This window comes from Ovis canadensis, chromosome 1 (assembly GCF_042477335.2).
Source record: "Ovis canadensis isolate MfBH-ARS-UI-01 breed Bighorn chromosome 1, ARS-UI_OviCan_v2, whole genome shotgun sequence".
NCBI lineage: Eukaryota > Metazoa > Chordata > Mammalia > Artiodactyla > Bovidae > Ovis > Ovis canadensis.
In genome coordinates this window covers 223,123,359-223,411,716 of record NC_091245.1, presented here as the reverse complement: position 1 = coordinate 223,411,716, position 288,358 = coordinate 223,123,359, and the positions used below count along the sequence as shown (strand labels likewise).

Sequence of the window (288,358 nt, the reverse complement as noted above, 5' to 3'; positions counted from 1 at the left end):
TACCACTGAGCCAGCAGGGAAGCCACTCGAAGTTGTAATCCAAGCATTTTGCCTTGCCTTCCCTTGTCATAAGGTCACCTTCAAATTCCAGTAAGGTAAATTTGCCCCTTATCTCTTAAACACTTTCAAATACAGTATCCCAGTTACTCCTCCCAACAGTTCCATGGGGCCAGCATTATCAAACAAAGACCTGGTGGGGTGTGGGGGAGTTGGGGAGGTTGGTTAAGTGATTTTCCCTTTATATTTCCAATGAACTCACAACATTATGATTGCCATGGTTTGTAATCTGAAGTTTTATTCATCTATAACATCATATGATTTATACAAAGATTGCAAACTTCAAACAGAAAAGGGTTAAGTACAATGTGTAAAGAAGCTCAAGGAATTTAGATTTTTGTCCCACCAGTGTAAGTCATAAACTACCCACCTATCCATCAAGACAAGTCATTAATCATCTGAACTTCCTAGTTTATGCCCTTGTATAATTTATAGTAATAGATAGATATATACAATATGCCAAGCACAATTCCAAGAAATTTCTGTCTATGGATTTACTTAGTCCTTATAACAATCCTGTGGTATAGCTCCTAATGCTTTATACAAGAAGAAATGGAGCCACAACAGAGACATTACGAAACTTGCCTGGGGCCTCACAGTTAGTAGAACCAGGATTCAGACCCAAGATTCAGGAACAAAGTCTTTAATCACTACCCTCTGCTAATTTTCTATGTAGAGTGTGATAAACACACATCAACAAAACAGTATCCTAAATGTTTTATGTACTTCTTCTGTGTAGTAATTTCCCGTTAGTGCAGTGCTTCTGTGGTACAGCTAAGGCATCTTTTATTTTGAACATAGATATGAATGCATGAGTGGATTGTGTGAAAGTAATTGAATGACTCCACACTAACTCACTCTTTAATATGTAAAAACAATTCTTTCACAGTCTATCCCAATCTTCCTTTGCCTTGTTCCATCCCTTTGAGATGGTGGTGCTCCTTTTTGTTGTGGGACCTCATGAAGGAAGTAGACCATTACAGACCCTGGGGATCAAGACTCTATTTTGTTCCAAGGCTGGACTGAGGATTCACATACCTGAAGGTATACCAGCCCTGAAACTTCATTTTGATTATGTTTCAGGGAAAATCACACAGCCAGACTATTTCTTCCCTCAGGGCAATGGTTTGCTATTTCTGTATAATGCAATCCAAGATTCCAATGATTTTTAAATGAATTTAGATTAACTTTCAAAATTAGCCAGACCACTGCTGCCAGTTGCAGATAAGGTTTCCTCCTTCAGATTTTCATAAAGGTATATATGTGCACGTATGTGTGTGTGTGCGCATGCACACGTGTGCATGCATGCATAGTTGCGCTTGAGAGAGTCCAGTTACTGCGGACTACTGACTGCATTCCCACTACCCTGCTAAGGCTTACCTATTCTATGCGTTCATAGCAACCCAATAAGTTAGATATCAGTACCCCATTTTGTGGCTGAACAAAGTTAAGCTCTGAGTATCTGAGATGACAGAGACAACAAAAATGATACGTGCCAAAAACCTGAAAACTCTCGACAGTCTCTGCATTTGTATCATACATAGATTCCTTAGTGATGGCAGAAAGTGTGAAACAATAAGCTATTAACAACTAACAGTGCGATTTCATTCATCTTAAAGCAACCATCTCGATCTCAATCTTCAAGTTTAATAGTACAATTTTAAGGCATTCATACAACATCTAAACAGAAGGCAGCTGAGATGCTGAAGCAAACATCTGTATTTTAGGCAACCTTGAGATCTGCCATTAATAATTGGCAAACAAGTCATTTTGCTGTTCAATAATTTAATTTACAGTGAATTTCTGCTCTGGGATTTCTCTACTTTGTCACACAGTTCTGAACTCTTTGAAAGACTTCCAATGAAACTATTTCTGTTCACACAATAGCAATGAAGTTTTCCAAAATGGGTAAGTGAAAGCACCCCCCTACCTGTTATTTAAACCAGTGTGATCTACAGCACCTCTTATTCTCTTTGATGCTATGCTGCAGTGTGTCTCATAGAACAACCTTTTGGAAAACCTTCAATTTCTTTGGTCAGAGATTAGAGCATTCCATGTCATAGATAGACAATAGAATCCTTTTTATCTCAGTGGTATTTCATTTTACCTTGTGACTTAGAAACAAAACAGACTTAAAGTCAAGGAAAGACACATCTTTAAGATTGCTATGATAATGCTAATATGCCCTTTAAAATTGAGGCCAGGTGGGAAATTGAAAGGGTGACAAGTGGAACCAACTTGCATCAAACTGGCATGACACCAGACATTGGCATAGCCTAAGTGACAGCTGCAGCATCTGGAGGGAGCTTGATAAGAAAATCCTGTTATAATACTGAGCTGGTTTTCCTTAAATTACATCTTCTATGATTTCATAGGTGCCATATTATATTTCAGAACAAAATTCATTTCTTTTTGAACTGAAATACTGTTGTCCTTAAGCAAATGTGAAGGAAGTGGTATTTGGCTGTCCTTTGGCAAAAGGAAAACCCATGTATATTTAATTAGGCCCTTTACCTGAAGGATTTTCGCTATGAGAACAGCGTCAGATTAAAATTCTGGGTGGCAACGTAAATGCTATCAGAGCATTCAGGACAGAGTTCAACAAAAGAGCTGCTGTCTGTTACAGTTGTTACAGTGCACTCAGAGGTCCTGGATTGCAAGTGATGAAGTAGAACCAAGTCTTGCTTTTATTCCCAGTCGAGCATCTTCTTTGGACAGAAAGTCAATGGGATAACTACCCAGGTGTTCTTGCTGTGGCTCATGGATCACTGCCATGAGTCTCTTTTCACTGCAGCAGGAAATCCTCTGCCGCCGCTGCTGCTGCTGCTAAGTCGCTTCAGTCATGTCGGACTCTGTGCGACCCCATAGACGGCAGCCCACTAGGCTCCCCCGTCCCTGGGATTCTCCAGGCCAGAACACTGGAGTGGGTTGCCATTTCCTTCTCCAATGCATGAAAGGAAAAGTGAAAGTGAAGTCGCTCAGTCCTGTCCGACTCTGTGCGATCCCATGGACTGCAGCCTACCAGGCTCCTCTGTCTATGGGATTTTCCAGGCAAGAGTACTGGAGTGGGGTGCCATTGCCTTCTCCTAGGAAATCCTCTAGGCAGAGACTATTTTAATCACCATCTCATCAGCCTATAGCTTCAGACTGTGAATCTACATGGAAGGAGACGACTTTCAGCAGAATGCTTCTCTTCCTGGGGACCAAAAGAAGCAATGGTCTCTCATCTCTCCCTTATTTATTCAATGTGAGTTTATTAAACAGCAATTCTATGACAGGCACAGTGATTCTGTGATTTGGACTTCTGATAAAATTAACACATGGGCTCTCCCCCTCAGCTCACACCACAGGGAGAAAGTCAGTTATATGAACAGACAATTGCGATGTGGTGTAATGAGAGCATAAGGAGAAGCAGGTACAAAGAACTCCCACCATTGCAGCCCATCTTGGCTTTCCCATCATGTGGAAGATGTACAGTCTCATTTTGAAGTTTTCAAATCTCTTCTAATTTCAGGGAGACTCTTCCCTAAAGTGTGTGAGCATTCTATGACCCTTTTGAATTTTGACTGATCCTTTGTAAACATTAATAGTAAAAATTTAGAAGGTACACAGTCTAAAAATGAAATGAGCCTGGTAAAATTCTAATAAGGGCTGTGACATATTTTATGTTTTTATTGAATCACACATCTAAGTCATAAGAGGGAAGTCATTGTCTTTGGAATACATAAAGTTATTATTTTAGTTTCTTAAGTCTTTTCTGAAATAAGGTGGAATATGTGAAGGAAGCAATGAATACAAGATTAAGATATGATCAATGCACTCAAAGATGATAGAAGTGGAAAATAGTGTAATAGAACAGAAAGCTAAAAATATTAATAAATGTTTACAGATGGCATAAGTGATATTGGAACTAAATTATTAGCTGGCAGCAGTTTACCTCAAAACCAGAACCTACAGCAATCTTTGATACATGTAGTAATATTTAATTGTATTGATAGATATCATAGGCATATAATCTTTCAAAGAATCATAAGTAAAATAGTTGGTGGGTAACTTGTCATTCATCAGTGAAGATCCTAGAAAATGCTAGATTTAGAGATGGGCAATGTCTTCCCCTCCCTACTCTACATTCTGAACTCTACCATCTTGGCAGAACTTATGCCAAGCTTCAACATCTCTGTTCCTTCCGCTCTATGCCTTCTGCTTTAATGATGCTTGCCCAATTAGCTAGTTGACCCAAAAATATAGAACAAGAGTTAGAACCAAAAAAGTCTCTGCAATCTAGTTATTAGAGTTACAAAAGAAAACAGGGCATTTTCCAGACACCTGACTCACAGGCCTAATATATTTTAACCTATTTCACCGACTACAGACCAGGAATACTCCCCTATAAAGTATTCATTACCTACTGCAGGAATATATTAATCTTAGAATATCATGAATTTATTACAATTAGACATTTTTCTTTTTACTAATACTCTTTGTTGCTACCCTGTGGTTCTGAAAAAGAGAGAGCTCAGTTGAAAGAGAAATAGGAGGGTTTTTGTCATCCCAATTTTCATAAGTTCCTGACTATAAATTTTGCTTCTGACTTTAATTAAAGTGTCTTGTAGTTCTCACATTCTGTCAGCTAGCATGGATGACCCAGCTCTCTGCCACCAGGGGGTCGTAATGTATCCCAGTGCTTGCATTAAAACACAGGCTGAGCAAATGAATTCCTGGCACCTGAAGTTTTTTCCACTCTCACCATTCCCGTTTATTTTTCCTTTGGTATTATTTTTTTATTTTTATTGTAGAATCATCTTGTTATATCACCAGTGGGACTGCTACATTATGGCAACAAAGGAAGTATCTATCAAATAATGTACACTGACTAAGAATGAAAAAAGCATCAGCTGAGTTAGGGATGTTATCCAGATCCTATACGGTGACCTAGTCTCATCCATTCTTCTGTCCTGAGCCAGTTACACTCTGCCTGAGCTTATGACCAACTTCCTCTCTTGACCAAGCTTGATGCATATTGCATGACTCCAGTCAATTTTAGCTGGTTGAGTCCCCAGGCAGATTCACATATTATTTGTTCCTTTGGATGAATGGTCATTCAGCAATCATTACCCAGTACTTTAGTAGTGCCTCAGGATAGGAATTACATACAGAAATAAGTATGGACATCCCAAATATTGCCAGCTGCTTGTTTACTACATGATTACAAGACTGTATACTCTAATTCACCATGCCAGTTCTAAAAGAATTGAGTCATATTATGTGGGGGAAAACACCTTATGGAGATGGATACAGAGATATTGATACAAATATATTAATAGATATACATTATTGCCTAATCAACAGCCATTCCCAATTCTCTCCCTAACAGACACAAATCCTCTCTTATTATAAAGTATCTACAATCCTAGTAGAATTGAAGAACCCCTAACTCCCAAGACCCAAGGTGAGTATTTGATTGGTCTGTGTCAATTGTGGTGACTTAATAACTACGAACAAAGCTAGTGGAGGTGATGGAATTCCAGTGGAGGTATTTCAAATCCTGAAAGATGATGCTGTGAAAGTGCTGCACTCAATATGCCAGCAAATTTGGAAAACTCAGCAGTGGCCACAGGACTGGAAAAGGGCAGTTTTCATTCCAGTCCCAAAGAAAGGCAATGCCAAAGAATGCTCAAACTACCACACAATTGCACTCATCTCACACGCTAGTAAAGTAATGCTCAAAATTCTCCAAGCCAGGCTTCAGCAATACATGAACCATGAACTTCCAGATGTTCAAGCTGTTTTTAGAAAAGGCAGAGGAACCAGAGATCAAATTGCCAACATCTGCTCGATCATCAAAAAAGCAAGGGAGTTCCAGAAAAAGATCTATTTCTGCTTTATTGACTATGCCAAAGCCTTTGACTGTGTGGATCACAATAAGCTGTAGAAAATTCTGAAAGAGTTTGGAATACCAGACCACCTGACCTGCCTCTTGAGAAATCTATATGCAGGTCAGGAAGCAACAGTTAGAACTGGACATGGAACAACAGACTGGTTCCAAATAGGAAAAGGAGTACATCAAGGCTGTCTGTGTCACCCTGCTTATTTAACTTATACGCAGAGTACATCATGAGAAATGCTGGGCTGGAAGAAGCGCTAGCTGGAATCAAGATTGTTGGGAGAAATATCAATAACCTCAGATATGTAGATGATACCACCCTTATGGCAGAAAATGAAGAGGAACTAAAAGGCCTCTTGATGAAAGTGAAAGAGGTGAGTGAAAAAGTTGGCTTAAAGCTCAACATTCAGAAAACGAAGATCATGGCATCTGGTCCCATCATGGGAAATAGATGGGGAAACAGTGGAAACAGTGTCAGACTTTATTTTTTTGGGCTCCAAAATCACTGCAGATGGTGATTGCAGCCATAAAAAATTGCAAATAGAACTACCTTATGACCCAGCAATCCCACTGCTGGGCATACACACCGAGGAAACCAGAATTGAAAGAGACACATGTACCCCAATGTTCATTGCAGCACTGTTTATAATAGCCAGGACATGGAAACAACCTAGATGTCCATCAGCAGATGAGTGGATAAGAAAGCTGTGGTACATTTACACAATGGAGTATTACTCAGCCGTTAAAAAGAATTCATTTGAATCAGTTCTGATGAGATGGATGAAACTGGAGCCAATTATACAGAGTGAAGTAAGCCAGAAAGAAAAACACCAATACAGTATACTAACACATATATATGGAATTTAGAAAGATGGCAATGATGACCCTGTATGCAAGACAGGGAAAGAGACACAGATGTGTATAACGGACTTTTGGACTCAGAGGGAGAGGGAGAGGGTGGGATGATTTGGGAGAATGGCATTCTAACATGTATACTATCATGTAAGAATCGAATCGCCAGTCTATGTCTGATGCAGGATACAGCATGCTTGGGGCTGGTGTATGGGGATGACCCAGAGAGATGTTATGGGGAGGGAGGTGGGAGGGGGGTTCATGTTTGGGAACGCATGTAAGAATTAAAGTTTTTAAAATTAAAAAAATAAAAAAATAAAAAAAAATTTTTTAATAAGTAAATAAAAGACGCTTACTCCTTGGAAGAAAAGTTATGACCAATCTAGATAGCATATTCAAAAGCGGAGAGAGTACTTTACCAACTAAGGTCCATCTAGTCAAGGCTATGGTTTTTCCTGTGGTCATGTATGGATGTGAGAGTTGGACTGTGAAGAAAGGTGAGCACAGAAGAATTGATGCTTTTGAACTGTGGTGTTGGAAAAGACTCTTGAGAGTCCCTTGGACTGCAAGGAGATCCAACCAGTCCATTCTGAAGATCAGCCCTGGGATTTCTTTGGAGGGAATGATGCTAAGGCTGAAATTCCAATACTTTGGCCACCTCATGTGAAGAGTGACTCATTGGAAAAGACTCTGATGCTGGGAGGGATTGGGGGCAGGAGGAGAAGGGGACGACAGAGGATGAGATGGCTGGATGGCATCACTGACTCAATGTATGTGAGTCTGAGTGAACTCCGGGAGTTGGTGATGGACAGGGAGGCCTGGTATGCTGAGATTCATGGGGTCGCAAAGAGTCAGACATGACTGAGTGACTGAACTGAACTGTACTGAATTTACCTTAATTGTGAGTAGTTGAGTTGTTACCATAGCTGCAAGACTTTTGGGGAAAGATCGCTGGTTTACAAAGGAGATGTACATTAACGAATATATATGGAATCTGATACTGAAAGATGGTACTGATGAACCTATTTGCAGGCCAGCAATAAGGACGCCAACATAGAGAACAGTCTTGTGGACACAGTGGTGGAAGGAAAGGGTGGGCAAACTGAGAGAGTAGTGTGGAAACACATACATTACCACATGTGAAATAGATAGCTAGTAGGAATTTGCTGTATGGCGCAGGCAGCTCAAACTAGTGCTCTGTGACAACCTAGAGGGCTGGGATGGTGGGGGAGGTGGGAGGGAGGTTCAAGAGGGAGGAGGCATATGCATACCTATGGCTAATTCATGTTGATGTATGGCAGAAACCAACATAATATTGTAAAGTAATCATCCTCCAATTAAAAATAAATTAAAAAATAAAAAGATGTATAAGGGGAAAAATCTTCTCTTCTGAAACATGAGTTGTCAAATCTGTGTCTGATGCTTGGAAGTGTTACTGTTATCCTATAGCTATGAAGGGAAGTTCATTGACATTTTGGACAAAACAGAGTAGAAACCTTCCTGGCACCAGAGTCCCTGATGAGGTTCTTCAGCTACTGAACTTAACCAGACATGGATACTGCTTACCTCCAGTTTTATTATCATGTAAGAATTTAAATGGCCTAATTTTTGTGAGTAATAGAAAGTGAGTAAATGTGCCACTTTTAGTTGGATTTTCTGAACTCATAGCTGGAAACATCCTAGCAGGCGTAGCCTGCATATCCAATTTACAATACTCTTTCGTTTTCTATTATCAAAATGTCAAAATAAACCCATTCTCAGTGTAGTGGGTGTAAAGATGAGCTATTGCCTACTTCTCCAAATTTTATTAACCATATATTATGTCTGTGTCTCCTATCATGACAGCTAGATTAAAAATGAGGCTCTTATCCTTGATAGCAGTTTATGAAATTAGTCTGATAACTAGAATAAGTCACTAAGGAAGATGCTGATAGTGGGGCAGAAAAATTATCCAAAGTAAATCAGCCCATACAGGAACGTGTGAAGCCCTTGCTAAAGAAGGAAACCCTGGAAGGCTCCGAGAAGCCAGTAATAATGAAGAATAGCTAGGTGGAACTGGAGAATTCCACAGTAAGTAGAGCACTGTGGGTGCTCTTATACAAGGAGGGGGAACTGGACAGCATTAGCTATATAATTTGTGCTTCCCCATGCAAAGTGAAAATAAAGGTTCCTTTGTTCAGAAATTATTAAGGATTTTAAGACAGAGACAGCGGAGCACTAAACCAAGCATAGAGCTCTAGAAGGATCTTTAGAAAGAGTGGGCCCCTGAGCAAGAAGGATGCTTAGAAAGAGTGGGGCCCTGAGCGAGTGCAGAGGCTGCACTTCTGTGAAGCCAGCCTGGAAGCTGGATAACCTAAGAGATATGGTTTAAAGGTGTCAGGATAGGGTGGACATGGTTATGAGGTTATTGGTATGAAGTAGGAATGAGCCCCAGAAAAACTTTCTTAGGTAGAGTTTACTTCCATCCCAGAGCTAGGAATCAAGAAGGTTGGTGGTACTTAAATAGTTCTAGCATTAACTCTACCATAGACTCTATGAAAATCATAAAATGAAATGTTATTTGAATGACAACAAAATACTTAACAAGCAATGTTAATACTGTTAGCCAGATATAAAAGTATATGAATGCATCTGTATTTATAGGATATATAAATTAATAGACTCAAATAACTACACCAAAATTATTAATACCGTGTGTATTCATTTACAAAGATACTGTAAAAAGTACCACAAACTGAGTGGCTTAAAAGCATAAATGTAGTTTCTCAGAGTTTGAGACTGAGAAGTCAGAAATCAAGATGTACATAAGGTTGGCTTCTTCTGAGGACTGTGAGGGAAGGATCTGTTCAGGTTCTGTCTCCTTCGTTTGTAGATGGCTGTCTTTATGTTCACACATTTTTCCCCTTTTTATAAGGACACCTGTCATACTGAATTAGGGCCAACACTAATGAGATCATTTTATCTTGTTTACTTCTGTAAAAACCCTATCCCCAAATAAAATTCATTCAGAAGTACTGGAGAACTTCAACATATGAAGTTTTGGGGATATGAGTTCCCATGTGATAGGTCATATCACACATATCACAAGTACATAATGGAATATCACTTTTTCTTTATGTATTTCATAGCTTTTGCAGATTGTTAACTCAGTTTTTAGGTGAGAAAAATGTTATGAAAACATAAAGATTCAGTTCAGTTCAGTTCAGTTCAGTCACTCAGTCGTGTCCGACTCTTTGTGACCCCATGAATTGCAGCACGCCAGGCCTCCCTGTCCATCACCAACTCCTGGAGTTCACTCAAACCCACATCCATCGAGTCGGTGATGCCATCCAGCCATCTCATCCTCTGCCATCCCCTTTTCCTCCTGCCCCGAATCCCTCCCATATCTCAGAGTCTTTTCCAGTGAGTCAACTCTTTGCATGAGGTGGTCAAAGTACTGGAGCTTCAGCTTTAGCATCATTCCCTCCAAAGAACACCCAGGGCTGATCTCCTTCAGAATGGACTGGTTGGATCTCCTTGCAGTCTAAGGAACTCTCAAGAGTCTTCTCCAACACCATAATTCAAAAACGCCAATTCTTTGGCGCTAAGCTTTCTTCACAGTCCAACTCTCACATCCATACATGACCGCTGGAAAAACCATAGCCTTGACTAGATGGACCTCTGTTGGCAAAGTAATGTCTCTGCTTTTCAATATGTTATCTAGTTTGGTCATAACTTTTCTTCCAAGGAGTAAGCATCTCTTAACTTCATGGCTGTAATCACCATCTGCAGTGATTTTGGAGCCCAAAAAAATAAAGTCTGACACTGTTTCTACTGTTTCCCCATCTATTTCCCATGAAGTGATGGGAACAGATGCCATGATCTTAGTTTTCTGAATGTTGAGCTTTAAGCCAACTTTTTCACTCTCCTCTTTCACTTTCATCAAGAGGGTTTTTAGTTCCTCTTTATTTTCTGCCAGAAGGGTGATGTCATCTTCCTATCTGAGGTTATTGATATTTCGCCTGCAATCTTGATTCCAGCTTGTCCTTTTTCCAGCCCAGCGTTTCTCATAATGTACTCTGCATAGAAGTTAAATAAGCAGGGTGACAATAGACAGCCTTGATGTACTCCTTTTCCTATTTGGAACCAGTCTGTTGTTCCATGTCCAGTTCTAACTGTTGCTTACAGATTAACAATGTTCAAATAACAGATAAGATAGAATATCAATAATAAGATATTGACTGATTAAGAGTCTTGGCAAGGAATATAGAGAGCTAACATATGATGCATAATGGAAAACTGTTCACTATTCCGTTTGTAATACCGACATAGGTAATTCGTTAAAGTAGAGGACTTCCATGAAAATTTTACACCCTTAAGAATAAAGATCCCAGCTCTCAACTCTTACCTTTTACCCTCTACCCTCTTCCACACGTCTTCCTCCACGGTGTTGATCCAAGAGTGCAGCTATACATATAAAATTACACCATACACCTACCCGTCCTAATTTCCAAACCAAGTGCAACCAGCACATTCTAAGAAACAATTTCAAACTCTGATTAGATTGAGAATTGCAAGAAAAGCATCTATTCAGAAATATATTTTACTCTTTATTAGGAGTCCAACAAGGCTATATTCCCATAGAACTTATCACTTTGGATCTGTGGATTCATATAACTACTTTGTAGGGTCATTGTAAGAATGAATGCTAGTTATTTTCATTTTTATATATCCCTCTGTCAAGTATTTTACTCAGAACTCACAGTGTATACAACACAATGTAGGATATATTTGTCCATGGTTTTTTGAATGGAGCAATCTGTAAATAGATTCAAGGCAGTGGCTCAATTGTTAGGGGAACTAATTAAGCTTTGCTGTATTACATTTGTACAGATTCAACCCCCAAATCCCCATTTAACCACGTGGTGTCTTTTGGAAACAAACAACGTTATCCAAGAGTATAAGCTAACCAATATAATCCCAAGGAAGTTAAACACACACTCACACAAATACACACAAGACATATAAAGTTTCAGCAAATGCCAAGATTACTAAAAAACATTTTGGATACATTTCAAAGGAAGTTACAAGAACATCTCACCCATCAAAATCAAAACTCTTAGCCGTCACTGAAATTTCACAAGACAAATTGAAGCTGCCAAATTTTTCTCAATATCCCATTTACTTCAGGGAAGAATATAGTCTTTGCACTGCTTCCTAACCTAGTAACAACAAAAATATAGTTTGAAACTATAAAGTTAGACTCTTCTAAGGGCTTAATTGCTCAACATTATGATTTTCTAGATACTGCCATGTATTTTAACTGACGTTAACAACAGTTTTCTTCAAATCGATATTCACAATATAAAGCAGCAATTATAGCTAGAGATATCATCTATTAAATCATATCCTGACAATGCCGTTTGTTTTTTGCTTGCCATTATGGAAAATAGCATTTACTTGTTATATCTATTTTTTTAAAAATATGATAATGAAAGATCAAATACATATCTCTATAGAATGTGACAATATAGAAGTGGATGTGCCTTTTGCATAGGCTTTTAACATTCAAAGTCAGGAAACACTACTGTCTTTAGAGTCTGAATTTGATAACACTGTCATGTCAAATCAATGTCATTTACTTTTCAATGGAGTTTTGAGTGGCTACAATGTGTAAAGTTCTTCTGAACATTTTGCATGAGTTAAAAATATATATCCCCATCTCCATTCTTCAACACAATCTAGTAGAAGCTATAAGGCATAGGAAACCACATCATGATTGATGCAAATAAATAACTGAAGATTTAAATGACAAAGAACACTTTGCCGTGTAGCATGATTGTGAAAACTTTCAAACAGAAAAACTGAATCTTAATGAATGGGAAGGATTTCCATAAGAGCCTACAAATAAGAAGGAACTCCTGACAAATGGAATATTTTCAACCAATACATAGAGAGAATAAAGTACAAGAAGTATTTGAGAAACAGCCAGAATGGCGGTTGGATTTGAAGGAAAGGAGAGCCAGCATCATAGGATGGAAAACCAAGAGAGAAGGCAAAAAACCAAGGGGTAGGTGAAGTAGAGAGAGGCAAAGACACATCTCCCACAGGGATCTTTCATTCTAACACTTGGCATTTTGTCTCTTGTTTTTCAAGAGAGGTTGGCCTCACTTGAAAAACAGGAAGTACTATCAATGAGCAATTCAGATTTTTAAAACACACACACACAATATCTCTGTTACCATTGATTTCAGCCTTAAAATTGAGTAGGGCTTGATAAATTTGACACAAATCAGCAGGCAGTTCTGAATTTCAGTTAAAAAAATCACATTTATTTACTATAGGACATTTAAATCAGTATAATGAAGATGGTTTGTTTTAATGTTAACAGTCAACTCAATTTTCAAAAGAGAACCAAAAATTTGACAATTGACAAAGCACTATTACTTTTCCAAATAGGTTTAAATTTTGTCTCATTTCTTACCTTATCTTGTATTTTATTAGATATAGTTTTTATTAGATAGTTTGTATTCTTATATTATAATCCCATCTCCCTGACACCAAATTTGTTATTTAAAAATAGCCCTATGACCTCAAGAAGTTATGTAAGTTTTTTGAGCCTCAGCTTTCCTACTTAAAAAAATAAAGTTACACTATCTTAATGAACTGTTCCAGGCATCATTCCATGATTCTGAATTGCTAGGTTTTACTTTCCTTCTATGAAGTATGACAATCTCAGCTGCCCCTCTGAGTACCAAATTACACCATTTATACTTTATGACAATTAAAGTAATGATCACAGACAAAATTCGCAAGTGCACATTTTGGTCTGAATACATTTCTCAATCCTCACCTTCTGGCTTGGGAGGACGCACCAGCAGGCTCTTGCCTGCCATTGAGGTTAGAAACGTGTTCTGCCTGTGAGGATCCTAGATTTTCACTTCACGATGGCTTTATCAGCTTCCGCAGCTGCTGGATAATGCAAGCTCCTAAGAGTCTCTGAGAGATGCTTAGACACCTGTCAAGCCAGGTGCACTGGGACAGCAATTGCCCAAGAAATATCTAGGCTGGCATAAAGCCAATTCCTTCTCTACCCGCCTACCACCGCACCCCGCTCCAAAAAAGCTATTGTGATCACAGTTAATTGAGAGCACCCTTTCCCATCTAGCCATTTTTACAGGCATTGAAAAGACAGAAAATTGTGCTTTTTAAAAATCCAAAGCAAGGCTAAGTCATAATCCAGAAATGAAGCTTACTCAGCCTATTCTGAAATGTTACCTAGTTGTTAATCATTAATGAGATGCTAAATTTATGAAACCTTGAAGTGAAAGGGAAGTCTGAGATTTTGGCATCAAGTTTCATTTGAATCAACTTTCTGGAGGAAAAACAGCTCAGTAAGTTGGAGTGCAAGCTGTGGGGGCTACCCTGGGGCATCTGTGTTGTTCTGGAAAACCATACTATATCATCAGCATACATGTGCGCAAGGGAGAAAACACATTAGACTGTAAGATAATCGTCAAGAAGAGAAAATAAAATATGCCCTCAGGCGTCCCATTTGTAATTCCCTTGAATCTATGCTCATGGGGCTTTCTTTCCTGTACTATTCTTCAAGTTAATGCAAAGCACTTTATGCAGTCTCTACAAGGCCCCACATTTTTGAAGTTTTGCAGGGGTAATTTATGGCCTGCTAAAGCAAATGCCTTAGAGAGGTCAATAAAAATGGCTCCTATCAGGCAGTCTTCATCTATTGCACTGGAGGTACCTTGGGTGTCACATTCTGGGTGATTGGTTTGCTGTGAAGCCTGACCAGAAAGGAGTCAGCAAATCCTTTGGCTATAGCAGTTTGAAATGTGTAGGTACATTTTTTTTTTCCAGAAACAGACCAAAATAGGCTTTTGCTGAAGCAAGTCTCTTAATTTCCCTTCTGTGGACATGAACTACCCTGGCACATCTCCCACATTGAATAAGAAAAGCCCCGAGATCAGAGGTGTTTACTTCAGCTGTTAAAGGAACTGCCAAATATAGAGATTTGGGTTCTTCCCTGAAATTTTGTCTCAACTCATTATTAACCGGGATATAATTCCAAACCTTCCAAAGCATAAATTAATCTACCTACACCAAATATCTGCATTCTTGATCTTGTGTACATTTGTGAGCATGAGGTCAGGTCCCCACCACTATCACCAAGAGGCATTGGTGAAAGAAAAAACAGCGGTAATAATCTATTTTTGTCATCAGATTTCTACTGTTATAAGTTTACAGTTAACTACGTAGATAAAAAGAGGTAAAGATATAGAGTATACCACTTAGGCATTAATCTTAATTCTCTAAGAAAAACTTTCCAGATGTTTCCAGAAATGATTCACTAGTTGTGTATGTATTAGAAGAGTTGACGGGTTTTAGTTTTCTGACAAGAAACACTATGTATACTAGTCAGGGTTCTTCAGAGAAATAGAACCAATAAAAGAGAGAAAGGAGAGAGAGAGGGAGATTTATTATGGAAATTGACTCATGGTGATTATGGAGGTTGAGATATGCCAGGATGTGGCATCTGCAAGTTGAGGAACCAGAAAATCTAGATGCATAATTCATTCTGAGAACTAAGGTCTAAGAACCAGGGGCCTGCTGGTATAAGTCCTGAAGTCCGACAGCCTGAGAACCAAGAGTTTTGATGTCCAAACGCAGGAGAATCTGAACGTCCCAGTTCATGAAGAAAGAGTGAAAATGTATCCTATCTCCTTCTTGTCCTATTCAGGATCTCAACAAATTGGATGGTGCCCACCCACAATGATGAGGGCAGATCTTTTTTACTCAATTTATTGAGTCCTACTTGGTGGAAAGAGAAAGCAAAGATATGCATATTGAACCTTAGGAGCACTCATTCACTACTGCTGGGAATGCAAGATGGTACAACCACTTGGGAAGGGATTGGGGCATTTTCTCATGAAACTAAGCATAGTCTCGTCATATAATCAAGCAATCACATTAAAAAATACTTACCCAATTCATTTGAAAACTGATGTCCACACCAATGTGACACTGGTGTCAATTGGTGAAAACGTGACATTTTCACTTGATGTGAAAGTTCCTATCAGTCTTACTCATAATCACACCAAGTTAGAGCAGCCGAGTATGTTCATCAATACATAATTGGATATACATGATACTTTAACTGTGAATACAAAACACTACATTTGTCAAAACCCATTTAACTGTACAACATGAGGAATAAATTTTAATACATACAAATTTTAAAAGTTATTTCAGAGGTTAGGAAAATCCATCAATGGAATGCAGAAACTACAAATACAATCTAATACTATTAAAAATGTGTAACATAACTTCACTGAACAGGATGGGAAATAGGGTATTAGCATAATTAACTAAGGAAATTAATAGTCTAAAAGACTAAAGGCTAAAGGAATGTACATAAGCTTTACACTTAGTTAATAAATTTGTCTTCCATAGGGTACAAGGTAACAATGCAAAAATCTCTATACCTTCAGGGTTAAATTAAATTAAGTGAAGGGATAGCTTCTCATTGCTAGAGTGGAAATTTATAGATAAGCAACAGATGGAGGTTATAATGATCTAAGCAGTAATGGATTAGAGTTGAACAAATCAATCTGAAGTCACATTTACTTTAGTAGTAAGATAGAAATATTTATAGATATTGGGTTAGAATAGACATATATTTCCTTGCTCTGTCAGTGAAGAGATCCTGGAAGTATCAATAATTACATCCCAGAAACAAAGGGTATTCCTAGTGCCCATATCTTTGCTTCTAGTACATTTTTGAATATGAGGAACTAGGATTCTTTAGATAAATGGCTGATTCTAAAACCAGGTACAAGATATGAAGGATGAGCCAGAAGTATCTTATAATACCAAAAAGTAAGGAAGTGCTTAAAAGATTCCTACAACGACGGAGTTATATCAAAGGGATATAGGGCTCAACTAAAATAGCTTCCAACAACCAAATCTGAAAGAATTCAAGCCACAAAATATTGATAAATAAAGTAATATTGGATTATAACCCAAATATCAAAAACTATTCCAAGAGTCCATACAGATATAAATGAATGAATAGGTGAGAATAGACAAGTTTCCCAAGTATCTACAGAATAATCCAATGTGCAAGACATTCAATGAGTGGATTGCAAAAATAGTGCAATGGATTGAATTTGTCCCACCCAAAATATATATGTTGAAATCCTAACCACCATGGTAGGGGATTTGGAATGTAATTAGCTTATAAGGGTGAACAGGATTAGTGTTTTCATAAAAGGAACACCAGAGGACTCTCTCCTCCTATTTCCACTATGTGAGGAAGACACAGTGAGAAGATGGTCAATAGGCAAACAAGCTGTATAGACATTTTTCCAGGAATTATATATGAATGAATAAATATATGAAATATGTCAAATATCCTTAGTTACCAGAGAAAAACAAAACTATGATAACACTTCACATCCATTAGGATGTCTAATAACAAAAAGACAATAAAGATATGAAAAAACTGAAGCCCTCATGCATTGCTGGTTTGACTGTAAAATGGTTTAGCCATGTTGATAAACAATTTAGCTGTTCCTCAAAATGTTAAATGTAGAGTTTCTATCTAAATCTGGTCTTTCTATTCTTATGATTTATAATATAAAAACAAAATAATTATATTATATATTTCATTAGAATTTCAATATTCTTTAGTTTTCATTAAAATATTACACACTGGGAAGAGATTAAATCAACTTTAAGATTGATATAAGATCATCTTGAAACAAAGCTAGACACTATGAATATAGAAATGAATTTTTACATAGAAGAGAGAAATCAAATGATTTTGATTCAAAAGTTTTTTCTCCACTTCCACCAAGTATGAAATAAAGATGCTATTTACAAACCAACAAGAAAAGTGGAATATATATGTACCTGTTATTGTTCTTCTTCAGTTGCTAAGTCATATCTGACTGTTTGCAACCCTATGGACTGTAGTACACCAGGCTCCCCTGTCCTTCCCTAGTTCCCAGAGTTTGCTCAAACTCCTGTCCATTGAGTTAGTGATGCTATCCAACCATATCATCTTCTCTTGCCCCCTTCTCCTTTTGCCTTCCATCTTTCCTGGAATCAGGGTCTTTTCTAATGAGTCAACTCTTTGCAGCAGGTGGCCAAAGTGTTGGAGCTTCAGCTTCAGCCTCAGACCTACCAGTGAATATTCAGGGTTGATATTTTGGGGTTAACTGGTACTCTGTATAACATTTCAGATACATACTTTGAACTGTTGGTTGGACACATTAATATGAGCATCAGATTTTACATATTCAAAAAAAGAATTCTTTATGAGATTTACTTCTCTTGTCATCCTATCTTAATTAAGAGCATAGAATTGGTTCAACCCATAACCCATTTAAGTCACAGAGTTCTACTCATTCCTTGAACATCTCTTGATCACCTCCGCAGACAAGAGACCAGGGCAGCAGCTATGGAGGTAGGATAAAATCATTGGAACACATGATAGGTATGTAGGAGCAGTTATTTTCTATTTGAATGCTTATCATTTTATTTCCATGCTCATGAAAGCCGTGAATATCTACAACTTAGACTTGGATCTTTAAATATCTGATTGGTTTTAGTTTCGCCTTTCCTCTTTACTGCATCAGGGGCTTCCCTTGTGGCTCAGCTGGTAAAGAATCTGCCTACAATGCAGGAGACCTGGGTTCAAAACCTGGTTTGGGAAGATCCCCTGGAGACAGGAAAGGCTACTCACTCCAGTATTCTGGCATAGAAAATTTAATGGACTGTATAGTCCATGGGGTCGCAAAGAGTCATACATGACTGAGCAACTTTCACTGTCACTTCATTTTCACTGCATCAATAAGTTTAAATATCCTTCACACTTCTACCAACTATTCATTGTAAAAGTTTGATCTGAGTAGGTACAGCCCCAGGTACAGCTTATTTTGCTGGCAAGCATTTTTTTTAAAGATCTAACATGGAGTTTAATGGGTTTTTTTTTTAATGTTCTAAATCTCAGGTGTTTCCTTTTTAAATTTTTATCCAAAATATACTGAAAATAGCATATCACCTTCAATTTCCTCATTTCAGTTTTCCTCTTATTTTATGTATACTTTTATAATCCCTACAGGAGTTTAATTTTCTTAACATTAAAAATACTTTCAGGATATCCCTAATATTCATAATATCTTTTGGACATACATCTTACCCATAATTTAATTTAGACCCAAGCATCTAAAATTTTTCTTCATTAAAAAAAAAGAAGAGGAAAAGGAGATGTGGTCATGATACAAGAAATATTATGTTCTCCAGAAAAGTAGACAAGTATTCTTCATCCTTGACAAGAATATAAATACTACTATATAATTATTTTCCTTCACTGGAGAAGTAATTAGAGAGCTATAAATAAAACAATATTATTTTAAATAGACATGTATAATATTTTCAGTGTAAATACCCAGTGAAGTAGACAAACATATTATTAAATTCACAGTGAAGTATACTCAAGAAAATAGTAAGTGAACCTTGAAAATTTTTGCATAGCATTTACCATACCAAGGCAATGTTCCAGGTATCATTGAGATATAGACAGGATCCATCACTAAGACACCATGGAACATAAGAATTGAGCAAGAAAATACTTAACCATCCAGAGCAACTTAGGAAAGATGTTGCTTGAAATGCATGGATAAAGTTTGCTCTAAAAAATTATTGAAAGGAATTATCACTTTAGGCTAAGGTCATCCAGGAGAGTGTCAAGAATTTTAATTTGAGTCAGGGCTTGTGCAATACTGGATTTATACAAAAAACAAAGGAAACAAGGAAGTAGAAATTTTTTTAAATTATAATCAATTGCAACTACTTAGCAACAGACAACAATGTAAGACAGTAGTGGTAGAGATAGAGTGAATGATAAAACAAATTAGACATGAAAATATCTGGCTATACACTTTTAAACAACCAAAGTTATTCTTTGAGGTGAATGGGTTATTAGGAAATTTAAAGCAAAAATGGACAGAAGAAAAAGCTTAAAAATAAAAAGCTTTCATTGTCATTATTAACTTCAACAATTTTCAGCAAATCTTCAACTCATTTCTTCTTTTCATGAAACACTCACATATTCAGTGGGATTGTGTTGCCCATGAAAATGGAGGCTACAGATGGGGAAAAAATGTAGGCCACCTCTCTAAGTAGTCATTGAATCAATTGTTTCTCAACTGAGATTTTATTTCCATGTAGTCTCAGAAATTTATTTCTGTACAATTGCATTAATAATTCTGTCTATCATTTCAGCAAGCAATCAACAATTTTACTCCTGTTCATACTTCATTGTAAATAAAACACTAGAGCAGCAATTTTATTTTATAGTTTTACACATCTGAATGTTTCAAAGCTCATTTTCCTTTGGCCATTCCTCTTGGACACTTGATTGACATCCTTTTCAAGAAAGTAACTTGTTTTCTCAAGTTTCAAATAATTGATATTTTGAATCACAGGATACCAGGATTCTCAAATACTTAGGTATTGGAAATTCAAATCTACACAAATCTGGTATTGACCTCTGTTGGAATCCCATAGTACAGAATGTTGGTTGAAATTCCCATAAGGACAATGCATTGATAATCTAAGCATAACTTTCCTTTTCCTTCATTTACTTTATTATTTTTCCAAAGAAATTGTGTTATTTTAATAACATCTTTTTTGGAAGAAAAGTTATGACCAACCTAGATAGCATATTCAAAAGCAGAGATATTACTTTGCCGACTAAGGTTCATCTAGTCAAGGCTATGGTTTTTCCTGTGGTCATGTATGGATGTGAGAGTTGGACTATGAAGAAGGCTGAGTGTTGAAGAATTGATGCTTTTGAACTGTGGTGTTGTAAAAGACTCTTGAGAGTCCCTTGGACTGCAAGGAGATCCAACCAGTCCATTCTGAAGGAGATCAGTCCTGGGTGTTCTTTGGAAGGAATGATGCTAAAGCTGAAGCTCCAGTACTTTGGCCACCTCATGGGAAGAGTTGCCTCATTGGAAAAGACTCTGATGCTGGGAGGGATTGGGGGCAGGAGGAGAAGGGGACGACAGAGGATGAGATGGCCGGATGGCATCACTGACTCGATGGACGTGAATCTGAGTGAACTCCGGGAGTTGGTGATGGACAGGGAGGCCTGGCGTGCTGAGATTTATGGGGTCGCAAAGAGTCGGACACGACTGAGCAACTGAACTGAACTGAACTGAACACGTATATTTTAATATTTCCCAATATGTTTGTAGGTAAAGACATTGACTCTTGAACATGTGTTGCTTTCTATTAAAGAAGTAAATTATAAGTTTAAATTAATATGCATAATTTCTTAGAACAGAATCTCTGTTATATATGTCATCATATTAAATTTAAAAATCAGTTCAGTTTTGCTGAACTGATCAAATTTAAATGTCTTTATTTTAAAATACTGTCTATTATGTTAAGTTCAAAGTATACAATTAGATTGATCATAGTGAATGCCTCAGTACTAGTAATTAACATTTGGATATGAATTAGTTTTGTTTTACTTTATCTTTATATATAATTTCCAAAATACTGCCATGAGATCTGCTTATATTTTTGCATTTCTGTGGCACCTTCATGTAAAAGCCTACCATTGAAAAGTCATCATTTCATATAATTTTGATTCTCCTCTACTACCAAAATTATAGAGTTTATAATGCCAAAGACATTTCTTTTAAAGCCCAGAATTATTTGGCACACTTGAGACCTTTATTTTATTTGATTTTTTTCACATGGAAAGTAAAGTTCAGATCTCCTTGGTGGCAGTGATCGTCTAGTCACTAAGTCGTATCTGACTTTTTCAACCCGACTGTAGCCCACCAGGCTCCTCTGTCCTATGCCCATGGGATTCTCCAAGCAGGAATACTGGAGTGAGGTGCCATTTCCTTCTCTAGGGGATCTTCCTGACCCAGGGTTCAAATCCATGTCTCTTGCATTGCAGGAAGTCTCCTGAATTGCAGGGGAATTCTTTACCGACTGAGCCACCAGGTAAGCCCTTCACATCTCCTTGGACCTAACTGAAAATGATTACAGTATGGACCTTGATGGTCTAGGTTTCACTTCTTCACAAATGTGGTAAGCCAAGCTTTTGTGGGCTTGTTTCATGAGACTCAATAAATAATTTAAAGCACATTTGTGCCAAGAGGCACTATCAGAAAGGTGAATACATGCATAATAAAAGGAAAAAAAATTTTAAATAACTCTCCAAATGAGTTCTTGTAAATTGTAAGTGATTGGAATCATTGTAAATGCTTGGAATCATTGTAAATGTAAATTTACATTTTACAATGTACATTTTACATTGTACAAATTTTACAAATTACAAATTAAATGATTGTAATCATTGTAAATGATTATAATCATTGTAAATATAAATTTACAATTTACAATGTAAATTTACATTGTAAATCATCATAAATGATTCCAGTGAAGTTTGTCAAGTATTAAGAAATAATGATTTTTAAATGTTTCAAAACCAAAGCCTAGGAAATAAAACATTTACCAATACTTATCTGAATAATTAGGGGCTTCCCAGGTGGTGCAGTGGTAAAGAATCTGCCTGCAATGCAAGAGATGCAGATTTGAAACCTGGATCGAGAAGATCCAGTGGAGAAGGAAATGGTAACACACTCCAGTATTCTTGCCTGGAAAGTCCCACAGACAGAGGAGCCTGGTGGGCTATAGTCCTTGGAGTCACAAAGAGTTGGTCAGGACTGAGCACATGATCACATCTAAATAATTACATCTGGATATAGAGGGAATTTCATGGAAAAGAAATGTGTAGCCCATCCCCCCAAAAAAAGGAAAAAAAAATACAGGAGTGGAAAGCAAAGCAATAATTGTCAGGGATCAGGAGTGAAATGAGGGGTTGACTACAAGAAGACAACATTGGGCAATTCAGGGGGAAACAGAACTATTCTGCATCATGACAGTGATGGATGTCTAACTAGAAGTGTTTGTCAATCCCATAGGACTGTACCTCATAAGTTGTACGTTTTATGATATAAATGAAAATAGTAGTGAGAGGTTTCTTAAAAGCAGAAAATCTAATGTTCTTTGTTAGTATCAGATACTATTACATGTGTCATATGTCATTCTAATTTTTGTGTTTGGTTCATATTTTCACCCATGACCTTAGGATACAACACCTTAATTTTGAGTGAAGATAGAAAGGCCTGAATATGAATGTGAGTCAGCTGGATTAAAAAAACAAAACTACAATTTACAAAACCCCTCCTAATCATTCTTTTCAGGTACCTATCCATATATTAAATCTCCTGAATATAGTGCAATAAATAATTATATTAAGTAAGCGATCTACTTGTTTATTGCTTTTCTTTATAAAGTGCTCAAAGTTAACTCAACTTCAGGATAAAATGTGACTGGCTATACTTTGTATAAAAGCAACAACTGTTTCAGAACTCTTGTATATTTTTGGTTGGAGCATAAAATGGCACAATCACGTTGGACAATACTTTAACAGGTTTTTAAAGAGTCAAACAAATTATCTGTCATAAGACCAAGCAATTTTAGCCTGAACATTTACCCCAGAGAAATAAAGTTACCTGTCCACACTTAGATTTGTAAACCAATATTCACAGCATCTTTATTTGTAATAAAGAACAACCCAAATACCCACTGATAAATGAATGATTAAACAAATTGTGGACTATCTATACAATAGAACAATACCCAGCAAAAATAAAAATAAAAACAGCCTACTGCTACATTCTTCTAAAATTATGAATTCTAAAACCCTTGAGTTGAGTGAGAAGATTCAGATGTAAAGGAGTACACACTGCATAATTAAACGAAAATCCAGAACATGCAAACTAATCTATAGTGACAGAAGCAGGTAAGTGGTTGTCTAGGGACTGGAAGTGGGGAGATGGGCATTAGAATGGCAGATGTATTTGGGATGGAGATGTTCTAAATATTGATTTGAGTCATGGTTACAAAAAGTATATTTTATTGGTCAAAATTCATTGAACTTGATATTTTAAATGGGATCATCATAGTGTATATAAGCCATATTTCAACAGAGTTAATTTCAAAGGTTCAAAAATTATATCTTGCAACTAGATCTTTGTTTCTAAATACCATTATCCAATAAAAGGAAATCAACTCATGAAAAATGGCTGGTTTCAGGTTTGGGAACATTTTATAGTACTAGGAACTAAGATAGTTCTAAAATGAAAGAAAGGAAAAAAGAAGCATTAAGAAGACATGAAAGAACTCACCATAATGATCAAAGTTTAAATCTGAGCAACAAAATAGGTACCTATAGTATTCACTGTGGGAGAAGGCAATGGCACCCCACTCCAGTACTCTTGCCTGGAAACTCCCATGGACTCCTCGAATGGAGGAGCCTGGTGGGCTGCAGTCCATGGGGTCGCTAAGAGTCAGACACGACTGAGCGACTTCACTTTCACTTTTCACTTTCACACAATGGAGAAGGAAATGGCAACCCACTCCAGTATTCTTGCCTGGAGAATCCCAGGGACAGAGGACCCTGGTGGGCTGCCATCACACAGAGTCGGACACGACTGAGGCAACTTAGCAGCAGCAGCAGCAGTATTGACTATAATGCAAAAAGTTTCTTAAGAATGAGCCCAATTTTGATATAAATGAATAATAGAAAAATAAATAGAAGATACATGGCAACTTTTCCCTGCAGAAGAATTCCAATTAATAAATATAGAAGAAATGAGGAAATAGAAAATATCCATTAGAATACCACAGTAATATTGTTGCCAACAATATATACTGATAAATGCTGAACAAGCTGGCAAAAGTTTAAGCAGAAATAAGGCATTAACATAGTCTCAAAGTAACTCTCTCAATATATTTAGTACTTATAAAGGGAAAATTGATAAATTTGTGGCATAAAATCCTGGCAGACACCCTCTTAGCCAAAGGATGAAATATAGTATCATGAGTATGAAGACATTCTAACATCAGATGTCTTCTGATATGATGCACCAAGAAAGACACCTCGCCCCTGTAATGTCTTTCTCGATAATGCAGAATCTCAATCTAACTATAAGAAAACATTAAACAAGTCCAAATTGAGGAAAATTCTACAAAGAACTGACCAGTACTCTTCAAAACTGTAAAGGTGCACTGGGATGACCCAGAGAGATTGTATGGGGAGGGAGGTGGGAGGGAGGTTCAGGATTGGGACACGTGTACACCCGTGGTGGATTCATGTTGATGTATGGCAAACCAATACAGTATTGTAAAGTAAAATAAAGTAAAATTTAAAAAAAAAAAAACTGTAAAGGTCATGAAAGACAATAAAACCAAGGAAAAATCATAGATTTGAGGAGTAATGAGACAAGGCGACGAAAATGTGAGATCCTGAATTGGATCCTGAAACCGCAAAAAAAGACAGTAGTTGAAAGACTGGTGAAATTTGAATAAGTGCTGTACTTCAGTCGATAGTATTATGCCAAGGTTAATTTTTTATTTTGATCATTTTTTATTGTTATGGTAAGATGTTAACATAAGGACAGGCTGGGTAAAAGTATATGAGAATTCTCTGTATTATTTTTACAATTTCTCTGAAAGACTAAAATTACCTTAACATATTTATTATTAAAAAGCTTCATATATTATTGGTGACATTTCATGTTTCTAAAAATATATAGAAATCTAGAGCAACTATTCAGTGAATTAACTTTTCATCTTTGAATCAAATTTATCAGTTAAAACAATATATTGAATTCTTACTCTGTTCTAAATACAAGGCTAGTTTCCCATAGATAAGAAAAAAAATTTTCCAAGTAAAAGATTTTAGTATTTTCCATTTATTCAAAATTTAACATCTATAAAAATATACTGTGTGCATAAATAAGCTAACAAAATATCAGCAAGTACTATAGGACTTGATGAGTCTCCTGGATATCATTCAGAAGTCATAATAGAAATATTTTTCTTAAAAATTTTTCCTTTAAGTTGCTTTAAGAAAACTGGCTTTAAATGTTATATAAAATTAAGTTATTAACATTATTATTTTATTCCAAACAAATGCCTGGCCATATACATGGTAAAATAATGTGCGATCATATTTGCATGTATTTATACCACTTGAATGGAGAAGGCAATGGCATCCCACTCCAGTACTCTTGCCTGGAAAATCCCATGGATGGAGGAGCCTGGTGGGCTGCAGTCCATGGGGTCGCTAAGAGTCGGACCCGACTGAGCGACTTCACTTTCACTTTTCACTTTCATGCATTGGAGAAGGAAATGGCAACCCGCTCCAGTGTTCTTGCCTGGAGAATCCCAGGGATGGGCTGCCGTCTATGGGGCCGCACAGAGTCGGACACGACTGAAGTGACTTAGCAGCAGCAGCATACCACTTGAAAGACTTTCTGCTCTTCAGAAATTAATTTTTAGAAATACCCTTACATTGTATCTAGATTTGGTTAGAAAACATCAACTTAACAACAAAAATAACTACAAATACAGAAGAAAAATTAGGACAAACTTGTCTGCTACTAGCTTTTATTTAATCAATAAAGTTAAAAGGGCACAGAAACCTGATTGCTTGAGATTTTTGGTTGTTGTTTTTAATTTTATTCATTTTTGTATATACTGGATCTTTGTTGCTGCATGGGCTTTTCCCTAGTTGCAGTGAGCGGGGGCTACTTTCATTGCCAGTGGCTTCTCCTGCTTCGGATCACGGGCTCTAGGGCGTGCGGGCTCAGTAGTTGTGACCCTCCCCCACCCCAGCTCTAGTGCGCAGGTTCAGTTGTAGGGTCAGTAGTCATAAGCTTAGTTGCTCTGCAACATGTGGGATCTTCCCAGATTAGGGATCAAACTGATGCCTTCTGCATTTTTTATCACTAGACTGCCAGGAAAGCCCCTGAGTTTTTGTTTTAGGTATTTTACTTTTTAAATTTTATCTAAGTGTGTTCTTGTACGCACTATATATGTAGATTTTATTTTTCAACCGAATCTGACAGTCTCTGCCTTTCAATACAGAATTTCAAACTGTTTGCCTTTAATATAACAATTAATCTATTTCCTTCAAGTGATAAAATATTTTACATGTTTCTTGTTGTTCCTTCTTTCTGTGTTTCCCTTATTTTTATAATTGCTTCTTGAATGTAAAGTTCCTTTCCAATGAAAGTGAAAGTCGCTCAGTCGTGTCTGAGTCTTTGCAACCCCATGGACTATTCTCCAGGTCAGAATATTGGAGTGGGCAGCCTTTCCCTTCTCCAGGGGATCTTCCCAAGCCAGGGATTGAACCCAGGTCTCCAAAATTGCAGGCAGATTCTTTACCAGCTGAGCCACCAGGCAAGCCCTTTCCAATGAAACATGAACATAAAAAAGAGAAGAAAAGAAAATGAAGAACCACTTTACATCCATGCATCAGCTATTGTGAAAACTTATACTATAAAATTCACATTAAACAGACTTGAACTTTACCCTTTGATTTGATTTACTTTTGATTTATCCAAAAATAAAAGCAGCCTCATTACAGCATCCTATTACATTGTTCATTCCATTATTAAGCAAAATAAATAGCAGTCATTGTTAAATTATGTACCATGGAAAAGGTTGACCTCATTTGTAGTTTTGAGCAGAGGACGAAAGATGCAACTATGTTGCTCTATAATGCCATCCACTTAAATATCTCTAAAGTTTCTTCCACAACTTAGAAGCAAATTGTCTAGAAAGCTGGCAACTCTGCCATTTTCCTGTAGTGGGTAATAAATTGGAACTACTGATTTCTCCCAATCTAACCACTCCCTGGCTTAGTGCATTGTATGCTGCTGATAATACACAAAAGCCTGCTTATTTTAAGAGATACTTTTTAAAACTGCAAAGCTTGTCAGCTTCTTCAATATTGTAATTTTTGCTTGATAGTCAAATTTGGCTAGAAAAAAATCCCAGTACTCCAAAGATAAAGCTTCTGTTAGTAATGAAGAGTGGGTATGAACTGGAATGTAGAAAAAACATGTCTTCTGTCTGAACTCCCTTTCACTTGGGTCTGGGTACAGGAAAATTACTCTATCCCAATCCCCAGGACACCTTCTGCTCCCAACGATCTCCTTCAAAAAAAGCTGCTCTTGTCTATGAACTTTTCACATTTTATTATATAGGCTTCATATGTGTTGTAGTGATTCAGGATCCACTTTATTGTGTTTTACTAAGTTACCTCTTATTAAATACCGTGGAGATTCATGACCTCTGGGACTTTGTATCTCCCTTTAAAGGGTAAGTTAAAGAATCTTCGTTTGCCATAGGATAGGTTATGTCTTGTCAGGCAAGAGCTTTGTATTATAATTCCTGTTAAAGTTCAAATATCTTAGAGGGGTATTTAAAGATGCTCAGTAGCCAGAGTTGGACCACAGTGGCCATTAATCCATTATCTCTCAGCTCTAAATCCACTCATCTAGACTGGGTTGTATTAGGCTGGTGCTAGGACTCTGCCGACTATATTTTTCTTTGGACTACTCATTTTCCACCAGGTTCCTACAGCGTTCCTACAACCAAGGGCACTGGAGAGAAATGAGAAGGCAATAAGAGCATCTGACTACATCTTCCAGCTTCTTTTATACTTTCAGAACCAGTCTCACTGCTTATCCTAGAACATAGCAACAGCAGCAAAGGCAACACCCTTTCTAAAAGGTCTGAATCCCAGCTTCGTTGGGCATTCCCCCCAGCTTCCAGGTTCTGTGCAATTTAATCTGTCCTCTGGGGTAATAGTTACTTCCTGCTATTAAGTCCACAACAATTCCTTTTATTCTTTCAGCTTTCCATACCTATGCCTCTATAGTTCCTTCTATCAAAGACCTTTGTTGAAATGTCCAGCGTGGTTTTTATTTTCCTGTCAGAACCTGGCTGATGTAAAGGAGAAGCTAGACTTTAAATTGAGGTTGTAAAGAGATTATTGGTGGAAAATAACAAGACAATGGTAGATTTTTCTGAAAGTAGAGCAGGAGGCATATAGTAATAATCATAATTTCAAAACAAGAGCTATTCTACTGTTACATGTCTACTGAAGGCTGGCATTGGGCTAAGAGTTCTGTGTTTATTAAATCTTCACAATAATGCTTCAAAGTAGAATCACTATCTTTACATCTCAGGTGAGGAAACAGGGTCACAGATTTAAATAATTTGCATGAAATCCCTAAGTGAGTAAGTGGAAGGGTTAACACTAAAGTCCACTTCTACCTGATTCCAAATTATGTCATTCTCCTTCCCAAGGAAGACACCATTAGAAGGACAGACAAAAGGGCTATATGCTTTGTAAATGATGCCATAGAACTAAATAGGAATAAAAGAAATGATGAAAAGGTTTGCTTCTTTGACAGTAAATATATATACCAAGTTTGGAGAAAGCAAGATGTAGCAGTTGGAGACTATGAGAATGGAAGTGTGAAAATTCAAGGAGCACACTTGAAGTCAAAAGGGTATGTCCTATCTGGGGACTCTTACTTGAATCAATTTGAAGAAGTAATTTTTATTTTAATACTGACTACCTCAGGCAAATTCATTTGAAGTCATATATTCATGTTCTGCTACAAAAGATTGTAGAGAGAATTAATCTAATTTTTAAGGGATTTCTCCAATTACTTAGAGGCCAGGTTTTCTGTAGTCGGTCAAAAAAGCTCAATTAATTAAGAGAGGAGGGGCATGTCATTTCAAATCTGGGATCAGGGACTTGGAAGCCAGAGGCGGAACTGAGGCATCAGTTCGGAACAATAATGGCTACGGAAAAGCCATTGCAGGGCTACTGCAGAGAAAAGGTATCAGGGCATTTTTCTGTAAGAGTAACAATATTGACTGATATAAAGTAACAGTATTTGTGATATAACAGCATTTGGTAGTTCTGATGGCCAGGGGAGATCACAAGATATGATAAAAAAAAAAAAAAGAAAGAAAAAGCGAGCTATTTTAGAGTCTAAAGTCTATTCTGTCACATATCCTGCATTCTGACCGTTACTGACCTCTCCCCTAGGTATCTAATGCACCACAGGTTCATTGTAAGCAATCTCTGAATAGAATATTAAAAGAAATTCCCCACCCAATAAACATTTACTCATCAATGCCAAATCAAATTTTGTCTGTTTGATGAAACTGTTTTAGGAGCTGTCAGAAAAAGTTCATTATTTCTCTGTGTTTCATGAGCAATTTGTTAAAATCCCTTTAATTCTACTTATCATGTTGTACCTATTTAATTAGTTATATGTCTTTCCCCATCTCTCCAGTTATGGACAGAAAACTTGCCTTATTCATTTTCTGAATCTATCTAAAATGATGTCTTGCAGAAGATAGTTGAAAAATAAAACAGAACTCTTCTCTCACAAAGAAAATATTTGTTGAACAAATTAATAGCATGAAATAATAATGAAATACACAAATATAAGTTGATTATCTGACTAAAAAGAACAAACTATCGAACTGCCCGTTAAATATAAAGTCAAATACACAGTGGAATGAATAATCACAAAACCCAGGAACAATTACTTTAAATGCCACAATTTAAAAATTTTGAAATATAATCAATTAAAATAGTGCTATACATTAATGATTCCTGGTAAATTAAGGAATTTGGGTATTCAACACTGCTGTTTAATTACCTGTATCCTTAAAGTGTTACCAATTATCTATTTCCTATATATGAAAAAATTGACTGTAAAGTGTCACTCATTCTGGACAAAAAAAGTGAGCAGTGAATTAGTGAGGAAGATAAAACTGCTTCCTTTTGGGTGAGTAAATGGTTTCAGGAGCATCTAGAGCACAGACGGAGAAATAAGTTGTTGTTACTGTTTAGCCACTAAGTCGTGTCCAACTCTTTGCAACCTCATGGACTATATGTAGCCCACCAGGCTTCTCTGCCCATGGTATTTCTCAGACAAGAATGCTGCAAACATAAGTAATTTTAGGTAAAAAGGCCCTTGAACTAGTAACTTTCACAAATCAACTCATCAAAAGGTTGACTATCATATTCTTTGGCAGAAGGTAAAATGTGAAGGAAACTAAAAAATAATTAAATGTAATTTATTTATATGATTTTTTGCTACAGCTGAATATCCTTCCTTCCAAGTTTTCAATGATACTATAATTAGTCATCAAACAGAAATATTAATGTTCTGATTATTCCAGGTGACTAATGTATCTGAAGTGAAGTCACTCAGTCATGTCCGACTCTTTGCGACCCCATGGACAGTAGCCTACCAGGCTCTGCCATCCATGGGATTTTCCAGGCAAGAATACTGGAGTGGGCTGCCATTTCTTTCTCCAGGGGATCTTCCCAACCCAGGGATTGAACCCGGGTCTCCTGCATTGCAGACACTTTACCGCCTGAGCCACCAGGGAAGCCCAATGTATCTGAACCATGAGATTTCTTCAGCGATGCTTACTTACTCAGCTACTCTTCTATTTTGTGAATGTTGGTCTTCATCACACCTAGAATTTTTTAAAAAATTTTATTGGAGTATAGTTGATTTACAACATTGTTTTAGTTTCAAGTGTACAACAATGTGAAATAGTTTCACCATGGTAGAGCAATGTGAAACATATACATATACATATATATATATATATATATATATATATATATATATGCTAAGTCACTTCAGTTGTGTCCGACTCTGTGTGACCCCATAGACAGCAGCCTATCAGGCTCTGCTGTCACTGGGACTCTCCAGGCAAGAACACTGGAGGAGGTTGCCATTTCCTTTTCCAACGCATGAAAGTGAAAAGTGAAAGTGAAGTCTCTCAGTCGTGTCCAACTCTTAGTGACCCCATGGGCTGCAGCCTATCAGGCTCCTCCACCCATGAGATTTTCCAGGCAAGAGTACTGGAGTGGGGTGCCATTGCTTTCTCCAAGAGTAAATATATATCTACTCTTTTTTAGATACTTTTCCCATGAAGGCCATTACAGAATACTGAGTATAAAGTTCACTGTGCTATATGGTAGGTCCTTATTTGTTATCTATAGTAATTGTTTATATCAATTCCAGTCCCCCAATTTATCCCCCCCCCGCTGCCTTTCCCCCTTGGTAATCATAAATAAATTTGTTTTCTACATTTGTGTGTTATGTTTTGTAAATATGTTCATTTGCACCATTTTTTTAGATTCCACATGTAAGTGATATCATGTGATATATGTCTTTCTGTGTCTGACTTACTTCTCTCAGTATGACAATCTCCAGGTCCATCCATGTCGCTGCAAATGACATTATTTTGTTCTTTTTTATGGCTGAGTAATATTCAATTGTATATATGTACCACATTTTCTTTACCCATCTTTCTGTTGATGGACATTTAGGTTGCTTCCATGTACAAGCTATTGTAAATTGTTCTGCAGTGAATATCAGGGTGCATGAATCTTTTCAAATTATGGTTTTCTCAAGATATATTCCCAGGAGTGGGATTGCTGGGTCATATGGTAGTTTTATTTTTAGTTTTTCAAGGAATTCCAAACTGTTCTCCAAAGTGGCTTATATTCCCACCAATAGCAGAGGAGGGTTCCCTTTCCTCCACACCCTCTCCAGAAATTACTGTTTGTAGATTTTTTTGATTATGGCCATTCTGACCTGTGTGAGATCATACTTCATTGTAGTTTTGATTTGCATTTCTCCAATAATCAGTGATGTTGAGCATCTTTGCACATGCTTTTTAGTGATTTCTCCCTTTCTTAACAGCACAAACTGAAGAGTTGATTAAAGATTAAAATTGATCAAGGAAAGAGGTTTAATATATAGCTTTTTCATTAGAGATTATGTTGTATACTAACAATCCTTTCTTCCTTATCATCCTCCTATACTGTATATCTTTTGGTTTCTGACTTGCCAATTGAAATATTTGGGGTATTAGATGTATTCTTTTCATGATAATGATGTATAAATGAATAGATACATATTCTTTCTGAAAACTGGTTATTTCCTGATGCTAGACTGGAACTATGAGTCTCAAATACCATTAAACTCTCCCCCTTCAAGCTTGACCAATGATTCATCTATTTATCAACATTTTGTTGAACATCTTAAAAGCTTACAAGCCAGTCCCTGCCAGAATAAGCAATATATGTGCAAAAGGAGGTGTAAAGTAGCAGAAAGCATCAAATGTGGGCTGAGAACAATGAAGTTATCCAGTTATTTAACCTCTCCATGGGTGTTTATTTCATCTTCTTTAGGCTACTAACACAACTTTATAGGGTGTGTTTGAGGGGTAAAGATGATGATTTTTTTTATAGAAGATAATTTTTGTCCCTGTGCATTCAGCACAATCTGGTGCAAACTAATACAACTTATAAGTCCCATCATCTCTGAGTGATTTTAAAAGAACAAAAATTGAAGGCAAAGAAGCCGTTGACTGTTATACTTGCTAAGACAAACTATCCTAAACAAACAAATCAGAACAGTAGCGATCAGATTGGAGACTATGTGGCTAAGTGAAAAATATTGCCAAGGTTGAGTAGGTAGGCAGAACATCAGCCTTAGAAGGGGCTAAGGTGATGATATGGATACATGTAAGGTAATACATAGGGGTAATACATGACTGAGACTTTACCTGGAATGTCAGGAAATATATCATGACATTCATTAGAACAGAGAATGATCAGTTATAAAGCTATTATGGAAGAAAATATTGTTTGATTTTAGAGATGTTGAGTTTGGTGTGCTGGATTAGTATCTTGGTGAGAATGTAAAGCAAATATCACAGTCTTATACTTCTGCATGTTGTAAACTTAGTTTGTAGCTGATTTATTGTAATTATCACTAATTAATTTTAAATTTTTTCTTAAATGCCTACTTTATTCCAGACATCATTTGAGGTCTTTGGGATACAGCAGTGTCCTTGTCCTCAAAAAGATTCATTCTAATAAAAACACGTTTAACTCTCTTCTAGAACCTGAATAAGATAACTTCGTTGTACAGAATTCCTCATTGTTATGGTAGCATGGTAATCGCATTGATACCTTTGCATTATCCAATATCTTAGCTCAAACTATTTTTACTTTTTTAATATAATTTCATTTTATTGTGTCATACCATGAAGGAGCTTGTTGTTTAACCTTGAAATTTTCAAAATGAAAGAGTAATACAAATAAGATGCAGCATAGAAACTAAGGGAAAACAGTCTTACACATTCCACTGATTTTAAGCAATAATTTCCTGAGTAAAATCTGGAGCAGCACTTTGAAATTGTAGACATTAATAAAGCCCATTTCTTCCCCTTGCTAGCAATTTGGAGAGTGTACCTGTATTATTGCGAGCATAAATTCAGCTACAGAACCATGTAAACAGCTCTATTAATATTTATTGCCTTTTTTCTTTGTTTCATGAGGTTTCAGCAAAGGTCCTTATTTTGGTCATGGGAAAAAATATTTCAAGGCATATAATCCTGAGGTTGCTAAAAAGTAAATGATTATTCTTCCATAAAATGCATACATTTTTGTTGTTTTTTACTGGTTTTACTAATCATACCCAACAATTTCCACATTCCTTAACTCTTTTAGCTATACAGAACTCTTTAAACTGAGAATCAGTAATACTTCATTGCTGCAATTGTATAACAGAAATATTAAACTATAGTTTAGGACTAGCTTCTGACTAGATAAATGGTTTTGAACCAAGTCATAAACTCCAGATGAGTGAGCAGTTCAGTTCACTAAAATATTTATGTCTGGCTTTAAACATTCCATAAAAATACCAACTTTGGTTCCCTGAACTCCTCTAACATTTTAAAGGTTTACATACCAGTTGCTTTAGAAGATTTTCAGTAAACTTTTTTATAACTACCTAAGTTGCTTATTTTACACACAAACCATGGGTCACAAAGTCACTCATATTGATATAACACTGCCTGGGCCCTTACTAAGTTGCTTGTTGTGGGTTTAAATAATTAGAAAGGAGCCATTAGTGTAAACATTAAGACTGATACACACTGATTCAGATTGGTTGCCAATCTCATCATTTCTGAAGGACATCAAATGAGCTTGAGGGTGAATATGAATTTTAAATGCAATACTTGACACTCATAGGACAAACACGTTTTCAAAGGGCTTCATCATTTCTAACCATATGACATTCTGTAACATTTAAAAAGAGCCAACAGTCGATGGAGGAGGAGACAGTGATGACAGAGGATGAGCTAGTTGGATGGCATCTCTGACTCTATGGACACGGGTTTGAGTAAGCGCTGGGAGTTGGTGATGGACAGGGAAGCCTGGCGTGCTGCAGTCTATGGGGTCACAAACAGTCAGACACACCTGCACTACTGAACTGAACAGTCAATGGATATAACTAACTTCATTTTTATAAAAATGTGAAAGTCTTATTTACCACAGAATATTTTACATTACTTATGGAAATAAATGTGTGGGGCCTGTTATCTTGTTCTTAAAAGATGTCTTCTTGGATATGCTATTCATGTTATAGTGTCTGCTTATGCTCACCTGATATGTCCATTCAGCAGCTAGTGACTGTAAGACAAATGCATAAAATACACATAGGTAATACTAAGGTTTTTCTAAAACTTAAAGAACATAAGTTACAAGCCATCAATTTATGTATATATTTGTTTAGTGTTAGTCACTCAGTCATGTTCGACTCTGCTATCCCATGGACTGTAGCCCACTGGGCTCCTCTGTCCAAGGAATTCTCCATGCAAGAATACTGGAGTGGGTTGCCATTCCTTTCTCCAGGGGATCTTTCTGACACAGGGATCGAACCCAGGTCTCCTGCAATTGAAGGCAGATTCTTTACCATCCGAGCTACCAGGGGAGCCCATATTTGTTTAAGATTGATTCATTTTTTAAAATAATTTGCTGAATTTGTGAGGGCATGATTATGATAAACTAGATTCTGTATTTTAGATTCTGATCCGAAGACAGACCAGCAGCATGTGTCAGGCCTGGGTCCTGATGGCAATTATCAGAGAAGGCACAAGAGGAAGGGCTGGACACCTTAGCTCTAGTGCCAGCTTTGCCACTTAATTGCTGGATCACCTTGAACAATCTTTCCACAGTCAGGAGCATCAGTTTCCTTCTTAGAAAATATATTCTTCCCTATATCACAGTAAAAATATGGCGCTCAAATAGGATAATTTATATTAAAGTGTTTTATATTTCAAGCACATGGAAAAAATGCAAGTTATTAATACTAATGCTGTGTTGTTACCACATTTTTATGGATCACTGGAGAGTAATCATATGCCGCATATTCCAGAAAGGACAGCCAAGGTCATCTCTACTCTATTCAGTTCATTGGGAATTGAATTTCCTCATCCACAGATCTGCTGCTATTTATCTTCTGTTCACACATTGCTGGTCTGTCTTTATAGTACTTGTCAGAGAGATGATAAGTGAGTTAACTTCGATGGTTCCAAAATAGTGATCCTACCCCAAAACTTCAGTTCTGAGAGCTGGGTGGTGCTCCCTGAGCTTCTCCCTGTAACACATTCCCTAGTATCAGATCAAGGAAATAACAAGTATACTTAAAAACTGAGATTTACAACCCAGCTGTGATTCACCATTTGTTTGTCTTTTTCTACTCTCCTCTACTGCTGATGGAAGTTCCTCTTTTACTGTCATTATTCTTTATATAGATCTGTGCTTAAGTTAATCCTGAGGGAGAAGTTAAGGCATCCATAAATCCTGAAGACATTCCACTCATTATTTGTCTCGCTCTTTCTGCTTAAAAGAAAAATAATTTCAATGGAATTTATCAACAGTATTAAATGACAATTGGTTGACATTATATTTACTGACCATGTAATTTTCTCTTTTTCATCCTTTGGTTGAGAAAATAGATAATGAATTCCAACTCAAACATTAAGATCTTAGTGTTGCTTTTTTTTTTTTTTAATTTTTCCCCGTTCAGGCTTTCTCTGAATGAGTTCACCAACTAATTGTTTAAGAAGTTAGAGAACATTGATATTAACAATTAATCAGATAATCTTTTGAATTACATTTTATTGTTCTCTAACAGTGTGTCTCTTTTAATCTCTCTTTTGTTCCTGCCTCAAATTTCTTCCTACTAAACACTTTTCCTGAATCAAGAGCTTTTTAAATTGATTCCACTGATACTATTATTATCATTTTCCTGAGGTCTTTTACTCAAGATAGCAATAACCATTTTAAAAATTAATAAAAAATAAGTAGTATATAAAGCATTTTCCCTTATTAGCAGTAAGATAATTTGGAAATGCTAACAGATGATAAAAGGCTGATTTGCAAAGCATTAAACATATATCTATCTAAACATATGGTCATATTCTTTATCTAAGCATATTATGTTTGCTACACATCCATTTCAAAAGAGAGCCAAAAACTATTCATTCAATCTTTTTTGTGATATAGCTATGAAACACTTAGTAGTTTTATAGGACTGTGTCATATAGGGGCTAAGTGGGATATAGCATAATTACAAAATATGATTTTTACCATTTGAGAGTATACAAGAGACATAGTGAACATATACAAACAGACACATTCACTCATGTCAGCTGCAGGGACTATGCCTTTCTGTTCAATACTTCCTTACATGGGCTCTGACGCATTAGTAAATAGTAAGGATTTGAATGAGTAAATTATACAAATGTCATCACAAAAAGAGTGTGGTTGATCGTGTGTGTTCTGCAAAGAAAGAAAAAAGGAGATAGCTGAGTTGGAGTAAAAATTTTACATGGAGAAGATAAGACATACAAACAGTATTTGTTTAGGTGCAAAATGGGAAAATGCATTTCAAGTAGAAATTATTTCAGAATGATGGGAGATGAAGTATTTCTACTGCTGTTTATGTCAACAAGCAAAGTTACCACTATGCAATCTCTTACCCTAACAAAATTCTGAAAATCCTCTTTTCTGACCCAATTGCCCTGATTTCCTATTTCCAGAACTTTCCAATGCATTGCCTAGAATTCACAGACAAATCCTTTATATCATTATCATCTTGTCCGGATGTTCCCAGAAGGAAGGAAAGAATAGACGAAGGAAGGAAAGAATAGAGGAAGAAAAGAAGGAAACAAAATATATCCTTAAGAGTCTCAAGCTCTATTGACTGGGCTAGCCAGGCAGTTTTTCTTAAAATATGTGCAATTCTATATCCAGTGATGTTAGCCGCAAGTGTGGCATCGGAATAGAAAGAAATGTTATATTCAGGAATGTGTAAGAACTGTCAAAAAAGATAGAAGCTACATTGTGAAACAGATGTTATAATCCTGTTTTGTTATGGTGATAAAATCACTATTCTTCCTTAAAATTTCCCTTAAAAATAGAACATTTCAAAGGAAAAAACGATGCAGGGTCTGCAGTGTGCCACCTTGGTGAGAAATGAACCTCACTGAATTCAAGTGTTTTGTGCCTAGACCCCCTGCACTGAGCCACATCTACCACACAAACCATTTTTTTTTAATAATTGCTATGCCTGTATGGTAAACACAGAATACTGTCACTGAGTCCTGCCTGAAATGATCTGCATGACATTTTGTTATGATCAAAATGGTATATTTGGTACAGAAGTATATACTGTATCAAAATGGTATATTCGGTGCAGAGTCAATCAGGAGAGTCCTGTGTTTTGTTCGATAGTCCTTTTTGAAGCAGGACAATAGGATATAATTCACACCATATTTATTCCTCCAGAAACAACATGTTCAACAATAGTTAGAAGGAAAAAATGTAAGGAAAACATTGTAGATATGATTGAATTGGTCCTTTTCTTGGTCTGAACATCAAAAGTAATAGAGATTTTTTTTTAAGTAATTTTATTATCCTACTGTTGTGTGAAATTGTATAAATCATAATTATGTTGAATTGTTTCATAGTGCTGTTTGAGTCTACTATATCCTTCTACTTCCCTGTATATTTATTCTATTAACTTTTAAGAGTTTGATATTGAAACTCCAACTAAAAATCTTAATTTATCTACATAAAAAATAATTGTAATATATAGTTGAACTATATGTAAACTTGTTCTGTATTGTCCAAGTCTCCTATAAAAGCGTTATCATATTTTCATAATTTAAAAAATAAAGAAGCCAAAAAAGTAATTTAATGTATTTAAAATCAGTACCATCAGAGAATAAAACATAGTGCCCATAAAAACTCAGTGATTATCCTTATCTCAATTTCCTTCCACAGTTGTGAAAAATAATATTCCTTTTAGCTAATCCATGTCACAACCACAGCAGGATATCAAAGCCTTTAATTTTCATTTCTTCTGTCATAGCAGAACTTTAATAATGAAGTAAATAATAATTTTAAAATGTTGATATGCCTCTAATGTAAGTCATGGGTAGATGAACTTACTCTTCTCATTCACAGCAAAAACACTCTAAGTCTCCCATGGAGAAAAATTGCAAATAATGTATTCAGATACTCGATCCTTAGAGAAAGAACATAACTCCTTACTCTAAATGTGGATGATGCATAGTGACTGTCTTGCAAATAGTACAATATGGAAAGAGAGGAATAACTTTACAGTAGAGAAACTGTCAAATGTGTCTAGTCAACAGATTAAGGTTGGTATCAATGGTCACATTGACAGGGGGTCACCTTAACGTGATGTGATAGGATGGGATGGCACCTCACCTTTGTAGCCTCCCTTCCAAACCATATACTCTAGTCATATTTTCAGAAAACCAGTAGAACATCTCCAATTGAGGGATATTCTACAAAATTCCTAACTAGGATCCTCAAAAATGTCAAGGTCATCAAAAACAAAAAACATTCTGAAAAGCTATCACAACCAAGATGAGGTCAAGGAGACACAATGAATGAATGTAATATTGCACACTGGATAGAATCCTCAAATAGAAAATAATATGGCAAAACTGAAGAAAGTTGAATAAAATATAGACTTTAGTTAATGATAATGTATTAATATTTGTCTGTTAACTGTGATAAATGTATTATATTAATATAAGAGTTAATAACAAGGAAAATTGGATATGGAGTTTAAAGAACTCTTGGTACTATTTTTGTAATAGTTCTATAAACCTAAAATTTTTCTAAACTTAAAAGATTATTTTTAAAATAGGTGTAGATGATCCCAAGCCCAGAATTTTCTCTAGGGCTTTGTCATGTGCAGGAAGTAGGCGATCTGAGGGTGAGGAGGATTCACCAAGTCTATTGGCCTTGGCCATCAAAGATCTTCTCTAAACTCCCTGAAACTTCTACTTCTCTTTCACTGTCCTAAAGAGGCTTCCCAGGGTGCTCAGTGGTAAAAGAATCCACCTGCCAATGCAGGAGGTTTAGGAGGCTCAAGAGGTGCCTGTTCCATCCCTTGGTCAGGAAGATCCCCTGGAGGCAGACATGGAAACCCACTCCAGTATTCTTGCCTGGAGAATCCCGTGGACAGAGGAGCTGGTGGGCTACAGTCCATATGGTCACAAAGAGTTAGACATACTTGAGTAACTGAGCACATTGCATGCACACTGTCCTAAAAATGAAGACACTGAACAAGTGTCTCTATAAGAAATTAAAAGTTTAATAAAAAATATTTTCTAACACTGATGGCACCTAGTTAGCATTAAGAAGAGCATAAAAAAGACATCCATTCCACTGGAACTCCCTTATAAAATGTACTTTACAATCTGACTTTCTCAACTATTTACAATCTTTTATGGATCCCCAGAGACTTACAGACCTGTCCTAATCTCTTAATTAAGAGGTCAGCCATGTGCTGCTTGATTTTATGAAGTGTCTCCCCTGAGCAAGTGTTTAGTACCAAATATTTCCCTTGGGGCTGTCTACAAATAAATTTTAATGAACAAGATATTATCTGTAGTGTCCTGTTAAGACCTGATGAGCACTGTTTGTTTAAGAAAAAGCACATTTTCACTAATATCCATTTGCTTGATTTAGAGAAACAACCAAGAAACTCTACACTAGGAACTAGGAAATCAAAGTTCTCAGACTAATTTTGTGACTTTGAACTTTTTATTTTCTTCTCAAAGATTCAATGTTCTCATCTGTAAAATGAAAGGATTGAACTAAATATTAAACTGGGAGCAAGCCAGGATCCTTGAGATTACATGTAATCTCATTTTACATTATAATACTTTACATTTGACAAGGATTTTAAATTGGTAGATTTAACTCAGTAAGATAAATCAGATGATTTTCTTGAAGCACTGAAAGATTTGGCTTTATCAGCTTCATTTCTCCATATGACAACAACCAGCTGAAATTGGGTAGCAGCATAGAAAGGTTATGATGATCTGTGTTGCTCCAATTCCCTCTTCAGAGCTGACATAACTATCATATCTCTTCGCCCTTCATTCAGTCTCTACAGGAAATGTCAACTGCTGTTAGCTCATAGCTATGTCCCACATTGAGATGGACCTTGACCAGCTGCAAGAAACTGTCTAACTCAAGACTGTTTTCCCTCCCAATAAGGGCCCTTAGCCATTGAGTGGCTCCTCTCCATTAGTTGAGGACAACTCTGAAGGGCCGTTCCAGCTCTAGAGCTCTCCATGAAGTCAGATGAGATCTTGGCTCAACTCTGCCTTGCCTACTTTCTTACAAATGCATCTCTTAAGAGCACATCCCTGTGAGCCTACAGGTCATGCTGTTCCTCAGAGTCTGTTTCCAGAGATCCAATATAAGCCGTGCATCTCCAATTTGCCCAAATTACCACCCCACACTAAGTTCTCCTATATTTATAGAAACTAAAGTTCTATTTCTACTTATCAACACTCTCCTATTATCATTTTCCTCATAGTAATATATATTTTTCTCATAGTTATATACTTAGTTATAGATCTCCATACTCAAGTCTCTATCACACATGAGAATATTAAAGGTAAGGGGGTCACAGGACTCTATATTCATCATTATTCATTCATGCCTCCCTGGAAATTTGAATTTATAATACAAGGATAGGATATTTCCTCACATTCTTTCTAGGGCAACTCTTCTGTGTTAAAAGATCCCATGCCATGTTGTTCTTGCCAGTAAGAGTGATTTTAGTGCAAATAAGTAATTAGAACTGTGAAATTTCAAGACTCACCAAGAGGCAACAGCCTACTCCAGGTAAAAGCAGAGACAAGGTCAAGCAATAAAAATTAAACACAAAGAACTTTTTATATGACAGTTGGTTCAGTACTAGATATGTAATGCAGTTGAAACATATGTTTCCCTTTATTCTAGGTTATATAATGATCAATGAAAAATAATAAGCAACCTAGTAATATCCAAAAATAGAGCCCCTTGTTGTCTCACTGATACTCACCAACATTTTATCAAATGATTTTTAAATATGAATGCACATTTCATTTTAACAATAACTATGTTAGAAATGTATTCTTAGCCCCATTTACAGATGAAAAATCTGAAGTTGAGAAAAATAAAATCTTTTGTACAGCTGGTAAATAGCAGAGCAGGGAATAAGTGTGCAGATCCCAAGCTTAGACTATTCAACTCCTTCTCAGTCATGAAAAATATAGTTAATGGGACGCTAGTGTTCATTAGAATCACTCTGGAGCTTTTATAATTTTTCAGACTCAGCGTCAATATACAAGTGACCAAACTGACATTGTGGCAAATCTTATACCTTGTGGTTTGTTTCTTCTCCATGTGTCCAGTCTAGTATACAGAGAAGTTTGGTTGGCCATGTGAGATTTGCCTTGTAAGTTCTACTGTACTGTTCAAATATAAGACATTACCATTATCACTGTTTCTAACCTGCTCAAAATAAATAGTCAGCTCTAAGAACAGTTTATTCTGGAATATAACTCATGGCTTGGAAACACTACTATTTATCCTGTATCTTTGGCAAGATTAATAGAGAAAAAAAATTGAACCACAGAACAAACTAGAATAAGAAACTCACTGTACAACAAAACACACACACACACAGACACATATACACAAATACATTTATGCATGTTCCAAATAAAGGAATAAATAGACCTATATATAGACACATAAATACCTAAAGATATAGATGTTTGTTTATAATGAATATTACATATATATATATATATATATATATATATATATGTGTGTGTGTGTGTGTGTGTGTGTGTGTGTTTTGCTGTGCAGTGAGTTTCGTATTCTGGGTCCATGAAGTGAGTTCACTCCTAGAATAAATGATTCTTGGAACTGACTATATTATATATATATATGTGTGTGTGTGTGTGTGTCTGTGTATGTGTGTGTGTGTGTATATATAGAAAGAGAGAAAGATAATATTTCAAATTGAATCTATGTACATTTATAGATTATGTATTTTATCAAGTACATATTGTATATATTTACATATCATATGTATATTTATACATATAATATATATTTATGTATATATATCTGATGATAAAATCAGATTAGATAGTGCCACTCTCAAAAATGTTCATCACAGTTTTATTCAGAGTAGTGAAAAACATAAAATGATCCAAATGTTCGGCATAAGAGAATGAGTTTGATAAATCATGTCATATCCACAAAGTAGATTGCCATGCAGTGCTTAAAATTATATTTATGAAGAAAACTTCATGACACAAGCAAAGAGAAAATGATAAGAGGGGGGGAAAAAGCAAATACAATTTGTACAAGCTATTTTCAACCTTTTTGAAGTGCAATTCATAGAAAGCTGAAAAGAAATGTGCTTGAGTACTCAATCATGTCTGACTCTTTTCCAATCTCATGGACAGCAGCCTGCCGGGCTCCTCTGTCCATCGGATTTTCCAGGCAAGAATAATGGAGTGGGTTCCCATGTCTTCCTCCAGCAGATCTTCCTGATACAGGGATCGAACCTAAAGTTCCTGTGTCTCCTGCACTCACATTCTTTAATCACTGAGCCACCTGGGAAGCCCTGGAAAGAAATGTACCAACTTCTTGAATAACCTCAGTATCCTTACCTTTAAAATGTTATCATAACCTATTTCATCAGACTGCTCAGAGAACTAAAGGAGCCAAGGAAGCAATATGGTCCAGAGTGGACATATCTTCAGGGTCCTAACAGGAAACAAAAGTCCGTCTAGTCAAGGCTATGGTTTTTCCTGTGGTCATGTATGGATGTGAGAGTTGGACTGTGAAGAAAGCTGAGTGCCGAACAATTGATGCTTTTGAACTGTGGTGTTGGAGGAGACTCTTGAGAGTCCCTTGGACTGCAAGGAGATCCAACCAGTCCATTCTGAAGGAGATCAACCCTAAGATTTCTTTGGAAGGAATGATGCTAAAGCTGAAACTTCAGTACTTTGGCCACCTCATGTGAAGAGTTGACTCATTGGAAAAGACTCTGATGCTGGGAGGGATTGGGGGTAGGAGGAGAAGGGGATGACAGAGGACGAGATGGCTGGATGGCATCACCGATTCGATGGATGTGAGTCTGAGTGAACTCCGGGAGTTGGTGATGGACAGGGAGGTCTGGTGTGCTGCGATTCATGCTGCGATTCGCAAAGAGTCGAACATGACTGAGCAACTGAACTGAACTGAACTGAACTGAACTGAACTGAACAGGAAACAGATGGCACTTTCAAACTGGGTAATTTGATAAAAAAAACTATTTACCAAAATGTGGCAAGGCTATAAGAAAACACAAGAGAAACTAGAATAATGCAGGACTAGTGAAAATCAGGACACAAGTATTTCTCCTAGATATAAGAGTGTAGCTTCTCAACTGCAGAAACAGAGACATCTGTGTGAATTCCCAGCAACTTTGCTCTTCTGCCAAACATGGCAGCCAGACCATGGCAACCCAATGGAAAAGAAACCAGTACCCCTGGAGCACTCTGTTCCTTCCGTCCATACAGCCATATAGAGCTGCTTCCAGAGTGGGAAGAAAGATGAAGAAAAGCAAAAAGGAGCCTAGGGTGGGAGCAGATGGAAGTTATTCTACAATTCATCTTCCTTGCTCTTTTGCATCCACTTTCATCCTTCAATTGATTAAAATGTGTGTCCCCAGCAGAGGGATCATATACCATCCCATCAACCGCTTTATCTACATGAGACTCATTGTTTGAGATCCAAAGTGAAGGATAAGTTACTCTGAAAAGGTGTAAATGTTTAAACTGGAAGAAACCTCACATACAGAAAAGATGATTCCATACCTGAAGTATGTACCCAGTCCTGAAATGATGGAAAGGTTCAGTGCAATCAAAGCACTCACAATTGAAAAGAAAAGAAAAGAAAACACAGCCTGAAAATAAGTGATAAAGGGTCTTGAGGAAGGACAAGAGGGAGTTCCCTGATCCTCCCATGAGGACTGGAGTGGGATGGCCAGCCTCTCCTCCTGAGGCCCTGGGGTCCTGTCCAGCAGCCCTATCTACTCAGCACTCTGTGTTTCCAGCTTCCAGTAACCATTGTCTCTTCTTATCTCCTCAGCCCTAGTGATGACCTGTAGTATCTCTTGTGGATCTCCAAACACCCTGCTCAGATGACAGTAAATAAGCCTTTTATTAAACTCTTCTCAAGTTACCCAGTTGGAGTTTATGGGATGTATTTTCTAGTACTGACATATATATATAGAATCTATATATATATATAGAACCAGCAGTGGCTTCAGGAAAGATAATGTCAAAGATGAAACTCTGGGGTTGAGTTGCTTTTGTATTTGATAATCAATTTGTCAGGAAGAAATAAAGAATGGGTAATCTGTAGCAGGTGGTCATATTACAATAATTCAAATTACCATTGCTTGTGGCTTAGGATCTTGTGTGCTTGGCTGCATATACCACAGTCTGGATGTTAAGGTTTAAACAACAAAAAATGTATCTTCTCACTTCCGGAAACTGGAAGTCCATGATCAAAGTGCCAGCATAGTTGATTTCTGGTGAGAGCTCTCTTCTGGCTTGTAGAAGCCACCTTCTCGTTGTGTGTTCACATGGCCTTTCCTTAGTGGATACATGTGGAAAAAGAGAGAGTTTTGGTATTTTCTCCTCTTCTTATAAGCCTTTATTGCTTCCTAACAGCCCCTGTATCCAAATATATTCACATTGGAGGGTTATGGCATCAACATATGGATTTTGGGAGGACACAACTGTGAGACTGGTTTCCAGTACAGAGCTCCTAAGAACACTAGGAGCATCTTTTGTTTTATTGAGGAGACTGGGTGGGCTCCTACATGAGGGCTGATCACCAAAAAGACCATGATTAGAAGCTTGAAATTTTCAGCCCCACCATCCATCCTCCAGAGATGTGAGAGGAGTTGGAAATAATTGATCATGCCTACTTGAGGAAGTCTCCATAAAATCACAGAAGTAGAGTTCTGAGAACTTATAGCTTGGCAAAAAGTTACACCCTAGGAGAGTGACAAACCCAAACCCACTAGACAAAACTCTACACTCAGGACCTTCCTGGACTTCACCCTATGTCTCTCTTCACCGGACTGTCCTTCAGTATCCTTTATTATATCATTTAATAAACTGATAAATGTACGTACTTCCCTGAGTTCTTTGAGCCACTTGAGCAAATTAATTGAAACTCAGGAAGAGGTCATTGGAATCTCTGACTTATAGCCAGTTGGTAAGAAGCAGAAGTGTTCATCTGAGCTTGTAAATTGTGTCTAGAGTGGGGAACAAAGATGGACAGTGAAGGGGTGGAATTTTGTAGGACTGAGCCCTTGCCCAGTGGGCTCTTACTCTTTTTCCAGGTAGTGTCAGAACTGAGTTAGATTATGAATTAAAGACCCAACTGGTTTTCACAGAAAATTGGTTGTGTGGAGAAAATTCTCCACACATTTGGCCAGAGTGAACTGTTTTGCATCAGTAGCAAAGACATTCACAAGTAAAAAATACACAGTAGGGAAGAACTGGGTTTTCCTCCAGAGAAGGAGGAAAATTGAGTTTCCTTTTTAATAAATATTTAGTCCATAACACTTAGTGAAATGCAGAGTGAAGGAAAAAAGCAATCAAATAACTGTGGCACTGATATAACAAATGCAATTGCAAAAATAATGACCAAATATGGATTATAAAAGATGGTGGCATAATTTAACTTTGAAGTCCTGGAGAGTGTACAAGAAGTAAAGGAGAAACTGAGATGTGTGACTCGACAGGACATGCAAGTGGACAATTAGAAAGCTTCTCTGGGAGCTTTGTAGAGCTTTCATCTCTTCTAGCTGGAAGTAGACATGGCTGAGAACCAAGCCCAACACCTGATCATAACAGTTAGAATTGCTGTGTCAATTAAATGGCCAATCCAGCCAGCTATGGCACTGGTAGGGAGTGAATGAAATGCTGAGACCTGGATAAAAACATGTGGGCAGTCATAGACAAGGCTGAAAACTTCAAAATTCTAAATCTTGCAAGTTCCTTGCCAGTTGAGGTATAACCGACCACCCTGTCAGGAGATAATTTTCCGTCATTCTCTTGCATTTGCACATGTCTTGTGAGGAGAGACACTGAATGCTTTTGTTCTAGACTATTTTCCCATAGATATCTGATAGTGAGCAATTTCAGAAGACAGAGATGATGTTTTTCCTTTGGGAGAAAAAGGCAGGATACTTATTATCTGATATGATAAAGCTGGACTTCCCAGGTGGCTCCACAGTAAAGTATCTATCTGTAATGCAGGAGACCCAGGTTTGATCCTTGCGTCAGAAAGATCCCCTGGAGAAAGAAATGGCTACCCACTCCAGTATTCTTGCCTACAAAATCCCATGGACAGTGTAACATAGCAGGCCACAGTCTACGGAGTCACAAAGAGTCAGACACGGCTTAGTGACTAAACAACAACAAATGATAAAGTTGATGTCGCTTACTAGAACAAAAGGTTATCTGCTTTGCTGCCATGAATGATTTGGGTTCCCTAAGCTCAGATACTGTTTGAGCAGGTATCATCTGTTCCTCTTCTCATCACTGAGGGACTAAAAGAAGAAAATGCTAATATTCAAAGGATCAATATTGTTGTGAGAAATAAGGCCTTTTGTGTTTGACACAAGAATCTCACGTCTTCTGCCCACTTCCATGAGCAAACTAAGTTGTTTGCTTGCAACTAGAGTATATTTCTGACACTTCCCAGTTCTAAACAGTTTTACCAGCAAGGATGAGATGCTGATGATAGAGGTATGGCTTCCTAGAAAAGGAAAATGAGGGTCTTTCAACTTAATAAATGGGATTAGAGGCAAACTCATGGGATCTGGTAAAAAATACGTTGGCCAAATCATACTGTCACCAGACAATAACTATTTTTCCAACTCGTTGTTTGTTAATAAGAATAAGGGAGGTGATTATAAATCAATATAAGTAAATGGGTTCAAAGACAGCCAGCCTTGTTGTTGTAACTCTCCTTCAGACAGCAGACTTCCTAATCAATATGATGGTCAGTCTCAAGACATTGTAAAAATTAGTGCTACGATTGTCCTAGAGATGAGGGGGTAGAAAGTTCTGATGCCTTTCAGAAAACAGTTACAGAGAAGCACACCTAAACCAAGAGTGCAAGAAGGAAAATCAATGGCCATGGCTGGCTGAAGCCAGGTGAATCATTAGAACTTTGGTTGGTTTGCTTGGAAAATGAAGGAGTGAAATGTGTAATACAAAGGAGGCAACAGCCAGGGTACTTTGGGATTCAGTCCCTCTTGCAGTCTATCATCTTAACCTTCAATCCCCTTGAAGAAGTTAGCAAAACTTCTCCAACACTTTTGCAGTGGATATTGGCAGTGTTAAGAAACCTTTGAACCTTAGATTTCCCTGAGAAAGACCCCCTGTGGTATACAATAGATGAGGCACTGAATACTATTCAAGCTCTTACTGCTCTGGATTGAGTTTAACTGCAGATGAAGGTGACCCACTAGAGAATGAAAAACTAAAAGAAGCCCAATAAAATTTCGCTGTCAATCTCACCACTCTGAAAATCTTAGGTTCCCCTTATGTAAAGACTAGGCGATAACTGAAGACATGTTCTCATGATGATGAAACGAAAATGTCTCAAATTTTATGGTGGACTGGACTGCTTTAAAAAGTAAATAACCACTGTGCCAATCAAACCCAACAGCCAAAGGTGAAGACAAAGCCCAAAGCCCCAGCCAGAAAGCAATGTGCCTTTGGCTGCTGAGTCAAAGGGTCCCTAAAGTAATAATGACCTTGCTGCCCAGATAGAGCTAAGAGTAAACTGAAAATATTGGCAGTTTGTTTGGTTGAGCTGTGGAAAATAAAATGAAAATATGACTTGCTTACTGGTTATGGCCACTCTCTTCCTCTCTCACCCTCTAATCCAAGTTCAATTATTTTAAGAAGATAATTATTGAAGTCTCTTTACCCAGGAGGAATCAGAGACTCTAAGCACCCATTCATGTATGCTTAGGAACTTTGGCAAAGGGAAAAATGAAAACATAACTCCCCATCACAATATATGGAGGAACCTAGATGTTCTTATTGTCTAACATAGTATTCAAGCTTGTGCTTTGGACTCAGTCAGTTCATTAACTAGCTGTGTGATCTAAATCTTAAACCCTTATAAATATTACTTTTCCTCATTGTGACCTAGAAATACTAATAGTACCTATTCTATAGGAATATTGTGAAGATTAAATGCGATAATATACTTTAATACAAAGCACTTATTTGTTCTCAAACACCATCAGTTGTTATCATGTATATAAAATGTGTTAAGAATATACCATCATAATCATTTTGCCATCGATAATGATAGTAAACATAGTCCCCCCACCACTGCTATGGGCTTCCCAGGTAGCACAGTGATAAAGAATCCACCTGCCAAAGCAGGAGACAGAGCAGATGCGTGTTTGATCCCTGGGTCAGGAATATCCCCTGGAGCAGGATATGGCAACCCACTCCAGCATTCTTGCCTGGAAAATGCCGTGGACAGTGGAGCCTGGCAGGCAACAGTCCATGGGGTCACAAAGAGTCTGACATGACTGAGCAACTGAGAATGAGCACCACTGCTATAGTAAAAATGCAGTTTATATTACAAACTATCATGATGCATAAAGTTCACATAACTATAAACTCCAAAAATTTAGTGCAGACCCTTCACTAATACTTAAGTATTAACTAATTAATACTTCTCCCCTAGAAAGGAGGAAATAGTGACCTACTCCAGTATTCTTGCCTGAAGAATTCCATGGACAGAGGAGACTGGCAGGGCACAGTTCATGGGATCACAAAGAGCTGGACAAGTGAGTGACTAACACTTTAACAAGTTTATATATGAATATAAATGTAGACTACCTAAGAATGAAGAATTATGATGTAGATCAATTTATATTGACATGACAAAATATTGGAGGAGAAAAACACATTGCAAATTTTTATGATAATATAAAAATATTTATATACATATGGATAATTATATAGAGAAAGAGTAACATATGTTGCATGCCTGCATATATATTATATATGCTGTCTAAAATGATATGCTATAGATTTCAACTGACTATCTCTGGGAATAGAATTAACAAACATTTTTATATATTCTTTTCATATATATATTTTATATATTCTTATAATTGTTTAACTACTTTACAACAGGCATGTTTCATATACATCCCAAATTTTTCCATTGTGGAAAAGGTAGATTTTTATCAAGTATACACCTCTCTGAAAATTGAACAGTAAAGGAGATAAGTGCCTGATATATTACACTCCTACACCTTCTATTATTTTTCATTTATCTGTACCATGCTGCTGCTGCTGCTGCTAAGTCACTTGGTGCGACCCCATGGACAGCAGCCCACCAGGCTCCCCGGTCCCTGGGACTCTCCAGGCAAGAACACTGGACTGTGTTGCCATTTCCTTCTGAAAAGTGAAAGTGAAGTCGCTCAGTTGTGTCGGACTCTTAGTGATCCCCTGGACTGCAGCCTACCAGGCTCCTCCATCCATGGGATTTTCCAGGCAAGAGTAATGGAGTAGGGTGCCATTGCCTTCTCCGTATTTATCCTATATAACTCCCCAAATCCTTCTGAATATCCAGGACAAGTATAGTCCCAATGTAAAAGATAAAGAAATGACTCAGAAATATTTAGATTACACAGTCTTAGCGTAATCTTCAAAAAACCCTTCAAGGCTTTTAGTAACATGCACAAGATCAGGACAAGCACGTGGGCTCCTGTTCATGAATGCTTGTCCAGTACTTTTTTCCATTATTTCACAAGGATCAGTTTATCAGAAGTTTACATGAAGGTGCAGTGAGAAGAACAGAGGAAGCTGTCATGTCCCTGTGCCAGCTGCTGTGGTAACCTTTTGTTAAACAGAAAGGAAATCTAGGGAAGGTAACAAAGTACCTGTGACCCATTGACTCTCTTAACCAGTGGGATACTGCTCTGGGAAATAATAGAAGTCAGGACATCTAGTCTAATATCCTTGCCAACAACTTTCTAGACCTCTAGGCAAATAGAATAATAATATTTAGTAAAAGGAGGATCCCTTTTCGTGGGATATTCTTTAAAGGGTGCCCATCGTTTAGGATTGTTGTTGTTGTTCTTTAGTTGTTAAATTATGTCTGACTCTTTGCGACCCCACAGGCTGTAATCCACCAGGCTCCCCTGTCCATGAGATTTCCCAGGCAAGAATACTCAGTGGGTTGTCATTTCATTCATTCCTATGGCTTAGGATTGCTTACAGTTAATAAACCCAGAATCTGTAGATTTATGAAACTTGGACATTATTACATAAACCACAGTATACAATGGCGAGAACTAAAATCCTCCTCCTGTTTGAGGAGATAATCTCACTGAAAAATCACATCTACTCTGGCCAGAATGCACAAGTCTTATGGAGGAAAAAAGGACCCAGAAGTTGCCCTTCACATCCCAGACTTCTCCCTACTTTGTCTAAGCCTCCCAAATGCCTTTAAGATTAATAACAGGCAATACTTTTGGTTCACGTGAGTTAGATTTGAAAATTCAATCCTTTATGTTAGCTCAAAAAGAGAGTTAAAAAGGCTAACAGAAAAAAGTATGTGCTTAACAAGTGGCGTAGCTGGTAAAGCATCCATCTGCCAATGCAGGAGATGCAAGAGATGAGGGTTCAACCCCTCGGTCAGGAAGATCCCCTGGAGAAGGAAATGGCAACCCACTCCAGCATTCTTGCCTGTAAAATCCCATAGACAGAGGAGCCTGGCAGGCTATAGTCCATAGGGTCATAAAGAGTTGGACAGGACTTAGCAACTGATCACTTAGCAATACATTTCTCCAAATAATAGGCGCTATTTAATATTACTTTGCCAACAAAGGTCTGTCTAGTCAAGGCTATGGTTTTTCCAGTGGTCATGTATGGATATGAGAGCTGGACAATAAAGAAAGCTGAGCACCAAAGAATTTATGCTTTTGAACTGTGGTGCTAGAGAAGACTCTTGCAAGTGCCTTGGACTGCTAGGAGATACAACCAGTCCATCCTAAAGGAGACCAGTCCTGGGTGTCCATTGGAAGGACTAATGCTGAGGCTGAAACCCCAATACTTTAGCCACCTCATGCAAAGAGTTGACTCATTGGAAAAGACCCTGATGCTGGGAGGGATTGGGGGCAGGAGGAGAAGGGAACGACCGAGGATGAGATGGCTGGGTGGCATCACTGACTCGATGGGCGTGAGTCTGAGTGAACTTCCGGAGTTGGTGATGGACAGGGAGTCCTGGTGTGCTGCAATTCATGGGGTCGCAAAGAGATGGACACGACTGAGCGACTGAACTGAAAAACGCAAGGCAAAGTAAACATTGACTTCCCATGTGCCAGGAGCTTTCCCTATTTTATTTCCCTATACTATATACCGCATGGGGTAAGTAAAATCACTCCCAACTTTTTTATCAAATTAATAAGACACAAAGAAATTTTTTTAACATGCACTCATTCCCAGCTACTAAGTCAGGAACCCGGAGTTCCTACTGGATCCAACTCTTCTCTACTTACTGCTGTCTCCTTGTTGTTGTTGCATAGTCACTAAGTCATGTCTGAGTCTTTGTGACCCTATGGACTGTAGCCTGCCAGGTTCCTCTGTCCATGGGATTTTCTAGGCAAGAATAGTAGAATGGGTTACCCTTTCCTTCTCCAGGGGATCTTCCTGACCTGGGGATTGAACTCCTGTCTCCTGCATATCCTGCATTGCAGGCAAATTCTTTACCACTGAGCCACCTGGGAAGCCCCCTAGGAGGAGATTAAATCTCTGATTACCCTTTTCACGGGTTGAATTTAAGAGCCAGTTCTCTACTTTAGAAACTCATATGAAATCCCAAATGTATTAGAAAACAATATTTTCTAGGTTTTACAGCGTTAAGCATCATATGTTCAACAATTAACTTCATTGCCTTTGCTTAGATCAAGGGTCCCCAACTGGCCACAGACCCATACTGGCAGCACAGCAGAAACTGAGTGGCAAGCAAGTGAGCAGAACTTCATCTGCATTTAGAGCCGCTCTCTATCGCTTGCATTACCACCTGAGCTCCGCCTCCTGTCAGATCAGCAGTGACATAATAAATGTAATGCACTTGGATCATCCCAAAACCATCTCCTGACCCAGTCTGGGGAAAAAATTACCTTCAACAAAATCAGTCCTCGGTGCCAAAACAGCTGGGGATTGCTGGCTGAGATGTCCAGCAGTAGGGTCCAGGACTCAGGAAGATGAAACAATTCTCCATCTAACAGAAGTTCCTTTGATGGCACTCAGCACCCACTCTTGAAAAAGTCACTTTTAATTGCACTTTGACATTTATTTTACTTTTCATCAAAAACTTTAAGTAAATAAACCTCGTGACTTTTAATGAAATAGATATGGGTTTTACCCTAGTAGTAGGTCAAAATTGAAAGAAGTCATATATGAAACTTTTGAAAGGATTGGAGTGAAATTACTTCATGTTTCTTCATCTAAAACTAAAGTGATACTTCAGTGCTCCATAGGTAGAAATTTTTCTTCTTTTCTGACATATGATCCAGTGGGATTTATAACGCTTCTGCAGAAAAATGAATTCTAGAGAGGCTGAGACGATGAATAATTACAAGTAACAGAGTTTTTTTTTTTCTTTTGATGTTATTCCCAGTTACTCCTAATTCTGCATAAATAAATATTTCTGGGAACAGAAGGGCAGTGGAGGAGTAAGTGCAGGTAGGTGTATGTCATGTTCTACAGCTCCAGCTTGCATCTGCAAGTAGGCATTGTGCCGTGAAACAGACAGCCACAGGTGAGCAGATGGCATCAATCTATAGCAAGCTTATTCAGGCCACATTTTCATCATTGCACTTAAAGTATATGACTCATAGAGAAACAAAGACTATTTTCCTGTTACTCCTTGATTTTTAATAGTTTCCAGAACTTACAGAGTCTATTTGTATTTTTAAAAAGAGAAAAGAAAAATCACAAGTCAACACACACAAATGACAGATGATACAAAGCAGAAATGATCAAATTACATAATGTCTGGATGATCTGGTCTAAGCTCTTTTAAAGAAATGTATCTAATATGGTAAAACTGATTATTTTGACTGCATTATTATTATCTTTGCATACACTAATAGTGATGTACAGGTTGTCTCAACCAAAGTAAACTGTTTTAAGTATTGGTATGATCTTTCTAGCGTGAAAAGTTGTCAAGAGAGGAATTCCTGAGTCCATCCCAGTGAAGGGATACACTCACATGCTGACAGTTCATTTATAAATACCAAAGTAACTGACTCATTTCATTATCAGGGCATGTAGGACTTGTTTTTATGAAATAAGGAAGGAAGTCCTTCTGAGTTTCAGAAGTTGAGTAGAGCACAAATAGGCAGATACACAAGTCTCTGCTTGTGTAATCCATATTCTACAAAATTTCCCTTTGTATATGCCTTTAACGTATGATATTTGCCCCCCCAAACTTTTTTTCTTGTAATTTATTCTGTACTTATATGCCAGGTTACAAAATGAAGGAATGATTACATTGCCCATATTTGTCAAGTGAATAGATATGAAGTTGTTACTGGTGTGCCTGTGCAAGCTCAATTGTGTCTGACTTTGCAACCCTATGGACTGTAGTCCACCAGGCTCTTCTGTCCATGGGATTTTCCAGGCAAGAATACTGGAGTGGGTTGCCATTTCCTCCTCCAGGGGATCTTCCTGACTCAGGAATCAAAACTGTGTCTCCTGCATCTCCTGAATTGCAAGTGAATTCTTTATCTCTTGATCTACTGGGGCTTCTCAGAAGTGAAGTTATAAAATACACACACATATATATAAATTTATAATATACATGTAATATAATATACTGTAAATATTATATAGAGATTTATAATTTAAATGAGAGAAAAAGAATCTTGTTCAGTGTTTGCTCTAGTAAAATAAAAAAAAATTTAAGGCATGACTGAATAATATTTTTTTTGAGGCAGGGCAGTCAATATACCCTAATTTTCTTGCGGCTTCATTTTCTATTTGAAACTGAAATTTGTTATGCTATTGAAAGTGACTGTCAGCAACCAGATAACCAATCTTCCCAATGCTTTTTGGGGGATCCATCTCAGACCAGAATCTTTTTTGCTATGGTAAATTGATGCACATGCTCAAATAAAGCTCCCATCTGAGTTGTCTGGTGTGAAGAGAACAAATTTGGGAACCATAGACAATGAGGACAAAGAAAGATAAAGATAGAAAAGGTATCTGATTATATCAACTCTGACTAATGCTACTTATTTTTTGCCAAAAGAAAATACGCAAAACACTTTGCTGTTTCTAATATCCAAGTCAAAGTAGCCTCCCCTTCCTCTTCTGACATCACTCTATTCTAAGTACCTTTTGTTGAAATTCAGTTGGTCTAAACCTTGGTTTATCTTTCCCCTATAGCCTACTTCCCTTCCCCTCTAGTTATCCCAATCTGGTGAAAAACATAGCCATTCACTCATCCAGCCAACACATTTGGAAATCTCTCATTCCTCTCTGATTCTTCTCTCTCCTTTACATGTCACATCCAACCACCAACTAAGTTCAGTGGGTCTCTCTCCCATATGGCTCAGGAAAGTGGCTAGGCACTACTACATCAACTGTCTTTCTACTGCCAACAATTCTCACAGGAGCAAAAGCGGCCTCTGAACTGATACCTCTGTATTTCCCTTATCCCTCATTTCTTTAGTGGCCAAAATAATTTTTCTAAAATCGTATTCTGTTACTTCCTCTTTAAAATATTTCAGAAGTGTCAGAGAACTCTCCTGGGCCCCGTTGCTTGGGGGAAATGTCACTCTTAATTGGCTTGTGGTGGTGGTGGTGGTTTAGCTGAATTGTGTTTAACTCTTGCAACCTCATGGACTGTAGCCTGCCAGACTTCCCTGTCCATGGGATTTCCCGGGCAAGAATACTGGAGTGAGTTGCCATTTCCTTCTCTGGCGTATCTTCCCGACCCAGGATTCAAACCCCGGTCTCCTGAATCGCAGGCAGATTCTTCAAATGAATAGTGTGAAAAGAGTCAACAATATGTTGTGAACTAAGATTTTCATGCTGAAGTTACCAGGAATGGGGGAATAATACTGTGAAGGATGAATTAGCCAGAGAAAGAGGTCAAACTGTGAAGCTGTTGCCTCAGAACTGTGGCCAAACCTACAGTAAGTTTTGAAGCTGAAATTGCCTTCCAAGTTTTCCATAATGGAAGTAAGGGGTCACATTTTTGTGTCTCCACATGGTCAAGTCATTGAATATTGACTGCCCCTCGGGAGACACATGACATGGGTGAAGCAGCTTCCTTCTAGTAACGCAGTTCCTAGTAAAGCACTTAGCTTTGAGTCATCGGCTGTCAATACTGGCAGCAGCTGAAAGAATGGGCACCTAGGTACCCAAGTATCTTCTGGGTAGAGCATTCCAGTGGCTACTGCCTCATAAGAGGTAGAACATCCTTACTTTAATAGTTATTGTGATTTAAAAGTGTTCCTAGCATGACATTAATTGAAAATGGGGATAAATGCTAAAGATGATCATTCTGAAGTCCTGAACAGCTTGATCACAATTTCAACACAAATATTAAGAAAATTAAAGTGAAAATTGAAGAAACAGTTTGTTCATAATCAGTTGTGCTGACTTCAGGAGGTAGATTGATAACAACATATATTTTCAGATTTCCTCATTTCTCAGGATTTCTGTAATGTAGAATGGGAACTCAAATTTTCAAAGAGTGCTTGAGAAAGTCAACTGTTCTTGTCCCTTTTGGTTAATCTCATTAAGATCACATATCTCATTATCGCTGTCTATAGAAATTCCCTATAATAGTTGATATTACACTTAAATTACAGAAATAGATTAAAATTTAGTTTCTTCTTAATTTATTTTCCATGCTGAAATGCTATCTGAAAATGTATAAATAAATGTGATATTTTGATAATTATTTATTTTTACACCATTGAAAAAAATGCAGCCAAAATCACTGCAGATGGTGATTGCAGCCATGAAATTAAAAGACGCTTACTCCTTGGAAGAAAACTCCAGTACACTGGCCACCTCATGTGAAGAGTTGCCTCACTGGAAAAGACTCTGATGCTGGGAGAGATTGGGGGCAGGAGGAGAAGGGGACGACAGAGGATGAGATGGCTGGATGGCATCACAGACTCGATGGACGTGAGTCTGAGTGAACTCCGGGAGTTGGTGATGGACAGGAGGCCTGGCGTGCTGCGATTCATGAGGTCGCAAAGAGTCAGACACGACTGAGCGACTGAACTGAACTGAATGATAAGAAGTGCAATAAACTGCAGCAAGCAAGTTTAGAGAAGCATCATGAGTGTGCAGATTTTGAAAAGCACTGAGATAAGAGTTGACATGATATTCTCAAATTTTATAGTCAGGACAAGAGATACTTCTTTTATTTTTCAACCTATTCTAAAAATAGCACCCACAATAACACGTATATTTCCCTAACAATACATAGCTTCAATCCCTCAGTCCCCATCAGAGCCTGTACAGACAAAGCTCATCGAAACTGTTTAGACAGACATCACCAATGCTGACCTAAGTTGCAAATCCAATGAAGTTTTCTCCATCTTCATCTCATTTTACCCTTCATTGAATTCCACAATGTGAATGTATATGTAAATATACATATACACACATATCTGCATATATAAAAACATACAAGTAGTTTGGAATTTTTGTTATCATTCTTTTTACAGTTGACATTCAAGCCTTTAGTTATGCTAGGTGAAAATGACTGAATTTAACAATTAAAATTAATTGCACTAAAATATGTATATATGTTTTTGGAATAACATATAACAAGGGGGCTTTTAAATTTAAGTTGTGAAGCAGGAGTATATCTTAATTCTGATATTTAAAAAATAAAAATAGAAAGCAACTCAAACAGATTACAAATCCCAGAAAAATGTGATCTACTTTGAAGGCTGAGCTGGTTTATTACTCTATTTAGTTTGAACTGACCCCCATATCTTTCATTATTGGAACAAACCTTCAAAGAAGCCTATATACCACTAGTAAAGAAGAAAGAGAAAGCCACTAGATTTGATGTTATATACCCAGAAGTTCTTATTCACTCTATGGATCACTGACCAAAGGCCACAGAATTTCCAAATTAAAACCATGAATGAGAAGCAAAATTAGCTGCTGACTGGGACACCTTTGTCCGGATTCACAGCAGCCCATGCTTCTCAGGTTCGATGCGCATCAGCGATGTTATTTTGGGTTAGTTACTAGGCAACTCCATCTATGACTCACGGGAGAGCAGTCAGCAGCACCATCGTCGTGTCATCTTTCAACAGACTGAGCACAATAGCTAAACATCAGTCACCTTTTTTTCCACAAAGACCCATGTCAAAAACTAGGAAGCTGGGTTGCACAGGATGGTTTTAAATTGTAGCCCTCATAATTGACTTTCATGTAATTTCAGAAACAAACACCATTAAGACTGTCAGGGAAATAAATAGCTTACTAAAAGGAAGTCAACCACAAGGAATATAAAGTAAAAAATAAATTAAAATCTCTGAGGTGGGAAGGTTAATAAATAAGGTACCTTTGAAAGATTATTATCGCTTTCAAGTCTCCAGGATTCAGCTTGGGAAATCAGTCACTGTTTTCAGTGCACTTAAATAGTCAACTGGATTCTTTCCTTCCCAGTGTTTAGCACAATATACTTTATAATCCAGGTGGAGACAAAGCTTTCTCTTTTTTTACTTTTAAGCAGATTCAATTATTCTTTTGGTTTAAAATTTTGTTCCATCCTAAAATATAAAAAAGTTTCTAGGGAATGTGGATTGTTGGACCTAAGAGGGAGCAGATAGGTAATGAAGAAAATAAAAACAGATTATTTTACAGGCAGATATGCCCACTGGACACCATCTGATCAAAGTGTCATAAACAACTATCACAACTCACCCCTTGTTCAAAAAATAACCCTCCTCTCCACGTTCTCCCTTCCTTTCTCAGGGCTAGCTTCAGGAGTATGTGATCTGTGCAGGTACATTGGTCCTTGTTCATTAAGGGCCTCACATCTGGTCAAATGCTTCAGTCTCACCTTTAGAAATTCATCATTTGTAAACAAGGAAGCCTGTCATTCTGTTTAGCACTGGGCCCCACAAATTACTTAGCCAGCCTTGCCTTTCATTCATCAAGTGAAAGTAGCCATGACTTTGTCCATTCTACTTCCTAAGCTAACCTAAAAACGTACCAGTTCTTTATGCAAATTTCATGGTTCAGGCCTTCAGCATCCTAACTCAGGGGCCTCACTGTGAGGATTTGAACAGAGATGTGAACAGCGAGTGTAATACAGAGTGAAGAAAGTCAGAAAGAGGTAAACAAATATCATACATTCAGTTCAGTCGCTCAGTCATGTCTGACTCTTTGCGACCCCATGAATTGCAGCATGCCAGGCCTCCCTGTCCATCACCAACACCAGGAATTCACTCAGACTCATATCCATCGAGTCAGTGATGCCATCCAGCCATCTCATCCTCTGTCATCCCCTCTCCTCCTGCTCCCAATCCCTCCCAGCATCAGAGACTTTTCCAATGAGTCAACTCTTCATATGATGTGGCCAAAGAATTGGAGTTTCAGCTTTAGCATCATTCCTTCCAAAGAACACCCAGGACTGACCTCCTTCAGAATGGACTGGTTGGATCTCCTTGCAGTCCAAGGGACTCTCAAGAGTCTTCTCCAACACCACAATTCAAAAGCATCAATTTTTCGGCACTCAGCTTTCTTCACAGTCCAACTCTCACATCCATACATGACCACTGGAAAAACCATAACCTTGAGTAGACAGACCTTTGTTGGCAAAGTAATGTCTCTGCTTTTCAGTATGCTATCTAGGTTAGTCATAACTTTTCTTCCAAGGAGTAAGCATCTTTTAATTTCACGGCTGCAGTCACCATCTGCAGTGATTTCGGAGTCCAAAAAAATAAAGTCTGACACTGTTTCCACTGTTTCCCCATCTCTTTCCCATAAAGTGATGGGACCAGATGCCATTATCTTCATTTTCTGAATGTTGAGCTTTAAGCCTACTTTTTCACTGTCCTCTTTCATTGTCATCAAGAGACTTTTTAGTTCCTCTTCACTTTCTGCCATAAGGGTGGTGTCATCTGCATATCTCAGGTTATTGATATTTCTTCCAGCAATCTTGATTCCAGCTTCTGCTTCTTCCAACCCAGCGCTTCTCATGAGGTACTCTGCATAGAAGTTAAATAAGCAGGGTGACAATAGACAGCCTTGACGTACTCCTTTTCCTATTTGGAACCAGTCTGTTGTTCCATGTCCATACACAATCAGGAAAACTGGTACACAAGAACTTATTTGCAAGACATGAATAGAGATGCAGACATAGAGAATAGATATGAAGACACAGTGGGGAAAGGGGAAGGTGAAAAAAGTTGGGAGAGTGGGATTGACATATATGCCTTACTATGTGTGAAGTAGATAGCTAATGAGAAGTTGCTGTATAACACAGGGTGCTCAGCTCAGCACTCTGTGATGACATAGAGGGATGGGATTGGAGGGTGGGGAAATGGGAGGGAGGCTCAAGAGGGAAGGGATATATGTTTACATATAGATTCAAGTGATTAGACCGGATAGACAGAGTGCCTGAAGAACTATGGAGGGAGGTTCATGACATTGTACAAGAGGCAGTGATCAAGACCATCCCCAAGAAAAAGAAATAAAAAAAAGCAAAATGGCTGTCTGAAGAGAACTTACAATTAGCTGAGAAAAAAAAGAGAAGCTAAAGGCAAAGGAGAAAAGGAAAGATATACCCATCTGAATGCAGAGTTCCAAAGAAGAGCAAGGGAGAGATAAGAAAGCCTTTCTAAGTGAACAATGCAAAGAAATAGAGGAAAACAATGGAATGAGAAAGACTAGAGATCTTTTCAAGAAAGTTAGAGATACCAAGGGAACATTTCATGCAAAGAAGGGCACAATAAAGGATAGAAATGATATGGACCTAACAGAAGCAGAAGATATTAAGAAGAGATGGCAAGAATACACAGAAGAACTATACAAAAAAAGATCTTTATGACCCAGATAACCATGATGGTGTGATCACTTATCCAGAGCCAGACATCCTGGAGTACAAAGTCAAGTGGCCCTTAGGAAACATCACTATGAACAAAGCTAATGGAGGTGACAGAATTCCAGCTGACCAATTTACAATCCTAAAAGATGATGCTGTTAAAGTGCTATACTCAGTATGCCAGCAAATATAGAAAACTCACCAGTGGCCATGGGACTCAAAAAGATCAGTTTTCATTCCTGTCCCAAAGAAAGTCAATACTAAAAAATATTTAAACTGCTGCACAATTGCACTCATTTCACATACTGGGAAAGAAATGCTCAAAGTTCACTAAGCCAGACTGTAACAGTATGTGAACCAAGAAATCCCACACATTCAAGCTGGATTTAGAAAAGGTATAGGAACCAGAGATCAAATTGCCAACACACACTGGATCATAGAAATAGCAAGGGAATTCCAGAAAAAATATCTACTTCTGCTTTATTGACTATGCTAAAGCTTTTGACCATGTGGATCACAGCAAACTGTGAAAAATTCATAAAGAGATGGGAATACCAGACCACCTTACCTGCCTCCTGAGAAACCTGTGTGCAGGTCAAGAAGCAACAGCTAGAACTGGACATGAAACAATGGACTGATTACAAATTGGGAAAGAAGAACGTCAAGGCCATATATTGTCACCCTGCTTATTAAACTTATATGCAGAGTACATCATGTGAAATATTGGGCTGGATGAAGCATGAGCTGGAATCAAGGTTTCTGGGAGATATATCAATAACCTCAGATATGCAGGTGACACCATCCTTATGGCAGAAAGTGAAGAGGAACTGAATAGCTTCTTGATGAAAGTGAAACAGGAGAGTGAAAAAGCTGGCTTGAAACTCAACATTCAAAAAACTAAGATTATGGCATCCAGTCCCATCACTTCATCACAAATAAATGGGATGACAATGAAAACAGTGACAGACTTTATATTCTTGGGCTTCCAAATCACTACAGATGGTGACTGCAGCCACAAAATTAAAAGAAGCTTGGAAGAAAAGCTATGACAAACCTAGACAGCATGTTAAAAAGCAGATACTTTACTTTGCCAATAAAGGTCCATCTAGTCAAAGTTATGGTTTTCCCAGTAGTCATGTATGGATGTGAGATTTGGACCATAAGAGAAGTTGAGCACTGAAGAATAGATGCTTTTGAACTGTGGTGTTGGAGAAGCCTCTTGAGAGACCCTTGGAATGCAAGGAGATCAAACCAGTCAATCCTAAAGGAAATCAGTCCTGAATATTCACTGGAAGGACTGATGCTGAAGCTGAGGCTCCAATACTTTGATCATCTGATGCAAAAAACCAGCTAATTAGAAAAGACCCTGATGCTGGGAAAGATTGAAGGCAGGAGAAGGGGACAACAGAAGATGAGATGGTCAGATGACATTTCTGATTCAATGGTCATGAGTTTGAACAAGCTCTGGGTGATAGTAAAGGACAGGGAATCCTGGTGTGCTGAAGTCCATGGGGTTGCAAAGAGCTGGACAGGATTGAGCAACTGAACAACAATGTAGCTCATTCATGTTGTTGTATAGCAGAAAACAACAGAGCATTATAAAGCTATTATACCCCAATAATAAAATTTAAAAAACAGAAAAAAGCAAATAAGAGTTAAAGAGTTAACGGAGAATAGGGGAAAGAACATTCTGGGCAATAGACGCAGTAGACAGTCTGAGAAGGACAGAAGATGGCAACTGACAGGGAGAGGTTTGGAAATCCCTGATGTTCTCCCTTTATCTCTTCTTTTCTTCTCACAGTCTCTGCCTACATGATATCCAGGTCTAGGACTCCTGGTTGGACTTCCTCACTTCTGGCCCCATGCACATCCAGATTTAGCATGAAATTTTATTATTGCTATTTTCAATATATTGGGCCATCTAGAATTTGAACTCACCCTTGGAATCGATATACTTCTCAATGTCCCACTTTAGAAGTAAAACTTGCTCCTTCTTGTAGGGACATGAGATCAGATAAAATCTCAACTTTTAGGAAGCAAAAGTAGGAAGTCAAGAAACACCTGGGGTAACAGGCAAATTTGGCCTTGGATATGGAATGAAGCAGGACAAATGCTAATAGAGTTTTGCCAAGAGAACACACTGGTCATAGCAAACGCCTTCTTCCAACAACACAAGAGAAGACTCTATACATGGACATCACCAGATGGTCAACACTGAAATCAGATTGATTATATTCTTTGCAGCCAAAGATGGAGAAGCTCTATACAGTCAGCAAAAACAAGACCAGGAGCTGATTGTGGCTCAGATCATGAACTCTTTATTGCCAAATTCAGACTTAAGTTGAAGAAAGTAAGGAGAACCACTAGACCATTCAGGTATGACCTAAATCAAATTCCTTATGATTATACAGTGGAAATGAGGGATTAATTTAAGGGACTAGATCTGAGAGATAGAGTGCCTGATGAACTATGGACAGAGGTTCATGACCTTGTACAGGAGACAGGGATCAAGACCATCCCCATGCAAAAGAAATGCAAAAAAGCAGAATGGCTGTCTGGAGAGGCCTTACAAATAGCTGTGAAAAGAAGAGAAGCAAAAAGCAAAGGAGAAAAGGAAAGATATACGCATCTGAATGCAGAGTTCCAAAGAATAGCAAGGAGAGATAAGAAAGCATTCCTCGGTGATCAATGCAAAGAAATAGAGGAAAAGAACAGAATGGGAAAGACTAGAGATCTCTTCAAGAAAATTAGATATACCAAGGGAACATTTCATGCAAAGATGGTCTCGATAAAGGACAGAAATGGTATGGACCTAACAGAAGCAGAAGATATTAAGAAGAGGTGGCAAGAACACAGAGAAGAACTGTACAAAAAAAGATCTTCATGACCCAGATAATCATGATGGTGTGATCACTCATCTAGAGCCAGACACTCTGGAATGTGAAGTCAAGTGGGCCTTAGAAAGCATCACTACGAACAAAGCTAGTGGAGGTGATGAAATTCCAGCTAAGCTATTTTAAATCCTGAAAGATGATGCTGTGAAAGTGCTAACTCAATATGCCAGCAAATTTGGAAAACTCAGCAGTGGCCACAGGACTGGAATAGGTCAGTTTTCATTCCAATCCCAAAGAAAGGCAATGCCAAAGAATGCTCAAACTACTGCACAATTGCACTCATCTCACATGCTAGTAAAGAAATGCTCAAAATTCTCCAAGCCAGGCTTCGGCAATACATAAACTATGAACTTCCAGATGTTCAATCTGGTTTTAGAAAAGGCAGAGGAACCAGAGATCAAATTGCTAACATACACTGGATCATGGAAAAAGCAAGAGAGTTCCAGAAAAATATCTATTTCTGCTTTATTGACTATGCCAAAGCCTTTGACTATGTGGATCCCAATAAACTGTGGAAAATTCCGAAAGAGATGGGAGTACCAGACCACCTGACCTGCCTCTTGAGAAACCTATATGCAGGTCAGGAAGCAACAGTAGAACTGGACATGGAACAACAGACTGGTTCCAAATAGGAAAAGGAGTACGTCAAGGCTGTGTATTATCATCCTGCTTATTTAACTTCTATACAGAGTACATCATGACAAATGCTGGGCTGGAAGAAACACAAGCTGGAATCAAGATTGCCAGGAGAAATATCAATAACCACAGATATGCGGATGACACCTCCTTTATGGCAGAAAGTGAAGAGGAACTAAAAAGCTTCTTGATGAAAGTAAGAGAAGAGAGTGAAAAAGTAGGCTTAAAGCTCAACATTCAGAAAACAAAGATCATGGCATCTGGTCCCATTACTTCATGGCAAATAGATGGGGAAATAGTAGAAACAGTGTCAGACTTTATTTTTGAGGGCTCCGAAATCACTGCAGATGGTGACTGCAGCCATGAAATTAAAAGATGCTTACTCCTTGGAAGGGAAGTTATGACCAACCTAGACAGCATATTCAAAAGCAGAGACATTACTTTGCCAACAAAGTTCCATCTAGTCAAGGCTATGGTTTTTCCAGTGGTCATGTATGGATGTGAGAGTTGGACTTTCAAGAAAGCTGAGTGCCAAAGAATTGATGCTTTTGAACTGTGGTGTTGGAGAACACTCTTCAGAGTCCCTTGGATGGCAAGGAGATCCAACCAATCCATTCTAAAGGAGATCAGTCCTGTGTGTTCTTTGGAAGGAATGATGCTAAAGCTGAAACTCCAATACTTTGGCCACCTCATCCAAAGAGTTGACTCACTGGAAAAGACTCTGATGCTGGGAGGGATTGGGACAGGAGGAGAAGGGGACGACGGAGGATGAGATGGCTGGATGGCATCACAGACTCAATGGACATGAGTCTGAGTGAACTCCAGGAGTTGGTGATGGACAGGGAGGCCTGGTGTGCTGCATTTCATGGGGTTGCAAAGAGTCGGACACGACTGAGTGGCTGAACTGAACTGAACTGATGCTCAATACATGTAATACAACAGTGCAGTATGGTCTCTGTGCCTTTGCACAGGCTGCTCCCCTGACCTGTAATTATCAACCTACACAACCCCCTGAAGGAGTTTAACTGGCATATTTGTAAGCAACAATTATCTTCTTGGAAAACTGAACTTCTGGAGGCAGTCACCCCCTTTATCTTCTATGTTTATGTAGTTGGTTTGCCGTTTTCTACCATAGATCCAGTTAAATTTTTTGCATGATTAGAGGGAGAAAGGAAGGCAAAGAGGGAAGAAAGGAGTCGTGAACTCCTGAAGAGACGGTATGCAAATTAGGAAGCCAAGGCATTTGAAATCAAAACACTATAACCACCAAATAAATTTAAGAGACCTGCTTCTCATTTTCCCCTACATCTCTTCCTCAGGAGAAAACACCACAGTTTCCTTAATTGGGTTGGCACCAGTCTGATTTGGGCCAGCATTTCTCAGGAGAAACACCTGAGTGCTCCCTTTCTAGGCCAATGAGAGAATATTAACCAGAAGTCAGCCACCTCAGTCTCCTGTGTGCCTATCTGCTCCCTGTATGTATAACAGAAGATCTCGGAGTTATTCCTTCCTTTCCCACTGGAAGTGACATATTGGCATTTATGCTGGTTCGGTGATTCTAAAGGGTCAGGATGAGACAGCCACAGCTCCCTCCAATTACCTGAAATAGCTGAACTCAGCAGACAGTGAAAGACTCCCTCCACAGTCTCTGTTATAAGCAGCCAGCTATAAGAGTCATCTCTGTGTGTATCAATACCAAAAAAAAAAAAAAAACCAAAACAAAACAAAGGACTAGGTCATTTAAAAAAAAAAAATGTTAGATCATACATGCAAGATTTCTCAGCTTCTTGATCCTCTCCAAGTAAATAATTCCAACTAGATAAACTCTTCTAGAGTTAAGAATGTGGATATACAATTGAATAACACCGTTTAAAAAAAAAAAACTGCTGTAAATGTACTCCATGAAGGTCTATGCATACTAATACATGATTTTATTTCATATCAAATTGAAATATGAAAGAAAAGTCATTCCTCATTAGTTGTGTACTTTAAGTTCCTAGCTTAATATATGAGAATGTTCATATCATCCCCAGGGACATTATGGGAAAGGCAAGAAAAGGGAACAACCCCTCTTCATTACCCATTTCATCTTTACTTTGAACTTGTACAATGTAAATAAATCTGGCAAATTAACATTCAATGGCACGATGATATTACTTGATTTTCTGTTATTTTACCACTTACCTTTGTATTCTTATTACATTTTCAAGTTTTTCCTACTTTTTTATCTCTTCTGAGTTTAAATTTCTGCTTTTAATTTTCCATTTTCAATATACTCGCTTTCCAAAATTGCTTTAAAATTTATAAATCATGGCATTCTGCAGTGGGTAAGCATTATAGTCAAAAGCCAGTTTTATCCTTCAGACGTGACGGGACATGCTTATTACCACACACACACACACAAAGACCTAGATGACATTTTCTTTTGTTGTTATGGTCACACCACCTTTCATACATTGCAAAGTGTATGAAAATGCAACTGCATCATGCTGCACCATCAATGACTTAATATTAGAATGTTCCAAAAAAGCAGAAATGATTTTCTTAAAGGCAACTGCTTTCAAAATTTCCTTGTTCTAGTAACATCTGTGGAGAAAATATGCACTACATTTAACAGCATTATTTATTCAAGATGACTAACATAAGCTCCCCTGCATCGCTCCATGCTCAGTATCTAATGGCATGTGCCTTGTACTGTCTTCCATCTCATCATTATGGGGAAGGGTAATGTCTGTATTTTCTAAATTCTTCTCCAATGTATACATTAATTACAGCTTGAAATTTTATAGGAATCTAACTCTCATATAGATAAGGTGTAAAGTTAGACTTAAAGAACTGAAATGTAAAATGTATATCCTTATTTTCTACTTTACACTTCCAGGCAGAAAAAATGACCTTAGCATTACTTCTCTATACTAATTTCCTTATTACTAGTAATCATTCATGAACATCCATGGTGCCCTAAACTCCAAAACTTTATTCATTCTGTTTTTATTTTACTTCTAAACAGAATGCTGTTTAATTTTAAAATACATAGGAATAAGATGATTATGGTACAGGAAATACAACAGTAATAATATAGCAACTAACACTTATGTACCATTTACTATGTGCCAGGCATTTATATAAGCCTTTTACATATATATTAACTCATTTATTTCTATAAAGTTGGTACTACAGATCTTCTAGAGTTTCCTATTCAAATTTCATTTTTGGTGAAACACTTGAGAGCTCATAACATCTGTCTGTCTGTCTGCTCAGTCATGTCCAGCTCTCTGCAACCCCATGGACTGTAGCCCACCAGGCCCCTCTGTCCATGAGATTTTCCAGATGAGAATACTGGAATAGATTGTCATTTCCTACTCCAGGGGATCTTCCCAACCAGGGACTGGACCCACATCTCCTGCATCTCTTGCATTGGCAGGCAGATTCTTTGTGTGTGTGTGTGTGTGTGCAGAAAAAAATAATTTATTTTAATCAAATGTCACAGAAGAAGACTTAGCAATTTTATAAAGGAGAAGAGACGATCAATCATCTACATTTCTAAATCATATATAGGCATTGTTGTTCTGCTAAGTGGCTCATTTGACATTATCAAATTTCTGGGCTTTACATCTTAGCAACTTTGTCCTCATTTTATCATTGCAGTTTGTATTAACAATGTGTGCCTTACCTGCTTTTTTAAAACTTTATTTATTTTAATTGGAGGCTAATTACTTTACAATATTGTGGTGGTATTTGCCGTACATTGACATAAATCAGCCATGGGTGTATATGTGTCCCCCCATCCTGAAACCCCCTCCACCCTCCCTCCCCACCCCATTCCTCTGGGTTGTCCCAGAGCATCAGCTTTGAGTGCCCTGCTTTGTGAATCGAACTTGCACTGGTCATCTATTTTACATATGGTAATATACATGTTTCAATGCTATTCTCTCATAAGGTCACACCCTTGCCTTCTCCCACATAGTCCAAAAGTCTGTTCTTTACATCTGTGCTTCTTGCTGTCTTGCATATAGGGTCATCGTTACCATCTTTCTAAATTCCATACATATGCATTAATATACTGTATTGGTGCTCACAAAACTTATCATGTAATCCTCATTATTCCCTTGCTCTCTTACATTTAAGCTCAACCATTTACTTAATTCTGGACAATGGCTATGAATGGAAGCCAATGCATAGAAAAGGAACACACAACCTCCCAGCTGTTCTTTCTCTGCCATGATTAAGGTAGCGTGAAGCAGATACAAGATGACAGAACTTTGATCAGCCTGAAATCTTGACTTGTGTTTGCTATGAACAAAGCTAGTGGAGGTGATGGAATTCCAGTTGAGCTATTTCAAATCCTGAAAGATGATGCTGTGAAAGTGCTGCATTCAATATGCCAGCAAATTTGGAAAACTCAGCAGTGGCCACAGGACTGGAAAAGGGCAATTTTCATCCAATCCCAAAGAAAGGCAATGCCAAAGAATGCTCAAACTACCACACAATTGCACTCATCTCACATGCTAGTAAAGAAATGCTCAAAATTCTCCAAGCCAGGCTTCAGCAATATGTGAACCAGGAGCTTCCTGATGTTCAAGCTGGTTTTAGAAAAGGCAGAGGAGCCAGAGATCAAATTGCCAACATCCACAGGATCATCAAAAAAGCAAGAGAGTTCCAGAAAAACATCTATTTCTGCTTTATTGACTATGCCAAAGCCTTTGACTGTGTGGATCCCAATAAATTGTGGAAAATTCTGAAAGAGATGGGAATACCAGACCACCTAACCTGCCTCTTCAGAAATCTGTATGCAGGTCAGGAAGCAACCATTAGAACTGGACATGGAACAACAGACTGGTTCCAAATAGGAAAAGGAGTACATCAAGGCTGTCTATTGTCATCCTGCTTATTTAACTTATATGCAGGGTACATCATGAGAAATCCTGGACTGGAAGAAACACAAGCTGGTATCAAGATTGCCAGGAGAAATATCAATAACCACAGATATGCAGATGACACCACCCTTATGGCAGAAAGTGAAGACGAACCAAAAAGCCTCTTGATGAAAGTGAAAGAGGACAGTGAAAAGGTTGGCCAAATGCTCAACATTCAGAAAACGAAGATCATGGTATCTGGTCCCATCACTTCATGGCAAATAGATGGGGAAACAGTGAAAACAGTGTCAGACTTTATTTTTGAGGGCTTTAAATCACTGCAGATGGTGACTGCAGCCATGAAATTAAAAGATGCTTACTCCTTGGAAGGGAAGTTATGACCAACCTAGATAGCATATTCAAAAGCAGAGACAATACTTTGCCGACTAAGGTCCGTCTAGTCAAGGCTATAGTTTTTCCAGTAGTTATGTACGGATGTGAGAGTTGGACTGTGAAGAAGGCTAAGTGCCGAAGAACTGATGCTTTTGAACTGTGGTGTTGGAGAAGACTCTTGAGACTTGAGACCCTTGGACTGCACGGAGATCCAACTAGTCCATTCTAAAGGAGATCAGCCCTAGAATTTCTTTGGAAGGAATGATGCTAAAGCTGAAACTTCAGTACTTTGGCCACCTCATGTGAAGAGTTGACTCATTGGAAAAGACTGATGCTGGGAGGGATTGGGGGCAGGAGGAGAAGGGGACGACAGAGGATGAGATGGCTGGATGGCATCATTGACTCGATGGACATGAATCTGAGTGAACTCCGGGAGATGGTGATGGTCAGGGGGGCCTGGCGTGCTGCGATTCATGGGGTCGCAAAAAGTCGGACACAACTGAGCAACTGAATGGAACTGAATTTCCATGTTGTGAATATTGTCGGCATGGCTGAGTTCAAGCTGTTAACATGAAGTTACTGAATGGTGACATAGGAAGATGTGAGCAAAATGGCTCTCAACCAGTATACAACGTGTCTAGAACACACAATAAGCTCTAAAAGAAAACATACCTATAATTTAGAGAGAGGCAGAGGCAGATAATATTGCACTATAAAATTGAAGTAAAAAATATTCAACATAGACTTTAACTTAGACATCTACATAGGTAACACTGTGTAAGGAACTGAGAAGTTATAAATGTGTGTTCCATTTGAGATAGTGAATTGATGAAGTTTTCTTAAATACACTCAAAATGAAACAGGATGTTTCCACATCCTGTAAAGGTGATCAGCATGAACTCGAATTCAATCAGCACTTTAATGAATGCCCATTATGTGCCAGGAGTAATGCCACTTGTTTTTACATATGTTATCCCATTTCACCACAGGCTCCTTTGCCTTATCTCTGGTTTGCAGATGAGAAAAAAATGAGACATAGGCAATTAGCAAGAAATACGAAGGGGATTTGAATCCAAGCGCTCTGAATCCAAGCTCAACACACTGCTTCTGGGATCAGACTGTCTCTGTAGTCTCAAACCAGAAACAAAAACAACACAACAAAAAGGTAGCTGGAAAGTAACTAAAGGAAATAAAGTTCTATTCTGCTCAAGCATATCATAACATTGTGAAACAATTGGGTAATCACAGCCAAAGAATTTAGAGGCCAAAAAATAATAATAATAAAGAAACAAAAGATTTGAGCTTTTTAAATTTCTTTCCTTCACTTAGTGTAATTATTAAACATTTAAGAAGTTCCTACATGTTACTTTCTCCATGTGAAAAAGGGAGCTTATTTCAAAAAAAAACTAACATTTGTTATTAATTATAATACTACTAGCATAAATAATAATTTTTCAGCTACTGTAGTTTGAGGGAAATATTCCTTTCAAAAAATCCTAACTTGAAATTTGTCCATCTGAACTCACGGACTCAAGGAGTACTGAGTACACTGTCCCAACAGAAGGGAGATTTCCTTTGCAAATGCCAGATGTTGGTAACCTTCTAAGCTGTATCTCTCATTACAATAATAACTTCACATTCTAGTTTATAAATCAGTCCCTTTAGAATACTTAAACAAAATAGATTTTTGTTTGTTTGCTTTTTGATCCTTTTACTTTGGGAGACACTTTTCGGACCCAATTGGCTCACCAAAAGTTTCTGACTCTGTCTATACATCTCATTAGCAGGAACTACTTTTAGCGTGCTAAAAGTTAGTTTTAATTTAACTAGCTTCCTTACTTTTAAGTTACATATAGATAAAGAATTAACTTGAGAAGTTAATTAAATTTCTTGAAAACTAGTAGATTTTATTCTCTCGTGGTATTAGAGGCATTTTTCACAATGTTTACAAAGAACATCATTCTACAATTTGCAGGACTACCCTGAATTAGTTTTATTTTCAAAGACAAACAGAAATTTCCTTATTCCCCAAACTCTTTTTAAAACTTCAGCATGCCAAATAGTAAATTAGTATCACCTGCAGGTAAGAAGACGGGATGAGCAGTGGAAAGGTCATTAGAATGTTCTCTTTGAAGTTCTTTGAGGTGAAGATTGCATAAGGCTGCCTGAAGATGGTATAACTTGGCATAAGGTATAAAATGCATTTAACACATAGTAGAAATTCCCTCTTTTATCTATTCAGTTTATATATCTATTCAGTGTTCATATCAGATATTGTTGCTTTTCTGAGCTCTCTCTTCCCAATTTTCTTCAGATTTTGAGGATGCTGATATAAAATGCCTTTCAGAAGGTTACTATCCTTAACAAATGTTTTATTTTTGAATAACTGTTCAAAATAGACTTATACTCTGTCTATATGTTTCTCTCTGGGACTTCTCAGACTGATAAAAAATTGTTCAAGAACAAGACAGACTTTCACCCTCTTAGGTCAAATACATTTTAACATCTCCCTATCCTATACAGATGGTTTCACTTCTTAAATAGCTTTGAATACCTAACTGACATTGGAGCAATAATTCTGCTCTTGTCAAGCTTCCCTAGAAGATTATATATGAATGAAAACATATACTTCCCAAATGGAGTTGAAGTCTTGAGATTATGGGAAATATTAGGATTTAGAATCAGGAATTCTAAATTATTTAATTTAACTCAACTTTGCCACCATTTATTCTCTGAGTTTAATGTAAGTCATTCAGTTTCCAGCACTGTTTCCTGATGTAAAATAAGGAAATTTCACTGAAGCTCTTTCTGTATCCAAAATACAAGCAGTGAAAAAATTGCAGCAGAAACAGATGATGTTTTTAGGAGTAAACAAGATCTAAAAAGTCTAGCTATTTTACCACCTGAGAATAAACAACGGCTACCAGTCCACTCTTCTTCCATGTATCCTTCAGAAAAATCTACCCATTCACTCACACCAAGGCTACAATTCCCCTCACATTTGGTGGAAAGACCCAGCAGAGAAACACATCATGGTCCACAGGAAAATCTCAAACTAATTCATCATGACAGACCCAAAAGAGATCACTGGACATTAAAAAAAATCTGTATCAGGTTAGTCAAAAATCAAGATGAATAAACAGTACAATTCATGATACTGAAGGAAGCAATGCTAATTTAGGGAGCAGGAGAAGATTCTCATGAATCTTGGTTTAATGGACTTAAAGATATTAGAGATAATATTCTATTGACAAAAGCATAATGTTTTCAAAAGGACATTATATATAAAATAAAAAATTTATTAAAGAAGATAATTACTTTCTTCCATCTCCCCTCTCCCCAAACTATTACTTTTTTACCTATTTGAAAATTTGGTATATGTATCTTAAATCCTTACTTGGTATCAAAGTCCAGGGATGTTTTTCCAGGTATCATTTTACCTCAGCTTCTATCTCTAACCCCAGCATGCAGCAAAAGTTTAATCTATAATGAGAAACAAGTAAATATTTAATAATGTTAATTAAATAATTTTTTTAAATGCCCAGAGCCAAAAAATGACTCAAAAATTTAGATTTATTAGCTTACCTGCTGCTGCTGCTGCTAAGTTGCTTTAGTCGTGTCCGACTCTGTGTGACCCCATAGATGGCAGCCCACCAGGCTCCTCTGTCCCTGGGATTTTCCAGGCAAGAATACTGGAGTGGGTTGCCATTTCCTTCTCCAATGCATGCATGCATGCTAAGTCGCTTCAGTTGTGTCCAACTCTGTGTGACCCCATGGACAACAGCCCACCAGGTTCCTTGGTCCAAGGGATTTTCCAGGCAAGAATACTGGAGTGGGTTGCCATTTCCTTCTCCTGCTTAGCTTGCCTAGTACCAGGCAGACTAAATGAGGAAAACAACAGTAAAAACAAAATCATAACAGGAAATTTTCGGGTAAAATTTCACAATTCAAAGTACAAAAAAATATTTTTTAAAAAAATAATTAACTAACTTTATTGTATATCCCCAAAATAACATTCAAAATGATACATAAATCATCTTACATCACTAGAAATCTATACCAGGGAAATTATCAGATACATACAAGGGTGTTTACAGGCATGTAAAATAATCCTAAAATCCCCTGTAGCAATAAATTATTCAAAGAGATGTTCCAGGATAAGAATAAGGAATCTAGAAATAGGTACAATATAAGGCATAAAAATCAGTGGCAGTATGACACTGAAGAACTGCAGAAAGTTTCATTTCTTTGAAATGTTTTTCCTGATCAACAGATTCTATTAGAAAAATGTTTAGAGGGCTTCCTTGGTGACTCAGTGGTAAAGAATCCGCCTGCCGATGCAGGAGACACAGGCTTGATCCTTAGTTTGGGAAGATTTCACATGACTCAGAACAACTTAGCCTGTGTGCCACAACTATTGAGCTTGTACTCTAGAGCCCAGGAACTACGGCTACTGAAGCTTGTGAGCCCTAGAGCCATGCTGTGCAATGTGAGAAGCCACTTCAATGAGAAGCCCTCACACTGCCATGAAGAGCAGCCCCTGTTCACCACAACTAGAGGAAAGCCATGGAACAAGACCCAGCACAGCCAAAAATAAACAAATACATAAAGTGAAATCATAAAAAAAGAAAAATGCTTAGAGTATTATTTTGAAGAAAAAGAATTAGTAACACAAGAATTTATTTTCTTAGGCAATGATCTGACTGTTCTACTATAGTGTTATATTTATGTAATTATAAATTGCAAGCAAGGTATTGGGGTTTTCTGTTTTTAGAATCTACAAATTGCCTTCAGTCTTTCCCAGCATCAGGGTCTTTTCTAATGCAATGGTGTTTTGCATGATAATAAGCTATATAACATTATAAATCACTATGTCAAGAAAAAGTTGTTATTCTTACGTACAAGTGAGGGAAAAAAATAGCAATTGTTGGTGAAGATATGGCAAAACTGGAATGCTTGTAGACTGTTGATGGGAATATAAAATGATGCAACTGTGTGATCCAGCAATCTCATTCCTGGGCATACATTCAAATGAACTAAGATAAGTATCTCAAAGAGATATATATGCACTCTCTAGTTCACAGCAGCATTACTCACAGTAGCCAAGGCATGGAAATTTAAGTGTTCACCGTGCAATAAATGGATAAAGAAAATGTGGTGCATAATCACAATGGAATATTATTCAGCTTAAAAAAAAAAACCAGCTATATACAACATGGATGAATCCATAGGACATCATGCTAAGTGAAATAAGTCGGATACAGAAGAACAAATAATGCAGGATCCTACTTGTATGAGAAATTTAAAATAGTAAAACAGGAATAGAGAATAGAATGGCAGTCAGTGAGAGCTGTAAGGAGGGGGAAAGGACAGTTGCTATTCAAAAAATATAGTTTTAGTCATGCAGATGAATAAATTCTAGAAATCTGCTGTACAACATTGTGCCTGTAGTTAATAATACTGTATCATTATGTATAAATTTGTTAAGGGGGTAAATTTCATGTTGTATTCTTAACAAACAAAATATAATAACAATAATTAAAAAGGAAAGTGAAGACATGGAAAAAAAAGATTAGGAAAAAAATATATATCATTGACTTGCCCAGTCACACAGCTATTAGATGATGCTAAAGTCTCTTGTTGTCAATTATTTTTTGCAATTTTAATATTAATCTAACCAAGCATCATTTAAATGAGTTATTTTATTGTTTATATTGTTTTGTTTCTAATTTATAGCATAATTCGTAACAATTTTGTCTTATTCAAATTCTCCCAAAACCAGATGCTGAAACAAGGTTTCAAGCAGAAGTAGTTTCTTAGAGAGGAAATAGAAAACAGTAGTCTTCAGCAGCAGTGATGAGACAGGGGAAAGAATCCAGAAAAGTAAAAGATGTGTACATCAGAAAGTTGCCACCACTGAAAATTGGAATGGATCCTTGGGGGACCCAGGAAATGGTATAGAATACAAACCTTAGAGTACTTCAGCAGTGAGCAAAGAAGTCCAAATATTTAATTACTAAATGCCCCTGGTGGTCGTTCCTGGTGGCTCAGACGGTAAAGAGTCTGCCTGCAATGTGGGAGACCCAGGTTCAATCCCTGGGTTGGGAAGATCCCCTAGGGAAGGGCATGGCAATCCAGTCCAGTATTCTTGCCTGGAGAATTCCAAGGACAGAGGAGCCTGGTGGGCTACAGTCCATGGGGTCACAAAGAGTCAGACAGGACTGAGCAACTAAACACAAATGCTCCTGGTAAGGGGTGATAGGTTGAAGATTTTTATTACTTGGCCTTTTCTGCTAGCCTTGCAAATCAGGCAGGTTTCAGTAGCTTCCATCGGAAGTTGAGCCCGCAAAGAACAGAATGGTGGTGCCAAGAACATATGTGTGGGACTCTGCTCCAAACTCCCAACTAAATGGTGGCATTCCTTGTAAGCAGAATCCATATCTTGTTCTTTATTTCTATAAGGTAGCACAGAACTAACATTGAATAAATATGTTATAATTTATTTGAGAATACTCAAGCATTTTGAACATATCGCTGACTTAGCAGACAGTCTAACTTTATCAAAAGGGAGAAGAGTTTTGTACAAAGGCTGACACCAAATGCAAAGATTCTTCCCTAAGGCATCAGTTCCCAGATGTTGTTATATAGATGAAAGCTGGTCTACAACTAAGATTTTATTAATATGTGGCAGAAGAAGAATAATTGATAATTTCATATTTGTGTAAGATTTATAAAAATTGGGTTCAATAATTATAATTTGAAATTATCTCTGTCCTGTGTTTTTGCTATTAAAATATCATTTTTCTTATGAAATTATAGTGAGAACAAATGGCATTCTATTTTTCCCTTTCAATGCCTATATGTTCCCTTTATTTTCCTGGGCAAATTCTTTAAGTGTGGTTCAGTTCAGTTCAGTCGCTCAGCCATGTCTGACTCTTTGTGACCCCATGAATTGCAGCACGCCAGGCCTCCCTGTCCATCACCAACTCCCGGAGTTCACCCAAACTCATGTGCATCGAGTCTGTGATGCCATCCAGCCATCTCATCCTCGGTCGTTCCCTTCTCCTCCTGCCCCCAATCCCTCCCAGCATCAGGGTTTTTTCCAATGAGTCAACTCTTTGCATGAGGTGGACAAAGTATTGGAGTTTCAACCTCAACATCAGTCCTTCCAATGAACACCCAGGACTGGTCTCCTTTAGAATGGACTGGTTGGCTCTCCTTGAATTCCAAGGGACTCTCAAGAGTCTTCTCATTATATAAATCAATTTTTAATTAAAGTCATACTACTCTGTAATATTAAAAAAAATCTGGAAATATATAGACTATTCCTAAATAAGACTTTGTATACTCATCCTATCAGTTATTTTCCTAACCTAAAATAGCCTTGCAACCATTGATGTGATTTCATATGGTAAATATGATAATTTGCACCTTCAAAAACGGTAAATATAAAATTTGTTTATTCATAAAGAAACAAAAACATGAACAACTGCTTGGCTATTTTAGATTACATGGTTAAAATTTAATGCTGATCTTATTCTGTAATTAATTAGCTTTATTCTATACTACGTAAATTAAGTGCTTCATTTGAAACATGCTATATATGGATTTATTGAGGAAAATGATTTACAAAGTAAAGCAAAGGACAAATGACCTTTGTCACAAAGTGCAATTGAAAGCCCTGGTATATGCAAGATTATAATAACTGTATTTTCCATGTATAAGAAGACATTCAGTGATCCTAAATATGTTTCTGGGATAACATCCTCTTTGACTCTTTAATAAAAACAATAACTCTTTGTAGCCCAAAATTATTTTTACACATTTATAAATTTTCATATTACATATTTGAATCCCCATATAGTTCCTTTTTATTCATGGAATTTTGAGTATGGCATAAATAACTGATTGGAAGATTTGGAAAAATAGTTAGCAACAATCTGCATTATATGTAGGAATCTGGCAAGGCTCTCTCTAGGTAAGTGATGGAGCAAGGGTCACCTGGGAACATAGATCACAGCGTGAGGTTCTAGTCAAACACATGTAGACAGACACGGATTCCAGCGGACAAACACACACACGTACACGCAAAATCTTGAAGGAATGAGAAAACCACCATAGAGCAGTTTTTAGCTTGGGAATGTCTTAACAGGCAGCTCCATTTTTGTAATGAGACATACTTAAAATCTTTACATTCATGGACAATAGTCTTGATTTACTATTTAGTATTGGCACTAGTGGTAAAGAATCCGCTTGCCAATGCAGGAATGATGAGACCCAGGTTCTATCCCTAGGTCAAGAGGATTCTCCTAGAGTAGGAAATGGCAACCCACTCCAGTATTCTTGCCTGGAGAATCCCATGGACAGGAAGCCTGGCAGGCTACAGTCCATGGGTTGCAAAAAGTTGGACACAACTGAAGCAACTTAGCACACATGCTTGTATGCACACCTGCACACACACATTCCAGAGGACTTCCCTGGTGGCTCTGTGGTACAGAATTCTCCTGAAATGCAGGAGAAAAGAGTCGGACATGACTTGGCGACTAAACCACATACATCCCAGACTCTTATCTTTTAGACAGTTCTGTTTTGGAACTTCCCAGATATGTCCTTATTCAATTTCTCCTGTGTTTCTATGTGTGAATTCACCCACAAGACAGTGAGCAGAGACTATGAGGCAGAGTTTGAGGATGTATGATGACTTGGCATCACCTCCATTTATTTCTCTCAGACACGTGGCACTCCTTTTCCTCAGAACTAGGATTTACTATGAATCCACTGGAATATGTCAGAGACTGAGAAAACAGTCACCAAAGCTTGTCTCCAAGCAATTTCCACATATTAATGTGAACTTATAAACCTGTGTATGGCCTTGTTTGCATGAGGGTGCACAGATCACTATTGTTATTACTCCTATGCTAATTGGCAAAGTCATCTAAAAGATTTAATTATCTTCCTAATAAATAACTTACTGCCAAAGATTAAGAATTTAGAGCCCATTTACTTTTGAAATAATGGATTTTTAAATCCACAAAAGGTACTTGAATAAATAGATATTTCTTATGAATATTCTAATAAGAAATTATGCTAATAGCAATTGCTAAAGTAAAAATTGTTGAGAAGATTAATTACTTATAATATGCCATGAGCAACATGGGACAAAAATAGATAATTGTTCAATCTTCAATGTTCAGGAATTTTATTGATATATTCTTGGTGAGAAAAGAAACAAAGATTAACCTTCAGAAGTTTAGAAAAATATTTTAAGAAGAAAAAACATTTTCAATATGAGTTTAAATGCTATTGCTTAGTTTCAAAAAGTGGTATACAATCAATGTGATGCTTCTGCAAAAAGTAATGATTTGGTTGTAAGCCATTAACATTAAGAAGAAACAGAGGACTTTACCAGATATCAAGATTGATTATAAATCTAAAGCAATATGTGTGGCATTGTTGCAAAATAGATAAGCCTGTGAAACAAAAAGTAGGTTCAACAACTGACATACATATATTTGTTGTTGTTCAGTTGCCAAGTTGTGTCCAACTGTTTGCAACCCAGAGGACTGCAGCACACCAGGCTTCCCCATCCTTCACTATCTCCTGGCATTTGCTCAGACTCACATTGATTTAGTCTGTGATGCCATCCACCAAGCTCATGCTCTGTCAACCACTTCTCCCTTCCTCAATCTTTCCCAGCATCAGGATGTTTTCCAATAAGTCAGCTCTTGGGATCAGATGGCCAAAGCAGTGGAGCTTCAGTTTCAGCATCAGTCCTTCCAATGAATATTCAAGGTTGATATTCTTTAGGATTGACTTGTTTGATCTCCTTGCTGTTCAAGGGACTCTCAAGAGTCTTCTCTAACACCACAGTTCGAAAGCATCAATTGTTTTGTGCTAAGATTTCTTTATGGTCCAATTCTCACATCCATACATGACTACTGGAAAAACCATGGCTTTGACTATATGGACCTTTGCAGAAAATGTGATGTCTCTGTTTTTTAAAGTGCTGTTTAGTTTTTTCATAGCTTTCTTTACAAGGAACAAGCATCTTTTAATTTCAAGACTGCTGTCATTGTCTGCAGGGATTTTGGAGACCTCCCCCCAGAAAAATCTTCACTGTTTCCACTTTTTCCCCTTCTATTTGCCATGAAGTGATGGGACCAGATGCCATGATCTTAGTTTACTGAATGTTGAGTTTCAAGCCAGCTTTCTCAATCTCCTCTTTCCCCTCATCAAGAGACTCCGTAGTTCCTCTTCATTTTCTGCCATAAGAGTCCGATGTCATCTACATATCTGAGGTTGCTGATATTTCTTCTGGCAATCTTGATTTCAGCTTGAGATTCATCCAGCCCAGCATTTCACATGATATACTCTGCATACAAGTTCAATAAGCAGGGTAACAATGTACAGCCTTGATGTACTCTTTTCCCAATTTTGAACCAGCCCATTGTTCCATGTCCTGACTTGCATACAGGTTTCTCAGGAGGCAGGTAAGGTGGTCTAGTACACCTATCTCTTTAAGAATTTTCTACAATTTGTTGTGATTCACACAGACAAAGGCTTTAGCACAGACAGTGAAGCAGAGGTAGAAGTTTTTCTGGAATTCCTTTGCTTTCTCCATGACTCAATGAATGTTGACAATTTGATCTCTGTTTCCTCTGCCTTTTCTAAACTCAGCTTGTAAATCTGGACATTCTCATTTCATGTACTGAAAAACTTGTTGAAGAATTTTGATCATAATCTTTCTAGGATGTGAAATGAGCACAGTGGTATGGTAGTTTGATCATTCTTTGGCATTGCCCTTCTTAGGGACTGGAATGAAAACTGAACTATTCTAGTCTTGTGGCCACTGCTGTATTTTCCAAATTTGCTTGCATAATGAGTGCAGCACTTTAACAGCATTATCTTTTAATATTTGAAATAGCTCAGCTGGAATTCCCTCACTTTCACTAGCTCTGTTTGTCATAATGCTTCCTAAGGCCCACTCAACTTCACACTCCAGGATGTCTGTCTCTAAGTGTGTGATCACATGGTTGTGGTTATCCAGGTAATTAAGACCCTTATTCTGTATAGTTCTTCTGTGTATTCTTGTCACGTCTTCTTAATGTTTTCTGTTTCTGTTGCTGCTGCTGCTGCTGCTGCTAAGTCGCTTCAGTCGTGTCCGACTCTGAGCAATCCCATAGACGGCAGCCCACCAGGCTCCCCCTGTCCCTGGGATTCTCCAGGCAAGAACACTGAAGTAGGTTGCCATTTCCTTCTCCAATGCATTAAAGTGAAAAGTGAAAGTGAAGCTGCTCAGTCGTGTCTGACTCTTAGTAACCCCATGGACTACACCCTACCAGGCTCGTCCATCCGTGGGACTTTCCAGGCAAGAGTACTGGAGTGGGGTGCCATTGCCTTCTTCTCTTTCTGTTAGGTTGTTACATTTTCTTTCCTTTATTGTGCCCATCCTTGCATGAAATATTTCCTTGATATCTCCAATTTACTTGAAGAGATCTCTCCTCTCATCTTCTTTCCCATATATAGATGGTTGATAAATGACAAAGAAAATGCTTGATTGAAAAGGAAATGACAAAAAATATGATCTTTTTTTAAAAGGTTATACATCCATATATAAAAGGAAAAAAATTGATTCCTACTGTCATACATGCTCAAAAATTAATTCCAGGTAGATTTTTACTCTAACAAACATTAAGTCTTCCAGAAAGTAGCAGAGAATATTTTCATAAACTCAAAATAGGTAAGAATATCTTTTTTCATTATCACTAACTATAATAGGAAAAACTGATAATTAAATTACCTTGTCAGAACATCTTCACCTAAAAACATTATTTTTAAGAAAGAGAAAATGTTAAACCACAGAGTGCAGAAAACATTTGCAATACATATAAGTAACAAAGAGTCTATATGTAGCACATATGTGTATGTATATTGTTGTTGTTTTTTAGTTGCTAAGTCATGTCCAACTCTTTGTGATCCCATATACTTCAGTATGCCAGGCTTCCCTGTCCTTCACTATCTCCAGGAGTTTGCTGAAACTCATGTCCATTTGAGTTGATGATGCCATCCAATCATCTTATCCTCTGTCGCTCCCTTCTTTTCCTGTCCTCAATCTTTTCCAGCATCAGGATCTTTTCTAATACACCCCACAATGCAGATGACTGGCAGGATGTGGCAGTATGATGGGGAGGGAAGATTACTAGTTACAGAGGGAGTTAACATCAGGTTGGCTCACCAATACCAGGAAAACCAGCAGATAGGCACACCCCTTTGATATACTATCACAGTAGAAATAGTTCTGATATAAAGATTAGAACAATCACTAGCTGGAGCTTGGGGCAAGTATGTAAGCTTTTACCTATTAGGTTCTGTGATTAAAAGGAAACATCAGTAGGGTGAGTAGGGTGTGGGCAAGGCAGAGACTGGTCAGCAGGGGAGGTACCAAGAGTAAGACAGCTACTATCTTTATGTACTGAGAGCTACCAGTATATAAACAATAGCCCTATATAGTTCTAGAGGAACGAAATGGAAGTACCCTCTTGATAGTTTCTTGTATTGGATTGGATAGTGTCCTTCAAATTTTCATGTTCTTCCTGGATCTGAATATGAATATGTTTGGAAATAAGGTGGCTACACATTTAATTAATTAGGATGAGATCATACCGAAACAAGTAAGATAAGTGGGATCTTAATCTAATATGACTTTTGCCTTCACAAGAAGAGGAGAAGGGCCTCACAGATAAGCAAACAGAAAAGACACATGTGACAAGAGAGGCAGAAATTGGAGTGAGACAGCTATAAGCAAGGAACATGAAAAATTGGCAACCACCACCAGAAGCCAAGGACAGGCAAGGAAAAATTGAACCGAGTCAGAAGGAGCATGGCCCTGCTGACACCTTGATTTTGAACTTATAACCCCTAGAACTGTGAAAGAAGAAATTTCTCTTGTTTAAAGTCACACAGTTAATGGCACTATTACAACAGCCCTGGGAAATAAAATACAGTTCTTACATTACATGCGTAATGGTATATCACTCCAAGGTAGTTTGTGATAGGTTAAAGACGTATTCCATAAATCCTGAACCTACCACTAGAAAGCGTGCTTGACAAAACCTAACATCCATTCCTGTTAAAAACAGTCAGAAAGCTAGGAATAGATGAAAACTTTCTCAGTCTGATATTTAAAAGGCATCTGTGATCAACCTAATACTGACATTACACTTGATGAGAGACTGAAAACTTTCCCCCTAAGATTAGGAACATGGTAAATATTCTTGCTATCACACTTCTAGTCAACATTGTACTAGGGGGTCTAGTCAGTACAATAGGGGAAGAAATAAAAATATAAGACCCTATTATGCAATAAAGACAGAATTCAAAATGTCTTTATTCATAGACAACATGATTATGTATATGGAAAACTTGATAAAAACTACCACAAAATGCAGAGCTTCCCCAGCGACTCAGTGGTAAATAATCTTGCTGCAATGCAGGAGACACAGAAGAGGAAGGTTCACTCCCTGGGTCAGGAAGATCCTCTGGAGGAGAGCATGGCAACACACTCCAATATTCTTGCATGGAGAATCCCATGGACAGAGGAGACTGGCAGGCTACAGTCCATGGGGTCACAGTCATAAATGACTGAAGTCACTGAGTACTCACACATGCAGGCATATCCCAAAATGCTACTCAAACTAGTAAGTGAGTTCAGTAATACTTATTTAGCAAGTGTCACTGGGCTTCTTGCTTCCAAATGCAAGATCAATATACAAAATTGACCTGCATTTCTATATACTAAAAATGAGCAATTAGAAATTGAAGTTAAAAGCAAAAGTAGTTGCATTAAAAATAGCACCAAAAATATGAAATACTTAGGGATAAAGTTCTGTATAGTAAAAACTACAAAATATTGCTGAGAGAAATTAAAAACCTAAATAAATGGAGAGATATACCTGTTCTGAGGGTATATCTCAATGTCAATGTCAAGATTAACTACATTAACATAATCAATATTAGGGAGAAGGCAATGGCACCCTACTCCAGTACTCTTGCCTGGAAAATCCCATGGACAGAGGAGCCTGGTGGGCTGCAGTCCATGGGGTCGCTAAGAGTTGGACACGACTGAGTGGCTTCACTTTCACTTTTCACTTTCTTGCCTTGGAGAAGGAAATGGCAACCCACTCCAGTGTTTTTGCCTGGAGAATCCCAGGGATGGGGGAGCCTGGTGGGCTGCCATCTGTGGGGTCGCACAGAGTCGAACACGACTGAAGCGACTTAGCAGCAGCAGCAGCAATCAATATTAGAGTCAATTTTTCCCAAGTCAACTATATTATTATAATCCCAATAAAAAATCAAGAAGTACTGTACTGGCATAAAGATAGATGTTTGTCATCCGATATATCAAAGGAAAACATAGTGTTTAAAAATAGACTTGAGCATGTGCAATCAACCAATTTCTGACCAATAAACAAAGACAATTCAGTGAAGGATAGGTCTCTTTTTTTCCTTTTTAACAAATGATGCTGGAATAATTGTATCTACACATGCTAAAGAATTGCTTTGGGTCATTTCTCACCTCACATTAAAAAAATTTAACTTAAAACTGACCATAATCCAAAATAAAAAACAAAACTACATAACTTCCAAAGAAAATATATGATAAAACTCTTGTGAGTTTGGGTTAGATACAAAAAACACAATCCCTAAAAGAAAATAATTGTTAAACAGTACTACAAAAAAATTTAAAAATTTTTGCTCTTCAAAAGACACTAGTAAGAGACTCTTGATTCTCACAGAAAGGGAAACAATATTTTCAAAACCTATATATCTAAAATTTGGTTTGTTTCTAGAGTATATAAAAGAAGTTTTAGAACTCAATACTAACAACAGAAAAACTAATTTAATAGCAACAACAAAAAAATGACCCCCCAAAAAGTTAAACAACTCACCAAAGAAGGTGTGTGTGTGTGTGTGTGTGTGTGTGTGTGTGTGTGACTTAGTCATGTCCAACTCTTTGCGACCCCTTGGATGTTCCTCTGTCCATGGGATTCTCCAAGCAAGAATACTGGACTAGGTTGCCATTCCCTTCTCCAAAGGATCTTCCCAACCGAGGGATTGGCCCTGGGTCTCCAGCACTTCAGGCAGATTCTTTACCATCTGAGTCATCATATACTGATAACAAATATGTATATAAAAACGTTTAAAATCATTAGTTATTAGGGAAAGGCAAATTAAAACCATATTGAAATATCACTGTACACCTATTATGGATTTCTCAAAAGCAGAGACATTATTTTGCCGACTAAGGTCCGTCTAGTCAAGACTATGGTTTTTCCTGTGGTCATGTATGGGTGTGAGAGTTGGACTATGAAGAAGGCTGAGCGCCGAAGAATTGATGCGTTTGAACTGTGGTGTTGGAGAAGACTCTTGAGGAGTCTTCTGAAGGAGATCAACCCTGGAATTTCTTTGGAAGTAATGATGCTAAAGCTGAAGCTCCAGTACTTTGGACACCTCATGCGAAGAATTGACTCATTGGAAAAGACCCTGATGCTGGGAGAGAATGGGGGTAGGAGGAGAAGGGGACGACCCAGGATGAGATGGCTGGATGGCATCACGGACTCGAAGGACATGAGTCTGAGTGAACTCTGGGAGACGGTGATGGACAGGGAGGCCTGGCGTGCTACGATTCATGGGGTCGCAAGGAGTCGGACACAACTAAGCAACTGAACTGAACTGAACTACATATTTGCATTAAAAACTCTGATGGGCTTCCTTGTTGGCTCAGTGGTCAAGAATCTGCCTGCCAATGCAGGAGACAGGATCAGGATCTATCCCTGATCCGACAAGATCCCACACACCTCAGAGCAACTAAGCCCATGCACCCCAACTATTGAGGCTGTGTTCTAGAGCCTGGGAGCTGTAACTACTGGGCCCCCACTCCTAGAGCCTGTGCTTCACAGCAAGATGAGCCTCTGCAATGAGAAGACCACACATCACAACTAGAGAGTAGCCCCTACTCATTGCAACTAGAGAAAAGCCTGCACAGCTTAGACCCACACAGCCAAAAATAAATAAATAAAGTTAAATATATATACAACACTGATTAGTATGTGAAGCAAATGAAATACTCATGCACTATTGCTCCTGAGAATGTATATTGACAGAGATGCATGGCACTTTCTTAAAAAAATTAAACTTCATAACCCAGCTGGCTTTCTTCTAGGGTATTTATTTACCTAAGAGAAAGACAATCATATGTTCATACATAGACTTACACACAAATGCTTACAGAAACTTTATTAATAAAACATCCCAAACTGGATGAATGAATTAAAAAATTGTAGCGTATCTATACAATGGAATACTACTCAAAAATAAACAGTGATGAACTATCCATACCTCCAATGTAAATGAATCTCATATAACTATGCTAAAATTTTTAAAGGGAAAAAAAGAACACACACTCTATTATTCCATTTATTTGATATTCTAGAAAGTGCAAGCTACTTTTTCATGATGGAGAGCAGACCAGCAGCTGCCTAGCTGACAGAGCAGGAGGAGGCAAGGATTATAAAGGAGCATGGGAAACTTTTGGTGATGATCAGTGTGTTTACTATCCTTATTATCGTGATGGCTTTATGAGGTATACATAATTCAAAACATGTTAAATTCCATAATTCAAATGTGTACAATTTGGCGTATATCAGTTCTATCATCATTTTAAAGTCTTTGTACCTGACTGTTATGTCTCTGTAATATTTGCATACATCTTCTCAAGGATTGACTATTTACTACCAAACCAGGACTACATATTCAGTTGCAGAAAGTAACAACGCTTATAGCTGCACTCCTCTTCAGTCAGTTAAGGGTAGCCTTCCTCTCCAAACAGAGCTGCTGCTCAATCAAGTTATGTTCTTATCAAATATATGTAACTTAAGTATTTGAATTAAGAATGTAATTACTGGGTTCTTCAGTTCCTTTTCTCAGCATTTATACAAACTATCTGCTCTTCTTAATGGAAATAAATTATTCATTATGAGAGACATTCTGGCTGACAGGTGGAACATCAAATCAGGCAGCCAAAATTCTCTTTCCTCATCTTCATTTAAAATGACCATGTTGTTGTTGTTTAGTTACTAAGTCATGTCTGACTCCTTGCAACTCCATGGACTGTAGCCTACCAGACTCCTCTCTCCATGAGATTCTCCAGGCAAGAGTACTGGAGTGGGTAGCCATTCCCTTCTCCAGGGGATCTTCCCGACCCAGGGACTGAACTCAGGTCTCCTGGATTGCAGGTAGAATCTTTACCATCGGAGCCACCAAGGAAGCCCCTTAAATGACCATGGGCAGTCCCTTAACCTCTCTGAGCTTTGATAACCTACTATCAATACCAGGACATGAATTCCTCTCAGAACGATTGCCACAACAGAATATGTGTGAGGAACACTTCCGGTTCAAACAGCCATGACATTACATATCTTACCAAAATTTTAAATGAGACTTTTAAATAAGCCAAGATCATACAAAGAATTTTAGAATAGCTTACAATAAACATCACAATTACCTAAGAATTCATAGAAAATTCTTTCTACCTAGAAAAAAAATTTTTTTTGGAAAAACAACAATTTCTCTAATGTTTTATTTTATGCATCTTTCAATGAGTTTTTTTCCTTGGTAATATTTATAAAAATTACCATTACTTTCAGTTGATATTTATAGTTTTGCAGCACTTTGGGGCAGTAAAGGAATTTAATCTTCTTATTTTAAAATAGAAAAAAGAAAAAAAGAACCTTGGATCTCAGAGGTGTTCAACAACAGATTAGAAGCACTCTATTATATAAGCAGAATTTGGTGTGGTATTTTAATCTACAGAGAATTCCTAGAGAAACAAAAACCCTTTATTGTCCCAATGAAATGTTCAAAAAAGATGTTCGATTTTTACTGCCCCTAAAATAAAGAATTGTCTTAGTGAAATGATCAAAATAGACTTGATCCTGTGGCCGTATTTGTCCATTCAATAGGGATTCGCTTTTAAATGATAAAATTTGGTGTTACATCTGATGAAACATAGCAGGAATGTTCTAAAGGTGTCTTCACTTCCGTTGTTGTGAGTAACATGTCTCTGTATGAAAACATACAGAGGGATATCACTGTATTGACCCTATACAGGCAGATAATCTTTCAAACTAATACTCTACCTTTGTATCCAGTACTACTTCATGTGTTTCCAGAAAAGCTGTTATTAACTACTACATTTTATTTTGTCTCTTTAGAAAAAGCATTTAACACAACATTAAACATGACCCTAGGAATGATAGCTAGTTAGATTTTTCCAAGAATAAACATATTTCTGATTACTGACTCTAAGCTGAATAGTATTAAATACCTTGGTGGAATGAACAGAGATAAAGTAATTATGTACAACTATTCATTGTTCTGTTGCTTTCAGGAAATAGAAAAATCATTTCCTTGAATCTCTATGGCTCAACCAAAAAAAATCTAGCACAAATTGAGTACATAATGCAAAGCCATGTTTTAAATATAAATGTTACATATTCCTTATTCCCTTAGAAATATTGTTATCCATAAAATGTGGATAATCTAGCAGTCGTATCTTTCCATTATTCTGTGCAAAGATTTCAATATGTGACTTTCCATAATCTTCTGTTTCTTTCTGTCCAATTTCCACAAGTAGGAAACTTCTGATATTACAAAAAGACATAGTAGTGTCCTCTTGAGTGTCTTGAAGATCATCTGTCCTGTCAGACATGATGTAATTTGTCAATGATTACTATAAAATCCACTGCAATGAAATAATATGCACCAAAAATCATATTGTTTCAGTAGGCAAACACTCCACACAGCAACCATAACCTGAGTCTACAAAAAACATCCAATCAAACGTAAAGATAATTAACATAACGTGCATTGAAAGAGTAAATATATTTCATGTTGACATTTATTCACCAGTGTACAAAAGGATTTCTTAGGCCAGATGGTCACTTTTTCTTTGTCTATTATTCTTTTTCTTTGTCTGTTGTCTATAAATGGACTGTACTGGGTTGAGCCAGGCAAAAAGAAACAGAAATCATGGAGCAGATTGTCCAAAAAAAAAAAAACTATTACGATTGAGAAAGAGCTCTATTTTTTTTTTTGCAATTAAATTATTCAACTAAATCAAGATAATTAATTATAATTAGAAAAGACTATTCAAAATCATATTTTACTCTGCTTTAATTTTTCTATGTTAATATTGTATATGAATTTTAAAAAAGCTTTCCTTCTTGACTGTGGTAAACTTACAAGGACAACAAGTAAAATGTCTCATATTCACAGAACTTGGTCATAATAGTAATTATTTCTCTCTACATTTCTAAAATTCACACTCCCACAGTTTCTGCAGAAAACATTTTTAAGTAAAGTTTCTTAAAAGTTGACCTGGCTTATCTTAAGTTAAATAGAAAAGGCCCAAGGCCTCAGACACAAAGTAGAACTTACCTTTGTAAAAGAAGATATGTCTGTCTGCATTCTTTGCACAGATGAATAATATAAAACACGGAGTTTAAAAGAATTTGAGGCCAAGGAGAGTTTCTTCACCACATGCTGTGAGTTAATGTATTTTACTCTAAAGCATTGGAACTTCATTTCTGGTAGTCATGAGTCCTTTTAAGGATCTATTGAAAATCATAGATTGCTCCAAGGCAAACCACACATATACACACAATTTTTATACAGTTAGGGGACACTTTCTGATCTAGTTGATATTCAAGTCAAGACCTGAGCTCCACCTTAGGAAGCCATTCATTTGTAATGCTAAATAAGCAGGTTTCAACACAATCTGTTGGAGGCTCAAACAGGCCCCATTTTTGAGTTTTCTCTGTTATCCTGTTCCCTACTTCCCTGCTTTAGCACTGTTGCTAGGCTGTCAACTCAACTTTGAATCGCACTCCATTCATAGTCTTTATCTTTAGGTCTTCGTTTCCACTAACCAAAATCCTCTTTTTCTTCCATCTTTGCTCATGGTCCCACAGGATCTAGGTGCATGAACTTTTATTCACTATGACAAATTATTCACCTTGGCAATGGTGATATCTTATTATTTTCCATTTTTAGAACTGCAATTGTATGTTAATAATGGATGAATGGACATATGCAGACTACCACATTTCCCTGGGTGCAAAGTTCCAACGTAACCAATGAAACAGAGCCAAAATGGGAATTTTTACTTCATCTGAAAAAACTGTCCCTATTGACCAACCATAACATTCTAAAGGGGATACTCATTGAATAAAATGAGAATAAGAAAGCTTTGCCTAAGTAATCAGAGCAGAAAATATTAGAGATGGAAGGAGGGGTCAAGAGCAGATTCTTTTCAGTTCAGTTTATTTTTTCAAAAAGGCAAGGTTTCTTTTAATTGACATCCAGAGCAATATCCATGCCTTTAAATTAGTTTTTTCCTTGATAACAAAATGAATCATCAAAGAAAATTAATTGCTTCATCATCAGTGTTTTATTTCAACTATTTTATTGCACTTATTTTACTATTGGAAAGCTCATATCAAAAATAAAAAAGCTTATACTAAAACATAACAATGAAGTCTTAGTGTTAAAATATTTCTACCTTTGCTATCAAGTGGTTCTTGATTACTTGAAGATAAATTTGCTTATTTTTCCCAAATCTCTGTCTCTCAGATTCAAAGAAATGATAACACTGAGTTCCAAATATATTATAATTTGATTTTCTTCTATGTCAATTTTACTGATGACTAAACATGGAAACATTCATGCTGAGGAAAGAATCCTAAACCACAGATACAGAGAAGGGAAAAAGAAAGGGTTCCCAGCACAGGGAAGTTGGCATCCATTTCCTCATGTAACCTGCACAGGAAAATACATCTTTTCTTGTTTTGGGACACTGAAATTCTAAGCAGATCAAGTAACAAACCAAGAAATGCCATTTGGTACATCTGTTCAGCTGCACCTGAAGGACAGGAATGTTCCAGGATGCAGCAACGCGTTGTGCAGTCTGTAAATCGGCACCATGGACATTACCCGGAAGCTGTTTAGAAGCAGAGACACTCAGGCCCCCACCCTCCAGAGACTCTCAGAACCAGAGCTTACCTTGTAATAAGGTCCCCAGGTGATCGTTCCTTACAGTCAAGTTTGACAAGCATTGATCATGATGGCTTTTCCCCAAGACTCGAAGGAAATCGTACGGGGGGAAAAAAAAGGAAAAGAGAAACTTTCCCTCTGCACTTTACAATCTCTCACCTATTTTACAGAAATAATTATAGCCCCAGGTTGTCTGTTTCTGGGAAAGCACATGCAGCCACTTGTGAGTTCAATTAAGAAATCAAAGGCATGGTTTTACAAACAAAAATTTTATAGAAAAAGTAAAGGGAAAAAAAAGGACTAGACTGAGTAAGTTTCTTTGAAAATTTGTCTGTTTGTTTTTTGTAACAGGAGAACATAGATTGACTTCTCCAGAAAGATAATAGGGAAAATTTGCCTAAGAGCATGCTATTGAAAATAAGATACAGATGCAGTAAAGGAGAGCATTGACAGGTAACAAGAAAACAAGCACAGTACAGAAGGCTGTTTACTGTAATGCCTGGGTATATGTAACACTGTCTTGAATCTCAAAATTGATTTTCCTTTCTTCTGAAGCAATGGTGTCTTGAGTACAACAAAATAAAAAGGAAGAAAACACCCGTAGTCTAAAGTTGGACTGAAGCAGCACTACTTGGCAACCGTGTTGCAAGCTTAATAATATTAGGACAATGTCATTTGAAGGGAGAAATATTTTCCTTCCACTTGCTGAGTCTCTGAAATGTCTATAAGGGTATGAAAGATGTGGGTAATAATGGAGCAGATGCATCTGAATTAGAGCTATATTTTCCTCAAATGTTTCAGATTTAAAAATCTAGTTGAATGCTGTGGTTTACTTAGTAATTTTTCAGTATAAGTTTTTTTCTTTTCCCTCCCAATTCTTTGGCTATATATAGCCTATGAGTTTTTAAAAGAATAATATTGCCTGAGGAATCCAAAGTGAAAGGAAACCCATTCTTGGTAAATAAAATAAATGGGGTACTTTCTATGAGCACTAATAATTTTCTCTATCAACAAATGCATCTGCAGTTCAGTTCAATCGCTCAGTCATGTCCGACTCTTTGCAACCCCATGAATCACAGCACGCCAGGCCTCCCTGTCCATCACCAACTCCTAGATTTCACTCAGATTCATGTCCATAGAGTCAGTGATGCCATCTAGTCATCTCATCCTCTGTCGTCCCCTTCTCCTCCCGCTCCCAATCCCTCCCAGCATCAGTCTTTTCCAATGAGTCAACTCTTCACATGAGGTGGCCAAGGTATTGGAGTTTCAGCTTTAGCATCATTCCTTCCAAAGAAATCCCAGGACTGATCTCCTTTTTTTTTTTTTCAGTTTTTTTTTTTTTTTTTACTTTATTTTACTTTACAATACTGTATTGGTTTTCCCATACATTGACATGAATCCACCACGGGTGGACTAGTTGGATCTCCTTGCAGTCCAAGGGACTCTCAAGAGTCTTCGCCAACACCACAGTTCAAAAGCATCAATTCTTCGGTGCTCAGCTTTCTTCACAGTCCATCTCTCACATCCATACATGACCACTGGAAAAACCATAGCCTTGACTAGATGGACCTCTGGTGGCAAAGTGATGTCTCTGCTTTTGAATATGCTCTCTAGGTTGGTCATAACTTTCCTTCCAAGGAGTAAGCATCTGCAGTAGATGGATACAAATACAAAATACCATATCCTGGGACTGATAGCATGGTAGATTTTTGCCTCACTTGCCTAAGCTGAGAAGTTTGGTGTGTCTTTTTTTTTTTCCCCTCCTTGGGTGGTGTATGTGTGGGCATGCTCAGTCATGTCTGATTCTTTTGAGACTCCATAGACTGTAGCCCACCAGGCTTCTTTGTCCTTGGGATTCTCCAGGCAAGAATACTGGAATGGGTTGATATTTCCTTCTCCAGGGGATATTCCTGACCCAGGGATCAAACCTGCATCTCTGGCATCGCTTGCATTGGCATGCAGATTTTTTTTTTACCACTAGTGCCGCCTGGGAAGCCCAACAACATCAGCAATTTGAACAAATTAAAAATTTTCGATAAAATTTTAATAAAAGTTAAGATGCTGGAGGAAGACCTGATCTATCACATGGAGGTCAAGCTTTTCTCAAGTAGATCCCTAAGCAAACTCAAAAATATCAATGGAAATGCTTTAACGACACAAGGATGTTTGGGAAATACAGATTGTGAAGGTCTAACAAGTTTCTAACATTCCCCAGAGTGATGGTTCATTTTCTAGTATGTTCAAGTAACTTTTTGGAAGTCTTTCAAAGAACTGACACAGGCTGTTTGCATAAGTAGAGGATTCTAAGGCACTCTGTCTAGTAGAAGGAGCTCGGGGTTCTGTGAGGAGGTCATTCTAAGGAGTAGTTACAGGGTGCACTGAATGAGCCAAGGCTGCATGTGTTAGACCCTTTGAAGAGTAAACTCAGAACAACTTTATACAAATCATGGTTATAGACGCTAGAAACCAATTATTGAAAATACATAAACATAAGCCAACAATGCTTCCTTGTAAGCAGCAAATCTTCATTAAGTCTTTTGGCATTGATTGCATTCACATGATTCATTTTGAACTCTCCTTAATAATGTGAATTTAATGCATAATTTCTTTATAATGACATTTTTTAATTACCACATAATCACAGGTGGAAAAAAAAAGTATCTTCCATTTGGTCCATTTTATGAGGCTAAGCAAACAAATCTATAAAATAATTTATTCTGCTGGTTGCTTGGAAACCTTATTGTTGACATGACAACGCCAGCAATAATAAATCAAATCACTACTTTCTTTTATTTGCATATAGAAGTCACATATTTTCAGAAGAAAAGTGCTATTTCTTTTTCCTATACTACAGTGACATCTACAGAAAGGAATAACGAAAAATTGAAAGAAGGGAGCTTTCTTTCTTTTGTAAAAATACTCTAACATAAAGTACATTAAAACTCCCAGCTTTAAGAAATACATTTAATGGTTTCAACACAAAAATATTTTTTATAAGGACCCTAAACATCTCAGGAGGCCTAATTTATAGAAGCTTACAACTTGTGCTTCCTGAAAAATCTAGGGAATAGAATTTTCCAAGCAAAGTTAGTCATGTTAATTCCAAATAGAAGTAATTATTTCCTTCTTGGGGATCAGCGGATACTTGAATTTTTAGAAGATCAGCATTTATAGTCAAGTGTAAATAATCACAGTTTCCCAGGTGACTCAGTGGTAAAGAATCTGCCTGGTAATGCAGGAGACACTGGTTCAATATCTAGGTGGGGAAGATCCCTTGGAGGAAGAAATGGCAACCTACTCCAGTATCATGCTGAGAAAATTCCAGGGACTGAGGATTCTGGCAGGCTACAGTCCATGGGGGTCACAAAGAGTCCAACATGACTGAGCAACACACACACACACACACATACACACACACACACACACACACACACGCATAAATAATCATTTGTCTTCAGATCTTCTTTCAAAATGCTTCATCATACATTTTGCAATCCATTACTACAGAATTTTTTTTTAATTTCCTGTCCACTTAAAAATAATTTGAACAAGTAAGTTTTTGTGCTTAGATGTAGGGGGAGATGTAGGGGAGCAATATAAGTACTAATCTCATATCAAATAAATTATTAGTGAGAACTTTTTAAATTTCTCATTCACCAAATATCTACCTTCTCTGACTACAAAGACTGAGCGAGAGGAAAAAGATCTTAATTCCTGTGTTCTAGTCTCCATAAGTTATTCCACCTACACCTCATTAAAAAGAACACAAAAGAAAATAATTCTCCTTTTTTGCCAGGGTCACTACCACAACAGCGATGTTCAAGAGAAAAATGTCACTTTGAGTGGAGCCTACTGAAACAGTTTTCTTTCCTACAAAGCCTCAACATGGCCCACAGTGACAGATCTCAGTGTAACTTCTAAGAGGTGGTAAAGTTATGCAAAGCAATACAGCAGAAGCTTTGTATTAGTGGGAAAGAATCTTTCGGAGATCCTGTATCATGAATACTTTCTCACTAACAGCACTTCCCTTGCAAATCAGATCAAGAGGAAAGGGTATTGTGACATTGTCATTGTCATCATCGTTATCAGAACCATCATCATCATCACGGTGTTTTGTTTGGGAGAGAATGTAAGTGCATGGTATGGTAGTGACTGATGAAGTAGTAAGGAGTCTGGCTAGTGTTGAGGGGTCATTTGAGAAAGAAAATAATTTCAGTTCAAGAAAACAAATTAAATTATCACAAACAACACTTACCAAACACCTGCTATACACCATGCTCCATGTTCACAGGAAAAGGTACAAAGGAAAGTAGAAATGAGATATTCACAAACATTGAAATTAATCCTTGGATGTTCAGTAGAGATTTGTCTGAAAGATATTTTTGTTTAGTATCTAAGTCATGTCTGACTCTTGCAATCACATGGACTGTAGCTCTCCAGGCTTCTTTGTCCATGGGATTTCCCAGGCAAGAATACTGGAGTGGGTTGCCATCCCCTTTTCCAGGGGATCCTCCTGATCCAGGGACCAACCCAAGTCTTCTGCTTGGCAGGTGGATTATTTACCACTGCACCACCTGGAAAGCATGTCTGAAAGATAGCTATACATAAATGACTAGAGAGAGAGAGAATGATTGATTGGATAGATGATCTATAGTCGATAAGTAGGCAGAAGAAACCTTTTTCCTCCACAATAGGCATTAGTTTTGTATTTTGTGTTTAGCTTTGCAGGAACCACTTTAAGTCTTAGAAACAGGTGTGATTCCTACTGTTTTATTATTTTACATGCACAGAATTGATGTTTATTAGAGAGGATATTGCTTCATCAAAAGCAACACCCTTCCTTTTCTGACCCTGGCATCACACATTTCAAAAGTACAGGAGGCTCCTTCTTTTAAGAAATCCCTTAATCCTGCCTTCATCTAAGAGGCACTATACTCATTCCCATAAACTCTTCCGGAGCATTCTGCACGATATAGAAGAAATAATCTTTTACTGGGCTGCTCCTCTCACATTTAGCACTGGTCATAGCAAAGATCCCAGTGCAGTCCCAAAGAAATTGTTACTGAGAATGAAGCACAAATTTATCATTTATGATAAATGTTGATGTTGGAGATAGATTCAAGAGGAGACTGTTATATTGGATCTGTTGTGTAACAGTATGTATTTCACTACCTAATGTTTATTAAAGGAACACTAACTTCACATCAGTTACTAAGATTCTGATTCTATGACAATTGATCTACTTCTCTATTCACTATAAAATTTAAAACCTGTTTGGAGTGACTTTATATAACTTCTTTTTCAAACAGCACTAGATAATAAATCCAATCTGAGATTCTAAGCAAGATTTATACCTGTGAGATAGGATCTGGTAAATCATGCAGAAATTAGGAATTATCTGTGTGATTCAACTTCTCTTTTTTCAGTGGCCATCACATGTAACTCAGAAAATTGGCTCTAGGACATGACAAGACTGGGATCCTCGGAGCCCATGCTTGGCGCAAGTGTGTGACAGGTCAGGAGCTAGGCAAATCCAACAGATATGACCCAAGGAAACAAATGAAGTCAACATTTAAATTTACAAACTCCAAAACCTACTTGTGCCTGCCTTTTCCCCACTGTTTATTTAGACCCCTTATTTTCTCATTTCTATCTCCTCTGGCACCCTGGTTCAACATACTTGAATGTCCTCTTTATAGTTTGTGACTGATCCTGCCTCCTGGCTCTTACTTAGATTTTGCTTCCTCAGAAAGTCTTGGGGGCTCTCTTCTCTGCACTGCCTCCCCCTGCATTTCTCCAGTTAAAGGCCTGTTTTGTGAGCTCTACCCCAATCCTGGCTTGGGTCACAGCAGTTGGGCTCTGACAAGCAGGCTGCTCTCTGCTGGGGGCTGCCTAAGTCGGCAATATGAAATGACTTGGGGGGATCGGAGTGCCCTCTCACTTCTGCCCTATACATTGTTGTTTCATCAGACAAAGTCGGCAAATCCCTCTGTGAGCTCTTCAGTTATGATCCTAAAATCCATTTTTTTTTAATATTTCGTAGATACTCAAAACACAAGAGTTTTGAATGACATAAAAGCCAATGCATCACAGTGCACCAGCCCCAAGCATGCTGTTGAGATGAGATGTTATGGGGAGGGAGGTGGGAGGGGGGTTCAAAAAAAAAAAAAAAGCCAATGCAAGTTAGCACTAATACACATTGTATGGAAAGCCATTGCTGAATTCCCGTGCATGGGTGCATGCAAAGCCATTTTAGTCATGCCAGACTCTGTGAGACCCCATGGACTGTAGACCACCAGTCTCCTCTGCCCATGGGATTCTCTAGGCAAAAATACTGGAGTGGATTGCCATGCCCCCTCCAGGGGATCTTCCCCACCCAGGGATCAAACCCATGTCTCTTAGGTCTACCTGTATTGGCAGGTTGGGTTCTTTACAGCTAGCACCACCTGGGAAGCCCTGTTGAACTTCTAGAGCATCCCTATTTGGATTATGGAATGGTTGTGGCCTCTGACTTTGCTTAGTTGTTCTTCAATTTGAGAATTACAATATGAAGTACTATGTGATAGTGTGCAGTTATACAAAAACACTAGTGTATTACGTTCAGTTCAGTTCAGTTTAATCACTCAGACGTGTCTGACTCTTTGCAGTCCCGTGGACTGTAGCACGCCAGGCCTCCCTGTCTATCACCAAATCCCAGAGCTTACTCAAACTCATGTCCACTGAGTCGGTGATGCCATCCAACCATCTTATCCTCTGTCATCCCCTTCTCTTCCTGCCGTCAATCTTTCCCAGCATCAGGAGCTTTTCTAAAGAGTCAGCTCTTCGCATCAGGTGGCCAAAGTATTGGAGTTTCAGCTTCAACATCAGTCCTTCCAAAGGAATCCCAAGGCTGATCTCCTTTAGGATGGACTGGTTGGATCTCCTTGCAGTCCAAGGGACTCTCAAGAGTTTTCCCCAACCCCACAGTTAAAAAGCATCAATTCTTCACCACTTAGCTTTCTTTAAGTCCAACTCTCACATCCATACATGACTACTGAAAAAACCATTGCTTTGACTAGATAGACCTTTGTTGGCAAAGTAATATCTCTGCTTTTTAATATGTTGTCTAGGTTGATCATAGGTTTCCTTCCAAGGAGCAAGTGTCTTTTCATTTCATGGCCACAGTCACCATCTGCAGTGATTTTGGAGCCCCCAAAAATAAAGTCTGCCACTGTTTCCATTGTTTCCCCATCTATTTGCCATGAAGTGATGGGACCGTATATTAAGTTACTCAAATATTATTAGCTTGAATTCTGAAACTCATTCACCCAGCACATACATGTGCAGTGCCATTTATCCACCAGCCCTGTGTGCTAGGCATCCTTGGATGACCAGATGAGTGTGACAAACAGGGGCCCTGCCTTAATGGAACTCTCTGTCTTGCCCAGAGGAATGGAAAATAGACTGTGATAAAATGATCATCAGATGTCCATTTTAAAGTAATTGTTATGAAGGAAAATTAAAAGGAGCCATAAACCCAGAGGGAGAGGATCTGATTTTGTCTGAGGTCATTTGAGAAGGCTTTCTAGGGAAAGTGACATTTTTTGCTGAGATTTGAAAGGTAAGTAGGGTTTAATTAGGTAGGGAGAATGATTATGAGTAGGAGAGAGACTTTCCTGGCAGGGGAGATTTGCTTGTGGAAAGGTATAAAAGGCTCTATACCTTTGAGTAATTTAAATATGACTAGGGTGCCTAGAACATGCAAGGGGATTAGGCTGTCTCATAAGGAAGCTATGGGCACCAGTGACTATCTGATTTCATGGGGGGCTTCCTCTGTGGCTCAGGGGTAAAGAACCGCCTGCAATGCAGGAGCCACAGGAGATGCAGGTTCAGACCCTGGGTTGGGAAGATCTCCTGGAGAGGGCATGGCAATGCTAGTATTCTTGTCTGGAGGATCACATGGACAGAGGAGCCTGGTGGGCTGCTGTCCATGGGGTCGCACAGAGCAGGACACAACTGAAGCAACTCGTCATGCCTGCGTGTATTGGAGAAGAAAATGGCAACCCACTCCAGTATTCTTGCCTAGAGAATCCCAGGGACAGAGGAGTCTGGTGGGATGCCGTCTATGGGGTCGCACAGAGTCGGACACGACTGACGCAACTTAGCAGCAGCATCATGGGCATAATAATTTTCTCTTATTCATTTCATTGATTTTCAAAGTCACCTTTAACTGACTGAAGGATGTTCTCTTCTGTTTTCCATGTGATAGTAATCTACAAATTCTCTAGCTGTCAGTAGCTGGCACAATTCACTTACTTTCCACAGGGTGTGCTGCAGTCCAGGGGGTTGCAAAAGAGTCCGGCAGGACTTAGCAACTGAACAACAACACAGCATTTTAGTCATTGAAACAAAGTTGGCAATTTTATAGACCAATAATGTGATATTTATGTTAGCTGATGATAATTCATCACTTATTCTGTGTCAGGAATCAAAATAAGTCCTTTATATGGTGAATTTCCCACAGCCAGAACTGGAACCCAGGATTTCTGATGGTCAACTCAGTGGTCTTACTACCACACCATGCTCCTCTCTCCACCATTAATCACCATTGTGAAGTACACACTTAGAATTTAATAGAGCAGGAGCACGTGCAAGACCTAGGGATTTTTCAAGGGCCCACTTGTGTAAAGATCATACATAAAGCAAAGACAGGCTTATTGATGAGGAATACTTCTCAGAACAGGACATCTGGCTGATGGGTTCTTTGATAAAGACCAGTGAAGAGAGAAGTTCTTGGGTAAGAAGGGCAGTGCATCCTTTGAAAATGAATTTCATTAATGCTGTCAGGATCCCAAGAGTTTTCTCAACAGATACACTCCTTTTTAAAAGGCAGGAGAAAAATAATTATTTGGTAAGTTTAGCATCCATTCATTCTTCAGACTAGGTGTTACAATGGTTTAAAATCACACAAGCTGAGGTAAAAGAGCCTTCCAAATAACTTCTCTCTTTCCAAGGAGGTCAGGACTCTGGTTACCACTGGTGACGTTTGAAAGTAAGGCAGCCTGGTAGGCTACAGTCTGCAGGATCTCAAAGAGTCAGACATGGCTGAGGGACTACACTACTAAGAATGGAGGGATTATATATACATTCAAGCAACAAACAACATCTTCCATTGAGAGAAGGTATATTATATGTCTTGCACAGTTGGTGTCTCAACTGTCATGTATGTTTTAGATGTAATACAATTCCCACAAGACATAGCAGCAAGCATGAAGCATTTTCTATTTTCTATTATATGACAGACAGTCTGGAAAGAGGATGAAAATGGGCTGCAATCTTATCACTACACATACATAAAGCACTTGAAGGGAGAAAGGGATTTCCTAAAGCAGTGCTCTAATATTGCCTATAGATTTTGACTGATAAGCAAACAATTTAGCTTCCTCCTTTGTGCTAGGTAATTAGCCATATATCAACTGGAAAATATAATTATTCATAAAGAGATTCTCCCCAAATCATGTTCATTGACTTACCTGTATAATTATAGTTCTATTACCCATTTGCATTTTATTCAAGCATATTATATTACATACGGTTATATTCATTCATTCATTTTTTGACTAACATTGAGTAGGTAGCAAAGACAGAATTCTCAAAGAAACAGAATCTAGAGGAGGCTTAAATCTAAATCTGGTTTATTACTTAAATCAGGCAAATGAATTTCCGTTTACATCTATGACAAGCACTTCCAAGTGTTGTAAGAGATTTTGTGGAAAGAGATTGACCTTTTCCAAGAGGCCAGAAGAAGCCTTCACCTTGTGCTGTGCAAGAGCAGAGAATAAAGTGCTGCCAGTGAAGGAAAGAGGCTGAGGGAAATTGAGGAAGATGGATGGGGAAGTCAGAGTGGTTGAAAGGGTAAGAGGAAGCATCTGGGACAGTCTAGTCATAGATGAGAACGGAGAAGGTAAGACAACACCAGACGGGCTTCAAAAGCCATGGTAATGGAGTTCAATTTTACCCTATGGCAAGCCGGGGAATGACATACCAGATTCTCATTTTCAAAATTTAACATGAAGAGTATAACTTAGATATCGGACAGGGTAGATGCAGGGAGAACTGTGTCTTGAAGATTAGTTCACACAAAAAGAGAATACAAGTCAAAAAGAATGGTGTTTTGTGATTTTAGAATTTCTATAGCATGTTACTATAAACTAGTATATTATGATCTCTCAGGAACTCTGAAAATATTCCTGAGCCCTTATCAGCTTCCCATTTCCACATCAGTTCCCACTGGAACTCAGCCAAATGTGGCTGCCCTGAGGACAAAATTTCCTCCTACTTTTTTCCTCACAGAATCTCTGGTTGGTATCATGTAATTCAAACTGTAGGTGGTATTACTATTTTTGTCCAATCTGGCCTTTCACGGTCAGCACGCCTCGAGGCCTAGAACTCAAGTGGATTGAATTTCCTTTGCATCCAACACTTTTCTTCTAATTCATTTACTAGATATTCCAGTGTTCACATTGTAGTTATGAGAATGATAAGAGCAGCTGGATTTTAAGGTCACACGTTGACGACAGACTTTTCTACACTGGAGTAGTATTTGTCCTTATCCTCTATGTGCCCTGGAAGTGCAAAATTCTCTTAAAGTTCTATTGTTGGAAATAATAGGTCTCCTTTTTCCTCTGAACTTGATTGGCTCATTTTTTCATTGTTAGGAAATACGTTTCCTAATGATTAGTTCATGTTAAAGTACCTTAATTATTGTTTTATTATTACCTTAATTATTATTTTCTATATACATTTATACTTGTACATAGTTGCTCAGTCGTGTCCAACTCTTTGCAACCTCATGGACTGTAGCCCACCAGGCTTCTCTATCCATGGGAATTCTCCAGGCAAGAATACTGGAGTGGGTTGCCATGCCCTCCTTCAGGGGATCTTCCCAACCCAGGGATCAATCTCCCACATTGCAGGAGGATTCTTTACCTTCTGAGCCACCAGGGAAGCCCTCTATATATGTTGCTGCTACTGCTGCTGCTAAGTCGCTTCAGTCGTGTCCGACTCTGTGCGACCCCAGAGACGGCAGCCCACCAAGCTCCCCCGTCCCTGGGATTCTCCAGGCAAGAATACTGGAGTGGGTTGCCATTTCCTTCTCCAATGCATGCAAGTGAAAAGTGAAAGTGAAGTCATTCAGTCGTGTTCAACTCTTAGCGACCCCATGGACTGCAGCCTACCAGGCTCCTCCACCCATGGGATTTTCCATGCAAGAGTACTGGAGTGGGTTGCCATTGCCTTGTTAGCATGTGCTAAATACCTCCACAGAGGCAATTTCTAGCAGTACAGATTCACCCTTCTCCCCAAAAGCAAACGTTAAACACTTGTCTCACTAAGGAGCTCATGAACAATGAAAAAATCACTTCATTTCTGAATTGCAATGCCATTGTGTTTAAATTATATATGTGTGTGTGTTTTAATTTAAATTTAATTTTTAAAATATGGGACAAGACTGAGTCTCACCAAGATATTTCAAAAGCATACTTTTTTCTGCAATGTTTTGTAATTCATTTACTTAGGAAATCACAGCTCAGATGCAGCATCTGGTTTTCAGTGAGTTCTGGCTTTTTCCCCATTTTTCCATCTGGATTGACAGAGGTACAAGTCAATCAAGTGTGAAGTCAAAGATCTTATATCAAGATAGAGTCTGGTCCAGCAATAAAGTCAAAGAATTCTCCTTACAAGCAGTGGACCATGAGACTTCTTTCTATATAGATATTGTTCTACTAATTCTATTTTTTAATATGGATGACTGCAGCCCTGCCTCTCATAAAGTTTCACTTTTGACTAAGGATTTCAGTTATGATAACCATCATTTTAAAGCATCTGCCACACCACATATCCAAGTTAGCAGTTTTAATATTCAGCAACATGGCTTTTTTTGGTAAGCATTCATCCTGTTTGAAAGACTGCAATATATAATCTATCACTAAAAAATGACCAGCAAATATATCCTTCAAAAAAGGAGAAACTACAGGATCTTGTTGGAAGAGGGTCCAAGTTTAAGACCCAGTTTTATTACTACCTCACTCAGATCTCAGCAGAATCTTTAGCACCTTGAGACCTGTTCAACATCTATCAAATGGGTGAAAGTACTATTATGCAACTCAAAGTAATGTTATGAGAGAATAAAATCTAAATAGTTTCAGGATTTCCCTGGTTAAAGACTGTGCATTCTACTGCAGGGGGTGCAGGTTCCAACCCTGTTCTAGGAAGTAAGATCCCATGTGCCAGCACAGAGCATCCATAAATAAATAAAAATAAAAAAAGCTTTTGAAAAGGCTCAGAATAATTAAAGACAGAAGTTTGTATGCTCAAATCTTTCTCCCACAGAGCCTCTGACCTAAGCAAGCCTTGTAAAAAGAAAAATGGTCCCCTGCTTTTCTTCTAGGACTTTAACTTTCTGGTGTCAACCCCAACTCTGAAAGAGAATGAAGTCCTAGTTCTCCAACTGGGCATCCCACAAATTACTGCTCTCAACCAAATGAGCTCTAAAGACCTCATGAAAATAATTCTCCCCAAAATTGTAAAAGTCCTGGATGTTTCTAGTAGCTGTTTGGTTTGCTCTAGTCGTTGAGTCATGTCCAACTGTTTTGTAACTCCCTGGACTGTAGCCCACCAGGTTTCTCTGTCCATAGGATTCCCTAGGCAATACTGGAGTGGTTGCCATTTCCTTTTCCAGAGGATCTTTCGAACTCAGGGATCAAACCTGGGTCTCCTGCATTGCAGACAGTTTCTTTACCGACTGAGCCATCAGGGAAGCCCTTTAATATAAGTATATCAAGCTAGTGCATAAGTGCATGCTAAGTCGCTTCAGTCATGTCCAACTCTTTGAGACCCTATAGACTGCTGCCTGCTAGGCTCCTCTGTCTATGGGGATTCACTAGGCAAGAATACTGAAGTGTGCCATGCCTTCCTCCAGGGGATCTTCACTGCCCAGAGATCGAACCTGAGTCTCTTACTTCTCCTGCACTGGCAGGCAGATTCTTCACCACTAGCACTGCCTGGAAGCATGTGCTAGATCTGAACACTATGAGCTTCTTCCTTTTCCAAGGGTTCTATTATCTGTCTACCTCCTCTAAATCCACACATTGGAATGGCAGAATCATATCGCCTAATTTTCCTAATAGTTCCAGGCCTTTAAAATTATGTCTGTATTATTCTGATAGATTCATTTCTCTCCTTCATCTTGCTTTAAAATGGAGCATTTGAATTTAAGCATCGTTTCTCTCAAATGTTCTCAGGCTGGAATGGATCTTAAATAGTCAAGCACTTAAGGCATGTCAATACATACAAAAAAGTTTTCTCCCTCAGTTCAGTTGAGTTCAGTTCAGTCACTCAGTCGTGTCCGACTCTTTGCGAACCCATGAACTGCAGCTCGCCAGGCCTCCCTGTCCATCATCAACTCTCGGAGTTTACTCAAACTTATGTCCGTTGAGTCGGTGATGCCATCTAACCATCTCATCCTCTGTCGTCCCCTTCTCCTCCTGCCCTCAACCCTTCCCAACATCAGGGTCTGTTCAAATGAGTCAGCCCTTCCCATCAGGTGGCCAAAGTGTTGGATTTTCAATTTCAACATCAGTCTTTCCAATGAACACCCAGGATTGATTTCCTTTAGGATGGACTGGTTGGATATCCTTATAGTCCAAGGGACTCTTAAGAGTCTTCTCCAACACCACAGTTCAAAGCTTCAGTTCTTCGGTGCTTAGCTTTCTTTATAGTCCAACTCTCACATCCATACATGGCCACTGGAAAAACCATAGCCTTGACTAGATGGACCTTTGTTGGAAAATTAATGTCTCTGTTTTTTAATATGCTGTCTAGGTTGCTCATAGCTTTTCTTCCAAGGAGTAAGCCTCCTTGAATTTCATGACTGCAATCACCATCTGCAGTGATTTTGGAGCCCACAAAAATAAAGTCTGACACTGTTTCCAGTCTTTCCCCATCCATCTGCCATGAAGTGATGGGACCAGATGCCATAATCTTAGTTTTCTGAATGTTGAGCTTTAAGCCAAATTTTTCACTCTCCTCTTTCACTTTCATCAAGAGGCTCTTTGGTTCTTCTTCACTTTTTGCCGTAAGGGTGGTGTCATCTGCATATCTGAGGTTACTGATATTTCTCCTGGCAATCTTCATTCCATCTTATGCTTCCTCTGGCCCAGCATTTGTCATGATGTTCTCTGCATATAAGTTAAATAAGCAGGGTGACAATATACAGCCTTCATGTACTCCTTCTCCTATTTGGAACCAGTCTGTTGTTCCATGTCCAGTTCTAACTGTTGCTTCCTGACCTGCATACAGATTTCTCAAGAGGCAGGTCAAGTGGTCTGGTATTCCCATCTCTTTCAGAATTTTCCGCAGTTTGTTGTGATCCACACAGTCAAAGGCTTTGGCATAGTCAATAAAGCAGAAATAGATATTTTTCTGGAACTCTCTTGCTTTTTCAATGATCCATCAGATGTTGGCAGTTTGATATCTGGTTCCTCTGCCTTTTCTAAAACCAGCTTGAACATCGGGAAGTTCGCAGTTTATGTATTGCTGAAGCCTGGCTTGAAGAATTTTGAGCATTACTTTTCGAGGGCAATTGTGTGGTAGTTTGAGCATTCTTTGACATTGCCTTTCTTTGGAATCGGAATGAAAACTGACCTTTTCCAGTCTTGTGGCCACTGCTGAGTTTTCCAAATTTGCTGGCATATTGAGCGTAGCACTTTCACAGCATTACCCTTTAGGATTTGAAATAGCTCAGCTGGAATTCCATCACCTCCGCTTTGTTCGTAGTGATACTTCCTAAAGCCCACTTGACTTCACATTCCAGGATGTCTGGCTCTCAGTGAGTGATCACACCATCTTGATTATCTGGGTCGTGAAGAGCCTTTTTGTACAGTTCTTCTGTGTATTCTTGCCACCTCTTCTTAATATCTTCAGCTTCTGTTAGTTCCATACTATTTCTGTCCCTTATTGAGCCCATCTTTTCATGAAATGTTCCCTTGGTATCTCTTATTTTCTTGAGGAGATCACTAGTCTTTCCTAATCTATTGTTTTCCTCTATTTCTTCTATTGATCATTGAAGAAGGCTTTCTTATCTCTCCTTGCTATTCTTTGGAACTATGCATTCAAATGGGTATATCTTTCCTTTTCTCCTTTGCTTTTCACTTCCCTTCTTTTCAGAGCTATTTGTAAGGCCTCCTCAGACAGCCATTTTAGTTTTTTGCATTTCTTTTTCTTGGGGATCGTCTTGATTTCTGTCTCCTGTACAGTGTCACAAACCTCCATCCATAGTTCATCAGGCACTCTGTCTATCAGATCTCATCCCTTAAATCTATTTCTCACTTCCACTGTATAATCATAAGGAATTTTGATTTAGGTCATACCTGAATGGTCTAGTGGTTTTCCCCACTTTCTTCAATTTAAGTCTGAGTTTAGCAATAAGGAGTCAGCTCCTGGTCTTGTTTTTGCAGACTGTATAGAGCTTCTCCATCTTTGGCTGCAAAGAATATAATCAATCTGATTTTGATCTTGATCATTGGTGATATCCATGTGTAGAGTCTTCTCTTGTGTTGTTGGAATAGGGTGTATGTTATGACCAGTGCTATGACCATTTTTCTCCCTAATCACATGCTTTTCTGCATGCATCCCCAAGCGTAGAGAGCAGGATGAGTGAAACTGATGTTCTGAGGCACTTTACTCAGCTTATTATCCACACTCAGTGAGAAGGTAAAATGGCTTTGTAAGGCTAATCTGGGGTGTCAGTCTGTTTTCAAGCAGAATCAGAGCTTTAAGAATGATGTATGACCACCAGCTGACAGATAAGTATCTTTCCTACTCTTGAAATTTCCAAGGAGATTCCTTTGTGTCCTTAAGGGAACAATGCTCTATTTACATAATTGGTTGAAATGGGGGCTCATGATTACCTCTTCAATAACTATCAAAGATATAATATTACACATTCTTTCCTAAATGATATGAAAATGTAATAATAAAATAACAAGTACCAATAATAGACAACATTTAATGAATGCCTGTTATTTGTATGCACCATACAAATAACTTTACATGTGTTGTCTCATTTGTGCTAAGTCACTTCAGTCATGTCTATTTGTGACACTATGGACTGACGCCTGCCAGGCTTCTCAGTCCATGGACTTCTCCAGGCAAGAATACTGGAGTGGGTTGCCATGCCCTCCTCTGGAGGATCTTCCCAACACATCTCTAAAGTCTCCTGCATTGGCAGGCATGTTCTTTACCACTAGTGCCATTCATCTCCACAACGTAGAAAGGAAATGTTACCAGAGGAATGCGCTCAGAGAAGTTAGATACTTACCCAGGGTGGTGTGATCAAAACTGGCTTTCTGATTTCAAGTTCGCAATTGCTCTTCTCTACTCTCTTTTGAGTAAAATATCCATGCAAATTCTATGACACTTCCAAAAATATTAGAGCCAGACTCAAGTTGTGAACTCAGAGGAGGTCTCGTGTTAGAATGAGAGCACAGAGATCATTCTAATTGTTCTTCTTGCTTCACCGTTGCAAATCTGAGCAGCCAAAATGGCCCTTTGAAACATAACGCTGATCATATCACTTCTCTGGCACAAATATCTCCAGTCTTCTCGTTCAGAATAAAACCCGAAGTCCTTACCATGCTCTCTGAAGCTCTCTCCTGGCTTCTCCACACCTTCTACTCCCCACCCCCAATTTCATTTCTCCTTCCCTCCTTCCTTTCACAGAGCCACAGCCGCCTTTCTGTGTCCTCTAAACACACTCTCCCTCCTCAGGACCCTCAAATTTTCTGTTTCTTCAGATGGAAATGTTCTTAGGTGGTGATCACATGGTTTGATCTTTCAGCTCCTTAAGGTTTTTGCTCAAATACAATTTTCTAAGTGAGACCTTCTCTGACCACCTGTTTAAAATCACAGTCCCTCTCTAACTTCTCTTGGCATTCACTGCACCCTTTTCACAGAACTTACAACCAGTATTATATTTCACTTACCATCTCTCTCTCTCTCTCCATAGGAACTAGGATCCCCGAAAGATAGGCCCATTCGGGGTCTGTTTTGTTTTGACGTTGAATCTCAAGTGCTTGGAACAGTGCACGACACGTGTTACTCAATGAATACTTGTTAAATAAACAAAAGAGAATAAATGAGTGGTGTGTACAAGACCACAATGCACATTATGATACCATTCTTAACTATGTTCTATTAGCAAATAAAAAAATACATATTTGAACTAAACCAGAAATATGATCTACAAATCTATGTAAAAATAAAGACTAACCTTAAGATGAGTTTAAATTTAAGAGGATAGAAATATCTCTCAAGACAAGATTTTAAAGTTTTCAAATGGCCACCCTGAGAGTTCACAAAAGAACAAAGATATAAGATGAACCATGCAGATACCCCGAATAGAAAGTGTCTCAGAGTAACTAATAAAGTTACCAACACAAAATGTCATGTTCAGAAAAATTAAGATTATGGTGCCATTACTTCATTGTTCCTGTCAATTGAGAAGTGTAAGAAATAAAGTAAAATTTCACCAGAGACTCTGGCGAACAGACTGACAAGAAGACAAGGGAATAATAGTTCCACAGTAATTACTCACACACACTTCAATTCATGCTTGCTCTTTAGCAGTTTCACACTGAAACCTGATAGAGAAAAGTAAGAGGGAAATCCAGCCACACAAGACCTTTATTGGTTTGTCATATGATCAGAGAGATTGAAAGTCAGAGAGCAGAGTGATCCTTAAATAATTCTGAGCGATCATTAATTCCTCACACTGCCAGCCGTGGAAAAGAAGGCAAACCTAAGAAGCGAGCTGGGGCTGCAAAAACATTTGTGAAGCAGCATTCTATCCCCAAACACTCATTGACTTGCATTTAAACCACCTTTCTTTGGCACCCAAGCCAGCCAAACTTTGTGATCTTGCTTTTCTCACCAGATGGAGTGTTCATAAGTTCCTCTCTACTACCATCTTCTCCAAGTATAATTGAAAAGGTGGGAGGGGGAGAATTGAAAAAAAAAAAAAAAAAAGGATTCCAAGAGCTCAGCAGAGGGAACCATTCCTTTTCTTTTGGCAGTGATGTGCAACTCCTTGGCAGGCAGCGCTATTAGTTAACGTCGTTAGCACTTTGGAATTGTCTATGACTTTTGTCATGTGTTTAAGCTGATTAGCCCTCTGGGTGACTTTGGCTTCCAAAGCAGCATTTCCTCTGACAGCTTGCTGAGGGTACAGATGTCTGGACAACAGATAAAGTTCTTAACCCTTATTTCTCATTTGGTTTCTGCTCAACTATTTCAATAGCGCCTGCAGACTTATAAACAGAAGGCAATGGGTTGTAATGTTTTAAGATGCTCACTTATGGGCTAACCACTGTTAGCTAGGGCAGATTTGCATCAACAGATGTACAGAAAAATCTGATTCTTCTTTCACATTCTGACTCCTTTCACATGCTAAACTGTGGTGCTCTGACCTCTACAATCTCATGCTGGCTCTAGTCTTTTCATTTCCATTACTGCTACATTTCTCCACCTCGTTTCTTATGCCTGAAAACAGAACTAGCCTTCTACCTTGTCTTTCATGATATGAGCTCATCTTCGGCTTTATATTCTACTGTTTTCATCCAAATGATCAATGCTTCATCCAAAGTGGAATAATTTTTAATTCCTCATGATAGCCATTGCATTCCAGGTTCCATGCCTTTGTTCATGATTAATTCATCTAATATATTTTAATATGTATTTTTTGTTCAAAATCAATCTTTGAGCCATAGTTAGCCATTGTAATATATGGATAAATATATATTCTTCATAAATTTTCCAAATTTAAAATATCCAAGTCCTAGTTCCATTTTTCAAGGTAATTTAATTATTCGTATATATGTCATCCATCACATTAACCATACACACTGCTAACAAAATTCATTTTCCTGAATAACAAAATTCCAGCCTACATTTATATAAGCTATAATCACTATAATGAACCCTTTATTTTCATAATGCTTGTGGTGTTTGTGTTTTCCTTACTGAACTATGACTGATACAATATTCAACATTTAAAAGCACAAATTCTTTGACTCAATTATTTTTAAATTTATCTATTACAAGAAATACCCGTCCAGGTATATAAAGAAAATGGATAGCATTGTTCATTATTTCACTGTAATAACAAATATTAGAAAATGTTGACATACCTATTAATAATGAAGTAGTTAAATGTATTTTGAAACATTCTTGTGTCATGGAATGCTAGCAACAGTTAAACATATGTCTAGATCTGTAAGTGGCAATCATCAATAGGAAAAATTTATCAATATATATTGAAAGTAAAAAATAAAAAGTTGCAAAAAATACATACTATGTAAGTAATACTTAATAAAAATAAAGGCTTTGAAAAAATTCCAAAAGAATTTGCCATTGTTATTTCTTGAGTGGGATGCATGTTTGGGCAATGAAAATAAAAAGACCCTTTCTTTTGTATTCAGTTTACCTTTATTTGAATTATTTGTTTGAATTATTTCAGAGAGAATTATTCAAGTGTTGTGCTTTTATTTTAAACAATATATAAGAAGTCAAATGTCTGGCCTCACAGTGGATCCAAAATGTGTTCTGTTATTTTGTTTTTATGGAATGTCATTTTTATGTTTGTTTATTTGTTACTAATAATCACATCAAGGGGAACAGCTTATTGGAATTACCTAGAATGCTAATTTAATTTTTTAGAGCACTGGCAAAATCAGAAAGATTCTCTCAAGCAGCACTGGTCATCCTGTCTAGGATATAATCTTCAATTTTGGGTTCCATATTTCTTTAGCTAAATTAATAACCAGTGTGACTTTGAAGTAGAATAATCAATGTGAAAGTTAATTTTGCATGTCAATTTGACTGGGCTAAGGGTTGCCCAGAGAGGTGGTAAAATACTATTGATGTTTCTGGGTATATCTGTGAGGGTGTTTTCAAAAGAACTCAGCATTTGAATTACTAGACTAAGTAGAAAAGATCTTATTCACCAGTGCAATTGGGCTTCATCCCATCCATTCTAGGGTCTGAATAGAAAGAACAAACAGAGAAAGGGCAAGTTTGCACTCTGCTTGAGCTAGAACATCCATTTTTTCTGCTATCAGATATCAGTGTTCTTGGATCTCAGGCCATTGGACTCAGATGGAATGTACACCACTGGGCTGCTTGGTTCTCAGGCCCTCAGGTCTGGACTAGAGCTGCAACGCCAGCTTTCCTGGAGCCTGAAGACAGCAGATGGTGGGACTTCTCAGCCTCCATAATTGTGTGCGTGCTAAGTCACAACAGTCACGTCCAGCTTTTTGCTACCTTATGGACTGTAGCCCACCAGGCTCCTCTGTCCATGGGATTCTCCAGGCAAGAATACTGGAGTTGGTTGCCATGCTCTCCTCCAGGGAATCTTCCCGACCCAGGGGTCAAACCCGAGACTCTTCTGCACTGGCAGGCGAGTTCTTTACCACTAGCGCCATCTGGGAAACCCATTCCTCAGAATAAATATCTTTCCATATATCTCTACTTATATATTTGGGCTTTATCTGTAGACAACCCTAATACAGGATATAGGATCCATGGGATATTAAAAGCTTTAAGCACAGAGAATATTTATACTGAACAAAAAAAGATTCTATCATTTAAGATGTGTTTAGCTAGAAAGCCACAGACTACTTGCATAAACAAATTCCAGTATGACAAGATAACCCATGGTAGGCACTTTCAGGATGAGGAACTTTGCCAGATTTCTATAATTATTTTAAATTTTCCACTCATAGCTGAAAAATGACCCTAAGAATCATATGCTTTCTTGGAAGTACTGAAAGTCAAGCAGAAGAGAGGGAGAGGTCATTTTTCCACATTAACTTGGTTAGTAACATCAAGCAGAACCTACACCTCTTCACGTGTCAGTCACGCAGGACAAAATGGCCATGTGATGACACCATGTGAACTGACAGCCTCTAGAATTTATGCCATTCTAGACTGTCCAAGTATCTCCATGAATCCACTAATCCACATAGGATAACCAGTCATTTAGCACTATTAAAAGAGTGCAATTTTGTTTTTCTTTTTTTTTAATTTTTAAAATTAAAGTATACTTGATTTATAGCATTGTGTTAGTTTCAGCATACAATAAACTGATCCCAATACATACATATATATGCATTTGTATATGGATATATATATAGTATATATAAATAAATTATTTTTCAGATTCTTTTCCCTCATCGATTATTAAAAAACATTAAGTATAGTTCCCTGTGCTACACTGTAGGTCCTTGTTGGTTATGTATTTTACATATAGTAGTATATATCTGGGGCTTCCCTGGTGGCTCAGCAGTAAAGAATACTCCCGCAATGCAGGAGACACAGGGGATGTGGGTTCGATCCCTGGGTCAGAAAGATCCCCTGGAGGAGGGCAGGGCAACCCATTCCAATATTCTTGCCCTGGAGAATCCCATGGACGGGCTACAGTCCATAGAGTCGCAAAGAATCAGAAACGACCGAAGTGACTTAGCACGCACGCATGCACAGTATGTATCTGATAATTCCAAACTTCTAAATTAGCCTTCCTTCCTTTCCCCCTTGGTAATCATAAGGTTGTTTTCTATGTCTGTGGGTATATTTCTGATGATCTTATTTTTAAAGAACCAAAATCTAAAACTTGAAAACAGGTTACCTAGCATTAAAAAAAAAAAAAAAAGTCAGCATGTTATATGGCAAAGAGACCGGCTACCCGCTCCACTATTCTGTCCTGGAGAATTCTATGGACTGTATAATCCTTGGGATTGCAAAGAGTCAGACATGATTGAATGACTTTCACTTATATGCAGTCATGGGACAAAATTTTATACCTTGTTTACTAAGCCACCCAGAATAGTAGTAATGTCACATTCGGGGTAGAGAAAAAAATAATCATTTTGCACAGTTATAATGTCATTTGGAAATAAGAAATTTATAAAGTCTTTCTATGTAAATTTCTAAATAAACCAATCAAAATGTACTATTATTATGCCCTGAGATGTTAAGCATATACTCACAGGAACATTTTTAATTATTATTTTAGAGTCTCATCTTTAAGATTCAGTACCATATTCCCAGATTCTGTTATTTCTCCACATGCTCAGCCAATTCTTTCCTGTCAGTATTATCTACTAAGGCTCCTCACTATGTGAAACTCATTATTTCCAATTCACATCCCTGGGAAGATGGATTTAGGAGCTAGATAGTGATTATACCATAGTAATTTATAAAGGTCTTTTTAAAAATTGGTCCATTTTACATGTACTAATGACCAGCCCACCGAGTTTTACATTATCCATTCTAACTAAACCTGCAGAGATGCTTCATAGGGTTCCAGTCTTAGTGACAATAGAAAGGCAGATAGAGAGACTTATTTATAAAACTTCAACATCTAGCTTATTTACTAAGCAGTAAGGAGAGGCCATTATGTTGACTCACTTTCTTTCACTTTACCAAACTCCTAAGACTATTGAATAGTTTCTTCAATATTTGTTTATTAATTTTAAACCTAAGAACTAGGTTTATGTTGCACTATCATCTAATCTAAAATATTATGTTTATAGCTTTTTATCTTCTCTTGGATTAGATAATATTGTTATATGCCTTATCTATCAGCTGTAACTTGTCATTTGATTTCTTATGTGTACTTTATGTCATTTGACCAGCTTTCTGCTAAAAGAGAATATATCTGTCTCTCAGACATTAACAGTAATCAACAGCTAGCCAATGACAATGGGCTTGAGTTTTTTAAGGATTCAGTTCAGTTCAGTTCAGTCACTTAGTCATGTCTGACTCTTTGTGAACCCATGGATTACGGCATACCAGGCTTCCCTGTCCATCACCAGCTCCCGGAGTTTACTCAAACTAATGTCCATTGAGTCAGTGATGCCATTCAAAACATCTCATCCTCTGTAATCCCCTTCGCCTCCCACCTTCAATCTTTCCCAGCATCAGAGTCCTTTCTCATTAGTCAGCTCTTCGCATCAGGTGTACAAAGTATTAGAGTTTCAGCTTCAGCATCAGTCCTTCCAGTGAATATTCTGGACTGATTTCCTTAAGGATAGACTGGATGGATCTCCTTGCAGTCCAAAGGATTCTCAAGAGTCTTCTCCAACACCACAGTTCAAAAGCATCAATTCTTCGGCTCTCAGTTTTCTTTATAGTCCACCTCTCACATCCATACATGAGCACTGAAAAAACCATAGCTTTGACTAGATGGACATTTGTTGGCAAAGTAATGCCTCTGGTTTTTAATATGCTATCTAGGTGGTCATAGCTTTTCTTCCAAGAAGCAAGCGCCTTTTAATTTCATGGCTGCAGTCACCATCTGCAGTGATTTTGGAGGCCCCAAATCCCAGGTTTTAAGGATTAATACCCTTTAATTACATTAGTAGTTTATATATATATATATATGTATATATATATATATATTTATATCCATAAATTTTCAGATTATTTTCCATTATAGTTTGTTACAAGATATTAAGTAGAGTTCCATATGCTATATGATAAATCTTTGTTGTTTGTGTATTTTATGTTCAATAGTTTTCTTCTGTTAATCCCACACTCCTAATTTATCACTCTTCACCTCCCTTTCTCCTTTAATAAACATAAGTTTGTTTTCTGTGTCTCTATTTTTGTCTTGTATATAGATTAATTTGTAACATTTTTTATATTTTATATACAAGTGATATAATATGATAGTCGTATTTCTCGGACTTACTTCACTTAAGTAAGTAATCCATGTCGGATTATCCATGTTGTTGCAAATGGCGATATTTTATTCTTTTTATGACTGAGTTATATTTCTTTGAATAGATATATCACATCTTCTTAAGCCAATCTATGGATTTAGTACGATCCCTATCAAAATATCCATGACATTTTTCACAGAACTAGAAAAAAAGAATCTTAATTATATGAAATTACAGAAGACCCAAAATTGCCAAAGCGATTCTGAGGAAAAAGAGCAAGACTGAAACCATAACCCTTCCAGACTTCAGACAATACTATAAAGCTGCAGTATCAAAGCAGCATGATATTGGCACAGAAACAGACACATAGATCACTGGAACAGAATAGAGGGTCCAGAAATATACCCACACACCTATGGTCAATTAATCTGTGATAAAGGAGGCAAGAATACACAAAAAGGCAGTCTTTTGAGCAAGTGGTCCAAGGAAAGCTGGTCAGCTAACTGTAAATCAATAAATTAGAACACTTTCTCACATAATATGCAAAAATAAGTTCATATTAGTTTAAAACCTAAATATAAGACGTGACATAGTAAAAATCTAATTTAAAAAGAATCACTATCAACATAACTAGGAAAAATGAAATCTCCAAATAGAAAACACATAACTTCATAAAAAATGGATATATATTGCCATTTTTTTAAGTCATCATGGGATTCTGCATGCAGAGTGATGTTCACTAAAAGTACATCTTACATTTTGGAGAAAGCTTTCAATAAAGCTGAGATCTAGATGCTGGAAATACTGGAAATGGACTTATTTAGCCAGATATTTTTGAGCTGGGTGAGCTAACAAGAGGGTTACTGTCTAAAATTTCAGAGATAGAGGACACAAAGTCATCAAAAAGTCTACTTGTTTTTTCATTAGAATAGCCATATTTTGAAATCAACCAAATCTTGTGGAGGTTTATATAACTCCTATGTTACACCACCTATAAAAAAATTGTGTGAAATCAGGTACGTTTAACTTCCCTATTAAAATGCAGCCACTTAATTAAGGGAAGTCATGCACAAATCTGCATGCTTTTTTCTTAAAAAATGAAACCCAGCTCTTGAAAGTGTCAGCAGACAGACTCTTATCAGAGTGACTGAAACACATGACTCACACAGACACATACACACACACAAGCACCCACACATTCTTACACCTTTATCAAGCAAGTGGAAATGCTTTAATGTGGTTTTTTAAATTGCCATCTTATAGTCATCATCAAGAACCCACTAGTTATTACCATTTACGATGTCACTTAAAATGCATGATAATCTTATTTATTCAATTTTTATTTTTTAATTTTTTTTTATTTGTTTTTGACTGCATCAGGTTTTGGACTTCTCTCTAGTTGTGGCACGTGGGCGTAGTTGCCCCATGGAATGTAGGATCTTAGTTCCCTGACAGGGATTAAACTTGTGTCCCCTGCATTGGAAAGCAGAGTCTTAACCACTGGACCACAAGAGAAATAAAATCAATTCTGAATAAAGTCATATATTTTGGATAAAATCCCAAACTAGAATAATCCTCCAACTTCTCCTTTGAGGGTGATTGCTCTCAATATCTACTACAAATAGACCTATTGGTGGTAAATAATAATAATATCAATATACCTTTAAATTCAGAATGTTTTTGCTTTATGGACTCTTTACTTTTTGTTGTTTTTTTCTTCCTGAAGCCCAAGAATGTAATGAATAGTATGATGACTTACCAGTATAAATAGCTGGAATGGTATGCCCAATAAATCTCACAAAAATCATCTAAATATGGTCAACATCTTTAAAATTATAGAACCAAATATCTTTCAGGTGGAGAAAACTCATTCAAAATGCACAGTGAGTAAAGTTATTTGACTTTCAAAAAGACACATTTCATTCAGCTATAAAATTGAAGTTGGTGATTTTTATCTAAAACAATTAGGATAATTTTAATTTGTATTAAAAATGAATTGTACTTGCAAACAAGGTTGTATATTGAAGTCTTGTACATCATAACTGTCTTTTAAATAGTCAGAAATGCACTTCTTGAGAATTACCAAAGCAATGTGCAACAATTACCTTTACATTAGGTTTGATCAATTGTACAGCATATTTTCCAAAAAGTATCAGTCATAAAGAAAAGCCTTTAGCAAAGATGAAACCTAGAAAAGAGTTTATTGCATTCACATTTACTCAGAATCTTAAAAAGAGGCTCATTTATGTTTTTTATTCCTCTATATTCAGATGATTTTCCTGACCTCATTTCCTAAATTATCTCTGAAGCAATATACCTGAACATGTCTTAATGTTTTACTTAATTTTTGCAACACAAAGCTTTCAATATGGAATAAGATAGGTAATTACCCAAAAGATATATTTACATTTACTTGCCAAAAGTCATTTTTCAGAAGGGCTTTGTTGTTGCAAATGATAGGCTGTTGGAATACTATCTCCTTTTAATTAAAGAGGAGTCTGATTCCTGTGAGACTATAATTAGCTGAAGCAAAATAAAACTATAGCTCAAACCTTTCTCAGCCAAACTGTAGCAAATACTTAAAAGTTTGAGAGATTAAAAATTGTGCCCAAGGAAGAAGAAATCAGTTTTATAGAGCCTAAAATATATAATTAGGGTGAAGTGGGGCTCTAAAAAATACAATTTACAACAACAAATTAAGCCAAGGAATGAACTAGTAAAGAGCTATACAGTTGGAACAAATATTAACCAACTTAATATTTATTAAGTTCATGGCAAACTCACTCTGATTCACTAAAAGCATACCTATGTACTTTAAACTGATAAAATCACCAAATCTACATTAAATCTTCTATCACATTTCAACAGATTGAAAATTAAGGATTAAAATCAATTTCAATCTGCAAAATAGGTCAAGAGCTGCCTGAGGTAAATATTATGCTGAAAAATAAAACTTTATTATGAACAAAAAATAATCATTAAGATAAAATCTGACTGTTACAGCACTCTAACCATCACTGCCCACTTTTGGAATCCTTAGATTAGGGAAGACCAAATGGCAACTTTGTTTATTTGTTGTTGTTTGTTTTGTTTTAAATTTCACCAAAGATATTAAAATCCAATGGCCCTTCCAAGTGTCAAAAATGTATGATCATACAGTGAAATCTGAGGTTACATGAATGTTAAAGAGAAAGAAAAAGATAAAGACTTGTTTTGGAGCTAAACTTACAGTCAAATTAGGACCCTCCTTCTTACTGCCTCTGGTACCTGAGGATATAATTTAATCTTCCTTAGGGACTTCCCTGGTTGCCCAGTGGTCAAAACTCTGAGCTACCACTGAAGGGGGCATGGTTCAATCCCTGGTCAGGGAACTAACATCTCTCATGCTTCACAGTGTGGTCAAAAAATAACAGTAATAATAAAAATTTAACCTTCTTTAGATTGAATTTGCTCACCTTTAGACAGTGGACCATAACCTTTACCTGAAAGTAGTGTTGTGGACAGTTAGACCTAAAGTATGCAAAATGTTAGCAGATATATAGGAGATAAAGTAAATAATAGTTTCTCGACCGGTAATCGTTTGTGGTAGTATCCTCTAACCCTATCTATAGGTAGTTTCACTTTGACCATATGTTTATGTACAACCAACCAAAGCAACTAAAGATATGACACATTCTTGCCACGAGTATTATAAAGCTATGGATAAACTGTGTGTGGCTATGACTTTCTCCAGACTTCCCTAGTGGCTCAGCAGTAAAGAATCCACCTGCCAGTTCAGGAAATATGAGTTCAATCCCTGCGTCAAGAAGATCCCCTGAAGAAGAAAATGGCAATCCACTCCAATATTCTTGCCTGGGAAATCCAATGGACAGAGGAACTTGGCATGCAGTCTATGAAGTCACAAAAGAGTCAGACAGGACTTAGAGACTAAACAACAACAACATGACTTTGTCCATGATTCAAATCAGTGAGGCTAGACAGGTTAATCCAAAAATCATGTTCAAGTGAAAGTTGAAATTCTACTCAAATATTTTGCCATATCCTAGAACAAATCGGAGAGATTTACAACTTGTTCTTAAAATACAGAAAGCTAAAGAGTATTGCTTCCTCTATTATAACAAAAATAAACAAAAAATATCAGATAATCAACAAATCTACAACTTTCTTGAACCCATCAGAGAGCTGAGGTCTCAGAACAAAACACTGACCTGAAATCTAAGGAGAAAAGTTGCCTCCAAAAATAATAAAATCAAAAGCTGAGCATGGGAGCAGTAGTTGATTCTCAGGGGCAGGGTAGAATTTGGGGGGGATAGAACACTTGTTTACCCAGGGGACAATCTGTCTGTTGCCAATGAGATGGTAAAAAGAATTCAGGTAAAATAGCTAAAGGCCAATTGTGGACAGGAATGAGAATATAGAATCCCTGAGGCCACAGATACAAGGCTCATGAAGATGCTTCAAAGACAAAATTTGCTCATAAGAAAGAATATGTAGGAATGATAAAGACCATGTAGGAATGATAAAGACCTGAGCAAACCTCCTTCCAGTTGAAGGTGTTAGGGAGTGTTGTAGAAAAAGCACAAAATCCTTCTCCAGACTCATCTATCTCTCCTATGGAAAAGACTTAGACACCTGGGTTTAGGACAGTAAAGCATGTTGCCTTTAAAGTACTGTTAAAGAACCACTACAGCTGGGAAAGGGAACAAAAAAATAATCTCCTAACACTAGGGCTCTGTGTGTCCTTGGATAATACCATTAGATATCTCATATCTCAATAGGCTTTTTTTTTTTTTTTTAAGAAACTGACAAGATGATTTAAAACAAACAAACAAAACAAAGTTTGACATTTCAAGTATTGAAATAATTGATTTCAAAGATGTGTAACAACTGCCAGGATAGTTTTGGTTACTTTTGGATAGTTTTGGATAGATTGGAATAAAGGTAAACCTATGATTTAAAAAAAGATGTGGTATATTTATACAGTGGAATATTAGCCATAAAAAAATGAAATAACGCCATTTGCAACAACGTGGATGGACCTACAGAGAGTCATACTGAGTGAAGTCAGACAGAGAAATATCGTATGACATCACTTCCATGTGGAATCTAAAAAGAAATGATAGAAATGAACTTACTTACAAAATAGAAACAGACTCACAGACTTTGAGAATGACCTAATAGTTGCTGGGGACAAGAATGGGGGAAGGGATAATTAGGGAGTTTGGGTATGTACACACTCTATACTTAAAATGGATAACCAAGAAAGACTGTATAGCGCGTGAAACTGCTCGGTGTTGTGTGGCAGCCTGGATGGGAGGGAAGTTTGGGGGAGAATAGATACATGTATACGTGTGGCCGAATCCTTTTACTGTTCACCTGAAATTATTACAACATTGTTTGTTAATTGGCTGTACCCCAGGGCAAAATAAAAAGCTTAAAAATAAACATAAGCCTATAGACCAATGGAACTGGAGATTGCAGAAATAGAAATAGATTTACACATATATGTTCAATTATCAGTAAACATGCAAGAAAATTCAATGGAGAAAGAATCTTTTTTTCAATAAATGGTGCTGGAAAAATTGCATATCCATAAGTGAAACAATGAAGAGTCTTCATTTGAAGCGACTTTGTTGTTGTAATTAAGTTGCTAAGTTGTCTCCAACTCTTTGTGACCCCATTACTGCAGCACACCAGGATTCCCTGTCCTCCATTATCCCTGGAGCTCACTTAAATTCATGTCCATTGAGTCAGTGAAGCTGTCTAACCATCTCATCCTCTGTCACCATCTTCTCCTGCCCTTAATCTTTCCCAGCATCAGAGTCTTTTACAATGAGTCTGTTCTTTGTCTCAGGGTGTCCAAGCATTGGAGCTTCAGCATCAGTACTTCCAATGAATATTCAGGGTTGATTTCCTCTAGGATTAACTAGTTTGATCTCCTTGCAGTCCAAGAAAGTGTTAAAAGTCTTTTCTAGCACCACAATTCAAAAGCAACTTACCTTATATGAAAATTAAATTAAAATTAGTTATAGAATGACTCATTAAAGAATAGATTGATAAATTTAACTTCCTCCAACTTTAAAACGTTTGCTTTTCAAAACAAAGTTAAACAAATAAAAAGATAAGCATAAACCAGCGAAAATATTTATAAATCATTAATAAAAACTGATAAAGGACTCATCCAAAATAGATTAAGAACTCTTAAAAGTCAATAATAAAAAACAAAATGGGTAAAAGATTCAAATAGAAATTTCACCAATAGATATAAAGATGTGAAATAATCACTTTTAATGATACTTTGGAAACACAGCCCACAATAGGCCAGGACTTATATGCTAAACACAACAGGTTAATTACCTATTAAAACAGATTTAAATAAGACCCCAAGTCATTGTTAATATACTGGTCGTGCTGTTATATTATAGTTTTGCAAATGTTACTGTTAGCAACTCAAGATTTATCTGTATTATTTCTTATAAATACATGTGAATTTAATATCTCAAAATAATTAGAATACAGAAAGAAAACCTATAAATACATGTTTATATAGCAACTTTATGTGTGATTTCCCTTAAACTACATCCAACCCAAATGTCCCTCCCCTAAGGAATGCAAAAAATTACGGTGGTACATTTATACAATGAGAAAGCAATAAGCAGCAAGAAGGAAAAGCTACCAATACATACAATAGCATTTTAAAGTCACAGATGTGCTATGCTGAATAAAATAAGCCAGACTGAAAAAAACTACATATTATATAATTCTACCTACATATCATCCTTTCAGAAGCAAAATTATGGGAAATGAAAAACTAAAGCTCAGCATGGGAGCAGGGGTTGATTCTAGGGGCAGGATAGAATTTGGAGGGATAGAATTTTTTCTGTACTTTATTTCCTATCTTCATTGTGATTGTGGTTACACATTTTTTTTAACTTTCTGAGCCGTTTTCTGTAAGGGTAGATTTTGTTGTATGTAAACTTTATATTCAGTAAAGAAAATGGAGCAAACAAAAGAAGCCACACTAATTTTCCCTGAATATTCAATATTGGTTGTGATCATAAAGTGTGATCCCATTATGAAGTCTGTAAAAACATTAAAACTACAATCAGAACATTCTTTAAGATCATCCAAAATATTGCCATCCCAAGGGTGTCACATTCTTTTATCTTTCCATGTAACATCTATGTATACTAGAATTCTTTAACTGAATTCAATATTTATTCTGCTTTTCATACATAGAAATAAGCATTTTTTAACTCAAACATATTTGCAATCATCATTTTCCATCTATACATTGTTCTATCTAGTTAAAATATAATCAACTTAACCTTCCTTTAGTAATAGACTTTTGGGCTGCATTAAATTTTTTTTAATATTATAAGCAAAAGTCCATTGAACATCTTGATGCACATAACCAACTTTTCTTTTGATTTTTCCACACAGGGTAAATTTCAGTGCATGGAATTATATCAATGTGCCCTTAATTTTTCTTCATGAATGTTGCTCATTTCTCATAAAAGATTTTTACTTATTTTCTCATTCACAATGGAAACTGGAACAATTTTAGAATTGCTCATACTCATTGGTATATATAAATGTTTTCTATGTACAGATGACATTACATAAAACATTTTTATATAGCATCTATTTATATATAGCATTTTTAACTTAATATATATGAAATGGAGTATTTTGCTTTAATTTTCATTTTTCTTATGTATTACTGATTACATTATATCAAAAGTTGTTTCAAATTTTTATCTACTTGAGGTATAGTCTATCCATGTCCTTTGTTCATATACATTTTTAATATATAAGCATAGCAGTTTTGCCATGAATCAGTAGTCTTCCCTAAATGTTCTCTTCTGGATTCTTGCCATACTACACTGGGAAATTCTACTAAGTAAAATGAAGATAGGGGTCATATGCTGTTCATCAGTTACCTGCATAGCGCTGTCATATACTAGATGCTCAAAAAATATTTGTTGAAAGAAAGGAAAGAAAGTTATAAACAAGAACCAATCATCTTGCAGACAGGCCTGGGAGAAGTCTTTCTGAGATTATCCCTAGCACTTAAAGTTGTACATATGTGAGCTCAGTCGTGTCTGACTTTTGCGACCCCATGCACTGTAGCCTGCCAAACTCCTCTGTCCATGGAATTTTCCAGGCAAGAATACTGCAGTGGGTTGCCATTTCCTACTCCAAGGAATCTTCCCAATCCAGGGATCGAAACTTCTTCTCTTGCATCTCCTGCTTTAGTGGGTGGATTCTTTACAGCTGAGGCACCTGGGAAAGTTATGTGGTCCTTGTTCTCTCTTGAGTCCCCTTGGCTTGAATGCCATGTTTCTATTACATAGCTACAACTATATTGCTACTTTCCTCTGCTGCAGAGGAACAATTACAAACAGAAGCACAGACGTAATCTAAATTACTGATCCCGGTAAATTTTCATTCTAACAGTGAAATACATACAAAAGGCTTTCTCAGCCAACAGTATCAATAAAATGAAGCAGACAATTTGGAATTGAAGAATCAAAAAGGATACCTACCTTCAAATATATCACTGATACAGATAGAGGAGTAAAGTCCCATTCACAAAGTTGTCATAGTCACAAAACTTCCTCTAGCTTATCATATGTTGCTGATTTGAGTTTTCTTTTTATTATAGGAATTGGGATGCCACATCCCACCCACCGCTACAGCCTTTGAAATATTTACCTAGTTAAATTTAAAGTGTATCTTTTATTGTAGCATGAGGATGAAGTATTATCTTCTAACTGGAATATGACATTTCTGTTCAGCAAAAAGTGACCTCTCTCAAGGTATTGGTCTTTGGGGGTTTTGATTGTTTATTTTGTAGAAGCTAAAAGGAACTAAAGTAGGGGAGGTTTTCTACTAGACAAAAAATGCACAGTTTTGTTTTCTTTTTTAACTTCCCCTCTCTTGTCACAATACTATATATGATACCAATCTTTTTCAGAAAGGCACTTTTGTATGCCAAGTGAGATGGCAAATGTAAAAAAGTACATTTCTGGCAGAATCATGGCAAGAGTGAGAAAGCTATCTTTGAAAAGGAGTAGGGCACCCCACTCCAGTACTCTTGTCTGGGAAATCCCATGGACAGAGGAGCCTGGTGGGCTGCAGTCCATGGGGTCACAACTGAGCGACTTCACTTTCACTTTTCACTTTCATGCATTGGAGAAGGAAATGGCAACCCACCCCAGTGTTCTTGCCTGGAGAATCTCAGGGACAGCGGAGCCTGGTGGGCTGCCGTCTGTGGGGTCGCACAGAGTAGGACACGACTGAAGCAACTTAGCAGCAGCAGCAGCAGCAAAATCTCACTCATATTACTGGTTCCATGTGAGGATTATACTACATGAAAACATCTTCTCCCACCCAAACCCCAGAAGAATGAATACTTCCTGGATATTGGTGGCCCATCTGGAGTGCTCAGAGCCAGTTCTGCTAAATGCAGGAGGGTGGTGTATACATCAGAGCAAAGCTGGAATAATCCTGACAAGTTGGAAAATGATAATTGGTGACTGGCATTGAAGGTTTTCAGAGAGGCCATAATCAAACAACATCTCTCTTTGACTGTGAATGATGGAGCTTTACATGCCATTGTCACACTAAATCCCTTTGTGCTGCTGCTCAGTAAAATGAAAGCAATCATTATTTGGAATATTAGCGATAAGTCATGTAAAATTCGGCAGTTCCAATTTGCATTTGAATAATAAATTGAAATGAGCCCAACAAATACCAAGTCTGCAGCAGACTAATATTGAAAAATATATACTAAAGGATATTACCATCTGAGGTGGCAAAGGATACAAATGAATATTGGAATTCTGCATAAAACTGCCTAGTGTTTCATTTACCAGTATTTATGAAAATTTGCAAATGATTTGTGATAATTTGCAATGATTTATGATTTTCATTTCTTGCATTGAATCACAAAACAGGAACTTATAAAAAACAGCTAATATTGATAATATATTTCAATATTATAATAACTGGTAGGTTGTCTCAAAATAGAAAACTAGCATGAGAGAATCCCAGGGATCTCCAGAATGACATATGTTCCATATATTACCTCAAATATAAAGAAGACAATTTGAGATTATAGTAAAGAAAAAAAAATATGCATGAGGTTGAAGACAGTGTGGTTAAACTCTTTGGGATAAGTGGAACTACCTACCTTAAAATCAGTTATTTGGAGGAAAAACATGTGGAAGAGAGCAAAAAACTTTTTGACACAAGAAAGTAGGGTGGTATTGAGGAAGATTTAGTTTGTTCATTTATTAAAACACTTATTGAGTGTGCTTCTGATCCATCTGAGAGCTAGAAAATAAAATACACATTTTTAAAAGATTTCGTAAGTCATTAGAGAAGACAGCATGGAGAGAGAGAAGGAGTAAAACAGTGTGAAAGTCCTGAAAGGGAATTTTGTGCAAGGAAATTCTTATTAAGAGCACCATTAACCTCTTTGGTTAACTGTGGTGCCTGAACTAAACCCTTTTGTTTTTTTTTAATTGAAGTGTAGTTGCTTTACAATGTTGTGTTAGTCTCTGCTGCTCAATGAAGTGAATCAGCTCTATGGACACCTGTATCCTCTCCCTCTGGGACCTCCCTCCCCTTCTCCTCATCCCACGTGTCTAGGTCACCACAGAGCACCAGGGTGAGTGCCCTGTGCTATGCAGTAGGTCCCCACTAGCTATCTGTTTTACACATGGTAGTGTGAGCACATCAAAATCTTAAAGGATGAATGTTATAAATGTGATCAGCACAAGAAAAAAAGATCCATACTGTAATTTTAAATGTTCATTATTATGACACTGAGAGTCAGACATACCTCTAATATTTACAGTGAGATATTAAGAATATAAAATATTTCCTCATCCTTCAGCTGACTCAAGATCTGATGGCTTTAACCTTTCATCTACAGGATGGCTTTCCTTTACGCATTTACCGTCTGGCTGTTTGAGTTAGAATACCTTCATAAACAAGAGTGATTCTTAGGAATTCTCTGGCAGTCTAGCGGTTAGGACTTGGTGCTTTCACTGCTATGGCCCATGTTAGTGTCTCCAAGTTAAACAAGACAGTAGTGGAAAGGGTGACATGAGTGTGCTTCTTGCTATCTGGCATATAAGGTAAGGGCAGCTGATTTTTGACAAAAGACCCCCAAAAAGTTGCTGAGGAACCCCTTGAAATTTGAAGGACAAATTAAGGATCTGCTGGACAAATATGATTCTCTCAATCTTATGATGGTGTTTGTTACATTTTTGGATTGAGAGATGTGTTGAAGAATGGGAGCAAACTTGGCAAATTACAATTGGGGAGATTATAAGATATTTTAAATGTGTTTCTTAGAATTAAGTTTGATCTAGAATACTCTGGTGATTCATACAATAAAGAATCTGCCTGCAATATGGGAGACCTGGGTTCAGTCTCTTGTTACGGAAGATCCCCTGGAGAAGGACATGGCAACCCGCTCCTGTATTCTTGCCTGGAGAACTCCATGAACAGAGAAGCCTGGCAGGCTACAGTCCACAGTATCACAAAGAGTTGGACTTAACTGAGTGACTAACACTTTCACTTCTCATAATCTGATAGGCCAATGTCATCTTGTGAATCCAATTAAGATGTCAATTTGTGCCATGGCAAAATTCCTGTCCCCTACAGTTTCTGGTTACATTAGTCCAGAAGACTGGAAGTCAGAGAAAGGCTTCAGGTTTTAGAAAAGAAAACAGATTCTTATGATCTGAACACAATGCAGCCACTTAAAAAAAAATTCTCTCCATATTGACACCTAAAGACTCTTCTTTATGCTCACCCTAGTTCAACTTTCCAAATTGAAAGATGTCAACAAGCCCAGGAGGAATGGGCCATATTCTTCAAAAGTTTCAAAACAATAAAACATTAAAAACATAAAAATCAACCATTATTTGACCACAGTTTTGATATATACTAATGGACGACATGAGTTTGAGTGAACTCTGGGAGTTGGGGATGGACAGGGAGGCCTGGCGTGCTGCAATTCATGGGGTCACAAAGAGTCGGACACAACTGAGCAACTGAACTGAACTGAATAAGCATATGCCAGACCAAATCCCCCTCTATATCCCAGAGAAATACCAATAAATTAGGTAAAAATCTTTCCAGAATATTGTCCATTTTATACATATATATAAAGATATAAATATATGAAGATATATATAGATATTTAAAAGCACTTTTAAGCAAAGACTTTAGAGCAGTTTTGGGTTCACAGAAAAATTGTAGAAGGTACAGAGAGTTCCCTTGTACCCCAGAGTCCATGATTTACATTAGAGTTCATTCTAGTATACGCTAAGAATTTAGACAAATGTATAATGGATGGCATGTGTCCATTATAGCAGATGTAAACCTTTAACAGATATTTCCTTATTTTGCACAGAAATCTGTAATTGCCTTTTGCACTAAATATCTGTTTAGGTCCATAGAGACCCACCTTACTTTTTGGTAATATTGTAGAATCTCATGAGCATGTGCTTGAATTTAATTAAAAAACCTTATTGATAGATGTTTAGTTTTCTAGTCTACTGTTTTTTACCATAAAAGGTACACAATGAATATTCTTACTCATTTACCTTGCCATTTCATGTACAAATTTCTGGGATAGTATGCATAACATCTAGATAGTACAGGGAAAATTTTCATTATCCTTGGAACCATAAACATTTTTCTTTTAATTACAGTTATATCATTTGAAATTTAAGCAATTCTGACCAACTGAAACCACAGTTTCATTATCAATAAATTGGCAGTAGTAATAACCTTCTCACAGGATTCTGAAGATAGAATGAGGTAAATCATATAGTTTATTTTTAAAACTGCAAATAGTGTGCATAGTTTTATTGCTACATGTTTTGTGCAGCTGTGAGATTATCAACTTGTCAGTTGTTATCACTTCTCTGAAACAGAAATATCCACTGAAATTCATGCTATAAAGATCTGAGGGTGGGTGTGCAGAAGAACACTGAAAGGAGAATTCCAGCAAGCTGGTCAGCCTTTGAAGTGAACTTCAGAACATCCCAATGCAAAGAGTCTACTGGGGCTTCCTGGATTAGCTACAGGCCTTCATGACTGTGTGTGAAGGCTTGGCTCAGCTTGAAAGCAAAGTAAGAGACTTTAACTATTAGACAGCTCCCAGAATTGTCCTGAAAACAGAGGCTGCCAAGATAATATGGTGGCTCCAAAGTGACAAATCCTGAAAAGTAACAGTCCCCAGAAACAACCTGCCCCTGTGACCTCTTTAAGTAACTATATTCGAACTTTGGCCCCAAGGAATAGAATGTGAAATTAGATGCTGTTTGTCCCATGACAATATTCCCCCTAAAGGATGACCCAAGATGGGGAGGTGATGGTGTTCAGAGAGTTATCAGCTACAGGGATCTAGTTGAGCTGGGCCAATTGTAGAATAGAGGTTATTCTAAGGAAAAGTGAAGGCCTGAAGTTCCCTGAGGGTTTTTCCTGTACAGGAAACCCCAGTGCTAGCAATTTATAGAAGTTACAAATGTAGGAGTACCAATAATGAGATGTGAAAGTGATAATAAACACATTTTGATTAACTAATCTATAGTAAATTTACTTCACAATATTGGAAACCTTATTTTTAAAAAAAGCACTGTTGGATGAAGAGGCAATCATACTATATGCCAAAGAGTGTAAAAAAATAAATTTTGGAGATTACCAAGTAATCACTAAATATGTTCTTATACTGGATTGGTGACAGTCATGATTCTCTCAGCTTTTCAAATTGTATAGCTCCTTTTTTTTTCTTTTTTCATGGCTCAGAACAATAACCATTTTATCTTTCACATTTCTGTGGGTTAACTCTGATTAACTGAGTAATTCTTCTATGCCAGGCAGCGCGAGCTGGTTTCTAGTCCTAGGAAAGCTTGCTTAGACTGGACCATTGAGATGGCTCATCCCATGCTCATCAACTCACAGCTTGCCTGGCCTATTAACCAGAGCTTCTTTCCATAAGCTGAGTTCTCAGGGTGGGGTTCAGAGCCTAAGGAGTGTCTAAAGAGTGAAATTCTAAGATTAAGAAAACAGAAATGTCCGGTCTTCAAAAAGTCTTGACCTAGAACTAGCACAGCACCATCTCTGCCATATTCTAAGGGGAAATGTAGTCAATCACTCAGTGGAAAGTTTTTATGACAAATAGTTTGCAGCTATTTTTAATCTCTCTCACAAGGATACGCAGTACCAGATTCCCAAAATTTACCATTAAAGTCCCAGATAGTGAGTGTTATGTGAGGTTAATGATTCTTAGATAGATGGCTTTCCTCTTTTGTCTTTGATTCTGCCTGAAATTGTGTAATCTTGGGAGGAACTAGAGTATATTTTCCTAAGCTTCAGAGCAATTTGACAACTCTTTTCCCCCTAGCATTTATTTCTCCTAATATAGCACAATCTTCCCAATGAAAAAAGAATTCTATTAGGAATATAGTTGATCCATGTCACTGAATGCAAATTCATTATTAACTCTTAGGTTAATGATTCAAATTGATACGGAACTTGGTAACAAGAGATTGGTGTTAGTCAATCTGCTTTGAGTAATTATAAACTGAGAGTCTTCCTTCTTATCTAGCATAAAATAATATGAAGAATCCTCAAAATAATCATGAATGTTCTTAATAATGTGAAAACAAAACACAGGCCAAACTAATCTTTTGCCAAGTAATGTTTTACATAGAAATTCAAGTTGCCTGGCCCTGTTGAAAGTATACATTTAATCAGCATCAGTATTAATCAGACTGAAATTTAATAAAACTAATTTTCTTCCTGGTATACGTAGTAATTCTTACATTGTAGAGTCACACCATCTGCTGTGACAATAATATTTTGGGGATTTCTTAAAGAAAAAATAATCATATATGCTGTAAAAATTGAAGCTGCAGTGGCATCCTTAAAATGCATCAATTCTGATGTTTATAATGGCCTACAGAAAGCCTCAAGCTATCTCTACATTCCAAAGAATTTAAAGCAGCGGTTTCCAATATAAACTAATCAAGAGCTGTCACAGGAGTTTACACCATCTGGCATCACATAAACCCAAGACTTCACTTAACATTGAAGTTCAGGAGTTTCACTCTCTCTAACTCGTTTGGATTTCCACAGTGTATGCAATCAATAAAAAAGGATACATGCACACTACAAAGCCTGTGATATGTCTGAAACCACAAAAGCCATTTTTCAATCATTTCTCACCCACTTGTTGTTAAAGTTACTGTGGCTGCTATACATTCTTCTCAATGACCTCCATCATGTCATTATTGTACTCCTCAGCTCTGATTGGCTCCTTCTTACAGTTTCTAACTCTGCTGAAGAAATGGAGTTCGTTCGTTCTTCTGCCAAGTTTGCTGAGCCTCTTTCTGACCATTGCTATGAGCTCCTTATTAAGTAAATTACTTATCTCTATTTCATTTGGATTTTTTTTCTTGGAGTTTTATTTTGTTCTTTTGTTTGGAACGCATTTTATTTTTTCATTTTGTTACACTTTCTGAATAGTTTCTATGAATTGGGTGAAATAGCTACCTCTCCCAGGCTTAAAGGTGTGCCCTTACTTGTAAGCATCCTTTGTGTAGACTGTGTGTACCAGATGACTGGAGCTATAGTGTGTGTGACCAGAGGAAGTCCAAGGATTGCTACTCCTAGGTCAGTTTGGCAGGCTGGCAGGACCTGGGTTGGGCACAGGATGAGGTCCATCCTAAGGGTACACAAACAACGGTGTTTGCCTGGTGCCTCCAGCCTTGGAGAGAGTCCCAGCAGTTGCCCAAGCATTTTGACAGATATTTTAAGGTTAATTGAATTTCCTTTCCATTTAATCTAGGGACCCTAACAACTGATGTTTTTTCACTGTGTCCCAGAGCAGATTCCTCTGTGATTCTCTTTCTACTTACTGCAGGACACTATGTCAGGGGTTGGCTTCCTGTGGATACATCTCCATCTTCCCTGCACATTTCTTTGTAGTCCCTCTATGTTCAGAAGCAGTTCAATCAGTCCCCTGGTCTCCTTTAGGAAAAACTACTCTGTGTGTAGGTGTAGATTCAGTGTGTCTGTGGAAGGAAATGAGTACAGGATCTTCTTTTGCTGCCACCTTAGACCTCCCCCAAATCTCCTTTTTTATGGCACTGTTTTCTTTGACAGTCACATATTAAACAGAGGAGTCAAGTAATATCACTAGAGTTTTTGCTGTTTTTATATGAGTTGCTATTTTCTAGTTTATCTCAGCCATATCTATGAAATGGTTAATATTTAAATATATGTATAGGGAAATATTAATATATTTAATTATGATTAATTACATTTTAGAAACATTCTAGCTAGCTTAAATCTGTTTTCCACGTTTCTCTAAATTTAGTTTTCACCTTGTTTTTACTTGAATTTTTTCTTTTGGCTTTTATTGAGATTTATTAATAATTAACATATAGCACTCTACATTTACCCTGACCCCGTTAGTTGCTCAGTCATGTCCAACTCTTTGCAAGTTCATTTAAGGACAGCATAATGGCTGACATATATACCATAAAATGATTAACACAATAAGTTTAGTTAACATCCATCATCTTATGTAGATTAAAAAAAAGAAAGATAGATTTTCCTTTTGATGAGGAATTTTAGGATCTACTCACTTAGCAACTTTCAAATATATTATACAGTAATGTTAACTACATTAACAGTTAATGTTAAAAGGGAACATTTCATGCAAAGATGGGCTCAATAAAGGACAGAAATGGTATGGACCTAACAGAAGCAGAAGATATTAAGAAGAAGTGGCAAGAATACACAGAAGAACTGTACAAAAAAGATCTTCATGATCCAGATACTCACAATGGTGTGATCACTCACCTAGAGCCAGACATCCTGGAATGTGCAGTCAAGTGGGGTTTAAGAAGTATCACTATGAACAAAGCTAGTGGAGGTAATGGAATTCCAGTTGAGCTATTTCAAATCCTGAAAGATGATGCTGTGAAAGTGCTGCACTCAATATGCCAACAAATTTGGAAAACTCAGCAGTGGCCAAAGGACTGGAAAAGAGCAGTTTTCATTCCCATCCCAAAGAAAGGCAACGCCAAAGAATGCTCAAACTACTGCACAACTGCACTCATCTCACACACTAGTAAAGTAATGCTCAAAATTCTCCAAGCCAGGCTTCAGCAATAGGCAAACTGTGAACTTCCAGATGTTCAAGCTGGTTTTAGAAAAGGCAGAGGAACCAGAGATCAAATTGCCAACATCCACTGGATCATGGAAAAAGAAGAGTGTTCCAGAAAAACATCTATTTCTGCTTTATTGGCTATGTCAAAGCCTTTGACTGTGTGGATCACAATAAACTGTGGAAAATTCTGAAAGGGATGGGAATACCAGACAACTTGACCTGCCTCTTGAGAAACCTATATGCAGGTCAGGAAGCAACAGTTAGAACTGGACATGGAACAACAGACTGGTTCCAAATAGGAAAAGGAGTATGTCAAGGCTGTATATTGTCACCCTGTTTATTTAACTTATATGCAGAGAACATCATGAGACACGCTGGGCTGGAGGAAGTACAAGCTAGAATCAAGATTGCCAGAAGAAATATCAATAACCTCAGATATGCAGATGACACCACCCTTATGGCAGAAAGTGAAGAAGAACTAAAGAGCCTCTTGATGAAAGTGAAAAAGAAGAGTGAAAAAGTTGGCTTAAAGCTCAACATTCAGAAAACGAAGATCATGGCATCTGGTCCCATCACTTCATGGCAAATAGATGGGGAAACAGTGGAAACAGTGTGAGACTTTATTTTTCTGGGCTCCAAAATCACTGCAGATGGTGATTGCAGCCATGAAATTAAAAGACACTTACTCCTTGGAAGGAAGGTTATGACCAACCTAGATAGCATATTCAAAAGCAGAGATATTACTTTGCCAACAAAGGTCCTTCTGGTCAAGGCTATGGTTTTTCCAGTGGTCATGTATGGATGTGAAATTTGGACTGTGAAGAAAGCTGAGTGCCGAAGAATTTGTGCTTTTGAACTGTGGTGTTGCAGAAGACTCTCGAGTGTCCCTTGGACTGAAAGGAGATCCAACCAGTCCATCCTAAGGGAGATCAGTCTTGGTTGTTCATTGGAAGGACTGATGTTGAAGCTGAAACTCCAATACTTTAGCCACCTGTAGCAAAGGGTGGACTCATTGGAAAAGACCCTGATGCTGGTAAAAATTGAAGGCAGGAGGAGAAGGGGACGACAGAGGATGAGATGGTTGGACGGCATCATCGACTCAGTGGACATGGGTTTGGGTGGACTCCGGGAGTTGGTGATGGACCGGGAGACCTGACGTGCTGCGGTTCATGGGTTTGCAAAAAGTCAGATACGACTGAGTGACTGAACTGAACTTAATGTTAACTGGAGTCATCATGTTTTACATTGTATCTCTGGTATGTACTAATTTTATAACTGGAAGTTCCCATCTTTGACCACCTTCATCCAATTCCCCCATCCCCCATCCCCACTTCTGGTAACCACAAATCTGATCTCTTAAAACAAACAAAAATAATTCTTGATTCTTATAAACATGCTATGGTTTTCTACACATTATTTCTAATAGAACTGCTTTTTACCACAGTTAAAATAAAGACATTTTGAACGTAAGAAATCTTACCTAAGCTATCACCGTCAAGGCTCATTTATCTAAAGTAGTCTACAAAGGCAAGGTACACTTTTGGATGAAATAAGCAATAAAAATGATCATCTCTCCATCTCGCAACATATAATTCTTTGTTCAGTTACCCTAATTGGTCCAACTAAATAACTAGTCAAACGATATCTCAATGTTTCCCTCAATCATCTTTACCTAGACTGAGCTGGCTTTATAGCATATATATATAAATAAGGGCAGTTGTGCATATCAGACTCAAACACAAATACAATCTAGATGTTTATCTCTTTACTCCTTGTCATTGTCTTGTGAGAGTTAATCTTTTCTCATTCTCCTGGAGAAGGAAATGGCAACCCACTCCAGTATTCTTGCCTGGAAAATCTCATGGACAGAGGAGCCTGGTGGGCTATGGTCCATGGGGTCGCAAAGAGTGGGGTATAACTGAGAGACTAACACTTAATCTTTTCTCATTCTCCAGAACTACTGGAGCTGGACCAAGGTAAATGTCTGTGTTCATACACAAGTCTTGCAGCTCAGTGTGTATAGGTACATATGGGCTATTTTAGAAAAATCTCGTTAATCAACCTTGAAGGAATTATTTCCAGGATTCATTGTTTGATTTAAAAAAAGTCATTTGAAGGATCTCTTCTAGAAGAGTAACATTTATTTTTCTATCATTTTATTTAAGAATTATCCAAGACCCAAGAGAGAAAGAAAATGTAATAACCCTTTTCTAGACATCTTAGTTATTTGAATAGGAATGTCCAGGTTGTCTATCTCCCCTTTCTGAAATAATTTCTTAGAATCATTCTTATACTGTCCTCTTTTTGGTTGCTGTATTTTTTACATATGGCAATGAATGTGGGTAGAGTTCACATAAGGGCACTATTAACCTAAAGATCTCTCCTTTTCCTTTCCTTTTATCATCACAGCTCATGAATATCTAAAATTAAAATGTAAAAGTTATTTATTTATAATACCCTTGAAACGTATTAGTATGGTTATGACAAGAAAATTAACAGTACTTTTACCTATTTATATTTGAAGGTGGCATAGCTCTTTTAAAGGTCAATTAAAAATTTGTTAGCATAGATCCTGTGACTATTTCTAAAGAGAAAAGCTTAAAAATGGAAGCCATAAAATAGTGAGGTTATGTTTTAAGAGTTGAAAGATTAAATGGAAAGGGTCTTCTCTAAAAGGTTCCATTTAAAATTGTGTCAGGTTTCCAGCCAAATGATAGAGGAGATACTTATCAGAACAGAATGGAGACACAAACCTTTAAAAACCACTGGGCAAAAGCTAACCAGTTTTTGACTTAGGCTTTTTGAGCAATTCATTAAAATTTCAGCTTCTGGACTCATTAATGGCATAATGTACCTTCAAAAGCACCCCACACTTGTCAGGCAGCCAAAGGTTATCTTTGTCACACAGGATTGAGAAGTTTGGGCAAGCCTTTAATTTGTTTTGTTTTGTTTAAATGAAAGTAAAGGCCATATAGTAGGAGTGCATGCAGATTTAATCTTGCTGGAATGCAATTTAACAGTATCTATTTTTAGACATAAAACTTTTAAAATGAGCATTCACTTGCTTTTTATTTGAAGTTTTCTAAAAGCAGAATACTTTGGGGCTTCCCTTGTAGCTCAGTCGGTAATGAATCTGCCTGCAGTGCAGGAGACCCCGGTTTGATCCCTGGGTTGGAAAGATCCCCTGGAGAAGGAAATGGCAATCCACTCCAGTATCCTTGCCTGGAAAATCTCATGGACAGAGGAGCCTGGTGGGCTGCAGTCCATGGGGTCGCAAAGAGTCGGGCATGACTGAGCGACTAACACTAACACTAAAAGCAGAAAGAGAAAGAAAACAACAAACAACCAACAGAAAACAAAACAAACCAGAAGTAAAGTTTCAGACACAAATTGGTATGTGATTTCGAGAGAAGCAGGACAGGGAAACGGGAAGCCAATGAAGTGTGAGCTGATAAACAGTTTACCTCTGTGGGCAACTTGGCCCCAAATACACTGGGGACCACGTGAGACACTGTAAGACAGGCTTCATGATTGTACCACTGAGAACTGATGAAGCTGGAAGATTTACCCACCAACTGTCACCTTTTATTGATAGAAGGTCACTTCATGGGCATGAACTTCCTTGTTCATCTGGCCTTATGTTGCCAAGTAGGCTAACTATAGCATTCAGAGAATACTTTGAGGTGGAAGAACTCAGGAAACCATCAGGCTATATGGGAATTGTTTGCAGATGACTTTCTGGGTGGGCAAAGAGATTGAGAGGTGGGCCACTAACGCCCTCTGCTATGCCCTTTGACCTAGGGAATCACACGTAGAAACATATTCTTTCATCACGCCTCTCATATTGCATTCATCATACAGTGAATTGAGGAGTGCTAACAGTAAAATTTCTAAAAGATTTTGTTATATGTACATAATTATGGACAAAACCAGTGGGTTTTTGGTTAGTGGTAGAATTTATCAAAAATTCATCTTTTCCAATAATCAAATTTCCACTGAAACTATGACCTATTAGAGATGTTTGTGAATATAGAGCTGTAGTCACAAAACACCCTGCTATTGTGAGTTGCCTGTTAATATGATCGAATGAATATTTTTAGGAGACTGAAGAGATCCTCTACAGGGTTACCAGATTTGGCAAATAAAAATGCTGGACATGCAGTGTATTTATTTTCTCAAGAGTCATAACAAAGTACTGCAAACTGGGCACCTTCAAACAGCAAAAATTTCTTGTTTCTCAGTTAGGAGACTAGAAGTTTATAATCACCATATCAGCAGGACCAGGCTCTCTCTGCAGGCTCTGCAGGGGAAGGATCCTTTCTTGATTCTTCAGCTTCTAGTGGTTGCCAGTACTCTTCAGTGTTACTCAGCTTGTAGAAGTATCATCATTCCCATCTCTGTCTCCATCTACACTTGGCCTTCTTCCCTCTGTGTCTGTGCGTCTGTGTTTCCTTATAAAAACATTTGTGATTGAATTTAAGGTCCACCATCATCCAGTAGAACTTCATCTTAACTTGATTACAAAGCAAAGACCCTATTTCCAAACAAGATCACACTCACAGGTTCCAGGTGGCACACATTTTGGGGACTCACAATTTAACTCAGTGCATGTGTGCTAAGTCACTTCAGTCATGTCCAACTCTGCAACCCAATAGACTGTAGCCTGGCAGGCTCCTCTGTCCATGGGATTCTCCAGGCATGAATACTGGTGTGGGCTACCATGTCCTCCTCCAAGGGATCATCCCAGTTGAGGAATCTTCCCAATTCAGGGATCAAACACAAACATCTTACATCTCCTGCATTGGCAGGTGGGTTCTTTACCACTAGCACCACTTGGGAAGGCCCAGTTAAATTTGACTTTCAGATGAACAATGAGTACTGTCCCAAAATATTACAAGGAGAATACTCATACTAAAAATCACCTGCCTACTTGAAACTAAAATTTATTGGATACTCTAATTTTTATCTGGAAAAATTATTCCTAGAGGCTACTCAGGATTTTCATTATCACCTCATTTCCACAGTCCTTTTGAAAAAAACTCAGTTTTACTTTAATTGTAACCCACTTCATCTAAATAATTGCATAAATAACCTTCTTCCTCTTTTGCCCCAATTTCTCCTGAAGTCTGAAGTATTGATGAATTTGTCTTAATGAATATTTATTGAATTATCCACAATATATAAGGATAACATGAAAAATGAGTATGGACCCTCAGGCAGATGCTAGAAGAAGAGAAGTAGGATGTGCTCCCTGCCCCCAGAGAACCTATGTTAGCTAGAGTGATGAGAAAGACACCTCTCCTGTAACTGCTGCAAGACAGAATATGTACCACCAAAGATGTATGAACAAAGTGGAAGGAACATGAATTCATTAGTATCCTCCCATTCTGGAAGGTTCAGGCCTGGTTTCGTGGAAAGGTGGCTTTTGAATTGAGCCTCAGAAGATGGAAGCAAAAAAAAAGAAGAAGAAAATGGAAAGGTTAATATGTTCTAGGTAGAAAGAAGAACTTGACCAAAGGAAGGCATCATTTGCCCATTAAAGCATGAATCACCTAATTCAGTGGTTTCTAACTTTATTGTCTATCAGAAGTCCCATGTTCTGAATGTCTATCAGTTTAGTTCAGTTCAGTCGCTCAGTCGTGTCCGACTCTTTGGGACCCCATGAATTGCAGCATACCAGGCCTCCCTGTCCATCACCAACTCCTGCATATCACTCAGACTCATGTCCATCAATTGGTGATACCATCCAGCCATCTCATCTTCTGTCGCCCCCTTTTCCTCCTGCCCCTAATCCTTCCCAGCATCAGAGTCTTTTCCAATGAGTCAACTCTTCCCATGAGGTGGCCAAAGTACTAGAGTTTCAGCTTTAGCATCATTCCTTCCAAAGAACACCCAAGACTGATCTCCTTTAGAATGGACTCATTGGATCTCTTTGCAGTCCAAGGGACCCTCAAGAGTCTTCTCCAACACCACAGTTCAAAAGCATCAATTCTTCAGTGCTCAGCTTTCTTCACAGTCCAACTCTCACATCCGTACACGACCACTGGAAAAACCATAGCCTTGACTAGACGGACCTTTGTTGGCAAAGTAATGTCTCTGCTTTTCAATATGTTATCTAGGTTGGTCATAACTGTCCTTCCGAGGAGTAAGCGTCTTTTAATTTCATGTCTGCAGTCACCATCTGCAGTGATTTTGGAGCCCAGAAAAATAGTCTGACACTGTTTCCATTGTTTCCCCATCTATTTCCCATGAAGTGATGGGACCAGATGCCATGATCTTCGTTTTCTGAATATTGAGCTTTTAAGCCAACTTTTTCACTCTCCTCTTTCACTTTCATCAAGAAGCTTTTTAGTTCCTCTTCACTTTCTGCCATAAGGGTGGTGTCATCTGCATATCTGAGGTTATTGATATTTCTCCCGGCAATCTTGATTCCAGCTTGTGCTTCTTCCAGTCCAGCATTTGTCATGATGTAATCTGCATATAAGTTAAACAAGCAGGGTACAATAGACAGCCTTGACATACTCCTTTTCTTATTTGGAACCAGTCTGTTGCTGCATGTCCAGTTCTAACTGTTGCTTCCTGACCTGCATATAGGTTTCTCAAGAGGCAGATTGGGTGGTCTAGTATTCCCATCTCTTTCAGAATTTTCCACAATTTATTGGGATCCACACAGTGAAAGGCTTTGGCATAGTCAATAAAACAGAAATAGATGTTTTTCTGGAACTTTCTTGCTTTTTCCATGATCCAGCGGATGTTGGCAGTTTGATCTCTGGTTCCTCTGCCTTTTCTAAAACCAGCTTGAACATCTGAAAGTTCACAGTTTACCTATTGCTGAAGCCTGGTTTGGAGAATTTTGAGCATTACTTTACTAGCATGTGAGATGAGTGCAGTCGTGCCGTAGTTTGAGCATTCTTTGGCATTGCCTTTCTTTGGGATTGGATGAAAACTGCCCTTTTCCAGTCCTGTGGCCACTGCTGAGTTTTCCAAATTTGTTGGCATATTGAGTGCAGCACTTTCACAGCATCATCTTTCAGGATTTGAAATAGTTCAATTAGAATTGTCTATAGTTTATCCCAAAGGGTGCTGATTTAGCAGGCCCAGAATGGTTTAATTTTTTAAAAAGCTCCACAAGAATCACAGTGTACAATTTAGACCCTACTGTGCAATAACTCAAACACAACCTAAATTTATATTTGGTTTTCATATCAGTCCAAAGTCACTATGGTAAAATAGGGTTGGGTTTGGTAAAGGTAGATTGAAATGGGAACACTATTGTGTGTTTCCAAACAGAAGTTATTTTTAGATCTACTCAGTGGTCCGAATAGAGAATTTTATCGCCAGGAAAATTTTTCATTAATACAAGTCCCTTTTCCTTCCTTTCACAAGTACTAAAAAGAAAAAAATCTTCTCATGAGTAAAAAATGTTACTTATTTCTCATTAAACAGTTGAAAATCAAAGAGTATTTTCCATTCTGAAATAATTTCTAAGTGCTCCATTACGAATGGTTTCCAATTAGTGACATTAAATGAAGACTGGACAACCTCAGTTCTAAACAGGAACAAACCTATATTGATTGATAATTTATTTTAGATTACCAATATAAATGAGTCAGGAGCTCCTGAAGTAAAAATTGCACCAGAATAAAGGGTATAGCTGTTTTCATACTAACCACCAAAAAATTGTCTAAAAATAACAGTTTAAATAACTAAAAATAACAGTGTGAGTCAAGCTCTAAGAAATGCAGTCCGTAGCTTGTTGTGTCTCTGCATTTCAAATAGTTTATAATTAAAAAAAAAAAAAAACCTCATCAAAACAGGAAAAATATGCAACTCTCCCTGATGGCTCCCATGGTAAAGCGTCTGCCTGCAATGCGGGAGACTCGGGTTCGATTTCTGGGTCGAGAAGGTCCCCTGGAGAAGGAAATGGCAATCCACTCCAGCACTCTTGCCTAGAAAATCCCATGGACGGAGGAGCCTGACAGGCTATAGTCTGTGGGGTTGCAAAGAGCCGGACACGACTGAGCGACTTCACTTTCACTTTCCAGATAGGAAGATGAACTTCCAGAGAGTTGTTCCCTGATGGCATGAACAATGCTTAGAGTCTTTAACAAGGAAAGGTTTTGTTCTCTTTATTTTAGGAAGGCCTCCAATTTTAAATATCAAGCACATTGTGTTGGGCTTCCTAGGTGGCGCTAATGGTAAAGAACTCCCTGCCAGTGGAGGAGTCCCAAGAGAAGCAGGTTTGATTTCTCCATTGGGATGATCCCCTGGAGAAGGGCATGGCAACCCACTCCAGTATTTTTGCCTGGAGAGTCCCCATGGACAGAGGAGCATGGTGGGCTACAGTCCCTAGGGTCGCATAGAGTGGACATGACTTAGTACGCACACACGAACACTGTATTCTCTCTTTGTAAAGGTCAGTGTAGGTCATCGACATATCAGGAAATAATGATAACTAACATTTGTGATTTGTGAAGCACCTGTGCTTCCTCAGTCGCATTTGGTTGCTAATAGTTGTGATGGGTGGGGAGAGACCGAGCCCACTGTGAGCAGTACCTTTACCATCCAGGTAATCAGTATGCGGTTTACGGACGTCCCTAGAGATATACAAGGCCACACAGCTTCTTAGTGAGAGAAGCAGGGTTGAACTTAATGCACAACTGTGACTAACAGTCTAGTGGTCTTCCTATCATGCTAGGACGTTTCAAACTTTTCAGGAAAAGTTTGTCCGCATGGAATACTGCAACAGGGCAGAGAATGGGCAACTGTTCTCTTCAATTCTGATCTGTGAGAAGTATTATCAGGAAGCGGGTTAAATAACTGAGAAGCAGCTATTGGAGATATACAACCTGTATTAGGAGGTAATATCTCTGTGGTTTGGTTTTAAAACAACTTAGTAAGCTGATCAATATGTTCAAGTAACAGTCTATGAAATTCTATTTGAAAGCAAAGCTGCTAGATTAAAAAATCCAAAGATAAAATCTGAAAATGTAAGCTGTTGGTAATCCTCTTTATCATTTTGAAGAAATTAAAATCACAATAAAAGTGAGAAATGAAGGGTTTAAAAAGAAAATATGAAAACTAATTCTGCAAAATTTCATTTCCTATCAAGTCTTAATAGTCATTAAACCCTGAGTATGGAGGTTCATATGACAGGCCTTGAACTGTTTCAGCAATAATGAGGTGGTTCTATAATCAAACAACATTGTTTGTAGTAGAAAGTGGAATGCCTATTTTACCATTCTTAGTTTAAATAAAGTGACAGAAAATCAACCAAATAATGTCCCATCTGGATCACCTTAAGGGACCCATAGTTTCATTAATTCTGAACTTTGAGAGTTCCTTAGCAAACAGGAACAAAAGCTGACTATCCAACAATAGGGAACAGTTAACTATATTATGATGTTTCCCTTAAGTGGCATATTAGCTCATCATGAATTTTTATTGACATGGCAAAACACCCATGATCTAATATTAGTTGTGGAAAAAACATGATGCCAATTGAATTCATCTGTGAGGGCTGCCGTGACAAACAACAGAAATTAATTTTCCCACTGTTTTAGAGACTAGAAGTCCATTTAAAGATATTGGCACTTGGAGGCCACTCTCCTGGGCTCGCAGATGGCTACCTCCCAACGTGGGCTGTCTTCTGCATATGCTGGCTCCTGTGTCTTCCTCTGCTTTTAAGGACACAGTCATGGGGCCCCATCCTAACAGCCTCATTTTACCTTAATCACCTCTCTAAAGACTTTGTCTCCAAATAAGTTCACATACTGAGATACTGGGATTTGTGACTTCATCATGTGAATTTTGAAGGGACATAATTTAGTCCATTACACCAATTATATGCAGAAAGATTCTCCTCTGGCTATATGTATAGGTATATGTTATGACCAAAACTAAATGGAAATATGACAAAAATTAACAGAAATAAATGAGTAGGATAAATGAGGTTAATTTTATTTTCACCTTACGTTCTTCTAAACTTTAAGACAATACATGGTAATTTAAAGAGAAAGGAATCAAATTATTAGTCATGAAATATCAGGGCATCTGCTTAAGAAAGTATTATAATAGTGAGCAAAAGAACTTCTACACTAATCTGTCTATATACATGATTATCTTTTTTGTTCTTTTATTTCTTTTCCTTTTCTTTTTTTAAAACTATAAACTATTGCTCCAGCAATAGTCTTAGTCACCCAAGAAGTAATATTGGAAAGAGCAAAACTACTCTAGTTAATGCAAGGCCATTTTCTTTGTAACCTGTAAAGAATTCTGTTGCCCACAGTAAATTTTTAAGTACTTTGAGAGCACAGACTAAATCTTATTCATCTTTAAAACTTTTAATACCTAGCATAGTGCCTTCAACTGAACACATACTCAATAAATCTGTCCAAAGACAAGACACTGAAGTATCTCACAGATATTTCTTAAATAAGAAGACAACAGAAAATGTACTGGATTTAAGTCAAAGCAATTCAGCTCAAGTCATTGTTCTGCTAAAAAGCATACAGGTAACTTTCATCAATTCACACAATTTTTTGTGCTTTGGTTTCCTCGTGTGGTGGTAGTGCAAAAGAAAAAATCCATTTTCTTAACAGCTGGTCTAGGTCCAGGAAGAGAATTGTCTTAATTTAGAAAAGGTCTATGATAAGACACTTGGGATAGAGATAAGGTCCTGAGAATAGGAGCCAAGACCAAAAAATAAATAAAAATAAAATAAGTCTCTGTTGTTTCTTCACATGAGAAAATGAAAATTTCATCCTTAATTTTGAAGGGAGAGTGCAAAGAGGAATAAAAATCAACGAGGAAATAGAAGGAAAGAAAGAGATATGACAGCAAGATGGAAGAGTAAGAGTCTGGGATATAATATATGATGTCACCGCACTGGCAATTGCTGCAGTGAGGCAGGAGAAGGGGTTAATATAAATTTTAAGCTGTTAGCTGCATAAGGTCCAAGTTGATCACTCAGCAAATTTTTCAAATTTCAAAGGAAGTTCTATTACACTAAAGAGTAATACATTAATAAAGTTATACTATACTGATAGTTCCTTACAGTGAACACCAAGACTGATCTTCCTTAGGATGGACTGGTTGGATCTCCTTGCAGTCCAAGGGACTCTCAAGAGTCTTCTCCAACACCACAGTTCAAAAGCATCAATTCTTCGGTGCTCAGCTTTCTTTACACTCCAACTCACATCCATACATGACCACTGGAAAAACCATAGCTTTGACTAGATGGATCTTTGTTGGCAAAGTAATGTCTCTGCTTTTCAATATGATATCTAGGTTGGTCATAACTTTCCTTCCAAGGAGTAAACTTCTTTTAATTTCATGGCTGCAGTCACCATCTGTAGTGATTCTGGAGCCCAAAAAAATAAAGCCTCACACCGTATCCACTGTTTTGCCATCTATTTGCCACAAAGTTATGGGATCAGATGCCATGATCTTAGTTTTCTGAATGTTGAGTTTTAAGCCAACTTTTTCACTCTCCACTTTCACTTTCATCAAGAGGCTCTTTAGTTCTTCTTCACTTTCTGCCATAAGGGTGGTGTCATCTGCATATCTGAAGTTATTGATATTTCTCCCAGCAACCTTGATTCCAGCTTGTACATCATCCAGCCCAGCGTTTCTCATGATGTTCTGTGCATATAATTTGAATAAGCATTGTGAAAATATACAGCCTTGATGTACTCCTTTCCCTATTTGAACCAGTCTGTAGTTCCATGTCCACTTCTAATTGTTGCTTCCTGACCTGCATACAGATTTCTCAAGAAGCAGGTCAGGTGGTCTGGTATGCCCATCTCTTTCAGAATTTTCCACAGTTTATTGGGATCCACATAGTCAAAGGCTTTGGCATAGTCAATAAAGCAGAAATAGATGTTTTTCTGGAACTCTCTTGCTTTTTGATGATCCAGCAGATGTTGGCAATTTGATCTCTTGTTCCTCTGCTTTTTCTAAATCCAGCTTGAACATCTGGAAGTTCATGGTTCATGTATTGCTGAAGCATGGCCTGGAGAATTTTGAGCATTACTTTGCTAGCATGTGAGATGAGTACAATTGTGCAGTAGTATAAGGTCCAATTTGATCACTCACCAAATTTTTCAAATTTCAGAGGAAGTTCTATTACACTAAAACGTAATATAGTTACATTATACTGATAGTTGATGGTAAATAGTAGGGGATGCAGAGGGAGAAGGGGTGACTCAGTGAGAGAGAGTCCTCTTCAAGAGTAGAGTGAGGCGCCAAGGCAACCATGCAGTGCAAGCCGTGAAGACCACAAACACCTTGTTAGAAGGGTGCTGAGCTTACACAACCCGTGATCATAGAGATATTAGCTGGGAGTGAGCGCTTGAATGATATGCGGATCATGTGTTAAATGGAATATCCATGTACTTTTGCTGACTTTACAGAATCATTACCTCAATCAAAAGTGATGTTAGTACTTAACATTATGCACAATTTACTATATGCCAGGTGGCGCTAGTGATAAAGAATCCACCTGTCCAAATGCAAGTGACCTAAGAAATGCGGGTTCGATCCCTGGGTCAGGAAGATCCTGTGGAGGAGGCATGGTAACTGATTCCACTATTCCTCCCTAGAAAATTCCATGGATAGAGGATCCTGGTGGGTTACAGGCCATAGAGTCACAAAAAGTCAGACATAACTGAAGTGACTTAGCACACGTCCTCAATGCCAAGCACTTTGAGGAGCACTCTGGATATTATTGGGATTCCCAGGTGACTCAGTAGTAAAAAATCCACTTGCCAATGCAGGAGATGTAGGAGATGTGGGCTCCAAACCTGCGTCAGAAGAGCCCCTGGAAGAGAAAATGGCAACCCACTCCAATATTCTTGCCTAGAAAATTCCATGGACAGAAAAGCCTGGTGGGCTACAGTCTGATGGGATCACAAAGAGTTGGACACAACTGAGGATGCACACACTAGATATTGTTACTCTTTAAGCACTCACAAAAATTGCAGAAGAATCTTACTGCATGCTTTGTCTGCATTTTATGGGACAAAAGTAACTTGCTTAATAGTTTGGCCACCTGATTGGAAGAACTGACTCATTGGAAAAGACCCTGATCCTGGGAAAGATTGAAGGCGGGAGGAGAAGGGGATGACAGAGGATGACATGGGGATGGTATCACCGACATGAGTTTGAGCAAGCTCTAGAAGTGGCGATGGACAGAGAAGCATGGCGTGCTGCACTCTATAGGTTCACAAAATGTCGAACGTGACTGAGAGACTGAACTGAACTGAACTTGCCCTGTTTCACATAGCTAACAAGTAACTGGTAGAGCCAAGATTCAAAACTTGTAATAAATACACTTTTACAGCCCAGAATATTATTTTATGTAAATTAAGGTATATTATAAGCAATACAAAGTATCATTCTCTGGCATTTAGACCGATCAGAGAGTTAAGAGTTAGGAAGAGAAAGACTAGGAGAAAGGTGTAGGATTTGTCCCATTTCTTTTAAATTAATAATGCCCTCACAGATGAAAGGTCATATAGTTTTTCCTCGTATGATCTCGAGGCATGGAACATCCTTCTTCTTATGCTGTGGTGACTGTGCCTGACATAAGAAGTTAGGCACAGGGAGTAATTGGGGCTGAAACCCAGTCCTCTATCCATTATTCAAGCTATGTGCCCACTGGGCTGTAACTTCTCAAAGAGGACACCTTTTGAAATCTTACAGGAAGGTGCTTGTCATCCAGAGTAGGTCCCACTTCCTTTTTACTTAACCTAACAATCATCTACTTAGACTAACTCTCCACCCCTAACACGGCCTTCCCCTTAGACTTCTCACTCCACACCCATACCTGGCATTCTGCTTGAGTTCACCACTACTCTGTACTATCCTCCCAACCTTCCTCGTATGTAAACCTCTTGAAGTCAAGAGCGTATTGATTCACAACTCCAAACACAGTAGGTCCTCAATAAATAGTTTTTTTCAGTAAAGGAGTAAAAACCAAATGGATTTTTTCCTGGGAGAAATATACTAGGAAATCATAAGTCATAAATTCTGGAAGAGATTTTGTATAAGAATCCAGAGTTAAAATTTAGTTCCAGCTCTGATTCTAACTTGCTCTATGACTTTGGGCAAGTTACTTAACCTTTCTGGTCTTCAAGTTTCCATTATTCAGGTCAATCCTTGCTCTTAACTTTCTATTAACACTCTTTCTCCTCTGTCAGAAGTATGATTAATGACCAAATGCCCCTTATAACCTACTGGTCAACTTGAAAATTCAGGCAAGATATCTGCCTTTAAATCATTATTTTATGTTTTTCTTGGTCCAAGTTCAAGTATTTACAGCCCTTGAGACTTCATAATTTCTGGTTTTTTTTGCTAAATGTGTTCTTAGTTATTCCCATGATCCAACTTGTATCCTTATTACTAAGGGCTCCATGTAAACTATGTGGCATTAAAAGAGAAAGATTTCGCTGTGATAGCTAATTGTTCCAATGTTTCTTTTATGAAGAACTAAAATAAAAAAATATTTAGCAGTTTATGAGAGGGAAATGACTGGAGATTTTAATGCCTTAAGCTCTTTACCTTTATCCAGCAACTCAGGCTGATCTGCTTTGGCAGACATGCCAACGGGAGGGAAAAAAGTGGGTGGGAAACAGGAAATTAACAGAGTCAAATGCATGCAATTAGCAGTCCATTATCTCCACCTCAGGGCTAGATTGGTCACCCAGTAAGCCTCTGAATTAACCAGCTATCACATTCCAATGCAAATCAATTGAAGACATTCACTATATTATTTTCAGATTTCTCATAAGCAAATTGATTTATGTTTGTCTAATTCAATATATTTTGGATCAACTGGCTTACTTAAAGGCCTTACTGTTCTGCAGATATGATGGGTATCACTTCTGAGTGATATCAAATCACAGAATGATATTAAACCACAAAATGGTGTGAATTTCAAATCAGTCTAATTTCATAGTTTATAAAAGTTAAAAATCATTGTAGGTAGCTAGGTAGTTTTAACCCCAACCAAAAATATATATTTGAGAAAATTTATGGTATAGATTAAACATATAATAGATCAAATATATAAATATATAATCATAGGGGGCTTCCCTAGTGGCTCAGATGGTAAAGAATCTGCCTGCATTATGGAAGACTCAGGTTCAATTCCTGGGTCAGGAAGATCCCCTGAAGAAGGAAATGGCAACCCACTCTACTATTCTTGCCTGGGAAATCCCATGGACAGAGAAGCCTGGAGGACTGCAAAGAGTCAGATATGACTGGGTGACCAGATGATGATGAATGATGATTCGCTCTTTATCTTTCTTCAACCAAAGAAATCTGTATGTAGGTGACGTGTCACTTCTGATTAAAAGTTTAAAGAAGGAGGGTCTGGTTACCTCATTCTCTTTCCCTATGCTATAGTAACTGATAATGCCCCAGACGGAAGCAATATCATCAGCCTGCTCTTCAAATGAGAGTGTAAAGCCTCAGTAAACTAGCCACTCATTTTTGGATGTTTGTTTGCTATTGCTGCATAACTTAGTCTGTCCAAACTAACAGTCTCAGCACTCTGCTTATTTCTTAATATCTCTAACAACAATCTATATATAATTACTTACTATCTTATCTATTCTACTAGAATATAAGTTTCACAAGAGCTAAAATCCATTATATGCCTACACAGGATCAAATATATTGTAGGCACTAAATAAGCATTTGATGACCACAGGAGAGAACTTAAGTCCTGTGTTTCTGTAGATGCTGCATACTGGAAAGGAGGAACCATTCAGATCTCCCCTGATGAGCTGCGAGTGGCACTCGGTTAATTTCCTGAATTCTGGCTAGAGGGAGAACCTTCAGGAAAGACAGTTATACTTCACCTAATTCCCTCTATCTCTCTCAAAGCAGGGGCCAGCTAACCTTTTTGGTAGGCTGACTTCTACACACATTATAAGTCCTTCTCTATCCTTCCTTGAGAAGCAGACTGTTATTGAGACACCTCATCATCAAGTCTACCTTTACCTTAATCTAATCTGCCCTTGGGGACCATCCGGAAATCGTGAAACATGTTCATATATAGATTATTGTAAAACTCTGAAGAACACCATGGACTCTTTTCAGAGCACAAACTTATGCAAGTTTACAATTTCATAGGATTCACAAACTCCCTGGAGCTTCTTCAGGGACCTCTTCTACCATATTCCAGAGACCTCAAGGTAAGAAATGCACTCCATCTAATTCTCTGATCAAGCCTCCATGTATCCCATTGCTGCTGAGCCCTGTGTTCTGATGATCTGTTCAACATCCTGGATCTTCTCTTGCTGTCATTCCGCCTTCATCTTACTCCATTTACCGTCCTAAATACCAGGGGTCGGCAGGAGCTCAGCTATTTGTCTCCTTTTATTTCCCGTGTGTCTGTGTAAGACTGGCTCATTCTCTTTGCCTATAGATGGATAAGATACCTTCCCTGAGCTCCAGTGCCTGTCCCACAGAGGAAATATGATTCCGATCTAGGTCCTGGACTCTTCCAATATCTTCAGGTGTATTTCCAAAACACTTTCAAAGACTCTAAAAGTAGAAAAGAAAAAAGAAAAAAAAAACCCTCTGATATTGGATATCACTTAAATGAAAAGACTTTTAAAAATCTCTTATTTCTTCAGCTTCTTACAACTAGAAGTGAATAAAAACAGGCTGTAGAGTCACTTTACACATTAAGAGGTTATTGCTTAAACTCCTTTCAGTAGAACCAGAGGCTACAGAGTTAAAGTGCTTCTTCAATTGATAAAAGTACATCATTAGAACAATGACTCAGCTTCTGAGTCAAGCTGAGTTTTTCCAAAACAAGGTGCTCAGCAGTCCATCTTAGGGATTTGTGCATTATGCTGCTCTAAGCATGTACAAGGTACTATTCCACTCAATTAGAATAGCAGTCATAAGAAGGGCTTCTTTCTCATCAGAGAGCACTTAGAACAGTGTTGTTTAAATATTTTAGATGAGAAATTTTCAGTGGAGAAAAATCTTATACTTTTTTAGTGATAGAGAAAAGACAGAAGTCGAGTATTTGCACTGAAACTCAGGTAGGGGTTGCAACCCTGCCCATGCGTAATCCACCCTGAGCGGTCTTCTTAGGACTACCAGTGTTTCATGGAGCAGAGTTTCAAACATATTTACATAAAATATTTTCATCTGTGTTGAATCTAAGTTGCATATGACAGTGCAGGGAATAAATATCTCAACAAATAGTACAGATACTGCTTCCCATCTTCCATAAAGTTAAAAAAAAGAAAAAGGAAGACAGCTAAAGTTCCCTGGTGATGTCTGTTTTTGCAGTAATTTGAGCAGACAATTCAGTGCCTTGCTGTTCTGCTATGCTGCCATATATGACTGCCTTCATCTTGTCCCCATGAATAAGTGGAGGTCCCCCTTGCTTTTTTTCCATACTGTCATCAGTACTTAATGTATAAATTGGAAAATAGATTCTATTGTTTCCTGTTCCTTTAGGGCAGAATATCAAATCCCTAGGGCTTAGAGAATATACTGATACCTGATATCAAACCTTAAGATAACCTTAGTACATGGAAATGCAGAACCTTCCATCTTCAAGCTATAAATTATCTGAATACATAACTAAATGATAATTACTGAACTTATTAATGAGAAACCCCAAAAGGCAATTGATGCCTTCTCTAGGAGGGATATTTCTGTCACATAAATTTTACCAAAATGTTTTCAACCTCCACCCAACTGTCTTGGCTGAGATGACAACATCTAAATCATTCTCAAGACCCAAATTGAAGATCACTTCATCTGTGAAGACGTCCTTAACACAAATCTCAGAGAGGTGAGGTCAATCTACATTCATTAGTGCAATTATTCATGTGTCTATCCTCTGGATCAGACCACAAATTCCTTGAGGCAGGATTCATACTTTATTCATTTAGCCCCAGAGCCTACTTCAGGGCCTAGCACATAATGGATTGTCAAAAATGTTTATTAAGTGACTAATACTGACTACTGATATAAATGAGGTACCTCACAGAATTGTTTTGTGGTCAGGAATACTAGGAAATCTGATGATGCAAGTAGTACCTGAGCCTAAAAAGGACAAAAAAAGCCAGACACTAGCTTTAGCTCCCCTGCCAACCACATTTTACCACTGACAAAACTACACACACAACCTTTAGGAGAAAAATGACCACTGTGATGCCAAGAGTATAAATATTTCCACACATCTAAATTTTGCTATTGATATTTTATTCAGCCAAGATCTATTGAAGGCAATTGAGATGTTGTTGTTGTTTTTCAAGAACACACATTTTAAAGAATTAAACTATAATAAAGCTACATTCAAATATTTTACTATGAAAAATCCAATCCCAGCACCTGAAATTAAGATCTGTTCCATAAATCAATAGTAAACTCTCTTTTAAAAGTTCACTAAAGTGGAAAAAAGTAGAAAGGAAGTATTGTACACGTTGGCAAGTATAGACTTCCAGAATGGGAAGGCCTATATTTGCAATCCAACACCCTCACTTACTAGCTCAGTAGCCTAGGCACATTATTTAATCATCCTGAGAGTCTATTTTTTCATATGTGAAATAGGGAATATTGGTAGTACTTACCAGGTATCTTTGTTGTAAGGCAATGAAAATGTTCACATTATAATGCTCAATGTATGTTAGAAAGTCGCAATAGAAAATTTCTTCTCAACCCCTATCTACAGATCTTTGCCAAGAAAAAAAAATCTTTAATTCAATCAGTATTCATCAATGATGATATTAACCAATTAATGTTCTCTGTGCCAGACACACACTAGTGACACAGTTATGAATGAGACAGCTTTCAGGGAACTTACATTCTGTATAATAGGAAAAACATTTAGTATATAAGACGGTAGAGTGAAGACATATGTGGCCCCTTTATATAAAGAGACCAGTGAAACTTCTCTGGGCTTCCTACGAGGCACTAGTGGTAAAGAAACCACCTGCCAGTGCAGGAGATATGAAACACAGGTTCAGTTTCTGGGCTGGGAAGATCCTCTAGAGCAGGAAATGACAACCCACTCCAGTATTTTTGCCTGGAAAATTCCACGGGTGGACAAGCCTAGCGGGCTACAGTCCATGGGGCCGTAGAGAGTCAGACAAGACTGAGGGACCAAGCAGCAGCAACAGAAACTAACTTCTCTGACTGATCATTGAGATGAGATCTGAACTGAAAGGGGAAACTTTGCAAGGATCAGGTTGCAGGGGCGGGGGTAGGTGGTGGGCGGGGGCGGGTGTCACAGATGGAAGAGTAAGTATAGTGGTCCTAAAGCTAGCACCTTTTTGAGTTCAAATAACAGCTCAGAGCACAGGGAGCTCAAGGAAGGGTAGGCCATGAGGCTGTAGAGTGAGGCATGTGCCTGATTTTATGAAGCGTTGGTGGACATTGGGAAACTTTGGCTTTAGTTCTAACTGTAATGCAAAGAGGGGCTTGAGCTGAGGAGACAATGTGATCTAATCTTCATTTCTGAAAGATAATGCTGGCTGTTTTATGAAGTCAAGCTATTGGGTCCAGTGTGAGAGGAGTGGATTGGGTGGGAATGACGGAGGAAGTAGTTGGATGGGGAATTTTCAGGGCATATTTCAAGACAGAATTAACAGAAGTTACTGTAGAATGGGTTAATGCTTGAAAAGAAAAGGAAGATTCAAAGGTGACTCCTAGTATCTTTAGCTTGAGCAATTAGGTGAACAGTGCTATCACTGAAAAATAAGAGTGAAGGAGGAGCCAGTTTGCAAAGAAAAATCAACATTTCTCTTTTGGACCTGCCAGTATCCTAATTCAGAGTTAAGGGATGATTTTTAAGGTGAAATTATGTGTTTCAGAATGGAAAGGATGACTTTTTAAAAATATAGATGCAGGAGGCCACAAGATTCTTCCCCTATATGTCAGGAAATATCCATGATATTCAGATGCTGAGAAAAGTAAAAGGAATTTCAGACAACACTATAAAGGCACAGTCACTAAGATTAAAAAAAAAAAAAAAAACTCATGAGACTGTGGTGTCCCCAATGATAATGTGAAGAAGAGTTTCAAAGAGGATGAAGGAGTCAACCACATCAAATGATGCTGAGAGGCTAAGGTGAGCTCTGAGAGAAATGAAGGTTGTTATTGACAAGAACACTATGATTAGGTGGTGAGAACAAAAGCCTGATTTCATGGGTCAAAGAGAACACAGGAGATGAGGCACTGATACCATTTTTGAGAAATTTTACTATAGAGACAGCAAAAGTGATTATGAGGGGAATGGCTCATGAGGATACGGGTTCAAAGAAGTCTCCTTTTCAGTGGAAGTCATAACAATATGCTGTCCCCTCTCTAAAAGGAACTTTTTGAGTTGAACAAGAGATAGGAATCCTATCTCCATTATTAACAAAGTGAAAGTCATGGAGTCGTCCGACTCTTTGCAGCCTCACAGGCCAGAATACTGGAGTGGGTAGCTTTTCCCTTCTCCAGGGTATCTTCCCAACCCAGGGATCAACCCAGGTCTCTCACATTGCAGGCAGATTTCTTACCAGCTGAGCCACAAGGAAAGCCCAAGAATACTGGAGTGGGTAGCCTATCCCTTCTCCAGCAGTACTTCCTGACACAGGAATTGAACCAGGGTTTCCTGCATTGCAGGCGGTTTCTTTACCAACTGAGATATCAGGGAAGCCCCTTTATTAACAAATCTCCTACTAAATCTGTGGTGAGTATTGAAATGGGTATTCATTCCAGGAAAAAAAAAAAATAGCTTAAGCTCAATTTAAATTTTGTACAGTTGGGATTCCATTAAGAAAATGCAAAAACACTTATTCTGAAGTACCATTTACATTCACTGGTGTTGTAGAATCAAGCAGAATAATTTCTCTATATCTAGTTGAGAAACTGAAGCGTTTCTATTTCTAGAACAGAAGACACCATAAAATTAAAAAAAAAAATTGACCATTTGGTACAATTACAATCTATCATTCTTATTTATAGAAAAATAAAATTTTATTCATTTAAAGAAGTCTCTGTGAGTCAGATACTTTAATTCATGAAAAGGTAGGAAATATTTTTAGAAATATGAAAAATTAAATTGAGACCTTTTAACTAGCTTAATGTCAAATCTATCTTTTATGTAACTGTGCAATGAACTATGTTCCACTAATACCAAATAAATGTGTTTTTAATGATGTTATAATAAACCTAAAATCTTGAGAGTGATGCTGTCAAAGTATGATTGTTTCAAACTTGGAAAATAAACCATTTTCCCCTAGTGCAATGTTTGTGGCTAAACAGCTCATTTTCACCTTGGTATTTATCTGATAGCAGGAGGAGACATATCCTTGGTAAAAGTTCTGTCATCGTTATCCCTTATTTCAATCACAAGCATCTGGTTGAGGTTTCGTTCCTCCTCTCTAAAGAACAAAATGGGACTATTTCAAAAACCAATAAAGGGGACTCTGTGTGAGACAGGCTGTCAGACTCATCTGGCTCTGGATGGCAGGCAAGCCAAGGGGGGGCACCTGCCACATTTGTAACATTGCTGTTGAGAGTCCACTGGGGCCCCCAGAGAATACTGTGCCCCAAGGAGAATTTGGTGTGAAATTTCACTTCATAGTTGTCAAGTAGATCAGTCCTGGAAACGAAAAAGTGTTGTGATGAGGACATCAGGGAAAAAAACTTAGACCGAAGGTCCAGGTTACTTAATTTCAGTAATGGCTATCTGAGAATAGAGTAATATTTATACTCTGGTCATGTTTGGGAACATGTCCTGGAGGTAAGAAGAGCCCCTGAATGGCAGGTTGCTGCTGTCTGAGACAAGGTACCCGCCTGCACCGTTCCCATATATCAGGGTCCTGACCTGCCACCAGCCCGACATTCCCTCCCCTTTACTGTCCCTCTCCTCACATCCACTCCAATATTTTTACAACTGTCCTACAAACCTCCTCTCTTCGACTTTGCATTCCTTCCCTGAGGGCCTTTCAGGGAGGTCTATGGCATACCAGACTCACTTCTCTTTTCAAAGCAGCCTTAAATCATTGCCCTGGGCCTGTTGAGTGCAGAGGCCCTCTTTTATAACAAGCTGTCCTTCCCTTTCTCCACTCCTCTCTCTGGTCTGGAAACAATTGTTTGAGCCTGACCCAGCCCAGGGCCTTCCCTAAGCAATCACATTACCTGGTTTGAAAATATAAACTGGACCAATCTAGCTTCTCTCTCTAGATTTAGAATTGAAAAACCAACTCAAAAGACTGAAACTGTTAGCTGTCTGAACAGGGCTGAGGGAGGCTGTGAGAAGAGTGAGAGGTCTGAACGAACATTAATAAAGTAAATCCTTGGGCATAAGCAGAAAGCACGAAAGAAAGTAAGAAGCCAATCAGGAGGGAGAAACAAAACTAATGTGCGCCCCCCTCCCTGCCACTCCCCTCCCCCCCACCTCAAATCAGGGACCCATGAGCGTCCGCAACTATGTGGAAAGAGAACTGTCTCAAGTCCAAGTCTAAGTCCCTGTGAGGTCAACTCTTCTACAGTTCCTGTTCTTGGATTTCCACACAAGTCCACTTCTCATTAAAATAAGCCCATTTTGCTTTCAGTATTTTGAGTGGGCTTTTGTGTATGGGCTTCCCTGGTGGTGCAGAGGTTAAAGTGTCTGCCTGCAATGTGGGAGACCTGGGTTCGATCCCTGGGTCATGGAGATCCCCTGGAGAGGGAAATGGCAACTCACTCCAGTATTCTTGCCTGGAGAATCCCATGGACGGAGGAGCTTGGTGGGCTACAGTCCATGGGTCGTGAAGAGTCAGACACGACTGAGCGACTTCACTTTCACTTTCTTTCACTTTGTGTATGACGAAAAAAATTTTAACTAGAAGTCAGTTAGCAATACAGGCAGCTGACTAAGGTTGGATAATGTTTGGATTGTTGTTTAGTCACTAAGTTGTGTCCGACTCTGGCGACCACACAGACTGGAGTCTGACAGGGTCCTCTTGTCCATGGAATTCTCCAGGCAAGAATATTGGAGTGGGTTGGCATTTCCTTCTCCAATGTTTGAATACTTTCCAATAAATTGAGCAGGGGAAACTGTCTTCCCTCCATAGTTCTCTAGAGTCTAGTCTTAAACCAAAGACATATAAATCCAGTCATGTATCTTAACATCTAATATTCCGTGACAACATAAATCCCAGAATACCAGCCTGAAAGGGCGTTCAGAGATCTTCCCAGACACTAGACCAATGATTTCTAAATTTTCTCACAGAATCCTTTCTTTAGTCTTACAAAGAACCCGTTCATATGAAAAATATCCAACTACAGATGCTTTTGTTGGGCAACTCAATCCCACTTATACTCTCCAACCAGATCAAGAAACACTAAGAGTCCCCAGAACTCAGTTTAAAAGCAATTAATCTCTCATTTCATATGTATTCTAAAGGATTTCAGCAGTGCCCTATGGGAACATAACCTTGAGGCTTTATCTCTGAGAGCATCTGTAATCTCTGGCTCCATTGTACAAATATTCAACAGTCCTATAAGAAGAAATCATTCTATATTTGTTCTCAGTGTATTCTTAGGAAAAGTTCCATCATAGGTTTCAAAATAGCCTACTACTGGAACATTCATTTGAGACAAATATTTCCTATCACAGTATTTTTAACAGAGTGCACTGAGTCTTTGCCAAAGCAGATTGGATTTGGGCACCAGCCCAAAGACTGAACTTTAAAGAGATGTAGAATGTGTTTCAAGAAGTCCTAACGTGAAAACTTGAAGCTGAATAATGATGATGTCTCTGTTTGTGTAATTCCAGTATGTCTTTCAGACTAAAAAAAGTATGGTTTCTATAAGAAATTGAGTGATTTAAGTCTGTGTGTCTTAAATTTGAGTGATTTAATTCTCAAAAGGTTGGTTTCTATCATGTATTTTCAAATCACATTAATGTAAAATCCATATATTCTGAGAGCATGAAGCTGTGGATCAAGAATGAGAATAGCATTCTGTGGCAGAGAGGCCAGTTGCCTCAGTATCTGCTCTCTCCATCTTCCCCAGTGACACGACCCCAGTTTTATTCTGAGCAGCAACACAACCACTTAAGCAGCTACATTTCTAAGCTCCCTTGCATCTAGACGTGGCTAAGTTCTGGCCAATAAGATATAAGCAGAAGTTTTGTGTGAGATTTCCAGAGAGACTAGTTTCAAGGAAGCTGCCTCATTGAGGAAGCGCCTATCTTGCTCTCCCCACTGTCCTGCTTCTAGTTGCCTCAAACTCAGCTGGTGATGGCTAAAAATTGCCATCTCCTAGGATGAGGGGACTTTGAGGATAGAAAAAACCCACCGAGATGCATCTCCCTGATGAACTCTTGACTGTCTAATCCCAGACTTTACATACAAGGAAGTAAATACCATGTTATTCCGCTGTTCTTTGATATTTCCTGTAATATAAAGTTAAAATCCTAACAGATTCAGTAGTCTAACTTACAAGATATTCTTCCAGAGTTATGGCATAGAGGTTAGAGGAGAAAGTAGATGTGATGATTACTTTTGAAAACGAAAATGTGCATCTGTTTGTCTCATGCTTCCACTTGCAACTTTCATTTGTTAAGTATAAGTTCAGTTCAGTCACTTAGTCGTGTCCAACTCTTTATGACCCCATGAATCACAGCACGCCAGGCCTCCCTGTCCATCACCAACACCGAGAGTTCACTCAGACTCATGTCTATCAAGTCAATGACGCCATCCAGCCATCTCATCCTCTGTCGTCCCCTTCTCCTCCTGCCCCCAATCCCTGCCAGCATCAGAATCTCTTCCAATGAGTCAACTCTTCACATGAGATGGCCAAAGTACTGGAGTTTCAGCTTTAGCATCATTCCTTCCAAAGAAATCCCAAGGTTGATCTCCTTCAGAATGGACTGGTTGGATCTCCTTGCAGTCCAAGGGACTCTCAAGAGTCTTCTCCAACACCACAGATCAAAAGCACCAATTCTTCTGCGCTCAGCTTTCTTCCCAGTCCAACTCTCACATCCATACATGACCACTGGAAAAACCGTAGCCTTGACTAGACCAACCTTTGCTGGCAAAGTAATGTCTCTGCTTTTCTTCTTCCAAGGAGTAAGCATCTTTAAATTTCATGCCTGCAGTCGCCATCTGCAGTGATTTTGGAGCCCAAAAAAATAAGGTCTGACACTGTTTCCACTGTTTCCCCATCTATTCCCCATGAAGTGATGGGACCAGATGCCATGATCTACGTTTTCTGAATGTTGAGCTTTAAGCCAACTTTTTCACTCTCCTCTTTCACTTTCATCAAGAGGCTTTTGAGTTCCTCTTCACTTTCTGCCATAAGGGTAGTGTCATCTGCATATCTGAGGTTATTGATATTTCTCCCAGCAGTCTAGATTCAAGCTTGTCCTTCTTCTAGCCCAGCATTTCTCATGATGTACTCTGCATAGAAGTTAAATAAGCAGGATGACAATATACAGCCTTGATGTACTCCTTTTCCTATTTGGAACCAGTCTGTTGTTCCATGTCCAATTTTAACTCTTGCTTCCTGAACTGCATATAGGTTTCTCAAGAGACAGGTCAGATGGTTTGGTATTCCCATCTTTTTCAGAATTTTCCACAATTTATTGGGATCCACACAGTCAAAGGCTTTGGCATAGTCAATAAAGCAGAAATAGATATTTTTCTGGAACTCTCTTGCTTTTTCCATGATCCAGAGGATGTTAGCAATTTGATCTCTGGTTCCTCTGCCTTTTCTAAAACCAGCTTGAACATCTGGAAGTTCACGGTTCACATATTGCTGAAGCCTGGCTTGGAGAATTTTGAATATTACTTTACTAGCGTGTGAGATGAGTGCAATTCTGCGATAGTGTGAGCATTCTTTGGCATTGCCTTTCTTTGGAATTGGAAGGAAAACTGACCTTTTCCAGTCCTGTGGCCACTGCTGAGTTTTCCAAATTTGCTGGCATATTGAGTGCAGAACTTTGACAGCATCATCTTTCAGGATTTGAAATAACTCCACTGGAATGCCATCACCTCCACTAGCTTTGTTCGTAGTGATGCTTTCTAAGGCCCACTTGACTTCACATTCCAGGATCTCTGGCTTTAGGTGAGTGATAACACCATTGTGATTATCTTGGTCATGAAGATGTTTTTTGTACAGTTCTTCTGTGTATTCTTGCCACCTCTTCTTAATATCTTCTGCTTCTGTTAGGTCCATACCATTTCTGTCCTTTATCGAGCCCATCTTTGCATGAAATGTTCCCGTGGTATCTCTAATTTTCTTGAAGAAATCTCTAGTCTTTCCCATTCTGTTGTTTTCCTCTATTTCTTTGCATTGATCACTGAGGAAGGCTTTCTTATCTCTTCTTGCTATTCTTTGGAATTCTGCATTCAGATGCTTATATCTTTCCTTTTCTCCTTTGCTTTTCACTTCTCTTCTTTTCACAACTATTTGTAAGGCCTCCCCAGACAGCCATTTTGCTTTTTTGCATTTCTTTTCCATGGGGATGGTCTTGATCCCTGTCTCCTGTACAATGTCACGAACCTCCATCCATAGTTCATCAGGCACTCTAATCTATCGGATCTAGTCCCTTAAATCTATTTCTCACTTCCACTGTATAATCATAAGAGATTTGATTTAGTATAGAAGTATAGAAGCTGTCAAAGAACTCTGGTCTTTTGAGTAAACAAAGACAAAACCTTATCCAATAAAAGTATGACAATTACCTAAATAATGTGAAATTATATCAAAACTTACCTTAAAACATCTCTTTCAGAGTTATTTAGAATATATAAGGTTCAGTTTGGTTCAGTTCAGTTCAGTTCAGTCATTCAGTCATGTCCGACTCTTTGTGACCCCATGAATCGCAGCATGCCAGGCCTCCCTGTCCATCACCAGTCTCTTCGGAGTTCACTCAAACTCACATCCATCGAATCCGTGATGCCATCCAGCCATCTCATCCTTTGTTGTCCCCTTCTCCTCCTGCCCCCAATTCCTCCCAGCATCAGAGTCTTTTCCAGTGAGTCAACTCTTCGTATGAGGTGGCCAAAATACTGGAGTTTCAGCTTTAGCATCATTCCTTCCAAAGAAATCCCAGGGTTGATCTTCAGAATGGACTGGTTGGATCTCCTTGCAGTCCAAGGTACCCTCAAGAGTCTTCTCCAATACCGCAGTTCAAAACCATCAATTCTTCAGTGCTCAGCCTTCTTCACAGTCCAACTCTCACATCCATACATGACCACAGGAAAAACCATAGCCTTGACTAGATGGACCTTAGTCGGCAAAGTAATGTCTCTGCTTTTGAATATGCTATCTAGGTTGGTCATAACTTTTCTTCCAAGGAGTAAGCATCTTTTAATTTCATGGTAATTATAAATAGGGATGAAATACATTTCCCTCCTAGAAAGTTTGCTAAGCATTTGTATGTAGAATAATGTGTATTTGTTTCTGAATAGAAAACAATTCACCTATTGCTTCCTTCTGGCAGAAATAAGGGTGTAAAAAGAGCCCTTTCATACCTACATTTTCATAAATGTTATTGCACTGTATATATATCTGAAAAGAAAAAAAGAAACAGAAGATAATCCCATCAATCAATTAAATCTTTTCATTTTAAACATAACTGTCACCTCATGGAGAACATTAAGAACATTCTCTCCTTTTCCTTAACTATGAAAGACATTTGCATTAAAAGAGGAGGATCTTTATTTCCTTAAAGTTCGTCTATGCCTGCTGGTTATTCCCCAGCTAAAGCCATAATCCTGTTTGCAACATCATAATCATTTACGCAGCAAACAATCAGGGTGTCACTAACAAAGAATTATGACTTAGGTGGGGGATAAACTACAGGCACAGATGAACTGTGAGGAAATAAAGATTGTTTTCATGCAAATGTGGCTAGTAATAAATAACCAGTGATGAAAATTATGATGAAACAGAATGCTCTATAAAAACAGATTTGGGGAGGTATAAATAGTATGTTTTCAAAATTTCTCCTTTCTGGAAGTATGATGCACAGTGTTTATAAAGTACCAGTGCAATTTTAATATTTAAAAACTCTGAATTTACACATGATAGAAGAAATCTATAAACACAGAGAATAATGTTTCAGAAATATTTGTAATTAAATTAATTTAGATATTTAGATTTCAACATTAATGCCAGCTTTATACAATATTCAATCTAATTGTCCGACTCACTCATGCAGTCTTCATTTTTGATACTGAGTGATTTTTATAGGTCATTTATGTCAACTTGGCCCTAAATTCACTAATTAACCCACCCGTTAATTTGTCTGTATATTCAATGGACGTAGGGTAAACACATGAGAAATCATGACAATTAGCATGGCACAGCACTTTCTAGTTCCCAAAGGGCTTCTGCACTCAATACATTTTATACTCACATCATCTTTTGAGCTAAGTCAAGCCAGTGAGTATCTTTTCCTCCAGTTCAGAAAGGAACATTCAACTAAGTGATCTGCCATCTAGTAAACAGTGTAACCTGATAAGCTGTGTTTCTCCCACTATATATACTATGCTGTCTTTCCTTGGGAAAAGTTAGGGATTGAGGCAGCTTATCAACTGGATCCTGCACATTTTTTCTTTCATTCATCCATTCATTACTAATGACCACTCAGTCTCAGCCAGGCGTAAGATAGGGGCCAAACTTAGAGTGGTGAACAAAACAGGTAAACTCCATGCTCTGTTGAACTGTATCATCTAGTTGAGAGATATACATTAAAAAAAAAAACACAGAGATAAATTAAAAATTATCACTGTTACAGAGGAAAAAGTAGGACACTACGAGAAGGAATAAAATGAATAATGGGAATTAATTTAGATAGAAGTTAAGAGTCTCTTGAGAAGGTACATTTTCAGATGTTGGAGATGAGAAAAAGGCTTGTGGCCAAGGTCAAGATGAGATAAGCATTGCTCAAGATCTTTCCAACAACTGAATCATAGGGACAAAGAGAACTGGTTTTTCTGAATCAAGGCATTATTTAAAATATTTCAGTGCCTTATTATAGAGATGGAGCCATTGTGTATGTCATCTGTTCAAGAAAAAATTTTCTTGCCCCTCCTGTATAAAACACAGAATGAAGTGGTCTTAAGCATGGACTGGCCTGCGTTGTGTGATACATTCAGAGTGCAACAAATATGGATGACTTCAACGAGTATCAAAAGACATATTAAATTATCAACTATAATTTAATTTTGTTTCCATCATGTGTATGGCCAGAATTTTAAAATTACAAGATTTACCCTGGCTGTACACCAAAGGCAAGTCTGAATATAAATTGCTAAATCCCAATATGCATGTAAAATTATGTTATCACTTGTCCAGGAGTTTCTAGAGGCACACTGTACTAACTCTAGAATTGGGGATATGGTTGTGATTCTTCTAGAAAGTCTGTAACTCTCTCAATTCCACAGAGAGAACTAGGCTCATACCATTAACAATGATTTTAAGCTTGATCTCCAAGATGAGAGAACACACTGAAGTTGCTTCAGGCAAAGGTTCTAATCTTATTTAGTTTTTTTATTTCCTCATTAGACTAATGACGAATGAATTAGGAACTTTTCTAAATGTGTGGTTATGGGAAGCAAATAAAGGCAGAAGGGGGTCTGCTCGGCCCCAGAGGACCCTCATGTTTAATTTCAATGTAATATTAGAAGTCAAATGACAAAGTCAATGGTTCATTCCTTATTTCAAATTCTGGCCAGAAACGCACCAATGACAACTAATTATCATCTTAATTTTTACTTCAAAATTCTTACATTATAAAAAGTAATAGAATATTATAAAATCTCCTTCTGAGCTTGTTAATAAAAGATTCAAGCCATGATTGAATACACAGAAGGAAGAGTAGTGGGCCTACTTTCCTAATGAGAATAGGATAACATCTCTTACCATTTCATCTGAGAAAAAAAAAAGTAGAGTTTTACAAATTGCACCCAGAGAAACAATTTTCTTTTTCATCAAAAGGGAAAGGAAGATGTCTTAGAGCAAAGGAGGAGAAGAAAAGCCGAGAAACTTTAAACCTGAGCAGACACACTGAAAAGAAAAATAGCAGCTCTTCCTATCTGAACAGGTGAAGAGGAAATCCCCGTTTTAACTACAGATACTAAAATTCGGCCTCAGGGTAAGACACCACAAGGGCTTTTGACACAAATGATAGAGATTCAAGGGTGACTCTGTTGTCTCTCTTTGGGATTGTGGTGGAAGAAGTGCTAACAGAACAATAACAATACTGAGGACTCACATTCTTAGAGTTATTTCTTTTGAAAAAATTATATTCTGATAGTATAATTGGCTTTCCTGATTACTTCATGTTCACTTATGTAAATCACTTTTTATAAATGGCATTTGTATGCTAAAAGACATAGAAATGCTGACAGGTCTCTGTATCGTCTTTTCTACCCTGTAAGTAGATGGTGTGTACAAATGCCAGTACAATTTATTATGCCATGAAAAAAGTATCAAAGATAGATTTATACTAGGCAACCATCAGTCTATATGGGGTCTACCCAGAATCTCAGAATTTAGAATCTTATAATACTATCCAGATTAAAAAGAGTTTGAATCCTGAGATATGACTATGCTGTGGTGATGACATAATGGTTATGCCAACCTGTAGGGATGTTTCTCTGGTAAGTCAACAAATGCCTTAAGGAGAAACTGTCCAAAGACTTTGCAAAGTGACACCCATAAAACTATCCTCCTTTCATCTTCTGTCCCTTTTGAAGCTCTTTCATTATAAAATTATGTGAAACCTTGAATACAAACCACCCCAGGGTCCACTAGCACTCAGGACTAGCAAAACACTTTGAAATGTAGTTTGGGTTTTTTTTTAACCTATCACAACAATCCTCCATACTGACTGTGTTTGTACTAGTCAGGGAAACACAGTTTGTACTTCTGCATAGAAACAGAACCAGTTGTGATGGCTACCAAATTCAAAATCTACAGGGCGGACAGCTAGGCTTGGGACCAGGGAAGGGTGGCTTCACCTGAAGGCAGTCTGAAGACAGAATTCTCTCTTCCTTAGAGGACCTCAGTCTACTATGGACAGTAATCTGCTCTACTCAAAGTCTGTTGATTTAAATGTTAATCTCACCTGAAAAACACATTTATAGAAAGATCTAAAATAAAGTGTGACCAATATCTGAGTACTTTAGCCTGGCCAAGTTGCTACACAAAATGAACCATCACACTGGCCCTCCCAAAATTAGATAATTAAGGGATCTTTCCACTGTTTTACCATAACAGAGAATGGCAAGTATCATGTTCATTTTATTTCAGGTCCTCTTTTTCTCTTCTAGCAGCAACTTTTGATGCTACCAAAACACCTGTAAATGTCAAAAACACCAACAAGAAGGAAAAAACTCATCAAAGTAAAAAATGGATTCCAGCCTCAGTGACACTGTCAAGTATAACTAGGCCATCAAATGTACATTGGTGATATAATTATTTAAAATATAATTTAACAATTAAATATTACTTTAAAGATAAGCATGTACTAACTTATATAATATTGTTTACCAACTATACTTCAATAAAAATAAATTAATTTTAAAAAGATAATCATGTACTGTTAGGGGAAGCACACTGATTGAAATTGCCCACCCTGGCCGGGCACCATAGTAACCATTTGCATGAGTTGTTTTATGACAGGAGATCCTGATAAGGAATACAGAACTAATAAGCCACCAACAACCGCAAGAGTTTGGGAAAGGTCAAAAGGAGACATCATGTGTCCGTCCACTTCCCAGAATCCCTCTCACTAGTATTCATCTTGGCTGAGCCATGCGTGCACCACCAGGAAAGACTCTGAATTAGAATGATTGACCAAAGACCACCCGAAAACTAATCTTATCACCATAAAACCCAAGACTGCAAGCCACATGGCAGGGCAGTTCTCCTGGGTTCCCTTACCCTACTGTTCTCCACCTGGGTGCCCTTTCCCAAAAAAATCTCTTGCTTTGTCAGCACATGTGTCTCCTCAGACAATTCATTTCCAAGTGTTAGACAAGAGCCCAGTTTCAGGCCCTGGAAGGGGTCCCCCTTCTTGCAACAGTACTACCTTCCTGCAATAGTACTACCTTCTGATAAGTTCTTAGAGACACAGTTACAACTTATTTTTTAAATTTCATTGAATGTTACTAATATAATCTGCAATCTGGAAGAAAAAGTCCTTAAACTTATAATTTCACTAATTTTTATTAGTCTGTAAACCTTGAAATATCAGAGACAATAATCAAAAATCCCTATCACCCGGACAGGTAATCACTTGATAAATTTTTTCAGGTTTGCTTTACTCTGTGTACAAAATGGAAAAAGTAATGAATGATCACTAGGTACTCTTTGACCATGGGAGTGTAATGACATGTTGCTTGTCAAAAAAATCTTCCTCCTCCTCATCCGTACTGCTTTCAGAAACTGTCAGCAAAGACTGGATTCCAGTATCCTTTTCAGAAGAGCTGGAAATACATTAAAAGGTCAATACACAATATACAGAACCAGGTTTCAACTCTCCATTTATCTTCTGATCAATACTACACACACTGAAGTAATTGGAGGCAGGCAGACATGAGGGAGGCTGTTTCAGACTGAGACCATAACTCCCAATGTGCCCAATAAACCAAGCCTCTGTGATTCTCATCATTCTCCCTCTCTCAAGAGATAAAGCCACAGTGGAACCAAGGAGAGATTTCATGGTCTCTCGTTGCATCTTTCATTGATGATACCTCAGAAGGTACTTCAGAAATGCAGAGCCTCCAGGTTCTTGTTAAGAACATTCATCATTACCTTGGTTGTTTAACAGAATCCCAGTGAATAAGCTGCCAGATTAATCACTTCCTTTGTATACAGTAAATTAGGACCATGTGGATAGCCAGTCTAGATATGCCAAAGCCAAAATTAATGACAGCAACTATGTAGTTCTTTTACTTTGTTGCATCTTATGGTGAAAAGGAACTCATGGAAACCCTAGTGTGTTGCTGTGTGGGGCTTGGGGTAAGAAGTAGTATGGGGGCACAGAGAGGAGTCCTCATAGTTCAAATATTTTCATCCAAGTTATTAAAAATTTCAGCCCATGTACACTACTAAATAATATAAAATATTTCACCCTGTGATGGATAGAACTCTTCTTTGGATTTTATGCCCCAAACAAGCTAAACCAGCATTTCGTAAAGTCTTGTCAGTGGTCCAGTTTAGATCTTAAATGTGATTAAAAACAAAAACAAAAACAAAAAAAACCAACCTTTCACTGGTCTAAATAGAGAAAAGAAGGACAAGGTAATAACTTTTTCATGAAATTTTTAATTTTAAAGAATTATGCTTTATTCTATTAATATAATCCCTTTATATTTAGTCCTAAATGTCTTTTTTATGAAGTTGGTTTAGTAACTTTGGTTTATTTTTAGGGAAAATAACAGCAACTTTATACTGATCCCTTTAAAAAAAAATGTAAGTGGTATTAGAAATGGAAAAATCCTTGGACCACAGATAAATGATTTTCTCCTTCAGAAAGACAGAATATGAACTTTTGATTCCTTTTTACTACAATATTAGACTTCAACAAATCAAAGGAATTTACAATTCAAGGGGATTTTATTTTACTTTTTTCTCAGTCTGTTTAGAAGAATCACTCTTCCTTTTGCAGGGAATTCTAGGAGACCATAACACCTTGACATGATAGACTACTTTCCTGAAGATTTATTAGTTTTATCAATGTTCCTTATAAACTGATCACCATTTCTAAATGCTCTTATCCTGTGTAAGGGAAGAATGAAGTCATACAGATTAAAATGACATCATTAACAATCTAGACTTGATTTCAAAAAGGAGACTTCTCAATATTTTATTCTAAAAACTTTATTCACGTTGAGTAAGAGTCTATGAATGCAAAGTATTGAAATTCAGTAAGTTAATGAAGACAAGTAAGGCAAGTGTTTTTCAATATAAGAAGAAATACTGAAGGATTATTAAATTCCAAATGTCTTTCCATTTTCCTGACACACATTGTGCAGCAGAGAATTATCTCTTCATATTAAAGCAACAACTTCATAAGCCTTTCACTAAATCCTGATATTTGGTTAGCAAAGCACTTAAACATTTTATAAAGAATAGCCATATAAGTACACACATGAGGACAATATCTGTGTAGTAAAGGTAACTAGTTGGGGGTTGTCAAAAATTTTACAATGCACTCTTTGTACATATAAGCAGCATATTTAACTTACCTCTGTTCCTGAAATCCACAGAGACCCCTCGCACATGAGGTCTTAAGGAAATCTAGGGTAGTCTGACTTATATTCAGCAAATGGTTGTTGAAGGCTGGTAACTCTTCTGAGGTTAGGCTGTAAAGTTTTTCTGAAGGATCTGAAATATTTTATTTCATGCATTGTCAACACATAAATTCAAGAAACAAATACAGAGCATATGGTGCTGAAAGTTTACTCAGTAAACTTCAAGCAGTACAAGGATAGGGGCTTCCCAGGTGTAAAGAATCTGCCTGCAATGCAGGAGACGTAAGAGACTGGGGTTCACTTCCTGGAGTAGGAAATGACAACACACTCCAGTATTCTTGCCTGGAAAATTCCATGGACAGAGGAGCCTGGTGGGCTACAGTACATGTGGTCTCAAAGGAGTTGGACACGACTTAGCAACTAAGCAGCAGTCTGACTTATTTTGCCTAGCCACATTGATTTTTAACATACACTATACTTAAGTGACAAATGCTCTGAAAATTTACAAAGTTCCAAGGAAATACAAGCAATCTTTTTTAAACTTACGATATTGTGCAACTTCTCAACTTGCCTGAATGTTAAACACTTTATTATATCTTTTTGTCTTCTAAGAAATAAAAGGTTTGCCCCCACACAGTCTGAGGCAAAGGTTAGTTTTGGAAAAGCTACTCTTTCTTTTAGACTGCCTTGCTTTATTTGGGTAGATAATAACCATGTGTATGTGAAAGGGGAACAGCCTTAAATCTTCTTTTCCCTGAAGTTGGCCTGTGATTCAGCCTTCTGCTGCTGCTGCTAAGTCGCTTCAGTAGTGTCCAAATTTATATGACCCCATAGTCGGCGGCCCACCAGGCTCCTCCATCCCTGGGATTCTCCAGGCAAGAAAACTGGAGTGAGTTGCCATTTCCTTCTCCAATGCATGAAAGTGAAAAGTGAAAGTGAAGATGCTCAGTCGTGTCCAACTCTTAGCAACGCCATGGACCGCAGCCTACCAGGCTCCTCCAACCATGGGTTTTTTTCAGGCAAGAGTACTGGAGTGGGGTGCCACTGCCTTCTCCTAATTCAGCTTGAGTAAGGACAAATAGTGCAAGTTCAATAAGCAAATGTGTAAGCAATACCTTCCTTACATGAACTACCAAAATATCAAGTATAGAAGTAAATATGATTATTACATTAGACATACTGTTGTCAGAGCCATCTAACTTCTACAAGAGGTTATGCTATGGTGACTTTTAAAACTATTAAAAGTACTGGCTGTTATTCCTGGGGTTACTCAGGTGGTGGGAGTGGGAAAGAACCTGCCTGCCAATGCAGGAGATGTAAGAGAGGGGAGTTCAGTCCCAGGGTGGGGAAGATCTCCTAGAGGAGGGCATGACAACCCACTCCAGTACTCTTGCTTGGAGAAACCTTTGGACAGAAGAGCCTGGCCAGCTACAGTCCACAGGGTCTCAAAGAGTCAGACACGATTGAAGCGACTTAGCATGCATTCCTCCCTTCACTTTAATGAAAGTGACAGGATCAGAAAGACCAAACACCAGCCTGCATGTGTTAAACCCCTGACTGAAGATAATTGGGGGTGGTTAGTATTAACTTGAAGTTTGCGAGCAAGCAGAGATTCCCCTACAAAAATGAACTTAGAATATCCCTCCTTGTATGGCAAAACCAATACAGTATTTCAAAGTAAAAAAATAAAATTTAAATTAAAAAAAATAGAATATCCCTCCTGCAAGATAACTAAGATCATGGCATCTGGTCCCATCACCTCATGGCAAATAGACAGGGAAACAGTGGGAACAGTGACAGACTTTATTTTCTTGGGCTCCAAAACCACGTGACTGCAGCCATGAAATAAAAAGATGCTTACTCCTTGGAAGAAAAGTTATGACCAACCTAGACAGCATATTAAAAAGCAAAGACATTTACTTTGCTAACAATGGTCCATCTAGTCAAAGCTATGGTTTTTTCAGTAGTCATGTATGGATGTGAGAGTTGGACTATAAAGAAAGCTGAGCACCGAAGAATTGTTGCTTTTGAACTGTGGTGTTACAGAAGACTCTTGAGAGTCCCTTACTCCAAGGAGATCCAACCAGTCAACTCTAAAGGAAATCAGTCCTGAATATTCACTGGAAGGATTGATGATGAAGCTGAAACTTCAATACTTTGGTGACCTGATGTGAAGAACTAACTCATTTGAAAAGACCCTGATGCTGGGAAAGATTGAAGGCAGGAGGAGAAGGATACCACATAGGATGAGATGGTTGGATGGCGTCACCAACCCAATGGACATGAGTTTGAGTAAACTCTGGGAGTTGGTGATGGACAAGGAGGCCTGGCATGCTGCAGTCCATGGGGTCACAAAGAGTCAGACAGGACTGAGCGACTGAACTGAAGGTAGACATCAATACATTTATAACAGAAAGTGTCCTTAGAAATTCAGAGCATTCACAATGACAATACGTGGAGAAATCCAGCAGGCTGAGGGTTGAGGCTTCTGCTCCCACCACCCCAAAGCAAGCAAGACAGCTTTCACTGGTCTCGTTTATGTTTGGAAATTCTCTATAAGATTACTTCTGAGAAAAACAAAAGATTCCTTAGGGAAAATTTTTGTCCCATCCCACTTATTGGAGATTAGGAAATTGACGGCCCACTAGGGACCAATAAATGTTCACACAACTACAAGTAGAAGAATTGGAACTCAACCTGAGCTCTTTCAGCTCACCACATTCATAAATCACTATGTTCCAGAATCTAATTATTTAGCATTAGGCTATTATCTTCTCCACAAGGAGGTGTTCCCCCACCCACCCACAAGGTGAATCAAAACAGGTATACAAGGTCCCTTTACATACCCCATGAAAGAGAATGTTACCCGTGGGAAAGTAGTCAGCTCAGGATTTGTAACTGGTAGAACCACAGGGCTAACCCAGTGGTGATGCTTAGATCTAAGGAATCCCACCAGGAGAGGTTAGTCTTTCAAGTCCTAACTGAAGGAATACAAAGCTAATTCAAATTATACAAACAGAATGGGACTATTTTTGTATAATTATTCAGTCTCAAAATTTTATTTCAGAATTAATAGGAGCAGTTATTTAATTTTGGTTAACAGGAGCAGAGGTGATATCACTTGACTTTCAAGGCAGAAAAAAATAAAACTCTAACAAAAACCCTACTGCAGGTTAGTGTTAAAACCTAAAAGGTCAACCATACAAAAACCCAAGTGTTCTGAGTTTTCTCACATGGGACCAGGGAAGATTGTATTGATATTTCCATTGGAGATTTTACTTTATAACTGTCAAATCAGCTGATTGTTGAGAGTGGGTTGAAGTTAAATCTTTCCTATCCCTGGAATAAATGGGATATGTGTATGTTCTCTGATCACTGAAGAATCTCTTAAATGCAATAATAAAGAATGGCAAAGAGGGAAAATTGACTATATACAAAGTTCCACAGTGTATTTCTAAAACTTGGGTTGCTTAAAACACATACATAAAACTTTATTCTACAGAGAAATAAACACACATGAATAAAGAAATGGAGTAAAGAGGAAAGGAAGGACCAAATGACAGGTTAACCCCTTTCAAGGAACAGAAACAAAGCATACAGGCAATTTCCCAGTAAATAATTCACCACCACCAACAAAAACAAGCACCACTTCTAAAGGACTAGATATGCATACATAAGACATCCCAATATTCAGGAGACATGACCATCAGGACCCTCCCCCTGCAACCTGTGAGCCCACGCCCAACCCACCAGCCTGTTTCCCCTCCTCCACTGTCTTGCCTCATTTATCCTTCAACCCTTCTTTCCTTTGCCTTCACTCTGCCCAACACCTTCTGCCTCTCAAGTGATCACAATAGTGATCTGAAGGAAGGATCTCAAATTATTTAAGTGGCACGCAGGTCTGGTGGTCAGACAAAGGAACGTGGGGCAGACCTGCCTGGGTTTGTGCGTGGGTGCCTCTGGGCACCCAGGGGAGGCAGTCACGGCACCATCCAGATTCTCAGTTACTGTAGCCACACAGGGGAGACCAAAAGTACCACTTCCTCACCCATCTACCAACAGGATAGCTATGAAGATTAAATGGAGCAACAGTTCATATAAGAACAAACAGTGATTATTACGACTCATTGAATGGCTTCATATTCCTACATCAGAATGTTTTTAATATGTTGACTTTCATTTTTACGTGTCGCTCAATTTTTTTTTCCCTAAAATTCCAAGATACTCTAAAGCAAAAAAATTGCCATTCTAATTCAGTTTCACCTGACTGTCTTTACAAGGGTTATCTAGCTAATTAACTGACTATAATTCTGACTAGCCATTTTACAGTTTAATATCTTACTTGATGGTCAACCTTCTAATTACTCGGGAAACCACTGCCTCACTATTTTACTTCATACTGTAGTTTGTACCAGTATCAGGTAGATTTTTATTCTTTCTTATTTAAGAAAAAGTTCTCTGTCTTTAATTACTCAGCTGAGTACCTGCAGACTTGTACAAGCATAGGACTGCCAAAGGAATTTAAGGACCACAAACACTCAAACAAGTCAGAATGAGTTTAAAACAAATGAGGCTTTTCTTTTTGGCCACATCGTGTAGCATGTGGGATTTCAGTTCCCTGAGCAAGGACTGAAGCTGTGCCCCCTGCGCTGGGAACATAATCTTAGCCACTGAACCACCAGAGAAAGCCCCAAACAATCATTTATAAGCAGTAAAGAAGTGAATGCTTTACTGTATTTGATTACTGATATTTTCTCATAATGCAAATCTTCTGATATTTCCAAGTTATTCAGGCTATGCTGCTGCTGCTAAGTCGCTTCAGTCGTGTCCGACACTGTGCGACCCCACAGACGGCAGCCCACCAGGCTCCTCCATCCCTGGGATTCTCCAGGCAAGAATACTGGAGTGGGTTGCCATTTCCTTCTCCACTGCATGAAAATGAAAAGTGAAAGTGAGGTTGCTCAGTTGTGTCTGACTCTTCACAACACCATGGACTGTAGCCCACCAGGCTCCTCCATCCCTGGGATTCTCCAGGCAAAAATACTGGAGTGGGTTACCATTGCCTTCTCCATTCAGGCTATAGCAATATCCAAAAACTGATTAAAAAAAAAAAAGCCTTGGTAATGGCTCAGTGGTAAAGAATCCACTTGCAATGCAGAAGACACAGGAGACACGGGTTTGATACCTGGGTCTGGAATGTCCCCTGGAAGAGGAAATGGCAACCACTCCAGTATTCTTGCCTGGAGAATACCATGGACAGAGGAGCCTGGCACACACAGTCCAAAGGGTCACAAAGGGTCAAACATAACTGAAATACTAAAGCATAAGTAGAATTTAGTGTTATTTACAAAGGTACTTGTGGAGGAATAATTATAGTATGAACTAGAGCTAACTATAATTCTCAAAGTGGCCCAGAAGAAAACATGGTTCTAGAATAGAAACAGATTTTATATGTTTTTGACTAAAAGTTGGACTTGCCAAGAGCACCTTAGCTTACTGTATGTCCAAAGCACTGCCCATTGGTTTCTTATATAATTTAACAGTGTTTTCAGGACAGACTACGTGCTAAGCACTTCAATGTTAAAGTGCATGAGTGTGTGTAAGTGCAAAATTTTTATAAATAGAGTATTTAATATATAATCCAATCACTGAACAATTTATGATAAGGCCTATTCTCATACTCATCTTTCACACATGGAAACTGATACAGAGAGAGATTCAGTTCAGTTCAGTTCATTCGCTCAGTTGTGTCCGACTCTTTGTGACCCCATGAATCGCAGCACGCCAGGCCTCCCTGTCCATCACCAACTCCCAGAGTTCACTCTGACTCACGTCCATCGAGTTCGTGATGCCATCCAGCCATCTCATCCTGGGTTGTCCCCTTCTCCTCCTTCCCCCAATCCCTCCCAGCATCAGAGTCTTTTCCAATGAGTCAACTGTTCTTATGAGGTGGCCAAAGTACTGGAGCTTCAGCTTTAGCATCATTCCTTCCAAAGAAATCCCACGGTTGATCTCCTTCAGAATGGACTTGTTGGATCTCCTTGCAGTCCAAGGGACTCTCAAGAGTCTTCTCCAACACCACAGTTCAAAAGCATCAATTCTTCAGTGCTCAGCTTTCTTCACAGTCCAACTCTCACATCCATACATGACCACTGGAAAAACCATAGCCTTGACTAGGCGGACAGTCGGCAAAGTAATGTCTCTGCTTTTGAATATACTATCTAGGTTGGTCATAACTTTTCTTCCAAGGAGTAAGTGTCTATTAATTTCATGGCTGCAGTCACCATCTGCAGTGATTTTGGAGCCCAAAAAAATAAAGTCTGACACTGTTTCTACTGATACCCCATCTATTTGCCATGAAGTGATGGGACCAGATGCCATGATCTTCGTTTTCTGAATGTTGAGCTTTAAGCCAACTTTGTCACTCTCCTCTTTCACTTCCATCAAGAGGCTTTTTAGCTCCTCTTCACTTTCTGCCATAAGGGTGGTGTCATCTGCATATCTGAGGTTATTGATATTTCTCCTGGCAATCTTCATTCCAGCTTGTGTTTCTTCCAGTCCAGCATTTCTCATGATGTACTCTGCATATAAGTTAAATAAGCAGGATGACAATATACAGCCTTGATGTACTCCTTTTCCTATTTGGAACCAGTCTGTTGTTCCATGTCCAGTTCTAACTCTTGCTTCCTGACCTGCATACAGATTTCTCAAGAGGCAATTCAGGTGGTCTGGTATTCCCATCTCTTTCAGAATTCTCCACAGTTTATTGTGATCCACACAGTCAAAGGCTTTGGCATAGTCAATAAAGCAGAAATAGATATTTTTCTGGAACTCTCTTGCTTTTTCCATGATCCAGCAGATGTTGGCAATTTGATCTCTGGTTCTTCTGCCTTTTCTAACACCAGCTTGAACATCAGGGAGTTCATGGTTCATGTATTGCTGAAGTCTGGCTTGGAGAATTTTGAGCATTACTTTACTAGCATGTGAGATGAATGCAATTGTGCAGTAGTTTGAGCATTCTTTTGCATTGCCTTTCTTTGGAATGGGAAAGAAAACTGACCTTTTCCAGTCCTGTGGCCACTGCTGAGTTTTAAGAAAGTATAATAAATTGTCTGTTGTCACAAAGCTGGGAATTCATAGCTCCACGTTTCAGAACCAAACCCCTGGCCCTAGAGCCTGGCTCTCAACCACCCTGCTTTGCTGCTCCCTGTTTCCTGATTCAGCCTGCACACACACACACACACACACACACACACACACATCTTCAGCTCCCACTGGCCCCATCTCTTTCTGAAATGACTCTATTGTCAGCTTCAGCAATTGGAGTCAAAGGAGAAACACTACTCAATGTAATTATTTCCTGTCTTCTCTTCTCCAGACTCTTTGGCAGGGCTCTTTTCCTAGAACTTGGAGGAAGTGGAGATATCCTAGAGCTGACATAAAATAAATCATAAGGTTTGTTGCTTACAAAAAAGGCAGCTTTTACGGGAATGTACACCCATTTACATTTGTATGAGTACAGTTGTGTAGCTGTATCTGTGTGAGACCAGGCTTCATTGAGAGTTGTTTCAGAACTCACCATGAGTAGTGACATGTGAGTGGAATTTTTCTACTCATTGATGCTGAACAGAATATAAAAGTCTGTGCAGAATCAATGAATTTTCTAGAATAAAGCCTGATTGCACCACCGCAGCTGTCACCTCCCTGACTGTTGGTAAAATTTAGCTGATGTGCAGTCCTCTTCTTTCCTCAGCTCCAGGTGAATGTCTGCAAAGCTGTGCATTCATCCAAGGCCAATCTTCCCAAATAGAAAGAGAGCCATTCCTCGGTGGACTGTGTGTAAGTGATTACATTCTTCTCTTTACCCATCAAAAAGCTCTGGTAGTTCACAGGCTATGTAGTGTGTACTTGCTTTTAATGTATGAAAAATTATGTATTCTGGTGAAAATATTGGTTTGGGTGTATGAGAAATGAGTGACAGGGGAAAGGTGAAGCACATAAGAACAAACCTGATAAACGAAATAAAAAAGCTGACAGGTTAGAGACAAACAACCCAAAACTACTGTTTGTAAAGTATTTCTTTGTAAATAATGAAATTGATCAATTTACCAAATAAGACAACCTTCATCTTCTGATTAAAAATTGTATTACTATCCTTTTGATCTAGTTCAGATCTGATATGCTTCATTTTAGAATAAATTTTTTAAAGGTATTTTTATGTGACCCTTTTTTTAAAGCCTTTATTAAATTCGTTCAGAGAAGGCAATGGCACCCCACTCCAGTACTCTTGCCTGGAAAATCCCATGGAAGGAGCAGCCTGGTGGGCTGTAGTCCATGGGGTTGCAAAGAGTCGGACATGATTGAGCGAATTCACTTTCACTTTTCACTTTCATGCACTGGAGAAGGAAATGGCAACCCACTCCAGTGTTGTTGCCTGGAGAATCCCAGGGACGGGGGAACCTGGTGGGCTGCCGTCCATGGGGTCACACAGAGTCAGACAGGACTGAAGTGACTTAGCAGCAGTTGCAGCAGCATTAAATTCGTTACAATATCGTTTCTGGTTTTGTTTTGTTTTTTGGCCACTAGGCATGTGGGATCTTAGCTCCCCAACCAGGATTGACTCTCTACCCTCTGCACTGGAAGGCAAAGTCTGAACCACGGAACCTCCAGGGAAGTCCCTAGAAATGACTTTTAACATGAGAATTACCTCTAAGCATATTTATGTTTGATTTTTAGTAAAGCTGAGTTAGGGAAGTGAATGATAAGTAAAGATGAATCACAATTTCTTCTTCCCCAATCCCTAATGAAATGAATAGGAAAGGGAGAAAAATTAAAAATAAAATAAAATCATAAGTGGAACCAAAGGAAGAGATACAAATTCACATAATAAACCTTGACAAGGGACAACCAAAGGAATAAACAGAAGATTCATTAAGGTACAGCTGGGGGCCTACTCTGTCCACGCCCTTTCTCCCTCCACTCAGTGTGCACACAAACTAGTGACAGGAAAAGGAGAGTTCATCTAAAGTGCTCACAAGTCTTACCAATACCATAAGAAATTCGGAAAAACAGTGGGGAAGGGGAAAGCAAGGAGAAAATGTTGAAAATATTTTTAAGCCCTGAACACCTGCCATAATATCTTAGTGGAGGCAAGAAAATCACATACCCACAGGTGTCCTAACAGAGACAAAACCCACTTGAAATCAGGTCCAATGAAGACTGGTGTTCAATAAAATCCAGAAAAAGACAAGAGAGCCCAGATCCTCCAATAAAGGAAGCTGAACTCAGTCTTTCACGTATTCTCCCTGTGCCTTTGAGCCAGCGGGATACAGAACAGAGTCAATAGCCAACTCACAAACAGAAGCTCCATTGAGAAGATTGACACATCTAGCACAAGTAGCGAGGAGAGAGGAGACTTTAGGGAGAATGCAGTCTCACTATATCAGAAACGGCAGAAGATGCGAGCAAAGCCACTCACAACACATGTGAACAAGTAAGATGCAAGGAAAGGACAGCAAACAAACTGGAATCCAAGAATTCGCTGCACACAAAAATTAAGTGATAGAGCAATCTGGTAGATAACAGATCAAGACCCTAAGAAAATTCCCTCATAAGTCCTTTGGTTACAGAATAAGTAATAACAATGACATTTTTAAAAAGAATAAAACTAATTTAAAAGATCAAACAGCAACATGTCAGACATCAAAAAGGAAAAGCAAACTTGTTCCTGGATTGGACATTGCACCAGAAAAAAACATGCTACAATGAACATCACTGAGACAATTTTAAAAAATTCGATATGTACTGAAGGTTAGAGAATTACAATGTATTAATGTTTAATTTCTTGATTTTGATCACTGTACTACGGTTACATAAGAAAAAGCTGTTGCTTGTAGGAAATACACTAAAATATATTTTTGGAAAAGGGTCATGATTCTTGTAACATTCCCTCAAATGGTTCAGAAAAAAAGTCGTATTTGTGTGTGTGTGTGTGTGTGTGTGTGTGTGTACACATGTGCAAATGAGGTAAGACAAACAGATCATGAAATGGGTGAAGTGTATATGGAAGTTCCTTGTATTATTCTTGCATTCTTGCAATTCTCTAAGTTTAAATTACATCAAAGTAAAAATTACCAAAAAAAAAAAGAATGCCTGTAAAGAGCTAATTTATTGGGTCAATCCATAAAAAATGGACTATAACCAGCTGTAAATTGAAATGCTGATATAAGAGACAAATTTGAGATAACCACAGTAAATAAAAAGCAAAATAAAAACAGCTTAAAACAGTTGAAGAAACATAAGTAAACATTGTAAAGAGATCCAACATAAAACAGGTTTCTTAGCAGCAAAAAGCCAAATGGAACAGAATAGCAATTCAAATATATGACAAAAGAAAATTTCTCTGAAAACAAAGAGGAACTTCTGTGCTTTAAGAAATGCTGAATTACTGATACTGAAATACAATCCTGGTCCAATAACTGAATTTCAAATATTAAGAAAAAAAGTTCTCCAAACATCCAATCAAGAAAGAAGCATGTCACATGCAAAAGAGAGTGAAGTAAAAATGAGAAACCTCAAACTACTTCACAGCAGAATTCAGATCCAGGAAAGGATGAATCAGCGCGTACAAGGTTTAAGAGAAAAATGACCCAAGGAGATTTTGTTGTTGTTTAATCGCTAAATCATGTCCAACTCTTTTGTGACCCCATGGACTGTAGCCTGTCAGGCTCCTCTCTCCTTGGGATTTCCCAGGCAAGAAACTGGAATGGGTTGCCATTTCCTTCTCCAAAGGCTCTTCCTGAGCCAAGGATCAAACCCATGTTTCTTGATTGGTAGGTAGATTCTTTACCACTGAGCCACCTGGGAAGCCCAGACGCAAGGAGAATACCCACAGTCAATTTGCCATTCAAATACAAAGGTAGCAGGCATTCTCCAACATGACAGGATTCAGGTAATAAGGGCTACCACAAGCTCTACCAGTGGGAAAAAAATTGACAACCAAACCAAACAAAAGTTAAATGGAGAAATTGTGCCAAAGTACTAACTAGCACATTATCCAGGGACAGAAGACAGTGGAGAAATGCCTACTAAGTGCAGAGGAAAAAAATTGCTAAATTAATCTAACTTGCCAATGGACTCTAAAGATAAAACAGACAAGAATGCCACAATCAAAACTTCTAGAAATGAATGAAAACAAAAGGCTCAAAATTGGGAAGTCTTAATAAAAATGCAAAATCTTGCATCCCACCCCAGACATACACCTGCATTATAGCAACACCCCTGGGGATATATGTACACATTGAAACTTGAGAAATACTGCTTCAAAAGATCAGATGGAATAGCTCTTGTCTCCAACAATATTGGGCAGTGGCTCTTATAAGAGATTAGTCACTCAGTGAGCTTGTAGGAAGGAGAAAAAAAAATTTTTTTCTGTTCACATGAAGGACCTTAAGACCACTTAACTGTGAATTATATGAGCTAAGGGGATAATCTCTGATATGGCTGGGCACACACAAGTTCTATAACATTTTCACGGTGACATCAGAAGATAGTCAAGAAAACAAACACAAAGGTTGATGGTTTAAAGAGGAAAAGGGAAAAGTTTGTTTGCTTGGAGCATGACATGGAGAATCAGGCAGAAGGCAAAGTTAATATTGTTTCTAGTGAAAAAAAAATAGCATTACCTGCAAGATTTCTCAGCTCATTTAATTCTTTTTCCAAACTGTCTAAGGTCTGCTGATCATCAGCGTCATCTAAGAAAGGCTCATCATGGTCAGTATCATCAACATATTCAATTTCTGAAATTTCAGAAGCGGCTTTAGAGAGTGATTGAGCGACTGCACTTCTTGACCGGGGATGAGAAGAAGAAAACCAGCTGGAACTTATTTTCACAGGGTTGGAAAGTGGTAAATTTGCTGTTGAAGGTCTCTGTGATATCTGGCCTAAAATAAATAATAAATTAACCAACCATTTTAAAAATTCTGAATGAATGCTTTAAAAGATACAGAATACTAGCCTCCTGAACTCAGTTAAATTCATGCAACAGAATTTATGAGAAAATGAACTTTAGATTATCATGTATTTTGCTTTACTTCCATTTGTGAATCCTAAATTACCTTCTTTGTGTTATAAAGAACACTTTGGGTTATTTTTCCTGAATTTTGTCTACAATCAGAGAAAGGCAAGCTAATTTCAATATTAAGTAAAACAAAAATCTGTAAGCCCAGTCAGTTCCAGAACAATTCAACATACAATCTTATCATGTATTCCATGGCCAACCATTGTGCTGCTGCTGCTGCTGCTGCTGCTGCTGCTGCTGCTGCTGCTGCTGCTGCTGCTGCTGCTAAGTCACTTCAGTCGTGTTCGACTCTGTGCAACCCCATAGATGGCAGCCCACCAGGCTCTGCCATCCCTGGGATTCTCCAGGCAAGAACACTGGAGTAGGTTGCCATTTCCTTCTCCAATGCATGAAAGTGAAAAGTGAAAGTGAAGTTGTTCAGTCGTGTCCAACTCTTAGCGACCCCATGGACTGCAGCCTACCAGGCTCCTCTGTTCATGGGATTTGTTTCTTAAATTCTAGGACAATATTGCACTGTGCCTTGTAAGAGAAAGAAACCCATAGGATAAACATGGTACCACTTCCTAATGATCCCATTTTATTTGATGGTGTATACATTCATCTATTAAAGCACATATGGAAACAAAATAGACCAATATGCAAAACCTTTTGGAAAAACAAAGGATTTAAAGAAAATTGAGAGTACATTTCTAATTTTCCTAAATATGAGTTCACTCTCAGCTGTTTTATAGGGCACTTCTGGAAAAATTCGAGAAGCAGAGATCTGAGTCAGGTTAGTACTTTGTTCCACCAGGGCAGTCACCATTTTGTCTTGATCTATTTCAAAGGTTGACTTAGTTGGTTTCTTCAATATGTGTGGTTCTTACATAGTAAGAAAAAAAAAATCCCTTCAAAATTTATACTAACAAAACATAACTATATATATATCATTTGGTATTGCTCACAAGATTCTTTAATAAAGGCCAAGGGAATACTCAAGGCACAAATTTAGATATTCATAGCAAAGGTATATTTTTAATATAGTGAATCATTGTTTTGATTCAGATAAACACATGCATATTAAGTATAAATAATTTATAAGATAATCTTGTATTACCTTAATACAAATTGCCTTTGTATAAAATGTTGGATTCTTTAAAGAAGTGCTATGGCCATTATCATTAAAATTATTATTTGACTGAATATATGTCATACAACATTATGCCCACTCTATTGACTCAAAGAAAAATATAAAATTCAGAAGAGTGGCTACAGGCAATTGTTACATAACAGTCAATGATTATTGAGTTTGTCTTTTTTTTTTTAAGATATACTTTGAAGGTAGCTAGTACCCTAAGAAGAATCTTAATGCAGTATGTAATTATTTAAGCAATTAAAACTGACTAAGGTAAGTCCCAAAGGGTACCAATTTTAATGCACGTCTCAGAAATCAAGTTTGAAAACAATTTTTGTTGGAATGAAATTGTAAATAAATTAAGAGTCTAACCTTTTTGTATCTACTTGCACTCAGAGATAATTCTAAAGAAAAAAAAAACTAACAAAAATGTGCCTATGTTTTTTTTTAAAAAGTAAATATCCCTAAGATTTATTTTAATGACTAGAATTTGGAATTATTTTACCTGTAAGGAATCAATATTTTATTTAAAGCCATCAAGAATAACAAATCTGCCATTTTTATAAGTGAACCAGCAGTAGAAACAGTAATGGTAGAAGTACAGGTCAGAGAGTATATAATTCAGCTATAAAGAGTAATACAGTAATTCAGCTATAAAAATAGAAACTTCTAGATCTATGGAGAAAACCACACCTTCTATCTTACTGTGCTACATTTCAATCACAATTTAAAAGAATTTAGAACTTGTTAAAATAAAACAAATGAAAGATGTTATTAAGAAGAATTGGACTTCTGCCAACACAGAGAAATATCAGATGAAAAATTTTAACATAATATATATGCCCTTCAGAAAATTCAGGAGATTACGAACATTTGCTGAACTCTTATATAACAACATCTGGCTGCCACAGTATTAGTGGTTAATTGATCCCAACTGAGAAAAAAAAAAGTTCACAGGTGTGGGTCAGACATGCTTACCATACGGCAAAGAAAGAGACTATTTTTCTTACTGGAAGTATACTCAAAGCGTAATTTAATGCACATAAGCCATAGAAAGACAGAGGCTTCAGTTTGGTCCTTGGTTTTATTTATTTTGTTCATTTAGATGAATATGTCATCCCCTTTAATGTTTCCTGTATAAGATTATTAATGTTACTGTTAGGGTTAAGATTAGAGACACGGTTAAGACAGGCACAAATGAAAAATGCCAGGACTAAAGGGATCATCCGGTATTTTTTTCTTTTTTATAAACCAAGTTTGTAGATTATAAACATAATCTTTTGGAAGTAACCTTTCGGAAATAACTTACGCCATCACTGGCAATGTAAATAATATTTCCATAAATGTTTCAGGAGCACTTAGAAAATACATTTTCTAATGTATGAATTCTCAGTAATTTACACAGTGGAGCAAGAATATTATAAGACAAATATGTCTCGTGACCTTTATCCAGGGGAAAATATATTGAGTCCTTTGGTCAGAATGTTATTTATTATTGAAACACTCTGCAAAAAGCAGGTTACTCTGCTTATATTTCATCTAATTCTAATGTTTTATTTAGAACAGTAATAATTACTATTGTATTAAAGTCTATTCAATGAGTGATTAATATTTTTTATATCTTTATTGAGATTCTTATACCCATTAATATAACCCAAACCACTATTTTACATTATCATCCCAATATTTTGCTGGTCTTATTAGTAATCATAGCATATTATTCTTGAACTAATGCCAAGAACAATTTCTTTTGTTATATTTATAGTATAACTGTGATCAGGGTTAATCTATAATTTCCTCAGATTACAGAGAGAGGAAGCTGGGGTGGGGGAACAGTAGGTTTTGGCAGTGGGTGCGCAGAATCAACAGACTTGCTGCAAAACACACATGTATTTCATAGCTATCATGTTTTTACATTCACAAATTTAGGACTAGAGAGTCCCTTGGACTGCAAGGAGATCCAACCAGTCAATCCTAAAGGAAATCAGTTCTGAATATTCGTTGGAAGGACTGATGCTGAAGCTGAAGCTCCAATGCTTTGGCCACTCAATGTGAAGAGCAGACTCATTGGAAAAGACTCTGATGCTGGGAAGGATTGAAGGCAAGAGGAGAAGACGGCAACAGAGGATGAGACGGTTGGACATGAGTTTGAGCAAACTCTGGGAGACAGTGAAGGACAGGGGAGCCTGTCTTACAGAAGGAGTAATTCATTTATATACTGGCACCAACTCAGAATATAAGATTTCTGTAACTTGTGGCATAGTCAGGAAATTTTCATTTTTATTTCAGGTCACTATCTCTGGAGATATCTCCTTCTGCCTCTAACTGGGAAGTCTTAACAATTCTTAAGATTTGGCTGAAATCTCACCTACCATCTAAAATCTTGCATACAGATAAGTTTCAATGGCAAAGCAATTATTTTATCACTTCCATTCCTAAAAACTGCACATGCATCTACCTCTATTATAACTGATCATATGCACTATTATAAGCTGCCTATCAGTTTCCAGAAGCATGTTATTCATGTTTTTTATAGACCTTTTATTACATATGGTATAATTTATGTATTTACAAGACTATGGTTTTTCCAGTCGTCGTGTGTAGATGTGAGAGTTGGACCAAAAAGAAGGCTGAGTGTCAAAGAATTGATGCTTTTGAATTCTGGTGCTGGAGAAGACTACAGAGTCCCTTGGACTGCAAGGAGATCCAACCAGTCAATCCTAAAAGGAAATCAGTTCTGAATATTCATTGGAAGGACTGATGCTGAAGCTGAAGCTCCACTGCTTTGGCTACCCAATGCGAAGAGCAGACTCACTGGAAAAGACTCTGATGCTGGGAAGGATTGAAGGCAAGGGGAGAAAAGGGCAACAGAGGATGAGATGGTTGGACATGAGTTTGAGCAAACTCTGGGAGATAGTGAAGGACAGGGGAGCCTGGCGTGCTACAGATCGGGTGGCAAACAGTCAGACGCGACATAGTGACTATGTCAGTCAACATAGTCAACATATCTATACAGCACTTTTCTCAAAGTATGATTTTTGGACTATATACATTGGCATGAAGTGGAATCATCAATAAAATAAATGCAAATCCCTGAGCCTTATCTCAGCTTAACGACCCAAAATTTCTAACGGTGAGATCTAGGAATGCCACAACAGTTTCCCAGGCAACACTGACACTTGAGAGCCTCTGACTGGACTCTAAGCTCTCAGGCTTCTGGGAAGGTGGCTTATTTTATATCACTATGCCTCAAGTAGGTGCTCCTTCTAATGTTTCTTATAGCAAATTATTGATTTCAACAGATCACCGCAAATGGATACTTCAAGGCATTTGGCTACTTCTTATAAAAGTTTGCCCTAGTAACAAATTCTCATGGCATACATGATAATTTGTTTTTATCAATCTATGGTGACTTTAAAAAGCTCCTTTGACTGCCTCAACAGGAAGCAGCCAGAATTTTCAAAGCTGCCCCAGCCTTTGATATGAGATATGTAATTATAGAGCCAAAAAACATTTATCATACATGAATGGATTTTCCACTAAAAAAAAAAAAAACTATTAAAATCTGACAGTTTCTCAACATAAATGCATATGGAAAGAATCTAAGCTGGCCAAGTTGTTTTAATCATAGGATTTAAGGCAAGAGAGAAATATAAATCTTACATATAGGGACAAATCATATGTAATTAAATTTCTGGCTTGAAGTTGGCCTTCAGATGAAGTCAAACAGTCCCCTCTGTCAAATGTTTCTCCTGCATCATGAGCTCCCAAGATCAAGCAACATGACTCAGGCAACTCTTTTCCCTAGGACCCAGCACAGTGTCATCATACTCACCGTGTGTGTTGAATCGTCTTAATTCATTAGTCATCAACTGCAACTTCATATGAAATTCAGCACCAAGCAAACCTACTTTATCAGGTACTTTCAGATAACAATAATAACCAGTAACACTACTGATTTTAATGATGTCAAAATTCTCTGCATGCACTTACTAGAAAAATACTGCAATAAGCATTGAATATGTCAAAAGTTATTGTATAGAAAATCTCAAAATTATTTTGGCTAGAAAATAGAATTAATAAGCTGAAATCAAGATTTCAGGGCCAACACATTAAGCATCAGATTTAAACCAGCAGCGTCTTAACCACAGCAGCAAACAGCAATCTCATGGCTTTGTGTGCTCATAATATGAATCAAGTAGAGGAGGAAACAAAATCTAATATAAATATACTGTTTCTTGAAAGTGTAATGAAACAGTGTATATTTTATAAGGGTTGTTCAAAATATATATGCCTTATCCTGAGCTACATTTTAAAAATATCATTCTCTAGTACACTGTGGCAGAAAATAGCTAAGACTATAAAATTTATGTTTTTGAGAGGAGTAATGACTATTCTTGGTTTTTGGCTTTGGAAGAAAAGTCCAAGACAGTTTAAATGAATAAGTTTAAATTAAATAACTGATAAAATGAATTTTCAGGTGCCTAGTAAAGTACTAAAAGATAAACTAATAAACACACTGAGCTACAATATGGCACGGCAGCCTTATAGTCAACCTTACCAGTCTTTTGCTGTGTTCTCCTTGCTGATGGTTTCTGGGCAAACTTCAGAACACCTAAGGCAACTGTGTTATCAGCATATGCACTTACACTATGGTCTGGGATCCATTCTCTGTCTCCTAAAATGGTAAAATTACATAAAGTTGAAAAAGAGGAGACATTCATGTTGTTGATTCATTATATGTATTGTCTTACTGGATAATATTTAGCTAAAGAGAAAACATTTATGACAGTGAGGTGTATATTATGAAAGATAAAAATCTCATAATTATACAATAAAAGGAATGAACTATAAACTGCAAGGAGGTTGCACAAATATACACGTACAAGTGTGAACAGAAATAAATATTTTTTAAAATATACATTCAATATAACATAAAATATAATAGTATGTATGTGAAAAATATATTTGAATACATAAGAAATCTAAGATTGCAGGCGATACCAAGACCTGAGTTTTAAAGGAAATGACAGCTATGTCTGTGAATTTCCACAATCCTAAGATTTTAAGATTTGCTTTTAAGATGGCATCTAAGAATTATAACACTTAACAATTAATCAAGTGATTTGAAGATGTACTATTAGTTGATTAAGGGTCACACTTCTAATATCTAAAAATAATCTCAGTCTCATTACAGCCATGTTTTCTGACAGTTGCCTTAAATATAAATATTAATATTTGGTAACTCTCATAAGGACAATAATTTCAGCTAGAAAAGAAGAAAACAATTTCTCTTGGTAAACGGAATTACTCAGTATTGCCTAAGATGTTGACCGTTTTTTAAACGTGTCAGAAAGTTGTTAGCTTGGTCCACAGGCCATCTGACTTTATGTCTGAATTTACCTGCAATTGTAATCCTAGTATTGGAGGAGCTGCATTCTAAACTATGAGAAGGAAGTAAGTTGAGTCTTTCATTTTTATCAAAAACAAAGAATCTTTCAAGTCCTTGATATTGTTCATTTATGGGCTTACTCCTGAGGGCTATTTCTTGTAACAACTAGGAAACAAAATATTCAACAAAATTAAGTTTATTTTATCTTATCCACACAAAGTAGCAATTCATTCATTGAGCACCCACTATGTTTTTAGCATGGATTTTGCCCACATCAAGTTTAGGTTCTAGTTGTGGAGACATAAATTGTTACACAACATTTATACAGAGTCAGTTTGGAAAAATGCATAAACTACAATTATGGTAATGATCTGAAAGTTGCCATTAAACCTAAGGAGGATTGAAGCTCATTTAAAAGAAAAATTAAGTTTTATCTTTTCTTTTCTTATTTTCTTCCCTCAGTGTCTTTGCACATAAATTACTCTGGAAAATAGAGTCGTTCTCATATCCTATGCTTTTGACTAGTGTCTTTGACTATATGTAAAATAAATTCAAAGATGAAAGCAAAATACCAGATGGAAACAAATCTGATCTGATCTTGGTCACAGAGAAAATCCAAGTTAACAAAACAATCACTATGAAGAAAATATACAAGGGGAAACTGAGCCAAGAGTGAGCTAAGTAATTTGTGAAGTTTATACATACAGCTAAAAAACTAGCAGACCTAGATTCTGTATATAGATCTTGCTGATTTGAGGCCCAGGCTTCCCCTACTACTGTGTGAACTCTTATTTTGATATGCTTTCATCCTAGGGAAGAATATAAATGAGATTTATAAAGTACATGAGTCTGGTAGAAAACATTAGAGATGTGCCAGTGAGAAGGCTGTGCTGCTGTGCTGTACTCAGTAAGTTGTGTCCTATGCTTTGCAGTCCCACAGACTGTAGGATTTTCCCAGCAAGAATATTGGAGTGGGTTGCCACGGCCTCCTCCAGAGGATCTTCCAGACCCAGGAATTGAACCTGTGTTCCTGCATCTCCTGTATTGCAGGTAGACTCTACCACTAAGCAACTTGGGAAGCTCAGTGAGAGCTCTGCCGCTGCTGCGGCTGCTAAGTCGCTTCAGTCGTGTCTGACTCTGTGCGACCCTGTAGACAGCAACCCACCAGGCTCCCCCGTCCCTGGGATTCTCCAGGCAAGAACACTGGAGGGGGTTGCCATTTCCTTCTCCAGTGCATGAAAGTGAAAAATGAAAGTGAAGTCGCTCAGCTGTGTCCAATTCAGCGACCCCATGGACTGCAGCCAACCAGGCTCCTCCGTCCATGTGATTTTCCAGGCAAGAGTACTGGAGTGGGGTGCCATTGCCTTCTCCGAGTGAGAGCTCTGGATGGGCTTAAAATACCATTAGAGTGGCCATCAGTATTAACAGTTCCTTAATGCATCTAATTAATGCCCAAACGCAGTCTGTTTCAAGGTGCTAATCACACAATTAAAATTATTATAACTCCATTCAAATGGATAAGTCATATAAATGATAAACCATTACAAACTGAAGCTAGGGACCAATAAAGCACTTCCTTCAAAGGTAAGTCCAAGTCCCTACGCATAACATCTTCACCGGCTCTCCCAGACACTGATCGCCAATCCACAGAAGCCGTTCTGGTGGAGTTCATATCTAGATCAAACATTTGAAGATATGGAAATTTTTTTTTAAAGCTTAGGTTAACAGAGAACGAGAGTGAATTTGTTTGTTTGCCCAATCTCATCTAGTTAACAACTGATAGTTCCACATTTAAAACCAAGAGGTCCTGACTAGTTCATACTCTTCCTTGCACGTGCCTCCACCTCACTGCTGCTGCTCTACAACTAACTACAATTCCATACCTTTATGAAGAACTCAATTTCTGGAGGCTGAAGTACAAAACGTACTGTCTCAAACTCTGAAGGAATGCCACTGCTAGAATCTGCCCCTACTGCTCACCAGTGAATTTTCTACAAGATCACAGCAGATTTCTAAACAGTTTCTGCTCAGGGAATTGTTTCTACTAGGGCAGGAGGAAAATAAAAAGTTCATGTGTAGTCATTTGGGATGAAAGGAAAGTAGATTCTACAACTAAGTGTAAAGCACTGTGCTCTATGATGCAATCATTTACCACTTTTCTTTTTACAATAGTAGTATAAGGGATCAAAATTATTAGTGGTTTCTTAACATTTCAATTTTAATAATGAAATGTTTTATATAAATGTGTACAACACATAATATAACTTTATCACACGATAGTAGTAATTTAAAAGACTTGCTTCAGGTATCTATACTACAATATATATGTTAGACTTTATATGTAACATTAATTGCTGTTGTTGTTCAGTCACTAAGTAGTGTTTGACTCTTTGTGACCCCATGGACTACAGCATGCCAGTCTTCCCTGTCCTTCACCATCTCCTGGCATCTGCTCAAATTCATGTCCATTGAGTCAGGGATGTTATCTAACCATCTTATCCTCCGCCACCTCCCTTCTCCTTTTGCCTTCAATGAATTAATTGTTTTATTGTGTTGAAGTTGACATACACTATTACAGTGTAAGTTATCTACTATAATTACATCTGAATGTATCCTGAATTCCTCTGGATAAAACAGCACATGGTGCGTGTGTCACTTAGCTCTAGGCACGATGCCCTTTGGAAACTGGAAAATCAGAGTTCTTGTTTGTTCTACTTGCTGAAATTCATTCCATGATCGATTGTTTTCTTTGTTGGAAAGGGGAGAAGTTCGGCTGAAGTGGAGGTTGATTTGGGGGAATCTATGACTTCCCTGGTGGCTCAGACGGTAAAGCAACTGTCTACAATGGGAGAGACCCGGGTTTGGAAGATTCCCTGGAGAAGGAAATGGCAACCCACTCCAGTACTCTTGCCTTGAAAATCCCATGGACAGAGGAGCTTGGTGCAGGCTACTATCCATGGGGTCGCAAAGAGTCGGGCACGACTGAGCGACTTCACTTTCTTTTTTTTCTTTATTATTGGCTAAATTGTGGGAATGTCTTTCTACGAGGGGCTGAGGTTTACTTTTGTCAGATATATCAGGGCATCAGTAGACACAGGTCAACATCAGTGTTGCTGATTCCAATATTTCTTACTTGGAACTTTCAGATTCCAAGAAATGTATAATCAAACTCTAAACCAAAACTAGATGAAAGCCCAAGATTTCCATTTTTCAGATAATATATTTATTGACTTAGGCCTGATCCCCTGCAGAAAGTAGTCTCCTTTCATCCTGCACCTGTGTGTCTCCTTGTGTATTCCTTCAGAGACAGAGCATACTTTTAGGGATCTAAGGTTTCCGCAGAGGTCTCAGTTCTAATTTCTCACTTTGAAAAGGAACAAGGCCTATCACTAAGTAGGTATAGAAATTCAATTCCCTGAGCAAAAGTAGCAGCAGCTCAATACTCATTCTGTAACTGTTTGGTCCTATCTTCAGTTTAAGTACCATGGCAATTCATTGCAAATGACTTTAAAATCTTGTTAAAATATTTGACTTGCCCAGTTTCCAAAGAATTTAACATTTAATTTGTCCACATTCTAAATAACTTATTATTAATAATTATAATCCCTTAAGATTTTAGTACATAGAACAGAGATTCAAATATAGTTTTTAAATTTGGCAGTAATGCAATAATGAGCTACTTTATCTTTTTCCTCTAAGAAGAAACAAAACTATACCCTATTTCTTTATTAGCTATATTCCTGAAGAATTACCTTTTAAATGTTATGTTTACATTAAGCCACAAAACTGGTTTTATCTACAAAACTGCAATTTTTTCCATTTTAACCACTGACTATAGAGTAGAAAGCTAGAGAGAATTTATTATACTAAATTATTCATAATAATGAATTTCATTTAGGAAAGTAACAGCACTCTTACTATGGTGCATGAGGTGGGCCTTAGATTATTTGTCACAGAAAGTCATTTGTTATAATGGCATTTACCATATTAGAATTTCTTCTGTAAATCATTTACATTCTTTCCCATAAGAGTTACTCTTCGACTATAAGGCTGTACATTTTAAATTCAATAGGAAGTAACATTTAAGAATATTCTGTGTCAATATAAATTTTTTATGATGATAATTATAAAATTTTAATACAATAAAGATAATAGATATTTACCAGTGGTGACTCTGTAGTTTTAGAATCTTCAAAGTTTGGCCTCTCATGCAGGTTGCTGAATTCCAAGGATTTCTTGTCCTCTTGAGATAATTTCTCCTTAATGCAGGGTTTTTCTAAATCTTTACTTGGCAAAGAATCCTTGTTCTCAAGAGGTATATGGGAATCTTCATGCTTTTTATTACTTTCTATATCTATGCTTTCCTCTTTCGAATTTCTCTCAAAAAAATTGTTTGCCTCTAATTTTTCAATAGCAGGAGAGTATGCATCAGGATTCACAAAGGTATCAAAACCTGCATGTGACGTTTCTGCTGTTGAAAACACATATTTACAAAAGTTAAGTAAATAATTATAAATAAATAAATGGATTAAACTGTTCATTCACCAAAACTTCTGTGGTATAAATATTTATCATTAAACACTATTTTTAAAACCAATTTTCTTTACTGAGTCCTCAGTTTTAAAAACTTTTATACAGCTTATGTTCATAAATGACAATCCTAATTTACCTATATATTCAGACTTAAATGATTGAGACTAACGGAGGGAGACAAGGTTTTATTTTATGATGCAGTCTTGAAATTGACACGTTTCCATTTCAGCCTGAGGTTCAATTTCTACTTTTCTACCCTCTCTCCCACTCAAGTTTTATATCAGTAATTTATGAGAAACAATGCAGGAAAAAACCTTACTTTCCACATTTTACCTCTTTTGCTTAGCATAACTAGTGATGAGGAGAGGGCCATGAGAAGTCTGCCAGATGAAAGAACTGCAGCAGTTAGGGGCACAGAAAATGTTTGAGCTAAGACACCTGCTTCTGGAAAGCTACAAAATGAGCTAGATTATATTAATCACCCACCTCATTATGTCTGCTTTAAATAAATCACTTGGGGTAGATCACTGGTTTTCAACCTGGATGCACAATAGAATTGTCTGAAGTTACTCTTTAAAACTGTCAGTGTATGGGCCTGACCCCAAACCAATCAAATCAAACACTGACTGTGGGAATCAAGCATTTTGTTTGTTTGTTTCTTTCCCCCCTTCACCCACCAAGCTCTCCAGGTGATTATAATGTGAAACTTTGGTCTAGATTTTCTTAAGAATAAAATTCTTAAAAAAAAATTTATACCATATTGCTTTCATTACCACATATACATATTTATCCAAACTAAATATAGCTTCATGTGATTAGCCCATATTCTCTTTCCAATATGCATATCTTATCTGTATAAATAGACTGTGTAAAATAGTAGAAGCTATAAACTAAAATAGTCTTCCATGAAAGAAACTCTGTCTTACAGCCCATTGCTGCAATCAAATGTTTATATAACTCAGCAATTACACACACTATTTAGAACTTCCATTTTCAATTATCACCTCTAAATTGCATAGTACTGTGAGAAATGTAATAAGTTGTATGTCAAAAAAATATTTTATAGAAAACCTTTATGAAAGCTATTCAATGTAATAAAACTTTTATGAAAATGCTGTACTTTCCTAATAAGCTTGAAAATAAATTATCTGAATCTAGGTTGTTTGTTTGTTTGTTTGTTTTTTGTGGAAGGAGATGTCATTTCCTAAGTGTAAATGTCTACAACTAACCTCTACAGTATTTTTGCTAGATTGTAAAATTCCATTATTGGGATTTATTGCTGCTGAAAAAGTGAGAGCACAACACTTTAATAATGCATACTATGTGATGCAGAAAGTACAGATATGATTTAATTTATTCTATTCACTAAAAGCCCTGTTAAGTCATAAAAAATAGTTGTCTGGGTTCAACATTCAAAAATCAATTATTCTAACCTGTCATATCAAGAGGCTAAAGAAGAAAAATCACAGGATCATATCAACAGATGCAGAAGAAGCATTCAACAAAATCCAACACTTATTCATGATAAAAAATCCTCAGCAAACTAGAAATAAAGGGAAACTTTCTCAACTTAAAGCCTACCTACAAAAAAAACTAGTCAACAAAATACTTAACAATAAGAAACTAAACGCTTTATCTCAAATATCAGGAACAAAACAAAGATGTCCATTCTTACCACTCCTTTTCAACACTGTACTGGAAGTCATAGCTAATTCAATAGGACAAAAAAAGGGAATAAAATGTATGCAGACTGAAAAGGAAGGAATAAATCTGATTTTGTTCACAGATTACAAGAATGTCTAGGTACTAACTCCAAAAGAACTAACAACAACAAAAAATTCCTGGAATTAATAAGTGCTTATTGAAAGGTTGAGGATACAAGTTGAGCTTACAAAAGTCATTTGCTTTCCTACACACTAACATGAACAAGTGAAATTAAAAATTAATAACATAGCACCATTTACATTAGCACATGAAATTGAAATACTCAGGTATAAATCTAAAAAAAAATACAGCCAAGACCTCTATAAGGAAAACTGGGTGAAAAAAATAAACTGGATGAAAGAAATTTAAAAAAAAACTAAATAAGTGGTTTTTTTCACACTAGTTCACATTCAGAGATAAGAAAACTCAATTTGTCAAGATGTCACTTCTTCCCAATTTCATCTACAGATTCAATATAATCCCAATCAAAGTCTCAACAAGCTATTTTGTATATATTGATAAATTGGTTTTAAAGTTTACATGCAGAGGCAAAAGACCCAGAACAGGCAACAAAATATAGGAAAAGAACAAAGTCAAAGGTCTGACACTATACAACTTAGAAAATTATCATAGGGTTATAGTAAGCAAGGGGCTTCACCAGTGACTCAGTGGTAAACAATCTGCCTGCCAATGCAGGAGATGCTGGTTTGATATCTGGATCAGGATGATACTCTGGAAAGGAAATGGCAGCCTACTAAAGTATTCTTGCCTGGGAAATCTCATGGACAGAGGAGCCTGGCAGGGTACAGTCCACGGGGTTACAAAAGAGTCAGACAGGACTTAGCAAATAAATACCACAGTAATCAAGACAAAGTGATATGAGCAAAAGTATAAAAACAGATCAGTGGAACGGAAAGGAGAATCCATAAGTAGATCCACATAAATATAATCAACTGATCTTTAACAAAAGAGTAAAGGCAATATAATGGAGAAAAGAGTCTTTCCAACAAGTGGTGTTGGAACATGTGAATATGCACACGCCCCAAAATAAATCCAGACACAGACCATACCCTTCATAAAAGTTAACACAAAGAAATAATAAAACTAAATGTAGAATGCAAAACTATAAAACTCCAAGGTGATATGGGGAAATTCAGATGATCTTGGTTATTCTAATGACATTTTAAGATACAACACAAAAGACGGGATGCATGAAAGAAATAATTGATAAGCTCAATTGCATTAAAATGAAAATTTTCTATTCTATGAAAGAGACTGCTATGAGAGTGAGGAGATAATCCACATATTTGGAGAAAATTTTTGCAAAACACATACATAAAATACTGCACTCTAAAATATGCAAAAGAACTCTAAAATTTCAAAGTAACAGAATAGACAATCCAATTACAAAATGAGCCAAAAACCTTAAAAGATAACTCAACAAAGATGACATATTTGGCAAATAAGCATATGAAAAGATGTTCAACAATATATGTCACTAGAGAATTTCAAATTAAAATGAGATACCACTACACAGTTATTCAATTCAGTTCTGTTCAGTGGCTCAGTCGGGTCCGACTCTTTGTGACCCCATGGACTGCAGCATGCCAGGCCTCCCTGTCCATCAGCAACTCCCGGAGTTTACTCAAATTCATGTCCAATAGGTCGGAGATGTCATCCAACATCTCAGCCTTGGTCATCCCCTTCTCCTTCTGCCTTCAATCTTTCCCAGCAACAGGGTCTTTTCAAATGAGTCAGTTCTTTGCATCAGGTGGCAAAAGTATTGAAGTTTCAGCATCAGCATCAGTACTTCCAATGAATATTCAGAACTGATTTCCTTTAGGATAAACTGGTTGGACCTCGTTGGAGTCCAAGGGACTCTCACGAGTCTTCTCTAACACCACAGTTCAAAAGCAACAATTCATCAGTGCTCAGCTTTCTTTATAGTCCAACTCACATCCATACATGACTACTGGAAAAATATAGCATTGACTAGATGGACCATTATTGGCAAAGTAACGTCTCTGCTTTTTAATATGTTGTCTAGTTTGGTCATGACTTTTCTTCCGAGGAGTCTTTTAATTTCATGGCAGTAATCACCATCTGCAGCAATTTTAGAGCCCCTCAAAATAAAGTCTGTTACTGTTTTCACTGTTTCCTCATCTATTTGCCATGAAGTGATGGAACCAGATGCCATGATCTTAGTTTTCTAAATGTTGAGTTTTAAGGCAACTTTTTCACTTTCCTCTTTCACTTTCATCAAGAGGCTCTTTAGTTCTTCTTCACTTTCTGACGTAAGAGTGGTATCATCTCACTCACCTAGAGCCAGACACCCTGTAATGTGAAGTCAAGTGGGCCTTAGGTATCACCACTATGAACAAAGCTAGTGGAGATGATGGAATTCCAGTTGAGCTATTTAAAATCCTAAAAGATGATGCTGTGAAAGTGTTACACTCAATATGCTAGCAAATTTGGAAAACTCAGCAGTGGCCCCAGGGTCAGTTTTCATTCCAATCGCAAAGAAAGGTAATGCCAAAGAATGCTCAAACTACCGCACAATTGTACTCCTCTCTCACACCACTAAAGTAATGCTCAAAATTCTCCAGGCAGGCTTCAATAATACACGAACCATGAATTTCCAGAAGTTCAAGCTAGATTTAGAAAAGGCAGAGGAACAAGAGATCAAAATGCCAACATCCGTTGGATCATCAACAAAGCAAAAGAGTTCCAGAAAAACATCTATTTCTGCTTTATTGACTATGCCAAAGCCTTTGAATGTGTGGATCACAACAAACTGTGGAAAATTATGAAAGAGATGGGAATACCAGACCACCTGACTTGCCTCTTGATAAGTCTGTATGCAGGTCAGGAAGCAACAGTTAGAACTGGACATGCAACAACAGACTGGTTCCAAATAGGGAAAGGAGTACATCAAGGCTATATATTGTCACCCTGCTTATTTAACTTCTATGCAGAGTATATCATGAGAAACCCTGGGCTAGATGAAGCACAAGCTGGAATCAAGATTGCTGGGAAAAATATCAATAACCTCAGATATGCAGATGACACCACCCTTATGACAGAAAGTGAAGAAGAACTAAAGAGCCTCTTGATGAAAGTGAAAGAGGAGAGTGACAAAGTTGGCTTAAAGCTCAACATTCAGAAAACTAAGATCATGGCATCTGGTCCCATCACTTCATGGCAAATAGATTAGGAAACAGTGGAAACAATGTCAGACTTTATTTTGGGGGGCTCCCAAAACATTAAAAGACACCTACTCCTTGGAAGAAAAGTTATGACCAACCTAGACAGCATATTAAAAAGCAGAGACATTACTTTGCCAACAAAGATCTATCTAGCCAAAGCCATGGTTTTCGCAGTAGTCATGTGTTGATATGATAGTTGGAGTATAAAGAAAGCTGAGTGCTGAAGAATTGATGCATTTGAACTGTGGTGTTGGGGAAGACTCTTGAGAGTCCCTTGGACTGCAGGGAGATCCAACCAGTCCATCCTAAAGGAAATCAGTCCTGAATAGTCATTGGAAGTACTGATGCTGATGCTGAAACTTCAATACTTTTGCCACCTGATGCGAACAACTGACTCATTTGAAGAGACCCTGATGCTGGGAAAGATTTGAAGGCAGGAGGAGAAGAGGACCACAAAAGCTGAGATGTTGGATGGCATCACCGACTCAATGGACATGAGTTTGAGTAAACTCCAGGAGTTGTTGCCAGACAGGGAGGCCTGGCGTGCTTCAGTCCATGGGGCCGCAAAGAGTCGGACGACTGAGCAACTGAACTGAGCATAGCCCTGCCCATTAGAACAAGACCGTTTCCCCCTCAGTCAGTCTCTCCCATCAGGAGGCTTTCGCCTCTTATCCTTCTGCATCAGAGGGTAGACAGACTGAAAAGAACAATATAATTACTAGGATCACAAAAATCCAAAACTCTGACCATTCCAAATACTGGCAAGAATGTGAAGAACAGTAAGACTCATTAATTGTTGGTGATAATGAAAAGTGGTAAAGTCAATTTGAAAGACAGTTTGGTGGTTTCCTACAAAATTAAATATATTTCTTACCATATGATCCAACAACTGTGCTCCTTGTTATTTACCTGAATAAGTTAAAAACTTGTGTGTAAACAAAAACTCACATATGGATTTTTGTAGCAGCTTTATTCACAATCACCAAAACTTGAACACAACCAAGATGTCCTTTAATAAGTTAACATATAAATAAGTTGTTGTACATCCAGACAATGGAATCCTACTCAGCAATAAAAATAAGTGAGCCACCAAGCCACAAAAACACATGGTGACACCTTTAAATGCATTTTATTAAGTAAAAGAAGTCAATCCGAAAAGACTTGTATGATTTCAGCTATAACCATCTGGAAAAGGCAAAACTGGAGAGCAAAGAGATCTGTGGTTGCCAAGGGTTAGGAAAGTGTGGTGTGAAAAGGCAGAGCACAGAGGATTTTTATGGCAGTGAAAATACTTTGAATTATTCTACAATGTTGGTCACAAGTCATCATACATTTGTCCAAACCCACAGAATGTACACCACCAAGAGAGAAACTTAATGTAACCTGGGGACTCTCAGTAAAAATGATACATAACAAATGTACTACTCTGGTTTGGGATGCTGATAGTGGAAGAAGCTATGAATTTGTGGAGGTCTGAGAATATATGGGGACTCTGCACTTCCTGCTAAATTTTCCTATGAACCTGAAACAGCTTTAAAAAATCAAGTCTATTTAAATAAATCAAGAATCTTTACAGTAACACTTAATGGGCATTTGTATTTAGCATTTTCCCAAACACAGTTGTAACACCATGCCCCAGGAAAGTTAAAAATAGCTTATGGCCTAGACTCGGAGCCCTGTAAAGGCCTAAATTCCCATATGGATATAGTTCATGGTCATATGATTTAGAAGCTTAGTAGCCGAAGATGTTAAAATCAGTAGGATTACCTTAAACCACTGTTCTCTACCATCTGCTACCCAGTGAAAAGGTAATCATCAGTTTTACAATGAGTTATTTTAAGTAATGATCTCTGATCTCTCTCAAATTCTTCACATAAGTAATATTTATTGGTTTTTCTAAAAATCTAAGTAGATAAAATAAAATCCTAAATAGATAAAAGCAGATTAGAAATCATCTAATTCCCATATTTTAGTTTTAGTAAGTGAGACCAAGAAAGGAAGTGATATGTTCAAGGTCACACAGTGATTTAAGGCAGAAATGAAAACAAAATCTGACCCCCAGGCCAGGATACTTTGCTATGACTGTCTTTAAAATGATCTCAGCATCTGGAAATTAAAACCAGACATTAGTACACAGTAGTCTAATCCATAGATCCCCAGGGTACAACTAGTAATAACAATGTAGCTCTATAAAGAGATGATTTGTATTGGTTTGGTTTTATCACTTATGTAAAACTTTACAACTCAAATATTTTAGGAAAAGAAATAGTGCAAGGGAGAACAAAGTGAAGCATGCCAATCAGACTTCTGTCCCTAAGAGCCCAACCATGTAAACTTTTAAATGATAGCTCGGGTATAACTTTCAGACTAGTTTTATATTGGCTGTTATTTCCTCTGAATACAAATACCATTATCCATTAACTAAAAAGAATATTTGATAGAAAATTACATATTTTCAACCAATGTTCTAAGTATCAAATTTGCTGGGTTTAAAATGAACAGCAAAATAGGCAAAGATTTATATAACCTGCAATACCTATTGATTTTAGTAAATTACTAACATTCACTGTTAATAATGTAAGCAAAAATGAAAAAAGTTACCTTTTGAGTTATTTTTACAAAGAAAAGAGTTGTTACTCAGATGAAGGTGGAAGAGGTCAGATTTTCTCTTGGTAAATGCATGATGTTGATGGATATCATTTGCATACAGAAAAGCATTCTGATAATCACGAAATGTGTGACTTTCATGTTTAGGGACAAACAAAGAAATTATACATAAAAATGTTAAAACACCCAGATTATTGAAATAATTATAGTAATTTACTTATTATTATAAATTAATAAATTAAATTATAAATAAATAAAAATAAATTTTAAAACTCAGCTTATTAAACTAAATACAGTAAAACCTTAAGGAAACAGGGTTTTTCACATTAATTTAATACTTGTATCAACATACTGTAGACGTATTATAAAATAGCAAGTACCTTAACAGTATTATGAATTTAAAAGAAATAGGCAACTGGAACAAACCTGATTTAACTGCAAATTTTTCATTGAAATTTCTTTTTTAAAAAATAGTCTAAAGTAAGTTTAATTTCTTATGTCTTTCTTCTAAAAATGAATAGATATCTCTCAATCTCATCAAGCTGATGAAAACAAGATTTTATTGCTTAAATAAACTTTTTATTTGTTCATCATGACTATACAGGTTCAAAAGCCTTATGTGGTATTTATATCTCAATTTTAATGATGATTACCATATACAAGCATAGTTAAAACTGAATAACACTTTCTATGAGTTGAATTTAATAATACTTGATATTATGTAAGATCTACATGGTAGTGGGTGAGTTAGTCACTAATTCGTGTCTCTTTGTGACCCCGTGGAATGTAACTGCCAGGCTCCTCTGTCCATTGGATTTTCCAGGTGAGAATACTGGAGTGGGTTGCCATTTCCTTCACGAGGGGATCTACCCTACCCAGAGAGGGAACCTGCATTTCCTATTTTGCAGGTGATCTCCTGCATTGCAGTCTGATTCATTACTTCTGAGCCCACCAGGGAAGCTGCAAGCTCTACATAGTACCACCATAAAAACTCATGGATTATTCTTGACCAGAAAGGTTCTTTTGTGTCACATATGATCCTTTATGACTTTTCTAGAAAAGAAGCTCCATGGGCACCTCCAAACCCAATATGCAAAACTATTGCCAAACCATAATCAGTAACTCTCTCTGCCTGTCTAATATGGAGGTCAAGGGAAAGGCTTGTGATAAAATATATAAAAGAATCAAATTAGAGAGTAGAAATGCTATACTTCCTTAGGTTTGTAGTAGTGCGTATAAGTATAAACCTCTTACCTACTGACCAGAATCTGGTTGTCTCCTGCCAAAAGCACATTTGCTGCTAGATATCTGGGTCTATGTGTCCAAAGTGAAAGTGAAAGTTGCTCAGTCCTGTTCAACTCTTTGTGACCCCATGGACTGTAGCCTGCCAGGCTCCTCTGTCCATGAAATTCTCCAGGCCAGAATACTTTCAGGTCCAAGGGCATCACTTAGGCCCACTGCTGTTCCAAAATACTGACAGGGGCCTAAGGTGATCTGAACATATAAACAAAGAATCGGTGTAGAGGCTACCTAATAGAATCTTCATTCTGCTGTTCACCCAACTTAATATTTTGCAGTCAAAACACCTGAAATCCTAGCCAAGGTTTCAACAGCAGAGAGGACTTGGAATAATTTATATATTACTAGTAGATACAGCAAGATGTTATTTTTCATTCAGAAATGACAAAATTTTTTTAAAAGTTACAACCTGAATCATTATAATTCATTTATTTATCACACAGTAAAATCTACCTAAGAAGTAATCTATAGTTTGGAGGCTTGTTTTTTTTTTTTTTTTTTTTGTCTCTCAATCTAATCATTAGCATACATTTTTATTTAGGGTTCATAACAAACTGAAGTAAGCAAAATCCAAAGAGTATCTTTGCAGAAAATAAGAAAGTTTATATGAAATATATAAGACTTGATCAGTCACTTCAAATAATGACAATTCCTAAATGAGGCATCTATTAAATAATCCAGATGTTAGGTAAAGCATAAACATATAATATAGATAATTTTCTAATTATTGAATGCTGATAAATATTAATAATATTGTGTGCTATGCTCAGTCACATCTGACTCTCTGCAACCCCATGATCTACAGCCCTCCAGGCTCTTATGTCCATGGAATTTCCCAAGCAACAATAGTGAAGTGGGTTGCCATTTCCTTCTACAGGAGATCTTCCTGGCCCAGGGCTTGAACCTGTGTCTCCTGCATCTCCTGCACTGCAGGCAGATTCTTTACCACTGAGCCACCAGGAAAGCCCAGTAATACTGTACCCAAATTTAAAGATGGCTTAAGTAAAATATGTTTTAACATTAAATTCATACGCTTTTTATGTTGTGGACTTCTCAAAAGATAGGAAATTTTTTGTGAGTGTTTAACAAGCATCAAAAGTGAATTAGAAAGATCTTACCTTTGTTGACTGTCTGCATCTGCTAACTCAACTTTATAAGGCACGGCATTTCCTGATTCTTCAAATTCTACTTCATACGTCTTCTTAAATGAATGTTGTATAATATTAGTATGTTCAGCTAATTTATGATACATTAACCAGCTAACTTATTCACAGCATTTAGAGAATTTTTCTTCTCACAAAAAATGTCATAAACTCACTGACTATATGCCATAGAACATGAATTCCAAGAGAACTAAACAAATTCAACAGATAATTGTTGAGGGCTTTTGCTGTATAGTTCATCTTACCACCACTATCACACCAAGAGCCAAACATAACAACTTAGATTTTATTTTGTAACTACAAAGTGCCAAGTGAAGTGCAAGTGTTAGTCACTCAGTTGTGTCCGACTCTTTGCAACCTAATGGAGTTAAGGCTCCTCTGTCCATGGGATTTCCCAGGCAAGAATACTGGAGTGAGTTGCCATTTCCTTCTCCAGGGGATCTTTCCAACCAGGGATCAAACACAGGTCTCCTGCACTGCAGGCAGATTCTTTACCACTGAGCCACCAGGGAAGCCCTCAGTGTCAAGTAGATGTTTTTAGTTTTCTGATCAGCATGTCATAAGCTTACTCTATGCTGCAACAATTTAATGAAGAGCAGCCACAAATATACATGCATGTATGTGCTAATTTTTTCAGAATCTTCAGTTTATCCAAAGCAGAAATGAATATGTCACTAGGCATACACACACACACACACACACACACATACACACTGCAGAAGCTATTAACCTAAAAAAGAAAGTAGTATGTCAAAAAGTACTTCCTCTATTGTATTCCTTCACTATGACAACCATAGAAAGAGCAATATTGAGGACAGTGGGTATATTCAGTTACTAGAAGATGAGACAGTCAGAAATGCATTCATCCTGGAGCTGTAGCTCTGACTTGCTCTAGCTCCAGCTGATTTCACTTGGTGTTTTCCAGATAATAATATTCAAGTTATTATTATACTAAATCCATTAAATCTTAAAACTATTTTTCCTTTAAATAAGAAGTATTAAATGACATTCAACAAACAAAATGCATAAAAATTTTATTAAATAAACATCATATAATGAGAATAATCTTTGTTTAAAAGCATGATAACATAGAAAACTAAATACTGGGTTGGTCAAAAAGTTCATCTGGGAACGAACCTTTTGGCCACTCAATATAATAAACACTAAACACCATCTCTACAAGTTAAAAGATTGAAATATCTTCTCATCTCCCATACTATGACACAATATCAATTTAGCTCACAAATTTACTGTCTACATTAAAATAATAGTCTGTTGTATTCCTACCAGCATATTTAAATTAAACCACTTGTAAATTTATACTATTAAACTATGCTTAATTATGATAAAATTATCTTGCTGAAAACAGTATGTAGTTGTAAGTACATATTATTTATGTGTTATGAATTTCCTCTCTGTTAAGTAAAATGAGTGGTCATTATGCACTTACATCATCCAGTTCAACTATTTTTAGAGATGGTTCAGGTCTCTCTAAGTTTAATTCTTCTATTGGCAGAAAAAGAGCTGGGGGTTGTATCTTGATATCCTCAACTAGAAAATAAGATTAAAAATAATATCATCCAGAGTATACCTTACCTGATAATTCATCTTCAAATAACATAGGCAACAATGGAAGAATGTTCTTCTGTGCAGCCACTCAAAGGTATAAATACTCTCAATTTTCCCAGCTCAAGTAAATTATTTAACATTCAATTTTTTAATGAAGCTATTTAAAATAAAACAAGCTACATCTAGAGAATAGGAAAGAGAGTGTGTGTCATTCTGATCTAGAAATAGTGTACAGTGTAGTGAGAATGATACAGTAAAGGAAACCAAAAGCAGATGCTGATTAATGCTCAGTATATATAAGTTGAAATAGTAAATTCAAAAATATCTAATCAAGACTGAACTAACCATCACTATCTTCATCATTTTCGTTCTGAGAACATTGTGCCTCACTAGTGGTTTTACACTGAGGTATGAAGGTGTCCGGTAGCATGTTTTGAAGTTGCTCCAGTGGAGTTCTACAAAACAAGAAGCAATTAAAAGACTAAAGTACATTATCTAAAATTTCTTTGGATGAGATTTTAATTCATTTCACAAATGAGTCTATAAAATTAATAAGGAAAATCATAGCTATACCTCTAATTTACAGAAGAAATGTACAACTGCAAAACATAATCTTAATCTACTAAAACAATTTTGTAAATCAAATTAACAACACACAAGATTTTTAATTGCATATCCTACTGTTTTTCTGTTTAGGATGAAAATCAAAGTTATGATAGAATTCAGCGTTCTTGCAAAAAACACATGGAGTCCATGAAACATCACGCTGTTTAAAAAGCTAATTTACAAAACTATGTTGCATCTCTCTGTCTTGGAAATATGTTGAAAAGTTCTAAGGGAACTGAAGATATTTTTCTAAACTTCCACCAAGCCAACAGGGTGATAAAACAGGTTTCTACTATATGAACATGAGATGCTGTGGCTGAAGCATCTTTCACCTAATTAACAATGAGGTCTGATGTGGCCTGTCTCACATACAAGGCAATGAAGCATGGGAATCTTCAGAGATCTTGCACATTTGATCCCAAAGGATATTCCAAAGCAGTGGGGAAGGGAGTCATGTTTTAACTAAGAAAGTAAGTAGCTGCACATCCCTTCTAGATTATATATGCTTGTGGAGTTCCACATATAAAAGTCAGGGCTTTCTTAATAATATATACAGGTAACATCAATATTTTTTTAAAAAAATGTTCCAAGCTATGTTCTAAACCATTTGGGGTACTGAATCCTGATAGGAATACTAAATAGACATTAGTATTATCTTAATTTGGTGAGAAAACTAAAGCACAAAGAAGTTAACCAATTTGTTCAAAGTCATTCAGTGAGTAAATGCAGCAAAGAGAATTTGAATCCAAGAAGTCTGCCTCCCCAAGCCCATGTTCTTAATCATTTTGCTATATTGCCTCTCTCACAATTTGCAAAGACACCAAAAATTTAATGATCTCCTGGCAAATTGTGACTGTCAATTTTCCCAATATATGCAATGTATATGTCAGTACACTCCAAAATATTTATATATTATCCAGCTTTGAAGAGCATGTCATGTTACATCCACAATTTAATTAAGTGATGGAAAATATTAGAGAGTAAAGGTCAAAGACAAACTGGCATCTGGCCAGTGGAAACTCTTTCCAGTTTGACGTGAAAATACTTTATAAAAATTCAATTATTGATACACATACATGTTCTAATATCTATATACTCCTTCATGAAGTGAAAACACCTAATTTTAGGGGCAAAACTCTGAACCAAAGCCTTGTAGAGTCCAGATAATAGAGTGCTGGAGCTGAAGGGGCCCCTTAGATCTATTTCAAATTTCATGTTTTGCAGGTAAGAAAATATGGACCAAGAGAATTAAAGTGATTTGCCCATGAACAAACAACTAGCTAGTGAACAAACCAAGTCTGCATCAGCATCATTGCTTTGTTAAAAGATCATGCCACATAAATAAAAGATGACATATGCTTTAGAATAGGATTACCTCACCAGATTTTCCTTTTTTTTTTTTTTTTAATTTAAACAAATATATACACAGCATTGACCAGTTCACTTGGGGAACTAAACTGACCAAATCATTCTTGAAATGAGTGTTCTAAATTTATTTTGTGAATCAGTACAGGCCTGTTAGCCTCAGAATCACCAGAGAAAATCTTTTTTTAAATGCAAAGCCTCAGACAATCCTTAAAAACATTAATTTTTAGGCTTGCCTCAGACGATCCTTAAAAACACTGATTTGTCTGAGGTTGGGTAGAGAAATCAGCATTTTCACTTGCCCCCATACTTCTGATGATCAGCTAGAACTGAGAAGCAGATATAATTAAAACAGGGGGATTGGAGTAGAAATACCAACTAATTGATAATATCCATCTTTAAAATACTACAAATACAAATTGTGTGATCCCTTTCGTGAAACTTTCCTAGCATTTAAAAGATCCACTAAAGAAAAAGGAAAACTACACCAATTGGAACTTCATCAAACTAAAAAGTTTCTTCACAGCAAAGGAAATATTGACAAAATGAAAATGAAAAGATGAAATGAAAAAAGATATGTGTAAATCATATATTTAATAAGGAATTGACATTGGAAGTACACAAATGACTCATACAACTCAACAACAACAAAAAAACAAACAACCCAAATAAAAATAGGCAGAGAATCTGAATAGACATTTTTCCAAACAAGACATACTGATGGCCAACAGGTATATGAAAAGTTGCTCAATATCACTGATCATCAGGGAAACACAAATTGAAACCATAATGAGATATCACCTGAAACCTGCTAGAATGGCTATTGTCATTAAGAATAAAAAACAACAAATGCTGGAGAAGATATGGAGAAATAAGAACCTTATACCCTGTTGGTGGGAATGAAAAATGGTGCACCTGCTATGGAAAACAGAATAGAACTACCATATGATTTACTTATTCCACTTCTGGGTATTTATTTGGAGAAAATGAAAATATTAATTTGAAAAGGTATAACAAGAAGTACCAGTATATGTCCAAAGGATCATCTAACAGGGAGATCACTCATTCATCTAAACAGAAGACTTGAGCTACTACCCAAGAAAATGGAAGAGTGGTCCTGAAGTTATTTCAGAAATTATCAAGGCTGCCCCTCCCATTGGGTTTCCCAGGTGGCTCAGCAGTAGATAATCCAACTACCAATGCAGGAGATGTGGGCTCAATCCAATCCTTGGGTCAGGAAAATCCCCTGGAGAAGGAATGGCAACTCACTCCAATGTTCTTGCCTGGGAAATCCCATGAATAGAGGAGCCTGGAGGGCTACAGGCCATGGGGTCACAACAGAATTAGACACAACTTAGAAACTAAATAATAAAAAATCCTTCCCATAACAGAGAATCACCAATACAGTAATGTCCAGTAAAATCCTGAGGGTAAGACTGCCCTTATGATCCTAGACTAGAACAGTCACAATTTCAGGTCAGGAGAATCCCAACCATGTGACCCATCTCAGAGTCATCAGAGGAATGGGGCCACCCAAAGTCATGGGGATGGCGAAACAGGTAGAGCTACCCAGAGCCTTGGGGGTGCAGCCCTTGCCAGGCAGGGCTCAGGGCAGCACTACTGCCTCAGTGTGTCCAGAAGAGGACTTTCCACCCCAGTGAGCCTGGACAGCAGAGCGTTAACAAAGGAAAATTCTCAAGAGTTAAGGTCTAACAGCGTTGTCCTGTTAGGCTTCAGACTTGCTCAGGACTTGTTCCTTTTTTATTCCAATTTCTCCCTTTTGGAATAGGAATATCTATTCTATGCTTGTCCCACCTTTGCATCTTGGAAGCACAAAACATATTTGATTCCACAGATTCACAGTTAGAGAGAAATCTGTCTCAGAATGAATCATGCCTTGAATCTCACCCACATCTGATTTAGATGATATTTCGATAAGATTTTAGAATTAAGACTAGAATTTTGAGGTGACAGTGGTACGACTTAAGACGTTGGGGTCTATTGGGACAGAATGAACATCCTCTTTACATGCTGTTAAGTCACTCCAGTCGCTCCACTGTTCTTGCCTGGAGAATCCCAGGGACAGGGGAGCCTGGTGGGTTTTCATCAGTGGGGTCGCACAGAGTCAGACACGACTGGAGCGACTTAACAGCATGTAAAGAATATGTTCATTCTGTCCCAACAGACCCCAACGTCTTAAGTCGTACCACTGTCACCTCAAAATTCTAGTCTTAATCCTAAAATCTTATCGAAATATCACCTAAATCAGATGTGGGTGAGATTCAATGCATGATTCATTCTGAGACAGATTTCTCTCTAACTGTGAATCTGTGGAATCAAATATGTTCTGTGCGATACAAAGGTGGGACAACTGTGGAAGGCCAGGAGCAGAAAGCTCTGTTCTGAATGTCTGTGTCCCCACAAAATTTGTATATTGAAACTCTAACCTCCAAGGTGATGGTATTAGGTGGAGAGCATTTGGGAAGTGATTTGTTCAAGACAGTAGACCCCTCATGAATGGGACTACTGCCCTTATAAAAGAAACCAAGAGAGGCCTCTCACCCCTTCTGCTCTGTGAGGACACAATGAGAAGATAACCCAGTCACCAAGTCTGCTGGCACTTGATCTTGGACTTCCCAGCCTTAAGAACTGTGAAAAACAAACATCTTTATAAGCCACCCAGTCTATGGTATTCTAATAGCACAAACAGACCATGACATTCATTATTAAGGCAAGAGCGATTTTACAGCAGAGAATCTTGGTGAGCACCACATCAACTATGTGCTCAAGGTTAACAACCTGGTGATGAGATCTACCGACAGTACAATCATGTGATATCATGCACTAAGAAAGGCACCTCCTCTCTGTGGCATTCTTCCTCAAAATGTATAACCTTGGTCTTATTACAAAAAAAAAAAAAAAAAAAACAGGAGCTAGACCCACACTGAGTATATTCTATGAAACACCTGGCAAGTACTCATGTCCATGTCACACAAGACAAGGAAAGAGCAAGGAGCTGCAATGGAGAAGGAGACAGGACAAAACTGCACTGTGACCCTAAATTGACTCCTGAAACAGAATAAAGATGTTCGTGAAAAACAGTTGAAATCCAAATAAAGTGTGTAGTTTAGTGATTCATATTGTACCAGTGTTAATTTTTTGGTGTTGATATATGCTGTGATTATATAAGATGTTGCCATTAGGGAATGCTCAATGAATGATATGCAGAAATTCTTCATACTGCTTTGTAACTCTTAATTGTATGCATTATTTAAAAATAAGAAAATTGAAAGAAAAGGAATACATCCATGAAAAACAGTTGAAGGTATATGATAATCTGTCAAATAAAAGCTTCAAGAAAGTCATGAAGACTGTTTTTAAAATATGAATTTAAATACGATTTGAAATATGATTTGAATTTTAAATATGATTTTAAAATAGGAAAGGATATCATGAAGAGGAGAAAGTCAGTTTGGTCTGTATATTGTCACCCTGCTTATTTCATTTATATGCAGAGTACATCATGAGAAACGCTGGTCTGGAAGAAGCACAAGCTGGAATCAAGATTGCCAGGGGAAATCTCAATAACCTCAGGTACGCAGATGACACCACCCTTATGGCAGAAAGTGAAGAGGAACTAACAAGCCCTTTGATGAAAGTGAAAGAGGAGAGTGATGAAAGTGAAAGAGGAGAGTGGAAAAGTTGGCTTCAAGCTCAACATTCAGAAAATGAAGATTATGGCATCTGGTCCCATCACTTCATGGGAAATAGATGGGGAAACAGGGGAAACAGTGTCAGACTTTATTTTTTTGGGCTCCAAAATCACTGCAGATGGTGACTGCAGCCATGAAATTAAAAGATGCTTACTCCCTGGAAGGAAAGTTATGACCAACCTAGATAGCATATTGAAAAGCAGAGACATTACTTTGCCAACAAAGGTCCATCTAGTCAAGGCTATGGTTTTTCCAATGGTCATGTGTGGATGTGAGAGTTGGACTGTGAAGAAAGCTGAGTGCCAAAGAAATGATGCTTTTGAGCTGTGGTATTGGAGAAGACTCTTGAGAGTCCCTTGGACTGAAAGGAGATCCAACCAGTCCATCCTAAAGGAGATCAGTCCCAGGTGTTCTTTGGGAGGACTGATGTTAAAGTTGAAACTCCAGTACTTTGGCCACCTCATGAGAAGAATTGACTCATTAGAAAAGACTCTGATGCTGGGAGGGATTGGGGGCAGGAGGAGAAGGGGACGACAGAAGATGAGATGGCTGGATGGCATCACCGACTTGATGGACGTGAGTTTGAGTGAACTCCGGGAGTTGGTGATGGACAGGGAGGCCTGGCGTGCTCCAATTCATGGGGTCGCAAAGAGTCGGACACAACTGAGCAACTGAATTGAACTGAACTGAACTGGTTTAACTGGTAGAATCGGGACCAAGCTTAGCAACTAATCAGAAAAGAATGACAGTTCACTAGGAGATATTATAGCAGGCAGAATGTTCCAAAGATGGAGTAAGCCATCTCAGGAGATGGTTTTGCATTACTGGAAGTGAAACAAGAGTTTGAAAACCACTCTTCTGATATATTCTAGACATGTTTTCTAACACCTTACATGCCAAAATGTGGTTCAGAGACTAGCATTATCCATAACAATATCACATTGGAGCTGTAGAAATTCAGAAATGCAAGATCTCAGGCTTGGCCCATACCTACTGAAGAAGAATCTGTATTTTGCCATAGTCTCTAGCTGACTCACAGGCAAGCGTGAGTCTCACTGTTACAGGGCAAACCAAGCTCCTGGCCTTTAAAGGTACCTCCCGCTATGGTTCTTATATCATGGTAAAATTATGAACAACTCCAACATGTACCCAATAATTTTGGTTTGATATTTAATAGTTTAAATTTTGAACAATTTATGAAATGGTGAAGTTAATGATACAGTTTTTGAATAAAATACATTTGAATACTATTAATAAAACTATAAAATTAAAAGTCTGGTTAACTTAAAAGTAGTTTCAAAGTTTTTGAAGAGTATAGCCTCAAAAATCACCTTTCAAAGTAAGCTTTCATTTATTGCATTATTTTTGCTAATTTTAAAAAATTATATACCATAGTTGTGCCTTTTCTTCCCCACATACATATTTTCATTTAGACAGACCCTAAATCAATCATGCATTACATATACAAATTGAATTAAAATTCTTATCAGTATGGTAGAAGCTTCACAGGGACTTAATATTGCTTTAAAATTATTCACACAGATGTGAAGTACATAAATAACACTGCTATGAAAAAAAGCATGTCACACAAGAAAGAAACAGAAATAGCTTTTACCTTTTTAATTGATAATGCAAAAAAAAATCAGAAAATACCTTCTATGTTTTTTAAGCCATAATTTTTCCATGTAGGATAGACTATCTTCTTTAAATTCAATAGTAAGTGGTTCTGTCCAAATTTTCAGATTAGTTTGTACTTCACATTCTTCCAATGAATCTAAAAAAAAAACACAATATATATAATTAATATAATCTAGGATACAAGTTACCATATCTCTCAAGATACAGAGCTCACCATTTTTGAGGCAAAGTTGCCTTGATATTTGTCTATACAATCAATAGATCTAGGCTTAAATGCTGCAAAAATGCCAAATATTGGTGATGTATTATATTTTTATAGTTTTCTTCAATCATTTCTTAGGAAAGAAATATTATGATTCAGAATGTTTTTAAAGCAGCTAATTATTTTACACAATAAAGATAAAAAAACATAGATTCATTATATATTCTATAAAGGCATATACACAGAAAGGCATGTATTACAGCCACTGACAATAATATTTACACATTATGGGAAATAGAAAATAAATAACTCAGAATGGCACCTGGAGGAGACAACTGTCCTCATGAATTTATATCTACATGGCAATTTACTTCCAGATGCTTAAGATGTTTCTGAAGCACTACTAAATTAAAACCACCATTCAGACATATTTAAAACTGATGGAGATTTCTAGGGGAGAAAAAAAAAAAAACACAAGAGCAGTGTAAATCCAGATTTTCTCATCTCTCCACCCTCCTAAATATTAGACCTTTCTCCAAACTGACCATAATAGCAGGAAAAATCTTGGAGAAAAAAGGGAAGCAGTAAAGAGAGAAACAATTACTTTTTATAGACTGAAACTAGAGAATAATCCCAAGTGCATACTGCAGGTTTTAATAAATAGCTTTTAGAAGTGGCCAAATGCCAACAATGAAAATAAACCAAAAGAATGTGTCATTCGATCCCGTTCTTCACACAGTATAGAAGAGTGCTGAATAAAGCAATTAGAAGGTGTACTTTGCCAACAAAGCTCTGTATAGTCAATGCTATGGATTTTGCAGTAGTTATGTACGGATGTGAGAGTTGGACCATAAAGGCTGAAAGAATGAAAGTGAAAGTCACTGAAAAGTGAAAGTGAAAGTCACTCAGTCCTGTCTGATGAAGAAGGCTGAGCGCCAAAGAATTGATGCTTTTGAACTGTGGTGTTGAAGAATCAAGAGTCCCTTGGACTGCAAGATCAAACCAGTCAATGCTAAAGGAAATTAGTCCTGAATATTCATTGGAAAGATTGATGCTGAAGCTAAAGCTCCAGTACTTAGACTACCTCATACAAAGAGACAACTCATTGGAAAAGACCCAGATGCTGGGAAACATTGAAGGCAGGAGGAGAAGGGGACGACAGAGGGTAAGATGATTGGATGGCATCACTGATTCAACAGACATGAATGTGAGCAAACTCCAGGAGACAGTGAAAGACAGGGAAGCCTGGCACTCTGCAGTCCATGGAGTCAAAAACAGTCAGACTCAACTGAACAACAACTGAGAACCACCACCAGGATGCATGAATTAACAGAGCAGGAGTCAAGGAGAACAAATCATAGGAGAAAGAAAAGCCCTCCACTGTGAGTCCCCCTTTTCATGAGGAAAAAAAGAAAAATCCCAACAGGGAAGCTGAAAGTAAAACAATGAGGACTTTTTTTTTTTTTCTTTTTTCTGGCTAAGTCAAGCCATTGACCTGAGTGATAATCCCCAAGTTTAGGAGGGTGATGAGAAGGAAGCAGATGAAGCAGCTGGCCTGTGCCTCACTCTCCTCCCATCACCAATGGCACATTCCCAGGAAATAAAATGGCAGGGTTAACTTGGTTGTGAATATGCTACTAACTAGACCTTCTGGCAAATGGATTAATGATATTTTCTAGGAGTCTTTAGCTATGTAATGCATTAAGCAAGATCATCTTTGTTTGAAGTGGCTTATAGAAAACAAATCTAGAACACATGGATTTGTGAGGCAAGCCTCCCTGAACAATGCCATGCAAGCTCTATAACTTAGGTTTGGGTTTGCTCCCTTGTTTAATGATTCCCTGGCTACCTTTAGTGTAAGATATTCCAATGTTTATACTGAAGGAATCATAGGTATTTTCCTTAATAGACAATACTTTTAAAAGCCTTAAGATACAAATTTGCCCAAAGTGTTTAAGGAACAACCAAGAGGCCAGTTGTGAGTGTGTTTATTTGTTCGGTTGTGTCCGACTCTTTGAAACCCTTTGGACTGTAGCCTGCTAGACTTCTCTGTCCCTGGACTTCTTTGGGCAAGAATACTTGAGTGGGTAGCTATTCCCTTCTCCAGGGGATCTTCCCGACTCAAGGATCAAACCCTGTCTGCACTGCAGACAGACTCTGTACCCACTGAATCCTCAGGGAAGCTGTAATATTAGTGAACCTTCTAGGTCATTGTAAATAGTTGCCTTTCACACTGAAGGAAATGAGATCTTGAAGTTCTCTAAAACATAATCAATAGCACAAATAACTAGGAAACTAAAAAAATTCAAAGCTAATGGCCAAGATACATAGGAAAACATAATGCCATGGTAATGAGGTACACAATTTTATATATACAATTTCATCTGTATCAGGCCAGCAGTCTTTTTTTTTAAGCTGCCAATTTGTGTTGGTGATAATGGGAAGCAGCCAGACTATTTATACACTGCAAGAGGGGGTTTAAACTAATACATTGGTAAATAATTCAAGTTTACCTAGTAGAGTTGAAGACATGGATACCCCCATAACCCAGCTATTTTACTTATAGGAATAGAACCCAGAAAAGTGTACATATGAGTGCTAGGAGACCTGGACAAGAATATTCTTAACAGCAGTGTTTGCTGGGTAGGGTTAAGGGAACAAGTGACGTTGAAACACTCAGAAAGTAAAAATTATGAAAAGCTGTTACCAACCCTAGACTTGAGAGGACAATGTAGGAAAACTTTGTAAGAATCACTGAAAGCAATGGCTGTGGATGAAAGGTCATCTGAGTGCTGCTTTGTAACATAAGTGGAGAATGCAGTCACTGCAGAAATCTCAGCACATGAACAAGAGGGAGAGTAAATACTTCAACCTCTTTCCTCCCCCAAATGGGAATCAAGCCAGACAATCGTCAGTGTTTAAACGGGTAAACAGTGGTATAAGCAGAGAACTGTTAAGCGGTGACATGAATGAAATACAGCTATGCACATCTTTATGGGTAAATCTCAGTAAATAATCTTGAAAATACTAAACCAGTTGTAAAAGAATAATATACTAGCTTTCCATTTACGCAGTGTTTGTGTGTGTGCTCAGTCACTCGGCCATGTCCGGCTCTTTGCATCCCTTTGTACTGTAGCCCACCAGGCTCCTCTGTCCATGGAATTTTTCAGGCAGGAATACTGGAGTGGGTTGCCATTTCCTCCTCATCAGTATCTTCCAGACCCAGGAACTGAACCCGTATCTCCTTTGTCTCCTGCATTGCAAGCAGATTCTTTCCCGCTGAGTCACTAGGGAAGCCCATCAGTTCAGTTCAGTCGCTCAGTCATGTCCGACTCTGTGCGACCCCATGAATCGCAGCACGCCAGGCCTCCCTGTCCATCACCAACTCCCAGAGTTTACCCAAACTCCTGTGCAAGTCAGTGATGCCACCCAGCCATCTCATCCTCTGTCGTCCCCTTCTTCTCCTGCCCCCAATCACTCCCAGCATCAGAGTCTTTTCCAATGAGTCAACTCTTTGCATGAGGTGGCCAAAGTACTGGAGTTTCAACTTCAGCATCAGTTCTTCCAATGAACACCCAGGACTGGTCTCCTTTAGAATTGACTGGTTGGATCTCCTTGCAGTCCAAGGGACTCTCAAGAGTCTTCTTCAACATCACAGTTCAAAAGCATCAATTCTTCAGTGCTCAGCTTTCTTCACAGTCCAACTCTCACATCCATACATGACCACTGGAAAAACCATAGCCTTGACTAGATGGACCTTTGTTGGCAAAGTAATGTCTCTGCTTTTCAATATGCTATCTAGGTTGGTCATAACTTTCCTTCCAAGGAGTAAGCGTCTTTTAATTTCATGGCAGCAGTCAGCATCTTCAGTGATTTTGGAGTCCCAAAAAATAAAGTCTGACACTGTTTCCACTGTTTCCCCATCTATTTGCCATGAAGTAATGGGACCAGATGCCATGATCTTCGTTTTCTGAATGTTGAGCTTTAAGCCAACTTTTTCACTCTCCTCTTTCACTTTCATCAAAGGGCTTTTTAGTTCCTCTTCACTTTCTGCCACTATGTTTAAATACATGCTAGTTTAACAATATATTGTTTGGAGAAGCATAATGCAATAAACCACAGGAAATTAAGGGACTGAGAAAACACAAAATCCAAGCTAGTGATAATCTCTTAGAGGGAGGAAAGAGGGTGAGAAGAGTTCTTACTGCATTGTTTTTCTCCATAAAGGATATAAACTTTATAAACGTTCTTTTTATCTACTATCTTAGAAAAAGAATAATATTTGTATACATACATTATACACACACAAAACCAGTAATATTTATAACACTTTGAGGCAAAATAATCACATTTTTTATCAACAGAAGTCCTCATCTTGATGATTTCTCCACAACCACCACACTGTGAATCCTCTCTAGCCTATTGTGCTGCCACAGTCTCCCTTGTTCTCTAAGATCCAGCCACACACATCTCCCTTCAGTTCCATTAACACAATATGGAACTCTCCATCATGGAGCGCTTTGCACATGTTGATCTGTCTCGATGTTTCAACTCATTTTCTAGACCTCAACTTGAACCTTGGCTTCTTAGAAATCCTTTTTGTGATCATTAGTATAAGTCAAGGTCCTAACAGGAAAGAGAAAACTCAAAGGGGTAATTCGAAGAAGGTCAAATGAAGGAACTAACTTGTAATCAGGTAGTAAAGCTGAGGGAACAAGTGATGTTGAAGCACTAGAGACTAAAAATAGTGGAAAGCTGCTACCAACCTTAGGCTCGAGAGGACAAAGTGTTGTAAGCAGGTATGGAAAGCAATAATTGTGAACAAAAGGTAATCTGAGTGTTGCTAATAACATAGGCAGAAAATGCAGTGACTGCAAAATCTGAGCACATCAACAAATAGAGGGAAGAGTGATACTCTCCCTTTTCTTCTCACCCTTCAGTGTTTTGCTAGTGTCTCCAGTTAGCCAAACCCAACTAGAAGCCAGAGAACAAGGGAGCTATGTGATGCAGCCTCTAGAGTCAGCCTCTGCTGCTGCTGCTGCTGCTGCTACTAAGTCACTTCAGTCGTGTCCGACTCTGTGCGACCCCATAGACAGCAGCCCACCAGGCTCTGCCATCCCTGGGATTCCCCAGGCAAGAACACTGGAGTAGGTTGCCATTTCTTTCTCCAGTGCATGAAAGTGAAAAGTGAAAGAGGCATAGAATCGGGTAAAAAATAAGAGAAAATGAATCCAGAGAGACAGTCTACTTAGTTTGTATCTAAACCTCCATTTGTATGTCTGTCTATTTCTCTGCAAAAAGCAAGCAGTAGCAGTAGTGTGCTCAGTCATGTCCCATTCTTTGAGACCCCATGGACTGTAGCCCACCAGCCTCCTCTGTCCATGGGATTTTTCAGTCAATACTGGAGTGGGTTCCACCTCTTACTCCAGGGATAGAACTCATGTCTTTTGTGTCTCCAACATCAGTAGGTGGACTCTTTGCCACCAGCAAAAAAAAAGAAAATAAAACAGCAAAAAACCTGACTCCTGTCTGAAGCACACAGAAAACACAAAGTTCCAGAGTATGAAGCGCACAGAAAATACAAAGTTTTCACTGGGTATCCTAGTGAAAGCCACTTAGTCGTGTCTGACTCTTTGTGACCCCATGGACTATACGGTTCGTGGGCTTCTCCATGGCAGAATACTGAAGTGGGTAGCTGTTCCCTTGTCCAGGCGATCTTCCCAATGCAGGGATCAAACCCAGGTCTACCACAATGCAGGTGGATTCTTTACCAGCTGAGCCACCAGATTTCAATGTAGTGATAATTCCAACTTTAAATGTTTAAATTCCAAATTTAAATGTTAGATACCAGCAGTATGTGTCATATTAGTATGGAGGAAAAACAGGAGAAAAATAATTACTCAACATAAAACATAGCTGCCATCATTCTTCATTTTGTAGCTGGTTTTGGCTCAGTTGTAAAGAATCAACCTGCAATGCAGGAGACTGAGGTTCAATCCCTGTGTTGGGAAGATCCCATGAAGAAGGAAATGGCACCCACTCCAGTGTTCTTGTCTGGGAAATCCCATGGACAGAGGAGCCTGGAAGGCTACAATCCATGGGGTCACAAAAGAGTCAGACATGACTTAACAACTAAACAATAACAACTGAATCCTACCTTGACTTGATTACCATAGCTTCCTTCTTTCACCACCTATTTGATGTTCACCTTACTATCTGCTGATACCTTTTACCTGGTGGAGTGTCTCAAATCTTCATTGCCAAAGATTCAAGACCATACCCTTCTTTTCACTGGGCTATCACATTTTTTTCCAACAAACATTATTACTGAACACAGGAAAACTATTAAGTTTACTGCTGATTTGTTTGCAGATAAAGTCTATCTTTTCTTTACTGTATGATAACAATCCAATCATTCCTTCATGCTTGTGCTGAAACAACACGGTCAGTATAGCGACACTTGCTGACTATTAAATTCAGTGTGATGAGCTCCAAATGGCAAGGGGTAGTCTCAGCTTCCTGTTTAATGGAGGTTCTGCTGGAGTTTCAAGTAATACATGGTACCCTGAAGGAAAAGCACCCCAAACTCACAAAATGTTGTTTCTCAACTGGAACCCATACTGAACCTTTGGGAGGCCATTCCATAAAACTATCGAGCCTGCTGGAGAGTGCTGCACATGGTAAGATGAGTGAATTTCATGGGTATGAGCCTATTTCCATACCTCTTTCATAACAAATGTATACCATGACATCTGCCATACGACATTAAACTATTTCTGATTATATTTATTGATAGAAATAGAAAAGAATATATTTGATATTGGAGCAGCAAACTATAACCTTTGCATCGAATGTGGCCCACCATTTCTGTATGGCTTTCAAGCTAAGAGTGGTTTCTACATTTTTTAATGGTTGAAAAATATCAAAACAAAGATAATATATTGCAACATGTTAAAATTACATAAAATTCAAATTTGCATTCAAAAACAAGATTCTATTTGAAAACAGTCACACTCATTTATTAATATATTGTCTTTCATGTTACAATGGCAGAGTTGTATGACCCTTATGAGTGGCCCTCAAAGCTTAAAATATTTAAAGTGATAGATATAGAAAATTATAGAAAAATTAGCCCCTGGGTTAGGTCAGTACCTGTCTGCCTCCTCCAACCATAGAGAATGTGTTGGTTTTCTCCAGTAAAGATGCTACATCCAGTAAAGCAACTATGACCTGCATCGTCATCACCTGATCAAGTTTACTCTAACTTGCAGTCATTTTCTAAGATCATTGGCTTTGTACCAAATACACAATTTAAATGGAAATGTGCTTCCCTGGTAGTTCAGCTGATAAAGAATCTGCCTACAATGCAAGAGACTCAGATTCAATCCCTGGGTGGAAAAATCCCCTGGAGAAGGATATGGCAACCCACTCCAGTATTCTTGCCTGGAAATTCTTCTGGACAGAGAAGCCTGGCAGGCTATAGTCCATGGGGTCGCCAAGAATCAGACACAACTTAGCGACTAAACCATCATAATAAAAAGCAGTATTCCTGCATCTTTCAAGTCTTTGACGTTGCCATTAATCTTTGCAGTTCCAAGAAACTGCAACCCCCTGGTTTTGCTTCCAGCATGGTATTTTAGCATGCACCTTGGCAAAGAAGGAAGGGTCTTCTACTTATGTTTTACAACCATAACAATCTTCATGCCACAGGTCAGACCATCAGTATAGGCATTATTACTGTTACTAAGTATATCCGTTCCCATTATATAATCAAGACTGGGAAAATAACCACATAATGGTCCCACTGGCCCATGCACTATGAGATAGAATAAAGACAAGACTCCATCTACCACTCTACTTCTATAAATCTCTAACACTGACTGGTGGATTATGATGGCACTAAGGGTCTCCAGAGATAACTGTCAGTTCAGACCCAGGGTCTAATAACCCCTCTGGAAGTTTGGGCATTGTCTTTCCTCACTGCATGTTTATTCTGGTGGTGTCTCTGGTGGCTCAGACAGTAAAGAATCTGCCTGCAATGCAGGAGACCAGAGTTCAATCCCTGGGTCAGGAAGATCCCCTGAAGAAGGTAATGGCTACCCATTCCAGTATTCTTGCCTGGAGAATTCCATGGATAGAGGAGCCTGGCGGGCTACAGTCCAAAGAGTTGAACATAACTGAGCAACTAACACTTCCACTTTCACACTTTTACTTTCCTGGTAAATAGCTGTAAGTAAATTCTGTAGTGAAGTTATAGAGGAAGATGCATAGTATACCCTGTGGCCACACTACAAACAACCTTGCAAAAGGACCCAGCATCTATCTCAATGGGCCTCAGATCTGTGGCCTGGCTTAGGGCTGGGAACTTTATAAAAACTCTGAATTCCCAATACAGTAACTTAAGATGGGTCTCTGCATCAGATAGAAATTTTCTACTCAGAAAAAACAGGAGAATGTACAAATTTTTTTCATTCTTATGTACTCCAATTAGTATCACAGATCACTGTGAATGGAAACAATCAATTACTAGTCTTTCTTATCCCTTATTTTGGTAATTTTTTCACTAAAACTTCAATAATTAAATACCAACTTCTGGCCTCTACCATTCCAGGTTGCTATGATTCCTTTGAAATTAGGCAGTCAATTCCATCTAAACATCTCCATCCACAATCTTTAGCCTATAGAGGAAAGCTACAACACATCAGTTCTTCTATCATTTTTAAGTACTATGTCTTCAAAGTGCACCAATCATAAAAGTATTTCTATAGAAGATAGTCCCTTTCAAAGTAGAAAAGTAAAAAAGTAAATAAAAATGTGAAAACACAGAAAAAGAGCATATAAAATAAGAGCCATTGAGAGTACTACTGGGGTACATACTAAAACAGGGTATACAAACAAAATCTTGGAAATATTAACAAAATTGATGTATGATGAACAAATGTAAGGAATATATTTGAAAGAAAGAACATCATTAAGAAGAAAATTCAATTCTAATTGTGAAGAAGGTGTATGATATTTGACATTAAGAATTAAACTATGTCTCAAAAGAGCAGTAAACAGGAGAGTTACCTCATTGGAAAAAAGAGTGAAAATAGAAACCACAAAATTGAACACTTTCAACTAAGCTACAGGATTTAAATTTATTATCTAGCATTTTATCTTTAATGAAAAGCAATCGGAAGCCTCACAAAAAGATTCTGAGTAATAAAATTAATAAATTGAATACTTCTTAAAGTATGATTTCCCTCAAAAGATCCTGGGAAACAAAGCAAGGACTCTGTACACTTCAGTCATCCAGATCTTCAATGTCTAGCATATGGTTATAAAAATCACCAAGGAAAAATAAAAACAAGAAATATTTCTTCAAAAAGAAAGAAAAACAAAAGACAAATTAATTATCCCCCTGAACTTCACAGCAGTCCTTGAAATATATTTCTCAAGACACACGTAAAAAAAAATTATTTACTTTGCTGTCTCATAGATCCTCCTGTTTTATATGTTGTAATTACAGTTCAATAAAGGAACAGTTGTTCTAACAAAAACTTTCTGCTAGAAGAGGAGGAACTGAAAGAATCCAACTCTATTCATTTGACAGTCTGAATTTATACAGGAAACAAAGGCAAATATATCCCCAAGGCCCATTCAGTTCAGTTCAGTTCAGTCACTCAGTCGTGTCTGACTTCTGGAGACCCCATGGACTGCAGTACACCAGGCTTCCCTGCCTATCACCAACTCCCAGAGCCTACTCAAACTCATGTCCATTGAGTCGGTGATGCCATCCAACCATCTCATCCTTTGTCCTCCCCTTCTGCTCCTGCCTTCAATCTTTCCCAGCATCAGGGTCTTTTCCAGTGAGTCAGTTCTTTGCATCAGGTGGCCAAAGTATTGAAGTTTCAGCTTCAGCATCAGTCTTTCCAATGAATACTCAGGACTAATTTCCTTTGGGATTGACTGATTGGATCTCCCTGTAGTCCAAGGGACTCTCAAGAGTCTTCTCCAACACCACAGTTCAAAAACATCAATTCTTTGGCACTCAGCTTTCTTTATAGTCCAGCTCTCACATCCATACATGACTACTGGAAAGACCAAAGCTTTGACTAGATGGAACTTTGTTGGCAAAGTAATGTCTCTGCTTTTTAATTTGCTGTCTAGGTTGGTCATAGCTTTTTTTCCAAGAAGCAAGCGTCTTTTAATTTCATGGCTGCAGTCACCACCTGCAGTGATTTCGGAGCCCAGAAAAATAAAGTCTGCCACTGTTTCCATTGTTTCCCTATCTATTTGCCATGAAGTGATGGGACCAGATGCCATGATCTTAGTTTTCTGAATGTTGAGTTTTAAGCCAACTTTTTCACTCTCCTCCTTCACTTTCATCAATAGGCTCTTTTGTTATTCTTTGCTTTCTGCCATAAGGCAAAAAGACTTATGAAAAGGCAAAGAGGCCCATTCAGGGTTCTATAAATAATAAACCACTAAACCCATGGTCACACAGTGACTACACATTTGAAGAGTTGTATCAAACTACTATCTCAATGTTAATAGCTTCTGAACACTGCATTTATAGTCACAGAGAATGGAGATAAAATCAGCTTTATTTTAAAGCATTCACTTTATTTAAAAAAAAAAACACGATACCTGATTTTGCTGCACATAAGTTCTGTGGCTCATTGTCATCCTGATGTCCAGTTCTCCACTGACTTAAAACTTTCTGAAAGGACTGGGCAGAAGCTTCTTCATTGAAAGGCACTTCACACAAGGGCTTGTCTCTTGGATTTGCACATTCTTCTCTTTTTGTTGTTAGATCTTCTACCTAAACCGATTAACAGTGTATCTTAAGTGTGCTTTACCAAATGTTCTGTACCTTAAAGTACAGGTAGTATTGATTACTGAGCATTGTGAAATCACACCTTTTTTTTTTTTCACTTCAAATGTTTTTTATTTGTACTTATTTATGTGCCTTTCTGATTTCTTTAAAACTCTATAGACAGTTATAGATGGTATCTTTGGAAGATATTAAATCTAAAGCCTACAGGACTGAAGATCTGTCACTATGTTATTCATGAGGGTTTTCTCTGGAAAGCAGTGGCAGCCTTGCATCTAACCCTACTTCTCCAATCTCCTGCTCCCTGCAACCTCCCCACAGCAGAAAGAGCAGTTTCATTACCATGTAAATCTGAGGTGGTTCCTCTGCGCCAAACCCTCCAAGACTGTGAAAACCTCAGTTCCTACCAGGACTTACAAGGTTGTACACAAGCCTGTTTTCCCCTGCCTTTCACTCCACTTTCTCCAGTTCTCCCCTTCATTCACCCTGTTCCAGCCAAACTTCTCTTCTTACAATTCTAGGAGCCCATCAAGCATATTCCACTTGAGGGCCTCATACTAGCTGTAGTTACTGCCTGAAATGATCCTTCTCCATATTTTCATACAGTCATTCCACTCATTTCATCTTTGCATCAGGTGGCCTTGCATCTAACCCTACTTATCTAACCATCTTGTCCCTCTGTCGTCCCCTTCTCCTCCTGCCTTCAATCTTTCCCAGCATCAGGGTCTTTTCTAATAGTTGGCTCTTCGCATCAGGTGGCTCAAATGTCACCTGATCAGAGAATAAGCAATGACCTTACTGATGACATAAAAACAAAGTCATTTCCCCCACTCTCAGATCCCTTATCTATTTTATTTTTCCCCCACTAACTTACATCCATGTGAATTTACTCTACATGTGTTTACTGCTGATCTCTCCCCATTAGAATGTAATGGGATCAAGAATGTTGACTGTTTCCTCAGGGCCAAGAGCAGTAACTGCCACAAAGCAGGTGCTCATTAAAAGTCAGTTGAATGAATGGACATATCAATTAATGTATAGAAAACATTGCCTGCTTTTCAGTATAATGCTGGAGAGAAAGGAGAATTCAGTACAAAATATAGATTTACTGTGAATACATAAAAGAAAATGAAGGTACGACTTGGCAGTTATCCAGTGAATCAGAGGAAACAGCAAAATTGGGGAACTAAAGCAAAATAAATTCCACAACAGTTCTGAATTATAAAGTGTGGATTACCTACACTGATCAAATTGCTAAGGCTCCACTGTGTACCTTCTAGATACAACAGTAGAATCCACTATGTTCAGCCCTTAACTGCAAAATAAATATGCACATTGTTAGAGAACAATTGGGGGAAGATTGTTAAACATGTGCATATATAAAATTCAACATAAACAAAGAGCATCTGGAACCTACAAACGCTATGCCAGTCATTGCCATGAAACACAGGTTACTAAGTCCACAACAGAAACAGAAGCAAAGAACAAAAATTTAACTCAGAGAAACAAGAGTCCCACGGGCAAAAAGTGGCAAGGGCAGTATTCCAGAGCAAAAGAATAATAGAGTGGGTAGACTATTAGAGTGGGTGGCCATTCCCTTCTCCAGGGGATCTTCCCAACCCAGAGATTGAACTTGGGTCTCCTGCATTGCAGGCAGATTCTTTACCATCTGGGCCACCAGGGAAATTCACAGAGCAAAAAGTGGGATATAAGAAAATATTAAGGGTAGAAAGATGAACAGAGGCAGATTGTGAAGGATCCCCCCCAGCATCCAGAGAAAATTACACTTAAGTATATTGGAAATGCAAAGCTACTGTAGAATCCCACACAATAGTGTGGGAGAGAAAGAAATTGGAGAATAGTGAGTTCAAATGCAAGGAAACTAATTAAAATCCACATCCATTTGTCAATATCAATATTACAAACATATAACCCTCTTCATCTAGGAATTTTAGGATTTTATCACACACACACATACATATACAAAACAATATTTTTCAAAATTATTCTTTGTACTATAGTTCATACTTGCAAAAGATTTGAAACAGTATAAATACTGAGCAACAGAAAACATAGCTTAAAAAGTTATTTCATGTCTAATAAATGGAGTATTTCAGCTGGTAAATAATCCACCTGCAATGCAGGAGACCCCAGTTCTACACCTGGGTCGGGAAGATCCCCTCGAGAAGGGATAGGCTACTCACTCCAGTATTCTTGGGCTTCCGTGGTGGCTCAGACAGTAAAGAATCTGCCTGCAATGCAGGAGACCTGGGTTCAATCCCTGGGTTGGGAAGATTCCCTGGAGAAGGGAATGGCTACCTACTCCAGTATTCTTGCCTGGAGAATTCCATGAACAGAGGAGCCTGGAGGGCCACAATCCAGGGCTTTGCAAAGAGTCTCACAAAGAGTCGGACAGGACTGAGCAACTTTCACTTTCATATAGAATGCAAAGGCTGTGGGATATACTTATATGAATAACAACAGTATATTGTTAAAAGTAAAAAGTCTGTTTGCATAGCAACATACAACATATTAGTATTTGTGTTAATGCATACCTACAAAATTGAAATTATTATTAACTTCCAGAAGGGGAGAGAATTAAATGCCCTTTTCACTTTATAACCTTTTGCTCTCTAAGAAATTGTTAATTTTAGTATCTGGAAGAGTAGTAAGAATAGAAGTGACCAAATACTCAAGGGTTTTCAGATGGTTTTAAGATATGGTAACTGACTGGAAGTGCAAAGGAAGAAGATAAATGATTATAGAAAATAACTGTTTTTGCTAGTTTGAAAAGCTTGAAGAGAGCTGTCACCAACAGTAATACCTATAGGTTGGGAGAAGAGGTGATGAATTTAGCTTGGAAATACTGAGTCCTGAGTATGTGAGAAGGTATTTACAGGTATTCAGTAGTAAGCAGCGTGTGTGAGTGTGTGTGTGTGCACGCACGCACGCGTGCACTACACTCATGAAGAAGCAGTAAAAACTCAGTGCTTTATACAAAATGAGTTGAGTGTTCCAATGATTACAGAAGCTCTCCAGGGCAGCTCCCTTTCGAGCAGTGAATAAGAGATACAAGACATTTGCATTTTGCAGCTATGCCTATGGAATACTTGGTTTCCACACAGCAGTGACAGGACAGGAAAAAGCCAGAGGATGGTATATTCACTCTTAAATGTTTCAGATGTCATATGTGACCCCTCTAGGCCAATACCCCTGCAAAATATGTTTTAATATCCCCACTTTCCAGAAAAGGAAAGGAAAGGAAAGCTAAGTAAATCGCCCAATGTTACAAAACTATAAGCTGCAAGAAAACCAGAGTCAGTATTTCAAGCTCAGGTTTCGGTCTCTAAAATGAAAGTTTTCAGGAACTGCACTCCTTTCCAAAGATATCCACTGGCCTGAATCCATCATTTTGATTCTTCCAGGCATTCAAGTTGCTGGGTAAGCCAATTAAAAATCAAATTCCTTATTAGCCATTACAAAGAGTGAAATAATGCCATTTGCAACAACATGGATGGACCTAGAGAGTGTCATACTGAGTGAAATAAGTCAGACAGAGAGGAAAAATATTATATGACATCCATCATACGTGGAATCTAAAAAGAAGTGATACAAATGAACTTACTTACAAAACAGAAAGAGGCTCACAGACTTAGGAAATGAACTTATGGTTGCCCGGGGCAGGGGGATGGGATACTTAGGGACTTTGGGAAGGTCATGTATACACTTATATTCAAGATGGTTAACCAACAAGGACCTTTTTTTATAGCACATGGAACTGCTCAATTTTATGTGCTGGCCTGGATGTCAGGGGAGTTTGGGGGAGAATGGATACGTGTATATGGATGGCTGAGTCCCTTCACTGTTCACCAGAAACTACCACAACATTATTAACAGGCTATATCTCAATACAAAATTAAAAGTTTAAAGTTTAAAACAAAATAAATAAAACATTTAGTCCTAAAAAGTAAATAAATAAAAATCAGATTCCTGGGCCCTAACCTAAATGTAAAAAAATCCAAGTTTGAGTGGCAAGCCAAGAATACACATTTTCAAAAAGCTCATGCAGTACTTTTGACGTTTATTGCAGTTGGAAAAACTCTGCTCTTCAGCACAGAGGAGTACCAAGCATAAGACAGGGGTACTTCTTTAATGTGTGCACCATATACAGGTTGACAGCAGTAATAATGCCCAACCAGGAGTACTCAACAGAATGAGCAGGTGTTAAAAGCTCATGACTGGACCACCCACAGAGATGCTGAACTCAGTCACATGCGCTTCCCTAATGTTTCCCAGTTGATTCTACTGTGCACTCCTGGATAAAACCACTGAATTAATAGTTTCTAGGTTAAGACCAGAGGTGGAGGGTCTATAGAGCAGACACAGTTACTGATGGGGACAAGAGGCAGCATTTAATTTAGGGATTAAAAGTTCAGGCAAAGGAGTAAGCCCTATAGCTTTTTACTACAGCTAGTAACATAAATCCTCTCTGATTTTCTCATCTGTTAAATGAGATAATAATAATGCAAAACTTATAGGGTAAGATAAAGCAACTAAAGGATTAAGCTCAATGCCTAGCATATGATATTTAATAAATGTGAGGCTATTGATTTATTATTATTTTTATTGGTAGGATAAGTTAGATAAAATGACAAGCATAAATGCAAAATCCTTAAAATCTCAGCCTCTGGGTAGTGATCAAAAACAGGTAATTTGGAGTTATAAGGCCTGAGTTGAAACTGAAGTTCCACAATCAATGATATCTTGGGCAATTAAAAAACTATATTTTGACATAATTTTCTCATTTGTAAACAGAAAAAATTAAAAAAGATAAAAAAGAGATAATACACATAAAATACATAGAACAGTGTTTGGCACATGGTTGGTCCTTAACATATTATTATTCTAATCATAAAGCTATAACTCACTCAATGATTCTTCACAAGCACCCTTGGCAGGTCTACTAGTGAAATCCCCACCAGAATGCTATTCTTTCTAGACAACTCAAGTATAGTTTCTCTGCTGTAAAAAGACCTTACTAACACAGAACATTTTCTTTTATGTTCTCTGAGCAAGGGTTTGAAACTCAACAGACTAAAGTTCAGCGAGGGTTTGAAACTCAACAGACTAAAGTTCAGACTCTGTCATAAAGTAACAAGCTGTGTGCGTGCGACTTTTGCCGAGTCACTATTTCTGAACTACACTGAAAAGGTGAAAGTGAAAGTGTATTCATGTCTGACTCTGTATTCCCGTGGACTCTAGGCCACCAGGCTTCTCTGTCCATGGAATTTTCCAGGCAAGAATACTGGAGTGGGTTGCCATTACCTTCCCCTGGGCATCTTCCTGACCCAGGGATTGAACCCTGGGTCTCCCTCACGGCAGGCAGATTCCTTACCATCTGAGATATCAGGAAAGCCCATGTGAAAAGGTGAGTGACATCTCAAAGAATGAGGATTATTACAAGGATCAAAATTTGAGGAAATTTGTTTCCTGCTAAAGAATCAATACAAGTCTATTATTAAAATACCGACATGAGTAGATATAAGCTTATCTAGGATCAGTAATCAATTTGAATAACCACAAAATTTGTTATAAATCTGATTTTAAATAACTGTGAAATTGCCTGTCACTTAAAACACTTGGAAAGGTTTTGTATTTTTAGTCTCCCTGAGATTCTGATTAAAATAAAATTGCTATATTGCATTGTGTTATTTTCTTATGTTTCTCTCAAATATTCATTTCCTGATGTGGTGAAAATGCCTGGAAAGCAATATAGTCAAAAGATCATTCCTCAAAAAACCAGTGAAATGAAAGCAATCTCCTCAAAAGTATTTTTACAGTAAAAATGTTTTTGATTAATAAGAAAACAAATTCATATTAAACAAGAATGTGATCAAATCTTTAAAACTCTAAACCTCTAGTATGTGAATGACAGTCTCCATGATCATGTATGACAGAAAATGTCTACTGTATTTTTCTCCATTTACCTGAGACATGCTCCCCTGCAGAACAGGAGACTCAATTTTCTGCTGGCTTTTACCAGTCTCTTTTGTAGAACAATTCTCTCCTTTGGGTTCATCTGGATTAACTTCCTTTATAAACCGATGGGCAGCATCCAATACATTGGATAATAATTGTGATTTTGTCTATAAAAAAAAAGAAGATAGGAATAAAAAGCTCAACGTCAGCCTAAGTAATTTATATATATTAAATCATGGTTTCATTATTCTACAACTAGCAAAATTCAATGCATTTTGTTCAATATTTTAAAATATAAATTGCCATTTTATATCAGCCATATAATAGTGACAGTTGCCATCTACTGAATGACTAGTTTGAGCTCCCATTATCTAAGTATCTTAAAAACATATCATTTAATCCTCAAGTCAACTCTAAAGTGTTAACTATTTTTATCATTGTTTTAGTGATAAAGTTTTGAGGGTTTAAATAACTTGATTGTGGTTACATGGTGAGTGGGTGGCAGAGCTGGGAAGTGACCCCAGGTGTGTATAATTCTAATAACTCATAGCCTTTCCACTATATCGACCCCAAGTAGATAGATGAGCTATTTTGTCCACATCATGGCTAAAGAACTAAATATAGTTGATGTCGAGGGAGTCTGAATAAGCAGTAATGAGTATTTCCTTGGTGATAGAACATCTTTAGAAAGTATTAAGTCTCAAAGTGCACATCAGGAAGTGCCCTATCAAACTCCAAGTTCTTTTGGTCACGACTTTGCTCATGAGATACCAGGAAGGCCCTCCCTCCTCTGTTACCTCCTTTGCCTGGCAGACCCCTTCCTCCCCTTCTAGATTCACCCCAAGTTACTCCCACAGGTTCAGGAACCCCTCTTTGCCTTCCTCCCCTAGCTGCATGAGGTGTCCATTCTTTGTATCCTCTTCTTATTCTGAGATCTTTACAAGCCCACACAAATATCGATTTTGAATCATTTTTTGATGTCTATCTATACCATAAAGTTCACAGAAGAAAAAACATCATGTCTTCTTAAGTCTCTGTACAGTTACTACAGTGCCTGGCAAATAGTAATATAGAAAAATAACACAAAAATAAGGTGTTTCAGGGGACAGAGAGAGCTACAGAATTAAAATAAATAATAAGGGGAAAAAAAAGAATTCAAAGACCTTGTCAAATGCCTTCACGTGGCTGGAAGAACAAAACAGGCAAGTCCCAGGAAGGTCCTATTTTCTGAAGGGCTTCTTAACTGCAATAACCTTGATTTGCCTAAAACTGCAGGAGTATGGATCCCATCTGAGCTTGAACCAGATAAATCCTCGAGGGAAGATGCAAACCCTTCAGAGACTTGCAGAAAACCTGGTATTAGGTACACAAGGAATAGGTCTTTCTTCTTAAACAAATGTTCTCAAGACAGAAGCAAAATTCAGCAGGGATCAGAAATGGTTATTTTATACTCTCCCATGGAAATATCCCTATTTTAAAATTTTCATCTAGTTACCTATTTAAATAGCTAAGACTACATTGACACTTTCCAGTTATGACCTTTTGTAAATCTATTAAGATTCATTGTAATCTGGCTATGGAATAAATCAGTGAACATCAAATTAGCCAGTGTTATTTTACACTGAATTAATAAATTTATGTATGAAAAATGACTAATATGACCTATGCACACATATTACTATCCATATATAGACCTATGGCATCAGCTCCAAATTTTCCCAAGGATCATCAAAAAGCCTTTATAGACTTAAGCACTCCTCATTTTTAAAAAGAAATTCATATTTATAATACACAATTGTTGTCTATATTCACTATACTGTGCATTAGATCTCCATGGCTTATTCACCACTTGTTATGAGCTTGTATCCTTAAACAACAACACTCTTATCCTCCCACTCTGCTATACCCTGGTAAACACCACCTTACTCACTGTTTTTTATGAGTTTGACTTTTGTGAGTCTACATATAGAGGATATCACACAGTATTTTTCTGTCTCTGTCTGACATATCTCAAGTAAAGTGTTCAAGGACCAGCCATGTTGTCACAATGGCCAAAGGATATCCCCCTTTCTCATGGCTGCATGATACTTCATTGTGTATAAAAACCACAACATTTTTATCCATTCACCCACTGACTGGCATTTAGGTTGTTTCCATATTGTGAGTGATGCCGCATAGGATTGTACCTACTTCTTCAAAACCCTCTTTAATTTTCCTTGGGTATATATTCAGGGGTAGAACTGTCTAATTGAATGGTAGATCTATTTTTAATATTTTGAGAAAACTTCATATTATTTTCCATAGTGGCTGAACCAATTTACTTTCCCACAGTGTACAAAGGTTCCGTTTACACCAAATCCTTGCCAGGACCTGTTGCCTTCTTGTGTTATTACTTGATTTGCAGTTAGTGAAGATCATAAACAGGCACAAAGGAAAATTTGGGGGGAGTGATAGAAATACTGTGTATTAATTTATACTGGAGGTTACACAAGTGTATTGACAAACATATTTTCAGAACTAATTAAACTCCATACTTCAAAGGAGTGCATTTTACATAATGATATGAACATACTTATCACTGTTGAACTGTACACTTAAAAATGGTTAAGATGGTAACATTTTATATTGTTTGTATGTTAAAATTTTTAAACAATGTGAACACAGAAGTAATGGGTACATTTTGTGTTTCATAAATTAAACCTGAATAAAATTGATTTATCAAGAAAAAGAAAAAGGAAATTAAGCCAATGGTGATGTTTCATTTTTCCAGAAATACCTGTACTTTAACAAATATCTTTTTAAGTAAAGTAATCCAATTTAACCTAATTTTAAATTCCCTACAACAAAATATTATTTATTTCAAAAGTGGTTAAAATTTATAGTTTATACCTTATATTTTGAAAAATATCGGAAAGCAATAGTATTAATTTTATATAAAATTATCATTCAAGTATATATATTTAAGTAACACAGAACAAAGATTATTCCTGTCTTAAAATGAATCTTGCTAACAATAATTCAACAATCCTTATAACATTTTAGGTAACATATTAAGAGATATCAAAATGGCCAAAAAATAATTTTATTTTTCAGTTTAATTTACTGCTAAAAGATAAAGTAAATGTCATGAATAGCTGAAACATTGGAATCTTATATCTAAACATCTTAAACTTCTGTTAATTCAATATAAATAAAATGCCAATGTGAATTTTCTTTCCCACAATGTCTTACCTTACAAAGGAAAAAAAATAGTGAAAGTGAAAGTTGCTTAGTCAGTGTCCTACTCTTTCCAACCCCATGGACTATACACGGGGCCCTTCCCTTCTCCAGGGGATCCTCCCAACCCAGGGATTGAACCCAAGTCTGCCCACATCACAGACAGATTCTTTACCAGCTGAGCCACCAGAGAAACCCAGGAATACTGGAGTGGGTAGCCTATCCCTTCTCCAGCAGATCTTCTCAACCCAGGAATCGAACCAGGGTCTCCTGCATTGCAGGAGGATTCTTTTATCAGCTGAGCTATCGGGGAGACCACCTTACACAGAAAATGTGCTTTATTTTTGGTTTCCTGAAACTTAAATTATTAAATTGTATCTCTAATAATAGATATGAACATTGTTCCTTCCATTAAACAAAACTACACACATCATCAAACGATTACCACAATAAGTTTGGTGAGCAAACATGACATCCATCATGTCATGTAGATATAAAATTAAAGAAATAGGAAAAAAATTTTCTTTATGATAAAAACTCTTAGGATTTACTCTCTTAACAACTTTCATATATAATATACATATACACAATCACTTGTGTGGAGATTAGGTTGAGTTTGGGCTTTTTTTTTTTTTAATCTTGTGGCTGTGTTACAATAAAACTTTATTTACAAAAACTGATGAATCCCCTAGCATCTCAGTGGTTAGAACTCAATGTGCGTAGTTTGTTTTTGTTTTTGTTTTTGTTTTCATTTGGATAATTGACTCAGAGAGCTCAAACTGGTGCTCTGTGACAAACTAGAGGGGTGGGATGGAGTGGGAGGTGAGAGATTGAGTTTTTGTTTTCACTTATTTATTTCCATGTTTGACCAAGCACAAGCATAATGAAGAGACGAACAGACATACTCCTTTCACTCATTTCACCTACATATTGCAGAGGAGAGGACAGTTGAAAGGTAATGTGGACTTCGGAAAAAAGCACAAGATTTTTAGCAACAAAGTTAAAAATATTCTATAAAAGCAGAATTATAGAACAAACTTAAACTATCTATCTCCTAAGAGGTGAAAAATTTAACAGAATCCTTAAGATTAAAAATTCACCATAATACTTCAAAGTTCCTAGATATGTGAAAAATATATCATATGTATGTTATTTTTAACAATGTTAATTCTTCCAATGAGTGCAGAATACCTTTCCATTTTTTTGTGCGTCTTCTCCAGTTTTTTTCAAGAAGACCTTCATAATTTTCATGCACAGGTTTTTCATTTCCTTGGTTAAATTGGAGAAGGAAATGGCAACCCACTCCAGTATTCTTGCCTGGAAAATGCCATGGAAGGAGGAATTTGGCAGGCTACAGTCCATGGGGTCACAAGGAGTCGGACACAACTGAGCAACTTCACAGCAACAGGTATTTCTTGCTGTTTTTGCAATGGTAAATGAATTGTTTCCTTAATTTCTCTCTTCACTTTTGTTGTTAGTGTATAGAAACACAACTGTTTTATACTGATAGCAAATTTACTGCAAATTTATGTTTTCTGTTTACTATTCTAATAGCTTTTCAGTGAGGTCTTCAGATTTTCTCTGAATAAAATTATGTCATCCTCAAATAGTAACAGCTTAATGTCTTTCTTTCCAATTTAGATGTCTTTTATTTCTTCTTCTTATCTAATTGCTCTGACTAGGACTTTCAATACTATATTAAATAAGAGTAGTAAGAGTGGCCATCCTTGTCTTGTTTCTGATTTTAGAGGGGTAGCTTTCAGGTTTTCATCATTGAGTATGAAATTCTTTGGCTGAGCACCAAAGAATTGATGCTTTCAAAATGTGGTGTTGGAGAAAACTCTTGAGAGTCCCTTGGCGGCAAGGAAATCAAACCAGTCAATCCTAAAGGAAATCAACACTAAATATCTTTGGAAGGATTGCTGCTGAAGCTGAAGCTCCAATACTTCGGCTACCTGATGTGAAAGGGGCTTTACAGGTGGCAGTAGTGGTAAAGAACCTGCCTGCCAATTTAGGAGATGTTAAGAGACCCGAGTTCAATCCTTGGGTCAGGGAGATCCCCCGGAGGAGAGGAAGGCAAACCATTCCAGTATTCTTCCCTGAAGAATCCCATGGACTGAGGAGCCCCACAGGGGGACTTATAATCCATAGAGTCACAAACAGTCTGGCATGACTGATGCAATTTCACACACACACACACCCCTGATGTTAAGAGCCGACTCACTGCAAAAGACCCTGATGCTAGAAAAGACTGAAGGCAAAAGGAGAAGGGGACAACAGAGGATGAGATGGCTGGATGGCATCACTGACTCAATGCACGTGAGTTCGAGGTAGCTTCAGGAGATGGTGAAGGACAGGGAAGCCTGGCATGTCACAGTCCATGGGGTCACAAAGAGTTGGACACAACTGAGTGATCAAACAACAGCAACACTGAGTATGGTGTTAGCTGTGGATGTGTCATAGATGGCCTTTATTATGTTGAAGCGTACTACTTGTTGTTGTTGTTTAGTCACTAAATCATGTCCGACTCTTTGAGACTCCGTGGACGATAGCCCACCAGTTTCCTCTGTCCATGGGATTTTCCCAGGCAAGAATAATGGAGTGGATAGCCATTCCCCACTTCACAATTTTATTAAATATTTTTTAACATAGATGGACATTGAATATTGTTGGGTGCTTTTCCTGCATCTGCTGAGATGATTATTTGATTTTTATCCTTCATTTCGTTACTGTGTTGTATCATGTTGATTGATTTGAAAATGTTGAATCATTTTTGCAAGCCTGGAATAAACCCCATTCATCATTTTACACGATCTTTTTAATGCATTATATTTGGTTTGCTAATAAATCCTGAAAGATGATGCTGTTGAAGTGCTGCACTCAATATGCCAGCAAATTTGGAAAACTCAGCAATGGCCACAGGACTGGAAGAGGTCGGTTTTCATTCCAATCCCAAAGAAGGGCAATGCCAAAGAATGCTCAAACTATCGCACAATTGCACTCATCTCACACGCTAGTAAAGTAATGCTCAAAAGTCTCCAAGCAAGGCTTCAGCAATACGTGAACCGTGAACTTCCAGATGTTCAAGCTGGTTTTAGAAAAGGCAGAGGAACCAGAGATTAAATTGCCAACATCTGCTGGATCATCAAAAAGGGAAGAGAGTTCCAGAAAAAGATCTATTTCTGCTTTATTGACTATGCCAAAGCCTTTGACTGTGTGGATCCCAAAAAACTGGAAAATTCCAAAAGAGATGGGAATACCAGGACACCTGACCTGCCTCTTGAGAAACCTGTATGCAGGTCAGGAAGCAACAGCTAGAACTGGACATGGAACAACAGACTGGTTCCAAATAGGAAAAGGAGTACATCAAGGCTGTATATTGTCACCCTGCTTATTTAACTTCTATGCAGAGTACATCATGAGAAAAGCTAGGCTGGAAGAAGCACAAGCTAGAATCAAGATTGCCGGGAGAAATATCAATAACCTCAGATATGCAGAAAGTGAAGAGGAACTAAAAAGCCTCTTGATGAAAGTGAGAGAGGAGAGTGAAAAAGTAGGCTTAAAGCTCAACATTCAGAAAACGAAGATCATGGCATCTGGTCTCATCACTTCATGGGAAATAGATGGGGAAACAGTGGAAAGTGTCAGACTTTTTTGGGGGGCTCCAAAATCACTACAGATGGTGATTGCTGCCATGAAATTAAAAGACACTTACTCCTTGGAAGAAAAGTTATGACCAACCTAGATAACATATTCAAAAGCAGAGACATTACTTTGCCAACAAAGGTCCGTCTAGCCAAGGCTATGGTTTTCCCAGTGGTCATGTATGGATGTGAGAGTTGGACTGTGAAGAAAGCGCTGAGTGCCGAAGAATTTGAATTGTGGTGTTGGAGAAGACTCTTGAGAGTCCCTTGGACTGCAAAGAGATCCAATCAGTCCATTCTGAAGGAGATCAGCCCTGGGATTTCTTTGGAAGGAATGATGCTAAAGCTGAAACTCCAGTACTTTGGCCACCTCATGCGAAGAGTTGACTCATTTGAAAAGACTCTGATGCTGGGAGGGATTGGGGGTGGGAGGAGAAGGGGACAGAGGATAAGATGGCTGGATGGCATCATCGACTCGATGGATGTGAGTTTGAGTGACCTCCGGGAGTTGGTGATGGACAGGGAGGTCTGGCGTGCTGCAATTCATGGGATCGCAGAGTCGGACACTACTGAGCGACTGAACTGAACTGAACTGAACTGAATATTTTGTTGTAGATTTTTGCATCTATGTTCATCAGAGATATTGGCCTGTAATTTTATTTTTTGTGTGTTGTTCTTGCTTAGTCTTTGGCATCAAGGTAATGTTGGCCTTGTAAAATAAGCATTCCCTTCTCATAAAATTTTTGGATGAGTTTGAGAAGGAGAGTTATCACATTGTCTTTAAATGTTTGGTAGAATTTCACTTGTGAAGCTGTCTAGGCCTGGACTTTTGTTTTTGAGAGGTTTGATTACTGTTTCAATCCCCTTACTAGTGATTGGTCTGATACAGAGTCCAGTATAGCACAGGTTTTTAGTTTCTCTTACCGGAGCAGCCTCTGGCTACATTTGAGGGTGGGCACTTCTCCACCTTCCCAGCCTCTGCCTCAGGGCCTGCTGATGCCTTGCGGCTGCCACTGTCACTGCTGTTACTAGCATCACCACCAGGGCCACCAGGATACAGGGCCTCCACTGTATCCAAGGTCACCTGGATTGCGGGCACTACCACCGTGGCCAGGGGGAAAAACATGGGTCATGAGCAGCCCCACTGCATCTGGGGTTGTCAGGCTCAAGTGTGCCACTGCCACACATGGGGGAAGGCCAGAATCGCAGGCACCACCATGATTGGAAGGCCCTTTGCCTCCACCATTGCCTGGTTCCCTGGGGGTGCCACAGCAGTTGGGATTCTGAAGTCATGCATTCTGCCTCTCCTGCTGCAGGTGGGCTCTCTGGGGCTGTGGGATCATTTGCCATGGCCAGAGGGCTGGCATCATGAGTACGACCTCTGCTGTTTCATCAGTTCTGCTTCCTCTGTTGTTCCAGTCCATTCACCCTTAGATGGACAGATGTGTGGAACTCTCTGGCATCCTGGCATGTTGGACAGAGGAAGCTTTGTTGTGTTATGGATGTTTTATTAGTAGTACATTGAACGAGAGAGACAAACAGAGCATCATATGCTACCATGATCCTGACATCATTCCAAGAGCAGACTATTTATCATTCAGAAATGAAGTTTTCTTCCTCAACTAACCACAGCAAATTTAAAAACAAAAACAAAACCATGAATTCTGTGTGCTCTAATAATTCCCAGCTTACATCTATGCGAGTTTTGCTTTTTACTGTGTGATCTATATATCAGTAGTATCATTATCATCTGAAAACCTGCTAAAAATATGAAATCTCAGGCCCTACTCAGACTGACTGAATCAAAATCTACAGTTTAATCTGTAATTTGCACATACATTAGGTTTGAGAATCACTGTGTCAGAACACTTATCAGTCAACTGTGTTACAGTCGTTTGAAAATATCTATCTTCTCTTTTGTGATGATGAATCCCTTGATTCCTTGAGAGAGGGGACCATGTAATATCTCTGCTGCCCTGTCCTTCATGCTTTGCAACTAGAACATCATTTGATGCTGACAAGTACTTGAGAAATGGTGGTTGAGTCTAATTTAACTGACTTACTGAGATAAAAATGTCTAAAAATTCCATTTGAACATTCATTTCTATACCCAAGCTACCTAAGTCAAAGTCAATACAGGTAAAATCAATGACACTTTTAATAACAACAGAAAAGGACAAATCATTTACCTCTCTAAGCCTAAATATTTGCACCTGTAAAATGAAGACAGTCTACCTAGGATAGCTGTTGTGAATACTTATCTTTTATATGAAAAACACTTAGCAGAGTGATGGCATAAAACCAGACTTTCAAATGACTGCTGTCTTTTTATAGATCACAATAGCAAATTATTTTTCGGTAAATAAGAAATATAGTTTAAATATCCAGAAAATAGAATTCCTGCCAAATTCAATAGATCTCTGGCTATGGAATAAAGAATAGGTCAGTACATAATTCTACAACCATAAAACAGATACTAAACTGGATAAATTTGTTTAAAAAAAAAAACTATTTCAGAACTCTTGAAATCAACCAAAAGTGAACAAACTGATAAATATTTATTAAAAAAAAAAAAAGAAAACTACTCTGAATTTTCTGAAGTGTAAGGCTTACTTGCAAGGGGTTGCTCCTATCTTAAATGGTCCTTCCCAGGTTTGTCAATTCCTAACTCAAGACTGGCCTTGCGAATAGGGAGTGTGCCTGATACCAGTGGAGGAGAGAGTCTTAAAGTTACATTGGCATTATCAGTGAACTAGAAAATTTGGTTATAAATGAATGAGGAAAACCTATGGCTTAAACAACCTGAGGTTTTGGTCTCAGTTGGGATGAGGAGTGGACCAGGTAAACATTAAATGGGATAAACCTGGAAATGAGAGCTATACAAGGGCTGATTTAAAAATGGAAATCACACACAAAAAGAAGATTCTTGAGTATGACCTATATAAACTAACAATAGATTTGAAACGAAAAATTCAATTAAATTGAAGACCAACCAAGATCAATCAGCTAAATTGAAAAGAAAATGAACACAGTTTTTGAGACTTATGGGACAGCATCAAGCATCCAACATACATTTAGTGGAAATACCAGAGGGAAAGAAATGAACATTAAAAAATAAGAAGAAATGAGGGTCCCAAACTTCTCTTATTCGATGAAAAACTATTACTGCAAAAAATCTACAAAGCTCAACAAGCTTCAAGAAAGGCAAACATAAAGAGATCTACACCAAGACATACCATAATCAAATTATGAAAGCCAAGGACAAACAGAAAAACTTGAAAGGAACAAGAGAAAAAGGACTCATTACATACAAGGGGGCATCAATATGAATAACAAGCTGATTTCACATCTGAAAAAAATGGAGACCCAGAAGGTAGTGAAATGATGTGAAGTCCTGAAAGGAAAAACTGCCAAAGATAATTTTACATTCAGAAAACTGTCCTTTAAAAATGAAGGCAAAAATAAAGACATTCCTCAATAGATAAAGTAAGAGGATCATTCATCTCTAGCATATCAGCCTTACAAGAAATACTAAAGAAAGGTTTTAAGACTGAAAGGTATTAAATCTACCAGAAGAAAGACCGCAACCCAGAAGCATAAATATATGAGTAAATGGAAAAGACGTATTAATTTTTTTAATTTAAATTTGTCTTTTATTGTCTTTCTTTTGAAAGCATAAAATCATATATAGCAACATTATTAACACTGTAATTAACACTATGGACTTACTGATTTTCTGCCGAGCTGTTTCATTAGAAATTTCAATACCTCCTTTTCAGAAATTTATGAAACAGCTAGGCAGAGAATCAGTACTTAGAAAACTTTAATAATCTCAAGTAACTTGACCTAAGTGACTTTTAAAGAAACATCAGATCACAAATTCTTTTCAAGATCATGTGACATATTTTCCAAGACAGACATATGCTCCACATAAAATAAGTATTAAGAAATTCATTAAGAATTGAAATAGAAAGTATGTTCACTGATCTTAACAAAAAAATATAAATCAGGAATAAATAACGGGAAAATCATAAAATATTTAGAAGTTGAACAACCTATTTCTAAATAACCTTTGGATGAAAAGCAAATCACAAGGAAAATTAGAAAACTGACTGGAAATAAAAGCACAACATATCAGAATGTATGGAAAAGCAGTGCTTAGAGTGAAAGTTACAGCTTTCGGTGCTATTTTGGGAAAACAAGAAAGATCTAAAATCAACAATCTAAGCTTCACTTCAAGAAGGTTGAAAAAGAAAAGAAAAAAGTCCAAAAGGAGGTAGAATTCAGAAAATAAGGATCAGAGCAGAATCGAAGAAATAAGAACAACTGCAAAAAATCAATGCAACTAAAATTGGAAAGACTTAAAATTTTTTCAGTTAAATTCAGTCACTCAGTCGTGTCCAACTCTTTGCGATCCCATAGACTGCAGCATGCCAGGCTTTCCTGTCCATCGCCAGCTCTCGGAGTTTGCTCAAACTCATGTCCATCAAGTCGGTGATACCATCCAACCATTTCATCCTCTGTCATACCCTTCTCTTCCTGCCTTCAGTCTTTCCCAGCATCAGGGTTTTTTTCCAATGAGTCAGTTCTTCGCATCAGGTGGCCAAAGTACTGAAGCTTCAGCTTCAGCATCAGTCCTTCCAATGAATATTCAGGACTGATTTCCTTTAGGATTGACTAGTTGGATCTCCTTGCAGTCCAAGGGACTCTCAAGGGTCTTCTCCAACATCACAGTTGGAGATAAATTTATCTTCTCCAACACCAATGTTGGATATAAACTTATAAAAATTTGTAAACCTTTATTAAACTGACCAAGGGGTGGGGTGAGGACAGAGTGAAATACCAATTAACAAATCTATAATGATATAAGAAACATCCCTATAGACTTACCCTAATTTCCAGATTATAGTAGAATTTGAAATATTTATGCCAACAAATGGACAACTTAGATTGAATGGACAAATTCAATGAAAGAAATAAATTACCAAAGCCGACTCGAGAAAAAAAAATAGAATAGAATAATATGGTAAAGAAATTGAATTAGCAATTTAAATTTTCCCATTAAAAAAAGCCCAGACTCAGGTTGCTTCACCTGCAAATTCTATCCAACAGTTAAGGAAGAAATTAAACCAATGCAATAAAAACACTTTTAGAAAACAGAGAAGGAAATACCTGTATTCTGTTCTTTTGGTGGTTTCTTGAAAAGTTAACAAATACCAACCTTAGAACTCAATTATTCCACTCCTAGGTATCTATACAAGAGCAATAAAAATATAAGTCTCTGCAAAGACCTGTACACAAATATCCCTAGCATCATTACTCTAACAGCCAAAAGTCTTTAAAATATCTGTGCCCATCAATTGATGACTGGAGCAAGAAAATATGATACATCAATATAATGGAATATTATTCAGAGTCAGAATGCAATAAACCACTACAATGAACATGTTACCCTGCAAAAGAACCTCAGAAATCTTATGCTAAGTGAAAGAAATCAGACACAAAAGACTGCATAGGAATGATTCCATTTATATGAAATTTCTAGAAAAGACAAATCTAAAGCAACAAAAAACAGACCAGTGGTTTCCAGGGACAAGAAGTGGTAGCAAGAGTTGGTTGCAATAAAAAGACCAGGAAATTTTTGGTGTGATGGAAATTTTCTAAAACTCAATTGTGGTGATTATTACACAGACCTGTAAATTTACTTTAAAAATCATTAAACTGTACATTACAATGTGAATTTCATAGCATATAAATTAAATTTCAACAAAAGGAATTTGAACTAAAAAATAAATCAACAGACAGGAAGCTTCTTTCTTCACTAGGCTGACTATAGCAGAGATTTGCATTAGGGTGAATGCTCAATCTCTTGTCATGTCCCCTTCTATCAGAATTTCTTCCTGACCAATAGCAGTGCTCATCATCACCTGTCGCAGCAAGGAGGTTACAATTACTCAACACATTTCTGCCCTCTGGGCCACGGTTCATTGGACAAGAAATGAGCACCAGGTTGAGCTCATCAAGATTTAGATTTTTTTTTTTAAATTTTAAAATCTTTAATTCTTACATGCGTTCCCAAACATGACCCCCCCCTCCCACCTCCTCCCCACAACATCCCTCTGGGTCATCCCCATGCACCAGCCCCAAGCATGCTGCACCCGACGTCAGACATGGACTGGCGATTCAACTCTTACATGACAGTATACATGTTTAATTTAAATTTATTTATTTTAATTGGAGGCTAATTACTTCACAATATTGTATTGGTTTTGCCATGCATCAACATGAATCTGCCATGGGTGTACACGTGTTCCCAATCCTGAACCCCCCTCCCACCTCCCTCCCCATACCATCCCTCTGGGTCATCCCAGTGCACCAGCCCCAAGCATCATAACCCTGTATGAGAGACAGCAAAAGAGACACAGATGTATAGAACAGTCTTTTGGACTCTGTGGGAGAGGGAGAAGGTGGGATGATTTGGGAGAATGGCATTGAAACTTGTATAATATCATAAAAGATTTAGATTTAAAAATAAAGAAAGCCACATTATTCTCCCTGTCACTGATCCTCAATTATGTATCTTTGTAATTTGTTAATTACAAGAAAAAATTAGAGAAGACACACAAGAAAAAATAATAAAGGTGAAAGAAGGAGTTTGCCTGAGCGTTCAGCAATTTAAAATATCCAGCTCTGGTTCTTATCATGACTGAGCTACATCACCCCTACTCTCATATAAGACATCTGTGAGGTCATTAACAACAAGAAAAAATTCTTTTCTGCCCAAGCTAGTGTAAAGAGACCTAATTAATTCAAGGACCAGTGCTTCCCAACTGAGGCAAGGAGATTTGAAAATATGGGCGGTGTTCTGGGTTTTTGCAATCATTGAGAATATCACTGAGTGCCTCAGTGGCAAAGAATCCACCTGCAGTGTAGGAGACCTGGGTTTGATCCCTGTGTTGAGAAGATCTGCTAGAGAAAGAAATGACAACCCACTCCAGTATTTTTGGCTGGAGAAACCTATGGTCAGAGGAACCTGGCGAGCTACAACCCATAGGGCCTCAAAGAGTCGGACACAACTGAGCAACTGAGAACACAGGTATATCCTGCAGCCTTTTGTCTCTGCTTACAAGGACATATCTAGATTTGCAACACAAAACACATTATCTTCCATTTAATAAGATGACAACTATCATTTTACATAATAAGTAACCAATGAACAAGAATGCAAAGGTTACTGTTATAAAATATTTAAAATAGATAACTATAATATCAAGTGTCATAATGCTATCAGATATCTATTAAGATCTTTTCAAATTTTAAAATTCAAAGATAATTTCATTTCCATCTTTTAAATATGAAAATTTACCTATAGTAGTACTAATAGGTAGCGACAGGAGGCAGAGGAGACTGAAATTGAATAAATTTACCTGTGCAACTTCTCCACATACTAAAAATGTTTAAAAAATCAAACTAAAACAGCCTTCAGGACACATAGTGAATCATATATCTCACCGTAAGACAGAAGCTTAAACTAAAGCCAAAGAATGTGATTTACTGCCAGCATTTCCAGATTCCCCCACATCCTTTGCTACACTCCATGATGGTAAGGATTTCATCTGGTAACTGTTCTAAATTCTTACTTGAACTTTTTTTTCCTCCCGAGAATGATATTATCTTTCAAATTACACTCTAGAAGAATTCATCACTCTGACAATGTATCATTAATCAAAGTAAAGAGGGCTGATAGTTTATAGCATTTTAGGATGGATGGCACCTTATAGAAGTTAAGGTACAAGAGTAAAAGTTTTAGTTTAGTTAGAAAAATGATATACGTTATGTAGTGTCAGTGCTTCAGAACTCTAACTACCAGCATCATCCCAAACACTGGCTCTCCAGCAATAAATATTAATGATCCTGTTGACATAGCCAGGCCTCTTTATATGATCCAGAAGTTCCAGGTCAATGAATTTCACACATGGTTTAGACCTATGTTACTTTCTAAGTTTGAAAAAAAATGTTCAAATTTCTCTTTTCATGGTGCTAACTTTCATTGATTTTCCAGTTCCAAAATTTTAGAAGAGATTTATTGCAACCACAGCCTTGTATTAAAAAATGAAAATTCTAATACTGGCAGAGGAGACGTTATGTCATTTGTATTCTAGGTGGTGCAGAGGTAAAGAATCTGCCTGCCAATGCAGGAGATGCAAGAGAGGCGGGTTTGATCCCTGCATCAGAAAGATCCCCTGGAGGAGGGCGTGGCAACCCACTCCAGTATTCTTGCCTGGGAAATCCCATGGACAGAAGAGTCTGGCAGGCTACAGTCCAGGGGGTCAGAAGAGTCAAGACACGAATGAGCAACTGAGTACAGCGCAATGGAGGCAAATAATAGAGGGAGAGATAGAGGTATACACATACGCAGAAACACAGGGGGAAAAATGTGTTCCAAATGCACAGAACCCAAGAAAACATCATGGTTTCACTGGTTACAAGGATTGTTGAACACAGTTGGAATTCAGATAGCTTTTAATTATAAAAATCACTTCAGGAAGATCCAATTACGCACTAATGGAATTTTTAAAGGGAATATGTGTATGCATACAGGTTTTATTGGCCTTACTTTTTGAGAAAACACGTTTCTCCCACATCGAGAATATTTTTTGAAAGTACAGTTTGTTCTGCTTTCTTTGATGTGAATTACCTCATATGCAATTGGTAAATAGGGGGATGATGTCAATATAACTGTGGAGTTGTATTGATTCTTAAGTTTTCCTTTCCAGCAACATTACTGTTTTGAAGTAATTAGGGGCAAACTGTCTCACAATTAAAGCCAAAATCTTAGCAATATATAAAGACCTTAGGAAAAAAGCTGAAAATCTATAAAAATACCTCCCCACAGTGGGAATACAGACTATTTTAATGACTTTAATGACCATGCATTCCACTAAGTTAAGCTATCTAGAAAGAATGTGAGTGCAGATAAAGAAGTTATAAAGATACTTTCAGACAGTATCTTCTGAAATGAGCTTCCCTTGTGGCTCAACTGGCAAAGAATCTACCTGCAACTGGGAGACCTGGGTTTGGTCATTGGGTTGGGAAGATCCCGTGGAGAAGGGAAAGGCTCCCCACTCTAGTATTCCGGCCTGGAGAATTCCATGGACTGTATGGACCATGGGGTCACAAAGAGTCGGACAAGACTGAGCGACTTTCATTTCACTTTCACTTTCAGACAGTAAAGAATCTGCCCACAATGCAGGAAGACCCAGGTTTGATCCCTGGGTCCGGAAGATCCCCTGAAGAAGGGAATGGCAACCCACTCCAGTATTCTTGCCTGAAGCATTCCATGCAGGCTACAGTCCATGGGGTAGCAAAGAGTCAGACACAATTAATCAGGTAAAGATACTCTCTCTGATTTTAAATAACGGATTAATAAAGGAGACAGCAGTTTGATTCAGAGTTTTCATTTAAGCAAAATGATAACATTAGATGTGAATTGCTACCAGGACCTGTATCACAGAAAAAGAAGCAAAAGTCCTCAAGGTCCGTGCATCAGTGGTTTTATATGGAGAGTTTACTGTTTTTGTTAGGGCTTTGACTACAAAGCCTCATAGGATTTGAATGGCCTTTCCCTAACTCTAATTATATGTGGAGCCCTGTTAGGTAGGTAGGGATTATCCAGAATGGCAAGTTTTTAGAAATCATATATTGTGTTATGGCAGTAATACATGTACACTGAAGAATTATGCTTTAGAGTAAAATATACTTTTTATTAAAAACATCAAAATATTTGCTCAAGGTCTATTTACCCAAAGAAATCTCCTCCACAGATTAATGTGGCTAGCGTATTTCTATTTATATATTGCATTAAATACAGTGCCTGATGATAGTATAAGGATCCTGTTATCTAAAATCAACACTATCAAACCAGACTAAACCTCTCTGAGTCAGGAGCTTTTTTAAAAGGACTACTAACCACATCAAGCAGATAAATTTTCTCAAATTATCATGTATCAATAATAAGATGCAACAAGCCCATTAAATTTCCACCTAGTAAAAATATCTTTGCAAAGTAAAAGTTATTTATAAAAAATGCATAATTATGAACATCCTCACCATTAAAAAGAAATGAAAAAGTTTGAGGTAGATGGTAAATGGGCCCCTGGGCAGGAGAGCTGCTGCTTGTCAAGCAGAGTAAAATTGGAGCTTTGATTTTGCTAGACACTTTAAGGACCAAGTTACTGACAGGAGCTGAGTGCTGCTGAAGTAAAGAGATAAGACGACAACTCCTGAGGTCAAAGAGACCTCCTGGACTGTGTCTGTGCAGAAAGGTTCCTTGAGGGTCAAAAGGGAGGAGGCATCAACCCATAATAGGTAGTCAAACCTCCCACTACCCTCTATGCTGGAATCCATGTTGGCAAAAAGACACGCACTCATGTTGGGGAGTGTCCTAAGAATCTTTCTGCAATGCGGGAAACCCGGGTTTGATCCCTGAGTTGGGAAGATCCCTGAAGAAGGGTATGGCAACCCATTCCAGTATTCTTGCCTGGAGAATCCTGTGGGACAGAGGAGCCTGGAAGGTTACAGTCCATGGATCATGAAAAGTCAGACACAACTGAGTGACTAACATTTTCACTTTTACTTTTTCATGTTGGGGCATATCCTAGAGCAGGTCAGATGTGAGAAGAGAATCCAGATAACTGGCCAAAGGTAAGCAAAGACCTGGAAGAACTGCCCTGTATCAATGATTTAACTGCCTCTTTACTATACTCCTCCTCATTAGGAAAGATGCCCACACCCTTTCTCTCCTGAGGTGTATTTCTGCCTTGCTTCTCTCCTAAATAAACAGTCTTTCTCTGTGAGCTCCCCCCATGTTGTGCTGTGTCTCTAGTAATAAACTTTGTGCCTGTTTTTACAGTTTTTGCCTCCTTGAGAAATTTGTTTTTCAAACAGGGCAAGAAGAGCCAGGGGAACTTTGCTTCTAGCCTCTAGCCCATCGTGGTCTAGTAGCCAAGATTCCGAGTTTTCATTCAGGTTACCCAGATTCAATTCCTGGGCAGGGAACAAAGACCCTGTTGCTGTTTTTCCAAGATCAAGATGAAATTTATCTCCCAGTTTTTTCACATTATTAAAATATATACTCTTTTCTTAAGGAAAACTGTTATTTTACTTTTAATGAATCCATCTTTACAGGTAGTCTTAGTACAAATTTATTCCCTAAAAACAGGCTTTGCCATAGGGTCAATTCCGAATTTTCTATGAAACTTGAAATAAAAGATACCTCAAATACATGGCTTGAGCAAAGTTTTCATCTACTGTTAGGATCAAAAGAAAGAGAGAAAAAGGTCAACTTCAGGCCAGCTAAAAGGTAAAGAAACAAGGAAAGGAATTTCCATTTAGCAGACACCAGAAAGAAGAACAGAGTTTGAATAAAAGTCCCCGTATAAATGTATGTAGAAATAGGAGAAAACTAAATTATCTGCAGGATGAAAGAAAACTGCAGCAGAGGGGCTCACAACAGAATCGTGTTTCAAATCCACTGCTCATCATATTTCTAAAAACAGATATGGAATTTGCATGAGCAGTACAAAAATGTCAGTGGTATAAAGAACTACTTAGCGCAAGCTAGATAGGAATCAAATCCTGAAAGTGTGACATTCATGCGACTGAAGTTTATTGCTTATTCTAGCACTCTTTCAGTATAACTTTAAGTAGAACTTAAAGAACCCTTAGATTTTCCTTTCCTCTAAAGGTCTAATGGAAACCATAGGTTTTATTAATCAAAGATTTATGTATTATTATTCCTCCTTGACACATAAAGACATAATAAAAAATAAGCAAGCACCTGGATACATGCCTCTGATTATAAATGCAATTTACTATTCAATAGACAGTAAATGTCAAATAAAAGTAATCTGGACTCAATATTTAGTACTATAATAAAGTAACATGAAATAAAATACTAAATGCAGTTAAACTATTTAAAATAAGACAATATCGCATCTAAATGTAATTAATAGCACAGAAGATAATATATTTTCAAAAATTTAAAATCACTTGACACTTAAAAAAAAATAACAAAATGTGATCTCAGCCTTTCAAATTTTATTGCAACATTAAAAATTCTATTTAGAGAGCAATCTTAAAAGAGCCAGAATAGCAACAAGAAAACAACGTAGGAAATTCACACCTGCAATCTGCTTTCTATTTGCAGTTTCAATGCCATATAATTATGCACTATATTAATTATCTTAGCAAGTACTATTGTTTTCAACTAATATTATGTGTACAATGCATCCAGATGAGTTAGCTGCTTGCAGCAATTATGCATATTTGAGATACATGAAGAAAAAGTGATTTAATATGCAATACTTTGAAAAACAGGTTTTTAGGCATACTACAGTCCATGGGGTCGCAAGGAGTCAGACATGACTGAGTGACTAACACACTTAGGCATATCAGAATAAACTCACCAATAAATAATAATCAATAATTGTCCACTTGTTTTATTATACATAGTAATACTGTTACCTCACAACTGATTATTTTTATCTCATAAATACAAATGAACATAAAATAGAGTAAAAATTTAAAAATTACTGTAAAATTTATCAGACTCCATGAAAAAACTAAGACAATATAAGTAGTACTTGCAAATTATAAAGACTTTTCAAATAATCAGCATCACTGTGATTGACCAAAGGTTCAGACATATGATTAGACTGATGATTTTTTTAAAACAACACACATTTATTATCTCATGGCTTCCATGGGTCAGAGTCTAAGTCCAGCTTAACTGGATGCTCTGCTCAGGGTCTCAAAAGACAGCAGTCAAGGTGTGGGCCAGGACACATTCATTCCTGAGTCTAGGGTTCTCTTCTGAGCTTACAACGTTGGCAGAATTCAGTTCCTGAGGCTACAGGACTGAGGTTCCATTTTCTGGCTGGCTACTGTCAGCTCCTAGAGGCTGCCCACACTTTGTCACTGGGAGAGGCCTCTCCCAGACCCTCTCACTCCAGGGCAAGTTACACTTCAAGGACAACAAGAGGATCTCTCTGACTTAGGAAGGGCCTTAGTTTCCCTTTTAAGGGCTTTCATCTGACCAAGTCAGGTCCATCCAAAATCAGCTCTCTTTTTGTAACTCAAAATCAACTTATCTGGAACCATAATTATGTTTGCAAAATCCCTTCACCTTTGTCATATTCTATTGGTAAATCATGGGTTCTCAGATCAATGATCTTTATTGTCCTCTCTAATTATGGAGATTAATTATTCTCTGTTTGGATATGGAGGAAGTCTGTATTTCTCTAAAATTTTACCTCACTGTATTTCCACAAAAGTCTTCCAAGATATATATTACTCTAATACTTTTGAAAATGTCCCTCAAACTATCCCTCTTTTGACTCATTAGCATTAATATGCCTTGTTTCCTAGATTCTAAATTTGGATGGTCTAACAATCAACATTGAATTTCTTTAAATACTATATCCTGACTAATAAAACCGAATGTGTGGAGCACCTCCTATGAACAGGATACTTTCATATTTGTTGTCATTAATCTGATCCTCCCAATATTTTTGTAAGTTCCTGAGCTTGCATATATGAGTTTTATCTTACAGATTCTTTTAGCCTAAATATTACAGAAACACTCTCATTTCCCGAGATGGCTTTGGGCCATCACTGCACTAAACCCTCGCACTGCTTCTTTCTTCTCCACTGCATCTGTTACTCTGTCACTTTATTCTGTAATATACTCTCTAAACCACTCATGTTCTTCTAATTCTTCGCTAGTGATAGCAGAAGTCCTACTCTCACTTTTCACACCCCTTTCAAATTTAGTCTCTTCCCTTTCCCTAGCTTTTCTTAGTATGGCATCTAAAAATATCATCATCACAGATACAACTTCACTGAGGTAGAGGGTATTAAAATGTGCCCATATTTAAAACATGCCCTGTATTCTGAAACTGTCTTCACAAAAATCTTTATCAACATTTCTCCAAGGAAGATATAAAATGGCCATGCTTCTGTTGCTGCTGCTGTTGCTTCAGTCATGTCCGACTCTGTGTGACCCCATAGACGGCAGCCCACCAGGCTCCCCCATCCCTGGGATTCTCCAGGCAAGAACACTGGAGTGGGTTGCCATTTCCTTCTCCAATGCATGAAAATGAAAAGTGAAAGTGAAGTCGCTTAGTCGTGTCCGACTCTTCACGACCCCATGGACTGCAGCCCACCAGGCTCCTCCGTCCATGGGGTTTTGCAGGCAAGAGTACTGGAATAGCGTGCTATCACACATGAAAAGATGTTCAACATAATTAGTAATTGGGGGAAATGCAAATGAAAACCACAGTGAGTTACTACTTCAGGCCCACCAGGCTACTAGAATCAAAAAGTCAGATATAAGTGTTGGCTAGGGCATAGAGAAATCAGAACTTCCATACTCGGTTGATAGGAGGATAAAATGGAGCAGTCACTCTCTGGCCATTCCTCAATTAAAGATTAGAGTTATCTTACAACCCAGAAATTCCATACCAGAGATATAGCAATGAGAAATTAAAACATATCCCCACAAAAATTTGTACATAAATATTCACAGCAGCATTATTCATAATGGCCAAAAGGTGGAAATAGCTACATGTCCACCAAATGATGAATGGATAAACAAAATGTGGTATATCCATACAATGGAATGGTATTTGGCCATAAATAAGTGAAGCACTAATACATGCCACAACATGCATAGAACCTGAAAAGCAGCTAGTCATCAAAGACCACACATCCATGAATATACTAAAATCCATTGAATTGCAAACTTCACATGGAGCTGTAGAGTATGCGAGTACTTCTTAATAAAAACTTTTTAAAAAATTCTTGTCAGTGATGTCTATATATGTGTCCTTTATTTATCTTTTGGGTATAACATCATTCCGTTCTCTGAAATTTCAGTTAATCAAACACTTAATTGACCACCCTTCCTGGAGTCTACCTGAGTAAACTAAACTTTCAGACTCAACAGGTTGTCATCAAACCACTCTTGGCAACAGCCTGCTCAGAAGATTAAGGACAGGAACAACAGTTTGCCCATGAGATGGTATCAGCTGTATTTTTTGGTGGGAGTCTTGCAACAGCTCACGCAGAAGTACCACTCAGAGAGGTGAGGGACAGACCTCTCATTCTGACGGTCCTGAAGCCTTCGGTTACATAGCTCCCCACACTGCACTGGGACAGCTGTGGCTTACCTCAGGTATTAATAACTACGGCCCTCCTGTTAGGGGCACTCTGCCACCCCAGAGTCATTTTACGAATATATGGTCTAGAAACATAGTTGATATTAAGACTTTTATCTGTTTCCCAGGGCAGGGGGGCGGGGGGAGAGCTAGAAAGGTAACTAAAGGTCAAATCTCAAACACAAGAGGAAAGGCTTTTCTTAACCCTTCACCAACATAATTTACTAATGTACCATGTAATTAATTATGCAATTTTTGGTTTTCAAAATTGAGAGAAAAAGAAACTGTGCCACTTAAAATGTAGTCTTAAATTATTTCATGAGCTTGATTGTATCCATCAGGATTTATTCATGTTTTCTTTCATTCATTCAAAAATGTGATTTTTACATGCCAGCTATGATGTTAAGCACTAAGAATACAGTGATGAACAAGACAGAAATAGTTCCTCTCCTTAGAAGATCTGAAATTCATCAGAAGATATAGAGGAGAAAATGGTCAATAAGAAAAGTTTTAAAAATCCTTTGACAGAAGTTCAAAATTATATGGAATTATTCATATTTAAGAAGGAAAAGAAAAACTGAGCTAATACTCAGTTGTTTATATATATATATTCTAAATATTTTATTTTTTTCTTTTGTATAGTGCTAACTATAGTTATAAATAGCAAATTTATATATTGCTATATAATGTCAAGATATTGACATTACCTGGACTTTAATTTGAGGGAACATGTACTCCCCATCCTTCTATTTCTATTCTTGTCTGTGAGACTTTGGGAAGAAAAAGAGAGCATGCTCGCCTCTGCCTATCCTGGTTTCTCCAAGGGCTGCCTGCCCTGAGAAAGATCTTTTCCAATCTAGACCTCCACTAAGGGTTTTTGCTGGGTGAATCCTGCTGTGCCACCTCCCCTGGTGGCACAGTGGTAGAGAATCCGCCTGCCAATAGAGACCTAGGTTCAATCCCGGGGTGGAGACGATCCCCTGGAGGAGGAAATGGCAACACACTCCAGTAATGTTGCCTGAAGAATCCCATGGACACAAGAGCCAGGTGGGCTATATTCCATGGGGTCACAAAGAGTAGGGCTTAGAGACTGAGCCTGCCCTGCCAAAGGGAAATGTCTACAATATGAGGGCTGGGGAGAAGGGACAAAAAGTTAAATTCAGGAAGCATCAGTAAGCTGAATTTATCCAAACACCTATGCTACAACCACTAATTCTGATTGTATCAATAACAGAACTGATATTGTGATTTATACCTTCTGACTCTAGTACCTATTTCTCAATTGGTTTAAAGTCTGGAAAGTGAGGAAAGAGATGTGATATATTGCTCTTCAAAAATTTCAATACATTCTAAAATTGGCCAACAAGCATCTATAATCTGACTCTACATTACATAGTGTCACAGATCAGGTTCACCAAGAAACAAATTCTGAGATTTACCTGCCTGACTTCTAATGGGGTGTGCTCTGAGAATGATGCCTGTGGGCTGTGGGAGAGTAGAGATAGCAGAACTGGGCAAAGAGGAAAGCCGAATTGGATGCAATTGTCAACTCCCAAAGAGGAGCTGTAATAGTCCATCTGAGTTGTCCTCAACTGAGGCAATGGGTTTCTGAGAATTTGTGCCCTAACCTAAATCAGATATTTGACCAGAGGATGGGCTGCCTCCAGAAACGGAGTGTAAACTTGGAGGTGGCAGTTTTCTTTGTGTGAAAGTCACTCAGTCGTGTCCAACTCTTGGAGACCCCAAGGACTATACAGTCTATGGAATTCTCCAGGCCAGAATACTGGCATGGGTAGCCTTTCCCTTCTCCAGAGAATCTTCCCAACCCAAGGATCAAACCCAGGTCTCCCTCACTGAAGGTGGATTCTTTACAAGCTGAACCACAAGAGAAGCTCAGCAGTTCTCTTTGGGCATAGGCAATTCCTGGGAAGAAACTCTGCTATGATCTACCTGTAGACAGCATTCCAGGAGGTTAGGGAAGTGAGTTTCTCAGTTCTAAAGAGGAGGATCTGGGTGTCACAACATAGCATCTACAGTATGTCTGCACATAGCATTTAAAATCGGTACCTTAAGATCATCAAGCAAGTAACCATGTTATTATCTAAATGACTAGCTATGGTCGAAAAATACTGTATTATTCTAAACGTTAACAAATAATGACAAATGTGAATCTGAAAGCTGATACTAGTCACTGTCAAACGAAAGAAAACACTCTACCACTAAGTCAGAAAACATATAGTATTCTGATGATAACTGAGGTTCTGCCTGGTAATTATTCTCCTGTAAGTATGTTCAAATGAACAAATATTCCCACTTATAATCCATATTTATATAGGCATACCCTATCTTGCAGATAAAAAGGATGAACATAAATGCTTCATACTAGAAAACATGGAAATTCTACTTCAATTATCTCTTGTCTCATTACTAACCAAGTCTCTTCCCAAGGTTTCTCCTCCAGTTAAGAAAATCTCCATTCCAATTTTTTAAATATACATACCAGAGTATAGTCCTGATTTACTCAATCCAGCCTCCCTTTGTGCATGTCATACTTCAAAATGGAATGCCTTTCATCTGTTTTGCCCCCTATTTTCCTTTATTTCTAATTAACCTTGTTCTCTTCTGCTTGATCTTTTGTTGTTAAAAGGAAATACAAATTCCTGATATATTAAGACCTTATTTTTCACCATGTGAGGCTTTCCCAGTAGAAAAAAATCTTTCATTTCAACCTTTATTGTTGAAAATTTATTCTAAATATAGAAGTAGAATTTTCATCCTCAGTAGCTCTATGCATTTACACATTATTTTGCAGATAATTAACTATTTCACAGAGGTTTGGACAAGGTAAAAAATAAATAAACTTGTGCTGAAATCACTTCTAAGGATAAATCAATTGTAAATCAAAAGACAGACCCTTTGAAATTAATTTATTCAACATGGAAATGGTAGTAGTTTGCCTTCGGTATTTTTTAGGGATTTATCTCTTAAATGAAACAAGATATGCCAGAACAAAATGGACCCTACTGACTGTGAACTTTGTAAAGACTCACTGATCTGTAGGATGGGGTTGAAATGGTTTACAACACTCAAAACAGGTCATTCTTAAATGCCAGCATAGGTTAAATAATATAAAGTACAGGGGCCATTAGCCTAGAATGCTCGCTTTTTATATAGTATTGCTTAATATTCAGATATATGCTCAGATTAGGTATGAATTCAACATCAATGAAAAAAATATCATTACTTCTTTTTCTTTGTGTCCACAATATGTATATTTTTTAATTAAGATACAGTTGCTGTGCAATAGTATGTGAATTACAGGTGACCAAAAAGAGTCTCATGACTTTTACCAAAAATGGTGAAGAACTAAAAATACTATGGCTGATCAATATGACTAAACCACCAAGCAGAAAGAGATATATACACACTGCTTAACATTGACCATCAGGTCAACATATAACAGCATCAAGAACATTACCTTAACGCACAGGGAAGAATGATGGAAACAAGGAGAAAATAAAGCAAGATGACAGAAATAAAATCGAAGGACTAAACAATGTACAGAAATAGTAAGAAAATGACAGATAGTCAATGGGACGATTGATTAAAGGCAAGAAGGGCTTCCCGGGTGGCGCTAGTGGTAAAGAATCTGCCTGCCAACGCAGGAGACACAAGAGACAAGATGGGGGATTGATTCCTGGGTCAGGAAGATTCCCTGGAGGAGAAAAAGGCAACGCAGCCCAGTATTCTTGCCTGAAAAATCCCATGGACAGAGGAGCCTGGCGGGTTTTAGTCCATAGGGTCACAAAGAGCTGGACATGACTGAGGACTGAACTGAAGTGAACTGATAACTCAGTACAGATAGCACAGCGCCTAAATTTACTGACCGACAATTAGGGAAATATGCTGAATAAATCGCTGAATGGAAAAGTCTACTGTGAATTCACAGTGGGGTGATTATACTCCTTACCCTCACAGTGGAGTGCCTTTAGTTAAATTATGTATGATTAACTATTACACTCACTTTTATGTACATTCATTTTAATTTCCTATAACTGTCCAGTAGTATGATACTTCCTGCGGCAGGGGAATAGACAGTGGATTTTTGTTTTCCCTCTATCACTTCTACCAGAAGGCTCTAAACGCAAAAGTAAATGAGTAACTGACTTTGGTAAATACTGATAAAAGGAAGGTCAGTGTTATGCTTTGTGCCTGTTATGACTCGGGTCTTCAGCATCTGTGAGAGCTACTGATATTTATATATGTTGAACAACATGTAATGATTGAAGTCTACCAGTGACCTTTCCAAATATAGACACAGTCATAAAATATACAAGATAATATTAAATCCCTTAACCCCAAGGTCCTGGGTTCTCAGTTTTATCTCCAGGTCCTTAGGAGCAGGATCCTAGTAGTGTAGGGTCACTGCTTAGCACTGACTCTGTACAATAAGTGAAATCTATGACAAACCAGTGCATCATCAAATGTATCTGGCATAAAATGTTAAGTCTATATTTAGCCATATTTATTGTTTAAGTATTAGAAACTTAAAGCCATCTGACAGGGTTTGAGTTTAAGCATTAAAAAAAATGATTACATGAGGATAATAAATGCTGGTGACATGTAGGAGGAAAAGTAAAAACATGAGAAATAAGCTTATTTAAACAACAATGAAGGAAGACAAATAAAAGACTATTTTTTAAATAAACATGAGAAGAAAGCAAGAGATTTCTATTTATAAACTAGATAGAAATAATACTTAAAACAAATCATGTGTTCATTGGAAACCACAATAGAAAAAAATATTGTCTAAGTTTTAAATGTCAAGTTCACAGTTAGAATGCCTAATGTAAAAATTCTAATCAAGCTAAGTGTTTCAGGAGCTATATTAAAGAACAGTTTAAACAGCAAAATAAAATCCAGATTACCGTTGTCAAGTAATTTTAAGTTACATGTAAAGATTGTACATAATAGAATTTTAGAAATTAATGCAAATCATCCTAAATTCTAGATAATTAAACAGGTCTTAAATGTCTTCTTGTTGAAACATTTTATAAACACACTACAAGTAGAGCGTTTTAAGATGGCATACCTGCAGAAGAGTTGTTCTATGGAGTTTTAGTGCCCCCTTCTGGTGGATTTTAGCAAAGCATCCTGAGCAATAATCTTCTCCACATTCAAGGCATACCTTAAAAGATATTGAAAAATCATACAGTCTCATAAAATATGACTTTGAGAAAACATATGTATAAAGAACTCATTGCTTATTTATCCAATTACATACCAAGAAATTGAGAAGCCCAAGAAAATAGGACAACATTTGTGCCAGTTAAGATGTAACTGAGAAAAATTAACTTGAAAACTTTAACTATTCTCATGACAAAATAAATATAACAGCTGCAAGTAGGCTTCAGTGCTAGTTGCATGTATGTATGTACAATTTTTAAAACCCAGCAACCTCAGATCAAATTTCTTAACCTGGTAAAAATTTGTTATCTGTGTCAAAACTACTTCATTATGAGTTCTTATATCTTTCTGTATGGATTTACATGACATCATTTGTTTCAAAGGATGCATATATTATTTGTCTCCAAAAATCCCCACAGACTTCTTTGAATGGCACTGCTTCACTGGTGATTCTCAAAATGTGATTTTTAAAAGCATACTTAGAAGATTCCTCAAAGGAAAAAAAAGTACAAGAAAAAACATGTCAGCAATGCTTATGCCTGACGGAATGATTATGCACAAATGTGTATTTGTCTAGCAAATGCTATATGCTGTTAAAATGTAATTTTTTTATTTGTGGACAAGTTGGAAAATGTGATATACTTCTACCTATGATGGTGCTGAGCAAGAGTGAAAGTGAAGAAAGGAAATGAAATTTTTACTGCAAGAGTAATTACTACTGTGTAGATGTACAGGCACCCCAACACCTCTTACAGTATGATAAAAATAGTGCAAATGGCTAATAGCCCTCATTTCCTTGAGTTTGGCCTAGGTTGAGAATAACTGACAGCACAAATAAGAAAGCGCGAGAGTTGGAGACAGTCAGGAAGCCTGTGTCAAGAAGCTCACACTCCCTTCAGCTTTCTCTCATTGCCTCCGCCTTTAGGATGCCCACCAATCTGCTCCCCTCCTTCTTCTCTCATTGTATCAGGGTACAATAAGCATAAAGCAGCTGGAGCAGCCTGGGGAGCGACACATCAGCGTCTTCTGCCTCGTTCGGCTCAGTGGGAGCCTGACGTGCAGTTCAGCGGTGACGCTTCTCAAACCATGTGTATGAATCTCCTGGGAATTAGCTACAGTGCACACTCTGGTTTGGGAAGTCTGAACAGGATTGAGATCCTGCATTCTAACAAGCTCCCAGGTGATGTCCACCAGCTGTTGGATGCAGACCACACAGTGAGTAAAAAGGGGTTAGAGTGTATGGATGAAAAAAAGTAGACTAAACTTAGGAGAAGGTGAGAGGTTAAATTAGGAGCTTGGTACTAACAGATACACACTGCCATATATAAAATAGATAACCAACAAAGATCTACTGTATAGACAGAGAATTATACTCAGTATTTTTAATAACCTATAAAGGGAAAAAATCTGAAAAAAAATATATATACATATATAACTAAATATATATATATATATTTAACTAAATCATTTTGCTGTATACCTGAAACTAACACAACATTGTAAATCAACTATACCTCAATGAAAAATAAATAAAATAAAACTCAAAAGGAGTCCATTAATTTTTTTAAAATTGTATTGCAAATTCCCATATGATGATGCAGTTATCTACAATAATGTAGCCATGTTTATTAAACATGAACTGGTTAGGAAAACTACCCAAAAAGTGTTAAAAGTGTAACTAATTTTATGTAACTAAAATGAAACCAAAAAGGAAGAGTCGAATCAAATAACAATATTCACAGCATTCGGGGAGCACTTACTCATTGTTCTAAGGGCTTCATGTGTTCCATCTCATTTAATTCTAACAAGAACCCCATAAGGTTGGCATGACCACTGTACCTCCATTGTGAAGATGAGGCAACAAAGGAATATAATGATTGAGAATTTGTCCAATCATACAGCTAATGGGGCCAGGATTTCAACCCCAGGGTCTGACTTAAAACTTAAACTCTTACCCATATCCACATTACTAATGATTCATCATTGACCATTGGTTGCAGTACTAATCATTTATGGGAAACCTTGATAAAATGCAATAAGATAAATCCAATATGTAAAATGATGGCATGGTCTAGTATTTATCAAAATTCAAGTGCATTTGTCAAAAGTGTGATTATAGCTACACAAAATTGGACTTATAATTTTAGTGGAAGAAAAATAAGTACTATCCCCGGTACAGGAAATGGTTATAGCTTGTCAACTCTTGTTTCAATAGCTATAGTCTCAAATAAATGAAGATACAAACAACTAAATACATAATTTTTAAGTACAAAATTAAAAGCTATAATTTCACATACACATATGGAAGTAGTATTGTATTAATGGTTTCAAAATGTATTCTACAACATACCAGCTGATATTTTAATGACTGTCTCATAAATATTGGGCACCATTTTTGCAATGTAATATAGACGACTGAGTGTCAGTCTGAGGATACAGTGAAAGTGAAGTTGCTCAATCATGTCCAACTCTTTGCGACCCCATGGACTGTAGCCTGCCAGGCTCCTCCACCCATGGGATTTTCTAGGCAAGAGTACTTGACTGAGTTGCCATTTCCTTCTCCGGGGATCTTCCCAACTCAGGGATCAAACCCGGGTCTCCTGCATTGCAAGCAGACTCTTCACCATCTGAGCCACAAGGGAAGCCTTGAGCATACAATTCTAGGCCAAATATTTGCTAACAATAGATTTTTCATGAAAGTAACCAAAGGGATATTGTACTGGAAGATCAAAGCTGGAGTCACAGAGCAAGCTTATATATTTTGTTATAAAAGCATATTTGGATTTAAAAAAATGGATTTAATGGATTTAAAATAATGGATTTAAATCCATAATGGATTTAAAAATGGGGGAAAATGACCAACAACTGGAAAATCTTTTTAGGCAGTTTGTATAGCTGGCAAAGACACAGATAAGGACTTCATTCCACCACAGATGATTCATCAATGATGGAATACCCAAGTGCAGTTCTAGCATATCACTTTTTAATTTGATCAAGGCTGGGTCAGTTATGCTATGACTTCAGAGTCCATCTAAGTTTAATTAAATTATCCACATTTGTCAAATTAATAAGTAATTTTCAACTATCCATTTCCCTTTTGCCATAAAGAAACAGCCAAAAGCCTCTGGAATTTCTTTTCAAAATAAGAAATCTGCAAATTGAGGGGTTTATTTTTACCACCAATATATATGAAGACAATACATATATAATGTGCCAACAAAAAAGGCATACAATTTACTACCTTCTCTTAATGTGCTAGGCACAATGCTAAATACTTCACATGCATTAACCATTATCTTCAATAACTCTGAGGTCTAGACTACTGTTATCCATTTTATCCCATTTTACAAATGAGAAAACAGAAATATAAAAGAATTAAGTCATTTGCTAAAGGTCACAGAGCTAACAACAGGTAAAGTTGAAATGCCAACCTCCAAAAGGCAAGCTCTTAATCGCTACCTCCCATCCCTATATGATCTTCCCTGATGAAGGTCATGCCATAAGATAGAGAGAGATTGACTCTGATTATCCAATCAGCATGACCATCTAGAATGATGGAAGCTAAGAACATAAGGTAACCTTAGAATTCAACACTACAGAGTTCATTACATTTGCCAAGCTTGAAAATTTAAAAAAAAAAATAATAATAATAATAATGTTGTGCTTTAAAAAGTATGATGGGATGTTATTTTCATTTAAAACAAACAATATCCTTTCTTAAGCTAGAGCCTAAATCCTGGCTTCTATTTAGAGCAGTTTTCAGGCAGATCAGTGTTGTAATCACTGTACACTGTCACCCTCATCTGCTTCCCAGCCAAAGCAGGTGCCATGTATACTGTCCGAAATGTCCTTTGCTTGCTTTTCCTTCTCCCTGGAAAAACAGATTTTTTATTTCCAAGTCAAGTCTTATCTACATGTGCCATTTTTTTCAGATTCCATGGTCTTTATACAGTGTTCAACATAGAAAAGGAGTCATAAGAAATATTGACTCATAGCTCCTAAGCCAAATGATTTTCAGATCATGAACAGTGGATTCAAACGATTCAGTGCTGCCCTTAAGTCCCTTTTAGCTTTCATATTTCAAGCTTCAGGAATATTAGCACTGGCTTATATTTTCTAAACATTTCTGGGTAGGTATAACTTTCTAAAATTCCTCAAATTATTGTCCATCATTACATCAGTAAGACGAAAAGAAGTATTATATAATAATAACAGCATTATACCAAGAGCCAGGGTTTTACATTTAGTATTATTAGTTCTTTACTAGAAAGAATTCTAAATCTCTGAGTTCAGTTAAAATTCCCATGAAATAAGGCCAGTAATACAATCTTAAATCAGAAGTGATTACAGCTAAATTCTCTGAAATTATACTAAATATTAGTTATAGTAACCCACAAATATTAGTTATAACCATTGCATTCTTTTGGAGAAAAAACTGCTTCCAAAGTGTGTGTGATATTTTAATTGCAAAAGATATTGGATGTCTTTCTTTCAGTTAGCTTCAATGATAACAACGTTTTCAATAACAGAAACGTTCTAAAGAAACGTGTGTGCTCGTGTGTTGTGCTTAGTCACTCAGTCGTGTCCAACTCTTTGTGGGCCCATGGACTATAGCCTTCCAGGCTCCTCTGTCCATGGAATTTTTCAAACAAAAATACTGGAATGTATTGCCATTTCCTCCTCCAGGGGATCTTTCCAAACCAGGGACTGAGCCCACATCTCCTATGTCTTCTGAATTAAAGCGGATTCTTTACCCTTTGAGCCACTGGGGAAACCCTAAAGAAATAAACACATTCAACAAGTGTGGGCTGAGTACCTAGTAAATTGCAGGCATAATTCTAGGCAGTGGGCACAGAGCAATGAAGAAAACTAAATTCCATACGCTCATGAAGTTTACATCATAGGTAAACAGAAAATAAAAACACTAAAGAGCGATAAATGTTGCACTGATGAATGAGGCAGCTTCACAAACTCAGCTGTTTCTGTTTTATAAAAGGCTGTAGTTCGAATCAACCTTTATTGATATGAGACCTTGGTAAGGAAAAAATTTGTTGGGGAGATCTGAAGAGTTGAGCTTTGAACATGTTAAATTAGTGATTTTTGTTAGCCATCCAAGTATCTGAGTTGAAAGTTCAGGGGGGAAATATTAATTAGAGATGTGTTAATAAGTTTGGGAACCATCAAAATAGCGATGGTCTCTAAAGCCAAGAGAGTAGATGAAACTATTCAAACAGTAAGTACAGATAGACTGGCTTCCCTGCTGGCTCAGTAGTAAAGAATCTGGCTGTCAATGCAGGAGACACAAGTTTGATCTCTGGGTCAGGAAGATCCCCTGGAGAAGGAAATGGCAACCCACTGTAATATTCTAGCTTGGAAAGTCCCATGGACTAGGTCACTAAAGAGTCAGACATGACTTAATGACTAAAGAACCACATAGACTATAGAAGAGGTTGAGGACTAAGCCCTGTGGCACTCCAAAACTCAGGGGCAAGAATACAAAAAAAAAAAAAAAAACAAGAAAGCCTTACACAGAAAAAATATGCCATATCATTCCATTTATATAAATTCCAAGAATAAGTTTAGCACCACTAAAGGTATGCTGCTAAAAATCAAAATTGTAGTTGGCTTTGTAAAGGGAATTAATTGGAAAAGGTACAAAGGAAACTTCTGGGGTATTATGATGGGGACATATACATTTAAGATCTGCCCATTTCACAGTAGGTAAATTATAACTCAATTTTTAAAAAAAGAATGGGAGGAGAGAATACAATGATATTAAGTGCAGACAACTCTTCAGAAGTGTTACTGAAAGGGATGCAAAAGGAGATCTGGGGATCAAACAAGAATTTCTTCTTTGCTTTGGGAAATAATGCAGCATATTTGCATGCTGATAGGCATGATTCAAGGGAGAGAGGACAAGAGTTAGGTCATGTTCTTAAACAGGAATGAGAAGCTGGGATTCAGTGCATCGTTTAGCACTGGCCTTTCCCAGCAGCCTGCACAATTCACTCTTAGCAAGGGTCATGAAGGAAAAGTGCGTGGCTGCCAAAGCAGCTTAAGTCGGGACAAGTGTATCAGCCCATGTGAGAGTTCTGCTCCAAGATTTTATCCCAGTGTACGTACTAGCAGAGCAGCTTTGTTCTCACACTGCCCACAAACCTTCCCTTTTATCTTGGGTTTGTCACTTTCAGAGGAATTTGCCATTTTATAATTTAGTGGTTGTTTCACCGGTCCTGAAAGGAAAAATAAACAAAGACCAATCACATTAAATACAATGTTCAGTTTTCTGATTGATAAAGTAAGGAAATTATGCACATTTCTATATTCTCAAATAGTGTATACATATCAGGTGCCCGATAAGAATGGCATGTAGCCAAGTCTAATCTCCCCAGTAGACTGGGGAGCCCACAATCTCCCTCCCACCCCCTGTGACCACGGGGCCACAAACATCCACCCATATACATTCTGCTGTAAGCTCAATCGAACCAGACACATAAAATTACAAAATTTTAAAGACTGTGCTTTGGATAGAATTCCTATAGCGTTCTGTCCCATTTCTGGATGAAACCGAAGCCAATACAGAACAACTTCTATAATAAATGTTATATGTATTTCTAGAACATATTCTATCAAATCATCTTAATTACTCAAATTAAATGTTTATCCTCTATATTAAAAAATCTCATTTCCTTTAGAATTACCATAAATTCAAATTTTGTTTTTGCTATTTTAAATTCTTTTTAAAAAGCAATTTTCAATGTTCTTTCAATTTCCTAGAGTAAAATTTCAATTTATAATTTTATACTGCTAGAATTTTCTTCCTGTTTAAGATATTATATTAATAAAGTTTAAGGAACAATGCTATGTAAGTCCTCATCTTTCAAAAATACTATTATTATAGTCATATCCTAAGTTGATTTTTGATATAAAATAAGTGCCCTCCCCCAAAACACAGATAAAATATATTTTGAATATCACAGATAAAGAGTCAACATTTTGGGATTTAGAGTCATTATGCTACATGAAGTCTTAGAACTTCAACTTTCTATGTAATTCAAAGGTTAAAAAAATAATTATATCTATAATACCTAATAATACAGTGTAAACTGTTTACCTTGAAGTTGCTCCTTCAGTAATTTTAATTTCACTTTTCCAGCAGAAAACTGTATTAACAAAATAGATACTATTTTTCAGGTATAATTCAAAGTTTAAGTGACTAACAAAAGTACTATAAAACCATAACATTTTGCTGCATCTTGAACAAAACAAACATTTTCAAAGAATAATATAATAGGAGATCATCTTTACTGCAACTGTAGAGCTTTCAATTAAATCAAGAGAAAATTCACAAAAGGAAAATATAGTTTCGAAACATATATTGGCCAATTTTCAGAAGAAAATGTCATAAATTATCTTTAAACAAAAGTTACACATCTCTATGAAATGATTTTAGGAAAGCACTAGCTTTTAAATATTATAAAGGCTCAGTATGCCTTTTCCATCTCTGATCTTCCTGAAACACACAAAGTCTAATATTTGTGTAGACTGAATCTAAACTGAACTCTGACTGAGCTATTCTGCTCACAAAACTGTAAAAAGCTAACATTATTATCTGCATTTGCCCAATTTAGAAAACTATGCATTTAAGCATCATAGACATAGCCTTTTTCAAATATATTATTTGTTGTCCCGGACTTTCCCAAGGTGTAGCCAAAACAATTGGGTACATAGAATTAAGGCTAGGTATTTCAAATAAATAATTGCCTAAAATCCTTGGATCTTCAGATTTTAAGAAATGAAACAGACTTGCCAATTGCAAGTACCTGCTTCGGTCTTATTAAAACCAAGATCTGAAGTACAAAGACATTCACAGAGCATGGTGCACACTTACACACACACTGTCAATTCATGCCTTATTTTCAATTTTCAATTTCCATGCTCAATTGCCCAATTCGCACATGAGAGTATGAGAACAATGGTCACCTCTATGTCTACGGCTTGTACCACTGCAGTCATCTTTGAAAATTTAGGCCTAATTATTCTCAGTAAATCCAGTGGTTTTGCTTCAAAAGAGCATTTGTTTTCTCACATTCTTTAAAGAGCTGCTCAGATGCTATGTACCAAACACAGCAGACCAGAAAATAGAATTGAAATAATCATTTTTAATGTGAATAACACTTTTATTTGTAAACTGGCAGTGTTATACAAGTTACAGATAATTTAATCCCAGTTTTCATAACCAAATTCTCCAATATTATTACCTTAAGGATACATTGAAACATGTGGTTATAGGCTACCTGGGCAGAATGGACATACTAAAGCAGAATGAACCCATTATTAGGGGCGTATTGTAGCTTGTTCTTGTCGTGAATATTTTTCAGCTCTGTGAGTACAGCCATATTTACTTCAAATGAATCAAACTGCATACAATATTTCAGTGAAAAAACTACTAGCTTGTTATTTTTAGGGAAATAGAATTGCCTCCCAAGTCTGATTTTTATCTATTGGGGAAAAAGATGAGTGTGAAGTAGGGTTGGACCAGGGATACACACACACACACACGCAAACACAGGTCTTCGTGCGTGTGTGTGTGTGTGTGTATCCCTGGTCCAACCCTACTCCAAAAGCTTACCAGGTAGCAAAGTGGAAATCTGCCTGCCAATGCAGGAGGTACAAGAGACATGGGTTCAGTCCCTGGGTCAGGAAGATCCTCTGGAGTAGCAAATGGCAACCCATTTCAGTATTCTTGCCTGGAAAATTCCATGGAGAGAGGAGCCTAGTGGGATCACAAACAGTGATCCCCATGGACTATATGCTCACAGGACTCAATGCTCACATGGCTGAGAACACATACACACACATATATACATATATATATATATGGATATGCCTATGTGTGTATACATAAAACATCGGGAATTCAATATACTGAAGCTATATACCTCATTAGCCAACTTATGCCTCCACCAGGAGATGCTAAAGGGGTCCCATCAGGGTCCAGGACAGCTTAGAGGTTCAGACATATCCTCTGGGCCACTGGGGTCAGACTCTGCTGTCTTCATCGGCCTCCCTAGCATTCACAAATGCCTGCAAACTGCCACTAATGTCCTAAACTGCCATGCTGGGTCCACGCTCCTTCCACAAGCCACTTTTTCCAACAGTCTCATTCTTAGTCCAATTAGCTACTTAACTTTTGCCATTCTCCACTACTTTTCCTTCCATCCAGGCTGCCCCACGCGTCCATGAAACCCTTATTAAATAGTCAATTAACTGTATTACGCATTAAACCTTTCCTTAACATATCTCTTCCGAAAGTTCACAGTAACTGGTCTCGCCTTTCTCATACACAACCTTCTCCACAGGACTCTCCAGAGGGACTAGCTACATTTCTATTCCCTTGCTCTCACCCAGACAGAAGGGAAATGTTCTCCCTGTTTGCTCCTCAGTGCTGCTTCCAGAACACTGTTCTGCTCTCACCATTCAGCCAAGCTGCCTCTACTGAAGTTCCCACCATCCATTCACTGCCTTCACCAGTACCCTGAATCCTCTTCCACCTGAACCTCAGCAGTCTGCTCAGTATTTCTCTCCATCACTTCTCTCAGGTGATGGTCTTGGAGACTCAATGCCTGTGTTCACCTGACATCCTGATGCTGAAAACCCTCCTACGCACTGACTGCTATGCATATCTAAAGTGCCTCTTCAGCCCCCTGACCATTATGACCAAACCTTGGACCTAAGCAGCAAGCTGAATGGCCACACCTTCAAAATCCCAAACTCAGAGTTTCTCTGAGTGCTAACCACAATCTCCTTACCTCCTTCCTTTTAGACATCCCATAACTACCTATCACTGTGATGAAATAATAGCAACTGAAAGTGTTAGTTGCTCAGTTGTATACAACTCTTTGTGACACCTTAGACTGTGTAGCCTGTCAGGTTCCTCTGTCCATGAAATTCTCTAGGCAAGAATACTGGAGTAGATTGCCATTCACTTCTCCAGGGGATCTTCCTGACCCAGGGATTGAACCTGGATCTCCCACACAAGTAGCAGATTCTTAACTATGTTAGCCACCAGGGAAGCCCCATTAGTTACTGGGTCCTCTACAAATCCAGGCTAAACAAGCCTACTGGGCTCCTATGGCTCGTCAGCAACCTATTTGCTCATTTGCTACTAAACTTCAAACGTAATTTCCACAGTGGCAACTCCACATCTTCTCCATTCCCAGTAACTCAAATTCACCCCCATTTCCCTTCCTTAATATGAACAGTTGATCTTGCCTTCAAATTTACTAAGAAGGTTGAGGTTTTCCTACAAAAGATTTTTCTGCCGCTTTCTGCCTCACTGCCTGTCAAAAGCAACCTCTAAAAATGTACCATTACTGTCACCTGTTTTCCATCTTTCCTGTCTCAAGGAAACGTGCCTTCTTTCCCTTGGTCAAGCCCTCCTCAAGGAGCCACCTCTTCAAAACCCCAAGCAACTGGCACCTCTCTCATTTCATCTTCAGTGTTTCCTCCACTAGCCAACCTATCCCTCAGCTACAAAATGGCTCACATCGTCTCCCACATAATAAAGAATTTCCTTGAGTCTCTTAAATCCTTGACAGGTCGCCCTTTGCTCTCATGTTCACTGAAACTTTAGCCTTTACTCATTGCCACCTGTCTCTTTTTCAACAACTTGAAATAAATTCTTACATCTGATGACAACCCAACCATCAAATCAAATATATCATTTTTAAAAAATTCTCATTCTCTGTAAATAACCATTTTAACATGATTTTCAGTTCATGTTACAATTGGTTTCACACATATTATCTCATGCACTGCTCAAAACTCTATGAAGTAGTCAGCAAGTACTGTTATGCATGTTTACAAACATGGTAACATAAGACCAAGAAAGGTTACAGGTTAGATTTTTGTCTAAAAAGGTTACATTTTTGTCTAAAATCACAAAATTAATTAGATGAGTCAGGACTTTAATCTATATTGTCTAGCACAGGATTCTGTGACCTTGGTACCACTATTTTAGGCCAAATAATTCTCTGTTATGAGGGCTGCCCAACTCATTGTTTAATGTTCAGCAGTACTCCTGACTTGTAGCCATTACACACCATTAGCCAAAAATATCCCTCTCGGTGGTGATAGCAAAATATATGTCCCGACATTGCCAAGTGTCTCCTGGGGGACAAAAGTGCCCCCAGCTGAAAAACATCCAAATAAAACTATACTCAACTTTTTCCATTACAAATACATCCGTCAAGGTTGACGTCTCCATTTTTTTCTAAAGATGTTCTCTTTGACTTTTATCTTGTTTGAAATTACATTATTTTGACTCTATTTCTCCCATTCTTTCTCTTCTCAGGCTCCTTTCACTAGAGGGCTGGCAAATTATCTTAGAACTAGCCTGAAAACCTGCATTCCAAACCTGGGCCCTGACCTTTGACATGAGGAAGTTATTCAACTTTTTTAGTGTTAAATTACTTCATCTGTGGAACTGTGAAAAAGAGCAACTGTCTCTTAAGAGTGATACAAGCACTCAAAGAGATAAAACAGGAAAAGCACTGTTGGTTGGTAAAAAAAAAACAGGTAGTGAGCAAATATTAAAGTTTTCTTTGCCTCCATATTTTCTGAGCTTTATCCTTCATACCTGCCCTCTATCCTTCACACCTTTCTTCTCCTTTTTTATAAATTCTTAGGGGGCATATTTACTCTCTCAGCTTCAGCCAGCACATTAGAGTGCAAACAAAACTCCAAGTCTTTGAAATTTGTTACGAGTAGAACTTAAATATTCTTATAAAAAATAAAGCAAATGTGGATATGTTAGTTAACTCAACGGGGGAAATCCATTCACAATGTATATGTATATCAAACCATCATGTTGTACTCTTTAAATGTAATTTTATTAGCCAACCATACCTCAATAGGTCTGGGGAAAGAAAGAGAGGGAAGAAGCCTAAATCTAAACACCAGAAAATTTTCTCCAGCTCCATTATTTATTCTATCTCCTAGGCAATTCATTCTGGAATATCACATATATTTTACTTCCTCCTTTCCTTTCTCATCGTGTTTGGTTCCATGTTTCCTTTATATTTCTTCTGCTACATTCTAATTCAAACTCTTCTCATCTGACCTTTTAATAGTCTCATAAGTAGTCCCTCTGTTTCTGTACCAGTGGCCTCAAAAGAAGCATACATGCATGCCTCAGGGAGCTCAGGAGAAGACCAAAGAGAGAAAAAGAAACATCTCTTCATATTTACATCATCCTTGATTAATTTCCATATTTTGTTTTACAATGCACATGACATATTAGTAAATTAGTATGCATATAAATAAATGATATCTATAAGCAAATAAAAAATTGTGGATAGAAAGTTCATTCTCAAAATGAATTCTTTATTGATATGGTACATGATCAAAAGAATGTGAATATCACTTGCTCTATACCCTACTTACAAAGTCCAAATGCACTGCATGTTGAGAAGATCAGCCAATACACATCATTACCTTAAATTTGGCTTCAAAATTCTTAGGGAATTCCATTCACCCAGTGAAAAAAGCCAAGACTCAGAGTCTGGTTTTCAGTGCTCCTCCCATCCTGTCCAATCTTCCTTTATCTCCCACCTTCTGTGCCTCCCCACCCTACCCCATGCTTTCACCCTCCTACTCAATTATGAGGTTTATGGGAACTGGCATTATGACTTATTCATCAATTTTCCTAACAAATATATCTAGCACACTCTCAAATATTTTAGAGGCAAACTATTATTTCCCAAGCATAAACGATTCATACACTAAATGGCAAAAATTACATAGTGACTTTTCCTATAGATATTTTCATATGTGCTTTGTCTTCTACATTACACAAGGATCTCCTTGAGAACAAGGAGAATTCACTATGAGACAAAGAAGGAACTTATAAATGCTATTGAACAAATAAATCAATAATCACAAAGAGTCAGCACTTTTAATATATTTACAACATCTAAAGCCTGGAACAATGTCTCAGAAAGATAATGAAAAATGCAAAGTGGATTATAAAACTTTTAACTCAAAAATTAAAGTCACATATCTCTGTAAGAGAAAGAGAGTAAAGAATAAAATGCCTTTCCAAAGCCAAAAAGGCTAGAAGTGCCGAATAAGATATTTGTAGATGCCAACCGGTCCAATGAAAGTTTAATGATAGGTATATAAAAAGGAAAAAGCTATATAAGTTAAAACTTACAAAGTCACGGATCTTGTACTAAAGAATACAGAAGCAAAACAGTTTTCATTACATAAGGATACTCCTTTGCTTTTAACCTTAAATATAACGTAATGTCATTTTTAAAATACACAGTAAAGATAAAGAAATTCTATAGCTGGGAAATTTTAAAGCAGTTTTCCCTCGGGTATCTTCACACATGGAATCAACAACTTAAGAATAATTATTATTCAAGCAGAACATGAACGTATTTAATAAATGTGATACAATAAAAAGGCAGAAAAAGTCTGTCACTTGTTATATCAAATAACCTCACTTTCACTTTAATACAGAGCTATGTAGTTCTACTTCCCAAACTTGAAAACCAGAACGGAACTGAAAGGAGAAACTGAATTTAGAAAAATTCAACTGAAGGTGAATTTTTAAAATGCAACATGCAGATGAAAAACAAAAACATATCTGAACAGTGAAAGTTGCATGTTGCCTCATACAATTTAATCAGAATCCAATAATATGCAAAGCTGTTAAAAATAAGGATTGTTGGTTCTTAAGTATGGAAGGGAAGACAAATTCTGAAAAAATAATTTATATATTCTTAGCAAACTGCTTGAGAATCAAATAGTGTTCTCTTACCTTAATAACATTTCCTTTATTTTGTGACATTGTGTATGATTGATTACCCAATTTGCCCACTTGTCCAGATTTCCAATGATATCCACTTGACCTTCAATATATATCAACGGAAGACAAAATGTAATTACTAAATACATTTCTCCTTTTAATGAAAACAAATATATTTTCCCTGTTTCAGGAAATGGAAATTCAGTTGTTAACATGTAACAGACCACCATAAAATGAAAATGAAATATCAATAATGCCACAATAGCCTCGGTAATTCTAAAATATAACTCTACTATATTTGGAAGTTTTGAAAAGAAATGAATAAAAGTGAAATGTCCAAACACAGATGAAGAATTTCATTTTTAAAGACATTTACAATGACTAAAGATAGTTTTACTGATTTATAAGAAATTTTAAAGATTGCCATGTAGTTTTAAAAGCTAAGTGTTCACAAATGTAAAGAGAAAAAGGAAGCAAAGCAATATGCCCCCAAATTCAGCAGATCGACTATGTGATGAATGCCTTATTAAGACTTCAAATTAGTTCCCACAGTGAAAGGCAACAGAGATTGCTAAGAAGGCAAAAGGTTTCATTTTATAGTTTCAAAGCACTTTCATTTGAGCCTCACAAAATCCTCTGAAGTCAACAGAGCAGGGAGCCCAAGTCCCATTTTAAACAATAATGAGAAAAAAGTTGCCCAAGGTCACAGAGATAATAAATAATAAAACCAAGACTGGAAAACCAAACTTCCATCTTCCTGACCAGTGAGTGGCAGGTTCTCATTTGGGCTATGACATTTACTATCTATGTGACCTTAGAAAAGCATTTTAGTATTCTGAAAACCCAGCCAAGCTTTAGAACACTTTTGAAAACATCTAGAAAAGGTTCCTCCACTAATGGAAACTTACTCTTGGGGGCTAATTTCAGGAACTCCATTTTACAGATATATTCGCGGTCCGCTGAGGAGCCCAAACAAAGTCCAAAGCAGTGAAGTTTACAAAAAAATAAAAAGAAAACAAAAACCCAAAAATAACAATAAAAATGAGAGAACTGGCCGTTGGATCATTAGGATAAGAACACCAAGACACACAATAAACTTTGTCACCTGGGATGATGTACCTCATTGAAATATCTTTGATTAAACCAATGCTCTCCAATATAAAATTAGTTTTTCTTAAAAAAAAAAAAAAGCCAGTGCTCTGCTTGTTAGATATGTGTATATCATGAAGGCTTCCAGGTGGCACTAGTGGTAACGAACCTGCCTGCCAATGCAAGAGACATAAGAGGCGTTGCTTTGATACCTGGGTTGGAAAGATCCCCTGGAGGACGGTATGACAACCCACTCCTGTATTCTTGCCTGGAGAATCCCCATGGACAGAGGAGCTTAGTGGGTGCTACAGTCCATAGAGTTGCAAAAAGTCAGACACAACTCAAGCGACTTAGCTCTGTCATAAACATTTTTGCAAAGACTTATTCTCTAAAGATAAATACTACTGAAACTATAATAAACTTCTGAATTTTCTTTAATAGTTCAGAAGGTCCTTCACAGATATTTGATGATCATCACCTGAGTACTGAACAAAGCAAATTGAATACACAGGGTCTGGCTACCAGACTTTTAACAACACCAAAAGTATATGAATGCACCCTCATTTTCCACAGGAAAACAGTTAGACACTTTTGCAATCTATTGGAAAGAAAAGTTCTCCAGTATCCACCAAAAGGTAAGCTGCCATATACTCTGATCTAAAATTACAAGTGTAGGAATTTATCCCATGGATACTTTTACATGTATAAGCAAAAATATATGCAGAAGCATATTCATGACAGCATATATAATCACAAAATACTAAAAATTTAATAAAGATCTGAAAAATGAGTGCTATTGTATCCACACAAAGAAATATTATGCACTCATTAAAACAATGAGATCACCGTGTGCTGATGTGGCAAGAGTGGCAAAAATAGCAAGGAGAAAAGTAGCATGTGAATCCATTCACATATTTTTATAGATGATCTCACTTGTAAAAGTGTAACAGACATGTCAAATACAAAACTACACACACACATACACATATACACACACACTCACACATATATACAGGCTTGTACAAAGATATTTGTGGGGACAAACATTTTAATTGTTAAAAGAGGTACTGCAAAATGGGCTGGGGGTCAGCCTGGAGAGAAGAAGAGATCATTTCCATTATATAACTATCAGTTATACTTGATTTTAATTATATTTATTATTTTTACAACAAAGCAAAATTCTCCATAAAGTTAGTATAAGTATGCAAGCATAATTATTAGAGAGTTCTCACTAATACAATTTCAGCTAAAGCATATTTGCTAACAATGTTTCAAACATACTTGAGGGTCTGAAAACTCTTATCTGTGTGCATGTAAATCCCTATCCCGAAAGTCTTTTAATCATAAAAATATGCTGCTCATAAACCGGCAGTCACCTGTTGATGGCACTTTTATGGGAGCAAAGAGAAACTCTGCACTGCTGTTCTCAATATGTGGGTGCTCAGTCATTCAGTTGTTCCCAACTCTTTGTGACCCCCATGGACTGTAGCCTGCCCATCAGGCTACTCTGTCCATGGAATTTTCCAAGAAAGAATACTGGAGCAGGTTGCCATTTCCTACTCCAGGGGATCTTCCCAACCCAGGGGTCAAACCTACGTCTTTTATGTCTCCTGCGTTGGCAGACAGATTCTTTGAGCCACCTGGGAAGCCCCAACATTCCAAACTATAACTGGTTAAGAAGAGTGCTGTAAAAAGAGAAATAAGAAAGTGTGGGCTTCCTAGGCGGCATTAGTGGTAAAGAAAACTCCTGTCAATGCAGGAGACATGAAAGACGTGGGTTTGATCCCTTGGTCAGGAAGGTCCCTGGAGGAGGGCATGGCAAACCCACTCCAGCATTCTTGCCTGGAGAATCCTACAGACAGAGGAGCCTGCTGGGCTATAGTCCATAGAGTCGCAAAGAGTCAGACACAACTGAAGTGACTTAGCAGACACGTGTGCAAGACCAAATAAGGTTTAGAGGAAGGGAACACAATTAGAAAAATGAGGGGCAAATTAATATTGCTTGTTCATCAGTAAAATCCAAAAAGGATTCATTCAGGACAGATCATCACTGGAAGGAAAAAAAAAGTGAACGTGTTAGTCGCTCAGTCATGTTTGACTCTTTGCTACCCCAGGGACTGTAGCTTGCCAGGCTCCTCTCCATGGAATTCTCCAGGCAAGAATACTGGAGTCGGTTGCCATTCCCCTCTCCAGGGGATCTTCCTGACCCAGGGATCGAAACCGGCTTTCCTGCATTACAGGTAGATTCTTTACTGTCTGAGTCACCAGTGAAGAATTGGAAGTTCCTGACACAAACATAAAACAGTTCTTGACAGAAGGACCTCAGCTTATAATAAGGAAATCAGTTTATTTATCTAAAATTCTTTTAAAATGTCACCCACCTTCGTTCTCCCTTTTCTTTGTTCTTTGTTGATTGGAACTCTTGTAGTTTCTTTTCCAGCTCTCGGTTCTCCAGCTCTAGTTGTACTTTCTCCATTCTCAGTTCTTGAGCATTTCTGAACAAGATATAAGTGCAGATGATTTAAATGTAAAATTCCATTTGAGGTAAACAAACAAACCCTTCCCCAAAAAAAGAAAAAAGGCAAAATAATTTTATAGTCCTATTTTTCCTTAATTAAAAAAATTAATTAAAATTAGGAGTAATAAATATGTGATAGCATATTTTAACTATTTCCTTTTTTGTCTTTGAAATACTGTTTCTAAAGCTAGCATTTGCCATCAATTAATATTCTCCTCAAGCAAGGTATAACTTCAAACTTTGGACTTTTATTTTTCATATTACATTGCTAGAAGTTTCACATCACATATTCACTTTATGCATGAGCTATGTCTTTATATATGCACAAATATCCATGACACACAAATAGAAAATAAACTAAAAATCATTTTCTAATTTTCATACTGCCTTCAAAGGATTCAAATAGTTTGAATCATAGTGTTTAAAATAACTATTCTGTATAAGCAGAATACATATTTTTGCTAAATAAATCATCTTGGAAAACTTCAATAAATTTCTACCTTTATGCCATGTATGTACAATACAAAAGAAAGAAAGAGAGAAGAGTTTGCTTGAGAGAAAGAGAGAAGAGCCTATTAGGAAAAAAGCACCTGTTAAGAGTTTTGGTTGATAAGCCATCAAAGGGATAAATTGAAACTGAGGCAAGCACCACTATTTCCACAAAGGAAAGCAACAAAAAGAAAACTTCCTGAGGATAGAGCAGAGCCTTCTAACAGATTCCTGTACAAAAGATTCTGTAATAATGTCTTAATCTCATCAGGCTTTTGACAGCTTGATTTCCTTTGTCTTACAACTCTGGTCCCTTGTCAGCATTAGTCACTCACTCTCTCTGTTTTTTAGAAGTAAACCAACCTAGTTCTCTAGCTTTCATTATCCGTCATGAGTTTAAATCTCTTCATTATTTCATTGGTGCTTTACTATAATTAAGCAATGTGGGCTACTTGGGTATGTGTGCTATGGCAAGGAACCAAAATAAAAATAAAGAAGAAATAATAATAAAAATAAATAAGAAAGGGAAATAGTTCAGAGGTAGCGAGCAGTCACCAAAGAGCAAGCGAGTCTAAGATATGACCCCAAGTCCAGGGAGATAAATGGAAAGTAAGAGGAGGCAAAAGCTATACAGAGGGTTCAGAGAAGTGGATGAAGAAACTGAGAGAGGCATTATTTTCATTATATTTGTTCCACAAGGAGTAACTCAGCCCTAACTACAAACAAGCACTTGTAAGTGACAGGATGTGGGACCCAATGGAGCTTCCATCATAGAAAGGAACACAGACAAGCATGACGGTAACTGAAGTACAGTGTAACGGTGCTTTCATCGAAAAAGTACAGGGAGACACCTGAGCATGTAAGGGCACATTCCTAGCCCCTGGGGGTGTCGGAACTGCTCCTGAAGGGAGTGAAGACTAAGCTGAGCCCTAAGGGATGACAGGACCTAGCCGGTCAAAGGGAGGTGGTGAGAGCAGTATTCCAGGAAGAAAGAAAAGTGCAGGCACAAATAGCAAACAGTGGTGTATGGGTCCAGGAACTAGGAGTTCCACGGCCCCAGACATTAAGCAAATGAAGGGGAAAGTGACAAGAAATGGAATTGCTAAGGTGCACAGTGGCCGCATCATGAGGAGCTGTGGCCGTGATGAGAAACTGGGATTTGTGCTCCATGAGCAGTAAGAATCTTTGAAAAGTTTTAAGAGAATTGAGGATTGATCAGACTTGCATTTAAGAACCATCACTCTGGCTGTATAATGGAATATTAATTAGAGGGTGCAAAGCTGAGAGTGAGGAAGCCAGTTAGGAGACTATTTCCATAAACCTAATATTGTGCTGCTCTGACTAGATGGAGACAGTGGGGACAAAAATGGCAACATTCGAGAACTATAAGGAAACAAAATTAACTGGACTTAAAGACTGATCAGGGAAGGGAAAAGGAAGGAACCTGAGCTAACCCTAGGAGCCTGTTTCCTGATAGAGGTCACTCTGGGGTGGGCTGTGGGCACAGCTCAGAATTAACTGGCCCAGCGTCTCAGTGGCTTACAACACTTTCTACATGGACTCCAGAGGAAGTGTTCAAAAGCACAAATGTGACTGTGTCACTTATTTGCTTACAAAATTTTAATGTTTTGGAAGTTCTCACTGTGGTTAAAAAAAGGAACTGGCCTCCTGACCAAGTGGTCATATTGATTCTGTGGGATTCTGTGGGTCTGGAACAAGATAGAAGATTCCTCCTGGAGACAGCAGACCCAGAAGGGCAGCTGAAGTTGATCCACGTGAAGAGACCATGTCAACGCAGCAAATCTGAGAGGCAGAAACAAGCCACTAAAACTGCGTGGGGGCTGGGAAACAGAGAGAGGAGTTGGAGAACTCTAACATGTCAGACAACATTAAGACACTTCTGAAGACAATGTCAAACAAACAAACAAAAAACTTGGAACAAGAAAAGGGCAAGAAAAGAAACTCCAGAGCAATGACCTTAGAATGGGGGATCCAAGCCTAGTCTCTATAGGTTGTGAATCATGGGTAAATCAAGGAGACATACAGGCCAGGGAACAGGGACGCCCCCTCATCTCCAAGACAAATCCAAAACTCCTTAGTGTGGCATACAAGTTAATTTATTAACTAGGCGACTTGCAATTCTCTCCAATTTTGTTCTATACATCTTAGCGAACTGGCTATGCCTGAAAGTCCCCAGACTACGTGTCTGTGTGCCTTTGCAGACATTTCACCCAGCAACCACCCAAGTAACTGCATCTTTCAGGCAAAACTTGAAGACCTCCTCACCTCTGCCCTAGCAGTTTGGGCTATGTTCTCATAATTGCCTGTGTTTTAATATCACACCATGTTTCACATGACTTTGAAGATACGATTTTATATATTCACCTCCTCCACAAGCTACCTGAGGGCAAAGACTGTGACTTCCTCCTTTTGTATCCATCATTCCTTAGCACAGTGTGTAGAATATATGTACTTAACAAATGTTGAATGAATATTTAAAGGTAAATACACACAGACTTAAAACAGATCACCAAAATGCATGGCCCATTTCTTTTGCATTAAAAAAAGGAAAATTGGCAATACTAGCAATTAGATAGCTCCATTCCCTACCAAAAGCTAATAAACCTAATAATGACAATGCCATATAACATCTTCCAGTTGACACAATGCTTTTACACACAATATTTCAAAGGTGAAGTGAGAGTTAAGAAAGCTCTAAAGACACTAAGTAACCACAGTACTATTGATCTGGATCAAGGAACTCAGCAACTAAAATTAAAAAATCAATACTCCGCCCATAGCCCATGCTGGCTGGTCCTGAATAATGTTTGAGAGGAAGGCCTTGGAAATTTCCAGTGACTCTAGATAACCTCAAAGGGGAAGAGTACATTGAACCCTTTGGTACCCCTACAAGTCCTGAAATTCCCACAATACCCAGAATTGCTTGGTTCAGGCTGAATGCATCTTCCAGGCAATATAGGACAGAAGGTACCCTTCCTAAGAGAACTGATTCAACATAATGTCCTTTAACATTGCAAAGTGCAAGGGTAGTCATTGATATACTTTTTTATATATATTTTTTAATTTCTTTCTTTTTTAATATAAATTTATTTATTTTAATTGAAGGTTAATTAATTTACAATATTGTATTGGTTTTGCCATACATCAACATGAATCTGCCACGGGTATACACGTGTTCCCCATCCTGAACCCCCCTCCCTTCTCCCTCCCCGTACCATCCCTCTGGGTTGTCCCAGTGCACCAGCCCCAAGCATCCAGTATCGCATCGAACCTGGACTGGCGATTCGTTTCACATATGATATTATACATGTTTCAGTGCCATTCTCCCAAGTCATCCCACCCTCTCCCTCTCCCACAGAGTCCAAAAGACTGTTCTATACATCTGTGTCTCTTTTGCTGTCTTGCATACATGGTTATTGTTACCATCTTTCTAAATCCCACATATATGCGTTAGTATATTGTATTGGTGTTTTTCTTTCTGGCTTACTTCACTCTGTATAATAGGCTCCAGTTTCATCCACCTCATTAGAACTTTTTAATGAGAGGATAATTGCTTTACAATGTTATGTTGGTTTCTGCCATATATCAGCATGAATCAGCCATTAGTATACATACTGAGAGAGTAGCACTGAAATAGATACATTACATTACCTGACCTGCCTCTTGAGAAACCTGTATGCAGGTCAGGAAGCAACAGTTAGAACTGGACATGGAACAACAGACTGGTTCCAAATAGGAAAAGGAGTACGTCAAGGCTGTATATTGTCACCCTGCTTATTTAACTTCTATGCAGAGTACATCATGAGAAACGCTGGGCTGGAAGAAGCACAAGCTGGAAGCAAGATTGCTGGGAGAAAGATCAATAACCTCAGATATGCAGATGACACCACCCTTATGGCAGAAAGTGAGGAGGAACTAAAAAGCCTCTTGATGAAAGTGAAAGAGGAGAGTGAAAACATTGGCTTAAAGCTCAACATTCATAAAACTAAGATCATGGCATCTGGTCCCATCACTTCATGGGAAATAGATGAGGAAACAGTGGAAACAGTATCAGACTTTATTTTGGGGGGATCCGAAATCACTGCAGATGGTGACTGCAGCCATGAAATTAAAAGATGCTTACTCCTTGGAAGGAAAGTTATGACCAACCTAGATAGCATATTCAAAAGCAGAGACATTACTTTGCCAACAAAGATCCGTCTAGTCAAGGCTCAGTGTAGTTAGTGATTTCTTTTCCCTGTTTAAAGGTTTCTCACCTTGACAGTCTCTCTCAAATTCAACTTCTTTCAGTTCCTCAGGGTGATTCTTTTATAATTTTGAATAAGTGTTAGTAAAATTAGTAACTGTTAAATTGCTTCAATAGTTGATGATCCCAATTTGCATAGATTCTTGTGCCATAAATATTTTTAGTCCTCATTTTAAACCATGATAGATTTATAATATTTCAAACCTACTCTTATAAAAATAGAGCAATGTGAAGAAAATGGAGATGAGAATTGACAAAATTTAACTTCAACTCTAACAGTTTCACATCAAAAGTATTTAAATGATAATATATAGAAACTTTAGCAACTGCTTCTACTTAAGTAATAAACATATATGTACTTACTTATATTTTAGCTTTACAGAATTTCCAGGTTTTCCCCGTGGAAGAACCACAAAATCTTTGGTGTTCATGATTTTCTTAGTATTACCTAAAGATTATTGTGATTTTTGAAAACTTCTGAAAAAGTAAGAAAGGCAAAAGATTACTTCAGAGGTAAAACGATTACATTACAAATTTGAAACTACATATAATTCAGGAAAACTTTTAAACCAGAAATAATTTTGAGAGAAGAGGTCAAATCAAAGGTTAAGCAACAAGAAATTATTATATATGCTAAATATAAGTTATACAAATATTTACATACTAATATAGCTATAGCTATAACATATCTGATGGAACAAAAATTTTACCAAAATTACAAAGCACAAGACTGTGGAAACGTTCAACTGAAAGTGAAGAATAAATTCATTAAAACAAAAAGAGCACATATTCTGACTCTTTCTATGATTAAGATTACAAAAATATACATATCAGATATTTGTTCCCAGACAAAAATAAAATCCAGAGCTAAATATAGTGAAAAGAACCTTAGAAACACAATTCAAGCTCAAAAACTTTGTGTGTGTGTGTATATATATATATATATATATATATATATATATATATATATATATATATGATAATGTAAAATAAGAATTAAGGTATGCAGTAATTACCCTAAGGCAGTCTAATAATCTCATTTATCAAAAACTGTAACAATACTCTGCCTACAATCAGAAATTAGCATATTTAGAAAGAATTTTTCAACAAGAAATGAAACAGAAAAAGATTTTTTGCCTAACTCCAAGTTAACCAGAAAATTAAATTATTCAGAACACCCTATTTCCTGAGTATCTTAGTTATTCAGGGTTCTAGAATCATTTACTCTGTAACGCTGAATTACTGAATCTCATGCACAACTATTGAGCTTCCGTGGTGGCTCAGTTGGTAAAGAATCCGCCCACAATGTGGGAGACCTGGGTTCAATTCCTGGGTTGGGAAGATCCCTTGGAAGAGGGCATGGCAATCCACTCCACTATTCTTGCCTGGAGAATCCCCAAGGGCAGAGGCACCTGGCAGGCTGCAGTCCATGGGGTCGCAAAAGAGTTGAACACAACTGAGCAACTAAGCACAGCATATGCACAATTATTAGATTTTTACATGAATAAAAACTTTCAAAGTTCAGACACTCTTAAATATAAGAGGCAATATCATAGAGTCCATAGTATAAATGCTCAAACTATCTGATACCATCATTTTATATATGCGCTCATAACCCCTACAAATATTTATTCAGGCTCTATTATACGCACAGCACTAAACTGAGAGATATGAGGGACTCAAGGAGAAGATCTGCTTTCTGGCTCACATAGTGTAGAGTCAAACAGGGCACAAAAGATCTATATATAAACACCATAAAACAAGGTAGGAATTACAAAAGGCTATAAGAAGGCTTTTGTATAATTACAAAAGATATAAGAAGGGAGCCAAAGAAGAGATCAAGCTGGCTAGCATTTAACCTGGGGCTTTAATGTGAAAGGAGGCTAATATATGAACATGTGGATTGGATGAACTTTCTTCACCTCAGGGGGAAAGCAGCTCTTGAATGGAGAGGGGAAAGTAGGTGTAAATTTGGAAACATAGGCTGAGGCCCAATATGGGTGACTTAAGTGCCTAGTTAAAGCATTTGGAATACAGAATACAGAATGTAGCTAATGAGAGTCCCTGATAAAACTTGTGTTTTTTTAACCTTCTATTTTGCACTGAAGTATAGTGGATTAACGAACAATGTTGTGACACTCTCAGGTGAACAGCGAAGGGACCGAGCCACATATATACGTGTAACCATTCTCCCCAAACTCCATCCCATCCAGGCCACACACAGCATTGAACAGAGCTCCACGTGCTATACAGTGGGTCCTTGCTGGTTATCCATTTTAAACACAGCAGTGTGTGTATATTCACCTCAAACTCCCCAACTATCCCCTTCTCCCATCCGTTCTCCACCCCTGAAACCATGTTAGTTCTCCAAGTCTGTAGGTCTCTTTCTGTTTTGTAAGTAAGTTCACTTGTATCATTTCTTTTTAGATTCCACGTATAAAGGATGTTATATGATATTTCTCCTTCTTTTTCTGACTTAATTCAGTATGAAAATTTTATAAGGAAGAACAGAATATAAATCTGGAAGCTTTGCTCAAAGACTCAGGAGAGACAGCATCAGAGTAGCAGTGAGTGAAGTGAAAGTCGCTCAGTCATGTCTGACTCTTTGTGACCCCGTGGACTATACAGTCCATGGAATTTCCCAAGCCAGAATACTGGAGTGGGTAGCCTTTCCCTTCTCGAGGGGATTTTCCCAACCCTGAGTAAATAGAGTATCAAGTGTAATAAAATAGGAGTAATCAAATGTAAATCTATTGTAATGTTGAAGTCCACACAATTGAATGAATCAAATCTCTGGGGGATTATTTTATAATTTCAATGATGCAACCACTGATCAAAACATTTTTGGAATGTCCGTTTTGAGACTGTCTGCTGAGTTCACAAACAAACAAATCTACTTTGCTATTCCTCCTTCAAAACTAAAAATGATACTGTCCAGCAGGAGCAACTATTCTGTTCACTCAAATCTAGTTTCAAATTACTCTGCCTCCAGAAATCAAATCGAGCCTGGAAGGGTAGATTTTTACTACTTTGGAAAAATTCTGAAGGAATTTATTCTTTGAAGAGAATTCCAAAATGGAATTATACAAAATAATTTTACATTGTAAGTAACGTAATGGCTCTATCATAAGACTAGGTTTATTTGCGCCTTCAATCAACAGTTATTCAGCTGCTCCTTTCTGATGCATATTGCGAGTCCTGAAGTCACAATGGTAAATAAGACATGGTTTCTTCCCTCAAAGAACTCACAATCAAAGGGGAAAATCACACAAATAAAGACAATACCGTGGGACATTCTGAAAGGAGAAAGTACTAGGAGAGACATCAAACTCAGACTCATTTATCCACCATCCGGTCCTGTATTTCAAAGCTGAAATCAGTGTCAAAGAGAACTAAAGAAATCACAGGAATGAAAATCCAAATTTGCTTTCTTTGTAGGTAAAACTTTCGTCTCATTTCTATCAAACAGAGGCTACAAAAGATATCTTTTTAAAAATTCTAGAACATAGAGTAACATATTCTATATATCCTTTTTTGGTTTTTATCAGAAATCCAACTGCCAGATCCTCAATCTGCTGTCAGTAAGTTTTCCATGAAAAGTTCCATAATGTAATCGTTATCATTACCGTTAAAAAAAGAATCCCCCAAATTAATATGTCTGATTAATTACAATAACTTAAATTGCCTTAGTTTCATTTATGCATTGATATATACAATACAATTTTATATGTGTATGCACATTATGCGTAAAGCTGAACGGATACATGAAGACAGAAATAAATGAAAGAAAAATCTGTAAATTTCATTAGGGTAAGATAATTCAGATTTAGAGCTCTGCTGATAATGTTACTTAACCAGTAAATAGGCTTATTCAGTGGGCATTTCACTTCACTGAATGCAATTAGTAAGGCTTCTTCTCAATTAAAGGTTTTATCAAGTCACACACATGAGTCAATTTTCTCGCATGAAGAAAAAAGGAAAAATATAATTGTGAGTCATGCTGTTCTGCCTATTTCCTTTCCTAAAACCAACAGAGAATTAGTCACCTTTCCTGAGACAACAAGGATATAACAACGCGAGCAGGAAGAATAGCAAAGCACAAAACTTCAGTCTCCTAACGGAACCAGGGGAATACAGATAAACTATTATGCAAACCTCATAATTCCATATGTCCTTTGATCAATATTTTTTTCTTAAAACTTAAGAGCAAAATTTCAGTAGTTGCTTGGAAAGTTTTCTCGTTACCTGATTTATTAGACTGCGTCATTTTTCTGTCCTCAACTTTGTTCTCCCCCAGATAGGTATACACAATATGACCCAGAATGGCTCATGTATTTTGTTTGTTTTTGCTTCTCATTTTATTTCTTTTTTAATTGGTGAAAAGTCAGTTTACAGTGTTGTGGTGATTTTGGTCATCCAACAATGCTAATTAATCATAATTATATGTATATGTCCCTTCCCTCCTGAGCCTCCCTCCCCTCTCCCCATTCTGCGCCTCTAGGTCACCACAGATCACCAGGCTGGGCTCCCTGTGTTATTTAGCACCTTCCCAGTATTTCACACATGATAGTGTATGTATCTCAATGCTACTTTCTTAGTTCATCCCACCCTCACCTTCCCCTGTTGTGTCCACAAGTCTATTCTCTGCTAGGTTCATCAGCACCATTTTTCTAGATTCCATATATATGTGTTATCGTATGATACTTGTTTTTCTGACTTCACTCTGTATAAGAGGCTCTAGGTTCATCTACCTCACTACATTGACTCAAACGCTTTCCTTTTTTATAGCTAACTTTCCATTGTATAAATGCATCATCACTTCTTTACCCATTCGTCTCTCATGGACATCTAGGTTGCTTCTATGTGCTGACCATTGTAAATATTGCTCCAGTGAACACTGGGGTACGTGTGTCTCTTACAATTGTGGTTTTCTCAGGGCATATGCCCAGTAGAGGAATTCCTGGGTCATGGTAGATTTATTCCCAGTTTTTTTTTTATGGAATCTCCATACAGTTTTCCATAATGACTGCATCAGTTTGCATTCCCACCAATAGACAGATGGCCAAAAAACACATGAAAAGATGATTAATATTGCTCATTATTCAGTTCAGTTCAGTTCAGTGCAGTTCAGTCGCTCAGTTGTATCCGACTCTTTGCGATCCCATGAATCACAGCACACCAGGCCTCCCTGTCCATTAGCAACTCCCAGAGTTCACTCAAACTCATGTCCATCGAGTTGGTGATGCCATTCAGCAATCTCATCCGCTGTTGTCCCCTTCTCCTCCTGCCCCCAATCCCTCCCAGCATCAGAGTCTTTTCCAATGAGTCAACTCTTCACATGAGGTGGCCAAAGTACTGGAGTTTCAGCTTCAGCATCAGTCCTTCCAATGAACACCCAGGACTGATCTCCTTTAGGATGGACTGGTTGGATCTCCTTGCAGTCCAAGGGACTCTCAAGAGTCCTCTCCAAACCACAGTTCAAAACCATCAGTTCTTCGGTGCTCAGCTTTCTTGACAGTCCAACTCTCACATCCATACATGACCACAGGAAAAACCATAGCCTTGACTAGATGGACCTTTGTTGGCAAAGCAATATCTCTGCTTTTCAATATACTATCTAGGTTGGTCATGGCTTTCCTTCCAAGGAGTAAGTGTCTTTTAATTTCATGGCAGCAATTACCATCTGCAGTGATTTTGGAGCCCCCTCAAAAATAAAGTCTGACACTGTTTCCACTGTTTCCTCATCTATTTCCCATGAAGTGATGGGACCAGATGCCATGATCTTTGTTTTCTGAATGTTGAGCTTTAAGCCAGCCTTTCTCTCTCCTCTTTCACTTTCATCAAGAGGTTCTTTAGTTCCTCTTCACTTTCTGCCATAAGGGTGGTGTCATCTGCATATCTGAGGTTATTGATATTTCTCCCAGCAATCTTGATTCCAGCTTGTGTTTCTTCCAGCCCAGCATTTCTCATTATGTACTCTGCATATAAGTTAAATAAGCAGGGTGACAATATACAGCCTTGTTGTACTCCTTTTCCTATTTGGAACCAGTCTGTTGTTCCATGTCCAGTACTAACTCTTGCTTCCTGACCTGCATACAGGTTTCTCAAGTGGCAGGTCAGTTTGTCTGATACTCCCATCTCTTTCAGAATTTTCCATAGTTTGTTGTGATCCACATAGTCAAAGGCTTTGGCATAGTCAATAAAGCAGAAATAGATGTTTTTCTGAAACTCTCTTGCTTTTTCCATGATCCAACGGATGTTGGCAATTTGATCTCTGGTTCCTCTGCTCTTTCTAAAACCAGCTGGAACATCTGGAAGTTCACGGTTCACATACTGCTGAAGCCTGGCTTGGAGAATTTAGAGCAGTACTTTACTAGCGTGTGAGATGAGTACAAATGTGTGGTAGTTTGAGCATTCTTTAACATTGCCTTTCTTTGGGATTGGAAAGAAAACTGACCTTTTCCAGTCCTGTGGCCACTGCTGAGTTTTCCAAATTTGCTGGCATATTGAGTGCAGCACTGCAAATCAAAGCTACAACAGTAAAGGTATCACGTACACCAGTCAGAATGGCCATCATCAAAATAATCTACAAACAATGTATTCTGGAGAGGAAGTGGAGAAAAGGGAACCCTCCAGCCTATGATGTTCTAAATGATCCTTTTTCATAAGTTCCCACTTTGGGAAAGCAATCCAAAGATCTAGGCCTGCCACCACAAAATGGAAACAAGAAATTTACTAATGGAAACTCAAAGTATTCAAAAGTTGCCCTCGGCAAAGACAATTTACCATCACACCATTGGCAGAATGGGCTATTTGGGAAACCACTGTTTTCATGTAACAGAAAACTTATCTTTTCTAAGGTTAGTTGATTCTTCTAACCATCCAGATAATCTTAGACCTGAAGATTTAAGTCAATAAATAAGGATTTTTCCTTACTTTAGCACACACTAAAGGGGTCTAATAAGCAAGCTGTTTTGAATAGATTAAAATGCTTACCATAGTACTAAGAATTAAAGACCCAAGCAGGAAATATTAAATGAAAATGAATTTAATTAAAACTGCTTAAATTAATAAAAAATGGTAATATTTTATCTATCTGATATGATCCTTATTTTAAATACATATATATTACATATGCAATATATTTTAATATTAAAGTATAATATTATGTTATATATAATATTTTAAAATTAACATCTTTTTTAAAAGCTAAAGAAAGGACTATAAACACACATCCATAACATAGTATCTTGTGCTTGAGTGGCCTACTAAATAAGTACATGTCATTTTCTCCTACCATGGGCTCTGAAAGCAAATCAGGGATTAATATCATGGCTGCATTCAATATTTCAGCCAATTAAGATAATTAGGCACTCCCTCACAGCACTAAATGGTACCCAAGTCACCCTTTTTTTACCTTCTATGTGCAGGTTCCTTTACAAAAAACTGAAAAAGTTTGGCTTTACATCAAGGGGTAAGATATCCTTTTAAAATAATTTCTAAAACTGAAAAGAAGTTCTGTGAAAATGACAATGGGATGTTACTAGCCATAAAAAAGGAATGAAATGGACCTAGAGGTTATAATGGTAAGTGAAGTAGTGAAAGTGTTAGTCGCTCAGCAGTGTGTAGCTCTTTGCGACCCCATGGACTGTAGCCCACCAGGCTCCTCTGTCCATAGCATTCTTCAGGCAAGAATATTGGAGTGGGTAGCAATTCCCTTCTCCAGGGTAATCTTCCTGACCCAGGGAACGAACCTGCATCTCTTTGCAGGCAGAAATTTTACTGTCTGAGTCACCAGGGAGGAAAAAAGACAAACATCATATGATATCACTTATATGTGGAATCTAAAAAAATGATACAAATGAACTTGCTTACAAAACAGAAAGAGACCCACAGACATAGAAAACAAACTTATGGTTACCAAAAGGGAAAGGGTAAGAGAAAGGATAAAATATACAGACTACTATATACAAAATAGATTACCAACAAGGACCTACTGCATAGCGCAGAAAACTATACTCAATATCTTGTAATAACCTATAATGAAAAGGATCTAAAAAAGAGTGTATATATACATATATATGAATTATTTTGCTGTACACCTGAAAACCAACACAACACTGTAAATAAACTACATTTTAATATATTTCTTATATAAAATAAAAATGATAATATTAAAAGATACCGAGTTTATACTTAAGAGACCTTTGTGTAACAGGGGTCTGAGCCTCTTTGTTTATCAGTGTAAGATGCTGTGGGCCTCCTCCTCCCTAATTTGCAGAATATCAAACAAAATCTCTGATTTGTGGCTATAAAGCTGTGAGCTCTTAAAGGGCTTCAGAGAGCTCAGGGTTCAGGGAAAGGGGTAGTCTTAGAAACTACCTTGAGAAGTGAGTGAGGGGAGCAGTAAGGCTCTGCTTTATTCATAGCTGCTCTGATTTCAAGTCTGTTTTTAACAAAATGAGCCTCTGGGGCAGACTTAAACTCTTCTGGAGCTTAAAAAGTCATTTGAAAGGCACAATAATAAAGTAATAGGTAATTATTATTACTTCTATATCAATAAAAACTTTATATGATTACATATAATATTATAACTTTATAAACCATACCTTTCAGAAACTTAAGTCCTTTTATATACTGATAGTCTATTTCTCCCATCCATTCTCATACATGCCACTGTTATCCAAGGTGTTCTCTTGTGAATATCTTTCAGGCCTAGAAAAATTAAGGCACCCATCAAAGATTGGTGACAAACCAGAAATTATGATTTTATTCTCAGTCCTGTTAGATCCTCTTTGGACTTAAAATCTACAACTTAAAATAACTAATCTATATCATTCAAATTTTTCCCACTATTGTAACTTAACCTGTCATAAAAAGAACTGTTTAACCAAAACTATTTTCTAAATTTTACAGCAACTTATTTAGACACCACTGAAACCCTAGTGCATGTCAAATTGCTCCCATGTAGTTAGTCTCTAAATAGTTCCCCCTAAACACAAGGAAAAAATACCTAGCTACTCTGCTTAGTAGTTAAGATCCTCCATTATACATTCCAACCTTCCTAAGCCTTATGCATTATTTTCCACTTTTTCAGCTCACCACCCTTATTTTGTCAGTGCCCAGTTCAAAGGCCACCTCTATCATGAAGGTTTCTTCCATTAGAAGTGAGATTCTGTCCTTTAAGAACATGTGTAATAATGTGTATTACACTCATTTGCTACTATATGCTGTCTTGTGTTATTTATTTTTTTGCTGCTTTGCTTATATAAAGGTTATTTCCCCAAGTATCCCAAATATTTGAAGGCAGACCTACCACTGAACTTTGAATCCCCAGCAATTAGTAGAGTGCCCACAGTGTACTAACAGTAATAATGTGCTGCTGCTGCTAAGTCACTTCAGTCGTGTCCAACTCTGTGTGACCCCATAGACGGCAGCCCACCAGGCTAAACCTGTCCCTGGGATTCTCCAGGCAAGAACACTGGAGTGGGTTGCCATTTCCTTCTCCAATGCACAAAAGTGAAAAGTGAGAGTGAAGTCGCTCAGTCGTGTCCAACTCTTAGCAACCCCATGGACTGCAGCCTACCAGGCTCCTCCGTCCACGGATTTTCCAGGCAAGAGTACTGGAGTGGGGTGCCATTGCCTTCTCCAACAATGTGCTAGTTTTTAGTATTTAATTTTTTCCCAGTGCTTTAAATTCAATGAATAATCTACCCAACGGAAAAAAAATTAAAACAAACACACCCTCTTTTCTACTTCAACAGATCATTTTGTTTTCTCTTTTCCATGTGTCATATACCAGGTAAAGCACTGAGGAACAAAGTGAACCAGGCAAGGATAGTACTAACCCTCATTAAACTTACACTCTGATGGAGGTAGGAAAAAATTTAAAAGCAAGCAATTGTGGGAAGTATTAAGTGATTTGAAGGAAATAAAGGACCGAGATTCTTTCAAATAACTGATTTGTGACACAGCTGGCAATATTATGGGAGGTCAGGACAGACCTCTAGCACTCTAGACAAGGTGCTAGAGGGAAGCAGAGGTAGGTGTGTGTGTGTATGTTTAGGTGTGTGTGTGTGTATGTTTAGGTATGTGTGTGCGTATGTTTGTGTGTGTATGTGTTTCGTCTTCCATAAACATAGTTAGCATAGTTCTAATCCTGGGTAGCCAACTTTATACTGTTTTAACGTCTTGCTACCTCTGCATATATAAACACTTGTAAGTGAACGTATATATCTGAGCTCCTCTAACGCTGACTGGAGGAAGAAAAAACTTCCACAGCTTCAGATTTCTCAGGAATCTGTCACCCCTCACCAAGATCTTTACTTGGGAAGAGTTGACTTCTAAGAATGAAGTGCCTGCATGTGGCTGCCCAGGCAGAAGGAAGGTTACAAAAGGGGCGTGAAAATGATTTGTCAGGGAACGAAATTTTTCAAGATTCAAAAGACTTCATTCAAAAGACCTCATTCTTCAGTCTACATTATAGAAAGGGTACAAGTGATGTGAAGAAGCCCCAAGTTTCACTATCTGGGGTTCACCCTCATTCATGAATCCAATAGCATCACTGCCTGAAGAGTCTTTTGTTTGGAGAAAGGACGCTCAACTCCGGAAGTCAGGCCACTTCCTGCAGCCCGCGTGCTTGGCCCAGTGTAAGACACACGGCAGGTGCTCAACTAACACCTGCTGGGCCTGCACCACCCCCCTCCCCCAGCTTCCCCGGAGTCCAGTCTCCTTTCCTGCGGTCCCGCCCGCTCTTGCACCACCCAAACCCAGCGCGCTGCCCGCTAAGCCGACTGCGAAGCCCACCGCCCGCCGCTAACGCAACCAGCCGACCCACCTGGAGCCCCCAGACGTCGGCGTCACCCTAGCAAGCCGCAGCCAGCAGCCCAAAGCTTCCGCCTTGGTCTCCTTGGTTACCGCGTTACCTCGGTACCCATAGCAACCAAAAGGCTTGGTACTGTGGCCGTCGGCCCGCAGAGGGAGCAAGAGAGCCCTTTAGAATAGGAGGAAGAAGGAGAGAGCGGAAGAGAAAGAGAAAAGGGAAAGGGCAGGTACTGTAAGCTTTGTGCCCTTGTGCCCGAGTGGGTAACAGTTGGCTAACACTGAGCCCCTGCTATATTCTAGAAAGTTTGAGTAACAGCACAAAATTACAGAGCTAGCAAATGGCAGACTCACGAAGAATTAACCCAAGCAGTTTAGAACTCTCACATACATTCTGTTCAGTTGCTTATTGGCAAAGTCAGGACTAGAATCTAAGTCTTTGACAAGCCTAAAACGCTCTTTTCCTTACATCAAATATACAACACATGGGGGCGGGGGTGTAATAGTTGAGAGAGAGAGAGAGAGAGAGAGAGAATCAACACACTTCTCAACTTTTCCCTTCCAGAGAGTCACCGGTGGTGAATTTATTTTTGGCTTCCTAAATATGCTGTAGTTTTTAATCTCTGTTTTTACAGCAGCAGCAGGAAATATGCTGTAGTTTCTAATCTCTGGTTTTACTTACGCTGCAAGTAGGATGTCTGGTTTGTTCTGCTGAGCTGGGCTTAGTCTCTCATTCATGTCCGACTCTTTGCCACCCCATGGACAATATAGCTCCCCAGGCTCCTCTGTCTATGGGGATTCTCCAGGCAAGAATACTGGGGTGAGTTGCCATGCCCTCCTCCAGGGATCTTCCCAACCCAGGGATTGAACCCAGGTCTTCTGCATTGCAGGCAAACTCTTCACCGTCTGAGCCATCAGGGGTTTGTTCTGCAGTCAGTCTAAAAAATGTCTAAGTTTATCCACACTGTATCTTATTACTGGACTAATAATCTCAACTCCTCAGCAATAGCTGAAATACTAACTCTTGCAACACTGCTTTCCACATTAATGTGCCTGTCAATATCTATTTAAGAACACATCAAATGTTTTCACTTGGTAGATTCAACAGTATAAGATTATAACCAGCATAGATGAGAAAAGACAATGATAGCCATGCAGCTATGACCGGGCTTAGAAATGAGGGGAGAGTTGAGCTTGAATCCTGGTCCTGCCACAATTCACCTGCTGTGGGATCTTGAGTCAGTTGTAAGGCCCAGTTTAACTGGTTACATAAGGTAACCATTGGTTTAGCCCACATATGATGTAACATGAAAGATTAAATGAAACAATGTATTTAAGTTTCTAGCACTAAACCACAGTAGATGCTAAATGGTTGAAAAATAGTGGTAATTTTGCAGCTATGGTGGTTATCTTAGTGCTCATGGTATAAATTTACCAAGTCCTTCCTTTAAATCTAGTGCAATGACAAATTTCAAGTGAATGTGTAACACTACTAGAAGTTTCTTGTGCAAGACTGTGTTTTTCAGGCAGCTGTGCTCTTTGAATTGCCTGGAAAGTTATTTCTAGCATTCTTCTCTTCATTCATTCATCCATTCATTGATTTATTTATTCAACAAATATTTCTTGAGTTCCAGGTCCTGAAAACATTGTTCCAGGTTCTGAAAATACTGCTGTGAAGAAAAACATAGTCCCTCCTGTTGTCAAATGTACATTTTATTTGACAATAAACAAACATATAATTAGTGGTCAGGGACTTTGAAGAATAAGCAGGATCAAGAAATAGGAAATAATTAAGAGTTCAAATTAGGTTAGATTATCAGAGAAGTCTCTGAATAATGGAGGAAGACATGCAGCAGTCAAGGCAAGAAGCATTCCAGACAGAGGGGGCAGTAAACAAACTTCAATTCCAACTCAATCTAGAGCAGTCTGTTGTGTAAAAACCCTACTCACTTCTGTACAGCACTGATTTTACTTCAAAAATGAGTTTTACAACATATTGATGGAACAATAGAAAATTAAAGTCATAAAAATATTGTATAAATTATTCTGGCACTTTTCAAAAACTTTAGATGGACATTATCATACTTATATTTAGGAAAATATCTTAGTTCATGCACGCTTATGCAAAGCAAAACAGAGCTAAAAAACAATCCCATGCCAAGTTACATCGTAAAGTGGAAAACAGGATGTGCTTGTCTTTCAAAACGTGATTCGTGACAAACTGAACATGTAAAAGGAGTAACACCTCTAGAGAGAGAATATCCTTTCTGCTGAAGCAGAGAGCATTTAACTGACATACCAGCAAAACTGCCACACTATTCTGCAAATAGTTTGCCACGTCTATATCAAAAGAGGGAATGGTATTTCTGAGGATTTTGGCAAATCCATGCTTTATTGTGCTGATCTGAAGACAAGATCTGAATGCAAGTTTTCTGAACTGGAGATAGTAAATTTAAACAGATAAAAATTAACTGGGAAGAAATTGAGAGCACAGACTTAACTGATTTCAAAAAATAACTACAAGGTCATGCTTAAAAAGACACATTCATTCTCTCTCTCTCTCTCTCTCTCTCTCTCTCTCTTTCTCTCTCTCTCTCTCTCTCTCTCACACACACACACACACACACGCACCACACAAACACATAACTTCCATTAAGCAAGCCCAACTCATCAAGTAACATTATTTTGCACTTGGTTGGCACTATCTGGAGGAAAGCTGTGGCCGTTCTCAGGACTTCCTAGTCCCTCACAGGTAATAAATCTCTTAGATGAATAATAAAAAGGTTCAGCCCCACATAATTGTCAAAACTCCACATGTGACTTAGCACTAAGGCTTTTCTTTTTCACAGTGGTTGGGCCTCCTGAATGCAGGAAAGCTTGGA

The 288,358-nt window shown here is 37.7% G+C and overlaps 1 protein-coding gene across 2 annotated transcripts; it reads right to left on the bottom strand.

Annotated features, from left to right (window-relative positions):
• Positions 1–164,177: 164,177 nt before the first annotated feature.
• ZBBX (zinc finger B-box domain containing) lies at positions 164,178–285,573 on the bottom strand. 2 transcript variants are annotated; one of them, XM_069545381.1, is made up of 21 exons: positions 285,493–285,573; positions 283,265–283,370; positions 275,019–275,132; positions 269,763–269,876; positions 266,305–266,395; positions 259,591–259,639; positions 258,600–258,709; positions 252,382–252,477; positions 225,220–225,378; positions 219,046–219,220; positions 208,227–208,347; positions 201,235–201,344; positions 200,771–200,871; positions 199,276–199,358; positions 196,853–196,992; positions 188,972–189,279; positions 184,820–184,973; positions 183,978–184,094; positions 177,908–178,165; positions 166,218–166,356; positions 164,178–164,453 (listed from the first exon to the last, which is right to left on the bottom strand). In XM_069545381.1, exons 3-21 carry the CDS (start codon positions 275,084–275,086, stop codon positions 164,327–164,329), a joined length of 2,520 nt encoding a protein of 839 aa, XP_069401482.1. In that variant the 5' UTR covers positions 275,087–275,132; positions 283,265–283,370; positions 285,493–285,573; the 3' UTR covers positions 164,178–164,326. The 2 variants fall into 2 exon arrangements, with proteins under 2 accessions (XP_069401482.1, XP_069409357.1); XM_069553256.1 differs by having other exon boundaries at positions 188,972–189,276; positions 199,276–199,355.
• Between the last annotated feature and the right edge of the window lie 2,785 nt (positions 285,574–288,358).

What these genes read in the sequence shown, in the direction of transcription:
- ZBBX (XM_069545381.1), bottom strand. Translation starts at nt 275,086, where the DNA reads ATGAACACCAAAGATTTTGTGGTTCTTCCACGGGGAAAACCTGGAAAT. An exon ending in GATGCAGACAGTCAACAAAG is followed by an intron (nt 196,993 to 199,275) that starts GTAAGATCTTTC and finishes TAAACATGAAAG; the next exon opens with TCACACATTTCGTGATTATC. An exon ending in TTGTAAAAATAACTCAAAAG is followed by an intron (nt 189,280 to 196,852) that starts GTAACTTTTTTC and finishes TGTTTTCAACAG; the next exon opens with CAGAAACGTCACATGCAGGT.